This window comes from Halichoeres trimaculatus, unplaced genomic scaffold, assembly GCF_033239565.1.
Source record: "Halichoeres trimaculatus isolate MK-OKI-2021-1 unplaced genomic scaffold, fHalTri1.1 fHalTri1_scaffold_11, whole genome shotgun sequence".
Taxonomy (NCBI): domain Eukaryota; kingdom Metazoa; phylum Chordata; class Actinopteri; order Labriformes; family Labridae; genus Halichoeres; species Halichoeres trimaculatus.
In genome coordinates, this window is record NW_027437189.1 from 18,232,765 (window position 1) to 18,489,938 (window position 257,174).

Below are 257,174 nucleotides of genomic sequence, written 5' to 3' on the forward strand. Positions count from 1 at the left end.
AAGGGATTTCAATCGTAATAAAGACCCAAATTTGTCGAGCCAATTAATTGTAAATATGTTGAATATGTGTGAACATAAAGTATTGACGTTACTATTATAAATTTGCATTGTTTGGGTCCAACTTAATTTGTAAAGGTTGTCAGCATATTCACTAAGGTAAGACATTTTAACCATGAATGAGGAGGGTACACAATGGATATAAGACCCTGATGTACGTTGACCTGTGTTGTATGTTGTTTTGGACCAAAGCATGTGCTAAATGAAACTGTATTTGTAGTCTGTGCACCACTGCATGCACCAGCAGTGTAATCTTTAACAAAGCATTGCCAATCAACACATCTTGTTTTATCCACAAAAAACAAACTGTAAATATCATTGGGTACATGGACTGGGCAACACTGAGCACAGACAGCTGGCCCCTGCCCAGATCAGATGGTACAAAAGCTATGCTCAGCCCTTAAAGTGGGCCGCAAAACAGCAAAAGCTGTTTTGTCCATCCTGAGAAAAGATGAGCATTTAAATACAGTTAATTTTCATTATGTGCAACTTGGAGAACATTACAGGAACGCTGTAGTTAAACAAGAGAACATTACGCTGCATGTATCACTGCTTCTTTCTTATCTTAAATGTTTTTCTGATAATAACTTCTGGTAATGATTGATCCGAATAAGACACTATTTAAGGCTGGGATTGACAGAGGAAGAGAAGAACTGCACAGACTGACACTTTAAGAATGAAGATGAAGATGATGATGAAAATGAAGATGCATTTCTTGCTGTTGCTGCTGATCTGCTCTCTGTCCACAGCTCAGCTTCAAACAGACTCTGACAATGAAGGTTCTGCTCTTGGAAAACAGGATGAGCCCCAGAGAAGTGATCAGAAAAATGCTTTGGACCATCAGCCGAGCTGTCCACCAGACCTCCATGCTGTGCTGAGAGAGATGAGCGCCTCGCTGGCTGAACAGAGGGTGGAGATAAGGCACTTACAGGCAGAGAATGAAGGTACAGTGAATGATACACCACAGACATTCAGTCATACGGATGAGTATTTACTGTTTTTAGTTATTGACATAGCAAAATTAAAGTGTGTAATTTAACATTTATTTCCCTGTTGAAGCACAGGCAGCTAAACTGAGGGAACTGGAAATACAGAAGACTGAGCTAGACAAACAGAAGACTGAGCAGGAAAAGCTAAAACAACAGCATCAAGGTATTTTGTAGAAAGAATAGAGCCTTTGATTAATGTGTAAATTGAACCCATAACAAATCCATAACATTGAAGAAACCAGTGAAGGTTCAATACATTCAGGTGATTCTAACCTGAAAATTTGACTTGAACCATCCACCATGTAATGATAACACTCTTTTTTCCAGCACAAGCAGCAGAGCTGATCACCATGAAAGCCAGGTCAAATATCACAGAGAACCAGGTGGAGGCTCTGAGGAGAGATGGTGAAGGTAAGACACAAAACTGAACCGTAAGTTTGATCAAGGACTTTTTAAAAAAATGTATTCGTCAACATCTAATAAATGCTGGCCACACTGTTGCATCAGGTGAGTTTAAACAAAACACATTCCCACTCTCTCTCAGTCAAACAGGTGGCTTTCTCAGCCTCTCTGTTGGCTTCAGGTGAGGGGTATACTGGACCATTTAACACAGAAACTCCTCTGGTGTTCAGACATGTCATCTCAAACATTGGAAATGCTTACAATCCAAACACAGGTATTTAAATTTACCCATAGAATAATCTATCAGAATTTTTTTTTTGTGTAGTTTAGCTGGAGTTGACAGATGCTCATTGATAATTACTGTCAAATTATGTCACACAGGTTTCTTCATTGCACCAGTGAGGGGAGCCTATCACTTTGAGGTCTACATTGCTTCACATGGACATGCTTCGTATCCTACAGGTGCTAAGCTGGTGAAGAATGGAGAGATTGTTTGTATTGCATATGAGCATCAGCCTTCCAACTTTGGGAGCTCTGCTAAAGGTGCAACTTTACTTCTTGAGACTGGAGATGTTGTGTTTCTGCGTATTTGGCAGAACACAAGGATATATGATAGTAGTAGACGCCATAGCACTTTCAGTGGTCACCTGCTTTTCACCATGTAAGATGGAAAAATTTGTTCATATTTTTCTTTTTGATCTATAAACATTCACTCACACCAGAAGTGTTTCAGTTCTTGTTAATAGAATAACAGTTTCTTTTTCTTCCCATTAAGCTGTTTGACAAAGTAGCACAATAACAAAATATCACACTGATATAAAAATCAGGAATTATTTTGCATACAAGTTGTTTATTTAAAGGTGACTTGCCAATGCAAGTGACTGAGAAAAGTAACATTTCATGAAATAAAACGTGGAAGTGGAAATAAAAGCCTTATTTGGAGTATTTTTGTTTCATATGGGTGGACGACAAAGCTTTACAGCAGCTGTATCTCTGAGACATTATGTATGAATTACTATATCCTTGTTCTCTTACATTTGAAAAAATCATTTCTAAATCGCTTACAAATTTATAAGAACTGTTATCATTGAACAACAGTGATAAGAACCAGCACTTACACTAAAGTGACAATAACATTTTTTTTACTTGAGTAACTTGAAGTTTTTTATCATGGTTCTTTTTTTCTGTCTGATCCCATTTACATTTTAATTTGAGGTTTTACACACATTAAATCAAGAGATCAAACATTCATTCAGATCTATGTTTACTTATGAAGCACATCCAGTCAGAGAGCAACTTAATGATTTAGCAATTTCTGTGATTCTAGAAAATATCCATTCCTGCAAATATAGATACAACTTTGTGATTGGACACTTCAGCATGTGACTGCAGGAGCTGGGATTGAATCCCTGTTTCTCACATTAAAAAATGGTGACTCTACCACTGAACCACAGATCACAGGTCACAGATCAACCACATCATAGTTACAAAAATAAACTGCAAGTCCTAAGCAGACACAAACAGAAAAAGAGAGAGAGAGAACGAAGCTAACAGTCCTTGAAATTGAGTCCTCTGTTAAATCACAAGAAACTTAAATGAATGAAAAATATTTGCCTGATCCTAATCCACAATTTAAAATGAGATTACCAGCACCAAAATAGGTTATTCCTGGGTGCTGTTTCTCAGCTTCCTGGTCAGTAAAGACAGGACCACATTGACTAATGGCACGAAGAAGTCTTTATGACAACATAACGCTGGCTGACGAAGTTCAGTGGTGAGAAGAGAGATCTTTTCTCTGCTGAAAACAATTGGTTTCATAATGATGGACACAAGTGCTGTACTGTCAAAAAAAAGACAGAATAACAGAAGAAAGCTAAACAGGAGAGTGATAGAGCACGAGCTAAAAGCTAAAACACGGGTTTAACTGTTTGTGATAATGTTAATTTAGCCCACATGCAGCAGTTATTCTACAGTGGTCTGTTAAAACTTGAGAGTCTATCAATAAAATGAAGCGTGAGGTTACGTTAGCTCTGCTTGGTGAGGTTGGAGTTGGTAGATGACTGGTTGGACATAATGAGGATTCACTGACATAAGATACGGACACGTCTCAGAGTACCGCGCTGTACGTCGTACTAAATAATGGTACAAACTGATTTTATAGAGTTTAACTATTTAATACAAAGTTGTCTTAAACAAAGAAACGTACTGTTGAAAAAAAAAAAAGATCTGGTCTCCTTTCATTTGCTTTTAAACAAGCTCACTCCTTTGAAAGAATCACATCCTTACAGTGGGTGCAACTGCTCATGGGAAACAGAGTCTTTATTCTAATAACGACGACAAAACACTAGCTTCTTTGAATAAATAACAATAATAATGCATTTTATTTATTAATGCCTTTCAGGACAGTAAAGGATGCTGAACAAGATTAAAAACAACCACAGTAAAATCAACAGTAAAAATAAAACCAACAATAATGATAAAAACCAACAACAGAAAAGCACAAACAGAGAAGGACCGGTGGGGAGAGGTGGTAAGTTAATGTCAAGTGGGGTATGCAGTCCTGAACAGGAACAGTCTTCACAGGTGTTTTAAGAAGAATTTTCATCCTAATTTATGGCACCAAATCCACAATTGACTGCAGCAACAAGCAGCAGATTCTTACGCTTCAGATGTGCTGACAACATATTTAACCAGTATTTGACTTTTGACTTGACTAAGTTGTAGCCGACCTTTTGCTATAAATGATAAATAAAACAATAGATCATTCTCAAAGCGTTCCCACCCTGAAAACAGAAACAAAAGAAAAATAAGAAACAGTACACGTCTGATTTAAAAAGCACACAGGTTTTATTGCATATCAATTTCATGTATAAATTCTTCATAGCATTGGAAAGATTACATTTGGTATACATGGCTATTCTACAGAATTAACATCAGTCATATCTTTTCGATGAATTTTCTCTAAAGTACATCTTCAATAATCACAAGCATCAAAAGAACTGCAATTTCAGAATTGTTCAATATTATTCTACAATCCTTTATTGTTTTTTCATTATGTCTCGTCCCACAAGTCTTTTCTATGTCTTTCAGAGCCACCTGTAAGGCAGTCAAGAACTTGAAGTCAAACCTACTAACCTAACCACATGTACAATAAGTGCATCTACGGATTCCTTTTTTTTTTCTTTTTTTTTCTCAAGTTTTTTGATTTGATACGCATTTCACAAATGGACATCATTATGACTGCTAAACACGTCATGCACAATAACTTTTTTTTGTTTTCAATAAACATAACAGAGGAGATATACAACTCAGATTCAAACAAAACAAGCACCATCCATTTAAACCCATATTTTTCAATGATTTTTTTTCAGACAAATGCATCATTGTTTTTCATTCTTTAAAATACTATACAGTTAAAAAGAAACAATATGTATAATTTTACTTTCTCCTGTAACAGTGGGGGGGAAACAGCAACCATGTTCTATCCTGCTGAAACGTGTTCAGCAACCATCTGCAAGAAAACTCTCTGAACTTGGCAAAATGGAAAACTTCAATGCCTTAATTCCTTTGCTTTACACAGCGCATACTTATAACAGTAGTCCATGACATGAGTTACGACATATAGTCAACCCAAAAACTTAGCAGAGTCTTTACACCTTATAAGCACAAGTTGGAAAACATGTGTTTACCTTGAATGAAAGCTCAATCAGTGAAATTATAAAAAAGACTTCATTCTTTAGAAAAATGAGATGATGCATCACTCTCAGCATCACACCACCACCTGCTGTGGTGAAGAAAAACTACAGTGCTTCTGTTTCAGATTTTGCTTCCATTTCCAGGTCAAGCATGATTTGCTCACCTACCTCAAGTACAACTCATCTGAAGATGTGTTTGCGTTTAAAGTTCTAGAGACCTAAGCCTGATCACTTTATGGCTTGGACCCATATGATTTAAGTACTGGTTTAAGAATACAGCATCAGGCCTAGTTCTGAAAAGTCCCAGTACGCAGGGAGGATCAAGGCAACAATGATCAACAGTGCTCACCCCCCTCTCTCCTGCCTCCTGCAGCTATCTACAGTTATCTACAGTAAATGACTCATGCCCTCCATGGCACAGCTACCTTGTAGTCCACATGGAATGAGTGAGAACATTTCAGTATAAACTCACAAGACAAGCAGGAAATATAAAGTTAAAGTTGTGATCAACTGATTCTTGTTTTCCCCGTCCAGTATCAAGCAGACATTTTTTAAAGCATGTGTTGGAGGGACCGGCCAGCAGTTAGGATGTCCATTTAAACATTAGCTGTGGTTAGTTATCTCTCTCTCATCTTTATGTTTTGTCCTACAGATTCCTCTGTCCTGCACAAACAGATATTATTCTACTTAAATAAATGAAGACTGGATGTTCATGCAGGCGTTACAGTGCTTTTGGACTGTGTACCACTGAACAATTGATTTAAAAAGAATACGTGTTCACGACAGTATCCATTAAAACAGAGGGAAACGAGTGCTTGGTGTGATAGGAACCAGTCAGATTCAATGGTGTGAAAATGTAATGCCCTTTTTCTGACATTCGTACTGTTCAAGACCCCTGCCCACCCCCGAACACTTTAACCAGTTTGTACAAGACACATCCAGCATACTGAGTAAACTGGTTTAAGTGAAAAAAGGACAAACAACTCAACACTGCAGGACATTACTTTGCCAAATTTGATCTAAGACTAACTACAGCTATTTTCCACTATAAATAAAAACAAATAATTTCATGGGTTCTTTCCATTTTGGCACACTTACACGTCAAAACTGGGGATACAGAACCTCCCTCACACTCTGATAGGTGTTCTTTCCTTCAGCAACAAGAACGGAGGGATAATATGACTTCGCTTCATTTTTACTCCTCCAGTTATGACAAAACAACCAAAAATAAATACATACACACACTTCTGAAATCAAATTTATAAGAGTGTAAAAAGAAATAAAAATGACAGCAAAGGCAAGCCCCTTGGAAATGAAATGATTGTCAGAGAACAAAAAAAGGATCTATGGGTTATTTGGCACATACCACTCTTGCTATGAACATCTAGGTTATTTTGTACATCATATGACAATATCATACAGTTTTGGTCCTTCTAAAATAATTATATTAACAATTTAGCACTGTGGTGCCTAAAAAGAAACAATACTGTGGTATCTAAGAGGAAAAAGGTAAATAAAATTAAAAGATGATGATAAAAAAACAAGCAGAGAAAGTCTTTCTCATTTTCTGAGTATGATTTAAATTCATTTCAGGATGATCAAATGGGAAAACCCATCACCATGGCTAGTTTACACACAAAACTCATCTCAATCACCGACTGCTACTTCCTCAAGTAACCTTTAGCACGGTGCTGTTGTTGATTCTGCAGTTACAGCTGAAACAAAATCAGTAAGTGAGTTGCCCATGATTGATGGGGAAAACCTGGAGACAGTCGCGCACTCGCCCACCATGTTCCCAGTGGAACAGCACCACCCTGTGGACATGCAGTGCTAATGCAGTGCTTTTGCTGCAGTGCTTTAAGTAGGCGGTGAACAAGGACTTTAGAGACATACTAGTCATTAAGTGTCTTTACGAGAGCCTTCCATGGGGTCTCTGTGGGGCTGCAGTGAGCCTGGTGGACTTGGGGAGGATCAGAGTAATGCAGAATTTAAATGCTGCTGATAAGCATTCCTCATGTCCTTCACATCAACAGGAGCTTCGCAGTGCTTTCTCTTTGAGTCTTTAGAGAGGCCTCATCTGTGGGTAACCTCTCTCTCCTAACCTTTTTCTCTCTCTCACACACACACACACTCGCACACACTCACATTCATATTCTTCTATCTTGATCATAATTGACGATGAATCCTCCTCCGTACTCCGCATTATCTCACTATTCTTGTCCATGTAGTCTCTTGTTTCTATCCATTCACAAAACTAATGTTCCTCCTACTCTTCCTCCCACTTCCTCTCTCTGTGTCTCATCTAGATGTGGTTGAGTGGGTGAAAGCTGCTCGTCTCGGACGATCCACCTCCCATGCTCAGCCAAGCGTCCAGAGAGTTCTGGGAGGGCGCGTGCAAAGGGTTGTTCTCTGACAGAGACAGCATCATTGCATAAGCCTGAAGAAGACAGAGGAGGAAAACTGTTTTCAAACACTTTTTTATTGACCTGACAAAATAAAAAAAGTTATGTTGGATTATTTGAACTCCCCCATCACCTTCATTTCTGAACATTTGTAATCCATTCTCCCGTAAACCATAATAATCCCTTTTTGTTTCAACACTTGATGTTTATTGCTGATTTAGAGATTAAGATCAGAGGACAGATAAGACAGTTTACAGGTTATTTGTTAGTAGATTAACAGAAGGAAAAATCTGTAACCAGTGGACCAGTGTCATTATCTAGCTGAAGTTTCAGTCTGACACAACCATGTATTTCATGAAGCTTCTGTACACATTAGGTAATCTAACTCCTCCTTTAAAGTGATCTTTATCCTTCGTCTGTCTTATCAGAGCAAAATATCTTCCCTACCCATCATTCTTCTAAAGGACATCCAGAGGCCAGTCACATACCTGGGTTTTAGCCTGCCTGTACAGTGTCTCTTTCAGTGCCTCCGACTCTAGTGACGTGTTAAATATGTCTTTAACATCAAATGGTTGTTCATCAGTGGCTGCTTTACGTAACCCTTCCAGGCTCTTTGGAAAGCTGGGCAGACCCTCCAGGTCCAAGAGAGAGCCCTCTTCATCTATACACCTGCACATCAAGGATGGACGGAGGGATGGACCAAGAGTAGAGGAGTATTGATGGGTTGATGGAAAGGGTGATGGTTAAATGGATGAGAAATTGGATGCAAGCATAGATAATGCAGAGACAGAGGGGAAGGGAAACGGATGGAGCATGTTTAAGTTAAAAGGGTGTCAGAAGAAGAAGAAAAAGACAAGTATTTTAATAGAAAGAAATGTAAGAAGGAATAAAGAGAAAACTAGTAGACATATCGGGTAAACCTGACCTAAACTGCTCTTTTTATCTAGTTTGTAAAGAGAAATACTTCTGCCTCCACAGGCAATGTGATTTAGTACTAGAGTTGGTTATAATGAAAGAAGGTAGGGGTTTGCTAACACTTGGACCATGTGTTGTTTATTTTCTGTGGCTTTAAGTGTCGTGGTTTTCTGCACAGTTTACAAAATGAATACCTGCGAGTGTGTTCATAATTCATCGACAATGGAGCCGTCTCTTCCTCCTCCTCATCCTCCTCATACACTCCTGTCGTGACAGGAGATGGGGACTCGGGCGCCTCGTCGTGAGACTTCTCTGTCAGGCTGCCTTCCTCCTCTTCTTCGTCGTCTCCCTCCACTTCCTCCTCCTCCTCGTCCAGCCCGTGAAGCCCAAGCTTGGAGTTGGACAAATTGTGACTGGGGGGTCGCTCCTCTTCACCCTGGTCTGATCTGCAAAGGGATCAAAGGTGATTTGTGATGACTACTGTTTCTGGAACAGCTGCCTCTCTCTTCCTCTTCTGGTGATGTTTCAAATCAGGTAGTGTGTATTTCAAGTGCAGGAGTAAACACATCACAAAAGCAGAATGTCTCACTCAGCTACAGCAATAAGAGGGTGTTATTATGAGTAGTCTCTGTAGCCAAACAGTGGGGCTGTAATAAGAAAGTGCTTTTTATCAGATTTATGGGTAATGTAGTCTGTAGACACAAAGATGCAGAAATGCTTGGAGGTCTCAGAATCTACAGTGGAGCGGCTGAAACCTTTTCCCCCTATCTGAACATGTGACTCAGAAAAAAGACAAAGGCGTAAATATTCTGTTGACCGCATGCACAGGCCAACCAGTGTACATGAACACAGTGTACCAGGAGCTCTTTTCACACACAGTCCATCTGCTGGCTCATCAGAAACAGAGCAGAACGTGGTCTGCTTTGGACTTCTATTATGGAGGAGCATACTCTCTGTGACTGAAGGAGGAGCATGGCTGATCTGCAAAAAGGCTATCAGCACACCACCATTATGACCTGCCATCTGTACATTTTCCAGCCAGCACCACGACTCCCCCTCTCCACCAACCCCAGACCACGATGTCATGGCTCATGATATCATTTCCTTTGGGATGGCAAATTCACCCTTTCCGTTTTTTTTTTTGCTTCACTGTGGACATTTATCAAATCAGACAGGATTACCTCTGGGAAGGGGTGCACAGGGACAGGATTGGGTCACACACAGTGGGTGGGTGAATGCAGGCAGGGGGACTTTTTTGGGGGGTTCTCCTCTTTCAATCTAGATTAAATATCACCATAATCAAATTGCAGAGCTGGTTGGCGGGGAAAAGGTCCATGCCTGTGTAGGGGGAAAGAAGCGTGGCTCTGACATAGGGGGCCCTGGGTTTTGTCATTCAGTCTAAACACTTCAGCTGGGTGTTTGTGTTAGCTGGCTGGGGGTATGGATGTATCGTGTTGATGGGGGAAGAGCTCCATCATCAGTGGATCTCCTAGATTGATGGATCAACTTAAGTTCCCCTCAGGGTCCAAACTGCCAGCCATGGCGGCCCAGTTCAACACAAAGAACCAGCTCCAATTGCAGTCATAGCCAGACCAAAGAGTTTAACCTTGGCTAGGCTCTTACTCCAGCTCTAATTATGAACTGGACTGTGGTTTTGAGGAGACTGTTTCCTCTTATTCCTTCCAGACTGTAGTGCTGGATATGTCTGTGTACATCAAACCCCCTCACAGTTTTGTTCAAGATTTCCCACCCTTGGAGCAGCAGTGCTGTCTCAGCATCCTCAGCCTGGCAAAACAACATTTTAATGTGAAACAACAGCTACCAAGGGACATTTATTTTGACTGGCTGTAATGCTGGCAAAGGAGTTTGAAAGGAGGAGGTTGGAAGGGCAGTCAGAAGCGATAGTCATCCATGAATATATGTTTGTGTTTCTGCATCTGACTTCAGTCACTCAGGGGGAACTAAACCGAGGGCTGTCTGGTGGGAGGACAGAAAGTGTATTCCTTATTCTGAGTTACAGATTTTAAAATGTCAGGCCAGCTTGCTGTTGATGAGACTGGGTATTGATCCCAGAGAGCAGAGAGGCTACATTGCCACTGGGTCTGCTGACTATAATGTGTTGGGGAGTGAGGAAGAGGCTGATGAGGGAAAAGACAGACAGAAAAGAAGACTACGACAGAGGAACCCACATTGAGAATTTGAGCAATATGAATCCAGTAAATACTCAACAAAAAAATGAAAACCACTGACAGAGGGAGGAAATTATTTCACCCCTTGATTTTCCTTCAAACCTCTACTCTTCCCTGAAGCTCCCAACAACCAAATGGGTCAAGAATTTCCTAACTTAATGTCCAGTTCCCCAACATCAAAGATAGCTTTCAATTTCTTCTACGTGTTGTTTTTTTGTACAATTTTTGTAGTAATTATAATAATAATAATAATAATAATAATAATAATAATAATAATAATAATAATAATAATAAAATAATAATGATAATAATAATAATAATAATAATAATAATAATAATAATAATAATAATAATAATATGCAAAACATTTTTTTAAAAATATGAGAAGTGTCCCAATTTCATAAACAGTTTACTCTTTCAAACAGGATTAAATATTTAAATGACTGTATGCTGGTGATGTGTGCAACTTTCAAAAGTTGTAAAAGTAAAAAACATATACATTACATATTTTAAAAGCCTTTCTTACGAACATAAGTCTATTTATCAATCTATATATTCAATGTTTTTAAGACTACAGCTATTGTTATTTTTACAGTGGACACAGCTCTTATTTTGGTAAGAACTGCTATACCAACTTATGCCACCAGAGAGCCCTATTCGCCAAGTAGCTGTATGAATGCTTGCTGTTAAACAGAAAAAGGAAGAAATATCACCCCCAAAGAAACAAGGGTTAGTGTGAGCTGGGAATAAAGAGTCGAGTTAGGCTTCAGGGGATCAAATATAATCAGTCAAGGTATTCAGAAATACGTGTTTGCAATGTGGTACTAGCAAAGGTGTTTTTTTGTTACCTTTTATCTGTCGAGCTGGAGGCCTGGTTTATCTCACTGTTGGAAATGAAGTTACGGATTTCTGAGAAGTACGAGTCCTCCTTCTCATCTAAAAGTGCATGATTGTCTGGCTCGGAGTTTGGGGAGGAGATGGTAGTTCCTAGATTGGAAAGTATCCCGGACTGCTGGCTCACTGTTGGGAAACACGTACAGACACAAACCAGTATGCACATCAGACAAACGGACACAAACACAAGATCATGATTAGTTTGATAACCAGAATAATAAACAGAAAGCTACAAATGTTTTATTTAACAATCATCAGATTAAATATGTTTTTTCTACAGCTGTGTTCAGTCACATGCTTCCAAGCTATTGATAAAAATTCTGATCATGGTGACATAACAGGAGCAGAAAGTGACACTTTTCATAAAGTGATTTTCTCTTCTAAAAGTTTTTGCCTTCAGAAAAAAACAAGAATCCTTTTTAGTCTATTAACAGTGTGCACAATACAGATTCACTGCTAAGTTTAAAGTATCAGTTTCACTCATCTTGAGAATATTAAGTTGAAAATGGCGCAGACTGACCAGGAATGTTCTCATGCTCATGCTTTTTGAGATGGCGATCGAGGTTGGTCTGTTGACCGAAGCAGCGGTTGCAGAGGTGACACTTGAAGGGTTTCTCCTTGTTGTGGATGTTGCGGACGTGGCGTTGAAGATTGGACGAGATGCTGAATGAACGGTCACAGTATTTACACCTGCCGAGAGGAGAACAGAGAATATAGGTTAAAGAGCAGATGAATGGCAAAACGAGCAGGGATGATTTTATCACTCAGCTGCAGGATACGTAAGGTATTCCTCAGCCTTACAGAAGTTATTGAAGCTTTACAAACAAACACACACACATTTTTAGTACAATTTATGAAGAACACAATAGATCTATTGAAAATAGCGCAGTATACATAATATGGATTGTAGATACTGTTATTTGGACTTAATGAATGTTACAGAAAGAAGCCAAGCTGAATTAAACTTTGAAAATGATGATGCTGGAAAGTTAACAGTCAATTTAATTACTCTTGCCCAGCTGATCCACAAACAACAGAACTGAATACCTGTAGGGTTGTTCCCCTGTGTGTGTCCGCAAGTGTCTGGTGAGGTTTGCCGAGCGAGGGAATATTTTCCCACAGTACCTGGAAGACAGAATGGACAAAGAGAAACAGGGGAAAAGGATGTAGGAGAGGGAAATAATGAGCAACATTAAAAAAAATATTAATTGAATCATCAGTGCAAACTTTTAACGTTGACTGAATGTAACAGAAATGACAGTTCGCAGCACAGAGCACTTACCTGCAGGCGTAACGCTCCTTGCCCTTGCGGAGGATGGCATCGGAGAGGGAAGGTGGGGGTGAACGGAAGTTGAACAGTGGATGAGCAGAGTGTTGCAGTGAATTGGGCGGTGCATCCAGTTTTAGAGCACCAAAGCTCTCGAGCTTCTCTGTCATGTTCTCCATGGCTGACATCTGAGGGGGAGAAGTGTGCAGAGAACAAGAAAATGTCAACATGACAGATCACATCGCAGACATCAAATTCTTTTTTTAATTACTCTTATTTCACCAGATGTTGTAATTACTGGTGCCTTTTGGAGTGAACTTGAAAACTTTTACAGAAGAGCTTCATAGGTTTGTTTCATCCATACATAATCTTTTGAACACACCTTGAGAGAATCCTCTACATCTGGTTTGTGTGTGCACAATAGGTTTGTGTGCATGCACATGTGTCTATGTGTCAAAACAGTTGAGGAAAACAAAGACACAATGTCACAGAAATACTTGGAGGGAGGGAAAGAAACAGAAGGAGGAAGCAGCATATCAGAGGATAGCCTTGTTTGTGCTAACTACGAGTCACCCCTGTGACCTCAAACACATTCACACAAACACTCCAGTACCTTTCCTCTCAGTACACCTTCTTTTTTCCTACATTGAGCCAGTGCTCTCCATCTTTCTTATTTCTGCAAATGCTGCATGTTTCTGGCTGGAAAACCAGTAGATTGAGACATTTTAAATCCCTGATTGGAGTGTCAGAATAAAGTTTGTGATAACCCCCACTGCTCCTGGACTGCAAGCAGCTTCCCCTCCCCTAGGAGAAGCTTGAGAACAAAGGCGGCTGGTTATGCAGGAGTTTATTTGCCAAAAAGAGTTTACATCCTTCCTTTTTTAGTGAGTACGAGACAGCAGAGACAGGGACAGACACTCCGTCTCAGTGTGTTTATTCGCAGTCTGGGGGGGGGGGCAGATTCCGTCATGGGACTGAATTAGAGGTGGCATTGTGTTTGGATTGCTGGGAGTATCACAGCTGAGAAGCTCTGATATGACAAGCTTTTATGCCGCAGCCTGTGAAAACTTTTTTATACCTAGGCCACAGTTCAATATTGAGATCACAGCTTTGAAAATGCAGAAAAAGAATGTAGCATAAGTGAGATCTTCCAGAGTAACAAAACATGATGAGGTTGATATTGAACGATGTGTCTGGAATATAACTGCTGTAACGCAAATATAAATGTAAAAAAAAATCAATGTAGCTTATTTAGATATCACCTTTTGATAAAGGCTTTATCTACTAACTCATAAGTAATCTACTTTTATCTGTCTGCATATGTACCAAATGAGTAGAGTGCACAGTCACAGTTGATAGAGGACACAGATTTCCAGGTCAGATTAAACTGTTTCCCCAACGAGAGCCCCCCATTCTCCTGGAGACAAACACAGGATGTCCTTGATGGACACGATGCTATTATCTGGCCAGCCAGCCAGCCACAGAGAAAAAACGTGGAGGGGGTTGAGTTATTAGCTGGCTTGTGGGCTCCCAGTACATGAAACAATGCCACAACTAAGATTAGCATGGCCAAGAGAGGCGGTTTGTTACAATTCAATCGGTTATTATTCTCTCTTTTATTAATACTATCTCTCCCTGTAATCAAGATTTGTAGAGGTAGGGAGAGTCTGGGGACAGTCAAACAATGCGACTGATTATCAAAGGGGCTGCGATAACAGACTGTGTCTTCTGAAAAAAGGTAGAAGTGACGAGGTACAGAGGCGCCATTCAGTAAACAAAGGAAGAAATCATACAGAACCCTTGAGAAAATAACATCAACACTGTGGTATGATGGTGCATAGGGCCCTATCAATTCAGGTTAAAGCAGCGTGGGAGGCAGGAGTGAGGTATGTTCTCATAATACGTGGTTTGAAAATAATAGTCAATAGCATCTGGGAATAATTAGCCGTTTGCAATACCTGGAGTTCTGTTCCCATTTTTGTCAAAGGACATGCAGCTTTCTGTCCATATCTGTCTAGTGCTTTCTTAGGTTTGCAATGAGCATATGTTCATGCTGTAAGCCTACCTGTGGATGAAAGAGTGGTGGTGAGGGCCTTAAGAACTTATCCTTCAGTGCTCCTACAGGGTCAAGTAGCTTCCTCTTCTCCACCCTGCTGGACCAACAACAAGGTAAAGGGTTACGTACCAAGGTCAGAGGTCTAGTATTTAAACCCTCACACTATACAACAAGAGCATTTGCATTATTTAATGGTCTCTGTTCTAATCGGGGCTGAAATACCTGTATATGGGGTCCATGAAGAATGCTGAGGGCTTGGCATAGTGCAGTGGTGGTGGCTGGTGTGGTTGTGCCTGTGGCTGCTGGTGCTGAGCGAGGGATGATTGGTGCAATAACTGAGAATGGGGATGTGAAAACCCAGCTGGAGTTTCATCCTTGATGGAAACCCCCTTTCCGACTCCGAAGATGTGGTTCTTTCTATTCTGTGGCTCTGCTGCCACACCATTATGACCACCTCTGCTCCGGCTGCCAATGCTGAGGTCTAACGGCTGTTCTTCACTGCTGGATATTGCTAAGGGTCCACTACTGCTCCCAGTGCTAGTGTTGGGGTTTGTGGGATTTGATGGGGTTGGAGGAGCTAACTTGGTGTCCTTCTGCTTCGTGGTGAGATCAAACGGGGACTCTGCTGTAGAAGAAGGAGCCCCTGGAACAACCATTTTGTGCAGCTGTTCACGAGGTGACTTGGGCTCTGCTTTAAAGAACATGCTGGGATTAAGGGCGGCCCGATCAGTGTTGAAGGGATAGAGGGAGTTGTGAAAGTTGGGCAGGAACTGAAAGGGAAACATGGAATGGTAGGGCAATGGACCCATCTTCTTCTCCTGATGGAGACCAATCAAACCTGGACCAAAATATTTCTCAGCAATGGACGCAATGGCTTTAATAGAATCTGTGGTAGCTGCACTGGCGTTCGTAGTGGTGGGTGGGAGGGCTTGCTCATCAGGTGGTGGAAAAAAGGAGTGCTGGGACGATGCAGAGGAAAGAAAGGGACGATCGATGGTGGGGTTCCCAGAACTAGACACGGCTGATATCAACGCACCATGAGTGTCATCCAACTGTTGGCTGTCTTGACCTGATACAGTCCCAGATGACTTCCTCCTTTTACCGCTTCTCTCACGTTCACTCTCTCCATCGCTCTCCAGATCAGACCCATCACCTGAAGCGGTACCAGTGGTGGTATCCAAATCTGTCCCACTTGTGGTATTTACGTCTTCAAGGTCACTGCCATCGGACATGTCAACCATCTTCGATTTTGACTTGGCCTCTCCACTAGAAGACAAATCTAGTTTGTTGTCCTTATCATCCAGCTGGCTCAAACTGTTTCCCCCATTGCTGTTTGTAGAGCTAACCAGGGACAGGGGAGGGGCATCTAAGGGACTCCTCGGCAGCTTCACCTCCTGACTGCTGCTACCTAGTGGGCTCTTTATCAAGGGACTGGCTGGCAATAAAGGTGGTCGCGGATACAGTGATGGGGGAAAGATACCTGGAAAACCATGTGGAAGGGAGGGGAAGCCATGAGGTCCTGGGGAGAAGGGCAAGCCAGCATGAGGGTGAGGTCGGGAGGGAAAGTATTCAGTGAAGCCCAAACCTGACTGGTTTAGACCTGTAAGATGGGGGTGGTGGGACTTGGCCTTGGCCATGATTGGGCTGGAACTCATGGGGATGCCGGGGTTAAACATTCCTGCTGGAGAGCCATAATGGTTTTTGCCCTCGCAGAAGCGACGATGCTTGTTGAGGGAGGAGGTAGTGCTGAATAACTGCCCACAGTCCTTGCACTTGATCTGAGTGCGACAGTCAGCGTGCATACGCTTGTGGCGGCAGAGGTTGGAGAACTGGGTGTAGGATTTGTGGCACACCTCGCCTGGGGGAGCAAAAAGACGCAGCCCATCAGGGCCTGGTTAAACCCATTTTAACACTGTCTCTAACTTTGAATACCACATCAACACCAACATGGACATAAACATGGAAACTGGTGATGTGAAGTTTTAAAAAAGAAAGTAACGGTTGTTGTTTGTATGAGTAACGCGAACTCAGCAATCTTGAACAGCCAAAATGGTGCTAATATATTGTTCAGAAACTATATACATTTTAGTGCAAAATGAGTATACCTCTAATAAGAAAAAAAGATAAAATTCAAAAGAAACTATTTTTTTTATCATGACTGTTTTGTCATTTTTTCACTGTTTTAAAAAAACAAAACTTGATGATACATGCAAAATACTTTTTCACAGAAAGCCAAGTGTATAATTGAAAATATTAAACCTACTGGTTGCAATAATTAACCAAAGTTAAAGCTAAAAAACACCTTCTTCCTGGACCTGTGTGCTCTGTTCAGGAGACATGAACAGGATATATATAAAAAAAAAACTATATTGTATATATATAAAAAAGAAACTGCTGAGAGAGATAAAAAAGTGGATGAAGTGAAAAGAAAAACAACAGAAAAAGATGTTCTGTTTAAACGGAGTGTTGTTTAACTTCTAAAGCTCCTACTTACAGATAAAGGGTTTGACGCTGCTGTGGATGTGCTTATGCTGCTTGAGGCCCGACGAGGTGGCAAAGGTCTTGCCACATTCAGGACATGTGTGAGCGCGGGCCCCCACGTGCTGAGAGCGGATGTGGCGTTGAAGGTTGCTGGGATCTGTGAACACCTAAAATTTGAAATGAGAGTATAAAAACACAAATGGTGGCCATATTCATCAACAAAAATGTATTTTTCTATTTACAAAATATTTTTACATCTTTTCATCACAGGAAATATTCAATCTTTATTGCTCTGGTATCTTTAATGGTGCTAATGTTCTTTGAGACTCTGTAAATTGATATCAAACTTCATTATGAGTGAAGCCTACATTACTCCAGCATCATTTCTCAACAGATAAAGCCTGGGTGTCCTGTGCACAACTTACGTGCCCGGCATGCTGTACCTTATCACAGTTTTCACACTCAAAGCGCTTGCCACTATCATGTGACATCTGGTGACGAATGAGGTTGGACTTCCAGTTGAAGGCTTTGGGACACTGGTCACACTTGTATTCCCTCTCCTCTGTGTGGACTATCATGTGTTGGCCCAGACTTGAAAAAGAAGACAGCATACTTTTTAGTTCATTTAGGGAATTATTAAGGCATCATTTGTAGGACAAGAGGCTGCACATTTTTTGATGATTGCAGAAGTTTGAAATATTGGCAGAAATGTCTGTGTACCTGTACTCGTTTGGAAAAATCTTCTCACAGTCTTTGCACTCATGGACGGGCTCGTCGCTGTCCTCACGTTCCTGTTTGAAGTCGTCTCTCAGGGTATCAAAGATTGAGCCGCTACTGGAGCATGAATACTTCTGGTGCCGCCGCAGCTCAAGGGTGGAGGTAAAGAGCTCATCACAGTCTTCACAGCGGTACATCTGCTCGTCTGTACACACACACACACACACACACAAACACACACACACAATTCAATATCCATGAAACAATTCAGATCCTAATAGATCCTAATATACAAGTAATTACCTCCACCAAAGAGGTTATGTTTTGGGAGAGTTCATCTGTTTGTTTGTTGGTTGGCTTTGAACAACATAACTCAAAAAGTAACAAACGGATCTTGATGAAATTTTTAGAAAATCTTCAAAATGGGATAAGGAAGAAGTGATTAAATTTTGGAGGTCATCCGGATCACCGTCTGGATCCAGGAATTTTTTTTAAGGATTCGTTATCATAATGAGATACAGCTGTTTTCACCATATGTGTACATAACTCCACGATAAATGGTCGGATTGCTTTGCAAAACAATACAAGACAAGGTCTCCATAATTTCTGACGGATGTAAAAGTGTGATCCAGGTCCTGGCAATATTCTGGACACTAAGATCTGGAATATGAAACATGTACTGGGTTATCATAATTTTCAACACTGTCAGGCAACAAATTATCATAAAAACCAGCAACTAACACCAAATTGTAGCAGACAGTCTGCTGAAAGGAAGTATAACATTAAAGTAGGACTAAAGTGTTGTGTGACAATCACAATATGCTTGGCGGAGGTCTGCGCTCTCTGAGTGCTTTTCTAGTTATAAGATATAACATCCACCAAAATCAATGAAGGACACCTTAAAACTCTTTTGAAAGGACAATTGATCAACTTTTTAGATTCTGTATTTAAACATAAGAGTTACAGGAGGACATGTAATTGCACCTGCTGGTTTTAATGCAAGCAAACATAAAGTGAGTAAACTTTTTGGAAGCCAAGACAGGATTAATTTTAAAGAAATAATTAAGAGCTGGGATGATTTCTAGCTTTTAATTTGAATGAGTGGAAAATGTGTCTGTCAATACAAACTGCTGGTACAAATGAACAAGACCAGAAATCCACTGCCTATCTCTTCTTTTTTAGTCACAGCTAAACAGACTCTCATTCATGGTTAAAGCAACAATCCTGCAATTGACATTTACATAAAACGGAAATCAATTAGCAGTGAAATGTAGCCTTCATTAACACTGTTAATTGCTTGTTTTCACAAGTGTTTCTTTCGGACTCTAGGTGTAATGGCACACAAGGGAAACAATAAGGGTTGGTCCTCCCCTTCCATGTTGATAACCTTTACAATACTTCTCACCACCAAGGTCAAATGCATAAAACTCGGGCCAGCTTTTTCAATAGCAAGTTCCTGAGTCAGCCGCCAAGTTCAACAGATCAGGGGAAAGCCCAGAGGAGTGTCTTTGTGCGCGGGCATGTATGTAAGTGTGTGTGTGTGTGTGTGTGTGTTTATGTGACCATTTCCCAAAAAGAATGAGCCACGAGGAACAGAAGTAAGCAGGGGCATGGTGGCGCCAACCCCATGGTGATATCAGCGCCAACCTGCCATCCCCTCTCTGCCATGACCTGAGCAGCCAACGCCTGAGTCGGCCCCCCAGGTGTCCCAACATGCCACACACACCCATCCATCATTCCAAGCTGCACTAAATGAGTTTATCCAAAATGACTTACAGTGCATGGCTCACCTGTTTCTACTGCATGTGACCGTTTATCCAGCTGGAACTTCTTGGACACATTAAAAGGGCATTAGTGTAGCAACATCAATGTGTGTAACCTTGGGGAGAAGGATAAATGACCCTCTGGTCAATGGGCCATTACACTGGGCTCAAATGCTAAACTAACTCGCTCACTTTGACAGGAGCGAACACACGCTTCATAGAAGGTGAGAGTTTAACTGTGAGAGAGTTGGTTTTTGTTTTCTCTGAAGCTCAAACGTCTCAACACCAGAAACTTTTTTCCGTCTCCTTCATGTGCTTAAACCATTTCTTTTATAGTGACTCACACAGAACTGTAGCACACAGTTAAATTCAAAGACACTGGGAAAGTGTGTGATGTGATAAGCTCTTTGAGTAACAGAAGTAAGTAAACCTGTGATTGAATGCAAATATGTGTGTTCATGAGGATGCACATGACGAAATCTGCTTGTTTGTATGCATTAGTGTGTGCCGCTTTTTTTTTTTTTTCGTATTTTTTTTCTGTAATGGTGGGTGGGGTTTGGAGAGGGGGGGGGTTATAAGGGGAGACTAATAGCTCTCTGGGAGACGAAGGGAAGCACAATTATGTGCAGTTTAGCAGCTAATCTGGGGGCATGGGTGAGGTCTCGGGGGACTCCTCAAGTCCTCTACTTCAAATTCCTTCTCTGATAAGCCAGACATAGAGAACAGGGCTGCACTGCCAAGCTCCCACTCAGCTCTGCTACCTCTCTTTTTAAGAGACACACACACACGCACACACCAATCTTTCTGCAGGTAGACTCGGTCTGTATAGGTTCTTTTCTCTTTCTGTTGTTCTGTTCAACACAACAAATATCCGTCAGTGTATATATATCAGTGATTCTCTGTCTCAGCCCTCTCTCACACCAACAAACATTACATAAATACTTTGGCTCTGACACACACACACAATCTGTCAGGTAGAGCGACTCTTGTCTCTGTCTGCGTTCACATACGTACTGTACACATGAGGAATTGAACAAATCATTTACAAGTGTGCTCTATCTTTGATGTCCTTTATGCAACACACCGATCTGCTTCTTTTCAATAATCAGGCTTTCTTTGAGCTCCTGTTTTTCTCTGTTTCTTTGGCATGAAGATCAGTGCACGCAATGTGCAGCAGGCAAGAGGGGGAAAAACTGATTTACCACAGAACATCTCACAAACATTTCGTCCTCCCCTCCACCGGTTTATAATCAATGACAAGTAAGAGTAATCTGATTTTTTTTTCTTTTCTAAAACTATGGTTCCAGAAAGACTGGAAACACAACAAAACAATGTTACCTGACAACAGCAGCTTGCCAAAATAAGTCCAAGATGTTTAAAGAAATGCAGCGGAACCACGGCCCCTTTTCTGCCTTAGTGAACTTTGAATGAAAAGCTTGGGTTGACAGCGAACAGCTGTCCAAGTTAGATTATGAGATAAAATATTAGACTTATTCAGTCTGACGTACAGGGGCATGGTTTGAAGGTAGAGAGCACAGTGACTCAGGTTACCCACTCTGGGGAATGTGTGTGTAGGGGAGACTTTGGAAAAATTTTCTTATTTTTCTATTAACATAAACTGGCCTGTTTTGTTATACATAGTAAAATCACACAATTAAAACTGCTTGAAGTAAAAATTTAGCTTGAAGGTGACTGTAGAAAGACCTGGGAGATCCTTATTACATTGTTTTTGTTTCCTGACACCAATTTTTTTTTCATTAGGCTAAGAGTACTTGCACACTGAAAAACCTCACGTCTCTGTTTATCAAAGCCTGGTATTTAATTCTAACTGTGCGGATTAGCTAGGCTACTCTGTGTTTTACAAAATGTGTTTTTAATTCGACACATTGGACATTAACACATTACAAACTCCGTGTGAATCTGATACTTTATTAGCCTGATGACCACAAAAACCTCCTGAAATCCCTGAGGAGAGTGCAAATGTTAAGAATAACAAGCTAGCATTAGCAGTATTCGTTGGCAGATGGAATAAACAGAATTCGATTTAGAAGTCCCTACGAGCACCCGTATCCCGATGAGTTCCTCACCAAGGACGGGGCCTCCTCACCATTTCAGTTTGACTTCGCCTTCCGTTAACAGAACATTTCTGCTCGAAGAGAGTTGAATTTGACAAGTGCCAATTGACGCCCTAATACAGTACTTCAGGCATAGGCCCAAAGCAGCATTGTAAGAGCATTATTGGCAGGCATCTTTCGGATGACAGCTCCAGGACGGCCTCTAACCAGACGCTTTAATGTGGGATTTAATTCCACACTGGAAATTTATGATTCGAATAATTCCCATTTCTTAAAGAGGGAGAGAGAAAAGGAAAAAAAAAGTTGGAAGAGATGGTGTCTTTTTCCGTCACATTAGCTGGGTTACGGAGGGAGTTTGCCGTGCAGGAACCACAGGATGCAGGTTGGAGTTTGTTTAAAATGTGCGCTAATGACGCGCATTAATCTTACCTTGTAGGTTCGGTGCCATGGATCCCTCGGGGAAAATACCGTCCTTCATATACACTAAAAGCTCCTCCCCTGCTTCGATGTCCCGGACTGCTTTGTAATAAATCTGCAGAAAAAGACAAAGACACACTTAAACTTTAGGTCAGTACGCCACATGTTTAATATCAGAGAAATGAAAGAAAGAGTCTAAAAATAAATTGATAATACAGCGGAGTTGTGAGACATTGTTCCTTTTTTGACATTTTTTTTTTTAAATTTACATTTACAACTTTCCTAAGAAAAATCATAGTTGTTAATATATTTACTTTTCACAACTCACGAAAAAAGAGACAAACAGCGAAAAATGAATTACTTAAATTAAAATAATCTGATTTTGAAAACCAAAGAAGCACTGGGTGAAACGAAAAATGAACCAAATGTCAACAGCTGCTTTCATGTGTATTGCGCGACTTCAAATAAATAAATAAAAGTGGGAAAGCTTAATGTAAAAGCCATATATCAATATGAGGAAATAAGCCACAAACGAAAACAATACTGTTAAGAAAAAAAGTCAACGAATAGAAGAGACAACAGGAGAGACAATTCAAGGCCATGCTTAGGCCTTTTCAATAACGTAAATGAAAAAGGGAAAGCCTTTATTTAGCTCACAACGCAAATAAACCAAAATAAGCCTACCAGCTAAAACAAAAGAAATCTAAAGATATTTTATTGAACATGATCATAGTTATTGCCCGATGACAAAGTACGCTGTTACAACATCGTGCATCCCCAAGCACAGTGCAAAGCTTCAGTCTCAAGCCGAGAGCAGTTTTGACCTGTGAGCACATGGGGGCGCTCTGCACCAATAAAACCACGTCAAAGCGATTCGGGAGACTGAGCACACACAGTCACACACTCACTGAGCTAGACACACTGACACAGACAGGCCGGTGAAATTAACTTCAAGACTTGGTGCGCTTTTGAAAGACTAAGAACAAGGAGTGGAGGCCTAAAATGATTTACAGCACAAATTAATTTACCACTATTTTGGATAATTTATCAGCATCATAGCAGCAAATAAGGTGGACATCAAAAAGCTGTGGAAATCTTTTTTTACGCTATATCGACCTGACCTTTCTTTTCTCCGTCAGACGGAGGAGTTGGGAAAGTTGCGCGGCGCTGCGGAGAGCCTCCAGCTGCAGAAGCACTTCAGTCCCGGTGGAGTTGGCAACACAACCCATAGTAGGAGAACCGGCGAAGGAGCGGGGCGCTGGAGCAGACGGGACCGGGGAGAGGGGGTCGCAGGACGGCAAGGCGCGCTGCGAACGGTCGGTGATGGTTCCCTGTGGCTGGATGAAACCCTCTGCCCCTCTCGTCTGCTGGGCTGTAATCTAGTCAGTGAGCGCGTCTTTGATGATGATGATGATGAGTCTCCCTCTCTCTCTCTCTGACTCTCTCTCATTAGTGATTCCCTATTGCCCCTTGGTGCTCCGTCGGTTACCCGTCGGCCACTCCTCCTCGTCTTATCTTCAGCCAAAAGGATTGAGGGATATGTGGCACAGACCCCTCCCCGCATCTCCGATCGCAGCCGCCGCTTGATGAATCTATTATTGATGTGAAAAGTGTCTAAAGCTGCCGGAAAGACTCGCACTCTTTCTGTCACTCATCCCTCTTGAACACGCGGGTGAACACAGCATACACGAGCGTGGACCAAAGTACTGAACATCCATCAAAGGGCCTGTTGGAGATTGTATGTTTATTCCGTTGTATCTCATCAGCTCTGGCTTACATTTAACAACACAACTGATAAGAGCTCCTATTTATTGTTTCACCTCCTAAAGTTTAAAAAAAAACAAACAACTCACATTTTAAATTTAAATTAAAATGGTAAAAAATTAAAACATCCTGCCAATGGATTCTCTGTCAAATATTTTTTAAAAAGTTATTTAAAAATGTTGTCTTGTTTGGCCTTTTGCCCAGTTATTTTAATCGTATCATTTTTTTAAAGAGAGATGATGGCTACACGCATCGACATGAGAGACAAAAATGAATATCAAATATGATTATTCAGGATGCTCAGCATTTTTTTTTTCTTTTCTAATCATCCAAAACTAACTGAGCGGGTAATAAAAATGCTATTTTAATATGATTTACATTTACTACAGTGACTAATGTTTATTTGCGTGATAATATCACGCTGCAAAGGCCACCACTATTTTCATTTCCTAGCAATAAAACCAATGAATGAGTTAAGATAGTCAAATGCTTTGCAATATTTTTCTGTGGCAGTAGCAGCACATCTATGTTTTTGTGCATTTCATGTGTGTATGTCAGTGTGTGTGTGTGTGTATGTGTGTGTGTGTATTCTGGGCCTGCACACTCAGACACTCAGGCCTGTCATGACCTTTTCTCATCTCTGTCCAGTGCTCAGGGAACAGATGCATCATCGATCAATGACAGCCGCAGGGCCCGTAATAATCTCCCACTGTGGCCTCTTACACACACACACACACACACACACACACACACACACACACACACACACACACACACACACACACACACACACACACACACACACACAAGTGTCTACGTATTGATGGATCCATCCAGGGGTAGAAGGGCAGAACAAACAGCGTTGGAAAGAACTCGAAACACAAAAGATGACGCACTGACAAGAAAGTGTAAGAGGTTCATATTCTCTTTGGTGCCTTATCACCCCCCACACGCACCCACCTACCCACACACACACACACACACACACACACACACACACACACACACACACACACACACACACACACACACACACACACACACACACACACACACACACACACAAGCACAGTGATGGCATTCTAAGACAAATGGAGTGGTTTATAACAACCTCCATCAAACAGACATACAAAGCAACACACACATATTTTACATAAAGACACAAAGTATTAAAAACTTTCAGCCATTTTTAGTGATAAGATATTGATCTTTATATAAAATTGCAGACTGGACATAGTGATAGCCACTGCTTAAATTGCTTTGATTTGTTTGTGCCCTGATTTAGAGGAAAAGAGGACAAAATTATTTTTCCGCAGAGCGCTACAGCATTGTTCTGACACACAGACACAAGCATGCATCTTGTGTCAAAAACCTCAGAGCACCTCTTAGAAAATGTGTCCAAAGCACATAAAGTGTTTGGAGCTGACAGATGTGACAGGAATAAATATATGACATAGTTCTAAATTATTTCATGGCCACAAATAAATAAATAAATTATGCATGGTCACGCACACGTTTGGTCATCTTACATCATTAATGAAGAACAAATAAACAAATAAATTATCCACTTTAAAAGGTTAGTGCATGCATTTGAATTTGCCCTGTGTGCACATATTTCCATAAACTCATGCATTGTGCATGCTGATACAAAAGCAGAAAAAAAATCACTGAATAGTCTGTTAAATTATGGATCCCAGCACTGAGTGGCTGTGTATGTTTATGGTGGTTTTTGTAAATAAATGATAGGGTCATACCTGTGAGCCACTACTCCAGGCCAACAAAAGCAAAGCTGTTTGCTAAGTACAAACATCCGCAAAAGCCATCAAAAAACAATCATGCATGTGGCCTTTTCTGGGCCTGATAATTCTCCACCATTTTCACTAGTGCCCTGATTCTTTCTTTGACATTGTGTGGCGGTGGCAGGGGGCACTGATGTGAAAATCTTAAAAGGATTAGACGGGTTGGTGTTGCCAGCCAATTGGTGCTTGTCAATCTCAGAGGCCCCTGTGTGTTCCCCTTCTTACTTGGTCCAAGCCCCCTTTTCTCTCTATCGAACAGGCTTAATGTCTGAAGCTTAAATGGACACACTAGCCTGTCCCCTCCGTGTGACAGAGTGACAGGTGGCAGATCAAGACACGAGGACAGAGAGAGGAGACAAAGACTGCGAGGAACAGGCGGCCTGAGAGCGAGACGGGAATGGGAAAGAGTTGTGTAGGCAGGGATTAGGAGACAAATAAGAGTAGAGTGACAGGAATGTGGAAACACACGGGAAGTAAAAGGGATGCATTTGGCCATGACATACTGCTATCATGGTTTATGTCAGTGCTTTTTATGGATTCATTTCTTCTGTATGCACTGTATGGCAATAAGGAATGAAAAATCTCTTCTGAGATGAGGGGAAATATGTGTCAGTTTATGGCAACACTACTGCTTTAAACTGGGACAAGAGTCAGCAGAGCAAATGTTGCATATGCAGGATCTACAGAAACAGAGACATGTGCTTTATCGCAACAGTAAGTTGTAGCGCACACATTGTATGGGGTTGGGTTAAGGCTAGTTAAGCAGTTGGGGTTTTATGGGCACTGGCTGGGAATCTCTCCAAAATTATCCACTGCTTGACACAGGGGAAAGAGACTGGGGGAGAAGGTAAAAGAGACAGAGTGAGGTCAGGACATATGAAGCAAAAAATGCGGGAAACTGCTGCCTCTACAGACACAGTCTGTTCCTTGGACAAAAGTTGTTGTGGAACAAAAAAAAGCCGGGCTATTCTTCAGCCTCGTTACATGGGTCATTTCCTATCAGCACTGGCAACTGGCCCAGCCACACACACACACACATCCACCATCCCTTTGTCATTACTGGTGCGTACGTTTTGCCACCATGACACGAAACAACACACAAAACTCTGTTTCTACTCCCCCTTGTCTTTGCATCTCGTGGACAAAATAATGCTGTTTCTGTTGCACACATCCACACACCAAGCCAGGACATCTCGGTCATGTCACTCACCTGGTCCCCCGTGAGGTGACAGGCGGCGAGGTTCTGCTCCTCGAATGTCGGGGCAGAGCGGACGTATTTGAGCCAGCTGTTGCTGTTGACGTCCAGGCTTGTGTCCAGCGCAAACTTGATGTTACCCATGTCGTTGACCACCTGTTGGAGAAGAACCGAATTATTACCTCTACAAAAAAATCCCCAAGTTTAACAAAAATAAACACATCAATAAATATGGATCTGGCACATTTTTAAAAACAGCATTTTCAAAAGGGGCTAAGGGGTTTTCAGGATGGAGGGTATAAAGAGACTGTGCCAGGAGTTTCATGTCAGTCAACTTCAGGACAAACAGAAGCAACATGTCAGTGGGTGTTAAGACCACCTAACCTTGTCAATCCTGACAACAAGACGGGGGGAGAGGAAGAGGAGGAGAAAGGAGGAGGGAGTGAACAAACTGTGGCTTCTTTCACTTGTCTACAGACTTTCTCTGGCACATATTGATCACCCTTTGTAACCCCCTCACCCCCCATGAACAGCAGGTTTCATGTTACCCGCTTTCCCAGGGAATGAAGGAGGATGGAGGTAGAAGTGAAGGAGGAAGCAGAGGAGGAGATGAAGGGGAGAAGAGGGGCTTATTGTTGAGCAAAAAAAGTCAGGGGACAACCAGGAAGGGGTAACAATGCTTAATGTTTGCACAAAAGAGGACCTCATTCTTCACATAGATGTAACTGATTACAAGACTGAACCAGTTAACAACTATCACCTATTGTAGTTCCATTACAGTTCTGTTAAAATACCTTTTTTTTTGGGGGGGGGGGGGGGGGGGGGGGGGCAGAAATTTCAAAGACTCCTTGGGGTTGGAAATTAGCTTTCTCTTTTTGGGTCCTACGTTTGCATTTATTTCTGTATACGTTTGGTGTTTATGGTGCTGTGGAATCTGTGGGTGGCTCGGCTCAAACCCACACGCTCAACCTTTCCGTAAAGTTGGTGTTGAAGCTCAGATTTCACCCCAGCACTGCATGTGATACTAAGACTGTGTGAATCCTCCAGGGAGAGTCAGCCAGAGACAGAACAACTCCTCTCATTACAACTCCCAATCAGCCTGGCCCTGGGTCTAGCGCTGACCTTTAGCTTGAGTCTCTGTGCTCCTAATCACAGTCAAATGTCTGCTGAAGGAAACCGAGGTGTGACGGAGAAGAACCAAGGAGCCCTCTGACGTTTTTAGATGTGCAAAGTTCGCGAACCTCTCTGATTTGTTGCTTTTCTGAAGGCATGTTCATGGTTTTTCCCCCAGCTTGTAAAGTGTGAATGGTCATGTTCTGTTTTGTCTGGGTGAGCGCGTGCAGAAGGTGTATTTTGGTGGGGTGGGGGTGCAGGTGCCAAGTTTGGGGAGTAAATATGTAACAGGTCTGGTTTGGAGGTGTGGAAAAACTGCCATGTGCTTTGTTCAACAAAAGGGCGACAGTTTCAGACGAATGGGGTGTGCATGGTTCAGTTCGCAGCTTTACGATACATTTCATTTTTGCACTATGCCACTTTGAGCCAAGGTGAGGGAACCTTCATCACTTTTTACTCTTATTTTATCACAACAGTGTCGTTCAGTGGCTGAAAATAATCAAAACCTGTGACTTGTGTGTGGACAGGTTGTTCCACCAGCCTGAAATAAAAACCATAGCTGCTCCTTATGTAAATGTATGTGCTGATTGTGAGAGTGGTAAGTTCAACTCAGTTCCTGTTTTATATGTTCAGTGATTCACACTGAGATACTGAGATGGAAATAATGTGATAATGTCCACTGGAGGAGCTTATAAATAAAACTCAGATTTGATCCAATGCTCACACTCTACATCTACAGCTACTGCCTCTTTCTGCTTCCACTTTACAACTTAAACACTTGCCTTGATCGAGTCCAGGCCTTTATTTTATGTGTGAAAACAGTCACTGAAAGCTAACCAGGCATACCCCCGCCTACACACCTACTACTCCACCCAATATCTTTCTGCAGGCGGTGGAGTCAGAGTGCACTTGTCATGGTGTTGCCGGGGACCTGCAGCAGGTTCCTTACATGTTTTATGAACACATTGAGATCCAGATGGACTCAAGGTGGGATTATTTCTTTTTCAGGCGGAATAGGTGTCGAGAGGAAAGTCAGAGAGACTTGCATGCATTAGTGCTGCCATGCCAACATATGAGGCATGGTAGCATTCAACCACACATTTTGCCCCCTCCTTCTCCTATACACACACACACACACACACACACACACACACACACACACACACACACACACACACACACACACACACACACACACACACACACACACACACACACACACACACACACAGGTCTGATCATGGGCTTAATGAGCAGCAGACCTGTGTGTGTCGTGTTTTTGTCTGTGCATGAGTGTGTGCGTACGTGTGTAGACCGGGAGGCCTACTAACACCCTGTCTCCGGGTGGAAGCCTGATTTATAAGGCTTCAAATGAGGTGCAACAGAGAAGGAGAGCCAGAACAAGCCCATGGCTGATTGTTTGTTTATTTACCTTTCTTTTTCTACCCCCCCACCCCAAACCACAGGATGGGAGGGAGGGGGATCATCAGCTTCATGTGCAAAGAGGTTTCCACAAAACAAAGCAAATATGGTGCTCTAAGTTTTCCTCTAAAGTTCTCACCCCTCATTAGAAATACACTCTAAAGATATAAAAACAGCTGCTTGAATGATTTCAAAGAGTTTCATTACAGCCAGTGTTGAGCCACAACTATCTTGCACTAGCTGGTTTTGCAATTTTTGTGTATAGCTCAGATATCCTCTGTATTTGGAATCTGCTTGTTTGTGCTATGTCAAACAATCAGCACATTTTAAGAATACTTCTGGACTATGATACATCAGATCTTTATTGTTAGATCACAGGATGGAAACAATTGCCCTCTCATAATGAAACAGGTTCTACCTAAAACTTCAGGTCAACAAAGTTGATCTAGAAGTGGAATTAAAATAGATAGTGAAGTTATTTGTAGACTTTGTCATAGTTCACAGTTTTCCAGATTTCCAGGTTCAACTTTTAACAGTACTTCACACTTTGTTAATGTGGACATGGGCACTACTGTCAAGGTTCTCGTAGATTTTAGTTATGTCAAGATGATCCCTCCAAAGTTTTAGCCATTTTTAAATTCACTTAAATCAGTCAACTGCCTGTGTTTCTTTTGGTTTTTGTTGCAGTTATTTCATGCACTGCCGAAGTTTCAGAGAGCCCATTGATATCACAACTCACAAAAGTGAGAGGTAACTTGCTGCTTTTATTATGTCTATTTATTCTTTTATTCCCTTCAACTTCATCATTTTCCAGACCTATAGTTTAACAGTAGAAGAAAAAAAATATTTCGTGGACACACAACTCATGAATGCACTGGCACATGCATGTGCACAAAGACACAATGAGACTGGAGTGAAAGAGAAGCAGCTCTGAGTGGACAGGATGCAGGGCAAACTCCACAGGAAGCTCTGATAAGAGCTCGACACTTATATCGCTCCTCATAACACAAAGGGGAACCTTTGACAGCTAGGAACCATTAATGGATGTCTCGGCATGCCCTCTCCTCAGCCAGTTATATCTGACAGATGTGTGTGGCGTGCAGGGCTGAATTAGTAGAGGAAAGTTGCTTGTACGGGCAGACGTTGGTGACAAGGTACATATTATTTTCTGTATGACGGAGGGCAGAAAATGGAAATGGCAACTCAGAGCACAGTGGCGATTGTGATTTTGATCTGAGATGGAGATAGAAGCAGACTTATGGTGTGTGAGAAGTAGCTGTTCGGTTGTTGTATGTCTGTGAGGGGATATTTTTACAAAGTGTGACTTTAGTGTGTTGCTGCTCTGCCCTGGGTTTTAATGTGTGAACACGCCCTTGTTTGCATGAATTTGTGTACATGCGGCTATGACGGACAGAAGAGTCAAAGTTTAAGAGATTGCAGACTCTTCACTGGTTCACAAATCCTGAAGTAACGTCTGACACACTTAGCTTGAAAAAAGAAAATACCCAAAAGTGAGACTGGTGCTTATGCTGGATCTTGTTCTAAATCTTCTTTGATGAAAATTATTTTCTGGGGCAGAGAAAGGGAATGAATAATAGACTTGGGTGCATAACTGTGTGCACTACCCCTTGAAACAGCTAGGGGGCAGCCTGGTATGAAATCTCCCTTCACAGAGAAGAAGGAATGGAAATAAAACTTCCATCCTCTCTCAGCAGCTGTACTCACAAACAAAAAACAATTCAAAAATGTTGGACAAAGTAAGTATAACATGCACACATGCCCCCTCTGTTTTACCCCTAAGAGTGAGAGCGCCAGTGATGGAAACAGCGCAGTGACAGTGACAGATTGAGTGGCTGTGAAGTGGGCTGCAGAGCTGGTTGTTAGAGGTGTTGCAAATTAAGCTGCAGGACGACCAACAAGAAATAAAGAAGTGTGTGTGAAAGTGTGTATCCTTTCTGCAGAAGGATCTGTTTCCAGTTGGGAGGCCCCTGAACATATGCATACACACACACGCATACACACACGCAAACACACACACGCACACATATACGGACTAATAAAGTGGCTGACAGAGTACAGATCCCCACAGCCTCTGATGTGTTTGTGCACATTCACATGTGTGTGTGTGTGTGTGTGTGTGTGTGTGTGTGTGTGTGTGTGTGTGTGTGTGTGTGTGTGTGTGTGTGTGTGTGTGTGTGTGTGTGTGTGTGTGTGATGGATGGGGGCCTGCAGAGATGACCCTACCCTGCCACATCACTCAACGGTCTAAATTATTGTGTGTGTGTCAGCATTTGTGTGTGTGTGTGTATGTGTGTGTGTGTGTGGAGGTGAGAGGTGGACAGGCACACAAGGGGTCCTGTCAATGAGCCTTCTCTTGGAGAAGAAAGAAAAATACAGAGAATTAAAGACAGGAAGGCATCCAGAGAGAGAAGAGCGAAAGAAAGAGGTTTCTTCTATTCAATTACGTTACATATTTTATGTTATGTTACATTTACGGTTATCACAGCAGGAGCAGTTAGATATGAAGGAAGAGGAAAAACCATGTCATCACAATTTTGAATTTCTGAAACATGGTTCACAAACTGAAAAGCCTCTTGTGAAAAATTGTTTTATTAAATAAACCTATAAAATATTGCTAGCCAAGTTCATCCAGTGAAGAAATAAAATAATGTACAAAAAACTGAAAAATACAAAATGTCACAAAATTTTATCAGTAATAAAGTTATACAGCTATTGAAAGATTTCCTCCTTTAATTTGTGCTCTAGTTTAAAAACACTTCATATCACAGACTGCTGTACAACTTTTTAATGTAATTTATGTTTTCACACATTCATAACATTTGTATACAATATGTTAACAGATTCAAAAGGAAAAGTTTACACTTTCAAGAGCTTAGCAAAAAGGGACTATCAAATGATTTCTTTCTAAACTCAGAATCAGACCAACCATTATCAGCTGTACAACTGATGCAAAATTCAAAAATGTACACCGCACACAAAAAGGTTGCTTTATCCTAAAGTGCCAAATGATGTTTGCAAACCAAACACATTAAAACAGAGGCAGGTGAGTTGGTGAAGGCCTTACTATCTGCTCAAAATTAAAAATTCAGAATTAATTTCAGTCAAAATTAGGGTTGGGTACCTTTCACATTTGGAACAAAATGGTACCAAAGCCTGGTACTTGGCAATAAGTACCAGTACTCTACGGTACCTATTTTCTGTACTTTTTTGAGTTTATGTGGTAAAAAAATATCAATGTGTTTAATAATAAAATACAAAAAATTTCAATTTAACAAAATTATTCTTCAATTACAACCTTGTAATGTTGTGTTCATATCCAGCATGGAAAATCACCTACTCTTCCTCTCCCTCACAGTAACAAGGATGCATTTAGGTACCTAAACATGGTACTTTTTGGTTTGAATCGGTACCCAGTACTTTTGACAGAACTCGGTCAGTACCAACAAAAGTACCTAATTTGTTACCCATCCCTAGTCAAAATGCAGTATTTCAAATTAAAATTTAAAAGAATTGAATGATAAAGCGTCGCAAAGAATAATTCAATTGTGTGGTTTGTCAACATTTTTCCGCAAGCCACTTTGTCACATAGACATGACTCCTCACAGGTTTCTACACACTTAGCTCTTACTGAACCATCCTCACGATGAAGATCAAATATTGTGTAAAAGTTAAATGTCAAAATAAAGCAGAAGAGGTGAAGTGCTCCATCAAGAAGAGCCCTGCTGAGAGTATGGATTGGGTCTTTAAAAAAAGAGTGTGTGTGTGTGTGTGTGTGTGTGTGTGTGTGTGTGTGTGTGTGTGTGTGTGTGTGTGTGTGTGTGTGTGTGTGTGTTTGGGGGTGTGTGAGAGAGGGTGTGTGAGAGAGAGTGTGTGTGTGTGTACAAGGCCAATTACTGATGCTGGTAATAGTACACCTGTGAAGCTATGTCTGGCAGCCTAATGACAGCTAAAGAGGAAACAGGCTGTAAATCCATATACATGCACACACACACACACACACACACACACACACACACACACACACACACACACACACACACACACACACACACACACACACACACACACACACACACACACACTTGTTTTTTTTTGTTGTCTGTCAAAAAAGAAGCTGCTGTGAAATTGTCTGTTCCTGCATTTTCATATTAAGCTGAAGGGATTCGAAGTGCCTAAGCAACGTGAGGTTGGAGTGTGTATTAGCAGTGTGTGTGTATATGCATGGAGACTGTGAAGGTGAGTGAAGGCATGTTAAATGTGACCCATTTTATCTGGGCTGGGCAGCCATCGACATAATTAAAAACCAGGCAGGCAGGCCGGGGAGGGCCTGGGGCCTTGTAAAAGCCATCTGGGTTGTAGTGTATGTAGTGTGTATGTGTGTGTGTGTGTGTGTGTGTGTGTGTGTGTGTGTGTGTGTGTGTGTGTGTGTGTGTGTGTGTGTGTGTGTGTGTGTGTGTGTGTGTGTGTGTGTGTGTCTCCATGCACAGTGTCAGAATGTGGTCCATCTCATTAACGACCTAACTTGGTTCTCTTGAATCAGCGTCTCTATAGTCACCATCACACAGCTATCATTTGTGGTTAGTGTGCGACAGTTTCCCTGTCAATCTCCCACACTCTCAAAATCATTGCAACATCAAATCAATTTTGAATCATGCTTTTCTTCCCCTTCACTGACGCCTGAATAATTATCCTCCTAATGTAGTTGTTTCTTGCAACTGATTTTATTTAAAAACTGTTAAATGTTGAAGACTGACACACACTGACACAGAAAAGCCAAATGTTTTAAAAAGAAAAAAAAGGATGTCTGATTATAGTTCAGCATCACATTAAAATAAAATAGTCCCAGATGATATATTAGTTTGAATTAGCTCTTTAATAATGTAATTGCAAAACAAAGAGGGGCAAATAGTACTTTATAATGTGGGCCACTGATGATTCAATAATTTAATCCACATGGATAATTAGATTCAAAGGTCTCAGTTACTTTCTGACTTCGATGTTTGCAGACTCATTTTTCAAATTATCGGAGGCTGCAGAGTTTTTTGGGCAGTTTTCTTGAAATCAAGTTTATTGTCTCAATCTAACAATAACCACGAACAGATCTGGGTAGCATTCACATCTAATTGAAGCAGGACAGAAGCTTCACATTAGTGTATCAATTGATGACATCTGCACAGCCAGACTGTTTTATTTCTAGCATCACATCACCGTGTCTACCTCTGCACCCCTGCAGCTCATCTCAATGAGCACACTGCCAGGTAAGGGTAACATAAAACAGGAAGTGTGAGCACCTTAAAGAAGAGAAGCAGTAAGTTTTCAGACCGGACCCCATTAATGGAACGGTGCTGTGTTATTTACAGCCACTTGTTAACTGCCTCGGTGAGTGTGTGTGTGTGTGTGTGTGTGTGTGTGTGTGTGTGTGTGTGTGTGTGTGTGTGTGTGTGTGTGTGTGTGTGTGTGTGTGTGTCATCCTTCATGTGCTGTATGTCTGTGCAGGTGATTGTGCTCTACTCGTGTGTTTTTACGCAATGTGATGTGTTCAAGTGCATGTGTGCGCTCAGAGGTTACCATCATGTCATGTCTGTTTTACTTTTAAACAGCCTTTTAATAGGCCGGCCTTTATGATATGTATTTAGGGCAATTAGTGAGCAGATATATTGGCTCATTATACTGGAGCAGGTGCAGTGTGTAAACGGAGAAATATGAGAACAGAACATCAGGATCACACACTCTGTCTGTAGGTGAAAAGTAATGACTAGAATAAGTTTGTGACAAACAGGAGTACACACACTGAACTCAGAGCCAGACATGTTCTAGTCTTTGTCACAGAAATCAGAGGATCAATAGAGAACACTTATGCCTGAAACAAGCTGAAAGAATTGTTTACAATCTCCAGAGAAGAAAAAAGATAGCTTGCCCTTGCTTTTTTGGTTCATTATTAACTGGGAAAAAGGAAGAGTTTGTAAGGAATGTGTTTATAGGCTGGAGGCAATGCTCAGCGAATAAAGTGGCAGTTTATCAGCTACAAGAACTTCTGTATGCCTGTATCAAAAAGGCTCCAAATGCAAATGCATACTCAAATATTTAATTTATGAGTATGCAGGCTTTTTATTAGTGTGTTATTGCAACACATAGTTATACAAGTTTTTACGCATTGGGTAATCTATTCTTAGGGAGCTAATACATGAATGAGATTTTGCTTTCAGCTGACAAAGTCTATGATCTGTGCTTCCTAAATCCTCAAGGAAGCATTGAAATAAGAGCTCTGGTTAAAAATGCATTAAAAAAAATAAGTAGAGGTAAATTGTGGATCTCAGATTCTGTATTCCAGCAGTAGTAGGTCCTCTTTTGTAAGCGCTGATATCTGGGGCATAAAATTAAATTTCTGAGCTCAAGCAAAGCATCTAAATCAATCAAGCCTAATGCATCCATGCCAGGAAAAATGGTAAATAATAAGGCGAGGAAGTGAGTATTCAACACTAACACAACTTGACCTCCACTCTATCGACTGACATCGGAAGTGAAACACAGAATAGGACAATTGCTGGAACTGTGCAAACACAAACAAGGAAGTGGTGCTCAGTCCAAATTTGTAGAACATGTAACGCCATTAATTATTTATTAACATCCGAAAAAAGGAATACTTCCTGCAACGTTTGCTTTTTGATACAGTGACTGATGAAGGGAGAGTGAAGCAGGAGAAAGAAGACGTGTGACAAAAAGTATTCATTTACAGTCCCATTTTAAATGATTCAAACCAGACAACAGGAGTTTCCAAATAAAAACTGAAACAGAATTTTTTCCCTCTGCATGTCAGCTTCTGCTCAGCATCAAATCAAAGTTAGTCCAAACACTTAACTCATCTACTACCTCATTCTTTTAATCTTATGAAAAGGAGCTGATGCTGAACAGAACTCTACAATCAGTCCAGCCTACAGGTACGTTTTAGGTGAAAAGCCATTTGGGCTCTGCACTGTAGAAAAGTGGTGGCTCTCTCCAAGATCAATGAATTGGTAGGACAGCAAGAGAGTAAACAATTTGAAATGTAAAAAGGGAAAAATAAAACACTCTATAACCTTTAAAAGAGTGACAAAAACTCACACCTTCCCCTTACTTTACCTCTTTCTCAACAATTTTTACCATCACATGCTCTCAACTTGCAGCAGGTTTAAATTTAGGGGTTCAAATCATACAAAAAAGTCCTTTTTGAATTTTAAATTGTCATCCAAATGTTTTTTTTTTCAGTAGCTGTCCAGGGCCGTAACAACCAGACTCCACTTTCTCCTCTCATCACTTCTTCTCTCCTCCTGCGTCTTACTCCTTGATTTAGGAGCCTGAAATAAACTTGAACAGACATGATAAAATCAAATGCACAAAATAAACAAAAGGACACAGTATCCACTATTTAAAGCCCTGTTGTTATGGATACCTTCTTTTCAAAAACATCTTTGGGTTATGTCTCAGAGATAACCAGAACTTTTTTCTGAGAAGGTCAGACTAACTGCAGCCCAACTCTGCTCACTACTTGTATTCAGTAAAAGTATCTGCCCACCAGGATTATCTGCTGCCACAGAGGCATACGTGATGCAATGAGACCTGTTACTCTCCTCGAGAAGGATTAGTAGAATATCTGGCTTTCCTCATCTCAACCAAAGGATCATTTCATGTGTGTGTTCTCACCAGTGCTCTGTGTGTGGCTGCTAACATTGCTCTGCCTATGGTGGTGTGTCACAGTTCAACACTAGCCTTAGAGACAGTCTCCGCTATGCACATGCAGGGCACAGCAGCGGCTGAGACTAGCCAGGCCACGAGGGCCAATAAAGCTGACTCTCTGAGTGTTGGGCCTGCTGGCAAGAAGCAGAGGAAAAGACCTATTTCATTGTTGTGTAAACCATTGTTTCATTTCCACACTTCTCTCTCCCTCTCTCTGCTCTGATATTTCACAGGGTTTTTGGCCCCCGTTCAAATGTGAACACAATACAGCTATTGAGATCATGGCTTGCACCTCCTGGCCTGAGCCGAGCTTTAGCTGTCTCAGCTTCCACCTCGTACTTTAACCGCCATAACTCCTTCTTCCTTTCCACTCTGATTCTCAGGATTTTTGTTTTGTCTTGGGATGCAGAACAGGCAGAGCGATCACGCTGCTGTCCCAACTCTCAATCGTGTTATCGAAGGTTCTGTCCCATCTCTGGCACTGATGGACTCCATTGTGCTGCTAATCCTGGTCGGTCATCTCCACCCAGAGACCCTTATATCATGCTTTTAATTAATAATGCTCGTCCGCTTTCCCTAGAGTGGCAACTGCTGGTAGGCTTGTGTGTGTGTGTGTGTGTGTTTCAGAAGAGCCCCGCAGCCATCTGGTTTGTGTTAGACACAATATTAAGAGAGTGTCAGTGGCCAAGGTCTGGCTGATGGCTATCAATCTGCCCTTTAATGTATGACAGGATATATGGAGGGATGGATGGATACAGGCCCCCCTCAGAGAAGCTAATGGTTAAACAGCCGCATTAAGGTGATTGAAACCCATAGTGGAGATGGGGCCCATTGTGGAGCTGCATGAGGAGGCCAGAAGGCCTTTTTTATGTCCTGTGGTCAAGGAGGTAGAAAGTAGAGATAGATGAGTGGAAAGAGGGAGAAAAGAAAGTGGAAGAGTAGAGATAAAAGGTTTCAGAATGGGGATAAAATGTCGAGGAAAGCTAAGAGCCGTGAATACAAATAAGTCGTGAAATGAAAAGGTAGTGTGTTGTTCAACATTTTTTATTTGACTTTTTTAATGAATGATTTAGCTTCATTTAACCACTGGTCAAATTAACATGTTTTTTTTTAAATTAAGGATTTAAAAGACTGTTACAATTTAGATTTAAAAACAAATCATTCATTAACTAATTTATTCATTAGGTGCCTTTTATATCTGATTCTTGATTTTGATCAACTATATATGTAACTTTTTAAATGGACAACAGAAATCAAACACTTGTCTGCCCTTCATTTGTGGGATAGATAATAAAGCAAGTAGGAAGCGAGGAGTCCAGGAGACACAGAAAGACAAATGAGGAGGAGGAGCAGCTGTTGACACAAGCCTTCTCCTCTCTGTCAGATAAGAGATAACAGGGCTGCCAGTGTTTAGACGCACCATTAGTGGTGTCATCAATCACACACACACACACACACACACACACACACACACACACACACACACACACACACACACACACACACACTCACACACACAGTGGGGATAGGGGGCGATTACAGGGTGGTGAGACAACATATTGCTCTTTTACAGCTTCGAGCATGTCTCACTACATCCATTTCTTACAGATCATCACACACACATACACACACAGACTCACAAGACTTGTAGCTCCATTTAGTCTAGTTAAGCCCACAACCATTGAACACTTTAAAAACTGGAGTGGCATCTAACTTATTCCAGTGCGAGAGTGAAGGCGAGAACAGGTAGAACTCTAAAATTAACCTGAAGTCTGAATAAAATTTATGATTTTTTTCTCCTTTTGAAAACACTTTCAGAGTAAAAACAGATATTTTGGATGCTCTGAAACTTTTGAACAGCCACCAGTAGCTCATGAGTTCCTACAGTGTTGGATATATTAGGAAAATCAGGAGACAACAACCACAAACAATTTAACAAGTGAATAACTGAAGTGAAGCCCTGTGTAAAATACTCGGCCTGTCTCCTCTGTGGTCATGTTCATGAGGACAGACAGCAGATAGCGCCCCCTATAGAGGCATAGTTTGACATTTCATTGATGTAGAAAATAAAAACAAGCTGTATAATGTCTGTTTGCATGAACTGGCATACAACTACTCAGCCAAGGGAATGGATAACCAGCGCAGGCATAGGGATGTAAACATACAAGAAGAACAGAAGACTAGTAGTGCTAGCATGGCTAGCTTAAGCCACACTCCGTAAACTGACCTGACAATGTTTACCCAAAGACTCTGTGACCCCGTGTTTGGCTGCTTTAAAAACATTCAGCCAAGTTTTGACAGATTTCTGGGCTGTTTACTTGCCTCTAGAGATGTCAGTCAGTCAGAAATTCAATCACTATTCAAATCACTTGGAAATTAATCACTTGTGCTGATGATGCATTGGCTAACCACTGGCAAGTGACCTGTTTTGATTGCTGGCATAGCTACTTTTTAAACATCAACCTCAGACATTGTTTTGAGATCCATTGCGCAATAACACCAAGAGAAGTAGAAGGAATTCTGCAGTGATTGATAAAGCAGAGGAATTTTCCAAATTGACAGAAGTTTTACAGGACTGCAGTGCATGTTTGAATGGGGCTGTGCCTTGGCATTAAATGTGTATGCATATTTAAAAAGAGGCATTAGGTTATACATCATTCATTATATACTATTACTTTCAGTGCAGGATATATAAACTTGTACAGGGTATATTGGGGTCAGAAAAGGACAGAGAAAAGGCGCATATCCAACTTATACTCCCACCTGGAAACTTCTCATTAAAGCTTGAACGGCCCTGGGCATCAAAGTCGCCATTAAAGTCACACTAGAAAATAACAATGACTTTCAAACTATCCTTTGACTAATAATGCTGTCACCACAAGTTACTTGTAGCTTAGCAAAGAAGAGAAAAAAAACTTTTTGTAGTGGTCCTGTGCTCCCCATGCTCCCATTAAAAGCTAAGGCATAATTTGGTCATTCACTAACAACTCTTGGAGAATGCTCCCCTCAAGGAACACAATCAGGCATAATTGGCCAATCAACATTGGGAACAAACACAACGATATACCTCACACAGTGAGCCTGTTGGATACGGTCATGTGGACAAGACCCCAATCACAAAAATAAAAAGGCAAAAGGCACCAAATACAGTAAAAAAACAGACTTTGGGGGGAAAAAAATCCATAAATTTGTGTTGTTGAACATGTGTTACTCCATGTTTCACAAGTCCCTTCAAAGGTTCTTTAAAACAGGAGATTCACAGGTTAAGATGGAGAGACCATATGAGAATATCTTGTTTTCTCTGACTCCTTACTTGACCTCAAATGTTAGAGGTAAAGAGCAAGGGAAAGAAACAATTCAAAACAACAGTTCTCTATCATGTAAAACATATTATTGCCAAAACGGAAAAATCTTTGTGGGGATGTATAATGTATAGCAGACTGATAATGGTAATTATTGTTCTATAGACACATTATATTGATGAAACTTAAAGCAGTAGCTTCTCTGGAAGTGGTATTGAGAACTGGTGCTGGAATTTTACCAGGGACCTCAGGCTCAAATGATTAATGAAAATAATCACCAAATTATTAGCAGTTGACATCTCACCTTCATCTGAGGTAATGGGATGACGCATGTATAGCACTTTTTAGCTGTTAATCTCATTCACACACTGATGGCAGGGGCTGCCATGTTAAGGGATGATCAGTGTAAGCTAATCTCATTCGTAGGCTAGCATCTTGCCCAAGGGCACTTCAGTGTTTAAATGCAGTAGCTGGGATGAAACCCCCAACCTTTTGATTGAAAGACAACTGAATCAACTGCTACATTTTTTTTCCTTTAGACATATAGACTTCTGACATAAGTACAATGACTTTGACAACCCAGTTGCTTAATCAACTCTGACGTTAAAAAGGACATAACTGCATGCACAGGAGTGCAAAAGGAGTAAAAATGTTTGAACTGTTTTTGTGGGGAGTTAGTCAGTATCACAAGTCAATTCTGACAAAATCTTTGTCTTTACTCAGGTGTGCAACAATGAAACACTTTAAAATACAACATTACCAATGTGACAATGTCTACAGTTATAGATTCAGAAGAAGCTGAAGACCTGAAGAGAACAGGGAAAAAAATAAATCTGAAAGCAGTCAAATGAGGCTGATCTATGGGGCTGTTTGAATATGATCAATAACACTGAAGACACTTAGGGTGTAGTGTATCACAGCCCAGCACTTAGGCTACATTATCTATTATTGACTATTGATCAGGTTAGCTGAAAGAAGTCAATAAATGCATAGTGGACTTAATTTGATAGATTGCATAAAGCCAATAGGAGATAAGTTAAGTTTATAAAATAAATGTATGGGATATATGGCTTTTAAACAGAAAAAACATGTTCTCATCCAGGCAACTGTATTTACCATATCTAACTCATTGCATTTCTTTCAGCAGTATTTCAATACTTGAAGGAATCATGAATATACATTTACATGCATTTACAACCACAATAAAATGAACATAATGTAATCTATTCATGTAAACAACTCCTGAATGTGTTTTTGTTTATGTACAGTATATCTCTCTTAATGTGGGCTTGAGCTTGTTAGTTGTACTAATTACTCCAAACAGCACAATGGATCTTTTTAGCCTGAAGGGCGTATCTACTATGACCTCCCCGTGTGCAGGGGCTCAGTAGTCCAGGGGGGTATTTAGGAAGTAAACATGTTGACTGCACCTCTACCCCACTATACCTCCATCCATTTACCACCCCACATGTCCAATTAACAAGGCACTGGCTAATTTGGGGTCGTTGCATATATGTAAATGAAAAGCAAACAAAAGGAATGGGTGATGGATGACAAGGGAAGGGGCTCAGGAAGGGTCCGTGTGGGACACTTAGCACTGCGACACTAATTAAAAGGCCATAGCTCTGAGAGCACTGAGGTAACTCATTAGCTGCAACCTGCTTCTGAGCCACACACTGCACCATGTGCTAATGCTACAATAGCTAGCGGTGAAAGAAGGTAGAGCCACATCGAGAAAAAATGAAGAATGATGGACGTGTGCATTGTGCTCAACTAAGGTGTCCACATAGGCATATAAGCTCAGCCAAATTAGCTTGGTTGCATTAGCCCCTCTGTGCCACTACCCATTAGTTTGGTGCAGGGGGTAGCAGGCTGAAGAAAGGTTACCATAAGCATGGCAATTAGGGCTATAATAGGATAAACAACAACCTGGCTGATGGAGGGAGTGAAGCAGAACACAGTGCAGGCAATGATTACAGAGGCCAAGTGTTTGGAGGCGGGTGACTTTAGCTATATTGATCTATGGCATGGAGGTGTAGGGAGCTTGAGGGGCACCCACTGAGTCTTGCATGGCTCTTCTACTCACTGGAGACAATGCCAGCAGCATCCACATGAAAAAGTCTTAAACAAAACTAACACATACAAACTAATGTATGAAATATGTGTGGAAAAAAAATAGCAGTTTGAGGGATCTCTCGATGCTAGTGTCAAAACCCTGTGGGGATTTATTTAATATAACTATGAATTGTCACAGTATTTTCTCCTGCTGCCTTTTAGAAAACTAAGACATGGTTTTCTCAATCTCATAACAACAAACTTAAGAAAAAACATTTTCATAAAGGAGGAGGAAGAGGAAAACAAAAAAACAGAAGGAGAAACAAGTGCTGGGATCAATGGTGCAAAAAATTGTTTTTATTGAATGCTGCGTGGCTCACATTTCCTGCAGACACAGATAAGAGAATGAGAGTGTGCAGACCCTTCTTTCTCTGTGTGTGTGCCTGTGTGTGTGTGTGTGTGTGTGTAAAATAAATGAGATTATTGATGTAACATGTCAAATATAATTGCTGAGATTTGAGCAAAGAGGAGGAGAGGAAAGGCTGATGGGCTCACTGATCCGTGGAATGCTTCGTTTGGGAGAAAGGCCAACAAGTCACTGAATTTGGATCGTGACCTCGGGTGTGTGTGAATGTGTTTGTGTGTGATACTGTGAGAGAAAGAGGCCGCTTAGCCCCAAAACGTAATTGTTGACTTTTAAACTTGAGTTCTGCAGACACACACACATACACACACACAGGGCCTGCATGTCATAATCCAAGAACAAGGTGTCAGAGTCAGTCTGTCAGATGTAATATTTTATGATGTTTGCCTGCAGTGAAGGATTTTTTTTTTTAGCACACAGACTTTTTGGAAAGATGAACTAAATAAAAATCTCTAAGGCCCCAAAGCGTGCATTCTTTATTTCCACTGTGGATTTAAACAGAGCAAAATGATAACATGGGAATGCCATACACAAATGATTTAAAAAGTATTCTTGGGAAATTTTAGATTTGGATACCCAGTGTCCTTTAGAGAGCTTATAAGACTGTTGATCTGTCATTAGATTAGTTATTTATGGATTCCTGATCAAGGAAACACACATTTGTGTTTAGGTTTAAGCAAAGGTTCACTTTACAACCTTTTTAATTTGAGAGTCTGTTTGCTTATTACCTCATATCCAATCAACTACACACATTTAGTATAAAAAACAAGAAAACAGCCTAGCATTAAATGAAACAAGATGTGTGCTTCTGTGAGTAAGTAAACAAATGGATATTTGTTGGTATATAAATCTGTATGTTTTAGAAAGCACATAAAGAACAGCCCTATGGCGTATGACTAAAGTTTCAGTTAATGTGCAGAATATGTATGAAATTAAAGATTATCTGAAGGTTCAAATTGACATGTGGCCCACGTGTCTGTGAATGTGTATCTGTGTGTGTCCCACCTTACAAAGACACATTGAGAGGCCTTATGGCTCCAGAGAGCTTTGGGCTTCATGATGGAGTCAGAGATCTCATCTCATTCACAAAACAAACATTCCAACTTTGCAACCCCTTTCAACACTTTCCACTAATTCTGCTCATTTCCAGCGCACTTCGTCTCCTGAAGGGAAATCTCCAATCCTAACTCACCCCTTTTATAAGGTAACATTTTCCAGCTGACTCAAACTTTATTTAAATGTCAAATATCAGAATCAACATCAGGAAAATGTCTTCCTCTTGACTTAAAGATGTGTTTGTGGTAACAGAGAAAAATTAGACACATGGGAGATTAAAGAGGGGGTATTGTGCTTTTTTGTGGGGTTCATTCTGTCCGATACTCCTGTGGTAGTCCCTAATTTTCTCACACTTTAGAAAAACCCCATTCCTCATGTCTTATAATGCTATGCTTTGGTTGCTGTCTCTTTAAGAGACATCAACCAGCCCTCTGAAGTCCTGTCAGGGACAGAGCTATGGGCAGACCATAATGTTTGAGGCCCACGTCTCCAACATGTCCTGGACAGATCTTTTCATTTCAGCATTTCAGCAAGTTTCATAAAAATCCTGTGATACTTTTAGAAAAGACTATTTTGGGCGGTTTACAGATACAAGGATTTCTAAAACACATGGAGATGGATTTCAAACATCCATGTTAAAAATGTGGGAACGCATGATACCCCCTCTTTAACAGCTTAGATGATGAGTATTTATTAAGATAAAATTTTGAACTAAAACAAACTGAGAAAAATCAGTTGCTGTTAATATTGAGGTACAAGGGAAAGAACATGATTGATCTGAATCGAAAAATGAATTAAAATCCCTTGTATTTTGAAACAGAGTTAAATAAAGTACGTTTACACATTTATTCTTGTATAAATTCTGGCATCCAAACAATTTTAGTTAGATTTACAAAAAAATAAAAAAGGTCCATAAGACACTTTTAAAACAGCATGAAACATAAGCACATTTTATTGCGAGACTTTTAGCAGAGATGCAGGGATGTATACAGGTGTCAGCTGGTTTCTGTGTTTATAGCATGTTAACATCAATTTAAAGCTGACAAGCTGCTGGTTTAAAGAAGAGATGTGTTATTGAGCTCAAGAACCCACTAGTGGGTCAAACCCTATTGTGTCCGATAAAAAAAAACACAAAAAAACAAAACGAAAAAAAACCAGACAAACTCAGACTCTCAGGATCTCAAAAGTGGCCAAGCTAACCCCTTCTTGTCTCCCATATTTTTGAGCTCACTGTTTTACAGTAAAATCTGTTAAGTACTCTCTCTTCCATGGCCCTGGGTTCACACAGCCCATAAATAGTGAGCTTATGATAATAAGACACAGGGACAGGCCGGAGAGAGGAGTTGTATTAGTCAGAAAACGTCTTCAAACCATATGTTACATCTCCTTTAACCTTTTACAGATATAAGTTGAGGCCCTACTTCAATTCATTCACAGAGGGTACAATTTTAAACAAAGAAGACTTACAGTTTTTTTAATAGACACTCATATGAAGCGAGACTGTAGATGCTGGATTTTAACTTGGCAGACAGGCTGTCTGTCTACAAACAATCCGCGCTCCTCTGGGTGTGTGTGTGTGTGTGTGTGTGTGTGTGTGTGTGTGTGTGTGTGTGTGCGTTTATTCAGATGCAGGTTGAAAATGTATCTAATGACTCCAGCTCTGCCCTATCCATCAACAGTCCTGTGTGGACAGTGGAAATCAATGGTTCCACACAGAGCTACCTGAGGTCCCCCACACTTCCTTTGTCATAACCGCTCAATACGTCAATGAGCAGAAAGTACAACACATTTCAGTTAGGAGGCTATTGGCAAGCGAGGTGGGTATAAATCTTTTTGGTGTTTTCCGATGATTGTGAACTTCTCCATTTCAAAGGGGCATTGTGTTGTGTCAAAGTTCACCTATTCAAGTCTGCCGCTGTAGTCTCTCTTTCATTGATAATTCATTCCCTTTGTTCCCCTCAGCCTCACATATTTTGTGTTCATGATCTTTCAGTGATAGATTCATTTTTCCTCTTTTTTTTCCTGTCTATATTTTCCCCTCACTCTCTATCCTTCATGCTTCTTACTCTCTTCTCTCTGGGCGCTTATTGACATTTTCCTGCTAACCTTCTCTTTTACGCTCACCTTAATGTGTGCTGCCTTATCAGATGCGCAGGAGGTTTGGAGTTTCACTCGACCTCACTCCCTACTCTCCTTCAGGTTATTCATCCCTCCTTCCTACACTCTGAAAGTCAAGCTTTCCTTTACAAAACCCCTGTGGTCTTATCAGGGAGACCCTGCGACCCCGCAGTCATTGCAGCAGCCAGTGGGAGAGAATAGAGACCATAGCTCCCCTGGGAGGGGGACAACAGGACCAAGGTGTGTGTGTGTGTGTGTGTGTGTGTGTGTGTGTGTGTGTGTGTGTGTGTGTGTGTGTGTGTGTGTGTGTGTGTGTGTGTGTGTGTGTGTGTGTGTGTGTGTGTGTGTGTGTGTGTGTGTATGTGGCATTAGAGCAGTCTTTTTACTGCCCAGCTGTCTAAACACTTGTGATAACATACAGTGGTGCAGTAGAAGACTGCTGTACTCCAGTGACAGTGCCAGCAGAGCAACAATGCACAAAACTAAAAACTAGGGCTACAGCCAGAAACTGTTGATTACTAGGATAGGCACCTTTTACATTCAAAACTATACAGTACTGATGCCCGGTGCTTTGCTGTTGGAATCAGTACTCAATGGTACCAACTTTTGGAACTTTGTATTTTAATCTGATAATAAATTTGTTTAATAATAAAATCTCAAAGTTTTTCGATTTAACATATTTATTCTTCAGTATAACCTTGCAATGCTGTGATCATCCCCGGTAGGGATGGGTACTGAATTAGGTACTTTTACAGTACCGACCAAATTCTGTCAAAAGTACCGGGTACCGATTCACATAGAATCAAACGGTACAATGTTTAAGTACCTTAATGCATCCTTGTGGCTGTGAGGGAGTGGAAGAGTGGGCGATTTTCCATGCTGGACATGAACACAACATTGCAAGGTTAAATACTATATGTATAAGAATAAATATGTTTGATTGAAAAAAAATATATACTTAATTCTTAAACAAACTGATATTTTTTTAACCACATAAACACAAAAAGTCCAGAAAATTGCTTCCGTTGAGTACGATACCATTTGCCAGGTACAAGGCATCGGTACCGTATCGTTTCAAATGTGAAAGGTACCCATCCCTAATTCTTGGTATGGAAAATTGTCAACCACTCACTCACAGTCATAAGGATGCAATTAAATACCTAAACTTGGACACATTTAATTTAACATGAATTACTACCCGTTACTAAAGACGGAATTCAGTCAGTACCTATAAAAGTGCCTAATTCAGTACCCAACCCTATGTATTACTAATTTTCCTTTAGCTTTTCCTTTTATATGAATGTCTTTGTTTAATTTGTGTGTGCATGTGCGTTTATTTACTAAATGTTCCCATTGCCTCTGATGTAACATTCTCCTCAAACACGTGATCCAAAATAGTCATAAACTCGTAATCAGTGGTATATATAGAAAAAATCATCATTCTTACAATGCCACAACTAATAGCAACCATCAACAGAAACCCATCTTTCTCTTGGTCACATTCCCTTAAATGCCTTGATTCTTTTCCAAACACTTGGAACAGAGTGTGTGAAGGAGGAAGTGGGTGATAAAATTTTAAGAGAAGTTGCACTGAACTCACATCAACACTCTCTAGATGCTTTGACAATGTGCAATAGGATTTCATATTTCCTTCCTGTGTCTTTTGTTTGTTTCTGGGTATATGCATATATGTGTGTGTGTGTGTGTGTGTGTGTGTGTGTGTGTGTGTGTGTGTGTGTGTGTGTGTGTGTGTGTGTGTGTGTGTGTGTGTGTGTGTGTTTATTTCTGTGTTTCTTCTTCACAGGTGCAACACGGTGCACACATCCTATATTCATATCCTTTTTCTATTCTGGCCAATGCAACTCCCCAAGGAGAGCACCTGCCAAACACACAGACACACACACAGACACACACACACACTCACACACACACACACACACACACACACACACACACACACACACACACACACACACACACACACACACACACACACACACACACACACACACACACACACACACACACAATTTGAGAAACAACAATGGAGAGAATATGCATGGAGGATCAGACAGGAACCAACACCAGAGGGGATAAATAGGAACTAGAAAGACATGAATGGATAGTGAAAATACAATAAACTGAGATGAAGAAGGGAGAAGTTACCAAGTAATGTTGAAAAGAAATAATTTGAAGACAAAATATATACGATTTAAAACCATAACACACTGCATGAGATGCTACATGCACGTTAACTAAGTTCAGTCATGATATAACTTAATGTTTATTTGGCATCAAGTTGCGTTTTGCTTAAATGTCTTCTTGTTTGACTATTTAAGGTCATACATTCCTAAATGCTGAGATGGGTAGAGATACACAGACAGGGCCTGGCTGTTGCTGCTCGCTGTATTTATAGGAATTATCATCCACTCTGTAATGCTGGCAATCTTCACTGAAGGCACACTATTAGGTTACAACTGGAGAATGACATCACATCAGAACAAGATGGACAGATGATCACGGCATTACCAATGCTCCAAAAACTTCTTCCCAGTTGCCCCTTTTTGGAGCGAAACTTCCTTACTCCAGCTCTGATGTCATCTTGGAGAGAAAGAGGATTTTAGGAACATTCATGAGCTTACTAAAAGATTCACAAAGCCAGTTCCTCTTCAGCTTCCTTCATTAGGTTAACATTTCTCATCAGAGTGTGTGCTGTTTTCATCCAGTCAGAGCCAAGAACACACTGAAAAAGGATGCAGGAAGGGTTTCTGTTGTCTCTGCATGCCTGAAGAAGCAGAGATGGTCTATTTCACAAAGTTATCCAAAGTTAGAACTACCGTGTTTGGAACAATCTTCTTTCTACCTTTATCTCTTCATACTAATCTTCTATCACTAACCCAGTCAGGACAGAAGGGTTGCTGTCCTTGTGGTCATTTTTCTGTTCATTTTGCTGTTCATCATGATTTTATTGTATGCACTGTCACATTTGTTTAATTTAAATCTAACCCAGCTGCTGTACTTATCTCACAGTGCAGATTAAATCTTTCACGCTGCACATCATTATTCCTATTCTCATCTTGTTAGCCTTTCTATGCACTGTTTAAGTTAATGCCTGTGTAAAGCCTCTCTGTAATAAAGACAAATACAAGAGGCTCAGCAAACGATAACCAGTCATTTGAATGGACACTTCAGTAAGCAGACCTGAGATCTGTGAAACTACAGAGACTCCAGCCCTGAGTATGCTGGCATCTTTGCACCAAGAGCCCAAATACGCAGACTGTGCTCACATAAACCAGTGACATCATTATCCAGACAGCCAAAGATGTTGATTTGATGTCAAAACAAAGGTAAAGGCTCTTTAAGAATTTGAATCTGAAACAAGGAAAAGTTATGGATAAACATGCTGTATAGAGCTGCTTTCAAAATGCACATTTCTTCCACTGACTGATTTTCAGTTTGTTGGATACAGTAGCAAAAGTCACGGTCAGACGACCAGTCTTGCCTTTCACCTAAACACCAAAGGTTCTCTGTCTTTTCAACTATTAGCCCAGGGGCCAAAAGATATGTCGTTAATGACTTAAATAAGTGCTTCTCCGATCAGGGGTGGGAGGAGGAGGTTATCATTCCTTGAGTAGGGAGAGAGGGAGAAGAAGAAGGAGAGAGAAGGAGAGACGGTCTAATTCTTTCCAGCTGCACAGCTCAAAGTGTGTGTGTGTGAGTATGTGAGTGACTGAATGTTCACTGGCTGAAATGACAGATTTACTTGGCCCCTTAAACACACCAGACAGGCCAGGCTGCGTATACTGTAAGAGAGGCCTTGTTAGAAGAAGACAAGGCCCCTCAGACCAGACTGTGCATACATGTGTGTACATCTGTGTGTGTATTTCAGCGTAGGCATCACCTCTTTTGTCATCACCTCTGAGTTGTTTTGTCTAAGAATCATAGAGCATCATGATACTTTCTGTCCTTGAGCCTTGTTTGTCTGTAGGTGTGTGTTTCCCTTAAGCAAAAGCACCCAACAAAAACAAACACTTACATACACCTTTTCTCCCAAGTCCACTTAATTCATTTCCTCACTTATGTCGTTACAGTAGTGGGACCGCCACGGCCTCTCCAGCTAAGCCCACCTTGTGGCGAGAGGCACCAGGTTCACAGTCTTGCACAAACACATAAACACACACACTAAGTGAGGTACCCAGACCTATACGTTGCTCTTGGCCAATGCTTGGCAGAATGCATGAGTGAGGCTGGCAGAGCTCTCTGGGAGGAAGTTTGGAAAGGGAGGTGAAAAAAAAAAAAAAATCTGGAATATAAGTCACAGTCTGTGTTTTACTTTTTTTTTCCAGCTCTTCCTGGTTCCATTGATTGGTAGCGTTGATAGCTATGAAGTATATGAGGTAAAAGGAACCACTGCCTGTGACCAACTTACCAAAGCTCATGTCATCCCCCTCTGCTTGTCCCATCTCACCTTGAACTGAGAAGTCTTTTCGGTAACACTTTATTTTGATGGTCCGTCTGTTGACACTCCACAAGCTTTCAGTAGATATTCAATGTAAATTTTCAACAGACAAGTAACACACATTTAATATATTACTGCATTTTGAGGTTTTACAACATGTTCAAAAAAATTACTAACTTTTTCTTTCTTTCTTTTTTATTTTCAACAGGCTATTAATTGAGATTCGACTATCTGTAGATTGTCATCTTCTACTACTCTAAATCAATCTGTCAATCAAAAGTCAACAGTAAAATGTCAACACATCCCCAATGTTTCTCACCCATCAAATTACTGACTCTCTTGATACTCAGTTGGTTGTCAACTATTGATTAGATTACCTGATTATCAATAGTAGTAAGTAGTAGTTGACTACCTGTTGATTGTCAACACATACACAATACAAGCTGATAGCTTGTTGAGTGTCAACAGATGGACTATCAAAACAAAGTGTTACCATCTTTACATCTTTTCAATCAAATCAGCACTCTATGAGATTACTCACCAAGAAACCATAATTGACTCTGAAGTGAACACTGAAGTGTTCGCTTGCTTCCTCAAGCTACATCCACATGTATACAAAAAAAATCTGTCCACATGACAACAGCAAAATGGAAAACTGCTCACACAGGTATGACATATCAGTAGGTGTCAGTAATAGTTATCAGCCACGTCACAGGGGAACAGCATCTTCATGAGTGAGAGGTGAATGTAAACAGCCTCCTGCAGCAAGGTGTCTTTATTCACCCCGACACCCCAATATAATGCTGAAGTACAGCTAGGTTTCCTTGTAAACATGCAAATAAAACAAACAGCAACCTCAGGCCTAAAAATACAAAGCCTTTATGAAAAACTGCAGTTCTTTGAGAGTCCGCTGCAGACTAGCCGCAGAATCACTGCAAACAACACACACACCAACAGTGACTGAGTTGAGAATTTGAAATATGCCCCCTGACAACACCAGTCTTCAAAACCACTTATCAGAAACAAATGTGTGACGTCAAAGACACTACACATATTTTACAGTTGATGAAACAAAGTGATGAACAGAACCAGGAAGATGTCAGAAGAAAAATCAGTCAGAATCTCAAAACTTTCTTTTTTGTTGCAAACACAAAAACTACATTTTAAAACATGTTCAGAGTGGAAGGTGTTTCTGAAGAATAATAATCTGTCCACGGGAATAAAAAACAAAACAAAAACGTTTTAAAAAAATTCCCATTCATGTGAATGGGACCCCAGTGAAATAATTTTATCTTTCTTCGCCACAGCGTTTAACTCTATCTAATGCCCTTATCTAATGCTGCATGGTTGCATCTGTCCAGTTGCTGAGTTTGTTGTTTACATTGTCATGTGTATTTGTTTGTTGGTTTTGTGTTCACTGAGACTTCTGCAGGTACAGGCATTGATGTTGGACAGGATGTTGGTATGAAGGCACTGAGCTCTTAATAAGTGGAGTTCAACGGACAACTGCAAAGAATAGTTAGACATAGCCATATACAAAAAAATGTATGCTGCTCATGAAAAGCAGAGGATGAAGCGCTTAAAAAGCACAAACATTCACATGCACAAAATCAGTTACACATACATGTTAATGCAAGATAGGGCACATTGCTCCATTGACATGTATGCATATATGCAGACACAAAGAAAAAGAAAAAAAAAGAGACAGAGGGGGAGCTCAGAAGAAAATGCAAAGGGTATAATTTTCCACAATCAGCCTCTGCTTGAAACAAGCAATTAGGGGGAATGTGCAGAGCATCCCCTTGTGCTGGGGGAGGCTCGGTGTGTGTGTGTGTGTGTGTGTGTGTGTGTGTGTGTGTGTGTGTGTGTGTGTGTGTGTGTGTGTGTGTGTGTGTGTGTGTGTGTGTGTGTGTGTGTGTGTGTGTGTGTGTGTAAGTGTGTGTGTGTGCCCATGTTTGTGTAGACCTTTCGTCTCCTCCTTTAGGTCTTTCTTGTGGTTGGGGTGGCTGGTTCAGGGGCAGTGCACAGCAAATTTGATAATTCCACCACCAAATGGGCCAGAGCATGCCCTCATATCACAGCTCACCCACATGGCATGGCGGTTTATCTATTATACCCACAGTAAAACACAAACAGCCTGACTGCAACAGGTAAAGTAGAATAATTACCTACCAACATAAAAGTCTTGGCTTCTTTTAGGTTATGTTTTATGAGACTAAAGGATTAATTGTTGTTGTGAATCAAATAAAAGGAAATTTTAACACTCATTTGTAAACTTCAAGGGGCTGTGAGGAGTTTGAGAGTGATCTTGAAAAGGTCTCTCTTCAAGATATATGCCCGATCGTAATCTACACTTTAAAATGAGATTATCAGCGCCAATGTAGGTTATTTTGAAATGTTACTTCATAGCTTCTTTGTAGCTCCCTGATCGGGTCAAGCAAGACTGGATTAATTTACAGCATGTCCAAGTCTCTATGACAACATCATGCCAACTGAGGAAGTTTAGAAGTGAAAGAGAGATCTAGTTTTTATTTCCACTTGAATAAAATTTCTTGGATTAATATTGTAGTGATGGTTGACACAGGAGCCAAACTGTCAGACAGAAAAAGGACAGAAGAGCAGAAGAAAGCTACAGGAGAGTGATACAGCCCGAGCTAAAAGCTAAAAGGGCTGAGTTGTTTGCAATAATATTTATTCCAAACCCACAGTCGGCAGTTATTCTGCAGTGGTCTGTTCAAACTTGAGAGCCTATCAATAAAATGAAGAGTGAGGTTAGCTTACATTAGCTTTGCTTGGTAGATGACTGGCAGGATATAGCTAACCAGGATTTACTAACGTCACACATTACAGACACATCTCACAACATCAGGCTGTCAGCGCTAGGTATGGGCGGCTACTTTGCTGTTCGAGCTGACAGTTTGCTTGTTGACATGTTAGCCTACGGATACATCGTAGCACCAGGCTGCCATTAGCGCTACATATAGCCGGTTACTAACGTACAGTACAAGCTTGCAACGTTGACTCGTTGTCATGCTTCGAACAACTGTACTGATAAATACCTTACCTTGTTGCTTTGTATCTGGTAAAAAGTTGTCTTGGACAAAGAAAATTAGTTCCAAACAAATACTCGCCTGGTTAAAAGTCACATTTTTACAACAGTGTGTGTAAGACCCCGGGGTAGGAGGTGGCGAAGCAGTTCAGTTAAAACAGATCCTCCTCATTGCATCTTTAACTTGTCAAATGAAGTGTTCATACAGCATCTTTAAGGGTTACATCGACACCAAACTCCCAATAGATAAAGTTAAATATCAGGAATGGAATTAATCAACAGAACAGAAATAACATTCAGTATTCTATGCATGAACTTATCCCTGCTGATGAGCAGTAAACTGTAGTATAAAAGGAGTTTAATGCAATCACAAAGAGACTGAATGAAAATTCTGAAGAAAAATAAACATTATCCAAACTGCTTTCTGGATTTTTTTTAAGATGTTCTTGCTGATAAGACGAGATAAAAAGCAATGATAAAAGATGAGGCGGGAACAGAAACACATTGTCCGGGGCAGCCACGGCAGCAGATCTAGGAAACACAAGCCTTAATCCCAGAGGTGGAGTTTCCTCCTTTAGGTTGCTTGAGGAGGAAAAGAACAGAGCACACTCTTTTATCTGTGTGGTCCAGCGGCTCAGCTTTCTCTCCCTCTGTCTGTCTCTGCCCCTCTTCCCCTCCTGCTATGCTGCGTTCACAGTTCACAGATGCGGCTTGTTCCCTGTTCAGGTAAAGTCTGATCTTCTCCTTTCAGATGCTCCTCAAGTCGTCTGTTTGGTCGTATCTTTCTAATATCATATTTTACTCTCATTTCATCCTTAGGACCAATTCAACATCTGATTTATATCTTTGCTCATTCAGTTAGTCCTCTGACCTTTGACCTGTCTACCTCCAGCCTCAGAATCTACCTCATGCAGCAGCAGAACATGAGGTGGAGGTAACAGGATATATGGTGGCAGCTATCAGCTTGCTGCCTTGTCTGTCTACAGAGCAGACACCGGTGTTTGTCCTCCTGATCGCTTCAAGACGTGTTCCCATCCAAAGTACACAACGGCAGGATCTTACGTTCCTTAAAACTCACATTCTCCGGTGTGATTATTTTCCTACAGGGTACTTTTGCCTCACACATGTGAATGTGTGCTGCTGTGTGTTTGCGTTAGATTAATTACCAAGGCTTGTGTGTCTGTTGAACGAGGTGTGTGTGCCCATATGTGTGCGTATGTGTGTGTGTGCAACTAGGGGCCAGGTTTATTGAAAGCTGCCGTCCCTCAGATAAACATACAAGCACGGACAAGATTCTCCAAAGAGGAACAAGGTGTCATGGGAGATGCAGGGAAAATAATCACATGAGTTCAGAGGTAGCGAGGAGAAAAGTGCAAAGGAGAGAAGAGCACAAAAAACAACATGAGGGGAAAATAAACGGCAGGTGTTTAGGAAGATTTAGTGTAGCACTTGCAAAAACTGAAAACGGGTTCACTCAGAGGAGGAGAAGGAATTCCACATACTTTGGAAAGGACTGGAGTCGGGGGTACTTTGGAGTAGCAAAGCACAGGAGAGACTAAACGCAAACCTGTCTGTTATTATGCTACACTCCCCCTTGCTTAAAAAACATCAGATAATTCAATAAACATTTACTGCATGAACATGACTGGAGCGCGCTCCCTGTGTAGTCGCTGCACCAGGGAGAAATCTGCACCCAAATGGCAGCTGGATTGTGGCCGGCCAGGTTTTGCTCTGTGGGCTGATATTAAAATGAAGTGCTTGTGGCTGGTGTGTGAGGAGTGAGCCATCTGATATGGGGTCTGTAAATGGGAGCAGTAAAGGAGGGAAACCCATTCCACCTCCTCATTTGGGGGAATTATGGTGACAAAGAGCAGGCCTAGCAAGAACAGCAGCATCCTGCCATGCGCACACACACACACACACACACACACACACACACACACACACACACACACACACACACACACACACACACACACACACACACACACACACACACACACACACACACACAAACACACACAAGAGTATGAAAATAGATGCACACAACAGCTAAAACTTGCAGAAATCTCATGTTCAGTGTGTCATTCATTGACTGCATGCTCCACAGTACCATGAGCCAATAAAACTTTGTAGTCCAATCCTAGCAGGAGCCGTGATTAAAATAGGAACACTTCACAAACCACACAGTTGCTTTGTTGGGGAGAAATTCCCAGAAACTCCCAGAGGGGGAGAAACAGGCCAACGTATGGAGAGGCATAAAATAAAAACTTGCCAGGCTTAAGAGGTTCTTCCTCGCCACCGGGGCAGCAAAAGCCACAAAACGACGGCAGTACCTGCTTCCCAGGACTGGAAATACGACGCTCCTAAAATAAACCTGTAACTCTTGCCACCAGGCAAAAATGGGCACTAAATGGGGTTTTCAAAACAGCTACAGCTAAAAATACAATATTGGTGGAGTGTGAGGTCCAGCAGCTGTGCATGTGTGTGTTTGTGTGTGTGTGTGTGAGAGAGAGAGAGAGAGAGAGAGGGATTGAGGGCAGGGATAGAGAGAGTGGCATTTCTGTGGCGGGCCATGAAGCATGAGCCAAAGGACCCGGGGCAGGCTAGCCGCTGGAATGCCTGGGCCAACCACCGGCTTCCTCTTAACAGTTATTGACAAGTCACTGTTGGCACCTGCAAGAGACGCCCGTGGGACAGCAAGAGTCCTCTCTGCAGCTTGTACCACAGCAGCAAGAGAAATGATTTCCATGCTTAAATTCATCCTACACACAAATATACATGCACACAAGTACAAGTGTGGTAAAAAATAACTCAACTTTTTTTTTTTTCAATCAAAGTTCCTATACAAACTTTTGGTTTGTGTCAAATTTGGCACCCCCTCTGGCCAAAGCAGGTATTGCATCTCTTTACTGGTTTTGTCCTGCACATACAGTAGATGGGAGGCACTTTTTTTTATTTACAAAACCATCTCACCCTGCTCCATTTAAAGACAGAAATGTTAGATAAATCTCTGCTGTGAAAAGCTAAAAAAAGCTGCTCAGGGATGGATGATTAAGCAGCTGTTTGAGACTTGAAAAAAAAAAAAAAAAACTAGCAATGCAGTGATCCATCATTACGTTGAAAGTCTTTTTTGGTCATTTGTTTTTTTCATATATGGAACCGTAAATCTTGACCTGTTTTATGGTGACCCAAGATCTCACAGGGAGCCTTAAATCAAGACATATTTAAGATTCAATGGTTGATTGATAAGTTATTTAATAATTCTTTATTGCAGTTTAAGACCCAGACAACACTCTATCTCTATCGTGCAAAAAGCGCAATTTGTCCTTTGAATTTACACCTTAGTGGAACATTTTTTAACATTAATCCACAGGAAATTTAATAGAGATTAGTTTTAGAGCTGTCACTTTCCTTCCTGAAGCTGACTGTGTATTTAGTTAAAGACAGAAAGAATAAGTCAGGGGAAGACGCACAGAGCGTGCCAGGTAAAATATGATCCGTGTTTCTTTTGGACAAATAGAGGCCACCGAAGGAATCTGGGGGTTTAATGGGGGGGCAACAGTGGGTGCATCTGCAAGCACTGTCAGCGTCTGGCATGACATCCTCCCTTGTTTTAGGATCCAGAGGAAACCACAGTTGGTCTGTGTGTGTGTGTGTGTGTGTGTGTGTGTGTGTGTGTGTGTGTGTGTGTGTGTGTGTGTGTGTGTGTGTGTGTGTGTGCAAGAGTCTTCTGGGCCCATCTCCAGAACCAATGTATTACAAGTGTTCCCACTGTAAGATTATATTTGGATTCTCCAGGCCCGCTTCCAATTATTACTGGCACTTAATACTTTCACACCATTCACAGATCCTCTTACCCCACCACAGTCTATCCTCTCCCTCCTTCTGTCTCTTCTCCTCTCCATCTTTCTTTGTTTCTCTCTATGACACTCAAACACACAAACACACATCTTGTCTGCACTTTCTACACTTTCTCTACAGTTACCGAAAAAAGGTATGGACTTGGAGATTAAACAAGTAAAGGAGGAGTGAATTGGCCCTCTTTACATTGTTACATCTGGGTATGTATATGACACAGCAGCCTGAGTTTAGGCTTGTGGGCTGATCAAACATTAGCTCACTCTGTGAAGTATCGAGTACATGAAGACACATTCACCTAAGACACGTCATCATCGTTCTATTTTTAACAACACAGGGATTCAGACACTGACAAAACTGACACTTGTTTGCACAGTGCTCCTGATAAAGCAGGGGAGATCTTCAGACCAGAAAGTATAACAGCAGGGGTGAAAGAATGAAGTGTAGAGGTGGAGACTTTGGATGAGAGAGTGACAGACTGTAACAGAACAGAGAGTGTTTCAGTGCTGATCTGCTTTTCATTACACATGAAGCCATGAAGTGTGTGTCTCTGTGTCTGTGTGGTATGGTTGGGAAATTTAAAAATAAAACTATCAGCAGCATTTGATGAACCTTCATCCCTGTTAACTGCAGTATGAGCATGTGGGTCAACTTGTTGATGATCTACAAATGTGCACATTAACAATGGCACTCTGGGTGAGTAGATGTGAAAGCAGTTGGTGTGAGTGTGTATGCATTATTCCAGCAAACCCATCTATAAACATCGTTGAAAGAAACCATGATTCATTCTTTACAATCCTCTGAAATGTTCTCAGAAGTTGTTTTGTTATTAGGGAAATCCCAGAGCTGTGAAAAGTCAAGAATTGTAATGATGTTATTTTTCTTTCCTGGCGTGAAATAGAGGCCAGCACACTGCCAAGCGGTGTTTAATGCACAGTCCGTTTAAACAACAACAGATTAAAGCTGCCAACTCAGTGTAACCCAGCTCCTTGTTTTTTAATGAACAGAGACTGTGCTTGTTTGGGTTTTTATCACCATCATGAGAGAAAAGCAGCTTCATGGACACAGTATGGTGCAAGTCTGTGGAAACAACATCTGCTCATTGAACTCATTTGACTTTTAAAGTGTGTGGTTATTATTGACAAATATTTTTTATTTGACTAAGGTCCAGGCAGCAAGAAAGTAAAAGTTACTGATGGACTGAACTGAATTTGTTCACAAAACAGAACTCCTGATCACTCTTTCATCTCTACGTATGGGCTAATGTGCTTTTTTTAGGCTTTGTACTGTCCCACTTACACCTCTGTTGAAGCTTTACATGCTGTTCAACAAAAATAATCCAATTTTTTTCACACTGGTGTTTTAGAAAAACGTTCTTAGAGCCAGTTTGAAAAGCTTTGTATTAGTTGCTGTCTCTCCGAAGCTCCTCATTACACAAACCCACTGGGATCTGAATCATATGAATATGTTATTGTGAAAAAAAATCTGCACACCTTCAGTATGGCTACCCAGCATTGTTAAAAACAAAACAGAACAAAATAAGTTTAATTTTTTTTTTGTTTCTTTTTTTCAATTTAAACCCTGTCCTCTAATTCAAAGCAGAAAACCAAATTAAAACCACTCAGATCACATTTGTCTCATTTCAAATATGTAACAATCTGTTACCCCAAGGCTTCATCTCCTTGTGGCCACCTTCTTGAGACCTCACTCTTATGAAGAGATGATAAAATGCTGTTATAATACATCATTATCGTTTCCTTAAACTGTAACTAGTGGTGTTACAACCTCAATCTAGTTGCAGGATTAATATGTACCACCCAGTGGCGGCTGCTGGTCAGTCAAGGAGCGGAAGCTCATTTTTTTCCGGCCTACATCATGAATTTGTTCATTTATTTAAAAGTAAATTCTACCCTCCGTTTCTTTTCAAGAAAATGATCCGTGACCCCGTCATACCAACCAGGAGTTTTTTCCAGGGATTTTACCAGTGTTCTCTCAACACTCGTCATTTTTAAGAAAGAAAAACTCGCTGGGGAGCGATAAAACCAGATCAGACCAGAACAACTGAGAAGATGGCCGGATGGAGTTATACTTCAAGATCGCTGACTGGCTCATTTCACTGTCAATCAAAAAGGGATTTGGCCTCAGACAGATCATCCAATCATCATGCACAAGCCGTGCATCCAGGCCGGCTGGTCTCATAGACCCCCAGAGACACTGAGTGTACGATGGGCGGGACAAAGCCCAGCGTCTATCCAATGACCGCTCAGTTTCCACAGTGGAACAACCCACTCAACACTTCCCCGCTGAAATCAGAAGACACTCAGCGTACCACTGTGTTAAAGCGCTGAGACGCTGCAGGGATGAATGAGAAGGAGGTCGAGCCAGTTACCTGTGATAGGTAGCTGATTCTAAACAAAAGATGAAGGAATTCTAGCTCATATTTTGTCAGTGAAATGTACACACAGCAGTACATATCACCACTTTTTTGGGGACATTTTAGAGGAAGCTGAGCTTCCCTTGCAGTCTTAGAGCTATCGCCACTGGTACCACCATAAATGGGTCATGATACACGTACTGCAGTCCTCAACACACATGATACAAGTCCTATACAGCCAAAATTGGGAACTTTCAGATATTATTTCAAATATTTGTTCGCAATGGTAGCGGTAAAAATGAGCATAATAAGAGTGTTTTTTCTCAAGATAAATCAGTCAATCAAACAACCAATTAATGAATAAAAAAAAAGGCACAGACTAATTTTCAAGTATTCCATCTTGTCATCAACATTCCAGTTGAAGTGAGGCATTCATAAAGACATGGCATCTGTCTCTCCAGTGTGTCAGTTATTGTGCCGTGGCGCTCACATACAGTGAAGAGACCACAGCTTGAAGAAAACACGTGGATCAGGTGTCAGTGCTGACCTTTGTCAATCCACAACCTTTCACATCCTATTATGACACAAAGTGGAGTTTACAAAACTTGGGTATTTGACGACCTGTGAGTTTGAACAGTCTGTCTGTGTCATTGTGATGTGAGTGCTACAGGTGTGGCACACAACCAGGATGAAAAAAAAGTGGAAAAGTCAGAAAATGTGTTTTTGTTTCTTTCTTTCACCCCTTCATTTTTTATCAGCTCTTCTAACTTCTCAGCTGACTGCTTACTCTTTCTTCATCTTTGCTTGCCCCAGCTTTGGGCTGCCGTGCACTTTACTGGGCTGAACAGTGTTTGAGTTTACAGGAATTTTTTCAAAATCCATTTAATGTATCAATTTCAGGGGCAAAGAAATCAACACATAATCATAAAATAAACATTGTAATGCTTAGCTGTGTCACTACTTCTACACAGCCCTGAGTAGGACCCATCAGTTGAGGCAGTTGTCAGACTCAGCTTACCAGTAAACACCACTGATGAAGCTAGGATGCTCTATACAAAGCCAAATAAAGTAAAGTCACTTCTAATTTTCTCTATTCATTTTTCACAACTTTCCACCTGGCTTTGAACTGTGTAAAGTGGATAACAGTGATTAATGTTTTTCAAAAAGAATTCCTGACTTAATTAAACTCAGGCTAATTTAATAATTACTCCAACAAGTGTAGCAATTACTACTATAGCTGTAGATTTGCCAGGCAGTATGGTGCAGAGCAGTGACATCTCAGGGCTTTGATTAAGTTTAGCAGCAGGACTATTGTTTTGGACACCGGAGCTTCCAGGAGCCAGCGAGCGCATACAAGCCCAGTGTTTGAAGTTCTACTCAGTGCTGTACGAGGCCTGCTTTGACTTGGATTTCTGCATGGTCTGTTTGGTATCCTGAGCTCCGCCTGGTGTGTTCGAAGCTTTCTGTTCCCATCTTTGAATGGAGCAGGTTTGTGCTGATTTATTCAACAAGCCGGAAAATAAATGCACAATCTAGCTACATGACAAGTGTATTAAGGTGCTATTACAAAAAGGCATAAGGTAGACTTCAGCTCACAGATGCTCAAACACTCAAACCAATCACTCGGTCGTGCCCCCAGAGAGCACACCTTTCTTGGGAAAAAAAGGAATTATAATAATTCAATAAATAAATAAGTGCGTTTCCCAAGTCAGCAGAAACAGTGAATTTCTTTGTGTGCCGGTGTGTGTGCAGATGCTCTTTAGTTCACAAAGGTGCAACCCCCCCCCCCACATCCTCACACACACAGGCTCACACACAGACACACACACATCCTAACACACACAAACACAGCCTGTGTCTCATCATCTGTGAAGAAATAATGGAATTATATATATTTTCTCCCCTGCGCGCAGCGAAGCATCAAAGTTCAGTGCTGTGATAAGTTGCCTGCGTTCTTTGCCCCTGGCCATAACGGTGTGTGGTGTTTTCCTATTACTGGCATGTCCTGTTTCATAGATGGATGGACCTCAGGCTGACGTCTGCCACTGCCTCTGCTCTGCTCTCCGTGTTATTACCGAAATCGATGTCCATGTCTGCCGCCATTTATTATCCCCCCGCCATCTAAACAAACACGCACACACAACCAAACACACACACATGCACGCAGCATAAGCTGAAACAAGATGAAGAGGGGATACAGGGAAGTTCTATAGCTTGGAAATTCTGCTGGGCTTGTGAATCTCTGAGTGTGTTTTCTTCAGAGTACACTTTCGCCTCAAGATAACTGTTTGCACACTCTGAAAAGTGAGGTTATTTATCTCAAGGTGCCTCTTAATTTCTCCCAGTTTAAATTGCTCCGAATGAGCCTGTAATTTATTTTCAGTATTACTTTATAGAACCCAGTTTGGTCTAGTGGTATAATTCAAGACATCTCACTTGTGTTGTTGCAGCTTGTATTATTCCATTGAGGTGATTCTTCCTCTGATCCATCCACAAAGACAACTTACAGGACAGTGCAGTCTCTTAATGTACTGGTTGGCCCTGCTAAAAGTCTGTTTTAAAACACATCAGAACATATGCATGGATGAAGGTGTTTGTGTATTCATGTAGGTACATGAGTGTGTGCGAGGGTTGTGTATGTGTGTGTGTTTGATTGCATTTGTCCTTGTGTAAATGTGTGTGTTCTGAAAAGGTAGTGTCTCAGCTGAGCCTCTGCAGAGCTCAGGCCCTTCTGTCCTCCCCTCATAACCTCACAAAGACACTAATAAGCCCCCTGATGATGGACGCTTATGGATTTCTGCGCTGCTAATTTCCGTAACTATCACTGTTTGAAAGATAGCTGAGGGATTTAACTGAGGGGGCCAAGAGAAGGCCCCCTTGTATTCTGTGGGAACACAAGAGCTGTATTATGTGATATAAAAAAAAATGAACCGTCCCCTCTTTTCTCTCCCTCAGGCTCAGTCCATGATATTTATCTCCACACAGTCACATGAGACCATTATGTTTATGGAATATCAAATGGAGGCCAGCACTGCTGTATTGAGTTGGATATTCACAATTACCAGGAGGATGCACACGATTTCTGCAACAATCAACTCATTCAGAGTTGATTTTTGAATATTGTTGATATCTTGAGATTAATTTCTGTGCCCCTCCCCTGAGTGTCAGGTGAAATGGCTTGATAATGTTAAAGACTGAAGCATAAAAAGCATACGAACAGGCTTAAATGAACAGAAAGCTGAATCTAGCCCTTTTTCTGTACAATATGCTCAAAATGTATTAACTTTCTCCAATTGATTTGCAAATAGATTTCCCATCAGGCATCCAGATCTCACAGCAACAGGAGTTTGTCATTGTGAGGCCGTAGGCCCCGAAAATCCCTTAATTACATTGTAAAGACAAATGCAGGCGAACTCCTGTAACCTTATCCCATGCAGCTGAACTAAACACCGGCCAGAGACCGCACTGCCTGATAAAAACAATAAGACACAGAGCTCACATGCACCACATAACCAAAAGTCTATGAAAGCAGCTTTCCAGTTTGTCAGTGTTACACAACTGTTTCTACATTCATCTTTAGAGAGATTTCATTTAAAATATTCACACAGTTCACTTTTTTTAAGGCTTCAAGATGGCAAAGATGACAATAACTGCTGTCTTTCCCAACTCATCTTGCCTTTGTTTGGTGAATTAGAAGCAAAAGTTTACCCTGAACTGACCACTTACTGCTGTCAAACACTAAACACCATCCCTCACTATCTGTCATATCACCATGCTGCAGAGCTCACTGGATACACCAGTCCAGCAGAAGCTGCACACACCATCTCCTGGCTGCATGTGTATGTGGGCATTATTCTCTTCCACTTGCATTAATTAGTATGTCATCACCGGTTACCCTCCCTGCCTTCACCTCTACGGTGGATGGATCCTCCCTGTGCTCCAGCAACGCTGCAGCGAGTTTTGCTACCTGGGCTTTTGCAGGGTGGTCAGAGGGGCCAACTTTCTGTCAGTGAGGAATGTAATTAGGGAGAATTAAGCGGCATGAGGCTACAGGGGAGGTCAGGAAGAGCTGGCAGGGTCGAGGCGGGTCACTACCAAGCATTCTCTCTCTGTCTCCCTCTCTGTCTTCCTCTTACCCTTCTCTTGTAAGACAGGGTCAGGGTGAAGAGGTGTCATATTTAGCCTTTTTGCTGCTCTGTGGGAGGCTGACATAATAAACTATGAACCTTTTCTTTTTCAACTCCATATTCATTGTCTTCTCTGTTAAAGCAGCGCCCTTGGCATTTCCTAAACCTGTCCTAAAATTGTGATTAATAATAAAACTACAGCTCAATTTTATCACTGGGAGGAAACTTCATAGAAAGAGAAAGACATTTATATGAGACAGGATGGTCTTGGTTGTGGGTGCTGCAGGTGGAAAAGCAAAGAGAAGGTCTTTGACCTCTAAAAACAGAAATTGTTGAGATGCTTTGGCTTGCTTTGAAAAGGTGGTTCTATTAATGTTTGTCTTTTCCTCTGTGAATATGGTTTAAAAATGTGTTGCAAAATAAATAAATGAGTAATCTCAGGAGAAAAATCAAGGCTCTTAGGGGCTGTTTACACATTTTAGGATGAAAAGCAAAAGTATTGTTATGTTTTGGCCGCTTTTCTACGAAACAGCATTTAAGCCGACCTAAAACGGAAAGGGCAAGTCGGAGTTGAAACGCTGATGTCACACTCTGCTTTGGGCGTGCGCATGTGCTTCAGTACTGTTTTTACAATCGTCATGGACTAAGTTGTGCCTGTGCTGCTCAATCTGCTGAATCTGCATCTGTCTGTCAACAAAATGAGCATCTGTTGCTCCACTTCTGCAATTAGCATTCGCCAATACGCCAGATGATCGGCTCATCTCTGTTTCGGTGGAGATCTACCAAAAACTGCTTCTGGAAAAGACAGTTATATCGCCACCTGCAGGCCTGGCATGCTTACTACAGCCTTTTCAGTCCCTCAGCATTTCTGTGTAAACACAGATTTCTTCACTGTGATTTTTTGCATTCTGGGGTGAAACGTGAAACAGGTAATGTGTATGTGCATAATCCAAGGGCACCATGGCTGTTTGACAGGCGTCAAAGATTATTACTTATCCCACTTCAGATAGATTAAATACCTTTAAAAAAACATTTCTGGAAACTGTGTTGTAATAAAACAGAGCACCTTGTTCTAAGGCATTCGTTTCTGGAAAAGGTAGCTCACTCAGCACAAATAAGAAATAATGTCTACACACTAGAGATCCCTGAGCAGAATCTCTGAAGCTTTTATATTTTCAGTCCACCAAACAAAGACACAAGCATTCTTTTTTTCTGTTAAAAAAAATGGTAACAGGAAGTCCAGTGATTACCCTTCAGAAAACTGCTTCTAAAGCTGATTTGCTTGCTGTGATTCTACACCCGTGGTCAAGCTTCAACACCAAAATATCCCAAATCCCACAGCTGCATCAGGGGGTTTTGGAGATCCTGAACAAAAACAATCAGCAGCCCCCTAAGACACCTATCAATGATGTCAACCATACTAGCTCTGTATTTTTTTTTTAAACACAGCCTCCCAGAAGAGACATGTGAAAGTTTCTTCAACAATGCTCAACCAGAAAACTGTCAAAGAAGGAAAAATGGGTTTTGGTGTCCAGAGAAAGGTCATGTGCAAATGAACTTGTAAAATATACTTATAAATATTCCAATGGATCTGGACATCTGCAGCACAATCCTAAGAGGGTAGGTGTAATACGAGGATGCGAGTGTGTATTTATGCACGAGACATATGAACCACATGTGTGTTAAGGCCATCAGATACAGTGCATGGAACAACATTAAGACAAAATCATACAGGAAGCCTCAGCCAGAATATGTCCACACTGAAAGAAGTGCTCCCGGCCATCTGACAGGGTGGGAGGCCTCTATGGCTCTGAATATATTAGAGGCTGTGTGTGTTTCTGTGTGTTTCCGTGTGTGTGTGTTCCAACAGAAGGTCTGTATAAGTGCTTTTGGATGACATAATATAGACAGGGAGTCCTCGGGGTAGAATCCACTGTATAAACTGAATCCACCCCTCTGACTGTCTCAATTACACTGTGCACACACACACACACACACACACACACACACACACACACAAAGTGCAGCTGGGTGATTTTATTGAATGTGTGCACAGAGGGGATTTCCCCACTCATCTCCGGTTCAGTCTGTCTGTCATTGGGCTGCTCACTCGCTAACTCACCCTACCCGCCTCTCTCCTGGGACGTCTCCTCTTGCGCTGCCTCTGCATCTCCTAGTCTCCTTCCTTCCTTCCTTGCTTTTGGCTCTCACTGTCTTTCTTTCTGGCTAAGCCTGAATTTTCTCTCCTATCTCTGTGCTGGTACTTTACTTTCACCTTAAACATGTTGCTTCACCTTATGTCTGGTCACTTCACGTGCTGTTCCATCAGTCGAGCCAACTTTTGAGGAACAGGATGTTGTTTTTATTTTGAGTTTTTTTTTAAATGATTGTTTCTGTATTTTGACATGTCTTTTCAAGAGAACAAGCCTGGTTCAAGCCTCAAAAAACTGTATTGTAACTGTAGTATCAGCGTGGCTTGTGATAAACAGCTGCAAATGAGAGCCAAAGCTGGGTCAAGGGTGATGACGCTTTCTCTTCATTCTAGCAGAACAAAGATGATATGATTTTGTTTTTTTTCAGAGCATTCCATTGCGTCAGTGACACCGACACATTGGCTTACAGCAGACATTTTTAATCATGTAATCATGGCTACTACACAAAGCAACCAGTACTACAGCTTCTGTGCCAGTTGATCTATAAAACAATCCTGACTATCACTGAGAGACGGCTTCATGAACTCGGTGTCAGACCTGAAAATGAAGTGAGGGTGAAACAGCAGTTCAGAACTTCTTGAATAGGATTCACAGCTTCACCTATGACACTCATGAACTGTCAACTCTCATAAAAACATGCAGAATATGTTTTAAAAGTCTTTTCTTTGACAGGAGCCAGTATTCCTTTGCGATCTAACCAGGGCTTTACAACACTACAGTGAAAACAAAAACCTCTTTTCCTTCCTCTCTCCACCCTGCATCACCCTTTCCCTCGCTCTCAAGAAACTGATGAGACTGACAGGCAGCAGTGTGCGCTTTGCACTCCTCTTCTCTTTTGGCTTACGGCGACTGCCAAATCCTCTGAGGTAGAAGTGAGGGGAGGAAGGGGAGGGGATGGCTGAGGTAGAGGGAGGGGAGAGAAGGAAAGTCCTGAGTTTGTGTTGTGTCTGCTGGATCCAATAAGAGGGCTGATGGGAAGAGACAAAGACCGGCTAGACAGCCGGTGAAACAGGAGACAGAGGGATATTTCATAAAGGTTAAATCATGACATGTTCCATGTCCTCCAAAAGCAAAAAGACACCATGCGTTTTGAACATAAAATAAACAAGAATGATTCTCAGTGCTCTGCATAATGAGTTCCAGGTGATCTGGAACTAAAGCTGGACACAGCGCAATATTTATGTCATACAAAGGCAGATCAAAAAATGGCTTGCCTTGAATTCAACATGAAACTGCATAACAATATGTCACAAACTTAAAAAACAATTTCAGTTTGTACCATTAGCCTCGTAAAGTATTTACACGGGCAGAGAAACAGTAAATATTTCCATCCCTGCTTTAAATGCCATCTCTCTGAAAGCTTCCCATCCTCTGCAGGTTTTATGCAACAGCTGGACAGAATTAGAGCTGTGTAACGTTCTGAAAGTGATCCAGAGGTTTTGGAGCCATATTTAGGTCCAACATATAGTGCTTTAGACCATAATTACATACTCATGGTATAATGGTCTAAAATAGAAAATGCCTGGCAAAAAGCATAATTAGGAAGAGGAGCTGCTGCTGGTGACAAAGAATGAACTGCACAGATTCTTTATTGGTGAGTAACTGGGTGATTTATGAAACCATTTTTGGGGAGAAGCCATGTATTTCTTTTTAAGTTTCAAGAATTATTTATAAATACAATTATTCCAAAAGATGTTGTGGAAGTTTGCTCTAGTTGATACTAATTAAATATTGATGGTCCGCATTTTCACATTTGACGTATTTGGAAGCACAAAAGGCATTAAAACAAATTTTAAAAAGTTGTTTAATTAGACAGGGACAACATGGCACAAAAATATAATGTGTGAAGTGCTAGATGTGAAATGAAAAGAAAAAATCAATTTGGAGCAAGATCTTCAAACTAGTAAGGATTTTTTGCAGCATGCCAGTAACATATTATGGATAAATACAGAAAATGCATCTGAGGGACGCTGAGTTTCTCAGAAAAAAAGCAGGTGGTAGGAGATTCACCACTTTGTGAGAGACTGTGTGAGCAAACAGCTCAATATTTCAAGAATAATGTTCATGGGCACATAATTGTGAAATAGAAACAAAAAAACCCCAGACATGACTCCAGAGTGGAAATCCATTTATTGGCTCAACGTCACCTCAAAAAACCTTTGTCTGTGAACAGTTTGCACATGCATCTGAAAATGCAGGTTAAAACTGAATAATCCAAAGAGAGCACCATTTATAGATATCATCCATGAATTTTAGTGACTTCTTTGAGCGAAACTCGTTTAGGATGGACTGAGGCAAAGAGGAAAACTGCCCTGTGGTCCAGTGTAGACATATTTAACGTTCATTTTTGGAAATTTTGGATGCTGCATCCTCTGCACCTGACTTGTTATCAAAGTGTTTTAGAAGCCTGCATCCCAGAAAGTATGAGGTTGAATAAGTGGCTATATTGTGGATAGCTTACACGTCCGGGCTTGCACCATTAACACAGGGCAACATATGAGTTTTTATACAGGCATTTGAGCAGCTTATGCAGTCATCCAGGCAATGCAGTTTTCAATGAAGATAATTCTACAGTTTCATCCAGCCGATGGTTTTGTCTAAAGAAATGTGCAACACAAGCAAAAATTTAGACCAGAGACAAAAACCTAAGTAAGTGCGATTAAGTGGTTCGAGTTTGATTAGCCACAGGTGCTGCCATCTAGTGCGAGAAAAGTCACAGTGTTTCTTTTTTTTTTCCTTATTTAAAATCATGCAACCACAACTAGCCACAACTAATAAAGACCAGTAATATTTCATTAGCATTCTGGATGCCAAACTAGGCTGCTTTTCAACACCGTGAAAACAGTTGGAAGAGTGGAAAAGTGGAACAGAGTTTACCTTAAAAAAAATGTAAAAACTGGTCTTCTCAGGTCCTTAATGTTTACAGTGTAAGTAAAAAAAATGGTAATGCAGCATAATGGTACACCCTCTGTCCTGACGTTTCAATTCAGCATTGCTCGCTTGAAATAAAAAAAAAAAACAAAAAACAAGAATTAATAAATACAATGTTGACATTTTTTGCATACCATCCAAGTCGAGTTGCAGCTTCTAATTTGTGTAAAATTGTGGCTTTAAAGTTTAGCAATATAAAGCACAACATGTTTATTTATGTCTTTTGATTTCATTAAAGAAGACACGGGTCACCACTTCATGTTTTCGAAACAAGCACTTGTAACTCAATTTAGCTTAAGTTAAGTCTATAACACACAATGGGAAAGAGAGACAAAGACACACACTGGCTCAAAAGTTTCCTTACCCATACACACATATAAGTGTGCTAACAAGTATCATTTAGCGATGGAGAGTCAGTGGGGGGATATTGGAGCCAGACGTGTGGAGCTGTCAGGGTCTAGTGATAGGAATAGGTGTCAGTCACTTCCCAGGGGTCCACAGACACACACACGCACACGCACACACACACACACAACACACACACACACACACACACACACACACAGACACACACACACACACACACACACACACACACACACACACACACACACACACACACACACACACACACACACGCACACACAGAGACAACATTTATGGTTCACCCCTTTGCTCTCCTATTCACACACAGGCACAGACACACACACAGACACACACAGATGAGTGTGATTTGATGTGCTGTAGCAGATGTAAGTGGACACCGTTATTCTCCTTAATGAAGATATATTCCTGGCCGGGGGTGGATGTGGGGCTCTGACTCTGCACCTTTACCATGCCGGGCTCAGTCCACATCTGCTTCTCATCAGCCACAAAGCTTACCTTTTTAAGGCAGAGGCGAGGGCGGGCAGGCGGGTGGGCAGGCAGGGAAACCAAGCAGCATTTGGTTTTGGCTTGATTCAATTACGAGCACCACCATGAGAGAACATTCCCCCTCGGGTGTCTGTATGTTTGTGTGGATGTGTATGCATATATTTAGGCTGCTGCAAACACTATTTTTGAAAATGAAGTGTATGTGTGCACTGTGCAGTGGCTGAAACACACGAGCACTGACATGGCTTGTCACTCAGCAGCCAGTGAAAAAGTTTCTCTTATATTTGCAGTCTGTGCTGCTGTTGGACCAGATTTCTCTCGTTTTCAGAGTGGGTGGTACTGAAAAATTGGTGGAGAAAATTTGTGGATTTGGTCGGTGGAATTAGTGAGGGAAAAACTATTACACTTTTAATAGAAGAATCATTTTATTGGAGCTGAACAAAGACTTAATCCCAGTTTCCCAGCGTTTAATAACAGTTGAAAACCAGCAGAAGTTTTAAAGGCACCAACAGCGACCACAAATATTCACTCTGTGCCCATGATAACAGCAAAGCCTGTGTGTTGGCTGAGAGTGGAGTTGACAACTACTCATCAAGACCCTTTAAAATAAAGTGGATGAATACACAGCAGACAGATTTCCCCCTCTGGTTTACGTTATTTACATGTAACTGTTGGTTACAATTACAGACTGCCTCATCTTTGAAATCATGCTGACATCAGCTGACATACACATCATAGACACTGTATGAATTACTTGACATGTTTTCAGGTGTTTAATTTCTAAACAACATGTTCTGGAGGAGTGGATTTATGCAGGTGAGCATACAAACTAAAATAATTGTTCATCAGCATAACAACCAAAGATAACAACATAAAAAAAGTTAGTTATACACAAACGTTGCCATAAGCTATTTTGTAAAATGAAAAGTCGTCTTCAAACTAATAAAAGTACAAAGGATAGCAGACAATAGATGGATGGATGCACCTTTAAGGATTTATGGTCAAGTAGCTAAGCTTTGCCAGCCTCATAGCAACAAGATCATCATGGAGCACGATTGAATCCATGCCAAGAGGAAAATAAGTCAGATTAGTGTGGCATTCATGTTTTCTATCGACTTGCTTGTTGTTGTTGTTGGGGAGTCCGTCATAACTCTGCCTGGCATCACAAGTCGAGTTGTATATATTCGCTTTATATGTATTTTTTAACTGTTATCCTTCAACCTGATATGCAACATATCTAACAATCCAAACTCTGTCAATGATGCTCTTTTTTAGATCTGAGTGGTCAAAAATAAGTTAAAATAAGAAGACACCAAAGATCCATAATGAGTTTTAGAAAAAATCTTTCTGGAACATCTCGTGTTCAAATTCAGTCATCAGAGCTACTTTGTCTCTGTACGTCTCACACACACCTCTGTGCTCTTCTCTCCCCCCTGTGGCACGCTGTGAGTTCGAGAGCTTGGCTGCCTGATGGGTTCACTTTTTCCCCCCTTTTTGAGAGGTGGGGGTGTTGGTGTCTGAGACGGTGAACAATGGCCAAACTGTTGAGCAGCGACTCAACTCAGCCCAGAGGATTTCCTTCTCAACCCTGGACCACCTAATACTAAATGACACGCTACATCATGAAGAGAGGAGACACGCATTAAAAAAACAGGAAAGTAAGGAGAAAGCCGGGTACAGTCTGCGCTGTTTGGTCTGGGACCAAAATATCGGGGTCTTGTGTCTCTTGTTTTTGAAAAATCTGAGCTTAATTTTGTGAAACTGACGATAAATGGACCTCTTTGACATGACATTACTTCTAAAATCCTTGCTTGTGTCCTCGTTCCTCTGGAAATAAGGTGTGTAGCACACAGGCTGACTTACAGTTAACCATCTCACCGCACTCACACACTAACCTTCTTTGCACACATCATCATCATCATCAAATGGACTTTTTGACTCACACATGGCTTCTCTTCCACACTTCCTCAGCCCAAATGGTTTTACATCATAAATCGGCAGTAAAAACATCGCTTTGTGCAGCAGCTCCACTCGTCACATGACTAGCTTTGACCTCCTCCATCAAATATCTCCCACCTCGGCCTACTGTAGCCTTTAGCACTGCTGCTAACCAGACCCAGATGGATACTGAAAACTGACAGCACATGGAAAGAGCTTTACACGCTGTGTCAAACCTTGACACTGTAGCTTCATTCAAGGTGATTTATCAACTACTGGCTCTGTTTTTTTGTTTTAAGTATTAGATCTGCAGAAAGATAGCTGTTGCACGTTTTATCCTCAGTATGAAAGTTTGACAGGTGTAAGCTTTTCTTATATACCCTCAGGTAAAGAAGGTAATATTTTTCATCTTCATTAAAGATGTTGGAGGACAAAAGATCTGTAAATGCCTGTGTGTCATAAGCTGGCATTTCTTCTTAATGTCCGTTCAAATTTATGTTTTTTTCAAGTTCAAGTGTAATATGAATATTTTACGTAATATTCTTGGCAGACCAGTTACTTGATGTAATATACAAGTTTAAACTTTAACCTTGTCTTTTATGAAACTGTGTATTTTCATATTTTTAACACTATCAAATAAAATCCCAAAGGACTGCTGGATTCATACATAGGCTTCACTTATTTTCATCTTTATCTGGATGTTTTCACCTGGACGTCATCATTACTGTTAACCTGATTTTTCCCTCCGCCCCTCTCTCATCCTCATAACCCCACCCACCCTAAACTCACCCGGGGTTGTCCTGCGGTGGGCAGACGGGGCTTAGGCCGGGGATAAGAGAAAGTGCTTGGTAGACGACGCGGGCTAATTTGTAAAAGATACAGCGGCTGCATGGCTTTCCAAGGCGCTGTGGGGGAACCAAAACATTCAGCAGTTGTCCAAACAGATTCCTCGCTTCGCTCTGCAGCAGACGACACAGCACTGCTATAATTCAACACACACACACACACACACACACACACACACACACACACACACACACACACACACACACACACACACACACGATTGGGCTCTCTCTTTTCCTCCGGCACAGGAATTTATTTTGCTTGGGGTGATTGCTGTGTCTGCAAGTTTTGAAGCCTTGTTAATGAATTTGAAACAGGGTCACGCTGGGATTGATGGGTGAAAATTATGTGCATGAGAGTATGTGTGTGTGTGTATGTGTACAAGTAAGTGTGTGCTGTGGGACAGGGAAGTAGTGTGGGGGGCTATTATCAGATCATGCAAGCTAAGCACCTTTGTTTCAGTACGAAGTCTGAAGATATTTTCAAAAAGGAGATCGACTGTGGCACATTTAATGTATGATCTGAAATATAGCTATCATAATGTAAGTGTTGTTACATATATTATTTAAGTCTGAGTGTGAGTGTGTCTCATCTTTATGTGCAACTTTTTTTTTGGCTTTATTGAGAGCTGATGGTGTGAGCTACAAAGCGATAGGGGGCGCCTGCTCACAACTGGACATTCAAGTCAAGCCAATGCATTCACACACATACATATAAAGATGCATACACACACACACACACACTCACACACCAAATGAAAGGCGTTTATAAGAGCCCTTTGTCTGTGCTGTCATTTATTATCAGAGATAAAGTTATTCAAACAGTAATAATAAATACTTGAGGTTCTTTCAGCCGTCATAACTGCAGTATCACATTAGAACATATTGTTGGGCACTAGCTGTGCCAGCGCTGTGTGTGTCCATTTGTGAGTGAGTGTGTATGTGTGTGTGTGTGTGTGTCCACCGCTGCCCTTCCCATATCTGTCTCCCATCGCCTCTGTCTTATCACGGCACACATACCTCAGCATTGCCTCCTGTGATTGTGTAGAAAGCCTGGGGCTTTTATTTTCCACACCACAGAGACAAGGAGAGGAAAAGTGAGTCCAGTTATTTGTGACAATACCAGGGTGAACGGGTGCTGCGGTGCTCGGGAGATTCTGTTGTTATAGGGACAAAACAAATAAAGTGTCAGCCATTCAAAAGATGGCTCGGCTCAAGAGGGTCAGGCCCGGCTAATTCCTTTGGAAAACAATCAGCTGCCATCTTGTTCTCTCCCTCAGTTACTGTCTTGGCAGTTTGATAACTCTGGATGGCATTTTGAAAAACTTTCCAGTGATAGCTCCAAGGTTAAAGGTTACAGGAAGAAATACATGTCAAAGAGTGTCAAGAGAGTGTAAAGAGAGTAAATGCTCTGTGGTTGGGTTGGTTAAAACGGATGGGTTATTTTTTCCAGGTTTATACAAAAGATCCAAAAGATAATGCAGACCAAACATTTATGATAATGACTTGGATAGAAATGACATTGAAAAATTCCTCTGTGGCTCCTTTTTAATCTAAATAAACAACACTATGTTGTAAGGAAAATCCACTTCTGGGAACAGTTTAAAGCGTAAATCATTGTTGTATTTGGTTGACTGTAACTGAAAAAGAAATTGTGAAAAAAGAAAGCCATGCAGTTTTATAAACTCTGTAACTATTTCCTTTTACTAACATTTGCATCACCATTCAATGCCATGTTGGGGGAGGTGAATGGTTTATTTCTGGGCTCTTGATGAAGTTTAACAGTCCTTTAGTTTTCTTTCATTTCCAGTGAGAGTCAGTGCTTTTAACTTGTGTTAGCACTGGAAACGGCTGCGCTAGCAAGCTCAATACGCAGGTCAGCCAGGATAACCCCCATATCCTGATTACTGACACAGAGTGCCCTCTGGAACACAGGCCAGCAATAAAAACAGCTTCAATGAGCTGCTTCAAACCCGCCTGAAAGGCCAGTATGGCTGACTGAAACACAAGCTGGAACAGTGAGGAGTGAGAAAGCAATAGGCAAGACAGTGTTTTATTAATAAGTGCACCGTGCATCATGTATTTGCTGCACTATGACAGAGAACTCCACTGAAAAGTGAATATGTATGAGTGGAAAAAAAAAAAAAGTGGAGAGCTGTAGAAGAACTAGTCACAATGGTTTTGTTGCCAGGACATCTGAGAGCTTTTTGTTTCCTCTGCTGCCTCGGCTTTGTCTAACAAGGCTGACAGATTGATAGCAGGAATGGACAGGAAAAAAAACGTGGAGAATCATAGAAGGAGGGAGGAAAAGACACAAAGACCAAGAGCGAGTCTGTGTGAGAAGAAAAAAAAAACAAGGCTTTTAAATCTTCAGCTGATATGTCAAAGTGAGAGCCCCCCCACACGTCTATGAATATCTCTTTTATGATTACTATTGACCCATGTGCCATAAAGAGCAGCAGGGGGTCTGCATTACTCAAGCCTCAGGATTATGCAGCTACGATGAAAGGGCAATGTGCTTGAAAAGTCAGGAAAAATGGATTAAGAAATAGTTTATTTAGTTTAGAATGAAAACTATCACAAGAGAAATTTTTCAAAAGTGACAGGATTCAGTTAAGATCAGGAAACAGTAGGATTGAATAAGATAAGACATGATGGGGAGGATAAGATAAGGATTGATTCAACGGAAGGGACACAACAGACTGGGATAGGATGGAAAGGCAAGGAAAGGATGGAAAATGTGAAAAAGGAATAAAAAAAGAGTTAAGACATTAAAACTAAAGGGAAGAAGCAAATAAATGACGCCATTAGAGGCAGGAATCAGCTTATCTCATGTTGATGATCAGCAAGAAAAGATACTGATGCAAAGAGTGAACATGCTCTGAGAATGCTTTTTCCACCAATTAGACAATGGTCAGTAGCACTTCTGCTTATGCTGTGTGTGTGTGTGTGTGTGTGTGTGTGTGTGTGTGTGTGTGTGTGTGTGTGTGTGTGTGTGTGTGTGTGTGTGTGTGTGTGTGTGTGTGTGTGTGTGTGTGTGGTGGGAGGGGGTATGTGTGTACTAGGGGGACACTTTGATAAATGGCCAGTTTATGTTGCTGTCACAATGAAGATGTCTTTTGGGAAATACTTCCCCACAAGCACTAGTGTGTGCATTTCTGGTTGTGTGTGTGTGTGTGTATGTGTGTTAATGTGTGGACATGGCTACAATGCTCTGGTCATCTGATTGCACGACTGCGGTCAGGCGCATGATTAATCAAACTGATTGGATGGGGCAAATATGGTTTGTGATAGCACAAAGAGGGAGGCGGTCCAAGGGGGGGATGGATTACTCTGTCCTGTTTGAAGATGTGTGCGTAGGTGTGTTTGTGCGTGTCTGTGTTAGTATGTGAAACGGCAGGGATGTGTGTGTGTGTGTGTGTGTGTGTGTGTGTGTGTGTGTGTGTGTGTGTGTGTGTGTGTGTGTGTGTGTGTGTGTGTGTGTGTGTGGAGCAGGCTGCTGTGTGTTTTAAGGTCAGGGGTCAAAGAAGTGGAAGAGTAAAAACACAGTGTGGCGCTGCTGACACAGTCACAACCCTGTTAATATCTCACAGGGACGACAGTGACCACGATTACACAGACTTTCTTACACACATGCACACACGCACAGACATGTATACTAACATGGGTCAGACTAATGTTTGAGTAACTGACCTGCAGCTTTGTAGTCACTGACTAATCTTTACATACACAGCTTTCATGCCTCAGCATTAGAGTGCTGTGACAAAGTTGCTGGTCCCACAGATGGAGGTAGAGAAAGATAGAGAGAGAGGAGGGAAGCGTGTGTGCGTGTGTGTGTGTGTGTGTGTGTGTGTGTGGAGGGGGGGTGTCAAGGCAAACAGGCAGCTTATCCTGCATGTATGGGTGCCACCTGGTCTTAGATCAATGCACTGACACGCAGGTCATTTTTAATATGCTTTGATCTGTCACCCCAGCTGGGCCATGGTTGTGTGTGTGTGTGTGTGTGTGTGTGTGTGTGTGTGTTTCAGGGGAGGTTTGGGTGTGCTCTATCAGGCACATCTTGTTTCAGGACGTGGTCATAGTGTGTGAACTGTCAAATTGTCCCTTTAATAGCCCTATTCTTCTTCCCTCATTATCTCTTTCACTGCCTCCCTGGAGATGTAGAGAAACAAACAGAGATGAACTAACCGCTCCAAGAGGGAGTACAATTGGACTTAATCAATTATTAATTGAAAATTTATCCTTTTGATTTATGAAGCTTTTGAGTAAAGAAATATTAAACTGATGATTTTAGAGAAGATTTGTCATCTCTAAAATCCCACACCATAATTTATGTTAAGGACTGGCAGAAAAACAGCACTCATTACAGCCTTCAGGAAAGAAAAATTAGGCTGGAATATGCATTTTTCTTTTGCATTGTTGTTTTTTTTTTCACCCCATATTTACACAAACACAAAGTGCTCGTCAAAGTCAATCTTGTTTCCTACAACCTCGCATTCTTCACCCCTTGCGCCGCAGCACTCTGTCAATCATGTGGGAAAAACAACTCCTTACTGTGAAAAAAAAAAAAAGGATGGTGGTTGCACATAAGAACATCCCCGGGTTTACCGATTCATGGCATCCAATCAGCAAGACATGAAGATAATAACACACATTCTCCCGCTTTCTTTACTCCTCACTCTCTTTCATTTTCCTGTCTCCATAGCTCTTTCTCTTTCTTCTCTTTCTCTCATTAAATCTGTTCTACCCTTTAACCCTGTGGGCAGGTGCTACTGTAATTAGCCATTATTTGACTATCAAAAGTCAGGAGTTGATTAAATGGCCGCGAAGCAGCACGCAGAGCACTTTCCCTCTGAGCCCAGCCCCATAATTTCAAAAGCTTCTTGCAACCTGCTGAGGGCCTTTCAGGTCTGTGAGACGCCGCTTCCGACCGCTGGTAAGAGCCTGTTGCCGGCGGTAATCAAAACTGATAATCTTACAGGAGAGAAAAGAGGGGGGGGAGCTGGGGGAGTGGGGTGTGGGAGGAGGAGAGAAAAGAGAGCGAAAGAAAGAAATGGTTGGGGGCTTTCGGGAGGTTGGAGCTCAAGCAGAGAGCCTTCCTTTAGAAATGTGTTGTGGCTCTGAGGGGGCCGGTGGCCAGCAAGCGGTGAAAAATGCTGCCTTCTTAAGGCAAGTGAATGGCATCTCTTTAGTGATTACGAGCGGTAATAATGGGCACCCCTGCCTGTTACCCCTAAGTCCATTTTATTGCTAATTCATTTACCTGTTATTTCAGACAAACTTGACAGGAGTCACCTGCTAAGAAGTCATGTTTGTCGGGCAGGTATGCCCATTAGCTGGGGATCTTAAATCAGCCCCACAATGGTGCCAGTGGGGGAGTAGAAAGCTGACCTTGTTGTGAGCAGATAACACCATACCACAGTTATCCTGACCAATGTGGAAAATCTTTTCTGCTCCAAAAATAATTAGACTTCATCCCTGGAGCGATTCTTAATTAATGCATTTATTTTTTTTTTTGTAAGTAGATTTTAAGCTGGGCTTATCTGCTTTTCTGCTCTGCTGTGAAAATCCTGTACACTCAGGAAAAATATTACATCTGACCTGGTACATTAAGGAAAAGCAGCTGATTGAAAATGAGTTATGAAAATACGCTGTAATCTCTTTTAGTGTGAAATTAAATCTAGTTTTTAGTCCCAAAGAGGTGATTTTGAATTTGGTACACTCTCAATTGTGGACTTACCTATTTTGCATTTTCAAAGCAGAATCCCTCTTCACTGAGCAAAGCCATTAATATCTAAATAAATATTTGACGAGATACAGTTTCTATTAGAATAAATCATGTCATATACATGCTATAATATTCCCCAGAGAATAAGGGCAAAATAATCACTTTGATTCCCTGGTTAATGTTCTGGATCATTCTCCCCTGGGAAACACTCTCTATGATAATATCCTCATACGAGCATCTGATCTGAAATGTCACAGCTGAGATTCGTGTGGGGTTCACTCCTACTGTATGGGGTATTCTCATGTGTGGAAAAAAAGAAATGGGTTTTGTTATTAGTTTATCCAAGTGAAGGAGCACAACCAAATATGTAAATACATACAAAGATTAAATTGGATTATTACATTTGGGTATAGGATTGTTCTCTGACAGCTTATTGCTTGTGACAGTGATTACCCCAGCAAAAAAAGGAGGAGTAATTGCAATTATACTGAGCCTTTTATCCAAAACGTCAGTGTGTTTTTTCTTGCACTGCCCTCTCCTCCAGCGCCCAGGCTGCAGGCATTGTGTATGAGAGTGACTGTCAGTGAAAAGGAAGTCGCCACAATGAACTGTTCCCATCACTTTCAATGTTGTTCACTGAATAAAAGGATTATCCCTGCTATGAATTAGTGGTGAGACTCAGAAAACCCCTCTCTTGGGATGATACTGTGTGTGTGTGTGTGTGTGTGTGTGTGTGTGTGTGTGTGTGTGTGTGTGTGTGTGTGTGCGTGTGTGTGTGGGTCCCCTCTCAATGCCACCCTCTCCTGGGATCCCCCACTTGGCCTAATCATTGTTTCTCTAACAGATAATTCTCCATGTCCTCACACGTGTCTGTGCCTGTGTTTGTGTATGTGTTAATTAGCCCTGTGCCGGCTGAGTGTGCTCTTCCTTGTAATCACTTAATTAGGGGTGACGGCCCCGATGCTTGTTTACTCAATTAGCCATCCTCTTTAATTATCTAATTCACAGCAAGTTGACTGTCCTTGTTAGCGTGCTTAGAGAAGGTCCAACATAGCTGTGCAGCTTTGTTTACTGGTGTTAGTTAAAAAAATGGTTGTTGTGACTGATATCTTGTAGACAGTAGACATGTATTATAAGATTTTTGACAGGAAATAAAGAAAGTTAGCTAAAGGGTATCTAGAAAGAGCACATCTGAGTTGTGGAAAACAATCTGTAGGTCACTCTTTCTGTAGGTCTGAGAGAACCCACACACTTGCATCATCCAACACTAGGCCATGCTCATGGTCTGCATATGAGCGCTGAGCCACATGCCTCAGATTACTGTCGCTCCGATTCCCTGAGATGTGGTCATTAATGATAAAATTGACGTCAAAAAAAGAAAGAAATTGAACCCATGGTGAGTATGATTGATGGTTGCTTTAAATGGAGGGGTCCAGGGCCGGCTTTATTGTTTCTCTTGACCAGCCTTGCCACCTACTCCACCACCTCCGCCCCCACACTCCTTCATGTGGATTAAGGCCTGCCGTTTATTTAACAGTTCATTTGAGCGAAGGGGTGACCAAGGTGAAGCCGCGGAGGGTGGGGGGTTGTTGGCAGGGTGTCTGTGCTGTGCCGTGGCGGGACGTCCCTCACGGGACAGTGCCAGGCTGCGCTGTGGGGAGACGAGACAGGGCCTCCCCAGTGGACTAATGCCCTGTAATGAAGATTAAGACTCAGTCAAAGACCATACTGTTCGGCTGAGATTGGAGGGAAGGAGAGAGGGATGGAGGGAGGGGTAGAGGAAAGGAAGTGAGGATAAAGGATGAAGTAGAGGACAGAATGTTTTCAGGTTGTGTTTTAAGGTGGGTTGTCCTTATTGGTAGCAACAGGTTCAGATGTGGTGAACTTGGGATTATAAAAGAAAGTTGTTTTGAAACAATCATATGAAACCAACATTTTTATGTCTTAACCAAGATTTCAGAATTGGTTGGAACAAAGTCTGATTTTGTGATAAGCTATCAGAGCACTCTCCTTCCACCTATGACTCTGTTATTTAGATATTAAAGTTTGTTCTGGCTATGCTTTAATGCAGCTGACTTCTGCAGGAAATTACAGCACAGTAGTTACAGACACATTCGACACAAGTATGTCTGAATGGATATGTGTCAAAGATCACTCTCAGAGTCTGAGGATGGTTAACCAGAGCAGCCTCAACACACGGTGCGCCTCACTTACCACTCTGAGACTAACAGCTCCCTTAAGACCTGTTACGCCCAGACACACTTCCACTGTCCCCCAGCATCTCCTCCCTGGGCCTGTTTTCTACCTTACTATCCCAACCTCACCAACAATTTTAGAGTGTGTTGTCTTCCTAGAATATGGAGCAGAATGATGTACGGACACAGGGATGGATAGATAGATGGATGGATTGGTATGTGGGTGGGTGGGTGGAGAAAAGGGGGATCTTTTTTCACATGACCTTGTGTTGGCGGGGGCTAGCCTCTCACCCCCACTCTTCGTCTTTCTTCCCCAGACGGACTGTGTCTGTGACTGGGCTGGCAGTGCTGGCCTCTCTTGGGCATTCTGGCATTCCTCCCTGTCATGCCCCCCATCCCCCTGCCTCCGGCTGTCTCCTGCCCTCTGAGGGTTTCCATCTTTGCTGAAGCTGGCGCTCTTGCTTGAGTTTTATCTTTTGCTCGCCTATCTATGGATATTTTCTATTTGCCTATCCGTCATGTGATCTGGAGTCCTCTTTTTTATTTTTTGGGGGTTGATAAATGAAGTACTTTTAATAAAAAGCAACATGGGAAAAGCATCATTGACTTGGAAACAGTGTGGCAAAAGTTTCCTTCATGTATTATAAAACATGCATAATAAGTATTATCACAACACAATGTGTAAAGGCAATCTAACAACTGCCCACTTTAATATTAAGACACAGTTTTCAGCAGGTGATTCTCAGTGGCTGAAAATGACGAGACAAGGTTTAATGTCAACAATAAGAGTGACAGAGGGCTTCTTTGCACAAAGTCTTGATGCTTCTTTTGAAGTGGAGTTTCAAATGTAAGCAGCCGTTCTCACGCAGATGAACCTTTATCTCCCTCGTCTGACACGTGAAAATATCTTTGACGAGCAGGACCACACAACTCTCTGTTCTCTGACTCCCCCTGGCTTCTGAGTCGCTGTGGCAACGCCAGTACGGGTCGTCATGTTATTATCACCAACGCTTGACCAGCCGGCCCTCTGCATTCACTCCATCTGGCTTAATGGACTCGCTGCTTTCTTGACAGACAAGTGCGCCTACTTGTGTGTCTGTGGAGTGCCTGTGTGTGTGTGTGTGTTTTGAACAACGTATGCCCTATGGGACTGAATGACAGCTATGATCCTCTTAAGTAAAGACATTTAACCATCAAGGCAAGTTTATATAGGTGAGTGCTATTTGGAATTTACAATCTAAGTAACATATCTACATATCTATATCTTTATCTATGCCAATCTATTTCTATACTAGTCTATATCTACATCAATATATTTATATGTATGTATCTACATCTATATATATATATATATATAATGTCCACTCATCAACACACACTAATCATCTGAACATCAGCTCAAGAGTATGTGAAGCAGCAGCACAGGAAAAATTAACATCAGCTAGTGGTGATTAAAGCTCCTGTAAGGAACTTAAAGTACATATAAGTGTGGCACCTTGTGTGGAGTCGTGTATGATCAAGAAAAAAAAAAAGAGATTCTTCCTGCTTATTTTTCACACTTAAAAAAATCACAAACAAGGATCTTTGCTTTGAAAAATGTAAAAGAAAGAGCTTTTTTGTGCAGGGTGCTGTCTATTTCTCCCTCTGACACCTACCCCACAGTAGTAGTTACAAGATAACTTTTGAGGTTATATCAAAGCATCAATATCAATTTTAGCTTTTGAACACCAGCTAAAAAAGTCCACATAAGAGCTTTAAAGATTTTCAGGAAGGCAACATTTGTTTATTTTCGTGACTCTGCTGCCATGGATTTGAATGTTGAGTACAATCAATAATGAGCCAGACGCCATCCCTTCTAAACTAATAAAGGGATCTCAATGAAACAATTTCTTAAATACTCTGCAGACTTCACAATATTTTAGTGTAACAGTGCTTTATTTACATCTATGGAGGGCAGGGTATTTGTAGAGCAGGAAAAAATGACATTTTGTCTAAAATATGCTATTAATGATTGATAAGCATTTAAGTTTTTTGAACCAGAAATGTTTCAGCAAACGTTGCAGAGTCAGTGATAATTTTGTGAAATGAATTGCAATAAATGTGTTGAAGTGAGTGTTTATGTGTGTGAAACTCATATGACAGCCCCCACAACTGTCAGACTATCGCCCTCCTCCTTTTGTTGGGTGACCCCAGAGAATGTGGTGGGAATGGGCACTGGGAGAGAGATTATGGAGAGACAAAGACTGCAAAAAGAGGAATGAGAGAGGGATAGAGAGAGCAAAAAGGCATAAAAAGAAAGGGAGGGAGAAAAGAGAGAAAGAGAGAGAGAGGGGTCAGGGAGCCAGCTGATGTGAAAGTGCCTCCGATCACCTCGTGCTTCTCCTCCGCCCCCTCGCTCTGTCTCTATCTGTTCCTCTCTTTCGTTCTTTCGTTCCCACTTGAATTCCTCTCCCAGAGCTTCACTCCATTGTGACGTCAGGTTTCGATCGGCGATAACAACAGAGATGCGTCAGTCAGGGCCCACACACACACACACACACATACACACACACAAGTTAAAAGTGCCACTGCAAGTTAAGAGTGGCTCTCAGTCACTCAGCGTGCACACTCTCACACACACATACATGAACGCACTGACACACAGCAGTGGCCTTTGAGTGCATGCCCCTAACAAGACATAATGACAGCATTCTGCAGTAACCAAAGCTTGGACAGTTCCCACAGACAAGACAGAAAGAGAGAGAGAGAAAGAGCATTTCTTTCTGTCTTCACCTCTCCTCCTACTCCCCACCTCCTCCTCAACAACCCTGACCTTGTCCGTATCATGTGACTTTCCGCATATTGGTTGTATTTGCCAACAAAATCTGGGCAGAAGAATCTTCTGATGCAATCATACTCATTCAAATCTTTAAATTTCAAATACAGGGCCAATATGTCTGAGGCCAGGCTCTGAAAAGTGTGAGTCTTGCAGCAGTTTCGCTGTGGAAACCCACCTATTTTCTCCAGAGGCTGACAGTACCAAATTCTCAGAACCATGTATGTGTGGAGTGTTTCTACCGAGTACTCTCTCAGCTGGGTTTATTTTCAGTTTAACCTTCTTTGTGCACAGGACGATGTTAGCAGACAAACGGTATGCTTTGAAAGATTATCCTGCCTTAGGATCCAAACATTCCCCGACATACATGATTTTGACCATGTGAGCACAATCTCTGCATATTTGTCTGTCTGTCTGAGGAGCCACTCCCCATCCCGTCTTGACCCACCACACAAACACAGAGCTGAGTGCTGACTGCTTTCATTTTTTCTCTCATCAGACCTGACGTGGTGCAGGATTTGGGGGTGTATATTTTGAGGAGGGGATGGGGGCGATGTGGTGGTGATGGTGGGTGCCAGTGGTGGTGGTAGTGCTGGATGTGAGGGGTGGGGGGGTTACGGAGCCAAATGAAAACATGTCACTCAGGGCCCATTAAAACGTAACCCTGCCCAGGAGAAGAAAGAGACCCATATCATCATTAAGTCATCTCGGGGCGAAGCGAAAACCACAAATATTATTCCTGCACAGCTCCCCCCATCCTCACACACACACACATACGCGCACACACCTCCCCTTCTTTCCCTTCAGATGACAGAGAAGATGGGATGATTGGAGCTACGGTGTTTGCTCACTGCCTGAGAATGACAGAAAGATGTTTGGGGACTTCCTGATCATGCAATAGTTTGTATATTTTCAAAATGAGACATTCCTAGAAGTGAATTGTGTTTTTGTTGCTTTGAGTACCCATATTCCAGTAGTTGAAATGTTTTAAAAAAATAAATAAATAAAAATAAAATAAAATAAAATAAAATAAAATAAAATAAAATAAAATAAAATAATAATAACAATAATAATAATAATAATAATAAAGTATGAACTTTATTGATACTTAAATGTTAAATGGTCATGCCTTACTGAGTAAGTGTTTTATTACTTTCTAGGCTTCTCATAGTCATTTCTTGCTCTTTGCTTTTCATCTCATTCTACTGTTGTCACTGCAACTTCACTAAAAGGATACTCGTTATTTGCTCTTTGAAGTGGGGTTGTATGGACTACTTGTGTGTTCTGCATCCAAGAACAGTAGAACAGTATATAGACTTTCTGACAGCGAAGTAATGCATTGAAAAAACACTTCAGGCCTCATGTAAGGAATAACATTTTGGTGGAGCTTTTTAAAATCAGCTAAATAACATGATAAAGTTGACCCCTCTGAAGCCTAGCTTCTGTTCTGGTTCTCCAGGTGCCTTTTCAAGAAGGGGCCATCCTGAAACACTTACTTCGGACAAGAAGCAACCAGCTCCTCAAACCCTGAACTATCCCTTGAAACTGTGAGCAGTTCCTCAGGATATTCAACCCAAGTTATCTGTAGCCTGTCGATAACTTAGAAGCCGTTTATATTCGGTTTTAAAAAAGTTGAAATAAACATAATGTGGTCATGTTTTCTTGTAAAAGTACAGCAGGTTTAAGGATTTTTGTTAAACGAGAAACAAACTCCCTTCCATCTGTCCTGTTCTTTGGAGCTTTTTTGGGGTCAGACCTATGAACAGACCTTGATGTTTGAGGCCCGCCTCTTCAACATGTCATAGACCAGAGAGAAAATTCATATAGGATTACCCCGTCAATTCAGTGAGTGAAGATTTTGTGCTATCTTTCCACCTGAAAATTATTGAGGAAGTTTTTTATTCATTTTTTATTTATTTATTTTTTAAATTTATTTTTTAAATAGATAGAGCAAAATTTCAACACCATTTAAAAATGTTTAAATGTCACTTTAGCCCCATTTGGGAGCAACAGTACTGAATCCTTCACTTTCATTTCATTTCATTTCCTTTATTTGTTTCGGAGGGACACTGCACATTAATAAACATTTAATAGAAATGTAAATGCAACTGAGTTAGCCAAAAGGCTAGTTTACATCGGCTGTCCCTCCTGCCAGAACAGAATAGTTCTGCCAGTACCTGGTAGGGAAGAAATAAAAGAGATATATGATATATACAAATGCTGAGTGCAAATACCATGCTGATCAACAATAAAATACAAGGAGATAATGCATTGTTCCATAATTTGTGACCCAGTCTCATACTCATACTCTCTCATAACATATATAAATAATTTACACGTTTAGTACGCTTAGTACTTTAGATTGCGTAAGTATTTATTGCATTGTTACAGAGGAGGTTTTGCTACTCTTTAGGTTTAAACTCATGATCCTCAAGTCTTTGGACCATCCTACCAAATGCATCACCAACTGAACCACAGTGAAGGTAGGATGGTGCTCACTTTATTACTGTATAGTGTAATGACTTCTCAAGGGAAAATCAATATGTTTTGGTTGGGAACTTCAAACATTTCCAATATGAAACAATAAAAGAAAAAAAAGCATCATCCAAGACTATATGTAATTATGCTTGACCAAATCTAGTCAAAGTACGTGAGTTATTACCCTTTAATGTAAAACACTTGTTATCTCAACACATGGTGGCGCTTTATGTACAATTTTATAACATTTTGAACAATTTCAGATTTTAAAACCTCTCATTTACTTTCATCTATTAAGCACATATAGCTGTCAGCTATATCAAGTTGCCAGGTCTCACTCGGATAAACACGCATATCCACACACATGCACACACAGAGCCACCTCTGTAACCAGGGGGCATTTATGACGTTCAGCATTATGAAAAATGACTTTTCCCTTTGGGTCTTGAGGGTGGCAGTGATTATAATATCCAGATAATCATTTCAAACAAATTATCATAATTATCAATCCATCATGAGTCTATTTAGGCAGGGGGAGGAACGGGGGAGCGTGGTGCTGTAAGCAGGGGGTAAACTATGGCCTGAAGCCCTGGATCACTTCTGTGACCCATGAGCCTCCCTCTGTCCACATAATAGCCCTCATACATTCAGGGTCATTTAGCTTGCGTATTTAGAGACTCAATTCCCCAGCTTGATATGGAAGGGGGGGGTCTACACAACCATGTGCACATGCATACACCCTCCACTGCAGCTGACCCCCATTTGGCTCCCAAGTCTTTCAACATGAAGTGGGAAAAATCTACTTATAGGTCAAAGTTCATATCCACCCTGCTCGTTTCCCCGTTTACAACTCATGCTGTATGTAAAACACACATTAACTGCTGACCTTGCACCATGATGCTGGCAGAAAAACAATGCTAAAGTCACTTTAAAACAACATGTAACAGCATTTCAGTCAAGTAAACAAGGCAGTCTTCCCAATCTGAAAATGATCTGCTCCTAAGAGGAATATGTAAGGCAAGCACCCAGACAAAAAGTGACACAAACAGAAAAACCTGATCCTCTAAAAGAGATATTCAGCTGTGTCTTTTCATGATAAATCTGCTGTGAATAGCAGCATGAATTGATTCAATCTCAGTGGTATTGAGAGGTGAATGAAGGGGCTTCAAGAGAGAGGGAGAGAAAATAAAGCAAGAAAAAGAGATAGAAAGAGGAGAGATAGATAGTAGCCTTTGGGGGGAGATGATCGTCTTGGGAAAAAAGCAATCAGTGCTCATTGATTTTCTCTGCTGGTTGAATGGAGGGTGTCTATCTGGAAGTCATTATCTGCCATCTGATCTGCTGGAGTGTTTACACACGTCAGGATGGACAGCGGCGCTCTTCTGAAGATTAGCACACACAGACACACGCACACACAGACACACACAGCAAAGACTTTCCCTCTCCCTGTTTGACTACCACTTTTAAACCAAAGGAATCCAAAAAGAAACACAAAGTCCATCGTTTCCCTATTAACTTCCACACTGAACACACAGAGACTTAAGTGTGTGCAGTGTATGATTGAGACTATATGTAAGCAGGGCCTAGACAGCTAAACAGACAGATAGCCTTGTTTTATATCTGGAGACCAGACCAAACTAAACAATCCCTGATCCTATCACCAATAGCCACTGATACCAATCTATAGCTTCAAAAACACCGTCCTGTCTGCTTCGAGAGAGGGATGAAATGATTGGATGAGGATGGACGAGGTAAGCTGAGATGGGATTTTGGATAACACGTCTTTTTTATTTTCAGTGAGTGGGTGGGATGTGAAGATGCAAGTGTGTGTAGGCCAGTGTGGCTCAATCCATGCCTTAGCCAGTGCAGGATATGAACCCAAGGCTTTAGACCTCATATACACACACATGAATGGACACACACACACACTCACACACACACACACAAGTACAGCTGTAAGCTTTGAGCAGCTTTCAATAAGTGGGCTTCAGAAGCTACAATAACATCTTTGCTTCCGTTTTATCCCTCGCCTTAACCCTGACTCTAACAGTGCCCCCCACATGCCTTAACACTCAGAAACACACAGCAGTGTGGAGCCAGTGTTTTTGATCCATGTTAGTGTGTTAATGTGAGAAAATGGTGGACACATATTCCAATCATGATGTTATTACATGGCCACTGTGTTTCTTATTTCAACAGACTGTTATCAAAGAGTTTCCTGATTTAACTTCAGTTTGATTTCAGATATTAGTCTTTAAATTTACTTTCCATAGCTATATACCTATATACATATGTATAGTAAATTATCTGCACAACACAAATATATAAGTTTTTTATTTTCTTGTGAATACTTCCATCTTTACTAAACATATATAAACATTTAAGATAACACAGCTCTGTTTTGGTGTAATGTGAAGCACAGCAACCAATAAAAGCTAATGGCACATATGGGAGCACAAACACACACACCTTTCAGTGCTGAGGAAGTTTATTCACAAGTCAATTAACATTCTGCTTTAATCAAGCATAGCTGCAATAATGACATGGTAGAGGCATGAGAAGTCAGTGTTTATGTATGTCTATGTGTTGGTGTGTGTGTGTGTGCCAGTGCCTTGCATTCGTGTGTGAGTGTGTGACTGCACGATGTGGATGAATGAGTCATGTCATAAGGAATGGCTCATGCATAATTTCATTCATATTCATAACAGGCATGTGGTCTGCCACCGCCCGATGAGGGCCCACCGCAACTCACACTCTGCATAATGAGATGAGGCCCGAGTTTGTGTGTTTTTTTTATTTTTTTCTAAGTGTCGGTACACGTACTGAGCGTCTATGTTCTGTCGTATGTGCCCATCCAAGAGCGTTTCAAAATTTTACACACCTATCAGTGTATGGCGGTATGTGTGTCTTTTGTTGTGTATTTCTGTGGATAACTTTGTGTGTTTGCAGCGCTGTGCGCACGAACAGCTCTTATGTGGAAGGTGGTTAGTAAGTTTATAAAACTGTCTAGGTTTTTCCACATTGTACGAACATGTGGGAAACAGGGAACAGCCCAAACCACCTGCGGTCAACTCCTAAAATAAGCTCATTGACTAATGCAGGATTTCAAATCAACCAGGCACTCACTTATTTGCATGTGTGCCTTTTTATAAAAGGTACAGCAACAAGACCCTTGACCTAAACTCTTAAATAAAAAAATCCAAGTGATTTTGTTTTTCTTAAGTGTTATAAGAGCCATAACTGAAGTCAGACTCTTCGTGCTTTTTTAAGCACATGATCTCCCCCAACACACTGATTTTATTAAGAGAAGCAGGATATGTTTGTTGAAAAGCAGTCAAGTGAAATTCATTCATGAGGATCTTTGAAGATGAACCTACATTCATCAACAACAGGGCACAACAAGAATTCATTGAAACATTTCAACAGAAGACCCACGCACACAAAATTACACATCTGCTGAATCCAGTATAGGAACAGAAATAATTCAAAGATGAGATAAAACAAGAAGAAAAGAGTGTAATAGTAAAAAATAGTGCTGGGCAAGTTAGCGCGTTATTTTTGCGGTAACCCGACAATCTATTAATGCTGTTGAATATTTTATCGCACATTAGTGCATGTTGCTCACATGCTTTTATTTTGTAAATGTCTGTTGCTGACCGCAGTGGAACCGGAAGTGAAATTGGCAGAAAAACACGATGAGTAACCAAAACAAGCATGGAGAAGAGCGGCAACGCCACGGAACTTAAAGGCGCTCGCCGCTTAGTGTATCAGTCCGCGCGCACAGCGTGCCAGATATAAACAAACGCAGGTAGTCTGCCAGGACGAAGAGACACGATGAGAACTAGAGCCTTATTCAGCGGTGTTTTTGTGTGAAAGTAACGCGCTGAAAATTCTCTAAATAAAGCGTGAATGCAGACCGATATCAGAGTTTTTCAGTGGGAGTCTGTTTATTTGTGTTTTTGGTCAGGTAAAATATGGCCCCGTCTGAGTGCAGAGGAAACCTGCAGAGGAGCAGGGAGGGGGTGTTTGGTGCGAGCGCCCTGGGCTTCTGCTGCACAAAAACACTGCTGTAGGGGTAATTTCTGCCCTAAACCTTGTGATAGGACCCAACTTGTTCCATCCCGGAGTATCACTTTAATGCCCTGACAGTGGCAATAAGCTTTAATTTTGTATTTACATTTTGTTAATTTGATTTGCACTAAATATGTGATTTAACTGCTACTGTATAACAAGTACTGATTTAATGTTTGCATGACAGATGTTGTGGCACTTTCACAATGCGATTAATTATGATTAATCAGGGAAAACATGCGATTAATTACAATTAAAAGTTATAATCGTTGCCCAGCCCTAGTAAAAAATATGCTAGAAAATATATAATACAGGTAGCAATGGCCCGCTTAATTTGAAGGCAATACAGTACAAATTGGTACTCAGTCCACTATAAGGTGAAGGAATCACAGTTTGAGTAAATCTTTGAGTATTTAAATCTATGTTAACTAGTGTAATGAGTAAACTGAGCATTGCTATATCAATAAACTTTAGTCTAAAATTTGATTAGCAAATTTTCACAATTTCAACAACTTCAAAAAATCTTTAACCATTCATTTTAGATCAATTTGAATTGTTTTTGAAATACAAAAACACCCAAGAAAGGAAGAAAATGGGGTAAACATAGGACGTTTGTGTTTATTCATTTTATATATAAAACACAGGTTGTGGTTACCTTGTGAAAAGGGGATGCTAGCTTAATAGAAAACATAACTGATACTTTGTCATTTGACTTTAACTCCTGTGTGCTAAATACTTTTAAATTACTCTCTAGCAAACTGAAGTAAAACTGCTGTTATCCACTTTAAACAATAGTTATGAAATAGTATGAAACAAGCTATGAGAGGTCAGTTGGTGTCCGTCAGGTAAAATGACGGCACACGGAAATCAATATATTCTAAATGTATATCTTTTTATTTACATAATGTTGTGAATTGCAGAGAAAATGTGTCGAAAAGGGTCGCCTTTGGTTGGGAATTTTGTTTTTTTCTCAAGAATTTAAGTCCAAACACTTCACTGCCTTGTCCGTTTTAGTTATAAATATCAGTTTCATCCAAACTGCCACTGACTCTGTGCTACACCTACATGTCCTCAGTCATTCTGAGAGTGTCCACTTTGCTGCCCCCATTGTTCTTTCATGGACCATTAGATGGACATGAACTCTCTTGCTGTCCTGTCTTGACCCAGTGACACTGGCCATAAAACTAAACTGCCCAGCCTCTTCAATAAATTTATCACCTCATAAAGTGGTCAGTGAGTGGTCAATGGGACGTGTCGCTCACAGTGTGTGCAACTGTTGGTGTTCTTGTCTGCACAACTTAATCAAGCATAAAAAAGAGATGTTCATTTTTAATAATGCTCTTAATTTTTCTGGTGTTTTATCCAGAGAAAGCTCTGAAAATTTGATCGTACAAAAAAACGTTCTAAATATCAAAGAGCTTTTTAATTAGTGCATGAAATAAAGTTTGTGGATGACCATTGTTGCATCATAAGACAAAGTTGGTTTAAATTTCAAATAGAAAACTCATTCGCTCAAATTATGTCACACACACACAGAGACTTTAAACTCAAGATTAAAATCTATTGAAGTATTCTTACCACCTGAAAAAAAGTCTTCCCCAGCACAGAAACTGGTGTCGTTTTACTACACAAAACACAAACTGGATGTTTGTATATTGAGGGTTTTTTCTTGACATCAGCCTGAGCAGATCCAGAAAATTTAAGAGGAAACATCTCACATACATTTGTCTTAAGCCACTTCAGCCCCACAGGGATTTTGATATCACGATGCAAAGTGTTGTTAAGTTGGAGAAATGGCTGGGGTGAGAGCAGAAGTCAAAAAGGAGGGAGTTGTGAAATAATACAGACAGGTAAAATGATCCTACCTTTTTGATGCAGCTGTCAGGTGAGGCTTCATCATGGTCGTTCATCATCTGATGAGAGAAAGAGAAAATAAGATGTTCAAATTTCTGAATAAGATATTCAGAAAGAGTTTAAACTGACACCTTTATTCAGCATTATGAAGTTAATCTCAAAGAAGTGCAGCCTCAACATGTGATGTGAATTAGGATCTGTTCATCAAAGCATTTAAAGAAAATATTGATCTTTGCACTTAAGGGTGAGGTTGTGGCTGTTGCCGCTTGATGACAAGAGCACAGGGTGTTCACAGTTCATCACACAGACCCTCTGGGCCACAAATGTGACCAGAGGGATATAATAATGGACTGAGAGGTCACAAAAACACACACTGAAGCAAACATAACACTACACACACACACACACACACACACACACACACACCCTGATGAATGAATGCCCCACAGATTTGACGTTAATTCTCCGCTTCAGCGTTGCAGGAAATTTTGCTGAGACTCTGTCTGTGTCAGTGTGTGTGTGTGCGCGTGTGTGTGTGTGTAATTAAGCCTTCAAGCAATATTTACTGGGGGCAGATGGGTGGTAGAATGCTCCCAGTGTCTAGCAGAGGAAATGAAGGAAGTGGGGGAATGATGAAGAGATGGGGCTGCTCTGTTGCAATGAGGGGGCATTTCACATATAATGGCAACCCAAAGTCTGTATGTCTCTTTTTCTCCTTCTCTGAAGCCCATTGATGGCAACTGAGGATCAAAGACGCGGTGCAGACTGTTTTCTGAACCGTTTTAGGTGGGGTGGAGGATCAGCATGGCACTTTACTGAGTTTAAGTGAAATTAGGCCTATAAAACTTCCTCAAGCACTGACACATGGCATATCTGAGCCTCCCTTTTCCTGCTCCCTATCCTCCCCATCTGCCCTTTAACAGTAGGTGTGCTGTTTGGGCGTTGTGACAAGACTGGCTGCCTTTATGTTAGAGCTGACATATTAAAGTTTGTGTTTCCTAAACCAGTGTGGCCCGTAAGGAGCGGGAAAGGGACATTTATCTGCTGTGGAATCTGGGGTGAAAACTGAAGGAACTGTGGAGATATTCTCTCACATACGTAATTATGCACCTTTCCAAAGTAGGATTCAATTTAAAGGAGGTGATGATGAATTGTGTATGTGTGTGTCTGAGCTTTTGGACACGTTTACACACATATGCTTTTAGGTAAAGGTGTCAGGAAGGTTGTCATTAATGACACTGATTCCTTTGTAAAATGATGAAAACAAAATCCACAATCATGGTAGAAAGTTCACACTCTTCTCTTGTCTCTTAATAAACAGAGAACCAGATGTGCCATATGTGAACAGATGCACCGTTGTGGTTTCCTGCATTAAGCTGTCAAGGGATCTGTTTCACAGTGTAACCAAATGGGAGCAATTACGCCACAGATACTTACAACAGTGTTCTAAGCCTACTTACACCTCATCTAAACCTTTACAGAAGCATCCTGTTCCTGAAATGAGCTCCAAACACTGCAAGAGTAAACACTCCATCCTCCCCTGAGAGATGCTGTCCTCCCCACAGACAATCCAATTTGACATATCCATTTGACTTGTAACTGTAGCAACCTTATTGGAAAATATACAAACATAGAGTACTTTCATCAAAATTGTATTTGTGTCCATGAGGAATAAACAACCTGAGACTCGATGTGGAACATCAACCGCATACTTGAACGATTAAAAACTGCCAAGAACAAAAGAGCTGTTAATAATGGGAGTAAAAATGGTCCAAAGTGTGTCTCGCTCCATGGTTTCTTTGCTTATTACATTTAAAGTTGCTGTTTTTCGCGGCTGTTCAAGGTTTAATGTATCCACAGATAAGAACTCTGGCCTCTCTGTGGTGTCTTCATGGGTTTCAGTGAAAATAGCTTCAGATGCTGATGTGGCAGCCCCAATGAAAAAATGGAGACACATTACTTCAGGAGCATTTTGCTCAAAAACAAACACCAGTCAGCTTTAAACACAGCGATAGAGTAGATAGTAAAATAAAGAGGGCGAGTGTGTCTGTGTGTATGTGTTTGGGGGTGGGGGGTGGGGGTGGGGGGGGGGTGTTATGGAGTGAGGACTTCCCCTTTCTTATAATGCACAAGACCAGCTGCAACAGTTTACAAAACCAACAGCTTGGCTGGGCCGTCTAAAATGCTACCAGGCGTTCAACTATAGGACAATTTCTGGACTTTCCCCCCGCTCTGTTCAGCTACATGCCAAGTGTAAATATGTGTGTGTATCAAATTGTGCAAGAGTAACCTAAAACTGTAGAGGACATGCAAGCAGACATGAGTGGTTTATACTGATGCCTTAATGCCTTTCAGCTTCAGGTGGGGGGTCGGGAATGAGTGGGCTCTCTGTCGTCCAAACCTCACTTTTGGATCCAGAGACTCTGAGCTGACTGTCAAGAAAAGGGTAATTATAAAGCTTCCTGGCATTAAATTCTACGCAATTACAATTAAACTGTTTGTCTGCTGAATGCTACCCAATGCTGACTCTTTTGTTGTTGTTTGTTTCTTATTAAACATTTGGCAATGTGATGCATTAGTAGGACTGGTGCAGTGAGGGCTGTAACTATAACAGTGGACCAGGTGGAGATTTTCAACACTGGTATACTTTCTTTTATGTACACACTCACACACACACAGTCAAAGATATACACTGGCACACAAACCAGACGAAACACACAGTCAGACACACACAGAATAGCCTGGCCTTGCAGCAGCACAAGAAAATAAATAAGTTATTAATTAGGAAAGGAAAATGTGATTGGCCAGTGACTGGCTGTGCTATGATTTATTGCAGGTGTCACCGTCGTCTCAAAGTGACTTTTACTCTAGGTCGGTAAGACCGCTCAAAATAGAGACAGGTCTATGTTGAGAGGAATAGATTTTCCAAGAGAGGTAAAAGAGAGGTAAAATTGTCCATTTGTTCTGTATCTGTAGCCTGCTGAATGCTGACATGTCAATATGTCTTATGGAAAAGAGAAAACACTGAAGCAGGGGTAATTAGAAAGTGTGTGTGAGTGTGTGTCTAGGCACACAAACTTCTCCCTTTGGCCCATATGACCTCAAACATAAACAAATCCAGTCGGGGCTTTATGAAAGTGCAGCCACCTGCAGAATCCTTCCACCACAAGCTGTCCAGACACTCATTAGGGGTATGCGTAAATGTGTGTTTGTATGTGTGTGTGCGTCTTTCACCATGTCTGCACTGTGTGCTCTCACACTAGGAGGGAGGGAAAACCCCGCCATTATTAGTGTTCATAGCTCAGCTTTTGTTATTGGACAGAGTCAGGAGTTTTTCAACAGCACTTTAGCACCAGTCATATTGACATGCCGTGATGACCGAGTGGACAAAAGAAAACATGACATAGTGAGAGACACTCAGCGAGTGGACTTCCTCGTTGTTTTTACAAGACCTGTTACAGCCTCGAACACATGACGGAGTCAAACTCTGCTCAGTTTATATTCAGAAGTCATTTAACACAAAAACAAAACAGCAGAAATCCCCTCACAGGCTTTTCTGCCCAGAGCCCATGAAGCATATGTGATGGTTTTCAATGTTTAGCTGAGCTCAACCCTTGAGTGAATGACTTGTACAGTAATGTTCCTGGAGTCTTGAATGCAAGGCAAGTTACCATAGCAACTAGAGGAGGATCTTACAAAGTTTTCTCATCATCATCATCATCCTTGCGCGCAAGAAAAAGAAGAGGGCCCCACTTGGAGGTTTTGGGCCGTAGGAAAATGTTAGCATTCTGTTGCCAAAAACAATTCTCTTTAACTCTGGATAATATGAGGCAATACAGCAACACGGCCCAATGGATGGCTGCGGATGTCACAAAGCCACAAGTTTCCAAAAAGAACAGGCAGCAAACAAACCTCAAGGCTTTTTGAACCAGGGCTCTGACTGACAACCCATTGGCTGCAAGAGCCACACCAAGAAAGCCACAAATTGAAAGTTTTGCTTCGCATTTATTGGGAACTTTTGCAGCTTCTTGGCATGCGGACAGGATTTCATTGCGGTGGCAAAGCCCTAGACAAGTTATTGATCTACTTGACGTATAGATGGGAGAGGAAGCAGTCTTTCACTGTGCGTTGCATTGGATAATAAGAGGCAGAGAAACATACTGCATGTTTGTGTCAGGGTGTGAGAAGGAACAAAAGAAACTGAGCACCATGAAAAGGAAGGTTCTGTTTCCTTTAAAATGTAAGCTTACTATCATGTCACAAAAAATGATCTCAGCAAATGGATCAGAGTCCTCTGACTCTCAGATTCTGGCAAATCTGATTGGAACACTTGACAAACAATAAAATGACAGGGCTGCTCCAAAAAAGGAAGAAAAGAAGCAGGGATATAGAGCCTCCTGTGTTTTTCTCTCTTACTATTATCTGAGCTCCATGATAATGAACCTGATACCAATGTATGCCAGAATCTGCAGACTGTTTGACTAAAGATACACGTTTGATCCAGGCTGCTTTTCAGCATCAACTTAGATGTTCCCTGGTTGAAGTTCCAACCCCATTATCTGGCTTGTCCTTTAAAAGGGTGTAAAAGGGGGCTATTTCGGGACTTCCCAGAGATATCGCCCTTGACAGTTGACCCAAAACAAGACCAGAGCTACAACGTCTTAAAAACATGCCTCAACAATGAGGTTGCTCACAGAGCTTAAGCAGGGAGTCGGGAAGACTGTTGCAGTAGTGCTAAATACCAGGAAGCTGGGCGTCCATCAGATAGGACAAATTTATGATGACTTCACTGAAACAAGGGCAGTGGGTTCTTGTGCCAAACCAAACACCAGGTGAATAAAGATTGAAACTTTCTCCTTTTTTTCAAGCTTCCTTGCTTTCTCAGTCTTGTGGATGGAATTATGAATATAATAGCTCTTTTGTTCCTAATCTTCATCTCTCCTTTCCTATGAAGCTTAAAGTGAGAAAATGATATCCCTCACTGGTAAAGGCAAAGGAAATTGATGGAAAAGGAATAAAAAAGATGAGACTGTTTCAGAGAAAATGAGATTAGCTTGACACGTAGAATGCTATGCGAATGCTTACACTGCTTCCAAACCCAACATCGAGATGGGTCTATGCAGGGTGCGGCCTGTGACTGCACTGAGAGTTGTTGGTGAGACAGAGCTTAGTGGCACAAAGGCAGATCTGGAAGGCAAACACTCAGAACTATTGTGTGACTCTGGAAAGTCACGGCCACTTGTCAAATACAAACGACTGATATTTACTGAACGCTCATTGACCCGGTGTGTCCTAAGAGTCTTTGTGTGATTTATGAAGAAAATGCCAAAGTGAAATATCCTGGCAGGGTTTACAGTGACTGTGGACAGGCTTGTCTCATCATTTCAGTGTCCTGGGTGATTCATGGGTCTTGCACAGACATGTGTGGTCGAGGTGCCACACATTGAAACACTAGCTAAAGATGAGCGATTGAAATATCTTCATTCGTACGTCTGACAGTTGTTCTTTTTGGCTTCATCACTCTTTGAGAGAGAGAGATGCTGCAAGGGGAGGTTTGCACTCAGTCAGCAAACAAATCTTGGGAAAGAAGCTCACTTTATGAAAAGAGCATGAGAGGAATGCAACCAAGGCTGAAGGATGGGGAAGTAAGCAGGATTCTGCAAATTTATTAAAAGGGCCATATTTTCATGGGGCCCCTGTAGGGCTATCCATCACCTGATGTCCAAGGACCCTTATCCTTTTAAGGCCGTTGACTCTGAAGTTGATATCGACATAACCATACAGATAAATTATCTGCTTGGCCTCTGCTTTATTGATAAGTCATTTGGGCAGATGATCAGTAATAATCATAAGTGAATAAGGGTATGCCGATAGATCTCCTGTGAGCAGATGTTGTGACAGCCACAGGGTTAAGGCCCAATAAATAACTCTACCTTTAGGCCTAAGAGGATTGCTAACACAGCATCAGCAGCTGCTGTAGCATGCCTTTCAGATAATGATATATCACGTCCTCCCTCTTCATTTTGATAAAGGTTGCAGTTTATCGATACATGGCAGCGGAAAGAAAAATAATATTGCCTTATATGTAATGATCTTCTATTCTTCCAATGACACATAATGCCTCGAAGCAAGCAGGGGGTTATGGGAGTAAGATTTAAGGTCTTGACTTGAGGACCTATAGATTGAATCAAAGGTCATGCCACGGATACTTTTCATTTCACAGACCTCGGCTGAGCAAGCTGTTTATGCAGCTTTTGCACATATAGATGTTTATGCATTACATAAATCTGATATTGGCTTGTCAGCTCAGCAATGTCATATGTTTCATATCTCCACTTCCCGTTGCAAACTGAATTTGTGTATTTAGAAACATACACCAGACCACACTGTCTGTCCCCTAGTCTAGTGCCAATATGAATCCCTAATTCAAACCAGGAATTCCTTTAGGTAGGTAGAAAAAGATGCAGAAGCACAGAGAGGGGGATCTCTCATCACATCAGGGTCTTTTCTGGACTGCAGCCACGGAGATATTGTCACGTGACGATGGATAACTGGCGAGTAAATTGCATATCGTTTATCCCGGTCCGGCTAAATATTTACACCGTTTGCATATTTCAACATAAACAGAGGGGTTTTGGTAGCTTTTCATTTCTCTTCTCTCTTTCTTCCCTCAAATCCAATATATGAACTGGAAGGGCAAGCTGGCTCAAACAAGATGGCTGGATGTGGACTGAAATTAAGCCGAGTTTAAGACAGGGGAAATGAAGAGACAGAGATGATTTGGAGAACCAAAGCTTTGTCTTGAAAGAGAACTTTTGTTTTGTATCTGTATTTGTGTGTTAGCTTGCCAGGCGTCCCCCTGGAAATCCATTCTGTGGTTTTTCTGCATTTTTGGACCACACACATATAAACATTCACGCAAATAGTCAAGCAGCTTGGGCATGAGCCCAAACATAGAAGTGAAAAGTCTCTAGTGACTTGGAGGCTAAGTGCGTGTGTATATGGGTCAGCGCACTAGACAAGCAGGGTCTTTCTTTAAGGCACTGAGGGTTTACACGGAGGTCAAACTCTGCACGCGATGACGACGGTGATGGTTATGACGATGCTTCAGAAGGCCAAAGAAAGTGACTCACTGATGAGTTTTCTGCAGTAGATAAATAAACAAGGCCTGACCATAGATTTCCTGCACAGAGTGTGTTCTTGTTTGTGTGAAGCACTTAGGACATATGAGTTTGATCTCATGCACTACGCATGGAAAATTGTACACATACTTGACCCATTATACAATTACTGGAGTACCAGCAATGTAAATCAGATATCACTACCCCTCTCCTCTTAACACTCAAAGGTTCTCTCCTGTCCTAACTCCTTCAATGGTGTTTTTGTACTGGTGTGTTTACAGGGAAGACTTACACGTTTGGTCATCAGGAGGGCAGAGGTAAATGGCTTGGTGTGTGCTGAAGGAAAGGTAAACAGATTCCTGTATTCATAAGACTTCTTTTGTTTGTCAGGCAGCGTGTGAGCATAGCTGCTTTTATTTTCTGGCAACACCACACTTCAACACACGTTTTGTCATGTATTTGATTCACCAGAACAAATGTGGTGCAAAAGGGAGTGTGACATTCCTAACATCGCAACTGGGTTGATGTGATAGTATTCTTCCTTTTACTGAAAAACATTTACAGTGGGATAAAACAGTTGAGTCGTACAATTTAACAGAGATCTCCTACTTAAAAATTTCATCAACAACTCCAGCATAAAAAATAAAGTTTTTGAAAGGTTGAATTCAAAAGCAATGTCCACTGGCTGAAGCACATACCTGATATTTATACCAACAATAACAACGGCAGCTTAATAGTTCTAATAGCAGCTATTAGCATGCGTATTTCTCTGGGTATGATGTGAAGATAAAACACAAAAAGAGCTTGTGTATAACAAATGGACTGTAACTACTGCTCTGGTTATTCTTGTGATTTCTTTAGTGGCCAATCAGATTACGTGGACGGTGGAAACATATAAAAGCAGAGCAGCTGAGGTAGCTGTTACTGCCAAAAGATACCGTCTGGAGATACTAGAAACAAATGCTTTCTTTCACCAAGGTGGTCCACAATAATAGATTTTTATAGTGTTTGTACAGAGAAAAAACAAACAAATTTGAGTGGCGCATGTATATAATGATCTGCAAATATTTGGTATTTTTTGCTTTTTCTAAAATTCAACTCTTGTTATGAGCGCACAAAAATTAGATACATCTACATAATATCATCAAAGCGTCCACACGCTTACACACTCTAAAATTTGTTTCATAAAAAGCACTTTAACGTCCTTTAGATTATTTTCTTGCATATTTTATTTTTAAAAACCAACTCACACTGAAACAATCCACATAAAGAAAATGGAAAATGCAAAACCTCGCACCTAAATTTGAAAATATTGAAAAATCCATTAATTCAAAGAGCAACAAGGCAACACTTTGACATGACAGACTGAAGCCTATCGCGCAAATGAATCATCCACCATTGTGTGCTCATTGATCCACTCAGTGTAACATTTGTTGCTGCACAGCACAACCTCTTTCAGGCCCTAGTGCTCAGTTCGTTTTTTTCTCTCTCTTCCCCTCCCTCTGTCTTTCAGCGCACACACACACACACACAGACACGCACACACACTATTTATCCTTGCTCTCAAGAGATAGCAACATTTATCACCACCAGAGCTGTCTCCAAGTCCACGGGATCAACCCATCACCTCCACAATAAATGTCAAGCTGTCATGATTTATGCAGCTAATGAAATTGATTAGACGGCTACAATGTCCCGGTTCAGTGTAATCGCATGATTTAAGATTGTCTCATATGCTCAGTTTGCTCTGAAGACATCCTGATCTGTGTACACATAAACAGCACCGGATGGTGAAAAAAATACATCTTGTCAAACTCAAAGTTACATCTTCGGAGCCCTCTTTATGATTCAACCTTGAGGATTCCTCCAAAAAGATACAGCTGAGGGACGATAATGTAGCAGCCCCACTCCCTTGTACAAAGGCCACTGTCTGATGTCTGTGCCATCAGAACCCAAGATGAGCTGAAGTGTTACTGACTTTGATAATTTCAGGGATGATATCAGACTTCAAAAGACTTTGTGGTAATGATGTTGCAGAAGCCGTGATATGATGCTGCCGGCTGCTGAGGGAGACTGAACGGGAAAACTGTGTGATTGTGGACTTTGTGGTGCCAGACGCTGCCAAGAAGCATTTCAGTATCTGATTCCAAAGTTCAATCTCACTCATACATAAACTAAAAAAGGTGAAACTTGAGGTTTAAAATGTGGGCCTGTCATCCCAGGTACGTCAGTCTTTTAGATTCTGCTTCTTTTCGAAGACGAGGCTTAATTATCAAATGCAGCTAAATTTAAATATCAGTTCGGTTGACCTTCGGGCTCATCACAAATGAGTTTATTAGCCAGGCTATATAAGGTGAAGGCCCTTTACAACCCTATTAGTATGAGGCAGAGACTATCTCTGTCACTAAGATTGATGATCCCAAGCTTATCGAGCTCTTCCGTTATCAGCAAAGCCTTCGGAGAGGGATACTAAGTCCCGTTTGCACACATCAGACTTAAGACTCATCAAACCTTCCTGGTCTTTATCATCGGCATCATCAACCGTTCTAACAGCTTATCATCATTATCTTCATTGGTGTCAGTGATACCAGATTTTTATTTTTTAATGTAACCCTGCCTTCATCACACTGGCCATTAGAATAACAAAGGCCTGATATGAGCAGATTGGATGCTCAGCTGTGGTCTCTGAACCCTGGTTTATAGCTGTCTGTCTGTCTAGCTGGTCTACAGGATGATGACTGATGACTTTATTGAGGGAGTAGCACGGTCACAACTTGGAGCGGGGACTTTCCATTAGTCATCCAACGAGAGCAATGAGCATGGAAAATGTTTTCAAACACCGTCTTGACCCTTTTTTTTGTTGTTGTTTCTGTATCTGCAAAGTCAGAACATCAGCTCGCCTTGCTCATGCTGTAGTCAGTTACAATAACAAAGAACAACAAAATGAGCAAACAGACAAGTAGCAGGGCAGAAACTGATTATGAAACAGTTCACTTATTACTTTTCTTCTCATTTTGGCTCCCGCGGGTGTAATAGATGACTTAAAGAGTGAGTTATTGGACAAAGAAGGAGGAGGGTGAGGGGCAAGCTTGGTGAGAGGAAAACGTATCTGTCCTTGGGCTGTGGGACAGAGCACAGTGCCGGCTTTATCCAGCGTCTCGGCCCTGTCGTTAAGGAACGATGACACACTCCTCCAGGCCCACATTAATCTTTAACAGTGTGATTTCTAAAATAACACCAGTGTTTTCCCAGTGGCACGTGGAGAAAGGAAGGCCCTGCTCAGTCCTCAAGGTTTTCTTTGTCTTTAAACGGAGGATGAAAGGGTTAGGCAGCTGAAAAGATGAACAAATGTTTGGACAGGGAGGGGAAGAAGACACACTGGTTGGGAGTTTTGGAAGCTGGGGCAGATTTTGGTGTGTCACCAGCTGTTAAAAGCCCTTGACCTCACTTACTCACCCTGACAGTGGCAGCTCCAGTGGCTCCCTCGCGCCACACATTACTGTTGTTAACAGTGTTATCACACGGCTGCCCTGGGCGAGATAAAGACTGTGGCCGCTGATTGGCCTTAAGTGAATGAGGGACTGGCTGCAGACACATAGACAGAGAGGGGAATGTCAGTCAGTCTGCCTCTGGTTAATGACAGCGGAGAGATAGAGGCTGAAACAACAACATTTTGTGGGGAGCGGTGTGTGTTTAACAGCAGGCCAGGAAAGAAGGGAGAAACAGGACAGTGCCATTACTGCTGTTTGGGTTTTGGGAGCCAGGCAGGAATCTCTCTTTCTGTCTGTCTCTATCAGGGCCAAGGGAGGTATCTCGGCCGCTTGCTAGTGGCCATTACACAGCATGATAGCGCCACAGCTTTGAGGTTTCCCATCAGGACAGACGGGGGGCCTCACGCAGCACAAAGAGAAAGATGGAAGATCTAGTGGGCTGATTCTGACAGATACTCAGAGCCAAAACCTCAAGCTTATGAAGCCAATGGACTCTTGCAAAAATCTTGTCTCACAAAATCTCATCCATTTCCCTTTATCTTTTTCCTTCTCACCCGCTGTCTGGAGACAGTATATCCAGTTTCATAGTATTCTGGATTCAGGAGATGTAAGAGTGATAGGAGTGTTTTCTCTTTAAGACTTTTTAAGACTTTCTCTGAGGCTGTTAAGCTGTCGGATAGGTTTATCTTTTCTGTAGCTTCCAATAACTTCCATGTGCATTTCATTTCTCATCTCCTCCCTCCTTCCTCTGTCTCCTTTCCGCTGAGTGCTCCACACAGTTTACAGAGGGTCGGGCCAAGGCTAACATGTATCTATAATGTGTTCGTCTCAGGCAGCCCCCTGAGGAGTGCAGCGCTGCTTTGGCTCCTTGGCACCGCGGACAATGTGGGTGTTGTGTGGAGGAGCTGGCTGGCTGTACACTCACAGACGAGTCAATCTGGGGCCACTGCTGAACTGCCGCCTGTCCTGCCGCTTTAGTGCCTCAATGGGATCCCTCTTCAGTGATTAAAAAACTGTTTATTTGTTTAGCATCATTTTTTATACATTTTTCTTTACATTTTCTTCTGCTCCTTTTGCTGGAGTTGATCAGTTCTCACCCCTCAAACTCAGTGCAGCGTGCTTTTTGTGGGCTTGTGTGTCTCCTGAAGTGTGTGTGTGTGTGTGTGCCTACATGAGAGTACTCCTTTTCACAGTGCTGACACCCAGCAGATTGAGACATCAGGCGCCTGCTCGCTGTGGTAAATTAGCCATTCTTCTCAGGGGCTAATTGGAAATCTAAATGTTTTGCAGAGGGAGAGAAGAGCTGTGACGGAATGTGGTCTGCCCGGGAGCGGAAAATTAGATTACATTTTTTTTTTTTTTTGCAATACTTTTATTCAATGATGAATGATAGAAATTTACTTTGATCATCATTACTTTCAGGGAAATTGCAGAGAACATAATATATTTGGTAAAAATGGATACAGGGTTGCAGTAAACAACATTTATGAAGAGCCCTTTGTGAAAATGTCCTGAAAACACAAACCACTTTTAATGAGCAAACACTCAAAGCTCAGCATTGGAGGCAAATACATTTCCATACATAATGAACCAACCACAAAAAGAAAAAAAAACATTAATTACAGTGCCTGCATCTACATAATTCAGAATAAAATATGAAAGAAAAAATGCCACTAACACTAATTGACTAATTCATCACAGGACTGCGATGGTAAATGTGCTGTCCTGCTTGAGTAGTTTCAGCAGAATGAAAACATTTGCATAAAGTTAAGGGTTTAAACCCATGTGTTTAAACTGAAAAGTAAAGCAAAATATTGTTTAATTTTATTACATTCGGGCACATCATATCTGAGTTCTTCTCTGTAGTCATTCCAGAAAAACACAAGAAAATTCCCCAAAGTGTTTGTTACTCATGGGATAAACATTTTATTATTCGATAGCTGCACAAGGAGCAGCAGATGAACACTATTAAAGCACTTTTTCTATTACATTTTATATCCTGATGTAAAAAAGAAAAAAAAAACAACAACAACGACAGAAAAACAAAAATGCTATGTGATGTTTTTTGAAAAAGCAGAACTAGGGAATATTGTTCATCCTGCTTATCCTGTCAGGCATCATCTTCAAAGCACCTTAACAAGCTAAAGTGGTGTGACTTCTGTATGAGCAGACCAGCCTGTGAATGTGGCCTGAGGCTGGCCCGTGCACAGTTATGGGCGGTACTTCCCGTTGTTGGGGGTGAGTGTGAGGTGCTGGGAAAAAGGGCTGTGCATTCACAGTAAATGAAGCCTGGTGACTAACCGTGGAGAAAGTGCTTCTAACTGATGAGTCCAGAGACAACTTCCCAGATCTTCTCTGCCACAGGGAGACACCCACAATGCTAAAGACCTACTGCCATCTTTAGAGCAAAGCATAGAAAGGCCCTGAATGGGTTAGTTTTAGCCTCAGCCGTGAAAACAAATCTAAACACTGTGAATTGAGTTTTGTTTCATTCTCCTTAATTGGCAGCAGCAGGTTTTTGCCTCTTTTTCTTCTCCGTTCAATATGAATAAATGCGACAAGCTTCTGATCCCGGCTTTTCAGCCTATGACTGTTTATTTATCTATTTCAACTACACCCAAGGGAACAAAAGGCATGCAGAATGGCCATTGACAGCCATGTCGAATATCTCTTTCTGCCAAATCTGGCTGTTTTCTCTCACTGCTGTCACTTGATGTCTTTATGCAAGGCTGAGAGTTCGCCACGATGAAAAGGGCGGGGGCGAGCTGTGTGAGTGACCCCCACAGGAGGGGAGTATTAAAAGTAAAAAAGAAAGCGAGAGCAGGGGATGGATGAACCAGAAGGCGGGAGTGAAGCAGAAAGGGGGAGAGGGGGCACCCCTGCCGGGTCCCAGGCATCTCGGCTGGCAGTCCCCATCTTGGCTTCAGACGGCTTTTGTCAAACAGGGGAAAAGAGGGTCTCTTCTTCACTTGGGCATGGTACAATAGATGTTTTGTCAGTCAGTGGGGGAGTATGGAGGGATGCTGAAAGAGGAATAAAGCCAAGGACCCATCTTCACAAGGGGTGGGGTGGCAGCCCTTTGGGACTGGGCAGATGTTGAAATGAGGATGATTTATTAGCCTTGGTGTCCTTGGTGGCACTTGGCTACCATCCCAGACTTAGGAGTGAGAGAGAGTGACCGAGAGTAAGAGACATGGGGAACAGGGGGGGGGGGCAGTATGTATCAGAGACATCTTAATACCTTCTATGGGCATGGGGCGCTTCTTGCTCTCCGACCGTCATGGTATTTTTGCCCGATTCTCTTGTAGCAAAATAACTCAGTTTGGAGTCATCTGCATCACTGAGCTGGACCTTGTCACCCTGCATTACCCTCTCATCTCTCTGACCCAGCCTCCGCTCCACAGACCTTAGCGCCCAGACTGAGTGTGCACCACCACTACCATTCCCACCATCCCTCCTTTGCTTATATGAAACAACAAATTACCAAATTAACATTCCCAACGGACCTCACTCTCCCTTCACAGCTCTGGGCAAAGACACTCAAAAACCTGCCAGAAAACAAGAGCAAATGAGAAAACGTTCCACCATTGGTGGCTGCAAGTGTGTGTGTGTGTGTGTCCTATGCTTGTTTTGCAAATGTGCGTGGCCAGGGGAGGTATCCACTTGTTGCCCTGCAAGAAACTAAGTTTCTGTGTGTGTGTGTGTGTGTGTGTTTGTATGTGTGCATGAAGCAGAGGCAGATCGCTGAAGTCTTAGCCGTGTGCTCCCCTGTAATTGGAAGGTGTCACATGTTTTAAGCCACAGCGTGTCACCCTGTCATGCCACCCATGAAGACTCATGAGCTTAGATGTGCATATTTGTGTGTGTCAAAGCTGCTGAACCAAAAGTGAGAAGAAGTATGCATTCCTTGGTGCAAACCTTCCATAGAATTTTTTTTCATACAGTTTTAGTGCCTCTTCAATCCTCGCTGCAAATCTCTTCCATTTTTTTTAGTTCAAACTGCCCCTTCTCTGTTCATCAACTCACACACACAGACACACACACACACAAATGTTCCCTTTCAAACTTGACCTCTTGATTTCTCCTGGCTCACTATGGTCCTCTCCATCTCTCTCTCCTCCCAGCAACATTTAATCTTGCGACTTGTTTGTCCACCCTGCTTCCCAGCCCACCGCTGACAAACTGTAGGAGGGTTGCTTAAAGTAGTCGGGGAAAGTTTGGACAGCTTTCATCAAGGGTACCCAGGGGGAAGATTGATTGGCAAAGTAATTTACTGCCCAGTGTCCATCTCGCACTCCTCGTTCTCTCCCCTTCTCCCCTGCCCTTCTCCTCATCTGTCCATCCATCCATCCATCCATTTTCCCCTCTTTACAAATCCATACCTGCTGCCCGGAGCTAAAGGTCTGAGAAGAAGTGACAGTGAATGTGTGTGTATGACGAGGTCTGCAGGTCTGCATGTAAGGTGGAGAGGTTGGACTCCCAGTATCCACTGTACAGATGAAAAAGATTGATTGTGGTGACGGCTTGGACCAGACGGCTGAGAAAGTGCTTGAGTACATGTGTGTGTGTGTGTGCACATGCGTAGACAACAGGCATGGGACTTTAGAGGTCTGGGAGGCTGAGAGCTTTTGACATAAAAGAAAGGGAGGGTCATCCGTCATCCACAAAGAAGGACTGAGAAGGGGCTGCAGTGAAGGAAAGAGAAAAGTGGGGAGAGGTTGTGAGGTCAAGTCTCCATCACTCTCGCTGTCTTGTGTTCTATCACTGTCAACCTCACAGCAACTGACCACTCAGCAGACTCCACTTCAGTCATGCTCGGGCTGCTCCCCCTCACAAACCGCTCTCCCCCTTCAACAGGCCCCCGGAAACCTTTGTGCCGTTCATTAGTACAACAAATACATACAGATGCTCAGGGAAGGAGAACGCAGAGAAAGAAAAGACTTTGGAGTACATGCTCCCTCAAAAACAACTGCTGATTTAGAGACAATCTGCTTCTTTTTACACAAATGGCATGTCGAGTAGCTCATGTGAGACCTGGGCTCATTATTCAGTGTAAACGTCGACTGTGAAGTGTTTAAACACTGAATTAGTGACGGGATGGTCTGTGATTTGATCAGGTTCATGGTGAAAAAAGGAGTCAGGGAAAGAAAAATGCAAATGTGTCATGTGATAAACTAGTGCTGTACAATTTGGAGAAAAGGTGCGATTTGTGATTAGGTGGACAATATTACGATTGCGATTGTGCTTGCGATTTAATAAAAAAAGTTGTGTCATGATGAGTCTACAGACTTGCTTGGTTATCATGGAGAAAAATCTGAATTGCATGTGCTGACATTGCGATTGCGATTGCGTTATCCTCTTTTGCGATTACGTAATTGCATGTGCTGACATTGCGATTGCGATAATCGTGCAGCCCTATAATAAACAGACACCCATAGGACATGATAATGCTGAATGTGCTGAATTTTAATGTCCCACACGTGAATTTAATGTGTACATGTCTCAAAAAGAGCCCTCACAGCTAACCTCAGCATCATCCCAAAGTAATCAAGCGAGCCCTTCCTCTGCCTAATTAGCTACAGTACATTCTGGTGAAAGACTTAGCCTCTGCAGCGTCCGTCAAAATTTCTACATCAGCACAAAAAAAAATCTGTAAAACATCCACTGCCCCCATTTGTGAAGACATGATGAAATGATTTCTTTCCCATGGAGACATATGATAGGAAGAGTGGCAGCTGACTTATACCAAAGGTTAATGACAGACATGAAACAATGACTGTGTGTGTGGGAAGTGGAGATGAATGGAGAGTAGCAGAGAAGATGGGTTAGGGGGGCACAAAGACTGGCATACATATTCCTCCACCCCCCATGACTGCTCCATCCAAACTTTTTTTACTGCTCAATGGCCCGTTTTCTCCTGTGTGTCCCATGAATTATGTAAACGACTGTGGAATCTCTTTCTTCCCGTGGCCGGAGGAAGGCAGGAAAAGGGAGGAAGAAAAGACAGAAGTGAGAGAAATGCCTCCTCCTCATTTTTTTTCCTCTTCCCAGTGCTGCTTCTGAACAAGCTTTCATGTTGGCAGTGTGGGCCTGGGTTCCAGCTCTGCGGCCATGTGAAAGGATGGTGGTGGCCGCTGCGTCGGTGGAGTGGGAGGGTCAGGGCACAATGACATATAAGAGGAGCCGAGGAAGCAGGCAGGGAAAGAATGCCGGCCTTGTTTTTGGACGGCTTGACATTGATTAATGAGAGAGAGAAAGACAGAGAGGGAGAAGAGAGAAAATAAAAGAGGGGTGGCATTGGTGTAGTAGGCCAGACAGGCGGGGGAGCTGGACCCTTGTAGGGGTGAGGGACTCCGGAAGAGCCCCGGGCTGAAGTACTGATCAGAAAGAGTGTAGCTGCAGTGAAACACCACCCATCAGAAAACAACGTGTGTTTGAGCACCCTGACTGTTCAGCCTGAGGGATTGTCTGTCTTTCTCATACACAAAAACGTATGTCAGTATCTGCCACCACCATCATCATCATCATCATCAAAAAGTAATTATCAAAACTTCACAATCCTTCTTTTTAAGTTGTATTCCATATTTTCTCTGATACTTAAGAAATACGTTTTAAGGCAGTGTGAAATTGCTAAATTGATAAGCATGAAGCTTCATGAATTCAATACTATACATAAATAGATTTAAATTAAAAAAAAAAAAATCATAAAATATTTTTTTTGCTGGACATATACTTTAATATCCGAACAAGAAAGACATACAAAAACAAATATATATATATATATATATATATATATATATATATATATATATATATATATATATATATATATATATATATATATATATATAAAGAAAGATAGATAGATAGATAGATAGATAGATAGATAGATAGATAGATAGATAGATAGATAGATAGATAGATATGACTGAAAAAAAATGTCCTCCCTCTCAGGCCGATGACATTCACAGGACACCAAATATATGCAACACCTGTTTGTGTTGTCTCATTAAGTGAAAACAGGATTCAATCAAAAATGTACATAAATCCTGCTAAAACTACGACAGCTTTGAACAAATCCAGAGGACATTATGAAAATCTAAAAACACCACGACCATGTCTGCTAATATATCAAGCAAGTGTGATAGCAGGATAGTGGGATCTACAAGTGTGGTCAATGCAATTTGTAAAGCTGTCTGCTAATATATCAAGCAGACAGCTTTACAAATTGCACTGACCACACTTGTAAATCCATTTTTAACAACAAAAAAAAAAAACCCAAGAGGAAACAGACAAAAAAGTAACTGATAAAACATTTTAAACTGATAAAACATTTTAAATTGAAGTCAGAAGACGACACTAACAGGCATCTTCTTTATCACATTGTACCAAAGCACTGTCAGACAGTACCCTTTGTAATGCTGGAAAACTACGGGAACACCCAGATGTTTTGTGAGATCTTTAGCAACTTTTTGTAATTATTCAAATTAATTCTAATCTTTTCCATCTTTTCCCTCTACACACCTTCTACAGTTCAAACCGACTTCAGTTTTGGTGTCGATGCTGACTGTGCTGAGCACTGTTGACCTTCTCTACAACCAGGAGCTACTCCAGGCCGCCTCTGTCCCCAGCCAAGGGGGATTTCAAAGCCGCTCCTGGATGTCCCGGGACCCTTTGTCTTGGCTCTCATCTATAGGTAAGCACAGTGTGCCACCCCTCCCCACCACCAGCCTCTTCAAAACTCAGCACAATAGCCAGATTTCCTCCCAATTTGCTGGGAAAGAATAGGAGGCTCAGGAGCTCCTTTCAGGAGCTTTGAATGGTTGGCCTAATTCAGACTCAATCTTTGGGTTTGCCAGGCCTCACCCCAACCTTAGCTGGCCTTGCTTTGCAGCTCCTGACTTTGGCTAATTCTAGGGCAATCCTACTGTTGAGGGATTTAGCCTCAGGCAAATTCTTGCCTCTTTGGCAAAACCCACCGGTTTGTACTGATAATTTTGATGATCACAACATTTTAAATGAGACCTGGTGAAGGCAGGCTGGCATAATGATGATAATCTCTGATGTGGTGTAATGTTTTATACACTTTCTACACTTTCTTCTGGATTTCCAGTGCAAACCCCAGGCCTCTGTTATTGAGGTGCAGAACTTTTTCCACCAAAGTGACCGGTGCCACTTAGACACACATTTATATATGTGCTGAGTGTTACTGTGTTTTTTATAGACTCTGCGTTCACTCTGTTGACCATTTGTTCTACTTGACCTCGTTGCACTCCTCTCTGCCCCAATTATGCAAGCACACGTCCACTTTGCATATTGGTACTTCTTTTCTCTCTAACACTCTTGAGGTCAGTTCTAATCAACCACCCTTTGGTTGTACAAACTGCACTAACACACACACATATATGCACACATACTCACACACACAGCATTCTCACCAGAGTTACTTAAAGACGCCCACCTTCCAAGTCCAAGGACTGCTATTAAAGCAATCAGGAGCCTTCTAAGCTAGGTCAAGAGCAAGGTGCTCACATGGGGATTCTGATTTGAATTATGCAAAGAGGGAACAGGAAATGGATGAAACAGTAATAGAGAAGAAAGGAGAGACACGAAAAAGATCAGAAAGATCAGAAAGAAAACAACCAAACCTTGTGCAGTTACACGATGGAGAGTAACTGCTCATGAAGCAAAAGAGACTGAAACAGTCAGGAATTCAAAAGATTGTTCTTAAGTCCAAGAACCTGACCTTCAGACCTGATGAAGCATTAGAAAACACGTTGAGGAGCAAAATGGTGAGACCACACGCAGCTTCCTATGTGTGTGTGTGCTGGAGTGTGTGTGTGTGTGTGTGTGTGTGTGTGTGTGTGTGTGTGTGTGTGTGTGTGTGTGTGAATTTGTGTCTTCGAGATCAGCTTTCCCTGTGGTCCATTCAGTGTCTAGTGACTCAGGATACTGAGACAAGAGAAGCAAGAGGAGAAAGAATTATCATGAAATACGACAGTGCATCCTGTGTGTGTGTGTGTGTGTGTGTGTGTGTGTGTGTGTGTTTGTGTGTGTGTGTGTGTGTGTGTGTGTGTGTGTGTGCAAAAGAGACAGCACAAGAGAGACTCAGTAAGTGAATAGAGACAGTAAACATGGTAACTGTAGAGCTGATATCTTGGTTAGAGGGGAAATGGGACAGGTAGACTAAGTGTGCCTATTTTGTGTCTACCTGACATTTAGTGTGTGTGTGTGTGTGTGTGTGTGTGTGTGTGTGTGTGTGTGTGTGTGTGTGTGTGTGTGTGTGTGTGTGTGTGTGTGTGTGTGTGTGTGTGTGTGTGTGTGTGTGTGTACTAGGTTATCCAGGCCTAACAAACCTGAAGTAAAATTAATTGAATTTGTATACCAACATGTAATCTGCCTTCAGAAAATCTGAATCATCACTTTCTTGAATGAAAGAAAAAAAATAAGGAAAAAAAAATAATGATCGACTTTTGTATACGCTATTAAGGCCACAAAATTAGGAAACACTAAATACACAGTTAATGAACAAAAAAATAAAAATAAATACAATTAATGGTTTTGGTTGAAATGCTCTTTCTTTGTGGGAACAAAAAACTTAAACTAGATTTAATTTACCTTTGGGGTTATTTTTCATGTAGTCTGACTTTTTTACATAAAATTACTTAAATATTATTTTGTAAAATGGAAAGTGCTCCTGTTACACAGTATAACAGAACAGTTGGACACTTTTTAAAATTTATTAGAATAAAAAATGAATCTCTTAAAACAGAACATGCAACTATTTTCTGATAAAAGGCGACAGGAAATGTGACTTTCCTTGGAACATATAAGCCGATAATTGCCCAGTTGTCGACATATGTCATTTTATGCATGTCCTTTTGTGTGAATAGATTAGGGTCCTCCAGCCAGGCCCACCCTATGGTGAACATAATCATGGCCCTGTCTTCCTCCGGTTAAAGGCTCACTGCTGGGTCTTCTGGCACTAGAAAGAAGTTGGTTCCCCATTAAAAGGCCACCAGCAGGCTATGATGTGGGCCTACCTGTGATGGCCTAAATGAGTCACTTCATGAAAGCTTTGCTGCAGGGAGGGAGTGCTCACACAAAGAAATACTGATTGTATACTGTTTTAGAGTGAGGGTCAGATGAATATGAGTCAGTGTATCATATCATTTCTGCCACTTTTGTCACTTCAGGCACGGCAGGGGTCCAAGCTTTGAGTGGATATTATTAGGAGTCAATCACTTTACATACATTTTTTTTTTGTCAAATTAATACAGTTGCAGCCCATTGAGAGTGTGAAACTGGACTGGCTTTTTAAGTTTGACCCAAGCTTTTAACTTTTGATTTTAAGGATTAAGTCAGTTATGTAGTTTGCACAAAGGACGGTAACACAGTACTTCATTATTCTACATGTATTGTATTAGACAATGATTCTCTTTTCCTTTTACCCCTGCTATCACAGAAAAATGTTATTATGGTATTCCTTTATCTTGATCCTGAAAATAGTTTAAGCCCTGTTTACACGACAACGTTTCATCTGAAAACGCTAAAACGCAGTGAAAAAAATCTGTGTTTACACGGAAACGCTGGAGGACTGAAAACGCTGTAGTAAGCATGCCAGGCCTGCGGGTGGTGCTGTAACTGTCTTGTCCAGATGCAGCTTTTGGTAGATCTTCACCGAAGAAGGGGTTGAGCTGATCATCTGGTGTATTGGGGAATACTAAGTTAAAAAGTGGAGCAACAGATGCACATTTTGTATGAAGACAGTCAGCAGATTCAGGAGATTGAGCAGCTCAAGCACAACACAGTAGTCCGCGACGATCGCAACACCTGTACTGTTGTCCTGTTATATGTGCTCGCACAAGAGAGAGTGTGACATCAGCGTTTCCACTGAAAACGCCGGCTTATTACTGTTTACACAGCAACGATGTCGGCAGTGTTTCAGAAAAATCCCACTCTGGAGGCCGTTCTCAAAAGTTTGCGTTTTGGGTCCGCTGAAGAGCCGTTTCCGTGTAAACGCGAGGCTGAAATGCAACAAACTTTTGCGTTTCACCCTAAAACCATTGTCGTGTTAACAGCCCCTTAGGTTTCACTTGGTATGTAGATATACCTCCTTATGCAATTATTTCATTCGCTGCTTTGGTCTTGGGGTTGAGTGGCTCTAGTGCTAGTTTATAACATTTCTGGACCCTCTGATTACCAACTTGACTTGTTCATTGAGTCACTGCATCCAAAAATGGCATGGCCAGGTCAGCACCTTGTAACCTGTGTCTAGTAGTAAGTAAAAGTTTCTATGTTTGAATAAAAGGGACATCAACACATTTTTCATCCATAAAAATTGTTGAAGATAAACAAAGCAGGACAAATAGATTATTGCTCAGAGCACAAAGTAATCCACGTTTCCAGTCAATGAGAGAAGTTTCTAATATTTGACGAGCTGGATGAAGGTTCACATTAAAATAAACGGGGGTCGTCTACTCTTGTGTTTATCAGCAAGGTTAAGTCCACAGCAAGTAGGTTCACAGGCACCTTGGAACTTAGAACCATATGGCAGGTAAACAGAATGATTGATGCAAAGTCTGGGCTAATATTAGGGTTAATTAATTGTATTAGCCACATCTTTGTTTTGTAGTTTCTTGACCCTTTACAGTACAAATGTGAACTGCAAAAGTTACTGACCAGATTTTTGCTTTTGGACTGTAAATTTGGCATATTTGATATGCCACTGGTATACATTCAGTGTGTTCATCTCAGTGGACCGTTACAGAACACAGTAATCAATGTCCATCAAAACTTTGTCAATGGATGTGTGTATCATAGCTGAGGCTTGTGGGAAGAAAAGGTGCATGTGTCTTCGCAGCGGAGATGAGGAGAGGGTAAGTGAGCCATGTGGAGGAAGCCAGAGGGTGAGTGGTGATCTGGAAGATGATACCCTGCTACCTTCCCTGACCCCCCTGTCGGGCCACTCTGTTACCTGGACAAGATGGGAGGTATTAAGTGGCCTGCTGTCCCGCTAGGTTGAGTTGCTGATCCGCTAGCCAGAGAGGAAAGCCAACCCCTACTCCCATCTTCACTTCAGTGGGAGCGTTTGTTTTGATTTTTGTCCTCTCTTTCTCACAGACAAACCTGAGAGGCCCAATTTATCTGGGATAGAGTGAGGGGAAATAGGGCGCCTTGCCACTTGAACACTAGAACTTTAAGCCTGCAACGGTTCGTCGACTCTCTGCCAATGTCTTCCTTGACTGTAATGTAATGCTGACATACACAGAACAACAGAGGGCTTTTGATAATACCACAGTAGGAGAAAAATTATATAGATAAAATCACAATGTTGTAGAAAAACAAATCAATGACTCAATATCTTGTTTTGTTTTGTTTTTTGATGGATGTGGGAAACACAAGGTCAAGAAGCAGATGTTAAGTGGAATCAAAAGCGACCACTTCAAGCATGATTTTTATTTTCTTTACAACAAGATGACATCCCTTGGTTTCCTGAAAGGAGCCAAGATTTTTTCTGGTGCCCACCCACATCTTTAGGCCGGGCAACACAGGGACTGCTGAGAGAACAGGAGGAACAATTTGCTCATTCTCAACCAAGACATGAGGGCTTTGGATGAAGGGAAAAAAAGACACCCAATATCCAAAATCCCTCTCAGGGCCATCATGTGAAGAATTCCCCCTCCTCTCCTCCTCCTGTGCCCTTCCTACCCCCTTCTCCCTCCTTTCCTCCTCTCTTCTTTTCTTTTTTAATCAAGCCGTCTGGGGTTGTCAGGTCTTTTGAGACGAGGACTCCCAGCCATGTGAAAAGTTAATCCCTTGTGGGCCTTCTTCTCCGTAGCGCTCATCTCCCTGGGAACACTGGTGGTGGCTTGCAAGCAGGTGGTAGTGGGCGGGGGGGAGGTGGATTGGAGAAGCAATGGATGGAGGGATGAAGGGTGGGATGAACACAAGGCCACCCTGACAGGATAGAGTGGTGCAGATTCTCTCCAATCCATCACTGACTCTGAAGCCCACACCTGAACTCATGGCCTTGTTGTGCCCCTGTCCCTAACACACCACCACCCAATTACACCACCACCCTCCCCCCCGCCTTTTCTGCCTCAACCGCTAACTTTTCGATGAGGTTCCCTGCCTGACCAACAGACGGCTGCAATAGAAAGCAGAGAGGATTTGTGGCGTTGAGAGCGAGTCGAGTGGCTTCTGAAGGATGACAGTGGCTCACAATGGAGAGGGTACTCCTGGTGCATTGTGCCCCAAAACTCCTCGGCACAGCGTCGACCCCCACCACACTCCACCCACCCACCCAGGCACTTGGCTTCAACCGTTCCTCTCCAGCCATTTCACTGTGTGTCAAAGCAACAATCCAGACAGACTCCTCTTGGGCCTTCTGCCAAGGAATGAAGGACATGATAGATAACAATGGAGGTAGGACGAGGGGTTCACCAGCGCTTTTGTCAGGATTGTCTCAATGAGCTGTTTCAGGGACATCAACAGTAAGTAAAAGGAGCTACAACACTAACTGTCTTTTGGTTTAAAGGTAGAGAAATCATATTTCTGGTTGAACGTTGAAGGCAGGGAAGTTAAAGAATTTGATCAACAAAAGCCTTCTCGTGCAGTTTGAAGTAGAAAGAAAAAATGCCCACTTGAATGCTTTGCTTGCGGTGCACTTTCCCTCCTCTGCCTCTCTCTCACAGCAAAGTGCCATTGGAAATATAGACAAGCTCAGTCAGCCATCTTAAATCCTCTCTCCTGTCTATCTCACGCTCTCTCAATCCTACCTGAGCCCACACTCAATCTTTGACACACATACACACCCACGCACACTCATTCGCCTTCCACCACCCACTTGATGTGCCTCAAGGCCCCCACCCCTCCACCAAACACACACACACACACACACACACACACACACACACACACACACACACACACACACACACACACACACACACACACACACATAAAGAGCTTGAGGCTGAGAGAATCTCTGTTGGAGGGTTGTACAGAGCGAGATTTTAGAGTTTGTAAAGGTCAGCGCGGACTTTGTTCAATCTGAGGGTTTATCTCAGCAACAGCAGGGCAGGACAATGGGGCCACTCGCCGCGCAACAGAAACCCAAGCTGTGGCAGCTAAATTACTTCACTGATAAGGCCGAATTAGAGGCACTAGGACCCCGGAGGCCGAGAAAAAAAAGGGGGGGATTCAAAAAAAGAAAAGAAGAGCGGAAGAAGAGAGGTGGTGTAAGACAGAGGGGCATAACAAAAGAAAAGATGTGACCGTGTGTTCTGGACATAATTAAAGCATACGTCTTGTGTTATGTAACAAAAGTACTTTCAAACAGATTGACAGACATCCACTCTTCACTGTACTCTGGACACAACAAGGAGACAACCTGAAAACATAAGAGGACAACATCTGTTTGAGTTGAAGTGTGTTTGAGAGATGCTTAGAAGGCCCCTGTGGACTGAGATCTGTGACTGCGATTTTGCATTAATGGACAGGTAAATAACAGAAATCAGGATGTACAATGTTGAGCAAAGATTTAAAAAGGAAAGACAGCAATAGTGCGAACAAGATAAGTTGGAAATAAAGTTGCATTGTTCTGGTTGAGTGCTCAACGGTCAGGAACCTTGTATCTAGTGTCAGTGCACAGTGTGCTTCCTGGTGGGCTCTAATTGAACATTGGTAATTCTATTATTCTGAAGTGGGATATGAAAGTCTGCCTCCAACATCCGCCTGGAAGCCAGAGACTGTTAAAAGCTCCTGGAACTTGTTTGGAAAGCGGCACTGTGAGCTCTTGGCCAGCAGAGGGGAGCAGGCTTTGTCACCAGAAACACTCAAGCTCAAATCAAAAAACAGCTGACAAAAATGTGTACGAGGAGCTTCACTACAAACAAGAATGTCCAGGCTGACTGAGACAGTCACAGATGAGTAATGATAAACAACTTAAAGAGTTGGAGGAAAAGGCAACATGTAGATGGAATGACATAAGATTCATCCAAGACAAGCAATAATTTCCTGTTATGTGTAATGACTATGATGCGTTGCAATGAAAATATCCTTATGTCAAATATATGCAGGTTGGAGTTGCTGTTTTCATATACATTCACACTCATGCAACACAACAATACTCCTCTGTTGTTTGGATAACTTCTGTATCACATGGCTCAGGCATAAGCGTCTCAGAGAATATTTATCAGGTTTACTTTTCCCACCAATCTGTGGCACTGGGTGGCATGCTGGGTACCGCTGCGTACCAGCTGCACCCACGTCAGCTCACATCCTATCCAGAGAGAGTGACACAGAGCAGAATCATGTGACAATTACAGAGGACAGAATGACTGAGAGGATTGCAGTGCACTGTTCTGACCGTTAAGGAGATTTACGGTAATCAAGTTCAAGCCTTTCTAACCTTCCCTTATTCTCAGGACATCCAGCTAATAGTTGGGTAATTGTTCATTATTACAAGAATTAAATGGGGAACAACTTGATTTATGTCTGAAGCTTGGTTGTTTGTTCTTTTGTCATACTTTATGTGTTCTTATAGACCTTTATATTTGTATGTATGTACTTTGATATGGAGCATCGATACATTGATACTGAGGTAAAAAGACATTTCACTGAACTGTCAAAACGTTAATTCCAAGTCTTAGCCTAACATTTGTTAAACAAGCTGTGTGGGTTTTAATGCAGGATTCAGCATTTCTATGACAAAATATATAATATAGATATATAATGCATACCACCCTTTTATGTAATTTAACTTACTTGAAGAAACGCCAAAGAAATTCATGTGAAACTAAAATCGAAAATAAGGCAACTCAGGCCAAAAACCAAAAACCTAAACACTGAGCATAAGAAATTATTTTGCCAATTATTAGTACAATTGCATTTAACTTTGTGGCCTACTAACCACACAAGAATCAGCTCTCCTCTGCTCATCAGCTCTCCTTCTCCTGCACTGTGCACTTCTTCGCCTTCAAGCGGGTTTACCACACCCAACATGTCCTGACTTATTTCTTGTGTGCACAATACACGCTTTGCAAATCGCTGTCTGTGGGTCTTTTTCAGATATACTGAAATACATCCACACTGCAGGCTGGTTGGCCCTGATCATGACAAGAGCATGTGGACAAAAGCATGCTGGCTTTTATTTTGCTTTCCTTATCATAGGAGGGTATTTAAAATGAAACAAAAGTAAAGATTTTTTCAAAGAATATTCATTCCCTGAAACATAATCAAGACATGAGATTCATTAAATATGAACTCACAAATCAACAGTGGCTTTCAGTTCTCAATCATACATCATGGCTAGGATTAATGTGTTTTAATGCATTACAGTCACTTAGGAATGAGAAACGTATCAAAGTGATCAGGACCCCACAAGTCATCATCCGTTAGATTTGACCCACTCACTTCATAGTCAGAGGTGCACAGCCTGAGTACAAGTGCATGCACAGTTTCTTTTCCTTTTTATTCTGTGGGGAATGCACCTTCGTTTAAACACCACACAGCCTATGATAGCCAAAGTTATGATTTTGTATGCAAAATAAAATGCGTTTAAATTACATCTATGCATAACAACCACTTGAAAACCCCTTTGGAAAAATGCTGTCACAAGAATAATTTCCATTCTACTTTCACTTCTGAATAAACAATTTTGATTTCAACAACCAATACAAAACAACAGTATTTTGAACAGATGTAAAAGGGGGTGAAAACAGTTCTCGGATATTAAGACCTGATTCTGTACCGTTTTCAACTCTGACTTTGAAACAATGGCAAATGTCTGCTGGGATACCTCTGATGCAGTGGCGATTGCTCTAAGACTGCAAGGGGAGGCTCAGCTTGTCCCCCACCAAAAAAGTGGTGATATGTGTGTACATATCACACATAGAAATACATATACACATACAAAAAGTGTGTACATTTCATTCACAAAATCTGCGCTAGAATTTCCTCATCTTTTGTTCAAAATCAGCTCCTATCACAGGCAACTGGCTCCACCTCCTTCTCATTCATCCCCGCAGCGTCTCAGCGCCCTAACACAGTCAGACGCTGAGTGTCTTCTGACTTCAGCAGGGAAGCGTAGAGTGGGTCGTTCCACTGTGGAAACTGGACGGTCATTGGATAAATGCTGGGCTTTGTCCCGCACATCGGACGCTTAGCGTCTCTGGGGGTCTATGAGACAGTGGGGTGGCTTGGATGCTGGGCTTCTGCATGATGATTGGATGATCTGTTTGAGGCCGAATCCCTTTTTGATTGACAGTGAAATGAGCCAGTCAGCGATATTGAAGTATAACCCTCCACCAGAGCATCTTCTCCTTTGTTCTGGACTGATCTGGAGGCTTTGTCGATCCCCAGCGAGTTTACCTTTCTAAAAAAACGATGAGCTTTGAGAGAACACTGGTTAAATCTCTGGAAAAATCACCTGTTTGGTACGACAGGGTCACAGATCATTTTCTTGAAAAAGAACAGAGGGTAGAATTTACTTTTAAATAATTAAAAAAATGTATGATGTAGGCCGGAAAAAAAATGAACTTCCCCTCCTTGACTCACCAGCAGCCGCCACTGCTCTGATGACAAAGAGTGGACCAGGACCGTCGAAATGTGGACACGTGCAGCATTGGTATGCACTCAAACCCAAACATTCACACACCTCAGCACACCACTCCAGGTTCTGACTGTGAAAACCTCTTTGTTGTCTCATGCAGACAAGTCTCCAGCTCTTGCCCTCTATAACAGTGGTGGAGAAAATGAGCGAAAATCACTCAAGCTGTTCAGGAAACTTTCCAAAGTAAAGATGTCCCAGGGAGTTTGACACTTTGACAATTCAACACTGTTCTAAAATCGAATGTCGTCATTGTGCTTAGCTTCTCACTTTACGGTGTTGTTTTTAATGACTGAGTAGAGGAAAGAATAACATGGGGAAATGTCTTTTTCCTGCCTGCCTGTGTCTTTTTAAGTTCATGGGGATGAACATGCACATGTTATGTACTATAACCCCGTACATGTTCCTGTTAAGCACCTTTTCACACGATCTTGAACACACAGCATGTTTATGAGTGCCCTTTATAAAGTTAGTCCTAAATGCCCTTAGACCCAATAAAACGTCAAGCTCAGGCGCAACTCTGTGCTCCAGTTTCCTCCTGGGCTCACTGCTCATGGATTGTGGTCTTCAGAAAGTCACATGCAACATAAGGATTTGACAAAAATAAGTATTTCTACAGCTGAGGCATTTGGCTGTGTTGTGTATCTGATTATGGAAAATGACTATCAAAACAATCATGTGAACTTGATTAAAAGTTCACTACCTCCTGCTCCAGTTGTGGTTAATTTTTAGCAGCACAATTTAAAGTGGGAGAGGAAGGGAAAATGTGTGAAAGTGGGAGCAAGAGAAAGTGGGGCTTACAGACACACAAAACCAATATTCACACGTTTTTTTTTAATATTTGAGACAATCAGAGATCATTATGACCAATGAATAAATGCTCTGTGTGAGTTTGGGTGGAAGAAAAGGGTATGTCTACATGACAGTATAAATGTATTCATCAACATAAACAGAGTTTGACAAATGTCATCATCTTCTGCCGTGGCAAAGAGCAGAGTCATTGTCTGCCTCTGCCCTGAGGCCCCAACTGATGAGACCATTCATCAGGGCAATGATGAACGATGAGGTTTCACTAGATACACAGAGGAAGAGACAGGGAGACGGGGGTCGGACACGAGTTACCTGTGCTTCAACACAGAGGACTGATGGGCCAATGTAAGGGTTTTAAATTAATGTTTAAAGAACCTCAGCTAAGAGAAACCTCATGCAATAAAGGATAGCATTGTGGTAGAGATGCGTGAGGAGACTGTGGGGGGGTTATTCAGGCAAACAAGAGGTTCCATTGAGAATGCTTGGCTGTAGTGACTGAGGTCTGAAACCAATGACCAAGTAATAACAGCCTAAATCCCAGGGACAATATTTGTCGAGTTCCACTCTCTTCAAAGATGGATGACTTTGCCCCATGTTCTTCCTTGGGAGGCTGCACACCTTTCTTCAGAGCCTTGCAGATTAATTTATTAACTAATTAACAGATGTTGGTAATGAGTTATGAACAAATGATAAGGTATCAAGCTTCTAATAAAACCTGACATTTAATTTGCTGCCCTGCTTCCTCATTATCAATTACCGTGTTCAATGAACATAATTGACAACGGTTTGAACCAGGACACAGGAGGCTTGTCTTTCACAGCTTTCTTTTAAAAAAAAGCGCAGCTGTGGTGTTTCCAGGGGCAACGGCAACCATATGTTTAATATTAGATGGAATCTGTTCCAGTGGAGTGCTCCGAAAGCTGGGAAAATTGGATTAAATTGGCTAATGGCATGTTTAAAACCTACATAAAATGAACGTGAATGGAAGATATTACAAACCCATGCGCCCAAGACTTGTGGTGTCACGCTCACTCTTTGGTGTTTTTACTCCATGTGTAAACTTGGGGTTTCTGTCAAAGTCAAATAATGATGATAGAAAACCACACTCTGTTGGTCAATACTGTTATTAGAAACCACAGATTTGATATCCAATTCATTACAGTGTGGGACTGTTCGCACATGTGCCAAAGAAAGTCCTTATTTTAAAACTGTATATTATAAAAGACTAATAATTTGAAAGATGAAGTCAGTAAAAATGATAATTCAAAGTAGGGGTGGGTGACATGGACCAAAATTTATATCACGGTATTTTTTCCTTCATATTGCGATGACGGTATTATATTGTGGTTTTCCATTATGCAAAAAAGTGAAGTCTTTTCAAAACATGATTCTGACTCTGTTCTGTGTTATAGGTGTACCTGGCAGGTGGAAAATGTCTAATACTGTAATAAAAAAAGGCCTTTGCCCACAATGTCCTTTTGGAAGAGAAACATATTACATTTCAAGCTTAAAGTGCTCTATACTGGTGAGCAAACTGGGTCTGAGGAAAGAAGAATACTTAAAGAAAAAAATAACTTCTTGCATGCACTGGAGCAGGCTGGCTATTTATGCCTAAACTCGGCCAAAGCTCAGCGAAACTCATATTTTTTGTTGACACATAATTTATTGATAACAAAAACAATCGAGAAATTTATTGGTTTTAATGCTACGAGGGTATGAAGCTTGTTAGACTGTAAAAATCTGTAACTTAGCCTCACCATTGTTTAAGCCGCAGGGTTCAAAGCGTGTGAAAAATGTAGTGGCTCACAGTCTGCAAGCCGCAGTTTCAGTTTGCTTCAAAACGTTTATTTTGATGCCACCACTTTTGTTAAAAAATGGTTGTATCAAATTTTAGATTCAGAGGTTTGACCATAGACACTTACCTATAGCGATGTACAGCCTGTGTCCAAAACAGGGTAGCTGTCATCATGCACACCAGCTGTTTCGCTTTCTGCATGTGGTACATGTTAACTTCGTCACGTCACTGACTCAGTGCTACTGGCCTTAAAGGTGTATTAAGAAATAAATCTCCCACATAGATTAACCACTACTTGGACTAAATTATGTGTAATAGTGCTTTACCGCTGTAATTAGGGAACAGCAAAATTCATTTCGTGGCAACTTATGATACTGGTGACGGTGATGAAACCAGTATACCGCCCACCCCTAATTCAAAGTTATAAAGTTAAAGTTTTCAGCCCCTAATTGTGTTAAAATCTGTTTCTCAAGCAGTTGTTGGTGTCAAGCAGCCTTGTAGAGTGAAAATATGAATTTTCAGAACTTTTCCAGTCAACATAAAGGCACTTGCTGCTCTACTGCGAGCTGTTACTAATGCTCTTCTGTGTTACATAAATAATAATAATGAACCGTCTTTACAAATAAGGCTATCACAACATTAGAATTTCACTTTACAATTGTTTTTTCTGCTTTTGCCCCAGCTACCTTGTCTTTGTCTGTCCTCAGTTTTACAGTACACTGAAACCAGCTTAAAAAACTCCTACCTGTCTCTAACTACCTTGAAGTTATCTTGTTGATTGACTGATCAATAGAAAAGGCTTTTAATTTTTCTTTTTTTAAGAAAGATGGTTATCATCCATAATGTTTATTGCTATTGGCCTGTTATTGTAGCAATAACTTTTCAGATGTACAGTGTGATGTGCCAGAACACTTGCCCACTTGCCCCTCCGACAAAGGAATTTGCATTTTTTATATGTCTTGGTGGATCACACACAATTGTCAACTACACTAGAATGGGCTGACCTGGTATAGGGAATGTAGGCAACTTTAAAGTTTGTCATGATTGGATAAAACTGTATCATCATCTAAAAAAAAAAAAACCTACTTAAAACTTAAAAAAATATATTTTGCTATTTTTTTATTTATTTCACATAGAAATATGCCTATATATATATAAAAAAATCTTTATTGGTTAATGGAAACTTTCCTTCACCAGCGTTCACATCTTAAGGAGCAGGACATCAATATCATTTTGAAAAAACTCTCTGTCTCTCTTTTTGCTGATACTATTAATACCAATTGATGACTATACCCCTGGCAGTCCAGAGCAGTTTGTGCCCTATCTATTCAGTACCAGTCCTTTTAGAGGGAAAACATCATGATAAGAAACACCGTTTGTGAAAGGCAAACAGATCAGACAAGTTCCAAGCTGCACCTTGAATGCCCTTTGGGATATCAAGCATAAGAACTTGGCCATCCGCCTGCCTTAAGAAAAACACAAAAGGCTGGCAAACGCTTGAGGAGGCGAGAGGTGGGTCATGACAGATAAATATCAGGGTGTGCCAGGACTACTTCTACCTAACTTTAGGAGGCAAGGACATTTGCTTGACTCAGCGATTAGGTCCCTAACAAAAGAAGCAGAGTGTCAACATAAAAGTAGCTGTCAGGCCAGAGATTAGGCCCCAGTGAGGGATGAGAGGGATGCATGATATCATGGCCAGACAGGTATCTGTCACGTAGAGCCTTGGTGACATTAGAGTGCCCGCCAGATGTCTTAGTCTATCACTAAGTCAATAACAGGGTAAACAGAAGAGCGAGCATACTTTTTGTCTTTTTCCACACATCGCTGGATGAATGAAACTGATATGGAAAATCACCCCACGAAGAGTAAACATAAAAAGAATGAGGGACTGACAAAAAGAAGTTTGCCCTGGCAACAAAGTCATCCCAAGGTCCACTGTGACAAAGAGATAAATATGGCTACAGGGCTGACATGATTTCTATGATGCATGTTTTTTAAAGCCTTCACTTTGACCTTGTACAACGGGTACATCAGCGCACATCCCTGATATCTAAGTGTATGAAATGCTCCTCATAAATACTCTTTATTATCCCTCAGAATATACAATACCTTTAAGATGTCAAGCTGCGTATCCCCTTTCAATGAACTCATAACAGCACCACACTGGGACTGATAATTCCTAGTTTAGAGGGCAATATTTCAGAATTTGTGCCCATTTTTTTGTGTGTTCACCTTCAGGCAATGAGAACTTAGTGAGACACTAAAGGTGCTGGAAGAATTTCAAAAGAGAGGTGAAAAGACACACCCAATGGTCATAGGGTGAGGTGACATGAGCGCAAACACCATCAATATCACTTCAAGAGGGTTTGGCCAAACCTTTTGTTTGCCTTATGGATGTTCAGAATAAAGACTGAGATTTGATTTTCCCTCAGAGATCAAAGTTGTTTCTGTTTGAGTGTTGCCACAGCGCTAACTAAACTGCTGTTTTATTCCATTAACATGCACCGCTTCCTCCAAACATCCAAAAAAAAGTGTTGCACACTCTCCTGTCATCTGAACACCAAAGGGAGTTAGATCAGTGAGTTCATTCAATGCCAGTCATTGAAGAACACAATACCCCCAGTCATTGTATGGTGACATGACTCTATCAATAGGCGAGTCAGGTCAATCTACCGGCCAGATAATAGCAGCAGTCACTCTGACAGTAGATCCCCCACTCCGGACTCTCTGAGGGCCTTGCCTCACTCTGCTTGCCAAAGCCTTCATATCCTGAGGGGTTGGCAGCCCAACACACACACAACCGCAGAGAGACACACACACAGACACACTGCAGACCTGGGGCCCTGGCGTTCTATCATGTTGTGCTAAAGGGGAGCATAATGGTTTTTAAATGGATGACTCGGTGCTGGCCCAAAGAGGTAGTGTGAGACAGAGGAGAATAGCCGTTGCCTGCAGCGAAGCAGCTTTTAGATTGAGCTGTCCGTCTCGCTGAAATGAGTCTGAGTTAACACCTCTTCCAGTCCCTGACGCCCCGGGACAGACAATAGTTGGCTTCCTCTTCCACTTCCTCTTTCTTCTTTCTCTCCCTCCTTCTTCTTCACTCGCTTTCTGTTACTATCTGTTTGTCTCTGCATCAGCCTGCACTGACACACAGAGAGTCCTACAGAATCTGCCTGAGACTGTTTGAGCTGCTTTGGTAGGCTGCTGCGTGCACAAAGCCAACAGACTTACTCTGACTCTGAGCATAAAAAAAAATGTCAATGTAGTAAAACTGTGACAGATTTGTGCAGATGGCATATATTATAGCTGATGACTGAAAACCTTGTTTCTGCAATTTTGGTGATTTCATGTTTTTGGGAATTATAGGGTGGGTTACACTGTATAGTCTACAACCAAAATGAAGTGGGGATTAAAACAGTCTGCTCACTCTTTGGAGGCACTTTTAAGTAGTTTTACAGAGTGGAAGCACATTTTAAACGGATTGCTCAGATAACTTGATTTATTACTTCATTAATGGTTAAGACACAATGTATGAAGACTCCTTTGGCTACGATCTCATTTGCACCACATAGATCTCAGATGACTTCACTCATTATCTCTCATAACAAATCCTCCTGTTCTGGCAGGGGACGTGTGTGACACAAACATACACACTGTTTCCATGTTAAGAATTAGACTCGAGGCTTTCTGATGCTATGAAATACACTTTTTTGCATCATCCTTTCTATCTTTTTTCCCTTCAAACTTTGACATCTTTTTTCACTCAGCCATACTTCTTGTCTTTCGCCTCAGCCTGTCTATTTGTTTAAGACCAGAGGCAGTAGATGAGTACAGGGGTAGAAAGTGAAAGGGGGGAGTGAAGTGGTTGGGAACTCCTAGGGGAGTCTGTTGATGACTATCAACAGGCTGACTGTTATGACTATCTGTGATAAGAGTCTGAGAGAGGAGAGCCCCCTGAAGGCTTCCAGCCCCAAACCAGACAGGATATCTAAAAAAATAGTACAGGCTATACCAGACGGAGTCCTCCGAAGACTACTCAAGGGGTGGGAGGAAAAGAGGAAGGATCAATCGCTCTCTTTTGACAGCTTGGGATACCAAAGATTGAAGTGAAGCCGAAAAAAGACCTAAGGCAAACAGCAACACACAAGTAGATCTGAAAAATTGCTTTGTTGACCAACACACTATGTTTTAAAACTGTCACCAGAGGACATGAAAAGGGTCCATGACTACATAACACTGAAGTTAACTATGTTTTTAAAACTTTATCTTCATATTAAAGCATGTTTATGTACACTTAGTGAATGCCAGGACATTTCTTTTAGCTTCAAGCTTCTTAAAATGTGACTCTTCTGAACAAAGGTGGCCCTCTTTCCTAAGCATGAGAGTTAAAGCTTCTCTGATGAATTTACATTAGTCAGGTGTCTGAAACAAAGTAGGAGAAAGCTGGGAGAAAACATGAGCGCTACAGGAGAGTGTCATTTTTGGAAAGGTGCCCCTTGAACCCCGGATGGCCAGCCATAATATGAACTCTACAGAGGCGAATGTTCAGCCTGGCACGCTGCCACATAGCGTGTGGCTGTGTGCTCTAATCGCCTGCATGCGCCTACAACCGTAAAAAGGAGAAAGAAGGGATAACAAAAGAAATGAAGACTTCTGTGGAAACCACCCAGAGTTCTTCAGACTGAACCTTGAGGGAACTTTCGAGGTTCTTTTAAAACCTTGTCATAGAGCGATTCATGAACATAGAAAGGCATTAGCGATGTTATCTAAACATCTGAACTTAGACTCTTTGAATCTGTCTTGTGCTTTAACTATGTAAAAAGGACAAGGTGGTTAAAAGTTATTCTGTGTTTTCGTACAACAGTATCAGGCATATGCAACAATTTAATAAGCATACGATTTGTGTCATTCCTTACAGTGCAGATACAAGCAAATATGTCAAATCTAGGGATGCACGATATTGGATTTTTGCCGATATCCGATATGCCGATATATCGAAACCCCTTTTGGCTGGTACTGATACTGATACCAATATCCTGTACTGGAATTTATATATTACTCTTATTGTGACGGTCTTATTTGTTTAAGAAACACACATAAAATAAGACAAAAACATTTGATTTTACCATAAATAAGAAATGTATTATTTTTTCAAACTCAAGACATTCAGTATTGAAATAGAGAAAAATAATTTCTTTAGATCACATGAACTTTAAATGTACAATGCATTTTTAAACATAACCAAGTTGCATTTGATTATTTTAGAGCTACTGTAACAACCTGGTGACAGACACAGAGCTCTGCAGTGCAAATAAATGAAGTGCTACATTTTATTTAAGGAGCTTATTTTTCAGATGGAAAATAATAATAATCCTAACTGAATAGCACCTTATCAGCTGTGCATATCGGCAGAAATTTTCATATCTGCCGATACCGATAAACGTGTTTTTAAGCTTTTATCAGCCGATACCGATATTGTGCTGATAATATCGTGCATCCCTTGTCAAATCTTTTTAAATGTCTCTCCTTAACTCTCAAGAATCCTCAAGCTAACACTAAATTTAAAATATTTGTTGAGAAAAATGTTCAAATACTTTCAAAATTCAAAAGTTTTGATCATCTAGCAGTCACCAGCCAGCAGCGTCTCACTGAAGCACACTGCCCCCTTTCTTACATGATGAGTAACCTTTCAGAGTCTCCAGTCACTGTAACATAAAAATGTTACACAAGAACATGTGAATGATTGGCCCCCTAGAACTGAAGAGTCCAGGAGTCAGTGAAATGAAAAGCAGGCCAGTATATTTCATCTTTGATTAGGAATACGGGGAAGGAAAGATGGAGACAGAGAGAGCGAGACAGAGATCATTTTTTTCTGCCTAATGAGCTTACTGAAGCAACTTCAATATCCTCTAATGTCATGTTGAAATGAAAATTAATAGTTCAATATGCTGCCACCGCATTGGGCCATGCTTCTTCCATTTCCATATCGGGTGGCGTGACCAAATGAGGGTGCTCGCTCGGACCGACGCCCAGAAAAGCTGATACCTTCACTAATCAGCCAGATTTTTCCATCTGACATCGCTGTGCTGCGGGAATCCTGGACGAAGAGGTTTTTTTCTATGTATGTGTGTGTCAGTGTGTATGTTCATGATCAAAGATGGGGTCTAATCACGGGGGGGGGTGCAAATGGATTGGACATGTTTGCTGATGATGACATCACCTGTGATTTAGGAGTGATGAATGAAAATGTGAAGTGTGAATGGAGAGCTCTCTCTTAACTCACTGACCCTCTCTGCTGAGACTTTCTTTTTTTGAACTGTATGTCTCTGTATGTTTATCATTCTACAGTGCTGTTTAGATGACAGTCATGTGAAAGGGGGGACAATGAATGATTGGGACAAGTCAGGTTAAAGAAAACACAAGGCAACCCAAAACAAAGGAGACAAAGTCAGAGTGGTTCCTACCTCCCATCCAAAGGAGCTGTCTTTGCCCGTGGCCCCGTGATGCAGCATGCTGTGCAGCCCAAACCTCTCGCCCGCATTTATTCGGCTCTTGGCCCAGACGCCCAGGCCAGCACCGGGCACAGATGACTCCCGCAGCTCCAGTTCACTGGGAATGGGAATGTCGTCTGGAATGTAGACGGGTGCCTCATACGGCGAACCCTCCTTGGGCGTGGTGAAGTCCTGGTCATTGCTGCTGCTGTTGCTGTTGTTGTGGAGGTGGTGGTGGTGTGCAGCGTAGATGTGGGGGTGTAGCAGGTGGTGGTGGTTGTTGTTTGGATGTGAAGGGATGGGTGAGGGCAGTGGGGACATGTTGATGACACTGTCCTCTGCGTCATCTTCTGGGCTGTCTGCACCACCAGCACTGCTCGGCGCTAAACCCTGGAGGTCGGCCTCTGTGTCGTACATGCTGTCCACTGGCTCACTGTCATCTAAGAATCAAGACACAAACGTAGAGATGCTTGTTAATGGGAGGGCAGAAGAGAAAAACTTTGAGATACAGGTTTTTTTTCTTTGTACAATTTTTAGTAAGAGGTTGTGTTTTTTCATCAACAGGGGATACATTTTTACATTTCAAGATGTCAGGAGTTCATTACTTTGAAAAATCATCCAGCTATTACTCCTGTCTCACATCAATACCATATTTCACACCATCTGCATAGCTTTTTTCCCCCAAAAGAAGAAGCCTGATGTGCACCTTCTCTCAAAAGTTTGATGCTTTAAAACTGTGCTGACTGTAAGCCCTGTGACTGGTCCACTGGCTTTTGAGGCTTTGTGTTCCCAATATTTCTGGAACCCCCAAACAGTGAGTGTACAGTCCATCTCCTCTCTATTCTTGACTGTAATTTTTGCTGGTTGATCAATTGGAACATTTATAAGCTCTAATTTAACATAGCACAGTGAAAAACAGGCTATCTGACTATCACAGAGACCTCACTAGCCACCAGTGTTAATTGTAGCAACTATTTTAGATTTAGTCTTAATCTTCTGACAGAAATACCGGTTAGTCTCAGTCACATTATCATCTTTTTTGACCTTTTTTGTTGTAGTCAAGGAAAACTCAAAACATTTTAGTCCAGTTTTAGTCAATATAAATTGTACCTCTACTTTTTATAAACATTTCTCTCTAAATTCAAACCAAGAATTTCCCTTTCTTAAGACTTGAACTTGTGTGATGACTAATTAAGCCTGGACTCTTCTCAAGGTGCTGTGATGTCCCTGCTCATCTCCTAGAGTGAGGAAAAGCCAGTAGGAGTGATCCTCACTACAAGTCAAGTACAAACACCAAACTTTTTCTGTGGACACTATGAGTCTATTTTTTAATCACCAGCTGCAAAACAAGTGTTATGGAGACTAGGGATAGACCGATTATCGGCCGGGTCGATTATTGGGGCCTATATTTGGCATATTGGGGCACATCAGCATTGGCCTTATTTTTAATCCAACAGCCGATATGAAACCCAATCAAAACTGTGTTGTTTTGGCTCTGATGCTTCTCTGCACAGAGTCTCTCCATCTACCCTATGGAAGCCCTAGATGGTCATTTAAAATCAGTCAGAAACAGAAAATTAATTCAACTGCATTACATGCCTGTAAAAGGAAGCACAAAATCAATTCTGTCCAATTTTATTGCAGTTACATTGAAATTTTGGAAAACTTTATTTACTGTAGAAAACTTGCTAACTATTTATTTTTCAAGTTTTCATTTAACTTTATAAAACATGCTTCTGAGGCTGGGAGCTTTTTAATAAACATATGCTTGAAGGCATTTGATTGCAGTTAAGTGTTGGAGTTTGTATTTTTCAAATTTTTACGCTAATATTTTCACTTTGACTGCAAATGAATATCGGCTTCAAATATCGGTTATCGGCCTCCTTGCCTACTAATAATCTGTATCAGTACCGGCCCCAAAATACCATATGGGTCTATTTCTAATGGACACAATACAATGACTGTTTTGAACTTTCACAACAGTCCTTAAATGCACCTGCAGGGACAGCGCACTTTGGAAAGACATTTTTGCCAAATGTGTCTCACAGATCATCAAATACCCGTTACAGGTGTGCATTGCTTTTATTTTGACGCATTAGACACACAGTGGGGAAAATATCATGAATTTGAATGTCCACCAGATTGTCATCTCATTATCATCTCTGTAACAAAAACAGAGTTTTTAGCAACAGTGGTTGTTTTTGTTCGCCATCATCTAGTCTTCGTCACAGAAAAATGAGTCGATACAAACACCTATGGTCATAAAATTCATTTAAAAAAAAAATCAACACTGCTACGCACAAGCCTTTCAGTAAAGTGTTGCAGAGCAACGTGCACGCACGAGTGCCCAGGTATATGATTCTTGGATGAGCCATGTCAGCTTGTGGGGTCGTACAGAGTTATAAAACAGGCTTTACAGACAATGATGTGTTGGTTTGCCAAAACTTATGGCATGCCTCCTTACAGCATCAATGAACTGCTCCTAGATATCAAGAGCTGCAGTCTGATAACTGACATCTAACCCCATCCTCAACTGACAATGTGCACTGAAAAATGACTCCTTGACCCTAAATTACAAAAATAAGAGGCCAACTTAGCTCAATCCCCAGACCTCAAAATGTTATAACCACATAATGAGGATTTAGTAGTGCTTAGAAAAGAATACCTATCCATCATGTTGTATCCTTCAGATATCGGGTTCACAGTGAGTTTGTGATTCATGTGAAAAGAGCCTGTGAAGGAGAGGAAGCTTTGGGCTCGCCAAGACTTGATGCGTCAAGTCCTGAGTTCCATCACAGTCCCACTTTTTTGCCCGGATTCAGGTTCCAAATAATGGCAGTGTCCATTGCTGACATGCCTACCCTCATTACCTTTTACTACAGTCACACCCACAGATTGACATTATAATTGTGTCAGTTTTCTAAAACCAACAAATGCACCCTCAGCAAAAATGATGACGAGTAGTATGAACGTGTGAGGATGCTCAGAGAAGACATCTCTCAGTTTCATCCCATTTATCAGTAAGTGTTTCATTTCTGGCTACAAGTGACAGTTTTCAGTATTCAGTGCTGTAGTCTTTGTCAGCAAGAGTTGTGTGCTTGCCTTACTCCATCTCCAGAATGTGTGTCTCCTTGTTTTCCTCTCTGGGCAGATCCTGGTGTCTCTAGTCAAAGCACCGCTGCAGTTTTACTATCTAAACACAGGGACTGGCAATCAGCGGGCTAACTAGGCCCAAAATTACAGCAGGAGTGGTTTCAATCAAGCTCTCTCTCCCTCCGTTAGCCTCCATCCAGCCTGCTGCCAAGGCTGCCAACACTTCCCAGGCTTTAGCTGGAGCTCCAACATGACATTTTAAAACATGCTTGTAAGTACATGACACTTTATTGGGTCACAACAAAAGTTTGTGGCTTGAATTTTCTAGCAGAAGTTATGCATCATTGCAAATTCAACAAAACTGTTAATTATTGTCATATTGTTTTAAGAACGTGCTAATCTTTGAGCTTTGCTCTGTGTGTGCTTAAAACAGTGATGAGGGAGACACTGAGGCCTGTAACTTGTAAACAATCGAATGAGCTCATCAACTAACCACCATATAAAAATATCATTACAGAAGCTGCACAAGAGCCTATTCATTGTACAGTCCATCAGAACTTTGGCCCTTTCATAAATATTTGGGTTTCTGCCGACTGACAGATGTGGACAGTGAAAATCTGTTAGGTTAACTGACATGTATGTTTAAAACCTGAAATGTGAAACTACGAAAGCATGCGACAAGAGCTCCTGGCAAACCTGCAGCAAGATCCGGGAAACTTATCATATAAAGCTGCAGCAGTAAAATCCTGCCTTTTATGACTGATTCTGCGTCATCCAGCGATTTTGACTGGAAAAGAACCCATTTTTTAATGATCACCGTTTCATATGGGCTCAGACCAGGCGTGCAATTAAGCATTTGAACATGTGAGCCAGAAGTAGCTTCCACTTTTCACAGATCAATTTAAGTTTTATAACACAGCCCTATCTGCTGCTCTCTGTGCTCAATCAAAAGTATTTTCAAGCTCTTAAATAGTTTTATTCCCTTCCCTCTCCTTCATCACCTTCCTGCTCTCCCTGGCACTGGACCCATTGAGAGCAATTTTGACAGGCAAAAAGACAGCATTGGAAAATCTCTTTAATAGTGCCTCTTTGTGCACAAAATGTACAGATCATTATAATGAATAATAAAGTAACCCAGAGAAGGAAAAAATACTCTTCTGTGAACAAACATCTTCTGTGAGAGACATGGAGCTGTAAAGTGGGGCAGTAATCGCAGACCCTGTGTGATATTTAACATTGAACTCTGTGATGTAACTGAGCTGATTCATAAAAAGCCACTTGAGGAAAAGTGGGAAATTCTCAGATTATTTGCCAATGGAGACAAACTCACAGTCTGTTTCCTCCTCTCTGCAAGTTGACCGTGTTTAACCAGAACTGAAAAAAAAAAGTTTCTGATGAGAAAAGTAAGCAGGAAAATAATGAAAGGGGCCAAGAAGAGGACGAAGAGGGCGAAGAGGAGGAGGCACAGAGTCTAAAACCTGATGGCTGAGCTACTTTTAAACAGCTGTATGTTAGCTCAGGGTCTCAAAAGACCCAGAAAGAGATGTTAGGTTCGTCTCCCTGAGGGCTTCTTAAAAAACACCCGGGCCAGATAGTGCCTTCCCCTCCCTGCCTCCTTATGTTGTTCTTTCTCTCTGTTCCTCTCGCCATCTCTTTCTCTTTTTACGGGGAGCTATTTATCCTGATTACATCAGGGGTCAATCATTAATTCGCACCTTGGGGGTCCCGGTGCTGGCTGTGGCTACAATGGGCTGCTTGTTCAGCGGCTGTTATTCCAGTGGAAAACTACACTGCTCTGCCTAAGAGCTGAGCCCAGGCCACATGAAGGCATCCCATTTATTTGATAAATTGTAAATGCGTGCCGTAAACGCAGCGCTTTGCTTTGTAGCATAGCTTGAAATAACAGAGATTTTAGGGCACGTACGAACACAGACGCAAGCTATCACACAAACACACATCTGTTTGCAACTGCAGGAACACTTTCTGGACCATAAACACATGTGCAAGAGATCAGCTGGTGTTGTAGGTAACGATGATATCTCATGATTACTGTATGTCACAGTCGAGTGAGCAGATGCGACATAGATATGACATTTATAGACACTAACCACCAAAATAAACCAAAACATCTCATATTTTATCAGACGGGACCACAGAAGTAGCACAAGCCTTTTCAGCAAAATCTGACCGTTCAAGAAGCAGGATGAAAAATAAAAATGGCGCATAAATATGAAAGGCTGATAACATTGTAATCAGTGTTGCCATGGCAAAATAACTTGACACGGTGCTGAAAATCAGCGGGTTAATCGGATGGGCTTACAACAGGGAAATTGTTCTGTGGTTGTGTTTAATCAGAGCACTCTAGACTTAAATGCAGAAAGATAGAGATCTGCAGTCATTTTCTGCCGTCTGCCTGGACACACATAAACACATGTGCCTTGTGGTGAAAAGACTGAGCTGCATTGTAGATGTAGCCTGGTTAGACAGAGACAGGCTTGACTTTGAGTAGGAGTTCTAGGGCAGAGCCTATAAATACTGTCTCAAATAATATCTGCATACAAAGTGCTGAAATTACAGCCATTGCTTTATTGTGAAAAATAAAACCATCAGTGCAGAAAATCATACATTTAAAAAATAAAGATGCATTTTATGAAAACCAAGGAATGTGCTCTCAGACTTTGTTGCAAAGCACTGCAGACTAAATTCTGTGGCAACAATTGTAAAAAAAAAAAGAGTGAAGTTTGCATGAGTGATGGTCATCATAATGCACACACGTCTCATGTCCCTCACTACCTTCCCTCTCCAGCGCACACAGAGACTGCATCTTTGTCTGCCTGTAAATTGATCTGGTTCAATTCAAAAGGAAAGGCAGCCACTGATGAAAAGACAGTATCCAGGGAAAAGGCAAAACTATGCAAAATTCTCCACCGGCTCCAAATATGGGAAGAAAAGATTGTCTGGTCAAAGGGGAAAAAATGAGGCAGAGTGAGAATGTGTGGACCCTGACAGATATGAAAAATGGGTGCTGGTCGGGCAATAAATGACCAAACATTTTGATGTGGGAGCTCTGTGCGTACACGAGCACATCTGTGTGTGTCTAAGTGTGTGAGGGTTTAATCTGCTGTTTGTGCTGCTATATTGTGTCAATATGGTCCCACTTAGCTGCATTATTGCACCGCAGAGTGATATTGGTACCTGTTCCTCTGTAGTAAGCAGGCCTTTGATGATTCTCTTTCCCCACACAGGGCCTGAACAGCCTCTGCTTTAAAACAGGAGGGGCAGAGCCGAGAGGCGGCTGTAAAAATCAAATGAGTGCAATTCAAAGGTGGAGTGAGGAAGAAAGGGAGGTGAAAAATCAACAATAGAGTACTTTTCCAAGATGGCACAGGTAATGTGTCCAAAATGATGTATTAATTCTAATGTGTGCCACATGAAGACCTCCGAAGGAGGAGTTTGGAAAGTTTGTTGTATCAAGGAAATATGCAAACTGGGTATGGTCTACTCCAACGTCAGCAAGCTTGTAAACTTACCGAGGACCATATCAAAGCAGAGAAAAAGAAAGAAAGAAAGAAAGAAAGAAAGAAAGAAAGAAAGAAAGAAAGAAAGAAAGAAAGAAAGAAAGAAAGAAAGAAAAAGAGAGAGTATAACAGTATTGTCATTAAAAAAATCGCTGTTAAAAAACGTGTTACAATCATGTCTTTGGTTGAAATTGATTTCAAACCAGATTTTAAATAGAAAACAATTTAATTGTGTTTACACTCTTTCATACAAGTTAACATCCTGGGAATGTGACAATATGTCAGAAGTCTTCTTTTATCTCTGTCTGCTTAGGTTATCTTCTTATTGCACCTGCTAGGGGGAGCTATCCCTGTCCGGTTTCCTCTCTCTCAAGTCACGTTGTTTTTCCCAAACTTCCTTTCCCTTGGAGAAGTGAAAGTTAAATATATATATATATATATATATATATATATATATATATATATATATATATATATATATATATATATATATATATATATATATATATATAAAAGTAGCACTTTTGGTGGTTCACATACAAAAGATCAAGAAGGTGATCACTGAGTGTGGTCACTTCAGCTCAAGGTGGAACAAATGAAAGCTTTTGTTTGTGTGTGTGTGTGTGTGTGTGTGTGTGTGTGTGTGTGTGTGTGTGTGTGTGTGTGTGTGTGTGTGTGTGTGTGTGTGTGATTTTTCCAGGTTTGTGTGTGTTGCTCTGATACAATGCGGCTGATGTATTGATGTGTTATTTGGGCTGAGCAGCCTGGAGGCACTCCATCCTCCAATAGCGTACGTGTGTGAGTGTGCGTGTGCTCATATGTGTGTGTGTGTGTGTGACTGAGATCAAGCCTTCCAGGCATATAGAAGACAGAAGGCAACCTCCTGCAGCTAAGAGCAGGTGTGTGTATGTTTGTGTGTGCTTGTGTGTGTAGGAGTTTGTATTTGTGTGTGTGTTGTGTGGCCCCTGGTCCCAGGGGCTCGGGGGCCCAGGCTGCTGCAGACATTTATTAACAGGGCAGATTAATAGCACTAGAGGAAAACATGCTCACAAACATGATAAATATTAATAGTAATCAATATCGAGTTACATTTGCCAAATTGAGTTGCAAACATCACCCAGGGGGAAGTGAAAGGGGAGGAGGGAGAGGGGCAGAGACAGAAACGATGGGGAGAGAAAGAAGGTAGGCGAACAGAGGGGAAAAAAGAAGATTTGGTAGGTAAAGTAAAAAAGTGAAAAGAGGGAATTACCCAAAAATGGTGAAGTTAACACAAGCTAAGATGAAAATACAGACCCAATCAACTACAGAAAGCAGGGCAGCCTCAGCATTGTTACAAAGTCCTCTAAATAACAGCATCCAGAACAATTCCTCTAAGCTCCCTTTAAAGCCTCCTAACTCATCGAGACAGCTGCAGTAGTGAAGCCTTTCATAGCCTTTCCAGATATGTGTATTTGTTAATGTTTTATTCATTTATTTTCTTCAGAGCTACAGAGCATGTGCAGCATTCCTTGAACGGTGACATCATCAACCCTCAAAAATAACCACAGATTCACATAAACAATGTGATGAAGCACATTCTGACGATTCACTCTCCTCAGCAATGTGGAAGGTAGAGTGATGATATTTTAGTATGAAGGAAAGCATACGGACATCAACAGCATCTTTCAACCAAGGTTTAGGGTTGCACAGATTTTTTTTTAACAACTCAGTCAAACGCAGAGAGTCACAGCAACAAAGGAAAGGAAATCTTGTGGAATTGTTGATGCAATGCACCATGAACCAAAGCAGTTGTCCCAGAAACAATGTCAGGGTGAACAGAGAACACCGTCTGCGTCGGAACAAACTATTACGCTATGTTACACTACTGTTTTCTGCTTCTCTCTCTGCAGGTGTGTCTTTGTGTGTGTGTGTGTGTGTGTGTGGTGTGTGTGTGTGTGTCCCTACACCCACTTCTGGTGCAGCTTCATTTAGCAACCCACTCGGGAGGCCAGACACCGAGCTCGGGGAGCACCTCAGCAGACAGCGAGCCGAACAGGCCCATCCATTCTTATTAACCAGGGACAGAGAGGGCTAGCTGCATTGTGTCTACTTGTGTGCTGAAGTGTAGGGGAGATGTATTTCTGTTGGAGTATTGGTCTTTTTTTTAACATGTACAGTGGTAACACTAGCTCTTTGTTACAATTAAATCTCATGATGTCTTCATTAATACCAAGTCACACCCATGCAATACTTATTTGCTCAAATTTCTCAGGGACAGTTTCACAGATCAGAAAGTTTACTACAGAAAATGACAAGGAATCTTGGAAGACTGGGAGAGATCTTGACAAAACCTGAACCTAATGCTCCAAAAACTCATTATTTATCATTTTTAACTGTTAGTGCTTGTGCTATACCCTCAGTTTTCTGTTAAACTTTCCAACGCAAAGAAAAGTTAACTGCACATGTATGTTGTAGTAATGTCTTGTAAAAATTTCCTCACTAATCCATGTGTCACATGTCTTGATGTCAAACATCCTAGCCATCTCCAGTAAGTATGAGGTATCTGTATGTCTGAGATTGTAGGTGTGTGGGGGGAATGTTGCTGTGGATTTTGTGTCTGTGTGTGTGTGTTTAGGCTGCGTTGGGGTGATGATATTCACCTCTGCTACTAGAAGCAGCCCATACTCATACATCAGTCTATTACTCTGCAGCCTCGCTCCGCTCTGCTCCTCTCTTCTTCTCGCCTGCTCCCTCCAGTCATTAGCCAGTGAATTAACGGCAATCCAGCGTGCTATTAATCACCCTGACAAAAGTGTTAGCATTGCCTGGCTAGGCCGGCATGAGACTATGTAGGAGGAGGAGGACGAGGAAGGGGAGGAGGAGAGTGATGGTGCAGGACGGGCTGAGAGAGGGGAGGTAAAGATTAGAGTTACAGTAGTCTACAGAGGGGCAGAAGAGGATGGACAACAGTTAAAATGATTGGTTTTTAGCTTTTCATCAGATTGTATCTTTATGAATAGTATTTTTTTCCATAAATAAACAATTTAATAATAATTGCTAGGTGGGGTAGCTGATATGGCCTGGCGGTCTAGGTTGCATGCTAGGGGTGAGTTTTGGCAAGAACCCTCACAATACGTTATGATACTATATGATACCAAATGATACCATATGATATGATACTTAGGGATGGGTACAAAATTAGGTACTTTTATGGGTACCAAATTCCATCAAAAGCACCAGATACCGATTCATGTAAAATCAAAAAGTACCTAAATGCATTCTTGTGACTGTGAGAGAGTGGAAGAGTAGGAGATTTCCCATGCTGGACATGAACACAGCATTACAAGGTTATATATCAAAGAATACATATATTAAATTGAAAATAAATTACATTTTATTATTAAAAAAATGATATTTTTCACCACATAAAAACACATAAGTACCTAAACTTGGTACCGTTGAGTACTGATACAGATTGCCATTTACCAGGAATTGGTACAGTATCGTTTCAAATGTGAAAGGTACCCATCCCTAATGATACTATACGATATGATAGAAGGAGGAATGAGGAGAGCCAAGCAGATCTCGAAATGGAATAATCTGGATCAGAGAGGAAAGGAAGGCATTCAGAATCAGAGAATTTATCTGTTTGATTTGGATTTCTTTTACGTAACTCAACAACATTTTGATATAGTAACCAGACTTAAGGATACCGTAGCTGTAGAGCTATTAGTCTGCAGAAGACCATAAATCAGTTTCCTGGCAGCACTGCCATGCATCTTAGTAAGCAGGACAAAAAAGGATCTTTTTCTTTTATTTTGGGGCTTTTTTTTTTTTACATTTATTATGACAGGGCAGGACATTAGATTGATTAGGAAACAGGGCAAGAGAGGGGAGTGACATGCAGGAAAGGTGCCACAGGTTGAGTCGGAACGCAGGCAACCTGCTCAGGGGCTTGTCTTATTTGGCGCGCAATGGAGGTGTTAAAAATATTGATACAGTACCAATACTTTGTCCTCTGACACAATATTGATATCTCAGCCCTTAATATCATTTTCTTTTGAAACATTAAAAAATTCATGTTTTAGCCAAGTTGGAAGTAAAATACAACTTCCGCACCTCCACTGAGATAGATGGCGCTGAAGAGCTGCTCTGCTGTATGTTGCCCATAGACCGTATAAAATATATTCTCAAAGTATACTTAAAATATTTCATCTCTAAACTTGATAATATGAGTTTTTGTTGTACTGAGAAAGTCAGTCTGCTGTAAAAATCTTTGATGTCTTTTGTCCTTTTAATTCTGAGAAATATTTACGATTAAGATTTACGTAAACATCGTCTATTTTTTTCCAAGTTAACTGTGTAGAATATCGCAATACATCACAACACTGTGATATTGTGATACATCGTGCAACCATCGTATCGTGACCCAAGTGTCGTGCTGTGTGTCATATGATATAGTATCATACCATATTGTAACATATCCTGAGTGTTCTTGCCAATATTTACCCCTAGTATGTAACCTAGACCACAAGGCCATATCAGCGACCCAACCAAGCAATTATTATTAGATTGTTTATTTATGTAGAAAATAATTTAGTCATAAAGATAAAAATCTGGTAAAAAAGATCAAAATCAATCATTTAAACTGTTCATGTTAGTATAAATATATATGTAGGATACTATGAATGCAGAGTGCATCCTTGCTCTTGGTTTTAATTTGATCAAAAAAAAGGAGGATTGTCTCTACCAAGACCCTCTAGACAGACTGAAGCTTTCTTTAGAAACCAAGACAACCTAATCAGTGCTTTAATATTGAATCTAATCCTTCACTGTCTACTTTTTTGATTAGTCTGACTTGATGTTTGCAGAGGCAGAGAGGAGGGACAGATCTCACTTCACTTCCACAAAACAAACAACAACATTTGTTCCCCATAAATAGGCTCAAAAAACGAACTTGCAGAGCATCATGTTTTCTGTCTGTCCAAAACTGCCAAGAACATGACTTTGCCTCTTATAATAATAACATCTCCAACTCCCCCCCAGCCTCTCACACCCTCTCTCACCCTCTCCCGCTCAGGCCTCCCTGCCAGAGTCAGACCACCTGCTGGGAGGCCTGAGCCGTGGACGTCAGGTGGGTCGCGGCCGTCACACAGTCCCATGTCATCGGGCTGTCACAGTGAATGGAGCTGACATGGGAGATATGCTAATCCACTTAGCTTCAAACTCAGCCAGGAGGTCGGTACGCAGCCCCGTCTCTGCCCGCAGCGAGCAGAACACACACATACACTCCTGTGGCGGACATATTAAACCATGTAACAGTGAATTTTACAGAATATGTATATTAGTTTAAATAAGATGAGGGTGTAATGATCCCTCTGGGAGTATTGAGCCGATGCTTCATTATGTTTTTTGAAGTTTTTAAAATGTGTAAATATGAGTCTGGCTGATATTTTAGCCCTTCAAAATACTAACAGATCTTTATTGTGTAAAGATTTTGTCCAGGTTTATTCCAAAATGATCGATTGATGCTGTTTTAAGGTATTTAAATCCCAAAGACATGAAAGGCAAATGACAGAAGTAGTACAGTATTCAATGAACTGTTTCAAACACCAAAAGAGAAGAGCTCATTAGACAATTTGTGAACTACATATTTGATGATGTAGATTTTTTAAGTTACAGGATTTGATTGTATCGAAATCGAAGTTGTCTGCATGCTCACTTCATGAAAAGCAAAATGTTGCAGAGTGAGCATCAAATACAGCTTATATCTAGTAGAAAGCCACAGGAAAGCTGTTGTAAATGCAATATTTAACAGTGCAGTGAATTCAAACGTGCACTTGCACTCACATGCACTTGTACACATCAAAGACAGCCAGCGAGCAGCTAGGTGTCAGAGTTCAAAACTATTGCGCCACTCTGCCTGATGATATCTCAAACCGATCCATCGTATTCCCCGACCATGACTTCCCCTATTAGGAGCTGTGGCGGTGCTATTACTAATCTGCTCACTATCCCACAGAACCAGGAAGGAAGAGAGGGAAACAGATGGGAAGGCAGGAGAATGGCAAGCAGGGGACACAATGCTTACAGCTCCCTTCCTCCTCCTCCACCTCATCCCCTCTCCCTCCGTCTCCCTCCTCTGCTCTGCTCGCTCTCCGGCCGTCCGCAAAGCGCGAGAGAGCGGAGGCTCACAATCAGTCTGACAATACTGTATACAAGTGGCGGCGAACAATGGAGGCCAACCACAAAGAATTCTGGGAACAGGGGCACAGCCTTCTTCTCCTTCGGGTGGCTCCTGCATGCCGGACCCATCGATACACATCGGCCTGCTGAGACTGACCGGTGCCAGAGCGAGGGGGCGGGAGGGAGACTGAGGGAGGATACAGAGATATGTGGCAGCTACTATATGAGAGCTGCATCACAGCGTTCCTGTGTGAAAAGGACAAAAACACACACACATACACACACACACACACACACACACACACACACACACAAACACACACACAAACACAGGCTCTCTGTCAAGTCCTCTGGTAATTAGGCCTCTTAATTAACAACCAAAGATCCACAGAGTGCACTGGGAATAATCTGCTTGTATGTTGTTGAATGTGCGTTAGTCTCCCTGTGAGTGTGGGCGTATGTGGGTGGATGGTTGGAAAGTTGGAAAGTCTGCAAACTGCAACAATAGGTGCAAAAGTATCTCTTACTTAAAAACAGTACTGAAACAAGAAATGGGGAGGGAAAAGGAGACAAAAGACTGTTTTTGGAAAAATGAATGAGTCAGACTGAGAGAGGGGCAGAGACGAGAGAAAGAAGCAATTTTGTCCCTCTCCTCTTTAAGTGTGCAGGGTGTGGGGTGAATGAGGTCCATTTGGAAATAATTGGCTGGTAATTAGGCGGGGGTCGACAGGTCGATTTGGGAACAAATGGCTGTCTTTAGCTCAGGTGGCCCTCCACACAAGATAATTGGGACCTTTCCCTCCCAACTCCACCCCCTCTCCTCTCTTTATTTCTCTCTTCTCCCCTATCCTCTTCTCCCCTATCCTCTTCTCCTCTATCCTCTCCTCTTATGTCCACACCGTAACCTTTTTTACTTCCATACATGGCAGAGTACGTAAAAAGAAATTAATAAATTATGCCAACCCTCTGGATGCCTTGTCTTATAAATAACTCAAAGTAATGAAGTGTGTTTACATCTACTGTCCTCCAGATTTAGGGCACACTTAAAGGAGAAAAGGTGGAGAGCCGGGTGATGATGATGATGATAAAGAAGAAGAAGAAGAAGAAGAAGCATAAAGGGTAAGGAAAAGAAAAAGGGAGGACATATCTAAGTAATTCCCACATCTATAAACATAAATTAGACATACATCCACAAACAGCATCCAAAAAACAAAGTGTCACAGTGAACAGGCTACACACACCCTCCAATGGGGGTTGTGGACTCTGACCATTGCTCAGTAGCACTATGGCAGGAACTTTTTTTTGTGATAATTTAACCTTTATTTTACCAGGAGATAAAACCTCGTTAAGATTGAGATCGAGGCCAAGTCCACATTTAGCCAGCTATCAAGGAAACGGCATATGTTTCTTTTATGTTTAGGCCTACAATCAACACAAAACAACAGTTTTATGTCAGTGAAAACAATATTTGCTATAAACAAAAACCCTCCAGTTTCACAGTTTTGTGTAGACGCCGGGAAAGTGAGTTTTTGGTTTTCAAATGCCACAGCTGAATGACAATAGTTCATTCTGATTGGCTGGCACAGGTTTCATCTCTGAAAAACACTGCCAAATATGGGTTTGGCATGCTTTGAGCCGCACTTATCGGCAGAATTGCTCAGTGCATGAAGATGAAAGTGTTTTTAAAAAGGAATGAGGCTGGGGGTATTTGTTTTTAAAAAGACCCAGCTACGTGAGTGTAAGGCCTCAAAACTCTTATTCTGAACAGAGTTTGAGACGTACGTTTTAACAGTCATAGCTGGCACCTCTCCGGACATAAGCTCTTTACGTCAAACTGATCTGCCCCTAAAGGTTTCAGGAGCATTATGCAAGTTTAAGGGTACGGATGAAGACGCAAGATGGCCTAAAACACAACAAGATCATAATCAGATCAAGATCACCCCATACACAGAGGCTAAAGTCTTTCTTGCAGGTATTGGTTTGTGTCTTGGACGTGACCTTGCATGTTTTTCTCCACTCTACACCCTATATGTCTTCAGTGGTCTCTTCAAGACTCCCTCCATCAAGAATATAATGTTTCTTATCCTATGCTGCACAAAGTAGCTCTGAATGTAACGCTTTGTTAGCATCTGTAAGGTTTTTAAGGTACTAAACATGCCTGAAATAGTTTCCAATTCCTCTCTGAAAAAAATCAGCGGTAAGAGCTTATAAAAAGAAACATCATGTTTTGTGTCCTGTCGAAATACAAGCATGTGTACCCAACCAGTAAGACCCACTGTTAACTTTACTCTAAAACAGGGGTCTTTGATCTATTCATACAAAAAAATTATTATATGTATTGTTATGAGTAGTGCTGTGTCGATCAATCGAAAATAATGTGATAAGATTGATACCTAAGTTTCAGTTTCTCCTCTCTACATGTGATCCTCAATCGCTCATGTGCTCATAGCTATCTGGATAGATAGATAGATAGATAGATAGATAGATAGATAGATAGATAGATAGATAGATAGATAGATAGATAGATAGATAGATAGATAGATAGATAGAGGAATTTTTTGCAGTAAAAAAACAGAAATTTGTCTTTGACATGGCTCCAAGTACAAATTTAAACACACTTACAGAGTAAATCTTGCTTTGAAAATTGGAAATGTATTGATTTTTTATTTTTATGTAATTCTATTTGTGTGTGAAAGGAAGTGCATTTCTAAGACCACATGTATGATGTGGCTCTTTGGAGTACCATAGTAATTTTTGTGGCTCTTAGTCTCTGACTGGTTGGCCACCCCTGCTCTAATAAATCTTTATTTTTTCCAAACTTATAAACTTGTAAAATTCATAAAATACAGAATTGATCTAATCATTGTGATGGTGTTGCTAATATTATAGCTCAGGGCCTGACCTTCAGAGTCCTGTATCTCCAGTCTTCAAAGTATTAGCATGATGTATTTTGTACAACATAAGTGTGAAGTGGAAGTGCCCAAGTTTATGAGCCTCCACCCTTCATTTAAATCACAAAGGGTGAGAAGCCCTCATTTACAACTCTCATTTGTAACAGCGCAACAACGAGGAAAGAATAAGACTTAAGAAGTGCAGTTCACAAGAAAAATCCACCTGATTGAAAAGAGAGAGATTTACTATGGCGTGAAGTTTAAACCCAAGCTCAGACTGTATGAGGCAACACAAACAGCTGTGATGTAGACATTTCAATATAAACAGACACATAAAAGAACAGGAAAATACAATTGATCCAGCACATAAACAGCGTCTGTGTGTGTTTTGTGCAAAACTTCAGGCTCTGACTCAGGCTCTCTCTCTCCCTCTCCTGTCCTCCCATTCAGCAGTGCCGGGGTCTTGTTTGGCTTCCTGCTGTTTGTGTCCAGACAAGGCCTTGATTTGAATACTGATTCCCCATTGATAGGCCCGCACTTCCGATCTAATTAACTTGTTTTGTCTTTGGCTAAATGGAAACGTCCCAGGGAGGGTGAGGGAGAGAAAAGAGGAGCGACATGGAACAATGTCACAGATCTTTGCTGGAGACGCGTCGTAAATAACAACAAGTAAACACAAACAGGACGGAGGTTAAGGAAGGACATGTTCGAAGTTGAAAAAGAAAGAAAAACTCATTGTGTGTGCGTAAAAGAATTTGAATCACGTTGATAGAAGAAAAGTGTACAACAAAACATTTGTATCTATGCATCATTGAGAGTGAACGAAGCATGGAGCCCTGCAGTCAGGATGCAGGTGCACATTCACTTCACTGAAATGACTGACGCAATAAAATGGACAGCTCAGTTCATAGCTCTTCAAATGTTTGTTTGAATGTCTAAGAAAATCAATTTTGCAAAGATAAAGCTTCAAACATTGAACATCTCCCAGAGAGGTAAGATAAGGACAAGAAAGTTTGCTTCTTAAAGAGGCAGGATTTTGACTTCATGGGAAAAATATTATCCCACTTTAAAACCTACTATCAGCTTCAAATCAATAGCCAGTCAAACGGCTTTCCTTTTCTGGTTTCTTGTTCTTTTTGGTCCTTGCCTGGAAAAGTGCAACATCATGACCTGCAAATGAGAACAAGCAAAACAAGTGTATGTGGTTTCCCTGCAGTGCATTGTCCTCAGGTCCCTTGGGTGCATCTATTTGTGTGCATATGTGACCAACGGAGCACCAGAGGACACCATAGAACATTGGAGACACTGGAGACGCATTGCAGACAGAGACGTCACTGTGTATTGAGAGAAAGATGACAACAACAAGAGAGGTTACTGACAAGAAAAAGGCAGGAAGGCCAACGGAGGGAGAGAGGGAGGAGGGCTGTCGATAATGACACAAGGCCCAAAATAAACTGCGTAAACAAAAGAGGCTGAGATGGGCTGAAGGAAGAGCAGAGGGGGAGACTGAGGAAGGATCAAAGGGGATGTCCGCCACTGATAGCTGCACCTCAGATAGTGTGTGGTGCAATTAGCGCGCTGTGACGATTTCCATTAGAGCTGATCAAATATTTATACTGCCTTCTGAGCATGTCACAATGCTGCCCTGGCCCTTCATATCACCGTGACAAACGCCTAATGAAAGAGTTGGTGTATAGACAGTGAGGGGAGGTGGAGAGGCAGACAGAAAGAAAGAGAAAGAGAGGGAAGGAGGGACGGAGAGGGAGACAGAGGGGAGGTGGAGAGGCGTTAGTACCAGAGTTTTCTCTGTCCCCCATTTGCACATTTGGTTTGCAAATGCTTGGCCCTCTGTCATCAATTACAAAGCTGGTCTGGTGGAATTGAACGTCCATATATATATATATATATATATATATATATATATATATATATATATATATATATATAGAAGTGTACATAAAGAGTGTGTGTGTGTGTGTGTGTGTGTGTGTGTGTGTGTGTGTGTGTGTGTGTGTGTAAGTGAGTGATAAAACAAGGACGAGGCAGCACTGATGCTACCTAAACTAGGGCCATTAATCAAACGGGGCCAGCTGCAGAACCAGTCCAAATTGGACTCATCAGTCTAGACATTAAGCAGGAATCAAGGTACAAGGACAGAGAGGGAGAGACAGGATGAGAAAGAGAAAGAGAAGGATAAGCAATGAAAATAAATCTGCTTTGTTTCACTGTTATAACCCGCGGGAAGGTGTCATTCTCCACCACTGAATAGTTTTCCCCAGTGACATGACGGGATGCTTCATCTAAGAAGTTTGGGCTCCCGACACTCAACTGAATGCTTTAACACTTCCTTAATGTGGCTGTAAACATTTTTGCATGACTTTGCTGTATTGTAGAATTTTGGTTTAAAATAATTTCCCATTTTTTTCTTTAGTGAACTTTCAAGCTCTGATAAGTCATCAGAAAAGTATCTGAAACTGCATTCATATCTCTACAGCATTATTGGATTCCCACCCTCCTTGACCAGCTATTTATTTTTATTTTTCCACAGCCTTGAGCTCTATGAGCCATCGTTTAATTTTCTTCCAAAGTGAAGTTTCCTTTTAGTAACAAACATTTTCTTTTCCCCTAAATGTTGCATTTCAAAGACAGGAAAAAGAAAGTACATATTAACCAGTGCTGATCAGTGACACAATCAACTAAGGGTTAGGGGTAACAAGATGGGCGGGCCCTCAGAGGTCAGGGATCAAGTCCTGGTCTGACAGACAGAATGCTAGAGTGGACAGGGTCTGAAAGATGAGAAAGGGATGAAGGATGGACCTGGTTTGGTGGTGTGGCAGTCTGGGATATGGATGACCCTCCACAACAATGTGACAGAGAAAGGACTAGTTAACAAGGGGCACACATTTTGGTCAGACAGCCATTAAAGAGCTAAACAAAACCTTAGATTTATTTTGGTCTGTATTTTAATAGATGCAGCAAAGAAGAATGGTGAAATGGAAAAAAGAGAGCACAAACTGTCCAATATGATTGATACCACAATGCAGCATGTTCAACACACAAGACAAGACTCTTTCACCTCCAGAACTGCAAAAAACAACATTTATTATGATTTATTTTTAACCCTTTTTCAAGCTTTTTCCTACACTTTTGTTTCCTTATTGCTCCCCATATTCGGTACAATTTGCTTTATTTCTTGTTTCAATTATCCTGTCATCTTGGTTCTTTGTTAATAGGTTTATTTTAAATTGTAAGGAAGACCTCAGAAACAGTACTTTTTCAAAAGAAGAAAAAAGAAAACAGATAATAGTCCATGTTTCTAAAATGAAAAAATGTCACGAGCCAAGTCTAGAGAGCCCGAATAAGACGTTTTTATTTAACCAACAAAACTCAGGGTGCCGAAAAATGTCGGGATAAGATGCTACACCAGGCTAATCTCTTGCACAAGTGATAACATTCAGCGTGTGAAACCATGACAGATGAGTATTGATTCCCTGGCTGTTGAAGGAGGGTGAAATAGATAACTACACGACTTTATTGATATTGATTTTAGAGTCAAAGGGGTAAAATGACTTCCTTGAAGGAAATAAGAAGGAAACTTAGTGAACTATAATCAGATAAATTTAGAAAAGGTTCAGCAGAGGACTCAAATCAAAGATTCCTGTGAATAGCAAGTGGTAATGGTAGCACTTAGCTGCAGGAGATACTGCGGAAACCGTATGTGTAAAAGTAAAAATCCAAACACACCTTAACAGACACAAGATCAAACAGCACTTAAAGTTGACCACAGCTTTTTTTTAAAGAAAGGAAGTTGCCCTCGCTTCTCCACAAACATCACCATGAGACAAAAGAAAGCACCACTACACTACCTCACATCCAAACAAGGCATGAAAGGACCTGAATCTCATACATAGCGCCCTACTTCACACACACATCTCAGAGAATCGCACGTGTGATCATGACTCACCAAAAGCCGACATATTATCTCATACGTCTTCTTGCCAAAGCGTAGCTGAACTCGAAGTTCCCGGCTGCTCATAAATTCTGGTTACCAATTAACTCTGTCCATATGTGTGTGTGAGTGTGTGAATGTGTGTGTATGTGTGTGTTTGTCAGAGATACTGGGAGAGCACAGGGGGTGTCTGGCAGGCCTATCTGTGGCGCTGCGATGCGCTAACGTGAAAGAATGCCAGTGTCAATGTGACAGAGATAGGGGAAGTGCAGGGGGCCAACGAGTCGGGTGAAGGTCGATGTCGAGGTTAAGTCGCATGTAGTGGCGGACTGTCCGTTCACTGTCACACTAAAGCGTGGTGTCAAAGAAACTTGTATTTTATTTGTTTCTTAATTGATTTCTCCAAAACAGTCTGTCTGTCTGCTCAGCCTGTGTGACGTCAGATGTACGTCAAAGTGAAAGCAGCATTACCAGGTGAAACTAACCTTTTGTCAAAACCTTTAGATAATTTTAAAGAACTATTTCCAATTGATATTCTTTCTTGTCTACTCTGCCACAGCACTTGCACCCATCCAGCATCCATCTCTAGGTCTCACTTTCATATGGAAACAGCAGGGAAGACAGTTTGCCTCATGTACATTCAGCAGCACCAGAATCAGGTTTTTTATTACATAGTTTTACTCATGTCAGGAAATTGTCTGGAGAAGTATTAGTATATAAAAACAATGTAATACAAAAAGTTTGTTCGTCACTTTTATGACTAATCTTTCTGCTGTACTGTCTTGCTGTCTGTGTGAAAGCCTGCAGCAACATCCAGGAAAAGTTGCTGGAGAGTCCAAGTTTAGTTTAGTTTACGTCCAAGTGATTTAGAGGAAAGCTCAGGTTTTATGGTTTTTTAAATCAACCAAATAGTCATCTTTTAAGGCCTTAATGACAAAAACAGTTTTCAAGAGTTACTTAAGTAGAACAGAGGAATGCCCTCTAACTCAGAGCCAAGAGGTGTTAAGATTGTAATTTTAAAAACCTTTGTGAAACAGCAGATCCGAAATGACATTTCTAACTTAAGTCAAAGCATCCTTTCTCAAATCAAAGATGCTCAATGTTTATGACTTCAGTCCAGGTCTCCAGGCCAAGGTGCAAGGCTTAGCGGGGCTGACAGGGGTCAACGGGTGCTTGGCTGCGTGGGTGAAGCCATGGGACATTGGAGCCTGAACTGGAGCATTCCTTATGAAGGGATGATACTGGCCAGGGCGGACTGATGTGGGGTGGGGTTGAAATGGGTGGCAGAGGGTGGGCACAGAACAGAGGAGAACAGTGGGGAGGGGGGTCATTAGCACTAAATCTGTTCCATATGACACACAATCACATGGCCCCTGTCTGGACTCTCTCTTTCTGTCTGTCTGACTGTCTCCCCTCCTCTCTCGCGCTCTCGCTCTGGATGAGGGAGGGGTTGAGGTGGATATTTCTGAGCCACAACAGGAGCTCTGTGATGACAGGGGCCAGGCCATGTCACACACCAGGGACTCTGGTGGCCCTCCTTATCACGCAGAGAGGGCTTCATTAAACACCCCTCTTCTTTCTCTCCCTATCTTTCTGGGTCTGTGTGGCACAACAGGAACAACACACTGCTGCTGAGAACAAATATGCACACTGTGTGTCCAAACTGCTCCCACCACTGCTGCACTGCACATACTTAAAAGTGTGCACAAACACAATGAGCAACAAGGGTCGAATAATAAATCAGCATATTTCATGAAAATCGATCTCTAAGACAGCTTCAATAATTCACATAGAAGGGATTTTTCATGCCAGTTCTGAACCTCTAACTTTAAAGCTCAGCGTCGAAAATTGAAGTCCCTTGGGTTTCCATTTGTCTGTCTCACTCAGTAACTGTAATTTATACTCTGGATGTACAGGGAATGTCATTAGCCATAGAATTTTTCTAGATACTGTTTCTGCTGAGAGTTACAAACAAACAATTCAGAGCCACAACAAAAAAAGATGCAAAAGTTGTGGTTGGCTGATGTTTGATATCCCACATATATATAGCCTGTAATTTACACGTTCTTTCTCCTAAAATTTCACTGCAATTGAACAATAAGACTTTTTTTCTTTAAAAATAACAAGTTATTCGGTAACATTAAACTTTTTTCTTGTGGCATTACAACTTGATTCTGGATCTTTTTTTTTTTTAATGGTCACATATACAGGTACCCAAATATTCCACTCGCATTCGGTTTATTTGCTCAAACGGAAAGAATTTAAACTTTGTATACACCTCATCCCGAAAGAAAAGTGCCAATCTGAATGGACATATAATCGGTTTCACGGAGGTGGAATATTCCTTTCCCCAAACCGATTAAGGTATCATTTATCCACTCAGATGGAAAGTTGTCAGGGTGGGCTCTTTCAGGGCATGCTCAGATATGACGCAAGACGCAATCCAAACTTTGAAAGAACTGAACATGATTTCAAGACTGGACGGACGAAAAAATCACAATACAGAGTTATGCTAACAAGTAAAAGAAAAACTCTTTGATAAATCACGTGATGTTTATGTTTTTCTGCGCATGCCCCATTGAGTATTCTGTTTGATTATAGCGGCGCATGAAGACCAGAGATTGGAATATTCCTTTCCATGTATGCTATTGTTTTCGAAAAAGTCATTCAGAAAGATTCCATTTTGAAAGACGAAAAACTCATGTGAACGAGAAAACTGTCACCCTAACCCTTAGTTGTCGAGAAATGACATTCCCCCATTGTGTTATTCAGGTTTTATTGTGTAGCAACTGTTCAAATCATGTTGGGATTATTTACCGAAGGCTTTACTCGTCAGATCAATGCACGAATTCCTGACTCAATTGTGTAAATTCAACTTTTTTTGCTAGTTTCTAAAAGCCCTGTTTGTCACACAGCTCTGTTTGTCGAGCCTTTGAACTTTTATTTTGGTGTCCCAGTGCACAGTTTGCACTTTGTGTAACTGTGTTTCTGATTGTTATTAGCTAACACACACAGCACTGCTCTGGCAGTCGTAACAGAAGTGATGCTAGCATAGCATTGGGACTGCTGGTTCTATCTGTGATAATCACAGGGTCGAGATTTTACACAGGCATAAATACAGCACCTAAAGGTTAGAGATGTGTCACTCTGAATTTATTTTGTTTTTTCTCCTCCATAAATCTCCATCTATCTGTCACTTATGTCTCCCTCTCGCTCCACCTTATGGGTGAGAAGACCATAATCCCTCTGCTTATACATGCACAGCCACCACACACCCTGGCCTGAATTAGTCTTGTCCCCTCATCCTGAACACCACAGGCATAATGACTCTTCGCTAACACACACACATACACACTCACACTAATCACAGAGTGGCCCATGCCCCAGCCTCTTAAACAAAAGCCAGCCTTGTCTGACCAGGTCCAGCGCTTGTACAAGAGGCTTAGGGACATTTTTCTCATTTTTGAACAGCTAATATCTTGCAAAAGTTGTCTAATCTCTTTGCGTTTAAGTTGAGATTTGTGTGCTCCCACCACGCAACGCCCCCACCTTCTCCACATGCCTAACACCTACCCCTGCTAGGCCCTGACGCATGGTGCTTAACCAGGCCATTTTAATTAGGTTAGAGTGTGTATGTGTGTACGCTTGTATGTCTGTTGTGTCAGCATCAAGCCCCCGTGGACTCACAAGCTGATATAATGAAACACAGCAGGTGATGAAAAGATCAGGCCGGCTTTGAAATCAACCAACTCAATTTGTAGAGAGGCTCAACAAATGTGCTTCTGGGACAAAAACATTCCCAGTGTGTTTTCTCTAAAATTAAAGTCTGGACTCCGTCTAAAGAGCTCTGTATTTAACACTTGTTTTCTGTGCAATCATTTACCAAAAACTAACCTACTTTATTCACTCGATATTATGAATCTACTTAAGCAACATTTTTAATGTTGCACAAGTGACAAAAAGAGGTTTCTACAATACACAGTTGCTCTTTCAGTCATCTCTCTCTTTTAATGTGTTTGTTTATTTTTTGTGTTTTAACTTCTAATCAGATATGCATTGGGATGTGCTCCTTGGTGGAGCAGTCACTCCAAGCACGGAGGCTACAGTTTCTAGTCCTTGCCAGAATTTAATGCATGTCATCCTCCTCCCTTCCCACATTTTCTGTTCCCCTTAAGCTTCCCAATCAGAAAACAGACACAAAATAAACCAGAAAAGCACCCAGAGAACGCAGACCTCCACCAAGCATACTGTGATTGTCACGTAACACTTTAGTCCTACTTTAATGTTATACTCCCTTTCAGCAGACTGTTTGCTACAATTTGGTGTTAGTTGCAGATTTGTACGATAATTTGTTTCCTGACAGTGTTTAAAGTTATGATGACCCAGTATATATTTAATATTCTGGATCTTAGTATCCAGAATATTGCCAGGATCTGGATCATACTTTTACACCTGTCAGAAATGATCGTGACCTTGTCTTGTATTATTTTACAAAGCAATCCGACCATTTATCGGGGAGTTTTAGACACATATGGTGAAAACGGCCCATTCTCACAATGATACAGAATCCTTAAAAAATAATCCTAGATCCAGAAGGTGATCCAGATCACCTCCAAAATTTAACCACTTCTTCCTTATTCTATTTTGAACATTTCCTGAAAATTTCATCAAGATCCGTTTGTTACTTTTTGAATTACATTGTTCACAGACAAACTCTCCCAAAAACATATCCTCCTTTTATGAGGTAATAGTTTATAAAAACACACTGAACTAAAGAAAAAGTGGAGACATGATATATTTAACAATGCATGCTTCCTACTTGTGGGACTGATATAACATTATAAAACCAACAGAGTGGTTTTCTACTGAGTCACTGCATTTAGATGGTGTTCCACAGTTTCATATAGATACTGCACACTGGGAGCTTTACTAAATGTAACAATAACTAAATTCCAGATTCTATGGCTGCACCCCTCTACCACTAAAACAATGAGAAAGTGTCAGGAGGTAACTACTGACTGCCTACATTATGCCAGGTTTAAATAACATTTCCTTCCAAGCTAGCACCAGATTATTGCTGTTTGATGTTGCCAGATACTATTTCATGTATTACTCATTTATTATTTAGGGGTTTTTTTTGTCATAGCTGTTGGTAGATGCATTATCAAGCATTCTGCATACATGTAGCAATTTAAGCAGTATCAGACGCTGATACTCATACCAGTTTAGTATCTGTGCCAGAGCTGAGGCACTGTGAGAAGGAGGATCAAACTACAGCTTTAGAGACAAATATATTACCCTTAATAATAGAAATACATTGGCTAAATCATCTTGACTTTTGTGATTTGCTTGCAATAATAATGCATCTATGCAAAATGCAAACTGTATATTGTGAGTCACAGTGTTACTCAAAGGTAAAGCAGAAGGAAACAGTTGCACTGAACCCACTTAATTCTCCCTCTCTCCAGAAACCATGAAAGGACCATGGACACCAAAGCTCGACACTGCGCTGGGAGCTGCAGTGCAACTACAAACCAATTCTCTCAGTGAAAGGAATAAAGGCTACCAGGGTTACAGGAAGTACAACCAAGTTGGAGAGCGACAAAGAGACATGGAAAGGAAGAGAGAGAAAGAAGAAGAAAGAGAAAAAGAAGGCTGCTTTGGAGAACGGAGAGACGGACGGGCTGTTTCCCCAATAGTTTGCTATGCCAGCTCTGAGTGTGCTGACGGCTGTGATTTCTAACAGGCTTTAAAGAGGGTCATTTTCTGGGCTCTGCTTCTCTTTGTCTGTCTACCCTACAATCTATCTTCCTCTATTTGTCATTCTTAATGCCATTCTGTCTGCTTTGCTATCTCGCTGTCTGTATGTGCACAAGATTGCATGTGTGTGTGTATCGACATACATCTGTGCCAGTGTTGAGACAAAGTGAGATAGAAAAGGCAAGGACAGAGAAAAGGCATTCATAAAATGTTCCAACGAGAAGAATTTTCCCTTTTGTGCTTCAGTGTGTGTGTGTGTGTGTGTGCGTGTGTGTGTGTGATGCTGGTAAGTGCCATGCTCAGGTATTGGGGCACTGCGCACTACAAAGGCAGCTGATTAGGAACAGTGGGTGAGCTTTGCTAACAATTCAAAGTGAATATGCAAAAAGAGGAGGACGGAAGACAGAAAAGGCGATGAAAATAGAAAGGATGGAGCATAAAAGAATCAAAGCTGAAAGAGGCAAAGAGATCTCTGCCACAAAACCATGAACTGATCCAACCCCGACCCCGAGTTCAGCACTGTTTTCATCCATCACAAGATTTCTCTAAGCAGGTTCTTTGGCAGATTTTGATCCAGCAGAAGCATCATCTGACAAAATAAATCTGGGCTTTACATAAAGAATCAAATGGATTACAATAACAATGAAGAATTGCAAATTGCAGAAATTATGCCATGAAAACGCTGGTATTTTACACCAAACACTAACAAGCTCAAGACAGTTGAGCCAAAGTTAAGACCCATTACGGTCTGCAACAAAACACTCTGAGGAAAAATAAATGTCTCCTTTTGTTTTTAAACCGGTATTTCAGAATCCTGAAAACTTAATAATAGACCATCAAAAAAACTTTTTCTTAAATGTCTTGCACAGTCAAAGATTTAACATTTTGTCTCCCAGTTTTCCATGAAGTAGTCTAATTTAACTCCAAACACCCCTCTGCATTACTTTAATTAGTCCTGTTATTACAAGTCAAAGAAATATGTTAAAGAAAGAATTAATTTCTATCTTTCTATTCAAGAGTCCTGTCTAGGTATTTTATGAGTCCGACCCAAAAGAAGTCAAACTGCTTCCCAGACAGCATTTACACTATTAAGAGCTCAACTTCCATCCCCATTTCTTGGTACAAGTTCTGTATATAGCAGCCAATAACCTCCCAAGACAGCTGCAGAAACTGAAATCAGGCAAACCAGACTCTCAAAAATAAAAGTGCTTCATGTCCAGGAAACCATGCTGATATCTGCGTCTCTATTACTTGAACCTACCACATGTCTCTTCTGCCTTTCCCCTGCAGCAAAAGTTAACTTTTATTTGAGCCCCTCAGTGAAACAGTCAGCGTCTTCATGTTAAAAAAAGTAAAAAAAAAGTAAAGAGTGCTCTAAGCTTAGGAAGTTGGCAGACTTCTTCAGCAGACATTCTCTTCCTGTTGCTTCATGTTTTTGGACGGGGGCAGCATGTAGCCTTGACTTGCTGCCATAGAGATTCTAAATAAAAAGTGTTTGGACTATTTTAAGACCAGATATGTTTTCATCTCTCTTCTGATGGGGCAGTGAGTCAACAATAAATTAAGGAGAGTTGACGCTGAATGACTAGGGAAGCTTCCAGATTCCTGGTCAAACGCGTCTTTTTAAAAAGTACTTTGCTTTTTGTTTTCTGTGAAGCACACGTGCTTGTGTGCATCTGCAGCCCTGGCATGGCAGTTGTTTTCAGGGTTGCAGGCGCTCTCACCATCAGCTGCTCCGATTAGAACCATAATTAAAAGCTGTGTTAATTGATGTTGAGGCCAACACTGGCCACCCAGTTCATTAAGGGCCTCTATACAATGCTCCTTATGCATTCCACTGAATGGTGAGAGCTGGCGTTATTAATCTGCTACACCCGGGGGACAAGTCAAGTGTGAAGGAGAGTGACGGAGAGAGAAACAAAGCTGAAAGCTGAATAAAACAGCAGAGAGAGACATATTGATCAAGTTGATTCCCACTTGGCTAATGTGTAAAGGGAAAGAGTTTGCGTTGATAGACTGAAGCAAAATAAAGAATGATCAGAAGAGAGGTAAAAGGAGTCTATTTACTGAATTTACTGAGAGTTATGTTGGCAGAAAATCAGGAGAAACTTTTTGCGTAAATAATAAAAAACTGAACTTATTTTGGAAATACTCCAAAAGAAATGTCTTGAAGTCAGCACTTATTTCAAACTTCCAACAAAAAGTAGTTTAAAGTTTGTCAGGGTAAATTGAGTCTTGAGTATGTTTTGTTTTTATCTGTTTTGTTCTCTGGCAGTGTACAGCAGTGTTCTGACAGAAAAGACACATCTATAGTTCTTCACCTTCTACAGCAACAGATAAGCTGAATAATAATTATGCTTTTATTTTGAAGAACACAAATGTGCAATCATTTACCATCATTTTTCTTACTCTTCTTTTGTTCAACTTTACTTATAATTGGGTGATCCAATAAAGACTAAGATAAAGAAACACAGGTTACCTCCCTGTTATAGTTTCCTATTCTAAAGGTGGGTCAGCGTATTGGTTTCCAATGCAAACAAACCTGTGTTTTCAACTACAAGAGGTATGGGAGAAGTGGGTCCATTTTATTGACAAACCGACCAAGCACCTTGTTATGTCCATACTAACCTCCATCTGATTTTACTAATTATACCCAAGTGCCAAGTTACCAGCAGCCTCATTATCACCCATTTCCTTAAATTACTAATCAAGATCCAAGAAACAATTGCTCTTCACAGTCTAGCAGTGAGCTGTGAGAGCTTTAACATGTGGTGCAGATAATGACATTTTTTCTTCGGTCCATGCCCACACCTTATTCATTCCAGTGTGTGTTAATGTTTGTGTGTCAAAGAGTGTGTCGTGGGTCAGGAGGGTCTCTCCCTCTTTACTGATGTCTATCCTGCAGCCCTGCCTTCCAGGAACAAGCTGAAGAAAATCATTCATGCCTCAAGGAATGCTTCTTTCTGCCAAACAGACCAACAATGTTTAGCAAATGTACCAGCTGACGTCTGAAATACCTGAAAGTGTTGGTCTTTAACTCTTTAATGTCAATATTCAGCAGACCCAACATTAGAACCTTGTTTTCCACATCAATTTCCTGCCATGAAGTCTCGAGCGAACAATGTCTTTTTTCATGCCTGTCTTGCAGACGTGAGACATCTGCACAGCGACATCACTGTAAGGAGCTCGAGGGAAGAATCTCGGCACTCTTTCGTGACAGAAATGTTTCTTTTACTGATTAGTTAACGGGTGCATGCAAAGGTGAAGTGCACATGAAATAACTCCCTTGTATGCCGCTCCCCTTTGTCAGTAAATAGTCTTGACTGTGCCCTCTTTTCCCTTCTGGAGCTCACCAGCTAAGATGTTGACACAATGAATCCCTCGCAATAACACTTTTGTTTTTGCGCCCTCTCTGGTTGTGCTTACATTCACCAAGTTCTCAGACAAGGAAGCTGTTTAGTGTCCAATGGCCAAAGGTTCTGTACGTGCGTATGGTGGAAGTGGGAGGAGAAGGAGGAGGAGGGTACACTAGTACTTTCCCACTTTGTTTTCACATCGTGGAGGGTGGAGCAACGGGTAGAAAAGAAAGAAAAAATGAGCAAACAAGAGGGAGGAGCTTTGGACTTTTTCAGGTGCCCGGCATTTAGACGTGGTGGAGGCAACTCGGGTTTCAGCCACCCGTCCCAAGGTCAGGCGCTGCTTTTCATGCAGCCTGCCTGGAACAAACACCTGGCACACTTCAGGAAAGGTCACTAGCCCTGCCCAGCATTCGTTAGTCATTAAAGGCTGGGCAGCGTGGCCACACCATTCTCATGTAAATATCCACACTGGTCGGCATTTTGCATGGAAGCTCATGATTAATGATCTAAATAAAAGAAAAAAAAAGGTGTGCGTTAGTCAGTTCATTGTAAATCTTCTGAAAATGACGTGGCCAATGCAGAAGTAATTGTACAAAGTTCAACATTCTAACTCTGTTGTCTTTAATGCACACATGACATGTTTCAAACAGAATGCAGCGGGGCTAAAGTTCCATCATGTTTGAATCAGAAGTAAGCCAGAGCCCTTCCTCATACACTGAGCAAACACGAGCCAGCATTCCTCTGTGTCTGCCATTTTAGCTCCAGTCAAACCCCACGCCGACGTGAGGGCATTAAAGCATTAGTGGCTAATGTTTTTAAAAGTGTACGGTATCTTGGAGGGATTCGGGAGGTGGGCGCCGTGTGCGTGTGTGTAATGGTGGATGAGATGGGTCTGCACATGGCAACCATTACACACACAGCCCCTCTAATCGCTGCCGACCTGCCTCCTGGCCTGCAGCCATCCCACCTCTGACTGGTGTGTGTGTGTGTGTGTGTCTGTGTGTGTTTTTATGTGTTTGTGTGTGTTTGTTCATGTCAGGGGGCATTCTAGGTTCAGGAGGGCAGAATGTTCACATCGGTGCATATTTTGCCACATTAACACACCCTTTCACACACACTCAGGCACACACATGGTCACACAAAGGTACCAATGAGATCCTCACAATTTAGACCAAACTTCTATGAAATAAATAAATTTGTTTTAGTTTAGTAACTTTTACAGCTCTCTGCAACAGAAGGACTCTGTGTGCGACCAAATATGTTTGTTTAGACAGAATTATTCCTGCACTGACAACAATTCAGATTCTATCCATGAGGGCCCCTTTAACATGAGGGCCCCTCTTACAAAGTAGCGCCACCCTCCCTCAGAAGTCTAAGCAGCATTTGCATTTAGAGAACAGGGAAATGAAGTGACGCAAAAGGGATGACATAGTTGGAAAGGATGAGGAAGAAGTAAAAGGAGATCAAGGAAAAGTTTAAAATCTGATAACTGTCACCTAAAAAGCAAAACCTGATGAACAAACATTGTAAATATATTAAGGCTTTTAAGTTTGAATACAATTTTGATGCAAGCTTTAATGTGAAATTTTATTAACAGCTTTAAAAGATGTAAAAAAAAATATGAACACTAAGACTTATAACCTTTTTTGTTATGTTTTGTTTTGATTTTTCTAAAACAGGCAGCTATGACTTTTACAATAATAATAATAATAACTAACAGTTTAAAATAAGCTATATCACAATTAATGCCTCAGATTGGCTGATCAAAGTATTTAAACACAGGTGTATTAATCTTAAACTTGTTTTTTTTTTCAGATTCTTGCAGGTATGATCTTTTTGTCCCTCTTTTTTGCTATAATGAGATTGTTCATGTCGTATTTCCTTCAGACAGAAGCCAATAGTTTTTACCAATGAACTCAGTCTTGACATGTTTGAAATTGTTCCATTAAAATATTATGTAATGTATCAATGAATTCTCGTTGTCTTAAATTTATTCTAACTTTTAAAAACTTTTGGAGCCACACAGCTGCTCCTATTTAAGATGGCTTCGTTGGCTGACACAAACATTTCCTTGATACAGGTCTATGACCAAAACATTGTATTGTTGAAGTTTTTTGTTAACTGAGCGAGAAATAACAACAAAACAACATGGTAGTCTTTGTCTTCATCCAACGCACCTGCCCAAGGAGTCGCTGTGCGAAGATCTGTGCCTCCTTTCTGTAAATCTAAAACTTGAAAAAAATGTGATGAAACAATCAGAAACAGAGAGTTTTGCGTGAAGCGTGGTGGATAGACGGTTTTCTGACTGAAGCATCACACATAGAGTATTCCGTCTTTTGTGTGTGTGGGACAAAGACAAAAACAGAAAAAAAGACCACTGAGTAAGATGTTTTCGAGTGTATTTACATGATTGTGCACATGACTAGAACTGTGTGCATAGGAAAATATCTAAATATTATGGAAGATTCTGTTGTATGTTTATGTGTTGAATATCTGTTTATCTTTGTGTATGTGTGTGCGTGTATGTTTGGATCTATGTGTCTGTGTGAACATGAGGGTACCGGATATTGGTAGGAAGAGCAGTGTGCTCCAAAACTCATCAAGATGTGTCATAGATTAAACCTACACCTACTCGTCTCCGTGAAGATATCCTCTCACACACACACACACAAACATACATACACTGCCTCAGGTGAGCGTGTGTGTGATCTGGAGGGGGATAACTTTGTGGCGAGACCACACAGGAGACAGCTTTCAACTGAGTAAACACCACATCAAACACACACACGCTCTCTCTCACACACACACACACTCACACACACATATAGTACTGGATACAGTTTGCTCGCCTCCCTTCTGCGTAATTGAGAAAAGCTGCCGTCCATTAAAACTTGCTGACATCACTTAGCCAGCTAAATATGCAGGGAGCTAACGAGCTAGTGGGGCCTTTGATTGAGCTTCAAAACAGGTTCAAACTTTATCGCTAGCTACCCGCAGGACAGGACACAGGCCTGCCATGCACTCGCAATTGAGCATCTCAAACAAACAATCCCAGACAACAGCAGTTTGGGTAAACATCTGCAGAAAGAGGGAGGAGTGCCGTTGCCTTGTCTTTCTTCGTCACTCACACTGTGCCCACTCTTAACAGCATGATCATCACAAATTTAACTTTTGGTGTGGTTGTGGAGGATCCCTTCTGCATCTGCTTGTAACATCTGTGTGCAACATCATGCCTTAATCTTTTTTTTTTCCTCTCCTTTTTCATTATCAGAGTGTAGCCAGCCAACATACAAGAGGCCTGACTTCAGTTTTCAGTTCCTCTCCCACATTCCTCCATCTCTAGCTCACTGCATCATCGCAGAGAAAGATATAAGGTTGGCTGGAGCCTGAGCAAGCCTAATTAAGTCTGGTTAACTTAGCTCTGAGACTTCTATTACACGCATGCACACACTCACACAAGAGACACACACTCGTACACACTCCCTTACTGTGGCTCTCCCCGCTCTCTATTAACACCTGCTTCTTTTCCAATTAGCCCTCCAAATAGAGACAAATGGGCCAGAGGGGTCTGATTAATTCACTTCTGTCAAGGACTCTGCTGCACAATGCTGTCAAGGCGCTCAGGCAGGCGTGCACGTGCAGACAGATGTGCACACTCACACACAAAATGCAGAATACGTTGAGCACATGGTACTGAAGGCTCAATACCTGAAATAAGCTGAAATTTGTGACAAATAATACAAATAAAGGCAGGACGTGTTGTTGAAAAAGAGAGGCAGCTGTACTGTCTTTACTTCATCCCACCACAGAGCGACGGTTTATCTCCTCCACTCCTCTTCCTGGGGACAAATTCCTCTTGTCTTTGCTCTAGTGAGTCTGTAAGTGCATACGTGCATCTGTGTGCGCGTGTGTGTACGTGTGTATGTAAGCTGCATGGATCCCATCATTAGTCTTGCTCTCCTGTCCTCCCCTGTTTGTTTAAGCAGAGCTCTGTGTTTGCTTGGAGCTGCATGTCCTCCAAAAAGACTGCAACAATGCAACCACTTCAAAACCTAACCTGTTCCCTTTACACACACACACACCTACACATCAACACAAGCAGGTAGCACATAGACAGGCCAAGGCTTGTGAATCTGTGACTGTGACTTTAAATACACTCATCTTATTGATAAACACCAAGGATTGTTTTTGTCTGAGGATATTCCAGGAATAATTTCAGGTATTAAGATATTCAACGCAGCTCCTGGTTAAACTCGCTCTGTGCAAAGAGTGAGGATCACTTGTTAACTTTACTGGCAGGATGATTTCATGTTGAATCACAAAGCTTAAGTTCTTTGATCCCACAGACTTTGAGGTGGAAGTTAAATCATGTGTTCACATCTAAATATATTGCGGTTTGTTCCTTTACAAGAGAAGATATATCTATCAGGCTAAATAGAAAGACACACAGCAAGCTTTGTACGAAAAGATTTGATAAATAGTCCCAGAGGACGACATGACAGTCTCACCTTTGAACTATGAATGATGACACTGATCTTTTTATGAAGATTACACGTGTTTACTCAGTGGGTGGAGGGCTGGATGTTTCTCAGTGTAAGTGAATGATGCAATGCCTTCCAGTGTTCAAAAAGCCAGGTGCCTATTAGTGTGTTTTTCAGGTCTGTAAAATACGGAAGCGTATTGCATTCACTTAAAGAAAAAAAAAAAACTCAGGTTTTTCAGAGTAATTTATTCTTCTGTTTGTTTTTTGTGGTATTTAATTTTGTTTTTCTGATTAATATTTTTTTATTGGTTTGTTTTCTGTTAAAATTTTTTCTGTTTTTATGAGTATTTTTTTGTGGTAATCAATTTTGTTTTTCTGATTAATATTTTTTTTATTGGTTTGTTTTCTGTTATATTTTTTTCTGTTTTTGTGAGTAATTTTTTTTCCTCCTGTTTTCAGGAGTAATTTTTTTCCTGAAGTATCGAGCTACTTGGAAATCCCGCGAGGAAAAAAATTACTCATAAAAACAGAAAAAGTTATAACAAAAAACAAACCAATAAAAAAATATTAATCAGAAAAACAAAATTAATTACCACAAAAAAATTACTCATAAAAACAGAAATAATTATAACAAAAAATAAAATAAAATAAAATATTAATCAGAAAAACAGAATTTATTACCACAAAAAATAAACCGAAGAATAAATTACTCTGAAAAACCTGAGTTGTATTTTTTTCTTCAAGTGAATGCAATACGCTTCCGTACTAAAATGCTTGTATTGACATTTAAAAAGATACCTGTTCTGACACCTGGCCATCAGGTCAAAACCAAACCAGTTTTTTTACCTTGGGGTGGGGTGGGAGGGTGAATGCCTGATAGAGAGAAAAGTCGCTCTGTCCTTTTCTTCTTTTTTTGCCTCGACTTTATTGGTTTTCTGAGGTGACAATTCAGTCACGCTGGCTGTCTGAAGTCTTGAAATGGTGTTAACACCCAAGTCTGCTGACCACCAGCTTATCCAAGCACACAGCAGCTCAAACACAATGCTAACATTGCTCTAAATCTCTGCACAATGGTACGGCCACACATCAGTCCCGCATCAAATAAATAGCTGCTGCTTCAGTTCATAAACTCTGGGTTCAGAGGTCGAGCTATGTCAAGTAGGACGCTGAATGAGACGCCGTGGGATAAAAGGAAGACAGAGAAAGGGATTTAGACAAGGAGGTGGATGGGGGTGCTTATAGAACACCCCGGCATCTCCCCTTCTGCGGTGCACCCGTTGAGACTCAAATGCCACTCTACCGTTGGGCCTATTGTGCGTCCGTCTCAAAGAGCTTGTCTTCAATTAGCCTGATAAGAGGAAAGAGGACGGGCAGAATTTGGGGGGTTACCTGGGCAGCTGCTAATCGCTTTGGAGGCATTGGACCCTCGGTTGCCTTTTGTCTCTTTTGCCCCCTACATTGGTGCTAAAATTGAGATTGCTATTTATCTCATGTCCAGAGAAAAAGCAGTTTTGGAAGCAGCCACTTTTTCTAAGTTAAGAGTCATCAATTACAGAGCAACCTTTATCAATGAATAAAACAGACAGCTGTGCAGAAAAGAAAGACCAGCCTAAAACCAGTCTAAGAGTGAAATTTAACCTAGTGATTTTCCGTAAATGAGCAGAAATTCATCAGACCACCTTTTGTCAATTCAAATAGATAAGACAGTAGGGAGGTAAGATATAATCAAAGGAAAGAAAGGTAAGGGGTATAGGACATAAAAAGAGAGAAAGAGAAATTGAAGATAAGGGAATGGGGAGGCAAAGGGTAAGGAAGAGAAAGTTATTACCAGCAGTGGCTGCTGATTGCATTCGGCAGGGGATAAGGAATGGGTGGAAAATGAACCATCCTAAAAGTGAGCTGTGAGATCCTTCGGATGAGGATGAAGGGAGGAAAGGAGTTCAATAACAATAGCATAGAGAAAGGTATCACAAAAGATGTTTTAAGAGAGCAGCAAGAATAAAAATGAAGCCCATTGGTTCCTATACTGTACTTTTTTACACCATAGCGTAGTTAAAACTGCACCGTTCAACATCATGCATTTCTACAAGTCACTTATGAAAACAAATAAACTTCTCCCTTACTGAGGGTGTTCAGAGAATACGTCTGCATATAATTTCATTAACTGTCTCTCTTTTATCGTTGTTTGTCATCGAGTGCTCTACAACAGCCCTGACCTGAATGGTCACCAGATTTTTGTGCTGTTTGAGTCTTTGAAGTGTTCACTGACTATATTTCCCCTGACTCCTGTGCCTCAGTCTCTCACCTGTTGAATAAGCTGTTTTGACAGGTCACTCTCAGTACCGTCAGTACTGTCTGCCAGTATCTTGTCAGTTTGTTATCACTATCACGCCAGTTTTGGCAAGGCCACAGTCTGTCACAGCTGTAAACTCTCACACACACCAACAAATTTACTATTCCTCTGCAGGCAAGGAAAGCCCCTGACCCCAACACAAACACAAATCAATACACTTATTCTAACTTTATTTACTTAATTATTTTGGCAGTTGGGAAAAGAAGCAACTATTTTTTCTGCTAACATGCATTTTCAAATATAACAAAGACGGGTTTGCTTTTAGACCCGGTGATACTAGACTGCACAGTCAGTCCATCCATGCTGCAATCCACCGAGCCGACAAGTAAACAGCTGAAACAAAAAGAAAGTGTACTGTACAAGAAAAAAATAGTTTAGCTGTTTGTTAATACAAGGATGGAATGTGCTAAGCCACAGAGTGTGAGGGTCAGAGGAACAAGCTGCACAGCCGTAGTGTGTGTGTGTGTGTGTGTGTGGGAGAGAGTGTGTGTTAGAGAGTAGATCAGGGATCTACAAGCATCATGTGCGTCCAGCCTAATCACTGTCATATGGAAGGGATTGAGGTGACCAGTGCCACGCAATAGGCCAAACCACGTCGCATCTGTCACCAGTTTGGTTCCTGGGGTTGTCTTGTGCAAGGACACTGATCAGACATGAGGCTATTGATGGACATGAGCCTAATGTTATGTGATCATTGCATCAACCTGTGAAAAGTTGTTGTGTTATCCTGATGCCTCCTCTTTTTAAAAACACGGCTGAACTGTTCTCAGCATTTCGTGTGTGTGGAGAACATCGTCATCTGGGTGCACCCACAGATCTCAGTTTGTCTTGTTGTCTGCAAAGGACAAACATACATAGCCAGTGCACTGTCTCCTCAACTAGAGACAGAAAAGGAAAAGAATTGAGTTGTCTTATGTGACAGGGCCAAGAACCCATCTGAAAGTGTTTATCGTGATGGATCCAGCCCTCTAACCGCACATCTCCCTTCTGGAGAAGGACAGAGATAGAAGAGCTGAGAGGAGACAGAGGCCATGAGAAATGAGACAGATGACAGAGGACAGCCCAGCCCAAAGAGAAGAGGCTGCTGAGGCCTGCACATTTTCAGAAACCTCTTTCTAAATAAAGAACACATTATAAGACTTTGTATCAATCAGACTTGAAAGTGTGGAATGCAGTAGGGATAACATTTCATGCATAGGTTATTATCAAGTCACATGAAAGCAGCAGACAAAGTATATTGCAAATCATAACTCATCATGGTGGTAAATTATGGCTTATGACAAAAATTTGTTTGATTTTGTTGAATATTATTTATGTTTTTTACGTGTTGCATATTTTTAAACCATTTGCATTTTGTTTATATGTAAAAAAGTTTTGATTTACACATGACACCCTGTTTGTTGTAGCGGTATGAACCAGGAACAAGCTGCACAGCAGCAGTGGTGCAGACGTTTCCACATAATGGTGGCTGTCACCTCTGACCCGGCTCACCCAAACATTGTTCAGGAGGCTATTTGGTCCTGCAACACACCAACCAACTGCCCAAGTCCTTTTGGCCAACCCAATATCCTCCGCTGAAAACAAGCCATCACCCCCTCCTACACCCACCACCACCACCACCCCCAAGCATCCGGCAGAACATGAGGCCCAGCACCAGCCGTCGAGCCGCCCGCTCTTTCTTTTGCCTTCCTCCCGCTGTACTTTTCTCCTGACCCCCTGTTGTTGTCTTTCCTCTGCCACCCCCTGCCTCTTCCTCTTCTTCGTCCACCCCCCTTCACTCCAATGCTCCCTGTTTCGTGCTAATTAATTTAATCCTGTAAGCAGGTGTAAGCCCCGTCATTAAGTGGAGCCAAGTCACAGCAAATGGAGGGGTGAAGGGAAGGAGGGCTGCATTGTGAAAGTGAGGACAGAGCCGGCAAAAACAACAACTGGGGAAATCGGTGGCAAAGCGGAAAAATCCTGTTTTTTCATAGGAGGGGCAACAGGAGGAGGGTACGGAGAGGGAGCCCAAACAGGGGTAAAATCCACACTGAAGGGGTATTCAGAGAGTGTTATATTGATATCTCCCGCTCTCACACCATCCATTTCTCTCGCTTTCTCCACTCTGTCTTTTGTGTCTCTTCCTAGAGATAGCTCCAATAGGGTTGGAGTGAAAGAGAAAGGGAGAAAGAGGTGAAAAATGGGGACGTAAGGCTTGTTTTTCTCCACGGGCCAAACAGAGCAAGACTATGGGCCTGAGTCTGCAAAAAGTTCTATTTATTTGCCAACCATCCTTTCTCTGTGTCTATTCCTTTTTGTGGGACCGGGGGGTCTGAATTGAATCTGTTTGGAGGGGAAATGGGCATCCAAGTGTTGTGAAGCAGTGGGACTTAGCAACTGTGATGCCCCCTGGACTGGAGTTAGAGAGATGCTTCTTTAGCAATAGGGGGCAGAGAAAAAGGAACAAAAGGAAAGAGGGGGTGAGTTGGTTAGGTGGCATCCAGACCGCATGCCAGCAGCTCCCAAGTGGTTTCTTCCGCTGTGGCTCCTCTGTCTGTCCTCCAAAGGGGCAGCAGTTTACCATGCTGCTCGCAGCGCTGCAGAAAGCAGACTAAGCAGGCCACTATTCTTCTCCTCTGGCCTCAATCCCTCAGCAGCAGTCAATCAATCCCACTCTCCTGTCCCCTCTCCTTCTGTCAGCTTCTATCGGTACCCCAATCTGCCTCCCAGCGCACATCCTCTGGCAAAATAGAGGTCGCAATTCAGGCACTCACTTTCTCCCTCTCTCTCTTTCCCCCCTGCTTAATTCCTTTTTAACTCAGTGAGCGGGTGTCAGGGATACAACTCGGTGCATTCCTGCCTGGCTTGTAGCGCAACAAGCTATTGAGTAGGAGATAAGCCTCTCTTTTAGGAGGGGTTGAGGAGAATTGAATTCAGGCCGTGAGTGACGGGAGGAGGAAGATTTATCCCCGTCGGTGGACAATGCCGCCTTTTCGGGGACTTTAATCTCCCCAGGACAATGGGCCTGGTTTTCCTCCTTCCACCAACTCCACCACCACCACCACCACCACCACCCCGTTCCCCTGTGCTTTTCCCACGATAGTCGCTGATTAGCACCACAGGCTGATTGGACATACGCCATTATTTCTATCTTGTTGGATTTCCTCAAGGGGACTCATCTACGTTTTTGTCAGAGAGGAATAAGGCAGCTTGAAGGGAAGAGATAAAAAAAAGACAGTGAGAGTGTTAAGCCTTTGTAAGGCCAAGAAGATAAATGAGGGGACCGACAGACAGGGAGGAGTAAATGAAAGGAAGCACAGGGAGCAGTGAAACAGGTGGTGTGAGTGCCAAGTTCAATGAGTGTGCCCAGGACAGAGGGTGATTCCACTCAGCTGGGCAGACACACACACTCATACACAGACATAGAAAACACCCACACAAGCACAGCAAGAGATGCTGACAGTCTTTACTTTAAGATGTGCAACTCAAAGAAAGAAGAAAGGTTGAACAGGATTTCAGTTGGAACTGGGCACAGAGAAGGAAGCTCCATCAGTTAAATGTTTGTCACACAGAAGCACTGAAGTGTTTTTCCTTTTGAGGAAATTAAGGTTGAGAATACTTCCTGAGGGTAAAAAATATTTAACTTTAAGGGTGATGTGCTGTGATGGTTTTCTAGAAGTTGCATTTCAAAATATCAGTCATTCTTCACACAGGTATTTTCTAAATGAACACTACTGCTATCTTAAAGAAAAGGTTCTTTGCTGAACCTGAATTATCAGGGGTTTATCTATGACAGGGGGTGGCCAACCAGCCAGAGACCAAGAGCCACAAAAATGACCGTGGTACTACAAAGAGCCACGTCACACACAAGGTCTTACAAACACACTTCCTCTCACACATAAGCAAAATGTCATAGAATAAAAATCGAAACATTTCGAATTTTCTAAGCGAGACTTACTGTGTTAGTGTGTTTAAATTCCTACTAGAGAAGAGAAACTGAAACTTAAGTATCAAACTGTACACCCAAATATTGATCAACACTGATCTCGGCATCAGTATATCAATATTTTAGATTGATCAGCACACCACTACTCATAACTATATATATGTATTTTTATGAACGGATCGAAGAGCTGCACGATGAAAGGCAAAGAGCCACATGTGGCCCACAAGCCGCAGGTTGGCCACCCCTGTTCTATGAATTTCTTTTTGCCTTTTTGATGCAAAAAAGTCACTTGTTTTGAGTAAAAACTTAGAAAAATGCTGCTTGATTCCAAAAGGTGTGAAACTTGCTCACACTAAGTTGGGAACAGTTTGAAGGACTCTGGACTCCTCATGAGAACTGCATCCTTTGATTGGTTCTTTACTTCACTCTTAAAGGCTAAAATACACCAGATGCGTCCACAGTCCAACTCCGCAACAGATCAGATAGTTTTTCATTCAAGTCAATGTTTTAAATTACACTAGATCTGTTCCCTCAGCGTGGCTGGTCCATCATGTTGCAGCTTATAAGCAGCCATCCCAGTTTCAGCCATCCTGATTCAGCATAGAAAAGATCGAGCAGGACAGGAAGTCGTGACCAGAAATTACCTAAAAACACTTAGTGACTTTCAAAATAAAACAGACCGTGCCAAATCAGTTTCTATAAAGCTTGACTACGACAACAAACAGGCATAATGAGCAGAGCCAGACCAGCAGTCAACAGGTTTGAGGTTTTACAGCCCAACATGAATAAAGAGAGGTTTATCATTGGAGTGGGAAGTGCGGGAACTTCATGGTGTCGCGACTCCAGCTGTTTGTCAGTCATGCTGCTTGCCATACTGAGCAAGAGATCGGAGCCGGGTGTCAGACGTATCTGGTGTATTTGAGGCGAATCTAGGTGTGTGCTGTGTCCCGTAAAGCAAGGATGCGCATGTGCGTTTGAGGACGAAGGAGCCAAACCACAATGGAGCAAAGATCAAACACAGATCAAGTATGAGTCTGGCATAACAGTAACTGGCTGCCTTTCAGTCAGTCAGCAAAACTTGAGATCTTAATGTCCTCATGTATCCAGTTATATACAGTATTTAAAAAAATACCCTCTGTAGATAGGAGGCCCTTAGGCAAAGGAGCCTCTTAGGCTTCAGTTATTGTTTGTACCAGGTTTTAAATGTGTTAATTTTTGCTGTTAAGATCAACATTTTTGAATTAGGACATACATGCTACTTCTGTTGCTAAAGTGACAGAGACTCAAAGACATCAGGTTTGTCACTTCTGCATCAGCTTCATGTCTTGTAGCTGGAGATTGCTGCTTGCTCACAGCCAATATGTCTGAATGTCTGCACACCTTTTTTGTAAAATATATCAAGTAAACTTGTGGTTGGCTTCAGAGCTATGACATGAAAGTGACAAACTTTTAAATCTTGTGCAAGTAAGCTCTGAATCTCCTGCACTGCACACACATATTATCATTATTACTACAAGTAGCTCCTAGGTGTTGCATAATGCAGTGGGACATTATAATATTAAATCTCACTCTGTTGGCATGGCGAGGTTCAAGCTGTCGAGCGTTAACGCCTCTGTGAAAACTTACAGCCTTGCCTTTTTCCTAAAGCTTGCATTGGCTGCTGCGCGCACACAAACATACAGGCAAGCACATGCACATTTCCCCCACATGACATTAAATCTCTGAATTATGGGTTACCAATTTCTAGTCGATGTACTGTGTGCACTTTTTTCTGCTAAGCTGGATGTCTTGAGCCGAGTGTGTTTCCAAGTCCAAACCACACCACGGGACGCTCCTAACCCAGCGGGAACGATCTGAAAAAATAAATACTGCCATAATTACAGAAGAGAGAGACATGGGCCATGTCTGACATGACAAACCCCAGATGGATATCTCAGGCTGACCCTGTGTGTGTGTGTGTGTGTGTGTGTGTGTGTGTGTGTGTGTGTGTGTGTGTGTGTGTGTGTGTGTGTGTGTGTGTGTGTGTGTGTGTGTGTGTGTGTGTGTGTGTGTGTGTGTGGTGGGCACGTTGCGAATATGTTTGTACCCTCATTTGTGTGAGTTGGTGTGTGCGCTTGAGTGGAAACATGACCTGTGTTCCACGTCTACACGGGCCCCTGCTCTGTGGTGTGTTTTGTGGGGGACACATGGATGGAGAGAATGCTTAGGTAAAGAAGAAGAAAGAAAATCGCTTCAGAAAGAGGACACACTGACAGCGAGAGGGGGACGCAGTCAGAAGACGAGCGATGAAGAGACGGGAAACACAGAGAGACGTCTCTGGATGTGATTTAGGGAAGCTTAGAGTAAATATTTATTTCCCATCGCTGGGCCTGTCAGTGGTAGCGTGATGGATTCACCGCCTGATGTCTTCCAACACACACTGCTGCTATTCAAAGACGCCTGTCCCCCTTATGTTTATGGTGGCATGACTTGCACTGTGGCCGACTGCTACACAATACCAACGAAAAATCAGATACTTGTGCTTCTTGCACACAAATGCATGGCCACAGCCTCACAGTTACACACACAGATACAGGCACACACACACACACACACACAGACAAACACACGTGTCTCGTAAATGCATTCCTTTGTTAGAGGGAAGATTACCGGATCAGCTTATCCCTGCTTGTTTGGCACTTTTTCCCCTTTGTGTGCGTGTGAGTGCGTGTGTGTGTGTTTGTATGCGTCTCCATTAATACCTGTCGCTGTGGCTACTGCAATATGCTGAATCCTGGACATCTCGCTTCAATTCTTCCCAGTTCACAAATACACACACTGACACACTTTACATACAATTCCTGATTTGTCTGTCTCTGTTAGGACACAAAGAATAAATTATTTACTTAATAAAAAAGGGACTTCTGCGGGAATATAAAGAGAAGAAAGGGGAGTAAGGCTAGTGGAAGTTAAACTAAGGGATTAGGTTAGTGTGTAAGCACAAAAAAAATCAGCCACATTATCTAGAATTTCCATTTCTGTTGAAAAAAGCTTTTTCAGAGTTGAGAAATCCTGTCCGGGAAGCCTGCACACATCTTCGTCTCAAGAGGCTGTTTTCCCAGAGAAGGCCAAGTCTTTGTCTCATCTCTTCGTAGAAGCGTCCCAATTGGACAAGCCGGTCTGTGCTCCTGCAGACTCTCTGTCCTCTCTGCACACCCCCCTCTTCTGGTCATCCTTCCCCCTCAAACCTTCTGTTTTTATCCCCTCCTATCTTCCAAAATAGTCTTCCTAACGAGTGTTTGCCCATCCCTTTTCCCAGCTATAAAAACAGGCCCTGGTGGCTGAAGATGCTTAGAGAATGCGGTTATTATTGCACACACACATACACACATTCTGACACAGGGGCCCCTCTCCAGTAGTTTGGTAAATGATGCCCCAAACTTAGCTGGAAGTAGGAATGAGTCCAAGGTTTCTTCCCATCATCATCATCATCATCATCATCATCATCATCATCATCATTCCTCGGCAGGCCCATGACTCAGCCCGAGTCATATTATTTGTTCCAGAAAAAACATCTTTTTTTTTTTTGTCAAGCCTCTCCCTCTGTTTTCTCTCCTGCTAACTTGCGCTGTTATTCTTTCTTTTCATATCTTCCAATGCCTTTTTTTTCACTTTTTAAAATTACCCCTTGTGTCTTTCTCTTTCCCATCTCTCCTTCTCTGTCTGTCTCACTCTTTTTACTTAATCTATGCTCTCTTCGCCCACTTTTTCTCCCCCCACGAGTAGACTGTTCTTTAAGAAGCAGGCCGGAGTAATTCAAACAACATGGCTCTAATTTGCTATGACATGTTTCATTTCTGACCTCACTTCAGATAACCATCTTGCTCTCTCTCTTTCTTTCTGCATGTCCCTTTCTCTCTCGCTCATTTTCAGGGAAATGCTTTGGATGAGTCTGACCTTTTGTAGAGGAGGGCGCTCACGCTAACGGTTTTGCGGGTACTCAAAAAGACCGAAATGTTTGCTTTTGCTTTGTAGGTCATTTAAACAAATGTAATCTTCGGGAGCCAAAATATGCTGGAAGCTCCATGTAACCGTCAGTCAGTTTCTTATCTGGATTCAAGAGCTTTTCAGCAATCCTGTTTTCAGAAGGCCACTTTCTTTATACGCTGAGTGTGGGCAACGATTACGCAAGGGGAACGATGCAATTCAGGGTAAGCTGTTCGTGCTGGTGGACTAAACATTAAAATTCGACTTTATTGGCGAATATTGGCGTAGGGAGGTGGTTAAGGGGGGATGACAGGAAATGACTGAATAGTTCAATTTGGGTGCTGGGGTAAGTCGGAGTGAAAAAAAGTTGACAGGCGCAGCACACTTTGCTGCCAACCCCGAAAGCCACAAATATGAGCGTGTTCCCTGAGAAGTCGGCCATGTGAAAACAAAAGTGCCTGGCATTGGGCAGCGGAGGGAGAGGAGGGAGAGGAGGGAGGAGAGGGAAGAGAGGGAGGAGAGGGAGAACTGTACAAGTTTAATTTGGGTGAGAGGTCAACACAAAGCCAAAGCCAGGGGACACTCACCCAAGATGACATGTCGTTTTGCTGCCATTTTCCAACACACACACAGGCACACACAGCCACACACATACAAAACACATTGATGCTTTCTTGTGCTCCATGCTGCACATAGACTACATGCAATCCTTCAGATATCTCATTACATTTAAAAAAAACTTCTCCTGTGGTGTTTTGTCTACGCCAGCAAGGGGCAAAGAGTTCATACCTCTCTGCTTAAGGTAAAAAAAAAAAAAATGTCACACACACCATCACTGCAGCCGCAGGGAGGAAAATTGGTAATTAAGCACTGCTAGCAAAAAAACAATATGATTATTAAATTATTGATTGAGTGATGTTTCCTCTTTCTGGTTGCAATTTTTGGTCAAAAAAATGAAGACTAAAGCCAGACAAAAGTGGTGATTTGTGAGATGTGAATGGCTGGTTCAACAATAGGCCCTAAATATATTACATTTCAGCCTATGAATGTGGCTATTTGAAGCTCTGTAAACTGACCAACTTCTATGACACAGCTGTTAAAGGGAACAATTTATTAAAATAAAGCCATCAGAGAGGAGATGCAATGTCTGCAGCTGTTTTCTGTGAATGAAATTAAAATTTTTGGAATGTGTGGATACCATATGGGTCATGGATGCCAGTTATGTTCATCCCTAAAGGCCTTTGCACACCGAGTCAGTTGTTTTTGGATGCGTTTATTTGTATCCGTACCCTAAAAAAAAGTCACTCAAAGACACCTTGCAGATGAATACGATGTGTTTCTTTTTTTATTAATTGAAAAAGTTTGCCTTACTAGAAAAATGGAATCATCAAGAAGTGATCAAGCATTTGATCCTGAGCAGCAGCTGTCAGTATGTTAGACACACATGAACGCACCGGCACAGAAGCACACAGACACTCCCACACACAAGCCTTCATTCATCAGCCCAACACATCCCAAAATTACAGAAAATGTGTGATGTTGCGAGTAGCTTACGGTGTCTCTGGATAGTCAAACTACCCTGGAAACGAGCAAGGACAATGTTAAAAAAAAAAAAAAAAAAATCTGAGTTCTGAAAAAAATAATGACTGTCGAAAGTTTCAGTGTAACATGAGTCAATTTTGCACAAAAAAAAAAAAGACTTAGTGTTCCAAGGCCTTAACAGAAGGTAGTGGTGTGTCATACAGTGAGCACCATTGTGTTCAAATGTAGCACCAGGATGGCCTTATGGTTTGAAAAGCAGACTAACTTCAAGAGCCAAATTCCACTAGGTCCAGGTCCGGCCCATCTCCAGTCCACCACAGCTCAGTAGCTGACAAGTTTTAATTCTAGCGGATGTGTTAACCTCCACTGGCTCTACTTCTTTACATGAAATAACTGGCAGGTCAGAGCTGACACACAATACTTCTGTCTTTTTGCTGGATACCAGAGCACAACACATCAGTTTTTCACAGAGCAGATTGAGTACTTGGGCATCAAAACAACATTAAAACATCTAGTTTATTATCAGAAGAAAAACATTCAACGACAAACCCCTATGATGAGTGGAGAAAAGCCTGGAGTCAACAGGTAAGAGGTTTCAGCGGCCAGTAAAGACAATGTGAACGGAGCACGGGAAATCCTCAGTCCCACGACTCCAGCAGCCTGTGAGTGGTGACACACAAGGGAGGACAGAGGCAAACAGCAACAGGGCAGAGACGATCAGATCCAGGAGAAGTCTGGTGAACCTTCACTTCACTTTATTCCCTCACCAATATGGGTCCTTCGTATTAAAACAGGGGTGGCCAACCTGCGGCTCAGTGTGCTCTTTCGGTGTGCGGCTCCTCGATCAATTCAGAAAAAATATTGTTATGGGTAGTGGTGTGATCAATCTAAATTACTGACATACTGATGCCAACGTTGAGATCAGTAGTGATCAATACTTGGGTGCTGAGATTGATACTTAAGTTTCAGTTTCTCTTCCCTTCATGTGCTCCTTTTAATTCCTTGTGTGCTAGCTAGCTATCTATCTAGATAGATAGATAGATAGATAGATAGATAGATAGATAGATAGATAGATAGATAGATAGATAGATAGATAGATAGATAGATGTTATACTGTTTGGGATGTTTTGGAACGTTAAACCCTTCTTCCTTACAGTGCTGAGTAACAGGACAGATGCGGGGTATTTTTCACATACCCTGTACTCTCCCTGTGAGAATCCAAGACCACAGGCAAGTGTGCCTAAAGCCGATGCAAGCCTGCTGAACTGTAGCAGCTTTGGCTGACTCAACAGCTGCGTTTTCCTGCCTCATCCCTCCTGCACTTTTAAGTGATGCGTGTGTAAACACGAGCGTGTTTTTCTGATGGAGGAGGTGCTTTGTGTGTCTGTGTGTGTGAACTTGCTGTTTATGTGCCTCTGCATGCAGTCATTTGCATAGCCCAGGCCATGAAAAAGACTTCATTCACCGCTTGTGTGAAGTTAGCCAGAGGCTCACCTCAAGATGTTCACACTCTGGACTTGCCAATTGTAAACAGACTCAACTCTGTCTCTCTACCTCACCCACTGTGCCTTCTGTGTTTTTTGATGGGATGCCTTTAGGGTCAGCTGGAAGGAACAGAACTACAGGAACTCAAGAGAAGCTTCAAGACACTGTACGTTACATAATCTGCCCCTAATTTGGACAGTTTTCATTTTATGTGGAATAAAATGTGAGCACTTGTGGTGTCAGTATTTCAATACCATAACCTGCAGCTTCATTGATGAAAAAATGTAATAATGGGCAAACCTTTGAATCATAAGTGGCACCATCTGTTGTAACCAATATTGACATCTAATAACCAAACCCAAAAATAACAAAACGCTACTTTTTCATACATATATCATATTAAAGAGGAAAAAAGTATTAAATTCTTGCCAATACTATACTTCCTCAAAAATATTCCTGCTTCTTCCTTTTTTTCCAATCCTAGTTTAATTTTAGCTCTCTAGTGAATTGAAGGAATGAAGCATGTCAGCCTAGTATTAATTTTCACCTTCTATTATAGAACGCACTGAGCCACTACACTATGAAAAGGGTGTGTTTTTGTCAGCCTTTAAAAAAAACTAATTTCAACTCTTGAAAATCAGACAAGAGTAAAACAGATATAAAAAAACTCTTTTCTTTTTACATTCAGGAGAAGCAGTGTTATGCAGTTACTAGTTTTGTGTGATTTTACAAACTTTTCTCCACCGTAAAATGACACAGTCTGGAACATTACCTGAAATTTAAAGTCTACAAATTATCCAGAGGATTTTTTTTTCTCTTGTTGATGTTTTTCTGAGGCCTAGCATTGAACCAATGACCCCTCTTTGGCCGGCACTTCCTCAGATGGAAGAAAACCTGCAGAGTCAATTTGATTATCTGAAACTCTTTCTTCCAATACAGCCTCAGGTAATGAGGTATGTCTGGAAGTAGGTGCATGAGGGGGGGGCAACTTAAAGCAAGGCTTTGGGGAGGTTGGCTAAGCAGGGCGTGTGCAGGGGGCAAGGGAGCCTTCCAACTTCAAAGGCTGCAGATTGGAAACGAAACACACGTTCAGCAGAGGGGGGAAGAGGAGGGACCACACAAATCTAATTTCACCAAAAAGGGGAAATGCAGACAATGAGGAGTTGGAGGTAAAGTACTTGTGACCCCACTTTTACCTGGTTACCCCCACCTCCTCAGCCCTTCCTCCCTCCTCTCCAGATCTGATTAAGCCGCAGTGGAAAAGAGACTCCACTCATTAAGGGAGCCTGTCACGACAAATAGAAACACAAAGCATGACCTGCCTTCAATTGGAAACGGATCCACGATGGAGGGGCAAATAGAGGGAGCCAGAGGAAGAGAGAGAGATGAAGATAATTAAATCAAGGCTGCGGGGGAAGACAGATAAATCTTATTATTGATACTTCAGTTGAGCAGAGACATGGAGCATGAGACGGAGAGCTCAGTCTCACTCTATTAAAGGAAAGCTGATATAAATGTATCATTTAGCTGCCTGTTGAAGTTTGAAACGGGCACGTCAGTGAATGACTTCTCCTCTGTCATAACACTCAGTATTCTTGAGGCAACATTGTTTTAGTATCCAAATGCAATAAACAATGTTCTCTTTGCAGCCATTAGGGTTGGCATAAACCCCTGCATAGAACATCCAATGTTGTAAAACCCACCACAATTGTCTTTTTTTTCATGTCTCCCATGATGCCTTTAAAATTTTCCAATCACCCAAGATGGAAAACGAAGGTGGAAAGCAAACTCTGATTTGTCTTCCCCCAAAACAAGATATTCTCTCCAGAGCAAACACAGAACAAATGTGTCATTTTTCCAGCTTTCCAAAGGCTAATTTGTTGAGGCCTCATGTTGTTATTCTAATGTTCCTCCTCATAGACATGCCAGCTAAAACAATTGTTGTCTTGGCAACCGTGTTCGGATAGGTGGCTGAGCTGCAGCTCTACTTTATACACACACATGTAAGGGTATGTGTGACCTTTCTTTTGCGATATACCAATGTAAGAGTTTTAACCTCTTTTTAGAGCTGAGGAGACAAGGAGACTCAGCCATCCCCTGTGGTGAACACACACATTAGTGATCTGACTGTTGTACCCTATTGAGAGTATTTAGAGGGGAAAAGTCAAAATAAAAGCCAGACAGATGCTGTAAGGAATTCCAGGCTGGTGTCGATGAATGTGTTCAATAATGGATGAAGAGGACAGAAACTGAGTAGGCAGGTAAACAAAGTAAACCTCCCCACTCACTTTTTTTTCTCTGTCTCACTCTTTATCTCTTACACGCAAACATGCCCTGCACAGCTGCATGTAAGCAAACGCACAAATACAGAATATACTTCCAGACACGCTCAAAAATACACATACAGTGAGAGCAAGAGAGCCAGCTGCCATCTGAAACATTCTGATGTGTAAATAAACACCTCAGAGTTTTCAAGCCAAACAAAACCAATTTTCAAAGCTCTGCAAACAACATCGGACCAGTCAAGACACTGGCCTTTCTTTTCTTTAGAGGAACCGCTCAATTAATATGTCACCACAAGTCAAGACCACGAGACCCAGCTTAAATAAGCGAGCCACTTCAGCCTCGGCTTCTGGAGGGAGACGAGAGAGGGACGTAAATTGCCCTCTTTAGAGTGAAAGAGTCATCCAAAAAACCAATAAGCTGTGAGCAGGCACCTGCAGTACTGAAAATAAATAAGTTGTCTTTTTTTTCTTGTTCCCACTCTGCTTATCCATCATCACCTCATGAGCAACCTGTAAAAACAATTCTATTTATCCACTTTCACTGGTTATTCCTGGGTTTCTGACGCCACCTCCATCACTGATGCTCAGGCCCTGTTCAGTGCGCCAGCAGTAAAAATATTTTGGCCTGAAATAGTCCTCCCACACTTAGTGGCTGTCTGTGATGAAAGGAGAGATGAGCAGCTCTGAGGAGCCGTCACTGTCACAGACACCAGGTTGGCTCGCTTCTATGCATCTCTGAATTGTTACCCGCTACACATGACACCGCCCCTTCCACCTCGCCTCTGTGTGTGTGTGTGACCTGATCTTAAACACAATGTAGGTATGAAGAGCGGAGGAAGTGTACAAAGTGTCATCGGGATGTGACGAGACCTGATACTAAAACCCTCCGGTGCCCCCTGCGCGGAAATGTTATCTACACAGGTACATCATTTACATACCAGCTTAAAGAACACACGGGCACTGAAGCTGGTACAACAAGGAGAGGGGTCAAAGGTTTGCTTTAATACCAAGTCATATACGTAGTGTTGTTTTAATGAACATTAGCATTTTTGGTGTCTAATACTGTTGTTACCTTTGCAAGTTGTGTTACATACACACCTTTTAAAATCAATTTTCGACAGATTGTTCAAAATATTTGTTAAAAAAATCTAATTCCCTTCTGCCATAAATAAAGTCCATTTTCTGCTGGAATCCATTGTGAGTGCAAACAGGAAGCAGCTGCTGATATTTGTATAATCCTATATTAGTGACTCAAAAGAAAAAACTAAAAAAGTTTAAATTATTAGTAAAAAGGGTTCATTTATTTTCAAACTTTATTTTGATATTCTATGCATAGTAAGTACTTTTACTTCCTGTTTTAATCTAAAAAGTGGGTCACATTATCAAAAAACAAGTGAAATATGCAGAAAGACATGTTTCACCCAGGTACAACTTTTTTAATGTAGCTCAAACTTTGTCACAGGCAAATGCTGCCATGACCACTTCCTTTCAGTTTTTATTGTGTACTGCAATGCACGCTGGGATACCAAGTGACATAAACTAAACATTCGGTGCCACTTTTTTGACAGCTTTTCTCCTACATGATGTCATGCATTTAAAGCATATTGTGGTTAAGTATTGCTTGAATAAACTCTTGCAGAGTGCCGGCTTCTTTAAAGAGAACCTTAAAGACAGCAGTGACCAGCTGAGGTGGATGGTATTTGTTTAGGTGATCTAGCCACAGGTAGGTCCATAGTTCAAACACATCAATGTGACTGGTTACCACAGGCTGGGTTTGAACAATAGATAGCAGGATTACCAAATCCAGAAGGTTAGGAAAAGGTACAACAATCTATTTTGCTGTAGTAAAAAAAAAAAAAAAAAAAAAAAAAAAGAAAAAGCAGCATATTGTGGAAGTGAATGCATGCAGACTTCAGTCGCCTTTCTGAAAACAGACTGTGTCTTTTCCATTGATGCAACTCTTGTTCTGGATCTTATGGCATTCTGGTTAACTTCCAAACTTTTGACGACTGTTAAAAAAAAAAGAACCTCATGTTCAGCATGAAACTCTGCATTGCTTTATAAACTAATGAAAAAGTATTCTAATTTTTTTTTTTCATTATAAAAAGGGAAACTGAAGTCCAGAGCAAGAGGGTGCCGTTCATCTCTCGCTTCTCCTCCTAGTGATATTGATTTCAAAGGAAGACTTGTGAATAAAGACACAGGTTAGCACATGAGGACCCTTGTCCTACCCGTGCTCTGTGTGTGTGTGTGTCTTGGCAGACCCAGATGGCAGGCGGGCAAGGGGAAAGGTGGGCCAAGCGGACAGGAAGCAGTAAAGGAGAGTTCTGGTTACGAGGATCAGACGGCGGGACGGACCTCGCTCAAAGCTACCGCCACTACCTTAGTCAAGGTGTCAGTTACACTACTGGACACAGGGGACACACACACACACTCATTCTTGTATACACTCTCCAAAGGATACTCTGCCGGTGTGTGTGTCACTTACTATCCCTATTAACATGCTAAGGTAAATGTACACGTACATGCACGTCCTCTGTGGCACACCGGCTCTCACACGCCCTGCCCCACCCCCTCCTCAACTGAGCAGATCCACTTAAAAGGGCTCGTATCAATTGTCAACGGCCATGTTTAGTTGTTTAGGCCCCTTCTCTGCACTGATGAGGACCAGACCATGGAAAATGCAGCCACCCATTAGCCACATGTTGCTTCTAATACTGACCTAATAAAATGTCTTTTCCCCTGCCACACAGAGGGATGATGGGTGGTGAAAGGAAGACAGGAAGCAAAAATGCAAGAAGCCAGGGAGGGACACATGCTGGACCGAGATGAAGAGCAGACGAGAGAGAGGGGGCTTACAAATAAAAACGTTAACTGTTTCAAAGAAAGAGGGAAGCGCATAGGCCTGCTGCTAATTTCCCGCCCTGAGTGCAGTAATCTGAGGGGAAGATTAAGGTGAAGGAGTTATTCTTGACTATTTTATTAAGAGGTGCTTTAGGCGCTGGAAGAAGGGGCTTTAGCGCTCCTCCAGCAGCGTGCCATACAATACAAGACAAACATTTGCTGTTATTTCACCAAAGTACTCTCAGATGTGCTGGGTCAGGGCCTTGCCTTTTGCTGAGGAGGAACTTGGCATCAAAGTTCCCGGCAGTCTTCTGAAAACAAAAGTCTGCCCTTCTTTTCCGTGGGTCCTACCCTTAGCCTGGGCTCATCAGATAAATAGCGAGGTGTCAAGAGAGAGGAAGTCAAACCTCACACCTAGTTTTAATTAAAAGAGAGAGCAGGTCAGGAGAAGAGGAGGAAGCAAAAGAAAGCCAGAGGAAGACCTGTTAATGTGTTTATTGCATTCAAAAAAATGCTCATCGACTTCGGAGAACAGAAAAAGAATTTTTATTCTAAACTTTTTTTTAAATTACATTTAGAAAATGATTGTGTGATGTACAATAAACCCTTATTCAGCAATAATTTAGAAGATGTTAACAGCAACTAAAACCCAGCTTTGATGTTCACGTTCTAAAATTTCTTATTAAAAAATACATTAACCATTTTTCTACTTGACATAGCAGGTCAAGAAAAGCTGTTAGATTTATGCTTTGAGATGAGTTGCATTATCTTAAATGATGTCACCTGCCTCCTTTGCTTTCTTATTTGCTTTTCATTGTCCCCTTTTCCTTTCTTAAACTCTTACTGCCCTGCAGCGCTACTAAAAAACAAGACGCCTATGTCAGGACATGTGTATGCATGCGGTTATCCAAGTCAGCTTTAACTGCGCTCGGCAAAATCACAAATAACATATTTGCAAAGCCAATGTGTGGCTAAAACAAAGACATCAAGCAGCATTTCAACAACCCCACCACCACCACTACCATCACCATCACTCTGAACAACGTGCAGGTCCCAGAGTGCAAACATTTGTTTGCAATAACCTCTTTCTTTTTAATTAAAACGGTTTAATTGACACTTCTCGAAAACCTCAGGAACTCTGAGTTGAACGGTCAACACGGACAGACAGAAACCACAGAAGTGGCCGTTTCAACCACTCATAAAACACAATTCAGAAACCGGATCTTCCTCTTTCCTTTTCTGTACCCGAAAGAGAGGATGTGGCGAGACTTGATGAGGAGAGAGATGGAGAATGAAGAAGACATGAGGCTTGGGAAGCCTCTCCTGAAAGCAAACTTTAAAAACTGAATGTTCATCTTAGGATCTAGGGACATGAAAATATGTCTGTGTTTACTTTAGAAAAAAGAAAGTTAATGAAGCAAGAAAGTGACTGATTTCAATGAAAAACATACACATAATGTGCATCCTGGCTAGAAAAAAAATTAACCCCTGGAGTGAATAGAACGCATCAAACTGATGCCCAGCAGTGTGTTAGTATGAGTGTAGAGTTTCACTTAAATGCACTAATGATCTGACAGAGCTGTAACATCCATATGAAGGCTGTTATGGTTGAGGCTGACAGAAGAAGCAGCTCAGTTCATGACATCATGGAAGTCCTATAGGTGATGATGTGTGAACTGTAGGGACGGGCAGCTGTGGCTGGGAAAGGGCAGCAGAAGTGAGAGACTTTGGGTGTCCAGACAGAACGGCAGAGGATGTTTGAGACAGAATGTCACAAAGACGGATTGAAGAAGTCAAGCTTGACAGAAGAAATGAGAGATGTTTGAAGTGAAACGGATCAGATATCAACCAGGTATATCTTTGTTTTTACCTTTTCTCACGCTCTGATGAGGGAAGTTTGTTGAGAGACTGTCTGCCTGATTGTTACTGGTTTAATTACTCAGCCAATCCAGTCGCACTCTGCCACACTGGTGGAACCGGTCTGCCCTTGCTGTTGGAGGCTACACAGGAAAAGTAACCACAGCTTTACTGAACAGGGATTTGTGTGTGTGTATTTGTGTGAATGTGCATGCTCTGTCTTTATTTACCACAGCTGCATGATGTCTCGCTGCTTGAATATGATGTGATTTATTCTCATTGGTGCCTTTCAGAAACAGTTTGCCCATATTTGTACAACGCTCTCCTGTCTCCGCTCCGCCAGGTGAAGCCATGCTGCACTGAAAACCTATCCTTTTCCTGCATGGAGACTACACAATTAATACAGGCCTTGGACTTTGCCTTTGGGACACTGAGCATCACACAGACGCGAGCTTGTAATAGAGCTATTTGTTTTCCTCAGAAAGCTGTCCAAATGCCCTCGCTGGGATCACCAGACTGCACAAAGGCGAGCTATGAATTGGTCAAATCCACCGGGGCAGGCTATTGATTAAGCCCACGGCTAGCAGGACGCAGATATGCAACTAAATTAGATATTTGTGTGTGTGCGCGTGTGTAAGTTTGTGTGTTTGTTTGTGTGTGTGTGCATGGGGTAAAAGCAGCATACTCTGCATCAATCACTAGTCAAGTGCTGTAGACATCTTTTCATTGTACAATTCAATACCACAACCTCACTCTCCACCTTGGTAAAAGCATTAACAATACAACCTTGTGATTAAAAGCCTTTAAATTTTCTTATGTATTTATTCAGCGGGGACAGCGTTCATCTATCAACACACGCACGGAAAAGCCATGAATTGTTTAATGAGTATCCAATTTAAATTATTTCTTCAGCTCAGTAACTCAACCATAAATGTAAGACCTTTGATAGCTTATGATGAGTGGGAAACACATTTTTGTTCCTGATTTATCAGCATGTTAGTAATTGAATTAAAGTTAAGAGCAGAATGTGTTTATTATTTTTTTCTTCTCTCTGAGACTGTTGAAGTGATCTTTGTTACATCTGTGGGATGATACATACATACGTACAGAACAACTCTTCGCAACTTCCCTCATCTTTTCCATTTCTCACTCACATCCGCTGCCTCCCCCCTCTTCAACATCTCCCTTTTCAACAAGAGCAGTTTGTCAGGGTCAGAAAGCAATTTAAAACCTCTCGTAATGAGAGTCAGCGAGAGGGAGAGAAGTGAAAGAGGGAAAGTTAAAGGGAAGGAGAGAAGGAGAGAAGGAGAGATGAGGTAGTGGGGTGGAGAGAAGAAGAAGAAGAAGATGAGGAAGGAAGGAGGAGGGAGGGGTAGGCTGGGGTGTCAGCCATCAAAGCAGGCCAGGAGAAAAGAAGGCCAGGTGCTGGTTGTGGGAATGTGCCGTCCATGGTTCCAGGGACCGGGGAGCTGGTGGGGGCTGTGAGGAGGGGGTGTTCAGGGTGGTAATTAGCCAAGCCTGGAGGAGAGGGAGAGGGCCCTCCAGGGCCCGCGGGGATAGCCCCTCCGAGAGGATACCATTTGCACTTCTACAGGAGCCGCCAGCCCCAGGCCACAAAGAAGGGGAAAAGGGGAACTATGGCATCCTTTATCAGGCTGGACAAAGACGCCGCATCTTTTCAAAGGAGACCGGAGAGAGAGAGAAACTCCAGTGTTCCAGAAAAGGAGGGGAAAAAGTGAAAAAGAGAAGAGAAGAAAGACTCTGAGGACTGGTCAGGAGAGAGACAGAGAGAGAGATGCCAGTGTGTGGGTTGCAAAGCGAGACAGGGGGTTACGGTCATACTGTGACCCAGCCAGTCCTCCGAGACATCAGAAATTCACTAGTGTCCCACACACATGCATACACACAGACAGGACACAGAGTTGGATTACTTAACTATATTCCCACTGCAACTAAAAACAATACCGTGTTGTTTTTTTAACATTTCTACCATCTTCAAGCCTCAGTTCCCATCAGTCCCAGAGACACTGAAATATGAAATGTCTCTTAAATGAAGGAAAGATTTGCTACAACACTGATAGTCCAGTCTGCTTTAGGGTTTTTTTGTCTCACGGCAGAGAAGCAGAGCCAGAGGATAAGGAGCCAAAATGGCCACCCTCTACCTCTGACATTATCAGGGAATCTTAAGAGTTTTGCCCTCCTGTAGAGAGGAGGAAAGTGGAGGTCACTGACATTACTTTTACCTATTACCTTTGGAGTGCAGCTGCACAGGGGGGTGAATGGTGGTCTTTGAGGCTGTCGGGCTCTGTGCTCCCCGTTGGAGAGCAGCCTGACAGCCTTAGCTGAGTGGGGGCCAAAGGTCAGACAGGTCATGTGATAAGGAATCTCGGACCAGCGTATAAGGGCCCCACACTGAAGAGGTCTGAAAAACTTTAAACTTTCCTCCATGTCTCTCCTCATCTTCTCTTTTCTCTCCCCCTTCCCTGTCCCCTCACTCCCTCGCTCTTCTCTCTCTGGACACAAAATGCCATTTGTTGTCCATCAGTCAGTAGCAAAGGGCCCCGGTCGGACCCGGCGCTGAAAGCTCCATTCACACACCCTCTCACCCAGGGATGTTTTTGCAATTCAATATTTTCACACGCAGGCAGCTTCATCGTTACTTTGGAACCGTACACTTGGCAGGATGAGGCTGGGGGCCTCTGGGACAGAGGGGCTGAGAGGTGGAGGGGTGGAGCAGAGGGGGTCAGCGCTGAGGAATCCTGGTGTCGGGAGGGGACGGCCCTGTGCCAGCTAATGGGCCATCTTGAAATGTTTTAGCCAAGACCCCTCCAACACCTACACACACACACCCGCACACATGCTCAGAATGGTAACACACACACACACACACACACACACACACACACACACACACACACACACACACACACACACACACACACACACACACACACGCGCTCTGGAAGGCTCATCCCTTTACGACCTTTCTGACACCAGGTTAACAAGAATCGCTCTTACTTCCATCATCAAAATTTCTGGGCTAACGCGGTCACACTATCCTGCCAGAAAAACACTTTCCTCCCTCTCCCCCACTCGAGACTTCATCTCATCCACATCCCACTGTTCAAAGTAAGTCACAAGGCTCTTTTGAAAGTATTTCTTAATACGGCACAAAAAAATCAGCATTAGCAAATTCATGAAAAATACCCTTTGAAAATATAAGCTTCTTATTCAATGGGTATTGTGCTCAGCTCATAAGAAAACAGGAAACAACAGGTCAAAAAACAAGAAATATCCACAATGAAAGCGTTCATGGAAATTTGCCTCTTTTTCACTGAACTATTATGGGGGATTTGCTCCAATTCTTCATCTGTTAAACACCAGGATTTGCTTAGCATACAGATTGGCTGAGGTAAATGGAGGGCCTGCTATGAGAGGGAGCTCTTAATATATTTATCCTGTGCACCACACTCTGCTTAATGAAATTAAACCACACCAATTGTGGCCCTTTGTCTCTGGGGATTTCAGTAATCAACATGCCACCAGTTTTCATTTTGTATGAAAATAAATGGCAGCCAGTGATATGGGCTTAATTGTGTTGCTCCAAGGAGGAGTTGGGTGAGAGAGGAAACTTGCGGCAGTGATGTAGTGGAGCCCATTTTCATGGACAGCGGCACTCAAGAGAGGTGGTCAAATAAGCAGAGGCATTCATCTGGGGACCGGTACACCACCCTCTTCCCCTCTCTCCCCCTCCTCCTCTTTCTATCCATCATACTCACAAAGAAAGTTAGCCAAGTATTAAACAAATAGAGAACTGGTGAGCCCTACGCACCAGCGCCTGGCAGGGTCACTGGATAATGACAGCTCAATTACAGTGAATCTGCTTGTCCACCCCCCGCCCCCTCCTGCAGCCCACAATCCCTACAGCCGCCCCACCCAGCACGGCAAATTTGTCAAACTCCCCAAAACGATGGTCCTGACAGTGTAATCGCTAACCGTCCCCTCCGACATGAAAGAGGTCTTTATCTGGCCGAATCAAAGAACCTGATCTCTGAGAGAAAAGGGTGGAGGGGTGACTAGAGAAAAGAAATAGTCCCGCTCAGCCCCTGTGAGACACGGAGATGGTTCTAATCCGCTTTAATGAGACACTGCGTGCCCATCTTTGTGGTAATGACGAAACACAGCGTGAAAGACGATGAGGGGGGATGAGAGGGGATGAGAGGGGATAAGGGGTGGGAGAGATAGAAGTGAAGATGGAGCCAAGGCTTTGAACTGGCGGTCAGATGAAAGAAGACACAAGCTGATGGAGTTTAGAGCAATGCTGCAGCTACACACACCACTGTCTGTTTCAAAGACAGACAGAGAAACAGCCCAGGGGACAGAGCAGTTTGTCTGCTTATCACATCTACACAGGATGAGCCATCAGCAGCAGCACCCAACTGGGACTGGAGTGGAAATGTGTGTATGTGTGCAGACAAGTGCAAACATTTGTTTTAACAAGAAAAAAAAATCAAACAAACAAAAAAAGTCTTGACCCGAAGATTTTTTTAATGTCTCATGTTATTACGTGATAATTTCAGGCTTATAAACCATCCCACCGTATCCAAAAATATCTATTTCTATGAATATTCCCTGCATAATTATATTCAAAAAAATGTTAATTAAAAACTGTCTTCTCAATGATACAACAATTATCCAAGTAGAGGGAACATGGCTGAATAAAGAACAAGAACAGGAAGTTCAGCGCTGAATAAAGAGCTGGCAAGGACAAATGAAGAAATAAAAGGAGGGAGAGAAAAAGGGGGAGAAAGTGAGCAGGCTAATACCAAACAAATCAGGATTAGACCCAGATAAGACTAGTCACAATGCTGAGCAATCCCTTTGGATATCACAATGCAACCGGGAATCATGAGGGCTGCTAAAACACGCTAATTAGGGACTCGGCACATTTGCCTCTTGTTTTGCAAACAACACACTGTTTAACAGCGGGTGGTGCACAATCACAGCAGACACACAGAGAGATAATCATTTAGCATTAATCAGAATCCTCAAGAAGTAAGGATAAAGTATTTCCAATGGGGCTGCGCTCGTCGCTGTGGTGTATTCTTAGCCATAAGAAGCTGATGGAATCTTTGAGGCACGGCCCAGTGGTGGTAGGATGTAACTCGATAAGCAGCCACAGGTCAAGACAAAATGCATTTCACTGCAGGGTAATGGCTTTTCATTTTTTAAACCCCCTTTCCGCCAACACATACTGCTGTTCGAATGCTGCTCAGCTATTTTTAACAAGTCCCTGCCCCCTTCTGCCGGCCGAAAACGAGGGGTATGAGGAGAGACAAAGACCAGGGGGCTGCTCCGAAAGAAAACATCAGGGATATATCTGAAAGTCTCTCAGGCAGCCACGGTCTGCTCTGCCAAATGATCGGGAGATTTGCTGTGTTTTTAAAAACACGGTGGGTGAGGTCATGGTGCAGGGAGGGATATTTGCCAACTGGATAATGTGAGGTCAATGTATCAATGAAATGAATGGGATTTAGAGCCATGTGCAAGAGCTTAATGCTGTCATATTTGTACGTCAACTCAAAATTTGACTTAGCCAGTATGAGAGCCGGCAGGTTGCATGGGGCCGTGTGTGAATGTGTGTGCATGTGTGTGTATCTGTAAGTGTGTGTGTCCCTGCATGTGTCCAGGTGTAAGACATGCCCACCCATTGCTGCGCCAGACCCAGCCAAGGTCAAAACTCAGAACAGTGACAGGACCTCCGAAAACTGTACAAAACGGTGTGCTTATACACAACACTGACACACACACACACACACACACACACACACACACACACACACACACACACACACACACACACACACACAAAGATATTTAGCCAGCCAACAGTGCCAGCTCATGCTGTTAGGATGACATTTACACTCAACCTTTCTAGTTTGTGATTGATTGGGGTTAAATCCTAACATTGCCCAAAAATATGTCACCGCCAAGGTGTGTGTATGTGTGTATTCATGGGGTGTTCATCTGAATTAGCATGTGTATACAGTTTCTCAGCCTGTGTTATATTTGGCAAAGGGATTAGGCAAGCCTTCACCAAGTCTCAGCGGATGTTATTGTCACTCTGTTTTGAAAATTTTGCTCAAGTTCATCTGGAGCTGTAATGTTACTCACTATCAATATCAGAAAATCTCTGTCTCTATTCCTCATATCTTGTGAATACTCTAAATGTTTGGAATTACAGAGCACAGGCAATTATTCAGAAGTCATTCCAAAGCCCACAAATTTCAGTTGTTTTCATAATTTATGGCAACTGTAATCGTCACATCTCTTTTCCAGTGGACACTCGGCCAAAACAGCAGCAGCAACTAAATGAGTAACAATAAAAGCATCTCCCTGGAGATAAGGCACTGTGTTCTGGGAGGAAGAGGGAGTCAATGATAGTGAAAGAAAGCATTAAAAGACTGGCAGAGTGACACATAAAAAAAGACTATTAAAACAAAGGATTGGAATACTCTACTTGAACTATGCTCATATAAATCAACCTTGCTCTTATAAGCTTTAGGTGCAGATATCTCTGAGTGTAAAAAGTGCACACAAGCTGTAGAGATCATGGATCTTTCTAAGCCAAAAGTTTCATTGATGTCAGACTGTCATCAGAGCAGAGACTTTCCTACCTTTTGAGTCCTCTTGCTTCAGAGGAATTTAAGCATCTTACAGGACAGTGCTGTCTTCAAAAGTGCTCTTTCACAGTAAATGAGACAACAAGGTTACAAGTATTATTTCTCCTATACTATGTAAATAAAATGTGGACCATATGCTGCTGGAACAGACAGTGGCTTAATGAGTAACCAGCTTTAACTGTGAACAAACTTTAACCTAACTTCAACAAAATCAACTTACCCTTAGAGTAGTAATTTGTTATAAATATACAGAACTTTAGCACTGGAATAAATAAATGCACTTTCACATTTCTGGGAGGTTTGGCTTAAAGAGTGGGTCCATTTAAAGGATATACCTGCATAATTTAAGAATACAGTACTGCAAGTAATTACAGTAAGGTGTTCTACTGATAACTAGTCTGGAAAATAAATATGGAAAGTTGACTGGAAGTGTCAATGCTTACAACACACAATAAATGGTATCCTTAACGTGCATGCACCAGGATCCAACAAACTTCCTTAATCAAGTACTTATGTCACATGTGTGGCTGTGCCAAATGCGGACTGATGCAATTAGTTAGGCTACACAATTTTTCAATCCTTCAAAAATTGACACAAATGGTCCTAAAATCAATCCAAACACTCAGGGGGAAAAACTTCCCAACAGCGTAAAGGAAGTAAATGAAGCGTTTATGAATCAAAAATCTGATTCCACAAAATCAATGCAGACCACATCTCTCTGATTGGATAGAAAGCATTACTCCTGTTCTGTAAAAGCAGTAAAATCTGACATCAGCTGAATAGTTTTGGGGAGCAAAAACTAATGAGACTGTGATTATTACAGTGTTCAAAGTCAGTCAACTCTGTAAGAGATGTAAAACTGTAAAAGTGGTGCTTCCTGATCCAGAGAGCTGCTAAGATCATTCACATCATCATACATGAATGCAAATGGGCTCCATGGAGCCACAAGAGTCTCAGGTTTCCCTGCTGTGTTTTATCTATGAAAAGTCTAGAGCAATAAAAGCAAGCTCTCACAGGTATTAAGCTATTTCACACAGGTTTGTCCAACGATTCAAAATAAAGCAGGGAAAATTAATTCCAAGTAGTCTTAAAACACTGCAGGATAAACATTAGCTTGTGCCAAATTGCCACTGCACCATGACTGATGAAGTCATCAGCAATTATCAAAGTAAGAATTGCTACAAAATTTAGCGAAGCAAAAAAGATTTGCACGGAAGTACAAAAACAGTGAATGAATCTCAGTCACTGCACTGACCTCAGCGTTATTTTTATTCTAATGGTTTTATCACTGTAAGTCCAGGGCCTAATCTGTGAACATGGCAGGGAGCAATCTGACCAGCAGTGCAGCAGTAATATGTGGGAGCCAGGCTGCAGGGGAGTCTGAGCATTTAGCCAGAAGTTCAACATAGCTACCATTGTTGCTTTTAAAGTGTTATGGGTTGGGTTTTATTACTTCTGTCAAAACATCAGAAGCTGTTGAGCCAGGCCAAGTTCACGACTAGGAGTCCATCTAATAAGGGCCGTTTAACACAGAGATCAATAGGATATCTGGCAATTAGTGCATATAGGCCAGAAAGAGAAGGAGAGACAGGGAAAGAGGTGTATGTAAGAGGAAAAGTGACAGAACTGTTCAGTGTGAAGGCTCAACAGATGGAAGTGGATCGTTTGTGTAAAATCAGCAATATTCGAAATGTGGAAAAAAGGTGTTAACAAAACGCGAGATTTATTTCATTCGCCTGATAATACAAAGGCCACCGTTACAAAAACAAGTTTCATAAAACCAATTACAAAAAATAAGTGGAGATGAATCAGTGTTTATCCAACACCTTCATGTCTCTCACAGTGTAACTGAAGCCGTTACGTGTTTCTCTTTGAGTTATGTTTCTGAAATTGTGCGCGTGCAGTAGAGCGCGAGGGCAGCGCCTGTCTGCGAGTCATAGGCTCTGAGGTCTCACCTGCACTCATGAAAAAAAATCTGAACACCCTTTGACTGAATCTTAATTGAGGAGAATTTTACAGCTGAAAATGGACAAAACGGAATATAAGAAAAAAACATCCACGAAATATCTGCTGTGTAGAGAATGTACGCAAAGGCATATTAGGTCTACGCTAAATGATGATGATGTGTGTCACTATAATTACTGATCTTTTGCTTCATGAAAGATGTTTTTAATCTTAACAAAATGATAAACCAATACCTGATTTTAAAATATCTTCAATTGAATGAGATGTAAGGGGTCACGTACACGTATTAGAAATAAAGGCATCATAACATTTTGGTAATTGCTGTTAAATAAAAATTAAGTAAATAAATAAAATTAATAACAATGATCAAATACAAATGACCAGATACACTTAAATACTGTGAAAATGTCGACATGTAGTATTTGATCTTACATTATTCACAAGTGAAATAATAAACGTATTAATGACGTGTGGAGAGCATAGGAAGAGGTGTTTATTTAACACAAACACGCCTGAATTAGCGATATCATATTTAAGTCCAAACACACCAACACTCACTTCACCCTGACCCCAAAGCATTATGTAAACAAGCCAGAACGATTACACACTAATCAATGCGACCCCTATGAAAACACACATATATTCATATCCTGCATGAGAGTCTGTGGAGTCGTGGCCTTTAATGTGTAGTCTGTGTGTGTAATCCACCGAGAGAAGAAAATACACACGAGGGTTACAAATAAATGATAAAGCAGCAGCTGGATGTTGCTGTAGGCCTGCTTTATTGCGCTAAAGGAGAGCGTTTCACCTAAGCAGCAGAATAAGAGAAAAAAAAATCCGGCTGGAAAATTCTCCCACGCACCGTATTCAAAAGTTGTGGGCCTGCATGTTTTGAATGGTCAGAAGAACATGATATATATTTCACTGCCTGCTCTGTTTCTCTCTGCTGCCGCTGCAACACAACACATGAGAGGCCTGTGGGCTGCAGAGGCTCCTCTGCCCCGATGTGAGAGTGCTACAAAGCCAGGTATTTGTGTTCATTAGCACCCGGATCAACAGACTATCAAGGCTGTTTAGAGATCAAGACCAAGTGCAATTACAGGCAAGCACGATCCTCGACATGTTTAAGTATTTTCACTGAGAGGCCCAATTAGAGTTTTGCCTTTCAATTCTGTTCTCCCCCTTTCCCCCTTTGTCTTAGACTTTTGCGGGACTTATTCTCAGTGCAGAAATTATTGCAAACATGCAAGAAAGTAAAAACAAAAACAAGAATGATTAAACACTGCCTGTGCTGTAGCCCTTTACTGAGCATTTATCACACACGATGCTCTTACATTTTTTATGTATTTGAATAAAAAGAAATTTGATTTAAAAACGAGGTTTTACGTTGTACATAATTTTTAATTTTGCCTGTGATTTGAGATGTAAATATCAACGTTTCTTTTTAGAGGCTTAATTATATATCCCATAAATATCCACACTGAAGTTGAAGAGAGGCCAACAGCTCTGGCAAAGTTGCAAACCTTTAAAAGACCTGAAAACATGCAACCAGCCATACCAAAAGTAAAAAATAACAGACATACATTTTAAAAATATGCCTCTTTTATTACCATGTGTCAGAAAATGAATTTAATTCGTAACGCGTGCTGCGTTCAAGTCCTGCATTTTTCACCAAAGTGCAAATCGAAAGTAATCATGGATAAATTATCGTCTCAGAGACATTTCAAGACACAACAAAAGCAAAGGCTAAAAGGCCTGCGTAAATCGTCATCTTGTAAAGCAAATGTCCCTTAAATTAGCTAAGTGTAAAAAGCAGAGTGACCCACATAATTAGCCGTAGAAACACAGTGCACTCATGCAGGAGGGAAAAAAAGGATGGTGTAAACAAACGCGATTTATAAATCACCCCGCCAACAATAAACAAATGTCAACAAAACAACACAGTCAGTTTTCAACAAGAAGGTGCCAATGTTTAAAAGAATAAATGCATGTTTTTTTTTCCGTGTGACGCGAGCAGCAGTCCACTTAGTAGTAGTAGTATGGGCGCTTTCTTGCACAGGACGCATTATTGATTGGTATTCCCTGGAGGAGGAACCAGCATGCAGCAGTCCGCAGGGCCCGGGACCAAAATAAGTTGCAGGAAAGCGAGAGATTCTGCGGCTCAGGCACGGACTGAATAAAAAAATAATAAAGTACTGCACTTCTGACTGAATTCACATCTTGGCGGCTCCGTTTCTCAGCGAAGGGAAGAGAGCGCTGAGCTCGGTGTGTGTGAGCCGAGCAGCAACAGCTCGCAGCAGAGCAGTGCCACAGCGCCCACTACTTCAAAAGCCGGGAATATGATTTCACAAGACTCTGTACGGCTCAATAAAAAAGTTACTATCCTTTTCAACAACTTTCTCCGTAACTTTCGGGGAACGTATCTGCCCTTCAACTTAAGCGGCGACACCATAAGAGCAAAAATACAAGATGGAGCTGTGTGTTCATGTGTGGGGAGGAATCAGCTAAAACACCAGCGGCGTTTCTCATCACACATGAAACTTTGTGACACCGAGAACAACCGAAGCCAAGACCGCAGCATGCCAGGGAACGAGAGCGCGTAAAGCCGGAGCGAGACACGTTTTCAGCAGAAAAGTTTACTCTGGACAAAGAGAATTCCCCTTGCTTAAGGAACTGACAAATGACAAGGACACATTGGACATGTTCACACGCAGGAGTTTGGAGCCGGCGGCGGAAAGCGGTAAGAAGAGGGAAAAAGAAGACCTACTTTTTGCCAGTTTTCTCGCCCTCGCCTTGGATCTCATTTTGTCGGCTTGTAGATTCCTCTCGTCGTCCTCCGTGAGCCCAGAAGCTGCAACAACACTATCTTCATCTCACCAGCATTGTCAGTTTGGACACCTTCGCACATGCGCACAGGCCATTCAATCTGACACCCTCGCCGTGGCCAAAAAACTTTCCAATGTATTCATCATCATCACTTTTTTTGTCCTATCGTCTCCCCTTTAGATCACTTATCTCTTCCCCTCCTCCTCCTCTTCCTCCTCCTCCTGCTCTCCCCTCACCAGTTCACCTACCCTTCCTCCCCCCCTTCGCCATCCCCTTGCTTTCGTCCCCCTCCTCACCCCGACAATCCCCCACCATCCAGCCCATTCAGCTCCTGCCAGCACCCTCCTGGATTTTTACCCCTTTAACTCCGACTACTGCGTTTTCACCGAGCGGCGGTGGACACCGGAAGGTACGAAGAGGTCAAGGTCGTATTATAGAAAATATTATTCCAAATATTTCATTTTTCCCATCACAGTTTGAATTGAATATTTGTTTTAAACTTGATTTTTTAAATTACTTTGTTTGATTTATGCTATGTAAAATGTGCTAAATGTTTCTCTCTGGTTTTATAGACTAAAAAGTTTGGCTTTTGACGCTGAGGTTATTTTTAACTTCATTAATGCAAATGCAGGCATACAAATGTGTGTGAAACCTGATTGGAGTTGCACTTTACAGGCTATGGTTCGCGCGCGCGCGTGCATGAGAGAGTGAGTGTGTGTGTGTGTGTGTGTGTGTGTGTGTGTGTGTGTGTGTGTGTGTGTGTGTGTGTGTGTGTAAACCGTGTTGCCCTCAGGACAAGCAGCGGCCAGCAGCTGTTTGACGCATGCACGGACCCTCCACCAGCAGAGAAGAAGTCCATGGCTCTTTTTTTCTTTTCTCCTTCTTTCTTTCTTTCCACCAATGTTCACATTTGTTACACTCTTATTTGTGGAAGTTATTTGTGCAAGTAGTGTTTATGTTCGCTGTAGGAGCTGCTGTGGCCGAGTAAAAACTGAGCGCAGGTTACCTGAAGAGAAGGTGCATGGACTGCAGACTTTGTTTTGTGGGTATGACTTAGTTTGCACCTGTTTGTTTGCTGCAGGCACAAGGAGATTTGTGCGTCCTGTTAACTTGATACAACCTGGAGGACTACAGGTATTTTTTGATTTCAAGTATTATTACTATTATTATTATTATTATTATTATTATTATTATTATTATTATTATTATTATTATTATTATTATTTTATTTAAAGATGTTTGAAAAGTACAATTCTACAATATTATCTAAAGATTAGACGGATAAAATTACGTAGCTTTAACAATTATCTGAAGCGAACGAGATACATAGATAAAAGTTATTAATATAATGGCAATCATTGAAAAATTATTATTATTGTCGTTGTCTTTGTTATTATTATTATTATTATTATTATTACTATTATTATTCATATTAATAATAATAATAATAATTTGTTTTTATGAAATATTAAATTAATTTATCTTCTTGATATTCTCTTACACATTTTTTACGTAAAGAATCAAAACCATACTTAGGTATTTAGCTGTTTGTTGTTTTTTTTCCATCACATTTTATTATTATATTAATTAAAAAGCTGATACGGCGCAGATTGAGTGATGGTGTTTGGCTGGTCGTCACACTCCTGTGGTGTCTGGGCCTCTAGCCTACATGTCATATGGGAATGGTTTCCGTCTAGTTTGGCTGAATAAAGGCGGCTTTATGTTGGAGCCCATTAAAGATCCGTGCTGATGGAGCAACTGCAGACTGCTGGGAGATCAATTCTCCAAACGCTTATATGACAAGGATACCGTCAAATCCGTTGTTGTTAACATAATAATAATAATAATAATAATAATAATAATAATAATAATAATAATAATAATAATAATAATAATAATAATAATAATAATAATAAATACGTTTGGCAAAATATCGGGAATAATCTGGGATCCAGTGCACTTTTCTGTCTTTTTTTTCTTTATGTTGTGTTTTGGTTTTTTTTGTTTTTGTTTTTTTTTTGTTTATCAAACACGTCTCAGGCTTTTTCTTGCAACAAATAGCCGTGGGATGTTTCCCATGAACTGGCGTGAAATGAATTATTAATCAATAATAATCAGCAGTTATTAGCATACATTATTTGGATATTACGGAGTTTGTCTTGGCATCAAGGCGCGAGGAGGTTTATTTTATTGGCTTAACAGAATGCAGGGAAACGTATTAGGCGCGCCGTCATACCCATAGGGAGTGTGAAGTGTCAGGAGGTGGCCACGGTATTACGGACCTTTCCCATTTTTTTTTGTAACCCTCCCTTTAAGTGGTTGAATGTGCAGTATTTGTTCACATACAGAATCAACAGCTACATCTTGCAGATAGAGGCTCTATGGCCATGAAGGAACCGCAGAGGTAAAAGTGGCACAAAGGGAAAGACATGTCGATAAAGAAATTATAAATGATGTGAACAACAGGGGTGTACAAAGGTTTTGTTTATTCCCTGGTGTCTAAAGGAAGCGTGGGAGCATGACGACAAGTCATCAATAATCCATCGTCTGTATTGATCAGCTCTATCGATACTGCGTCCTTCATCCAGCCTCAGTGCGAGGAAAACTGGAACAAGGTATTCAGCAGAACTTTCCTTACTTTGTGCAAATTATTTCCATCAGCCACCCGCGACAGTTGAGACCAGGCCTCAGAATATTTCTGCACATCGGGTTGGACAAATGATTTCACATGTGCAACACCTTTTTAAAGCTGCAATTAACTACGATTACGCGTGCAGAGAAAGTGTTGCTCTTCGACACGAGACCGTTGGGAAATACTTTTCTGCGTCATTTAAACGTCGACCTTTAACAGGTTTGTGGCAGCGTGTGACGGCTGCGCAGGAGAACCTTGCGTTTTGGAGGAGGACTTGCTTTCCTCAATGTGGATTTTTTTTTCTCCCCCTTTTCTTTGTCCTGCGGCTGGAGGGAGCGCGTGAGGCAGCAGCACAGGCTCTGTCCCCGGAAGAGAGGTGCGCTGCTGCGCTCGTGCTCAATTATCCACACTCTCTTGTTTTATTAAACCGCCTAATTAGATGAAAGCCGACAGATTAAAATCAACCGAGTGCTACAACAAACAAATATAAACAAAACGCAACACCAGCATTTGACCAAACAATAATAAAAGAAATTTAAAAGGTAAGTTTGGCGCATTATTGGCCTGAAGTTGACCCTTCTTCTTTAAACTAAAGGGCCTAATATACGCATCGCAATGTTTGTGGCTGATAAAACTCACATACACAAATAAAAAATATTTGTTTCACAAGACACTGTCCATTTTGCTCCAAAATCACCGGATGTAGGTCCTTTTATTATAGCGCATGTGCTCAGTTAAGGCTATAATTTGGGTTTATGTAGTTCTCTGTCCTTTTGATCCTCATCTTGATGAAGCAATGATGTCTTAATCACATGACTTAAGTGAGTTGGAGATAAAGCTTTACTTGCACTAAACGGGGTTTTGTTGTTGTTGATAGTGTCTTAATGTGTTTATTGGTCACATTTTTATGATTATGCATTTCCAAATGACTAAAACCGCTACAGCTTGTTCGCACCTGAAGAGGACAATCTTTCTGGGAACGGCAACCTTGTAGAAATAAGGGTACAGTATAGGGATGTATAAAAATATAACATTAATCTGTTTTTAAAAATATTCCCCTTGAACCGCGCAAATATCATACACTTTCTCATCATCACCAGCACGCGCTGATGTTGAAAGTGTGTGTGTGTGTGTGTGTGTGTGTGTGTGTGTGTGTGTGTGTGTGTGTGTGTGTGTGTGTGTGTGTGTGTGTGTGTGTGTACATGTTAGTGCGGGGGGGCTACAGAAGTTCATAACACTATGAACTGGTGTGGTCAGACTGCGGTGACTGTACACCCCACCCACACGCCCACTCACACACACAGGTCTCTGAAACCCAAGCTTTATCCTCAGTGGAAAAGGCTCCGGGTCTGTGGATTAGACGTTACGCGCAGATAACATCAGCGCACATTAGATATGTGAAATGGAGCTCCTCGCGCTCCGGCCTGTGGATGAGACGTACCGCGGGACTTCAAATGGTCGCAGTGAGCCCTTGTGTGAGTGCGTGAGCATTGTAAATTTGTGAACTGTGATGCTGCCACAGTCTATGTAATGGGAGAGTAAACACAGTAACTAGCTGTGGCAGGGCCAGGAGACTTCAGGCTCGAGCACGCAGGTACACCACACTGAGCACGGTATGTGACAGTGACAGTTACGCACAGGTTGAGGTGCAGCTAGACAAATAAAGGATAAGAAAATTGTTAACAAAATCATCTTTATTCTACCAGAGATTGGTGAGAAGAAATTCCAAAATATTGCAGTGACTAATCGATAAGAAAACCCTCCCCTCCCCTGCCCAAAGTGTTGGTTTGGAGAGGCCCTCCACCGCGCGCCATTCCCTCCTCTCCTCTAATGAACTCCTCAGAAACGCACGGTGAAGTTGCCTTTGTAATTATTAGCCATTAATTGGGTTCAGGACCTTTTGCGTCTCTGGGAAATGAGAAATCTGACCGCTAATCCAGGACGTTTCTTTGGGACCTTCAGCAGCGCTGTTAACATGCTGTCAGAGACAGACGGGCTCTGCGCCACAGCTACTGATAGCGCGAATGTGAAGGTTAGAGGGCAGCGACTGTACTCATACGCACTTGTAAAGACACACACACACACACACACACACACACACACACACACACACACACACACACACACACACACACACACACACACACACACACACACACACAATGCAGGAGTCCTATACTGTAGCTGGATGTTTCCAACTGGAAGCTCATCCGACGAGAGTGAATACAAACAACAAATTGTAACAAATTAAACTAAAATACAAGCAAATAAAAAAAAATCTTCAGCCAATCACGCCTCTGTGGTTATAGACTTCACTCTTACCGGGTTCCCCCTTTTTTATTAATTGTGCCACCTGCAACACACATTAAGCCGTTCGTTGATTGAAAATACAACTAGTTCAACCTGGTATCGATCAAATAAAATAAGATTAATTCACTTTTCTTTTTGAGCCTCGAAATTTTCAAAATATTGAGTATTTCCGTCTGATTTTTAAGTGCAAAAGTGCTCATGATTTTGCGTCACCACTGAAACTCATATTTAACGGAAATTGTGAAAATTGTGGGGTATATCAGAGTCGATATCGCCCATGATACATGTCATCTAATAGTTCAGGAATTTCTTTCTAAATTGAACGCAGTTGATTTCAAAGACAAATAAATATTTACGGGTGAGTCAAAAATGAAAGGAGAACCTAATAACGAAATTTAAAAATTGGAAAAATGAAAAAATTTAAGTACAAAATATAATAAAAGTAATAGAAAGAGTCACCGCAAAGGGACTTCCACCCGTCCCGTCGTCATTAACATTGTCATCACCATGATCATCATCATACGCAACCTCATCATCGGTGTTGTATTTAATTAATCGCTCGTTAATGTCGCCATCCATCCCCCCGCTGATCATAGGAGCGAGGAGCCGACAACCCGCCAAACAAACGCACATTAAAATATCGCCTGGAGGCCTGAGTGAAAATTACCCCGACGTAGAAATGACCTTAATATGATGTAATCAATCACGCTGTCTGCTGGGACACTGAGAATCACAATGTTAATCTTTGAGTTTGCAGCGACGAGGGGAAAATGACCTGTCATATTTTACAGCCCAGCCAAAGAGCAGACGGAGAAAGTCTACAGTATGAGCTTTATGGAGCGGGAAGAAATATACACACGATGTATTTACATTCTGAGGTGGGCTGGAGGCCGAGAGGCCTTTGGGCCTGTCTGTGTTATAGTTTCACTTTTTATTAGTCACACAAAAGTGTTTTAACCAAAGGGAACACAACGAAGTGAATGATTCACTGGTTTGACCATTTCAGTATCACGTCGATGACCCAGCGCGAAATCATTAAAATTGATTTAATGATCAAGACAAAAATGTTCTAAACCAAAAAAATATTTACAGCATGGCAAACTTTAAACTTTATGTTTAATGCACTATATTCCATTTCAAACATTTACCCTAATAATTAAAAATAAAACAAAATGTTAAAAAACACAAACATATACATTATTTTTTCATTTGAGTTAAAATAATTTTAGCTGCAGTGGAGCTAAATTTTCAATTCATGTAAACTTGTTAAGTTTTTTTTTTCTCACTTCTGATAAATAACAGGCCTTATTTATAAATTAAAATAGCAAAATACAAGTTGAGTAGGTGTGACGAGTGAAAGGAAAATCAGATTATCAGAAAAACAAAGGCCACTGTCAACAGCTCCTCCTGCTAAACTTGCTAAGAGCCATTATGGGGGACTTCACTATTTACCAAAAATGGGGCCGGAAGTGCCAGCACCAAGAAACTACACACAACTTGGCAGGCAGCAAGAGGCTCATGAAGTGCTGAGGCCTGCGCATGTTATCATTAACAACTGTGGACAGATAGAACCGAGCCCACAAGTGTCCATTTCACACCCGCCTGGCATGGCAGCGGGTAAGGACTCCAGCCAGCAGTCTGCCAGCCCTCAGCAGCTCTTTGAAGCTGCTCTTTGGATTTCTGGTTCACATCTTTGAAACACACCCCCTTGAAGGTTTTCAACCTGAGATGTGTGTTCTCACCTAAAGGGAAAATCTGATCTGGGAATTTGTTCCCGTTATACGAGCTGTAGTCACTCTCTTGCTCTGCTGCTGGGCTTTCACAACAGTGAGGGTAATGTGCATGGAGTTCATTAGTAAACTGTCTGAGTGAGGTACTACTACAGTAGCAATGGTAATATGTCTTAGAATTAAAGGTGGGGTTAGGTATCTGGATTATGGTGAAGCTAAATTACTATAAAGTTGTAAAGGTAGCTGAAATGTCCACCTTGTACAATCTGTTAAAAGTCACAGCACAAAAAATATCTCAGCATAAAAAAAGGATAAACAAAAAATGTTTTTCACTTCAACAAATCAAATGTCCCCAACAGCTCCAGCTCACAAAGCCTCTGAAGCAGCCCTGATGTATTATACAACTGTATGTGGGGAGTGACGTCACTGCGCCCAGCTACAGAGGGGCCCCACAATGACACATACACACACACTCAAACATGTACACACACACTCAAACATGTACAGACATTGTGGTGAAAATGCTTGGCAGGGGGAAATGAAAAAATCTGAGTTTTTTTGTAGCATTTTCTCTGCCTGGAGTTTAAAAAAAAAGGTACGGTATCATGTGCAATGTGAACTTGGTGGACATGATTTTAAATGAAACAATCATCTTGCCTAAAGCCTAAGAACAGTTTGCACAAGAGTGTTTCAAAATTTATGTTTAAGATCCTGAGCACTGCGGGACAAACACACTTACATTCTGAGAGGATCTGTTTAGCAGTTACTTGTTTCCACTGCCAAGGTACGCAGGCCTTCAGTCCAAGGGGCACTGCCAGGTACTTTAGCAATTCACAAAAATGACTCATGATTCACACCCACACAAATGCACACACTTGTAGACACTCTAGATTGAGTGTTATCCTGTATTTCCCACAGAGGCAACATTTCCAAGTTTCACGTTTTCTAGCCTCTTCTCCCCACTTGAGCGGAAGACTTCCCAACACACGGAAAAACTAACTTAGGCCAAGCTGCAGACTTACACAATATGAGCCTGACATCACAAAGGAAACAAACCGTAAAACACCAAACACTCTACAGCCCAACAAAGACCAATAAAGGTTTCAACAACTGAAGCACAAACACTGCAAGTAGCAAACAAAGCCGGGAGCTCTCCTGCACTGTTTCCATAGAGATTACTTTCCCATTCTCTCTTTATGCCCCTACAGCCATGTAATGAGCAGCTTTATTATTTATTTGTTTGTTGTGTTGCACAGTGTATATGTGTGGTGGTAGTGGTGCGTCTGTGGCGACAAAGCATACATGTGTGTTGCTGGACTGACAGGATGATTAATAGGAGCTCCAACCAAGAAAGAGGAGGAGAAGGGGGGGTGATGGAGTTGTACGTGGGGATAGAGGTGGGGGCTGGGTTAAATTTCGGCAACACATCCAAAACAACAGCACTTCTCTGTTTGCCGCTATTTCCTCTCCAGGACCGCAACACTTTCTGAACCCTCCTCTGCCACAGCTCGACACCCGGGGATAGCTTGACGGGGATGGAGAGAGGAGTTAATAAAGACACACACATCCAAACAAACAGGCAGCACGGGTGAAGCAAATTAGTTCCCATGCAAGAGAGAAGCAGAGGCAGGAAACATGCAGAGGGTTTTCATAATGCATCTGAGCTGCTGGTGCTGAAACGGCAGATAGCTTCACACACGACCAGGGCAAATATTGACTTTGGGGAAGATTCACGTGGCAAAGGGGCAGGTGATGTGGTGGTTTCTACACTTAAGTGAAATTTAGGAAAGTTCAGCAAAGGAACACCTTAAGATGCAGTAAATAAAACAAACCATGGCCCATTTTTTGGGGGGTGACATTGGATACTTCTGTGCTCAGCAAACTACATAGATTTTAATTTCATTGATTGTAAGCTGTAAATGACTTTTCTCTTAGGTATATATCAGATTTTTTGACACTCCTTGCCCCTAGATCCTGGCGTCCAACCAAATCAAAAGTGACCAAACCTCCAGACTGTAGATCTCTCAACCTATTAAAATGCAAAGCCACATGTTTGGCTTCTTTGTAATACTCTCTAAAATCTCTCTAGGCATAAATCTGTTATTACATCCCTCACAAATTACATGATTAAAATTCCAGGGCACAGTTTAAAACCACAAGAGTGACAATAACACACAACACGCATAATACCTAACCAATCACACCACAGTAAACTGGTTATAAATTATAGTCTCTCCTATGTCCAAAATACATCAGTAAATCATCTGTTGCTTAAATCTGTCCAATAACCTGCAGGTTTTATTTCTCTGTTCTTGTTTTATGATTTCTTTCTGAATTATTTGTGAAGCAGTTTGCAGCCTTGTTAGAAAGAGTGCTCAATGAATCTAGCTCATTAGCATTATTATGTACCACTAGCATTATGAACAGTTGAAAAAGCTCTTATATCATCATTTGATGGAACTACATTGACAAGCTGGTTGCCTCTCTACTGTTGAAGGGAGGCTTTGAAAGACTGCCCTCCTGTGTCAGATGCACAAACACATGTTGCACACACAGTGCACCAAGCTTTTCTCTTTATTGAATTTCACCTCTTTAAGGCAAATTGGAGCACAGTGATCCCTGCACAGAAACTGAAAGTACGTTGAAGCTGAAAAAAAAAAAAAACATATGAAAGGCAAAATTTCACTTTCAATTTGTACATTTAAACAATGCCTGAAAGTGTGTGTCTTTATGGTTACACCTATATGAAACCAATGGAATTTCAGATTTTCTTCCCTGTTTGTGGGCATTTCTCGTTGCAACTAATCATGAAAGAGAGAGGAAGAGAAACATTGGGTGGGTTGTCATCCTCCTCTCCTGCTCTTTTCCAAAGGGAGCCGGCTGCCAATTCCCTGAGCGTGCTTAACAATTCCATTACCGCCGTGCAGAACACCCACACTTCTCTTTTGAAGCCAGGGCACTTTAGAGGAGAAGAGTTTATTGACTTCAAATTGTTACCACTTGGGCCTTCTCCTCTCATTTCTAAAGAAAAATAAATAAATAAACCTGCATGTCCAAGTGCAGCGAGTGGCTCTGGGTAGAATCTGAAGTGATGTTTGTTCAGATGAGGTAGCGGAGGTGGAGCAGAGAGACACTCGCTCTGTTGCACGTCAGCATGCAAATGTTTGCCCGCACACTAACGCTGATTGCTCATCATTGAAGGGATTTTATTCGCCAGTGTGGTTTCTGTTAACATCCATTGGCTTGTTTTACTGTGAAGCTCATCTGTGGACCAAATGTGTCACAAAGCAAGAGAGGAAAGATTCAGTCCTTTGGGTTGTGCTAATAAAGTGTGACATACGATTTGATTCGCGATCCGCCCCGTACTCGCTTGCCATTTTCATAAGCTCATATATGTCACATAGTGACATTTGCCATCTGGTAAAACTGGACAACTTGCCACTCTATTTTGGGGATTTTTCCCCCTACTGACACGTCACACACATGCTGAAAATAATGTTTTGTTGTGACCCATGCAGTGTAACCTTTGAAGTTGTCAGTTGGAACAAGGCTACTGTGGGACACTTATAGCCTGTCAGCTGCTGGGACTTCAGAGTGTGAAGACTGAGCTTACAGGCACCTGTAGGCCTGGGGTCATCATGACACTGTTCAACTTTCCCAGTCCTGAGAGATGGTCTGTGTGTGTTTCTTCCTGTACCTGAAACTTAACTGGGATCCCCCAACAAGAATGTGGTTTCTCTATCAAATGAAATGGCCAGTGTAACATCTGGAGTCTATTGCTGCATGAAGTTCTGCTTAAATAAAGGTTATTGCAAAGTAAAACTGAGTTGAGTCACTCAATCATGTGCTCCACTTTGTTCACACCATCACTCACCACATCACTGTGTTGTGATTCCAGTGAGTGATTTACAAAAACTTTTTGTTCACGTTGTCCTCATGTGTGATGTCACCGAACAGTTCAGCTTCAGTCAACTTTCCAGCGCCCAGAAGGAGGAAATGAAGTGACCACGGTTAACACCAGCTTACGTCTTTGTGGTGCTTAAACTTAAATAGATTCCTGGTTTCTGGTGGCCTGCAGCAGTGAACAACTCCTGATTGTTCAGAATTTGGCTGATTCTTGATGTTAAGCAGAGATCAAACTATCTGACCAAATGCAGCAATAATAATATTTTCTCTCTTTTTTTGCTGAACAAACTACAGCATTGATTAGTTCTTTTATTTTTTAATGTGTACCAAGAAGTTTTCTTATGAGAATATCCACAGGGAGTCAGACTGTTCCAGTATTTCAATAAAAAGACTGTTGACAGAATGTCCTCGGCTCATATTGGGAAGCAGGCTGAGCTAAGCTAAGCAGTGTCAAAGGTGACATATTGTAACTTTTTCCAACCTTTAAACACTGTCCCCTGGTGTCTGGATGAAACATATGCAGAATATTTTAATCTGAATATTCTGTGAATCAAGCTTCAGAGGAGATTTGTTGACCACTTCCAAAAAGCCTCTCTTTCAATGACCGATATGACCTATATTAATAAAAAAAACTGTAATAGCGTTAAGCATGTATGTGGATAATGACACCCCCCACTCTCAAGACTCATACAGGCATTTTGGGGCAGCTTTGGGGTCGAAGGTATGCACGTGTAATTCAGTTGACCAGGCTGTACCACAATACGCAGCCTGGTTTAGCCAATGGGTTTGTGTTTCTTTATTCACAGGTGAATAAAAGTGATGAAAAAGTGCAGAAACATAGCAACACAGATGTATTATCTGTATGAGAGAAACCAGACCATTGTTAATGTGAAGTAGTCTTGTCCCCTGTAGTCTGCTTTAAACTTTAATGTGTAAGTAGGCAAAATATTGCAAAGTATGAGTGTGAAGTACAGTGCTGCCAGAAGATACTATGTCTTTAGTAGGTTTGCGTTCACTTCCACATAAAAAAATGGCATTTGAACTAGAGATAGACCGATATGGATTTTTTGGGGCCGATACCGATACTGATTATTTATAGTCAAGGAGGCTGATAACTGATATTTGAAGCCGATATTCATTTGCAGTCAAAATGAAAATATTGGTGTCAAAATTTTGAACAATACAAACTCTAACACTTAACTGCATTCAAATGCCTTCAAGCATATGTTAATTAAACAGCTCCCTCACTTAGCACCATGTTTTATAAAGTTAAATGAAAACTTCAAAAAAAACAAATAGCTAAAGTTTTCTACAGTAAATAAAGTTTTCCAAAATTTCGATGTTACTGCAATAAAACTGGACAGAATGTAATGTGATGTAATGTAACAGGCATGTAATGCAGTTGAATTAATTTTCTGTTTGGTTTTACACTAGTGCTGCACTATTTGGGGAAAAGGTGCAATTTGCGATTAGGTGGACAATATTGCGATTGCGATTGTGCTTGCGATTTAATAAAAAAAGTTGTGTCATGATGAGTCTACAGACTTGCTTGGTTATCATGGAGAAAAATCTGAATTGCGTGTGCTGACATTGCGATTGCGATTGCAATAACCTCTTTTGTGATTACGTAATTGCATGTGCTGACATTGCAATTGCGATTGCGATTGCGATAATCGTGCAGCCCTATTTTACACAACTGATTTTAAATGACCATCTAGGGCTTCCATAGTGTAGACAGGGAGAAATTCTGTGCAGAGAAGCATCAGAGCCAAAACAACACATTTTTGAATAGGTTTCATATCGGCCGTCGGATTAAAAAAAGGCCAATGCCGATATGCCCCAAAATGCCAAATATTGGCCCCGATAATCGGCCCAGCCAATAATCGGTCTATCCCTAATTTGAACATGACTTGGCAGGGAGGAGTCCTGCTGATTCTGCCTCTGTTAAACATTAGTAAACATGGATCCGACTGTCACTCCTGTCAGTGAAGAGGAAGAAAATCTGTAGTTCTATAAATATGATGGTCCTCTGGGTTATAATCATGAACCTGTTAGGCAAGATGGAGACCAGGGACAGGGCAGGATTAGGAGAAATAACAGCCAAAGGAGAGCCGTAGGGTTGTGGTGTGAGGAGAACCAGTGGAGGGCGGAACAGGTGTCCCGGTGAGTGAGTGCTGTTAGCTAGTGATATGTAGCCTAACGCTGTGTTCACATCAACATATTTAAAGTTTGAAATCAGATACACTGACTTAAAAAATAAGTAGTAAGTGTATGTGCTGATCACAAAGCAACACGTTTGAGGTGGAATAATAGAGAAAGCCAGACATGTCTCTCAGAGGTCTATCCACTGATCTAGTGTCAGGAAACAAAAATCAAGACTTAGCTACGGTGCTTAGCTCATGTTTCCGTCGGGTTAAATCTCAGGCTGAATCTCTGATAAATCCTTGTTTACGTCTGCCACTGGGCTCAGGTATCCCATCCTGATCTCAATCATATCACCAGGCACATAATCTTCCTGCCAAAATTGGGCACCACAGATAACCAATACAGAGATATAGCCCCGTCTTTTCACCTGCACAACCCAAAGCATGAAAGCTAACTATTTTTCTCCCTATTGGGGAAAAAGTGGACCTGGTGCCACGTTACACCAATATTTCTGCATCTTGCAAAAACACAATATTTAACCATCATAATGAACATTCAAATTAAATAATACACTGTAATAAACACAGTAAACATGCCTCAAACACCTCATCCAATACCACATCTTATGCACAGTGGATCAAAGCCATCTATAGAATATAAAATTAATGATTGACTTATTCTATAGTCATCATTAATCAATATGAAGTGTCAATTTACAAAACAAATTTACCTGAAATATGCTCATTAAACTTATCATTTAAGTAAATCCCTGACAGGCTTTTATAAAGGTGAGGGTGGAGATTCCAGGCAAGGGAGCAGGTAATATAATTACTTGTCTTGGGTTGTCACTAGGCAGGCAGATTCTTTATGGACTGTCAGGGGCTGTTAACAAGACAACGGTTTAAGGGTGAAACGCAAAAGTTTTGTTGCATTTCAGCCTCCCGTTTTCACAGAAACGGCGTTTCAGCCAACCTAAAATGCAAACTTTTGAAAACGGCCTCCAGAGTGGGATTTTACTGAAACACTGCCAACACCGTTGCCGTGTAAACAGTATGCCAGCGTTTTCAGTGGAAACGCTGACGTCACACTCCGTCGTGAACTACCGTATTGTGCTTGTGCTGCTCAATCTGCTGTAACCGCAGACTGTCGTAATACAAAATGTGCATCTGTTACTCCACTTTTGCCCTTGGTATTCCCCAATACACCAGATGATCTGCTCAACTCTACTTCGGTGGAGATCTCCCAAAAGTGGCTTGTGGACAAGAAAGTTATAGCACCACCTACAGGCCTGGCATGCTTTCTACAGCTTTCAGTCCCTCTGTGTTTCCGTGTAAACGCAGATTTTTTTCACTGCGTTTTAGCGTTTTCAGATGAAACGTGGTTGTGCAAACAGGGCCTCAGACTGACATGTCCCCTTTAAGAGTCTAATTTTACATCTAATTTTTTTATATTCTTTCCTCATATTTGGGGAGCTAAAGTGAAGAATTGTTTAATGAATCCAAACATATTAGAGAAAATACATAATAAATAAATAATAAATAAAAATACACTCCCTGTATTTAAACAAGTGCAGGTTCTTGAGAGCACAGTACCATACCTCCCTTCACACACAAATGAAACTTAAGATGAAGCAATGGCTATCATAAACATCCTACATTGCAAGTAATGTGCTTCTTTTAGCCAGGTAGACTGATCTGTTTCTTGACATCCATCTGCTGCCTGCTCCAGGCAGCTCTCTGCTGCCTGAAGACCTTCATCTACAATATACAAACTGAAAAGGAGCAATCAGAGAGAAATAGGAAAATCTCACTCGTCTTTGTTCCATTATAGCGTGAGCATTAGATCAACACAGAAGTGAAGGTGGGAAGAAAGGGAAGAAAAAGCAGCAAAGGAACAAGTGTGTGTGTGTGTGTGTGCGTGTGTGTATGAACGGTGGTGATGGTGTTGGGGGTGGGGGGCCTCTGCCACTTGGTGAGCTTATCCAGAGGATCTGTTCTGCTTCACCAGAAGAAGAGAGAGGTCTGATAGGAACATGGTGTGCCACACACTCGCACTGAGACACACAAACCAGGACTGTGTCAGATCCTACCTACCGCTGAGTGTGTGAGCACCCCTGGTCCAAAATCAGAGCTTCAATAACAAACTGTACTGGCACTTCTGATTGGTTGTGACAAATGCTCTCTGCTGTCTGGATCCAAGTTATGTCTGCTCCAGGAGGGTTGACTCCCTGTAACACGCATTTCACATGTCTATTCATTAACGTGCCTCATAGATATTTAAAAATCAAAGATGTACGTGTGTTTGAAGAATAAAGCGTTTTACAAGGTAAATGCCTTCTGTAATAAGTTGATTTACCATTTTTTAGCCCACAAGATAAGTGATGGGCTCCCCGTCTATGTGTCAACCACTTTTTTTAAGGAGAAGGCCAGAGGGTGCCAAAGGGCAAAGCCTGTCAGATCATTATTCGAGTGCCAAAACTGCAGGATAGGAGAAGGCAGCAAAAAGCCGGTCATTAAAATTCTTACCACCCTGTTGACTGCATCTCACCAACCAGCTTTCCTTTCCCTTTCAAGACTTGGATGTGACTGAAGGAAGGTGAGGGAGTACAGCTTATGTGAGGGCAAGAGAGGCAAACCTACAACTGGATGTGGAAGGGATGTCCTGGAAAACAGCTCAGAACCCAGAGACCAGTGAAACAATGCTGACCTGTAGATGACTGTAAGTAAGAGGATGGAAAAACTCACTCATGTGTTCACTTCTAGAAAACTGTACACAAGATTTTTTTTAGGAAAAAATGAAAATAAAAAAAGTCAGCTTCATCAAAAGACTCTATGGGATGTGTTACATTTGGATTTCTAGTCTTCTAGTCAAGACAGAAAAAAAGAACCAGACAGGAAAAAAGCTATTTTCTTATCTCAGTGAACCCCCAAGTCCATACTGCGGATACACAGGATAGGTGATGGCAGAAAAAGGCAAGGCATCACACACACACACAGATTCATCTCTGCATCGTTTCCTCTTACTCTTTGTTAAACCTTGAAGGAGGACCACACAGAGAGCTGGGCCAGAAAGTTGGTGTCTATTAACAGACTGCACGGTGCAGAGAAGGATTTGAGCAGTGGACCTTGGAGGCCTCATGGGAGTCTGGTGGTGACTCTTACTGGTATTGGTGACAGTGTCTTGGACACTAGCTTTGGTGTTGAGAGGGAAGAGTGAAGAAATCTCATGGTTGAATTGTAAAATTGTCAGTAAACAATGACCACAGTGTTGTCAATTTAATTTCTAAAATTAATACACAAGTAATAGCACTTCAATTATCAAAATTTAACATGAAAAAATACTGTTTTTTTGCAGCTGATTCCAGTGAACAACTCTTTTCAAATTGTATAATTCCTAAAAATAAGGCAAAATAAACTTTTTGCCCCTACCTAACACATAGTAGAAAAGCACTCACCAAATACAAAATTAACATTGTAAGAAATGCTACTTGAGTAAAATGTCATTATTAGTTACCCCAGCATTACACTTGATCCGAATATTGTTAATCTTTATTACAAACGAAATGTGAGAGGATGGCTTTAAACTGCAATCACTAGGGATGGGAATTGATAAGATTTTTTCAACATTGATGCCCTTATTGATTCTGCTTATCTATTATATTAATAATTCAAGTAGGCCATCTAGTGTCTCAAAGTTGTTATAGCAATGGTTTAAGTTGTTTGGAAGCTTTCCGTAGTTGTGAAGTCAGCCATGAGCCTTTCAATTGCCTGTTAGCTTTTGACATTTGAAATTCTCAGTATTTTTTACAGAGTTGATGTGATATGTTTCTGTGATGTAAGTTGAAATTCTATTCTGAAGCTGAAGTTATACTGATGTATGCTAACTGCTAGCATATCAATGCAGTTTCCCACATACGTTAGCATCAGGCTTGCGCTATTTTGTTATTTTGGTAAATAAGGTGATTTATACCATTTCAAATGTACTGAATATGAATCTCCTGAGAGAGAGTAATGTACATTTCTTTATGAAGTCATTTCTTCAGTAAAACTTCAAGCTGAAAATCCTGAATCAGAGTTTTCTTGGGAAACGATCTAACTGCTAAGATAGCTGCAGCAGACTAGTCGACGTAAGGCCCCGTGGCTCTGGCGCAATGTAAAGAATTGATAAGGGAATCGTTAAGCACAAAGGCTAACAATATCCATGGATTGAAACATTTCTTATCGATTCTTAACAGCGACCGGTTTTCAGTTCCCATCCCTAGCAATCACAGTCATAGGGTTAGAAATGTACAGTTAATGACGCACTTTGTTTGTTAGAAATAAGCCAAAAGCATCCAGTGAAACAGTGTGAGGCCCCATTTACATGACAACATTTCACTTCAAAACACTAAAACACAGTAAAAAAAATCAGAGTTTACACAGAAACACTGAGGGACTGAAAACACTATAGTCAGCATGCCAGGCATGTAGCATGTATAACTGTCTTGTCCAGAAGCAGCTTTTGGTAGATCTCCACCGAAGCAGAGATGAGCCGATCATCTGGCATACTGGTGAATACTAATTGAGTAATGCAGAGGGAGGTGGCTTGATTGTCTTGCGGTATTTAACCGAGATGGCACTTTATGAAGCAGATAACCACTGTAGTGTGCAAATACACTGGATATGGAGCAAGGCAGAAAAGCCTAATGGTTCCAGTTTTTAATTGCTGTTCTCTCTCATTAGGTTATTATCTGTCAATCTTATCTTACCTTTAAGGAGAACTATGGTATGCTTTTAAGTATACAAATCTCTAAAAGTACTGGTTTAATTGAAAAGATCAGAAGTGGTTAAAGGGGCAGATTGGTGCGACTCTTGGCAAATTGGTCTAGGGCAGTAGACCCATACCTGGCAACTAACCATTACCATAGGCTGAGCTAGCTAAATAGCAGGGTGACAAGGTTCTTCTGCTGACCACTAAACTCGGGAACACGCATTGAGTCAGGGGCAGTGCATGCCCGTGAAATGTACGTGCAGGAGGCGGGCAAAACGGCAGGACGGGATTTGATTGGTTTAACAGATTGGATCCTAATCAATGTGATTGGCTGATGTTTTCCTGGGTTTTCTCCTGCTGTAGCTAGCAGATATTATTCGCTCTCATTTAAGAACACATGATGAATTGCTTGCCATCAGGACATTTAGATCATTTTAACCAGTATAACAAAAAGTCTATCTAAATCAAACTACTAATTATATCTTTAAGCTGTAGGAGCATCTCAAGGATGATCAGTGGAAACAGGATGCACCCGAGCTCAGTTTTGAGCTTCGTGCCAAAGGCTGTTCACGTTTCTTTGTTTTATATTTTTAATTAATTTGCAAAAATGTCAAATCTGTCCATCTGTCCAACTATCTTTGATGAAAACAGCAGACTGCACCATAAATGACTGCAACTTATTTTCTAAAATATAAAAACTCACTGACCAAAAAAGATGACTGGGCTGGGATATGCATATGCACCAAAACGTGTGTGTGTGTGTGTGTGTGTGTGTGTGTGTGTGTGTGTGTGTGTGTGTGTGTGTGTATGTGTGTGTGTGTTTGCTGGGAGACTGCAGACCCCACCACAGGTCTAAATTACCTGCTGATGGACAGGGCCATTGCTGTCAGCAAGGATGTGCTGATGGACCCCCAGTGACACACTCCTCCCTCCTACTGCCACCAATCCTGTCCCATCAGCCATCACTTGCTTCTCTTTCCTGCTCCCTTGGGCCTTCCTCTGTGCTCGCTGATGCTCTGCGGTAGGTCAGGTGGGTAGAGAAGGAGAGCAGAAAGAGAGAAAAGGAAAGAAGCAGAGAGGCGCACAGGGGGCGAAAGGGGAGACTTTTATTATCACCATTGTTTCAAGCTCAGTGATTCCCCCCATCGCTGACTGCTCAAATGTCCTGTCTTTTCAACACACCTGAGCTCTGCCTCACTCTCCTCACCCCTCAGTCCCCACAGCCACCCTCCTCTCACTCTCTTTCGGATCTTAGTCCCACAAATCCCTCCTTGCCCCCACAGAACTCCTCCACTCCCCATTTACTCCTCTCCTGTTTCTACCTTCCCTCTCAATGGGCTCACACTGCGTTTGGAGGGTTGGAGAAAAAAAAGGGGGAGGGGAAGGGGGGCAGAAAGAGAGAGAGAGCGGCAGGCCTCTGGCTGTAAGGGAGAGTGCACCTGGATGGGCAGGCTTCCTGGACACGCTGTGAGGGGCTATTGTCCTGCATGTCAGCAGCCCCTCTCTTTTAATGGGGCCCGTATATCATCGTTCTGATTATGGCAGATGACTGGGACTTGGGGGAGGAGGTGGGGGAGATGGTAGATTTGGGAAGCAATGTACATGTGTGCGTGTGTGTGTGTGAGTGAAAGAGTGAAAGAAAGAGAGAGAATGTATTGAGGAGGGAGGTGGGATGAAGGTAAGGTTTGGGGACAGAGGCTTAAAAACGGAGGGACCCCCAAATCCCCCATCGACTGAAATCCTAGCACTTAACCCCAGCTATGGCATTGTGTGCTGCCGTGGGGATTTTTTACTCTTTTTTTTCATGGCCGTCATTCTTTTCAATGGACTCTCACTTCCCTCTGCTCTCCCTCCTTCCATTCACCAGAGTATTCTGTCTGTAGCTGGAAAAGTTTGTTTTTTTACTCTTTTTCCAGAGGTAGGATGGGGAGAGGCAAAGGTCAGTCACCTGTCCTCTCTGGTCTGAACAACCTCTCAGAGATGAATGTGTTCACAGATTTCAGGGAGGGAGAAAGCTGCAATGACCAATCCTTTCATTATACTTAATGCAACCATTTGGTGTCTGAGGGTGTAAGGTAGTAGGAGTTTTACACATTCAAAGACTATTCATTTATTCTTTGACACCAAATGTAAAGAACAGGTTTGATTAATTCCTGATTATAGGAATTTTTTTAATCTCAAGGTAAGTGTGAAGTGGAGAAAAAAATGTAGCTTATTAGACCACAGGATAACTGGACCATAGGATAAATCTGCTATTAATCCCCTAGAAATCACACATTAGAGTTTAACCTCTGGTTGTAGACTGTGTACTGACTCAAGGTGGATCAAGCAATCCCCCAAATCTGAGGCAAACTCTGCAGTTTATGCCATTACACAACATGGGGCGGGCCACGCAATGGAGGCTTCTCCTTTTTTTAGCAACGCCCCAAAATTCCTGACATCTCGAATGATAAAATCAGTCGAACCTTAAAACTGATGAAATGCTATGTTATTACCTCCGCCAAGGAAGTTATGGTTTTGGAAGAGTTTGTCTGTCTGTCTGTCTGTGAACAATATAACTCAAAAAGTAACGAACGCATCTTGATGACATTGTTTCAAGGAAATGTTCAAAATGGGAAAAGGAAGAAGTGAATCAATTGTGGAGGTGACCTGGATCACTGTCTGGATCCAGCATGAAATTCTTTATCACAGTGAGATAGGGCCGTTTTCACCATATGTGTTTATAACTCCACGATAAATGGTCTGATTACTTTGCGAAACAATACAAGACAAGGTCACCATAATTTCTGACAGATGTAACATTAGGATCCAGATCCTAGAAATATTCTGGATACTAAGATCCAGAATATGAAATATGTACTGGGTCGTAATTTTAAACCCGCAACTAACACCAAACTGTAGCAGACAGTCTGCTGAAAGGGAGTATAACATTAAAGCAAGAATAAAGTGTTTTGTGACAATCACAATATGCTTGGTGGAGATCTGTGCTTTCTAATTGCGTCTCTAGTTATTTATGTTTTTATTTTTTTGTTGAATGCAAGAATGGCCTTACTTAGTCTGCTGGTCTCTCGCTCTCTCTCTCTCACACACACACACACACACACACACACACACACACACACACCATAGAAAACACAGGTAGCTAATTATGGGGGAAATGACCCTTTACTCATTTGAAAGGTATCCAGACAAGCTCTTACAACACCTACTCAATTAGCTGCCATTTGTCCCCTTGAAATGAATGACTGGCTCTCTCCTCAGTCACCCAAAACATGAACACACTTCACTCTTTGATCTGCTGCTCAGTCAGATCAGATCTTCTACAAGTGAAGTACTGAACACTTAACATTCAGCAGCCCAGTGCAGTAGGAAATGAGTAAATGTGTTCAGTGAATGGCTTACTGTAAAAAAACAAACAAAAAAAAAACGGGCTATCAAATAAATAAATAAATCATGCAATTTGGCATAGCTCATAATTTTAACAATGCAATTTATTATATGGCTAAGTAAGACTGCATTGCTTCATATAAAAGTCCAAAATCAAGTCTTATACATTTTTTTTTCCCTTGGGAACATTTTTTTTTCAATTAGATGTAAATGTTAGAAAACTGTTCTCAAACACATGAAAAACATGAAAAGCACCCAGAGAGCACAGACCTCCGCCAAGCAACGCTTTAGTCTTGCTTCAGTGTTATACTCCCTTTCAGCAGACTATTTGCTACAATTTGGTGTTAGTTGCAGGTTTGTACCATAATTTGTTGCCTGACAGTGTTGAAAATATTATGACCCACTACATATTCCATTTTCAGGATCTTAGTATCCAGAATTTTGCCAGGATCTGGATCATACTTTTACATCTGTCAGAAATTATGGTGACCTTGTCTTGTATTGTTTTGCAAAGCAATCCCACCATTTATCGTGTAGTTATATACACATAAGGTGAAAACGGCCCAACCTCACAATGATGAATCTTTTAAAAAAAATCCTGGATCCAGACCATGATCAGGATCACCTCCAAAATTTAATCACTACTTCCTGATCCTATTTTGAACATTTCCTGAAAATTTCATCAAGAACTGTTTGTTACTTTTAGAGTTATGTTGTTCACGGACAAACAGACAGATAAACTCTCCCAAAAACATGACCTCCTTGGCGGCAGTAATAAAAACAATAACATAAAAGCAGGTAAAAAGTTATAGCTTTATCATTACATTTTACAAAGTGCAACCTTTTTAAAACACAAAGAGGTGACTTGAAGATTCTGTCCACTTTTATGAAAAGGTTGTAACAACCTATGTGTGTTTAAATGCATGCCTGTGCATGTGTGCTTTTTTCCCAGAGCTGATTAGGTGACAGGGGCCATACATCACCCTGTGAACTAAGTCTGGAACAAATATTTACACATTTCACTTATGGACCGAAGAAACCACCCCAGAGTTTTCATTGTTTAAAAAAACACTTTTTTATTCTAGCAATACAGTATCAAAAATAATAAAGTGTTAAATTATTTTTATCGCCTTATGTTATAGCTTGATGTATTAGCTAATAAAGTTAGGTTGTAACCTTAGAAGGAGGTAGCCCATTTAAACCTGCAGAGACGATGATATTCCAACTTCTAGAGTACTTAAATTTTCTGCAAAGATTGAGCTTTGTAAAATCTTTCAAATACAAAAACAATGGCTGACTTAAGTAAGAAGGAACACCTATGGTATTTATATGTACACGAACATGTATCCTTTTTAAATTAATTTTCCAAGAAAAAACACGGGGTGGTAGATTTACGAAGTGTGAGAGCATGTCAGACTACTTCCTCTTTGGATGGAGGTAGCCGTGCTGAGGGCAGAAAGAAACCAATAATCCCTCTATGCCGCTTGAATGGAGTCATTCTGAAAACAGTGAGTCAGTGTCCGATCGCTGCTCAGTGCGTCAGATGAGAAGCAGTTAATGTGTCAGTAATTGGACAAGCCGTACATTTTGGGAAAAGCCCTTTATATAAATACCCACCCACCCAACTCAGAGAGTGTGTGTAGCGCACATGCCACGCGCTTTACAGCTGGCAAAACAAACAAACAAACAAATAGGAGAGAAGAGATGGAGATCTGGTGTGGAGAAGGGGGAGCAATCTGGTGTGGAAAGGAGGGAGAAATAGCGGCAGTGTTCTTCTGGTGTGTCTGGCTGGCAGCTCTCGGGGGATTGGCAGGATTAAGTGAGAGCTGGGGATGACATCACGAGTAAGGACGGCCGCTTAACTCGTAAAGTGCCTCTCGGTTTGTGCATCTACAGGCCGGGTGCCAGAGCCAGGGTGTGGGCGAGGGGGGCGAGGGGGATCATTAGTGAGGTTTTATTGGAGCAGTGGGGAGGAACCGCTGGTACATGGGTGCAGACTCACAGGAAAACAGGACTCAGACGGGCTGTGTAGTGCAGCTATTTGATTGCTCCCAGACGCACACTGCAGAGTGTGTTATGTGTGTATCCATGAGCCTTTGGGAGAAAAAGGATTGTGTTTAATATAAGGTTGATACGTATTTGGTAGAATCCAGTGTGTGTGGGAAACAGTTCACATAATCTTGTGTATAAAGCTGCAGTCTGTGTGTGCATTTGCAAGGATTTGTTGGCACGTGTGTATAATTGTCCTTTTATACATGCTCGTGCACGTTCACGCACACGTCTTTCCTCGTGATGGAAACCAGAGATATTCTATAGCCGTGGGGGCCTGATCTGCGAGTGGGCTGTCCAATGACGTTTGCGCTAGGTTCCCATAAAACGCAGAAGGCAAAAGCCAGAATTCCTTTTTGGTTTTCGGAGTCCCCCCCGCACCCCAAACCCCATTGCACGCCACCTCCTCCATCGCCTCCCTCTCCTTGTGAAGGTATAAAAGACGACAGCGAGGATATCCAGTGCTGGCTGATACAAATCCCACTCAGTCACCTCCAGATGGGACGGCTGCCTTTCACATTGAGAGCTCAGCAGTAGCCCGTCCTGACTCATTGTTTCACTCCATATAAAATGAAACCAACCACATCTTCTGTAGGCGGCTAGCTCCTCGCTACCTTTTCCAGTTATGGTGGAACATATCCTTCTGAGTGATACGTTACTCTGTCTTCTATGGAGAGCTGTTGCGCTAACACGGCTCATAATGACACATGTGGTGTTGAGAACATGAAGCAGGGCAAGCAGACATTGGTCTGACACGATCTCTATAATTTGATCTGTCTGTGTGTCTCGTCACTGACAGTCGGAGGGAAGGCTGGAGGAACTGTATCCTCTCCATCACGCCACGGCTAGGAAATGAGCCATTCATTCTGACCACTGCTTTCAGGCCGTCTGACCTTCAGGCTTGAAGGGCCACTGTGGTCTCGTAAAAAATGCCAGTCATAAAACAACTGAGGGGGTAAGTCACTCTTGTGCCATTAGCTGGTGATACTGGATGTGATTTCAGTAGGTGTCAGGGTGTAAGATTGGACGAGGCTAAGAGGGAGGCTTTTGTCTCTGAAATGATAGATATGCTGAGCATGGTGAAAACGTCAGATCATGCCGAGCTGAGTTAAGTTATTTCCTCGATCATTAAAGTGCCTCAGTAAGCCCTCTATCTACGATATAGGCAACACAGCCCATTTAAGGCAAATACACTGGCCTCTTAGAACCACCTAAAATTAACCTTAATGGTGCCTATAAATGACTCTCAAAGGTGAATTCAAACAAAACTCTCCAGGCTTGAAGCAGACTTAAAACTAACTTGTTATCAATGAGGAGAACAGCATTATTACCTATTAGCTGTTTTAATGGCGCAAACAGGGGTGCACAGAGTAAATACTGAGGTTTATGACTTCCCCTACTTCAGAGGAACATATGTTTGATTGTGGTAGCTAATGTTAAACTAATTAGAGGGCCTGAACTAAAATCTGATGCAGAACTTTCATGTTCTCTCATTTGTGACTAAACACTGTTAACTGTGTGCAACAAGTTGGCACCCATGCTGAAAATGGTCTGAAGGCACATAACAATATAGGTGGTATACCATTTTTTAAAAATCTTTTTTTAAGGTTACCACGACCAATCAGGTTGATAAATGTGTATCAGAAGCAACACATCTAGGGTATAATTTTATTCAGCATTCTCCATGTTAGCATTAAAAAATAGCTGCTTCCATTTACAGTGCCACCTGTTTTTGACTGTTAGCTCTGTTTCAGAGATAAGCATAATACATAAACATAATTTCAGATTAAATACGTTAGATCTAAATTACAGAACTGATATTGCTTGTCATTTTTACACTACAAAGACAATTTTTTAATTTTCTGATATTTCAAACTTTAAAGTCTGAAAAAGAGTTGTCTCAAATATTATAGGCTAATTGTGATGGCTCAAAATTGGGAAATTTTTGCAGTTGGGGCTTTCCTGTGATTGTGCTTAGTTGGTGTCAGTTGCTCCTAAAACCTGATCTAAATTGTTTAACTGCAGTCTTTTTCCTAATCAGTGTTGAAATCAAACATGACTATTTGTGATAACTGTTTTACTTTGTTTTGTAGTTCATACTATTAAGTAGGGATGCACGATATTATCGGCACAATATTGGTATTGGCTGATAAAAGCTTAAAAACACATTTATCCGTATCAGCAGATATGAAAATTTCTGCCGATAAGTATTATTTTCCATCTGAAAAATAAGCTCCTTAAATAAAATGTAGCACTTCATTTATTTGCACTGCAGAGCTCTGTGTCTGTCACCAGGTTGTTATGTTTAAAAATACACTGTACATTTAAAGTTCATGTGATCTAAAGAAATTATTTTCTGTATTTCAATACTGAATGTCTTGAGTTTGAAAAAATAATACATTTCTTATTTATGGTAAAATCAAATGTTTTTTGTCTTGTTTTATGTGTGTTTCTTTAACAAATAAGACCGTCACAATAAGAGTAACATATAAATTCCAGTACAGGATAGACTTAGCTTTCTTTACAGTGAAAAAAACAAACAAACTTGCGATTATCGGTATCGGCCAAAAGGGGTTTCGATATATCGGCATATCGGATATCGGCAAAAATCCAATATGGTGCATCCCTACTATTAAGTTTAAAGGCCCATCCCAGAATGAACTTTGGAAATAAGCTTAGACTCTGCCTGATTTAGTAGGATTCCTCAAAATGAGGGAGGCTTTTGATGCACTCAGGCCCTGTTTACCCAATGTTTTGCCCCCAAAAAAACAAAAAAAACCACAGTGGAAAATATCAGCACACAGGAATGCTGAGGGACTGAAAATGCTAAAGTAAGCACGCCAGGCCTGTAGTTGGCGCTAACTGTCTTGTCCAGAAGCAGCTTTTAGTACATCTCCACCGAAGCAGAGCTGAAGTAGTCATCTGAGTGCAGAAGTGGTGCAACAGATGCACATTTTGTTGAAAGACAGTTAGCAGATTCAGCAGCACAAGGACAACACGGAAGTTCCTGACGATTGTAACAACATTACTATTGTACTGTTGTACAGACATGCGCAAAGCAGAGTGTGACCTCATCATTTTCATTGAGAACTCCAGCTTGCTATTTACACAGCAACAGTGGCTGCGGCATTTCAGAAAAATTCCACTCTGGAGGCCGTTTTCAGAACTTTACATTTAAGGTTGGCTAAAACACTTTTTGGTGTAAACAAGAGGCTGAAACACAATTATACTCTTGCATTTCATCCAAAAACCTTTATCTAGTAAAAGGCCCATCAGTCTTGGAAGGCGCCCTTTCAGTGTTGCAGCCCCTGAATTGGAGCAAAGCTAGTGCCGTTATATAAGGTATATATTTATTTATTTATTTATTTATAACGTTTTGTCAAAGTATTCTAGTGTATGGAGGACTGGGGTTTCTTGTGGTTCACAAATTCTTAGACATAAAAGGCCTTTTCAGAGTAACTTTCCCATATACAGACACAGTTTTATAACAAAACAAGAGGTCTCAGTCTGGTCTCATGTTATCAAAGTATGAAAACATTCTTTTCAAGCATGGCAATGCTCCTAAGTCAGGTCAAACACTGGTGTTATCTTTGAATGTTATAGGGAGTCAATTCTTCAACTGAACTGGAGTGTCTCAAGGAGAAAGTCTTGATGAAAGAGAGGGGAAACCCTGGTTATTATCTCAGGGACAGTCATCAAACCCAATCAACTTCATTTTGTTATTGTAGTTTTTTGCCTGAAACTTATTTTTACTATTTAATAATTCCACCTCCAATGACAACCCCCAGTTAAGTAATCCGGTGTTTGTGTGTGTGGCTATACCTTGAACAGTAGAAGCCTGGCATCCAGAAGAGTGACAGCAGACAAGAGCCAGCATTTATTCATGGACTGGGTCCTCCTACAAGGAAAGAAAATGAGAAAAAGAAAAAGACTGAATGTCATTTCCAAAGCAGGCCACTCAGCAGAAAAACTGCCTGGGTAGTGTATCAGCTGACCCCTATCAAACACACAAAAAGACACACACGCACATGCACACACACACACCCACACCTAATTCATTGTTGACCCCCACTATCCTCTTAATACTGTAAATGTTTTAACAACTTGGTCTGTCACTGTGAGTGCCGGACACCGAGGTGTTTACATTTAGGCTAGGCATGCTAGTTAGCTAGCGGCACTGAATCGCGTATGGTCGTCTATCAAAAAGAAGGTGCTCTCATAAACATACTAATTAGACTGTACTTTATTGTTATAAAGTTCACAGATCGTTAAGTTAGTGTAAACCAACACATTAAGCTCTGATTGGGCTGGCCCTGCAAATACTGTGTCGCCACAGTCCTTCATTTATCATCACACTGAACATAATATTTATTAGAGGCTCAGTCACCTGTAACAGTAATGAACTGCTCATTAATAACATTAATATCTGGAATTACATTTAGATGCTGCAGCTCTTAATGATGTGTTTGAAATGTTTCAAACCTTCAGATAAAGCTCGTCGCATGAATGTTCGATGACTGAACTAAAGATAATCAAGCAAAGCGAGCTCCTAAATGTTAAATGCTGAAGTGATGAAGTAAAAAACACAGTGCTCAGATTCAATCAAGCTGTGTTTCAGAAAAGGTGTTGTGAGGAGAAATACTGCAGCCGCTGTCACACAGTAAGTGACGATTCTTTTGACCAATCAACAGATTGTAGTGTTGTAGCTCCACCTTCTGGGGCCGGCTCAGTATGTCTCACACCCCAACAGAAGGGTCCCAAAAAGTGGGATGGTTTGTCTGGGTTATTTGCAGATCTGTTGCAGGATTAGTCAGTGGAAATGCCACAAAATATGTGCTGTGCCGAGACGTACCAAAATGATTGGTTGACTTTAAGCATAGCCGTTGCAGGACGTGTGTGCTTTGTTTGGACATTCTGTTCAGTACTGTTATATCAAATGAACACACTCAAGCTCCGTTCTGGTTTAGATCAGTACAGTTTGGTATGGGTTGGCTCATTTAAGCTTGGTGCTCTCTGCGTTTCCACAGCTAACAATGCCCCCTCGTGGTAAGCAGTGTGTAAGATAGATGCCGACAGCCACACAGTAACATAAAAGCATGACGCCATAGCAGCGCAACGCAGTGTACCCTGCTAATAAATCCATCAAAGAAGAAAAATGTGACACAGTAAACAAAGAGCAACGGTGGAAGACATCTAGCATTTTGTCCTCTTTGTGATTGGCATGTTTTTTTGATACAAAGTGCAATCGAGCTTTGTTTCAAAGAAGACTATGTGCCACCAGGAGAAATGCAGCCGCTGTTGCATGGTAAGTGACGATTCTTTCAACCAATCAACGGTCTGCAGTGTTGCAGCTCCACCTTCCGAGATCAGATCCGTTTAGTTTGGCAACTCTACGAAAGGGTTCAAAAAGTAGGACGGCTCGTCTCAGTTATTTGGGGGTCTGCCCCGGGATTAGTCAGTGGAAACGCCATAAAATGTGTGCTGTGCCGGGACGAAACGAACTGAACCGCTTGGTGGAAATAGGGCTTTAAAAGCAATACTTGGAGAAAGCATACAGTCCATAAGATGGATGTCAATAATACTCCTGACATAGATTCCTGAATCTTGTGTGCTGACAGCAAAGGTTCTGGGAACATGAATCGTCAATGTATTCCCAGACAGAAAGAAAGAAGATCTGCAATGTAGGAGAAACAAAATCTTTGAACTTGTCTATTTTGACTTTGAATTTACTAATTCTGTAAATGTTCAACACGCCACCATTAGTAGCTTTGTTATTCCAATAACAAATTAGGGACCCATAATGGATAAGTTAACAGAAGATAAATGTTTAAAAAACACAAAAGGAATCAGTATCTGCCTTTGTTAAAATGATTTAATCTGAAAAATGCTTTTTGGGTTGTTGCCTTCAAATAAAAAGTCTGTGTGAAGAGTGAAATCTGGATCTAATATACAACACATCAGGCAGGAATGTTAAAGTTTGATTTAAATTACCAAAGCAATGAAACCAAGTGAGAGACTTCAACTACTGTGGATCACTTTGGTCTTTTGCAGTGCTAGTGGGGCTATTCCTCTGCATTCATGCAGAAAATATCAAAGGAAGTCAAGTGAATAAGTAATGCAATGTTTTAATGGTATGAAAGGAGCAGCCTGCTGTGAGACATTCACCTGCAGCACACTAAAAGTTCTCGATATGCAGATGCATGGGTGCTGGCTGCCTCTGTTTGAAACAGTGATGCTTAAAAGTTGAATTACTTCCACTTGTCATTAAGTCAAGGGCTTACTGTGAATCTATTATAAAAAGGAGGGTTTAAAAACAGAAGCTAGTTTCTTACAGGATAAACTACATGAATATGCAGAATCTGTGTCACATAGCAATGATGAATACAGACAGTTTTATTCAGAATGAGGTTACAAGGATAGAAATATTCAGTCTTCCCCATTGACTGCATAATACATGGGTGTAGTTTTTGGGATGTCTCTTTGCATCCTTCACTTATTTCACACCATTTCACCGATTCAAAAAGTCTCATTTTTGGTGTAAACTAACAGGGCTTTTTATGTATGCAACTGGGATTTTATTGATGCTTTAAAGCAACAGCTGCTATGAAGGAGTGTCCTCATTCATGTTTTCCTTTCAGAGTATCATTACTTCCTCTGGTTGAAATCCTGACGCCAGAGCTTATGAGCACAGTAACATAAACATATACAGCACACACTGTATACATTCTGTCTTTTGTTTTCCACACTGACTCACACCACAAACATGACTCCTCTGACCCTGGTGTCCACAGTCAAAGTGACCTCAGTTGAGCTTTTGAGGAAATAGATCTACAAACTGACTCATTCTTCCTACATGTGTTACCCAAGAAATCAAAACTGAAGTAATCTGACTGTCCTGTCCTGATTCTGGGATTGAGGGATGTCTTCAGACAGAGAGGGTGCTCATTGCTTTTAAAATGGTGCAGGTTAAGAGAAAGACAGTAATGAAGCAGATCAAAACCACAGAGCCCGGACGAGACTAAACAACGAGATACGAAAACTAAACAAGACAGCTGTGATGCACATCAACACACTGGGCTTAAACAGAGAGTAAAACATCAGTGTCGTCCTTATGCGATATGGCTTTGACCAGACTTTAAAGTCTATTTATGATTGCATGGTTTTCATATTAAAAGAGTCTGTTTCTGTTTCTGTTTCTTATTTTTAGAAAATTCTGAGCATTTAACTTCTGACATTTTTTCCTGACAGTTTTTACAGTGATATCATTGTTAACATATGAGTTCATTAAATTGTATTTTTATATCTTTTCGTAAGTATGTATTTTATAACGTTTGTACTTTTTGTATGTTGTAAGGTGTCCTTGAGTGTCTTGAATGTCACTATTCAAATAAAACGTATTATTATGTTTTAACTAACTGGTAAATGTTGTTTACTCCCAACTTAAATTATTTCCTTTTAAATTCTATCTGGATAAGAACACTGTGAAGGACCAAGGTCCGTTTGTATATAATACCCTACAAACACTCCACTCAACTCATTTAAAATTTGTTAAAACTGATGATGTAGTAAGAGCATGCACAAATTTTGGCAAAAGACAAACAACAAAGACAAAAACAAAATTTCATGACACCAGTTTGACTTAATGTGTCACATCTTCATGACCCTGGTAGGTTATGATGTTAGAGAGAGGAACATGAATGGCAGGGTATGAAAAGAACAGCCGCATATTAACAGGAGAAGACAGTGGGAGAGAGTTCAACAGAAGTGAAGAGAAGCTAAGGCCTTGTTTACACAAAGTTTCATCCAACCCGCAAAATAATAAAAAAAATGTGAATAAAATCTGCGTTTACACCGAAACACTGATGGACTGAAAATACTGTAGGAAGCATGCCAGGCCTGTAGTTGGCGCTGTAACTGTCCTGTCCAGAGGTGGCTTTTGGTGGATCTCCACCAAAGTAGCGATCATTTCGTGTATTGGTGAATGCTAGCTGCAGAAGTGGTGCAACACATGAGCATATTGTTGAAAGACTACAGATTCGGTAGCACAAGCACAACACAGCAGTACATGTCGATCATAACAACAGTTCTGTTCTGTTCTGGGGCCTGTACTACGAAGCTGGATTTAGTCATCCAGCAAAACTCTGCGACAACTCGCTGAACTTCACCGGATCTCCGTCATCCAGATCTGCTGTACTACAAAGCTCGTTATCAACTCGATAAGTGAATCCGGCTGGGATCTGTGCGCGCACACATAAAATGGGTGTGGTTAGCGGCCCCGGAGCATTTTCCACAATGGAGAAGAGAGCAGCCTACTTAACAGCGGAGGAGCAGCAAATAATACAGCAGAAGTACGAGGAGTACTGCAATATAATCCAGGCCAGGAGCAACACGACTGCGGCCGCGAGAAGCCGGAGGGATTGCTGCAAAAATATCGCCGACTCTGCGTAAATTTCCTAAATGCTGATATTAATAGACCTATCTCATGATGTGACGACACGGGCAGTCAGGTCCTTATTCGTTTATGTTGTCAGTCAGTGTGTGTGTGTGTGTGTGTGTGTGTGTGTAATCAGCATCATATCCGACCTCATAATTAGAAAGAGTCCACTTTCCTACAAATCCCAAGAAAAACGCTCATTACAGGCAATTTGTATTGCAGATGCAATAGCAGTGGGGGAAAAGGATGTGGGAGCAAATGAAAAATAAATATAAAAAGCATCCTTCAAAGTGGTCAACATGAAATATTTCATTTGCACACATTTCTTCTTTCCCCTGACAATGTCTCAGTTATGATGATCAGTAAGATATTGTTTGCTCATAAGAAAAAATGTTGGGCCAAAAAGACAGAGGGCGGTCCCACGCCAGAGGACTTCACTCCGGCTAAGCAAATTGGTGACTGTGCAGTCTTTCATGCCCGCCCGAGAGAACCGATTGGTCAGCAGGCGGTCTGTCACACCCTGTGAGCTCTTATCCTGGAACTGATCCTGCTCCGACCAGGTTTGGCGTTCAGCATCAGTTACCGGGGCAACGTGTCTGGATAAAAAGAGATCCACATTCGTAGTACGGAAAACCCGAAACTTATCCTGGAAGTTATCTCTCTAAGAGCTAATCCAGCTTCGTAGTACAGGCCCCTGTTCTCTTGATGGATGCACATTTACAAAGCAGAGCGTGACATCAATGTTTCCACTGAAAAACTCTGGCTTTCTGTTTCAGAAAAATTTCACTCACACCTTGCATTTTAGGTCGGCTGAAACAACATTTCCGTGTAAATGAGAGGCCATTGTCATGTAAACGGACCCCAAGATATATGCTATCCATAACCAAAAATAATTCAAGAAAAAGATTCAAGCTCCTTTTGCTGAGGCGAGAGGAAGGGTGGAGGATACACTCAGTGCTGGGGAGAAATTCACTCATCTGGATCTCACAGTTTACAGAGTGCTAAGTGATCATTAATGACCATTTTGTCTACAAGAGGGAAATTAAACACTTATATTGTTTAATATATATGAAACCATTATAGCAGTGAGTTAATACTCCAGTCCTACCCATGAGGGGCATTTTATATTCTTCAGTTTGGCAGATGACATGATTAATCACTATCACTATAAGACTGTTTTGCAAAGGATTGTCAGCCACTCCAACCCAGAAAATATTAAGATATCTGACAAATGCTGAATCAACAGGGTCACTCATTAAACTTTAACAGTGGTTGGTTTGAAATAATCCCATCACAGCTCAGTTGCTTCTGAGTCCATAGTTGGAAAATCAGTTGTGATAAACAACCACATCCATCCTTTTGTGTAGTTTGTCTACTGACACTGCAGGGCACTCTCCTATTATTTCCAGGTGAAGTCAATGAGAAACAAGGGTAACTGAGATTTGTTACCAAATACTGATAGAGGTGTGAAGTACACATTAAACAGTCAATTTTGATTGTTTTGGGAAAAAAAAAGAATGAGCCCTATTGTTGTCCATTTCTCCGTTTCATCCCCCACATGTGCTCTAGTCGAGGTTTGGACCTGTATTTGATGAGTTCCAGGATCTGAATAATCAGAGCAAATATTCATGGTCATTTTCTCTGACTCCATGATTATGTGCATAAACTTCACAATGCCTGATTAAATCGCATCTCAATCATGTTTGCTTGATTTATGTGAGCCATTATCAAGTTCACGTCTTCCTTCCTCTAAACAATGAAATCCAAAAATCTGCAGACAGATTACGTTAAATCCAGAGGATGGTTTGGTGATTACAGTAACGACTTGAAATAGCACATAATGACAGGCGTAGTGGAACAACATGCAGCAGGAAAATACCTTGAGGGGGTAGAAATCTTTCCGGGGAGTACTATTGCTGACATCACACCGCTAATGCTTTTTATGGACGTCTTCATTATTCGTCACTGGCATGGACTCGAGAGGAGTGGTGGTAAATGATCCAGGTGGAGGAATGGTCCAGGAGCTCATAATGTTTTCATTAACTTTAAAGGTGTGTCCTTTTAGATGTGCCTCTTAATTTGTGTACATCCATGAACAGGTATGTCTGCTGTAATTCAGTGTAAGTTTGTGTGTATATCATCCAGTGTGTGTGTGTGTGTGTGTACATGGAGTCAAACTCAGGGTCTGAGCAGTTCTTTGCGTGAGTGTCTATAATTGGCGGCAGAGCGAGAATCTGTGAGCTGACATCTGCAGTTGATTTTTGGTGATAATAAATCAGGTTTCTTTCTCCGCTGGTGTGCTTCCACACAGCTCTCACTCTCCCTCATCTATGTTGCTCCATGTATCACACACGCTCCCTTTCTTCCTCTTTCTCTGTCTCATTTCCTCAGGTCTGTGGAAACCCAAGGACTAGCTGTGCAGAGTTCCTGCAAAACTTTGGACTCAACCTCACTTTTCGGGTGGCCACACAAGACGAGTTGTGAAAGCTACATCCTGGCCAAAGCTGCAGAAAGAGAGAAAACCTGCACTGTGATTGTAAGGTAAAGCAGAGGGAGAAAACTAGGTGTGAACAGGCCATAGCTGAGAGGAAGTGCAATCCAGCAAACTTAAAATTCCCTGCAAGGAACCGTCTTTTATGCTGACTAGGGATGGGTATTGATAAGATTTTATCTATACCAATGCCCTTCTCAATTCCCTTATCAGGTCCTCCTGTGAATTTTCTCTGTATAAAAAGTAGAGTTACAGGTTTTCTGGGAAAACAACTTTAAATTGAGTTTATAAGTGATAAAAATGTAATTGTTCACTGGATACCTCTGGGCGTAAATATAAAGAAATTAGTAAAAAAAAATTGCCCTTCATGTGACATTGATGTACTGTTTTGTAATATATTATTGACTGAAGTAGGCCATCTAGTGTCTCAAAGTGGTTATAGCATTATTCTAAGTTGTGTGGAACTTTGCTGTAGTTATGAAGCCGGTCATGAGCCTGCGCAAAGCCTTTCTTTCCTTGGCCTCTAAGTATTTAAACACTTAAATACAGTATTTTTTTAACAAAGAGTAACTGTGATATGTTTTTTTGATGAAAGTTGAAATTATACTATGATGCCAAAGATATACCAATGTATGCTAATAGCTAGCATACATAGTCTGTATATAGAGTGGACAGAGTTGCTTCGCTATTTATCATTGAACGGTTTTGAAGCCAAAATTCTCCCGTCACAGGCGCAGCCATTAGCAGCAATTGCAGCCAGAGTCTGCGCAGTCGAGACGATGAGGGATTCTGGGAGAATCTGAGTGGAGCTGGGTGACCCCAAAAAATACAGGAGAATGGCAGCTGTCAATCATCGCAAAAGTTACGTAAAGCCTCATTTTCAACCTAGTATAACTAAATAACTATAAATATTTTTCAGAAAAAAGAGGACTTGAAAACAAAACAGCCAAATGTCATCTTCAAATTACCACAACAATCAGACGTGAGAAACATTTCTACGAAGAGTATTAATTTTTTCAAGTTTGACCACAGCCTATCTGGAATAACTGGAGAGACGGATTTTTCAACCAATACTGCAGCCAGCCACCAGGGGGAGCAGTTTTTGTGGAGACGTCACTTCGAGCCGAGCAAGCAGATATCCATTTTTTTAGAGTCTATGTTAGCATCTATATGCTATTTCTTATATTTGTTAGCATGAAGCTAGTGCTATTTTGTTTATATCATTTATTGGTAATAAGGAAATTTATACCATGTTAATGTATTGAATCGGAATCTTGTGTGAGAGAGTAATGTACATTTCATTGTGTGTTCAGTTGTTCAGTAAAACTTAAAGCTGAAAATCCTGAATCAGAGTTTTCTTGGGAAACTTATCTAACTGCTTAAGACGGCTGTGGCAGACTAGTCGGCGTAAGGTCTGGCAGCTCCCACGTACTCCACAGAATTGGTAAGGGGATCTTTAAGCACAAAGGCTAACGGTATCAATGGATTGAAGCGTTTCTTTTGATTCTCAACAGAAACCAGTTTTCGATACCCATCCCTGCTGACAGTACTCCCCACCATACATGACTGAGTAAGCGGTGTAGGTTTGCCATTTCCCCGTGAAGCCACAGCCTCAACACCAGATAAAAGACTATGACTGCTGTTGCAATAAAAAAAGAGAGTAAATCCTCCTGGAGCGCAGTTGGAGGTCACCCGGGTTTGAAAGGTTACTCTCAATACAATAGAACTTTCCATAAAATCCCACTGAAGACTACAGAATGAGTGCACCGTAACTTAATATGTATTTCAGAGATTACTCTGGGTCAGTGCTATAAACATTTTATGATTACCATGTTTTTTGTAACACTAAGTTTAAATAAAACAATTCAAGATTATGTTTACCTAAAAAGTTTGTCATATTCAACTACATATTTAAAGAATGGAACATCTCATGGTTGTTGAGGGGAAAAAGGCCTGCCTGATCCCAAATGTTGCCTCTGCTTGGATATGCCTCTGTGTAAGCCTTACATTACAGAGGAATTAAAGTCGGACTGTTCAGTTTTGTTTATCCACTAAGGAAAGAGCGTAAGCCAAGTACTTTAAAAAAAATGTACTTTGTGTTTTATCATCAATACAATGCATTGTATTACTACTGTTCTCTTTATGACTGACACTAGAGAGTATCAGTAAAGCTCAAATTCAGAAAACCCAAACGCACACACAACATGCAACCTCATGAATACTATGGGAGACAAAGCTGTATCATGCAGCAGAGATAAGGGTGTCTGCAGTTGTGTTTGTATGTGTTAAATGTGTGAGTATGAATGTAAAACAGTGCAGAGTCTAGAGGATTACAAAAAAAGGCCTTGATAGTTCACAACAACATCAACACAGCATTCCTTCGGCAGACTGACACCACAAAATCTTCTTGGATCACAGCAGCTTTCCACATGCAACTTCCCCCCTCAGTGTAGCCAAGGCTATTCAGGTGAAATGATCAAGCTTTCAACCTGGCTGACCTTTTAAATGCAGGACAAAAAAAAAAAAAAAAAAATCAACGAAACAAAGAACAACAGATGGCTGATGGAACCTCTTCTGTCAAAACTTCAAACAGGAGGGGAAGAACACTGCTTACAAATTAAAATATTTTGAGATGAAAAAAAGTATTTGGCAGAAAAACTAACACTTTCAACAATCGGTGAAGCCATTTATAAAATCCACAGCAAAACAATGACCACAAATAAATCAAGCCATGTCTTTGGGATTCATTTGACAATATTAGGGCTGCCCCCAAAGCAATGAGTCACGAGTCTCTAATTCCATAACAAGCCCAAATACAGACTGAATGCAGCTGAGTCAGGCTTAAACCACAGGCCACCAAGGCAGGAGGAGGATTAGCAGAATGGACAGTGTGTAGGGATGGGTACCTTTCACATTGTGTTGTAACTGCCCATTACCTGGCAATCGGTATGGGTAGTCAATGGTACCAATTTTTTGTATTTTTTTGTGTATATGTGGTAAAAAATATTATTTTTCTTAATAATAAAATCTCGTTTTTTTCAATTAAACATATTTATTCTTCAATATATAACCTTGCAAAGCTGTGTTCATTTCTAGCATGGAAAATCACCTACTCTTCCACTCCCTCATAGTCACAAAGATGTATTTAAGTACCTAAACATGATACCTTTCAATTTTACCTGAATCGAACCTGGTACTTTTGACAAAATTTGGTCGGTACCTATAAAAGTACCTAATTTGGTACCCATCCCTAACAGTGTGTTTGTTAGTGAAGGATTCAACGACCGTCTGATTTTAACTGTGTGACCAATCACAGTAAGCTGACAGAGGTGGAGGAGTGACAATTCTTTTATTACTTTTAAAGATTAATGAAGAGACAGTCTCCTTGCTAGTAGTTACCACTTTGCCAATGGCTTTGTCTTGAAAAGGCTCATTTCGTGCATGTGTTTGAAAAATTTACATCTGAAACCATATTCATTTTTTTTATATTTTTTGAAATATACATTTCCAGGTTTCCATGCCTTTATTGGGGCAGGACTTAAAGAGAGAGCATGAGGAGTGACAGATGGGAAAAGAGACACAGGTTGGAATCAAACCCTGACTGTCCACTTGAAGATTTTAGCTCCTGTACATAGACCGGCCACTTTACCACATAGACAAACTGTCGTCCTATAGTTGGTTCAATTAAAATCATACAAGTGATGGAAAATATTCAGATAGGTGGACCTACAGTTTTGTTCCATAACCTGTGATAAAAAAGGACAAAAACCCCCCAAACTTTTTTTTACTTTTTTTGCTTTTGTCCTATAAACTTATATGTACCCTCTAAAATGCAAAATCAGCTAAAATCAGTGTCCACCATCGCTGTTAACAGGAAAAAAAAATTACCTGTAAGAGGAGCTAAAACCATCTTTACAAAGCTTCCAAGTAAACTAAACATAAAAAGAGGAGGTTAACCCCCTCGTAGTGTTAATCAAATGCCTATAACTAATTCTAATGAGAGTCTTTCTGCGAGTGCCTATCTATATTTGTACACCCAGTCATTCTTTCTTCACAACCAAAAAGCAGCATCCTTTCCTCTGGCAACTGTAAACATTTGGCCCCAGCCTGTCAACACTGTTGTGTGTTTAGACATCTGTTTCAACCGCAACTTTGCACTGATCGTCAGTATCATGTGGCGGTAGACCGGGGTTACATCCGCACTCCCAAATACATGCTGTCTATTACCACATTTGGATCTAATTCTAAGGAGCGTTTAGCGGTTGCGGTGGTGAAAGAACTATCCTCTCTTGTTGTTATGAAATTTGTAAAAGATGGTTAGCTGCACATCTTGTGGTGCAGGGTTACAGGATCAGTCATGTGTGCTCTGAATGATAAAAGGAAACAACTTGGCTCATCAAGAATCTGTGTAATGTATCATCAGATATCATGCACTGAAGCTGTAAATTGTTCTGATAAACAGCGCTGTTACATCACGCAAGAATTCAGCCTTGAACAAAGAAGCTGCTGAATTCAATCAAAGTAAACTGCTCTGTTTGTTTTGGCACAACAGTTGCAGTTCCAAACCCACATACCATTCAGTAATAGCTTCATCTTTTGGAAGCGTTTTTGACTCTAACCATTTCACATTATTATTTAATACAAGATCATACTGGCAAATAGTTTCATGTAACATGCAACATCACAACTGTTTATTTTTATGCAAGGAAAAGAAAATCCAAGTGTGTTCGATATGTGAAGACTAGAGCGGAGAAAATGTAGTTCTGCAACTGGACATGGTATTGATTAACAGACACAGAGTACAGGTAAAATTACAAGCTGGTCCGCAAACAACCAAAGCTTTTTTGAATTTCACATAAGAGGAGAAATATATGGCCTGGTCCAGTGTACTATTAAAGTATATGGGGCATTACCCATACTGCACATAAGGGCCAGGCCACAGTTTTATTGCAGGTTTACAGCTGGCTGGTGGAATAACAGCAGCTTGTTTTAAGGTGGAAGATGGGAAAAGAAAGAGGGGTGGAACATGTGTGAGAGCCTATTAGGACCAGGTGTACTGTAGAGGCCATGCAAGAATACCACATGGGCATGGTAAGGTAGGATTCTCAAAGTATGTCAGTTCATCATTAGTCTGAATAATAAAGAGTCTGTGATAAGTGTTATGTGAGTATGTTTTTTATATGGGATGCAAAAAATTATTAGCAGTAGATAAAATCTAAAAAAGTTGATATGATATGTAAGGAGACTCATTAACTGCAACAAATCGCTATGAATCGAACAAATTTAAAGAAACTCAACTCAGAGATTTCTACATCTGTGGGCTGGAAGGTCAAATAAAATCACTGTTGAACAAACCAGTTGTCATTGCCAACCAACAGGGGCCAATGAGCTTCACACATTAACAGCTTCAGCAGTCTACTTAGACAACGTGCCTAAACTGTTTATTCACCTCATTGTTCACCAACTGTACAACTGTTGGCAAAGCTTACCAAGCAGCTGAAGATATGTCTGAACCCACAACCCCTTTAAAAAACAATAAACCTCTGGTTTGGCCTTTGGAGGCATCATGCCAGTCTTGAATCAAAATATAAGTTCCAATTTCTAACATTATACAAACTAAAGCTTCTGTATGCAAATTTGTTTTGATAGCAGTATCAGTATTTAACTTAACAAAAGGGAGCATGTGGTTTTTGAGATTAGCACAATACTTGGCAGAGTTCAATGTGGCTTCACAGACGGTGAGATGACCAACAGCAGCAGGACTCATCCATCCACAAACCATGATACTGCCTCGGTCTTCTGCGTACCCTCACATTAGCAGGAAGACAAAGCAGTAAGCTGGACTCATTTGAACAGCTGTCCAGTTCTTGTATGCTTGGGCCGAATGATGCTGGGTTAACCTTTGTCTCTCATTGATCAGGGGCTTTTTGACAGCCTTGTAAGACGTCAGGCCATGATCTAAAAGCTGGCCACGTACAGTTCAAGTAGAACACTGGACACCAGTGACCACTGCTACCAAAGCAACTGTGATGTCATTCAGCAGTTTTCCCTGCACTTGGGGATCAGGATGCCATAATTTCCTGCTGAAGAAACTCTTTGACACCCAGATCTCAATTTGTCTTCCAAGCAACTGCTTCATCTGTGTTTCTGCAGAGTGCACACCCGTACTTCCTGGCTATCTGGTGGCAGCCGTACCCTTCCTGGCTGAGAATCTGAGTCTTCAGGCACATTTCCTGGTTAGGGTTCATTCTTTTAATCATTTTTGTCTCTGAAGAACTCTCAAATGTGCTCACTTTTTAAAGACAAGAAGCACAGCAACAGAAATTACGTCTTAATAAAAAGCACAACCTTCATTGGGGAATCAATGGTACCAAAATTACCCAACACTCAAAGTCTCTTCTGTTTTTTATGTAGCCCAGCAATTTTAAGTTCTCATTAGCTATTTAGGATTTGTTTTGTATTTTGGTTGTGATTGTATTAATAGAAATTGCACTTGAACACTCAAGAGTGATGCTCTATGCCAGGGGTGGCCAACCTAGGGCTCGCGAACTACATGTGGCTCTTTGCCTTTCAGTGTGCGGCTCTTCAATCCATTCCTAAAAAATTATATAGATCTATATATAATTGTGAGCCGTGGTAAGCTGATCAATCTAAAATATTGATATATTGATGCCTACGTTGGGATCAGTATTGATCAATACTTGGGTGATGAGAATTATACTTAAGTTTCAGTTTCTCTTCACTACATGTACTTCTCTCAATCGCTCGTGTGCTCATATCTAACTAGATAGATAGATAGATAGATAGATAGATAGATAGATGGATAGATGGATAGATGGATAGATGGATAGATGGATAGATAGATAGATAGATAGATAGATAGATAGATGGATAGATGGATAGATAGATGGAAATGTATTGATTTTCATTTTATGTCATTTGGTTTATGTGTGAGAGGAAGTGTGTCTCAAAGACCACTTGTGTGATGTGTCTCTTTGTAGTACCACAGTAATTTTTGTGGCTCTTGGTCTCTGACTGGTCGGCCACCCCTGCCCTATGCTATATTTCACAAATACATGGGGTGTCCAAAAACTTTTTGCAACCACTTTAAAAATTCTGTAACTGAAAAAAAAAAATTAAAGATGAGACTATATGTAAAGTGAGTTTATACAACTGTTGGTGACTTGAGGTTACCAAGTTGTCTAAGTTTTCTATCTACTCAATGAGAGAAAATGTTCTTTGGATACAAATATATTGTATTCCTCAAATGTTTTAGTCTTCAGTAGATGTGTCACCAAAGAGTTCAAAAACTGGCAGTTAATAAGACTTGTCATTCTTCATAGGGTATCTTTTATAAGTTAGTATATTTGGCTGTCAGTCAACACCAGACAATTTCAGAGTTGATTCACATGCGTGAAAATAGACTCCATGTCAAACCCTGTGTTTAGCTCAAGAGTGAAATTCACTTGCCATACAGTAAGTACTCATTAATCTCTCTACTGGTGGTACATCTCAAATGACCTGAGTAACTTGGAAAACAATACCTGTTAAAAGCCTTTTTATATCTCTACAATGCAGGACTTGGCGCTGAATTGCTAGATTGAGGTTGTTAATCTATACAGAACTAAATCAATACTGGTGGCTAGTGTGGGGATCAATTCCCTGAGGGGGCGGTTGCCATTGAACATGACACCATGGGACGAGCGTGCCTAATCCATGTTTGAACTTTAAGTGAGCGTGGGCCTCTCTCTTCTTTACATGAGTACTCCATTCCAGCAGAGCCCTGCAATGCTGAGTAAAAGACAAGGTTACTCATTGATCATCTGTCGAGTCAGTGACCATGTGTGAGATAGGGACTGGACCAGCCTTTACTCAACAGCCCCTCCTTCACCCAGCGTCTTCCATCCTGAGAAAAGCTCATTTTCTCTCCCATAGTTCCAGGTGTTTTGGTCATTAGGGCCTCTGACTATTAGAAGCACCATGATGCTTGCTTAACGGTTATAAGGGCAACCGTCGTGCTCGGATCACACCTCCACAGCTGTAAAGTGCAACGGGGAGGGGTGGCAGCCGGGGAGGCATGCGCGAGGGGGGACCAAGCCAAAACGCCAGCTTTGTTCTCTGGGGGCTCCGGTTACCCCCAGCCCTACCCACACCCCGAGTGACATTCAATACTGCAACTGTAAATTTTACATTAAGCGTGTGAAATCACAGATGCACATGTCACAGCAGTGTCATAAAGTGAATTTACTTAGCTCGATGTGAGCACGCACTTTAACTCTTAACGTCTCTGTAGGGGGCAGCTGGGGGTGGGGAGGGTGGACAAAATTACAGCAATTATTTCTTAAGAATTCTTAAATAGTCATCTATACGTTGACATGTTCAGGGTGCACACCTGGTCTTATTTACCTTGTTAACAATAGCCTGCCATCATTATTATTTTTCTATAGCACTGAATAATAAAGAATAATTGATATTCAGACTTGGCTTACAGCTTGTTAAATGTTTAATGGTCTGTAAATGTGAATAATAACTACGGGTGAAATCTAAGAGAGTGAGAATGACCTTTCCATTTCAAACAAATATAGCAGCACAAGTGTATTGTGAAAACACATAAATAGAGCATGAAAGAGAAATACCAGCCTGATTCTTTTAGCTGTGAAGTTGGAGACTTGTATGAAGTTTAATGAAAAGTGTTCTTTTCATAAATATTATTCTATTATTTGACCAACAAGTCAGGAGACTGGAATATGCAATAGCCTATAAAGTTGATTCGCTATGGAGGGACTGGAGGACTATCACGTCCACAAGTTACAACACTTTATTTCAGTCTGATAGCATTTTAAACATTCACAGACAACTGAGCTGCAAATCTGTCTGCTTACTAGTGTCAGAGCCTGAGTCCACCTGTTCGCTCTCAGATCATCCCTCCACTAAAAATACAAAGAGAGGAATCCAGACAAGTCCCAGTCGTAAACAGCAACCGAGGGAGACCCGTACATAATGTGCCTCTATACTGGCGTTAAGCAACCATGACTGTGCAAGCGCTTGAATAGTACACATATATCAGAACAATAATAAGTCCGTTAAACCCAACCATGTGGTCCACACTTTGAGAAGGGACTTGAGGAAAGAAAAAAGAATATGAGGGTCAATACTATGCAACTTCCCCTGTGAGTAAAATGCAGAATATGACTAATTCATGAATTCCCTTAACCCCTATAGTTCATCTGGCAATGGCTCAATAAATTCTGCACAGCACCCCATCCCTCCTACCCTGTAAGAATATTCCCCTCCTTGGGGGGAGGCAACATTAAGACTGGTGGCTTGTAAAGTGAGCTGGGAAGTTTAATTGATCTAAACGAATTTAATGTGGCGTAGTGAATCGCGGCAGACAGCATGGATTTATATCGCAACCCTGCAGAAACGAACATAATATTGCCAGGGTTTTACAGCAGAAGGGGGATTTTTTTAATTGCGGCCACAAAAATGATTGACTTTGTGTTGAGTAAAAGTGCAGTTCAGTAACAGCCCCTAATGCCCATTTGCCCACTCTTGCATAAAAGTTTTGGAAAGATGGCGTCAATGTATTTCAGATCTAGAAAATTTTAAAAAGTCTGTAAGAATTAATTAAAACCATCCTACTTGGGAAAGACTTTTTTTTGGCACTGACCCATTTCACACATCACAAAGCAATATTCACGGCTGAGCTGTATCATTTTAAACTAAGCCCTCACTCTCTCAAGTGTTAAGTCCATCCTGAATGGACCTCTATGAAAGCACAGAGAACTCTGAAATGTGTTTGAGATTTTGAATGTAAAACCAAGATTACCACACAGCCACGGGCAGAGGGATTCAGCACAATCCCCACAGGATGTGTAGCGGCCAAGTCAAACAAGAGAGCAGATATTTACCAATATGCTCTGAATACTGAGGCCACACATGCATATGGAGACGTACACAAATAACAGATGGACAATAAATAACATGATTAGCTTTTTTCTGACTTTATATGTACAAAGTGCATGTAGTGTAATGTGTGGTGTCATGTGAGAAATTAATTCAACATGCTCTAAGTGGGGAATTTGTACATTTTTAGACGAACGAACATAAGGCAGACAGATGACTATAACTTCTTGAGTCTGCTTTGCTGTACTCTAACAAGGTCGCAACTAACAAGGCGGGACTCAACCCTAAAGTATGTGTCCAGAACACAGGAGGAATTGTAGGTTGTAGGTAATAATAATGACTTTTTTTAGATTAGCTTATCTGCAAAGATTAATAACCCTTCTGTTATTTAGACACTTAGAGGTCAATGACCATGTTACATCCTTCAGAATCATGAATATAAAAAAAGACAAAAACATCCATACATTAAATAATAAAGGCCCACTCTCTCATCTGGTCCAAGCACAGACTGGTTGGCCAAATGGTCACATTTTAATGTCACAGAAAAATAACAGCATGTATGTTTCACTCACACAAAAGCTGAGGCTAGAGCTTTCTGTCTTGGGTGTACCAATGTGACTTTTTCCTTCTCAAAGGAAGGGACAATTATATAGAAAAGTAATGGTCTTTCTGCGAGAAGAAAAACTCTGTCTACCACAAAAACTCCTAACTCTAATCTCATGGGGCATCCAAACAACATGCCTTGAGTAAAACAGTGCTCCAAACATTACCGACCCTGCAGCAGTGGTAGACACAGTACACAGCTTTATTACTTGGCATTGTAGTAACTTCTTGTACCTTCCACTAACAAAAATTCCTGTTTTTCTCACGCTGGTGTTTTAGAAGTCTTATTTCAGCCTCTGTGGGAATCACTTCTATAAGTTGCTGTCTCTTGGAGGCTCCCTTCCTTCTTGTTGGAAAGCCCCTGGGAGACTGTTTGAGGCTAAGCTAAGGGCAGACCTTGGTGTTTGAGGCCCAGTCATGTCATGACATGTCATCAACCAGTTAGGAGATTCTTGTGTGATGACATTTCTGCATGTCTCATTTAGTAAGGGATGGGTACCTTTCACATTTGAATAAATATGGTAGAGATGCCTGGTACCTGGCAATTTGTACTAATACTTGACGGTACAAATTTTTGGTACTTTTGTGTGTCTTTATGTGGTAATTTATATATTTTTTTGACAAAAAAAATCTTAGGGATTTTCAATTTACCATATTTATTTCTCAAAATATAAACTTGCAATGCTATGTTCATGTCCAGTATGGAAAATTACCTGGATGCATCCAGGTACCTAAACAAGGTAACATTAAATCTTACATGAATCAGTACTTGGTACTATAGATGGAACTGGTTCGGTACCTCTTCAAGTACCTATTTCAATACCCATCCCTTCATTAGAGTCTTCGAAGATCTTGTGATTTATTTTTTTCTTTTTTGTTTTCCAGAATGGACCGTTTGAGCATTTTAACAGGAAGTAGATTTCAGGGTTTTCTACAACACATAAATATGCAGCTGTATAGAAATCTGCAATCATTCTATGTGAATATCCACCAGTTATTTAACATCCACGTTTAAAATATGGGAAAGGATAACCCACATTAAAGTATTCAGAGTACTTTTGATAAAACCTGAAAATGCAAGATCAAAATGTATTATTGCAATGAAGAATAGAAAGATACACCCTGATGTTATTTTGATCAAGAAATGCTCATCTTCAATCTTTAAAAAATGTACCATGAAAAAAAAATCCAGATAAAATACAAAAAGTACAAACAACTAAAATTCAAAACATCCATCTGGAATAACCCAAATGTTTAGCTCCAAATGCTTTCTCAGGCTGGAAGTGAATTTTTGTGGCTGTGATGAAATTGATAAGCAGTAAACAGCACATTTAAAACTATTCAAATCTTTTTTTTATTCCATAAGCATCAAATGTATGGCCACAGGTTCTAAGGAGGAGAATCATCATCCCTCTCTGCCGCAGTCATCACTTCTATCACTAAGGACGTGGTCACACTGGCAAGCCGTACCGTGCTTAAGCACGCTTCAGTCCTAAAGCACCTTTCGGATGGCCAGTGTGACCGCAACCGTGCCGTGCTTGAGCAAGATACACTTCTCTGTTTTGGCACGCTTCATGCATGCGGACAGCGTGTGTGATCCCTGACATTTGATCGCTGCGAGCGCACCTCTCAAACATTTTAAACAAAGTGGGGGTGTTGGAGGGGTGTTGGAGGGCTGTTTCGGGCGAAAACGACTAACCATAAGTCAAAAAGTCTCTATAGTTGTAGCAGTGCTCTCTGTCTCAATGTGCTAACTGATGCAATTGCGCTTCATGTAAACAGACGCTTGGCAATGATGTAGGCGGGCCATGTACATGTGTGATACCTGCTAAAATCTGGTTCATATTGGAGTAGTGTGACCGCTGGCCATTCTCTCCAGCTGGAGAATGGTGCTGTGGGGGGGGCAAACGCGCTTGAGCACGGCACGGTTTGGATTGCCAGTGTGACCGCGTCCTTTATGAATGGCTTGGTCTGATGTTTTCTCTGCATTTACTCTACGTACGTTCAATTGTAGAGACACAAAGTGTATAGGTGTTTGGCACAAACCCATACAAAAAACACGATCTTCATGAACACAGTTTACTGTCTTTGGGTTTGGATTTCGGAAAAGAAAAGAAATTCAATAAGCTCAGTTTAAAGCAAAAGTAGCAAATGATGAGAGCTTTGATTCCTCCCCATAAATAATACTCAGTACACATACTCAAAGAATGTATAGTACTGAAGTAAATTAAAACCACAGCAAAGAAAACTTAATATTCTTACAACAGGAAGCACCGGATGAGGAAGACTGAGTCGGGGAAAATGTACAATGCATCATAAAAACGTGATTCTTCTCCTCAGAGGATAATTTCCACTGTGACTTCCCGTTGGAATGATTTTCAGACAGACACAAGCTCATGGGAGGAAATGAAGCAGTCATTAAACCTAGCAGACCTGGCTCAGACCACACCTAGACCTGGCCATCCATCAGACTGACTGGACTGAATTTACAGTGTGACCCGATCGGTCATCATTTATTACTTTTACTGGTCCTAAGTGGAGGCAATCACCGGCTGGTGTTTGTGTAAGAGGAGACCTCCACCTGCAAGGGTCTCCCATTAACACAAACCTAACTCGGGGGGAGATATGTCATCTGTCAGGCCTGGGGTTTAGCCGGACTGACTCCTGTGGGGCATTTTTCTTCCTGAGTGAGCTGCTGTATCTCTACAATACAAGGACGATTTAGTAGTCTTGGTGTGGAGTACTGCCCTGAAACAATTCTTCAGAAACAGGCAGTGACTCCTTTCAAAGCAGTCACCTGGAACACTATCAAAGGCAAAGATGTGCAACTGAGTTACCAGAACCTAGCACTTCAGAGAACAACAGACAGGAAATGCAGAACAAAATCAACCATGTGTGCACAACTCAAGCTCTGACCGCAGTCATATCTTTTGGATCAGAGAGAGTTTTAAGAAGAAGATTGGATGATGGGAGAACTACTGGAGCCAATAACAAAGGTCCCCTGGAGCTACTGTCTCCTCAGGGGGTATAGGTAACTCGTAGCTTTGAAGTGCCGAAGATAGTGGCTTCTGTTCAAGCTCATGACACGTCCTTCACATGCTCCATTGAACCTGATCAGTCACTGAGAAAATAAATGTACAACCAACCAGAGGGACCAAGAGGGGCAGACAGTGAGGCTTCGAGGGAAGCAACTTTAAAATAATACATGGGTGAGACACACCACAACAAAAGTTCACAGGAGGTCATGAACTTCTGGATATGTTCACAAAGGTCATGCAGAGCACAGCTCAAGTTTAGGTCAGGGTGCAAATGTTCCAAATAGAACAAGGAAGACTGGGAACCACCGCCCGCCAGAGCATCTGATAAAAATATGTTTGGCCCTGTACCCTATCCATGTTTTGGATCGTCCTCAATTAGCCAGAGTTGATCAAATGCCACAGGTAAAGCACTCCAGCATGTGCATCCAACACTCTCCCTTTCAGAACATGGAGCTAATTTTACATAATGGCTCCCAGGGGGATGTGTGAAGGGCTGTTGGGGGGTAACAATAGGGCAGGAGTAAGAGAGTTATAGAAAAAGAGAATAATAGACAAAGTCCACCTGAGCTCACCTTTTACTTCCCACTCTAATCACTCCCACATGCTGATCAGAGGCTCAAGGGAAGTCCCTCCAAAAACACGCATACTTTCTGTTCACCTCACTTCCCCGGTTTTGAAGGATTTGGGATTTCCTTGAAACATTTTTTTTATATTATCAAATTACTCAGCATATGTGCACCAAGTCCCGGTCCTTGCTGCTGTTAGCTTAGATTCAATTTGGAAGAAAAAATAACTAAAACAGCTACTCAATGCCTCAAAACTCCCTGGCCCTGTACTTGTGAATTAATGCGAAGAAAATTCCGTTGACTGTGCCGACCAGGGCCGGTTCAAACTACTCAAAAGGCTTTAAGTATTTCTTCCTGTATCATGCAAAAGAAAAAATACCACAAGCATCCCTAACCGTCCCAGTAAAGGTGTGGGAACCCAAGCCACGAGCTAGTATTACATAGCTTACAAATAAATAGCTTGCCCTACCTCAACTCTCATCTAATTACAGGTATGGTTTACCAGCTACGGCTTATTAGTGTTTCCTTAGCAAACTATAAAAACTAATGACACCGTTTTGTAGTTGCCTTGGTTTTCATGCACCTCCCTTTCTTTCCATGTTCCTGGATAGCAGGGATTATTTTTAGCCCTGACTGGTGAGAGTTAAAACACCCGCAGCCAAAGCTAACGCCTGTTTTCTCCATGGGTCAGCATTTAACATCCTGCAGAGTTTCCCTGGGACTCTTTGGGCAATGCGGCTGCTTTGAGTGAAACCAGTATGGAGCATATTTGTATTGAAATAAAACCTCTATGTACGTGGGTTGTGTGGCAGTGCCTTTTAAAATTAAGAAAATAAGCAACTCAGAGTTTTGACAGTGAAAAGATACTAAATCAAACATATGATAAACTTTTTTGTGAAAAGTTAACGCAGTGAATTGTCTTCTGGCCCCGTCCTCTTGTAAGAGCCCTCTGTTCACCACCTTGTCACAGCAGTCATCTCTGCTCATGAATATAGGAGACTTGCTCCCCCTAGTGCCAGGGGCTTTAACTTCAGTCGAGGCTGTTTTGACTCTGCATTGCTGTTTCTTTTTGCTTTCCTATTAAAGACTTATTTACTTGGACACACCATTTTTAATGGTGATCATGTAAGGCTGCAAATTTACAGATATAAGGCACGTTTCCCCCTTTAGTTGACACATTACTTTTGCAGGCCCTTCATTTACACCCAAGAATCAAAGATGTGGCTATTCAGTCGCAAATGTGTTAAATACTGAAATATTTCAGCCGGACAAAAAGCCAAGGCCACCATGAAACCAGAGGCTTGTTCTCAGTTTCACCGCCACAGGTCACAATTAAGCTCTGTGTGAGTATCAGGGTGTCTGGACACTAAAACAGGCTTGAATGGCTTTAGTGCTTTCCTCAGGGCAGCTGGTGTGCTCTGACCTTCCTGAACACACTTCACAGACAGTGCTGCTGAAGACTCTGTGTGCATGTTCATTAATGTAACGTTTCACTTGGCTAAGAAGGGACACAACTTGAAGACAGAAAGAAGTACAAAAGTCCAAAACTTAAAATATACATGATCCTCAGGGAAAAATCTTCAAGATGCTGTTACTACATTGAGAGCATGCATGCGTGCATTTCTCACACAATGTGCACAGATGAGAGCTCACTGATGTGAGACATTAAGATAAGTGAAAAGTCATTGCTCAAAAATAAATGCAAGCAAACCTGTCACAGTTTTTTTGTCAAGAAAGCCATGCACATGAAGTATCGCATCCATTATAAAACATCACAGCCATCCATTAAAACATCTTGTTTGGCTGTTTGTTTACATGTCAATGCAGAAATCCACAGCCTGTCACCACCTTGTATGCATTCCACCTATTCTGCTGTTTCAGTATTCACATTGATGTAAAACATGCACATCTAATATATTATTTACTCATATTCCTCAGTAATAAAATACATTTTTGAATCTCTCTGGTGTTATCCCGACATTGTATTTCCATTATTTTCTCTTTAAACATTAACCATGGCTTTGTTGGTGATGCATTCCATCTTCTTCTGCTTAAAGATTCAAATGGCCTCCTGTTCAAGACGGGCAGGCTGTAATGTTTAAACAGAGCTGACAGAGGAGGCAGAGGAAGAAATGTTCTGCCTAAAATCTGCTGAAAATCCACTTTTTCCAGGTCTCTCTCTCTCTCTCCCTCTCCCATTAAAGTACACTGCTACGACTGCAGTTTAATCCTTCCTAGGTGCTGAGTGGGGACTTCTTTCCCACTCAGGCTGATAATAACCTTGTATAACACACGTAGGATATCAAACACATGCAGCAGGTATTCTATATTGACTGAGCTGTATTGTAGACGAGCATTTACACTGCTTTCAAAGTAGAAGTAGGAATATTGACATTATTCTAAATATTTGTGAACTAAAATGTTAATCAGAAAAAGATTGAATCACAAGGAACAGGACACAATAATTTTAAACTCTACTTTAAACACTTGATGCTGGCTTTTTGTAATTGAAGCTAAAACATAGTACAATTTTTTTTCTCTGAATACTACAGTGGGTTATGTCTCTACAAAAACTTTTAGTGTTGTGCCCTCTGCTCTTCATGATGAATCTAATCCATTATGAAAATAGTAAAATCTCTGTAATGTGACACTTTATCAACACTGATAGGTTTTGTTCATTTGCATTATCAAATATGATCTCAAACTTGCATCCTGTACACTGTAGGACAGACACAGAAAAGCAAGGTTTTCTCCTAACGCACTCATGTAGTAGTTCACCATCAGCTCTTTAGATACTTAAAACTGAACTGAATAACTTTGTCTCATACAAAAATTAAACATCCTTTAATTTAGTTTAAGGAGACACTTAATGTTTTTTTTTTACCAAACTAATCTTAAGAGGTGTGTTTCTTAACTGCTTTGCTTTATCTTCATAGAAAGGGCAAATTATTTATTTATTTAAGTAATGAAGCATGTTGTTGACTTAATAGCAGCCAATGATTCACTGGTGTGTTTCTGAACTAGAGAGAAACATTAATTTCAGCAGCCTTTATTAAAAATCTGTCACCATTAATGAACACCAGTGATCAGAATATACAAACACATTTAGAAAACGCTGTTGATGCCACATGAACATCAATTTTGAGGACTCATTTTAACGCATTTTGGGTTGAAACATCTAAAAGCACCACCAAATTTAGAACTGGTGGCCAAGAGTATCCTATGCACTATAAAACAACGTTATTTCCTGAATCCCTTGACTGAGGTAGACCTTACAAGTGTCAAGACCACCCTGCAGGTGGAAGAAAAGGGCCTTGTTATCCCAAAAGTTCCCATTCTCTTCCAGTGATTAGAGAAGCCATGGGTCTCCTCCCAGGAGCGCTGGATGTCCCTTGTCGCTGCTGGTCGGCTGATTGGAAAGCTGCACGAGGCTTTTCTCACATGGTGTCCTGACTGAATCTGAATCAGGGTCTGATTAGATCAAATTGCAGAGAGAAACCTGTGTACCCCTGTGTGCCCACCGTTGTATCGACTCAGTGCCAGCACTTAAATTGGACTTCTGGATGCAGGGGAAGCCTTGCCTTTGATTATGCATTGCCATAAAAATCTAAAGGGTTTTGTATCTAATGGTCAAGAACAGAAGAACTCAGGTTAGCTCGGGACCAATTTACTCTCAGCTGGCAGCAGAGAACAGAATAGAGAGGAAGGATACAGACACAAAACTTGAACGTAAGAAAAAAAAAACACTGTTCCTTTTTAGTCTTTCTGCAGGCCTCGACCTTTGCTCAATGACAAAGCGGTGCTCACAGATTCCCCATTATGACATTCATGCATCATCAGAGGGACCGACAAGCTCATTTAGCAGGCACTGAGGGGAGGGGAAGCACCCGGACTGCCTGGTTAACTTTACAAATGAGCGATGTGTCTCTGTCTCATCATTTATCTTTCCGCACATTCTGGGGATGTTAAGCGAGCGACAACTCGGGCACAAGTTATATACCTAACTGAGATTACAGACCAGGAATGTCAATGTCTATCAGAGAGAGTAGAAAGACAACGGGCAGGGATTGTGGAGGGGGCAGAGGACTGTAAGAAAATTTGTCCCATCTATCATGGTCTTATTATGAGTGCAGCTCATTATAATGAAGGAGACATGACAGTAATGAGCGTCCCAAGGAGTCGTCCACTCAGGGCAAGGATATGAAAGGGCGAAGGAGCGTCTCTTTGGGACACAGACACTGTGCACAGATGTGTTTGTGTAGTCTGTTGTGTCACTGTAAATTTTGATAACAAAAAGTTTTGATGATAAATGTTTGTCTATAGCCTTTTTTTCTTTTTGATTAAGACAGTGATAATACTTATAATTAATTAATAATAATAATTTTATTATTTGTATAGCACTTTTAAAAACAAAGTTTACAAAGTGCTTTTACAAGCATTCAGCACAAAATAAAACACAAACAAACAAACAAACAAACAATGAGCACAATAAAATAAAAACAAAAAGCACAGTTTAAGATAAGACTAACAGTGAGAGACAGTGTAAAAGGACATGATGTGAAAAGGTCCTTTCCATAATTTACAGTACTTAATAGAAACCCAGACAATACAAGAACCATGCAGCCTAAAAAGAGACCATGAGGACCAAACATAAAAAACATAAAATCAGCAAGAATAGGAAACGCAATTAAAAAAAAAACCTAAAAAGGTGAACCATTAAAAAGTTAAAATCTTAATTAATTAAGTATTAATAAATTAACGAAAAGGAGTAAAAGAAGGTAAAGAAAAACAAACAGTAAAACAAAATAGGATAGAGATAAAAGACATTAAAAGATGGCAAAAGACAGTAATAGTCAAGTCAATGATTAGCTTAAATCATATCAGTGAGTAGTGAAAAACATTGATGAACATGCTTGGTTGCTTTTTGGTAAGAAAGAAATGATTGTGCGGTGCAGTCGTATGCTTTGGGAGCACAAAGCTTCACTGCCTCCATACATCTGCTTCATTGATTTTTTTTTAGGTTTATAATTTTCTGACAAATCAAATAAGCTACAACCAAACACAGCTTCATCAGTCTATCTTTACTTCTGACATTTATTGCCACTGATAACTTTGACAGCTCTGTGTAAAAGCCTCAGTTTAGTTTGACATTATGTCGTGAAGCATATTTAGTATGATTTTTTCATTGTTTTAATCAACTATAAACTATCAGAAATTAAAATGCAGTTGAACCACAGACTTTACAGTGCATGGATATAGTCACCATAATGTCAATAATCTGTTCCTGATGCAGAGTTTGAAGCCTAATGTCTGCTGTTATCATATTAGAGGTCCTGACTTAAATCATGTGTTTGACCCGGCAAGAGACAGGAGGAATTGAGGCAAGCTTTTAGCGTTTTTGCCAATGAAAAACAAGAAACAAAAGAATTCACTCCAGGAACAGTGTGTGCAGATAGAAAAATTATCCATCAAAACAAAAAAATAATAATCTGGAGAAAAGAAAAAAAAAGCAAACAATATTAGCTTGATGAATGGCTGTGTATGTAGTAAGGGTGGGAGAAAAAAACAAAAATTGATAAATTGTGATTTTTTTGTTTGGCGGTATCAAAATTGTGATTCTTTGTCAAAAAAAATTTTTTTTTTTTTTTTCAAATTCAGATTCTTCATTTCAGTCTTGTTTCAAAAACTGGATTGGAAAATAGTTACCACTTTTTCTCCAGCAGAGGTTGAAATGTTTCTTTCTGACTCATGTGATGTGTATTTTATGGGAAAATGTGGCTCCTGATATAGTCTGTCGACATAATCATTATCATTTTATCATGGCCTGGTGTTAAAAAAGCGAACTAAAAATTGCAAAAGTCGTAAACGTCAAAGGATCGCAATTTAAATTGAAAAATTTGTAATGGAATCGAGTCATGAGAGTAGCATATCGTCCCAGCCCTAATATGTAGCTTCCAAGCAGAAACTTGATAAACTGCAGTTTTTAACACCTTTGCAACGGCTTCTAAGGATAGGTACCCTTCTAGGTACTGACTGAATTTTGTGCATAGTACTGAGTACCGATTCATGTAAAATCAAACGTACCATGTTTAAGACAGTAGGTTAAAGACAAACATGCGAGTTCATTCCAATTTTTTTCTGAAGTCCCAGGGATCAGAAAGAACCATCATAGAGAGTGTTTTGTGTCTTAATTTTGACTATGGAACATTCCTTTAGATAGCATTAGCACTTTTATCTGTAACCATTTCCGCTACTTTAGTAGATGAGCATTGCATCATGGGACATAAGCACAGTTCTCCAAAAGGATCAGGATTACATGAATAAAAGTGATAAGAGATTAACATTAGAGCTGAAACGATTCCTCGAATGACTCGAGGTACTCGATTACAAAAATTACTCGAGTAATTGTAGAGCTGAGGCCAAATTAAGAGAGTTTTCAGACCCCTCAAGCTACCTCTTATACAAAATAGCAACTAGCAACAAATCTAGCTTCTTTTCTGGAGTTTGGAGACTAATGGGTCATTCTACGAAACGGGTGCCATTTGGGTCCGCAACATTTGATGAGATGTATAAGGCACAAAAAATGTGTCAAAGTGTGTTTACAAATTTTGGAGCTACCAAAGCAAGTGCTCCTACTGACATGCTGTATCAGAAAATTCTATTTCTTAAAGAGAAAAATGTTCATTTGAAAAACAACTGCTCTTTAACTAAACAAAAATGTATTTTATCCGATTACTCGATTTTCAGTAGAATACTCAAATACTAAAATATTCGATAGCTGCAGCCCTAATTAACATGTTTACAGATTTAGACTCCTGGTACAACTTTCAGAATGTGTGACCATGTGAGGGCTAGAGTGAGCCATGGAGAGGAACAGGGAAAAAAAGACAGGGGTAAAAGGAAAAAAAATGATGATCATTAGCTTTTGATGGATCTAATGACCAGGTGGATTTGTGTAAAGCGGAGTTGGATAATGGCAAAGAGGCGAGAGGAAGGAGAAAATCATTTAGAGGAAGAGAGGAAGGGGGAGAATATATCAAAGGCACACTGAGGGGCTAATGACAACAAGCTGAGAGGCATCATGACCAAAGATATAGATCAATAACTCCTCTATTATGTTATGAAGAACAGGGAGATGAGATGAGAAGAGGAGGGGGGAAATGGAAGAATAATTTGCTTGGTAAGTACACAGGGGAACAGAGCGTGTATGTGCAGGGGGGCACTGACAGGGTCACATAAACAAGTGGCAACATCTCTCCCCCGAGGACCAGCGGTGATGATGAGGAGAGGAGCCGCCACTGAAGTCTGGAGGGGTGAACGGCGGGACGCGCCTCGGCAGCATCTTTTTCTTGGCAGGTAAAAATAAAAGTCAACAGGAAAGGGCTGGCGCACGGGTGCCGCTGTGATAGCTGCCATCCGTTACGGGTAAATTGAACTGTCAGCCCCTCGGTGTCATTTCCATGGCTGGATGAGAGGGAGAGGCAGAGGCAGAGAGAATTATGGGGGTATTCACTAGGTGATCACAGTGTGCAGCGGGAATGTTCTGGCAAATTAACTCCCAACAGAGATGGGGAATGATGTTAGGGCTGTCAGAGAGATAGAAGGATGGGTGGATAAACAGGCAGAGAGGGAAAGAGAGATGTTTTGAAAAGGTACCTGCGCTGTTTCCTTTCGCTCAGTTATGGTCTTTAAACACATTTTTTTCAGTGGGTGCTAAAAATGTTTGTTTTCTTATAATCTAGCAACACAAAACCTGACTTGCTGTGTTCACAAAAAGCAGTGCGGCTCCATAATTGTTACCCTTCATGAGACTCAATGAAACGTGATCAGTTTCACTTAAAACAGCTTATACTGTGTCTTTTATGACCCAAATGATGTCTACGTATACATGTGTATAGATCAGCTTATGTCTGAATGGTAATGTGGGCAAGCTGTGGACCATGTTCTGCTTTCTCAATCTGTACAAGTGCACACATGCCCCTGTGTTACCCTGTGTGCTCAGTATTCCACCCAGCGCCTCTGGATTTCTGGCACTGCCTCTCCATCCTCTTAAATATTTATAAAGATTCCTATTATTGTATTAACTATTTATTGATTTATAATATAAAAGATTTATACCAGGCCCTCAGAACTGCAGGGGAAAGTGTCTTTACTCTACAAGAGGTAGACATCTATTGCTGCTGTTGTTTGTCTTTAATGTTAGACCTGTGCCTGTTTGCCTCCTGGCGTCCAGAAGCAGAAGAAAAATGCACCCATAGAGAAACAAAAACACGGAGTGAAGGACATCCTGGCTAAATACTGATTCCAGCCAGATGTTGTTGAGCTCTGCTCACAAGCCAAATATCCACATGTAGATATATTTAGCCTCAAGAAGCCCCAACACTTACTAATTTATAGAGGTGTCCCAGTCCGGTATTAATATCGGATATCGGTCCGATATCGGCAAAAAAACAAATATCGGTATCGTATCAGAATGCATCTAAAATCTCTGATATAAGCACTCTGATATGAGCAGTCCATTTGAGACTCCGCTCCTGCTGTTTTTATTTGATTTATTTAGGTTATTTTCTGGGTCTTCTAATTTATTCTTTATTCTTTTCAATTGCTAGTATTTTTTATGTTTAATGTTAAATTTTCTGTTACCCATCGGTTAATAATAAATGGGTCAGTTTTTCCTCATACCTACTGTTGCTGATTACTGCTCTTTGTTTGAATAATATAATTATAATATTAATCAAGCCTTTTCTAACATGACAGACATACTACAAAATAAGTAATAAAAGTAAGCATGTTTAATGCTGATATGGTATCGGATTAATATCGGTATCGGCCAATACTCAATGCTGCAGTATCGGTATCGGATCGGAAGTGAAAATGAAATATCGGGACATCCCTACTAATTTACATCTTAAAACTCTTTGGATGTCAGATGCTACTCTTGTAGGAACAGGGATGGGTACGTTTTGCATCAGAAACGATACAGTACTGATGCCCCCTACCTGGCAATTGGTATCAGTACTCAATGGTACCAATTTTGGGGTACTTTGTGTGCGTTTATGTGGTAACAGATATTAACTTCATGAAAAAAAATCTGAAAGTTTTTCAGTTTATCATATTTATTTCTCAATATATTAACTTGGAATGTTATGTTCATGTCCAGTATGGGAAATCCCCTTCTCTTCCGCTTCCTCCTAGTCACAAGGATGTGTTTAGGTACTTAAACATGGTATGAATTCATTTTACATGAATTGATACTTGGTAATGCGAATGGAATTTAGTCAGTACATTTACAAGTACCTAATTCGGTGCCCATCCTTTTGTAGGAACACCTCTGCTACCAGGAGACAACATATGAACGCTGAGCAGACATTACATTTGTTTGTGGCCAACCCAGTGGCAGTTGTCAAATTATTCCTGAAAGTTAGCGGGGTGGGGGGGTATTAATATATTGTTAAATGTCATTATCACACAAAATTAAAATCATAAAGGTTAAGGTTCCAAAAAGTTATTATCTTGTAAATTGTACTGACATCTGAATGAGGGGATCTGAATAAGATGACGGAGATGTTAGCTCACATTTTACCTACTCATGTTTTCAGACGTGACGGTCAGTTTACTACCAACACAGCTGTTCTACTGCTCAAAAACAGAGTAACTTTGTAAGTCTAAATTCTGTCTGGACATAAATAATACAATGGAAGTATATGAGTTAAGAAGATTGCATCAAGTGAGTAGCTTGTTCTGCTGTTTGGGAAGGAGAACCTCATGGAACAGATTTGTTATAAAATCAAGGAATCCATTAAAGGACAAGAGATGAACTGTGAGGACAAAAGATAAATCTGCAGCAGTCAGCAGGAAGAAGGATGCTTGGATGCAGGAGCTGAGGGAGGGAGCAGAAAGAAAGAAAGGAAGGTGTTGGGAGTGAAAAGCAGAGCGTGCTTTTATGCGGTGCCCGATGAGTGACAAGGAAACCATTAACGGAGTAGTGCTGGTCGGAGGGATTAAGTCCACACATGCATGGCTATTATTCAAGCTAATTAAAGGCTCTTTCTTCTGCGAGGCCAGGTTTACCTCCACAACAAAGCCAGGAGAGAAAGAGACAGGAAACAGCCCAGGCCATTTTGCTTTGCTGGCAAGTCTTTAGCATACCCTGATCCTTTCCTATGACTGAAATCTAATAAATGGAAAGCACTTTTATCAAAGGTCTGATCTTTCATGACCTTTTATTCAAACCATTCTTGTGCAATATGTTCAGGACACTGAGGTTTTCTCACCACACCTACACTGTGAGAACAAGTAAATTACATGGCACAATCTGCAACACCTGTCTTGCTCTGCTGGCAGTTTTAGGAAGGGATGTCTCGATCAGCATTTTTTGCCCCTGATACTCTGGATCTGCTCCGTTGCAGTGCGGTTGCATCCCTGCTCCAGCACATTGCAGCATATATGTAACAATCTTATTTTTTTGGGATACCAGAGCTGTGACGTATCAATTCACCACAGGGGAGATTGAGCGGGACAGGAAGTTGTGCACGAAAACTACCTAAAAACGTCCAGTGACTTTCAAAAGAGCAGAGCAGAGCTGGACAGGAGATGCATCTGGCGTAATCGGTTGCTGGGCGCCGCCCTGTTGGCTATGGCTGCCTTTTGCAGCAGCTCTCTCTTCTTTGTCCGTTTCATGTAATTTTTTCGTCTCTTTTTTGTAATCTTTGTATTTGGAGTGGATCATTACTTTGTATGGCTCATTTGTTGGTCATGGACACCAAACTTTTCATGGCTTCAGTGATATTTTTACTATTTTTTCTCCTGTGTTTGTCTGGAGATCCTACATGTAACCATGGCTGCATTATTTACATGTGAACTCAGCTCTTGGCAGCCTGTAGCATGTCAATGCTAACTAGTGTAAGGCCTGATGTCTTCCCACAAGGTGAGGAGAAGGAGGTGAGGATGACGTGCTGGTTCTCAGGTGTGAGCTAAGAAGGGATGACATGGACCTATCCTCTCTTCCATCATTATTAAGAACGTAAGATCTATCTCCAATAAGATGGATGAGCTAGCTGTGCTAACCCAGCAACAGAGGGAATACCAGAGGGCAGATTAGCATCATGCTATTCACAGACATGGCTAGGGGCGCTAACATCAGACACCAACACCACATTGGAAGAGCTTCACCTGCTGTGAGCAGACAGGATCCAGGAGACAGAGATGGAGCATGACTGAAGAAGCTCAGTCCTGGACCCTGTGGAGGTGGAGGCTGGCTGAACTGGAGAATGATGGACAAGCTGTCATCATCTATTCTCTTATGGAGTTTTTTTGCACTTTCTATACACTTTCTTACTTTTGTTTTCTTGATTGCTGCGGTGACTACAATTTCATTGTACTTGTTACAATGACAATAAAGTTCTATTCTATTCAATTCTAATTGGGCCGTCAGTCTGTCTGTGCCTTTGTTTTGTAGCCAGATGCTAATATTTAACAAAATTAATTTTCTGCATTTTTTTTCCCCTAGTTATGAATCTGAGAGCATTACACCCAAATGTCCAAATTTTCCTTATTTTATTACAATGGGATATGTTTATTATTCTTCCCTTAGTAATACAAACTGATTTCAGATCCCCTGACACAAATTAATAACCACAATAATTTTCATTTTTCAAGATGAGAAAATATTTTCTTCAACTTATTGACTCTCTTGATGACATCGTTGCCCGTCACAGTACATTGTTGTCAAACTTGACCAAACCTCCAAATTTAATGGCTCATAGATCCATCCATTACCAACAGTAGACTGTGAGCTTTAGAACTGGACCACAAACAACTGAAAGAAGGCAACCTGGAGGAACATGATGATTTCATGTTGACTAGGTGTCCAATTTCCCAATTCTCCAATCTGGCATCAGTGGTATGGTAAATAGTAAGTGGACCAGTACTTGGAAAGCTTTTCTATTCCTTCTTACCACTAAAAGTGCCTTTCAACTTCTAGCCACACACAACGTTCACACACTGATGACAAAACACTACAACCAGCTTTAATCCATGAAAGCCCCAACCCATAACTTTCACACCTTGAGAGGAGTGGTGGAGCCCATGTCTTATAAACATCTGAACCCAGATTTCTGGATTCAGATGTTTTTATGAATAAATCAACTATTGCTAAAATTGTTCATTGTTATCACTGCCAGAGTGTTCAGTCACTAAATCAGTTTCTTGAGCATTGTTGTAGACTCAGCAAGTCAGTCTAACAAAAAAAGGAGGCTTCAGCCCATGAATAGTCTGTGACACACAGCCTGCTTCTTTCTAATGTCGAGGTCTAACAGTGGGATCAGTAGAGGTTCTGTCCCTGGTGGCAGTATCTTTGCAGGGGGATTTCACCCCAACAGCTCCTCAGAGACCGCTAAGGACTTGCTGGCCTCTGAGTAAGCAGGAGCTCTACCCATACAGACAGCTCTGGGGACAGAAAAGGAGCAAAGGGGGGACATCACTTTACTGGTTTTACACCCACACACACGCCACAGCGGATCAGTCAGTTTGGATTGCACCTGACACTTGACATGAAGCCAACAAAGCAGACAAGCATGGAGGAATGGGAAAGAGCCAGCGAGAGCAGGAGAGGGAGAGAAAGATAGGATGTTAGAGCTCAGTGAATGAGGGACAACACGCTGATGGGAAGAGACGGGTGTAATGGGGTGTGAAGTGGAAGACCTCAGGAGACAGCGAGGGAGACCATCTGCCTGTCAGCACAGAGCACACTCTCAGCTTTCTCTCTCCCTCCATCCTTTACTGTTTCAATCAGACTGTCATTCACACACACACACACATACACTGTTAAGGTCAAGAGAGATAAATCAACCAGAGGCACCCATTTATCTCCTTAACTAGCTGACACTTGTTGGAAAAAGGCTGTAGACCTGTAAATTGATGCGGAAGCATAGAGTAGATATTGATGTAGTGGAACTGTAGTTAACCCATTTAATCCCACTGGCAACTTTCTTTTTTTTTAACTTCTGGAGTCTCTTGTAATGTTGGTTTCACTTTGAGTAGCTAATTCAAATTTCAAAATGAAAAATATATATATATGAAAAACTTAATAATATCAATAATAATGTAAAAAAATATTTCAAAAATCATACATATCCTGTACAACAGAGGTCTAAAGAATGAAATACGTGGATTTATTTTGCACGGAAAAATTTGGTATCAAACGGGTTAAGAGCTAGAGTGAATGTATTTCCTTTTATGACTTTCTAGAGAATTCCCCAAAGTTACTGTTAATACTTTAGCTAATTCTATCATCAACCAACCAGGCTACCTTCTTCAAATGCTCTGTGGTCTAGTTCTAGTCTATATGATCCATAGATACTTTTGGCAGCAGGGCAGGGTCCAGCTAGGCACCCTGGCTGATCTACAAAACAAAATGATACAAAGTGGGACATCTTTCTATCAGATCCAGCTTTATCTTTCCAGCTAATTAAGAACCAGCAGCTCCTCCACTGAACTGGATCAGAAAGGTTGGCCTTGCACCACACACCCATCGGTGAGGATTGTTGGCTGCTGAAATCCTGATTCTTGCCCTTATTTCCTGCTCCAACTAACAAGGGACGTTCTTGAGATATTAAGTTATGGTAATGTCATAACTTGTCACCCATCACAAGTCATTTCTTTATGGTTGATCAGTGATCATACAACAGCTTGGATCACTTACTTATAAAAAGGGTCCACTTATGGAAAGGCCAACTCACATGTGGTAAAGGAAAAATTAGCATGTAAATTCTTGTATACAAGGAAACAAAGGTATTTTACTAATTTGAGAAAATATAAATATATTAATGTTAAATATTGTGTTTAGGTAATAAATCAAACTCAACTGTGTAAATTAATGATAAAATACTCCTTTTTTTCAAAATGAATAACAGAAAGTAAATAAACTAGAAAAGCACTCAAAGAGCACAGACCTCCGCCAAGCGTATTGTGATTGTCACGCAACACTTTAGTCCTACTTTAATGTTATACTCCCTTTCAGCAGACTGTCTGCTTCAATTTGGTGTTAGTTGCAGGTTTGTAAGATAATTTGTTACCTGACAGTGTTGAAAATTATGATGACCCAGTTCATATTTCATATTCCAGATCTTAGTATCCAGAATATTGGCAGGATCTGGATCGTACTTTTACATCGGTCAGAAATGATAGTGACCTTGTCTTGTATTGTTTTGCAAAGCAATCAGACCATTTATTGTGGAGTTCTATACACATATGGTGAAAACAGCCCTATCTCAGAATGATAAAGAATCCTTTAAAAAAGTCCTGGATCCAAATGGTGATCCGGATCACGTCAAATGTAATCACTTCTTAATTATCCCATTTTGAACATTTCCTGAAATTTCATAAAGATATGTTTGTTACTTTTTGAGTTATGTTGTTCACAGACAAACAGACAAACTCTCCCAAAATCAGAACCTCCTTGGTGGCAGTAACTATTTACAGAAACAGGCCTATCCTGGGGGTAAATCAAAATTTGTACCATTCTAAAATCCTTCTCAAAAAACAAATTCCCTTTAAATAGGCATTTTCCATTTCCAACATCAGTATGTAATGCCCCCCTTACATGTTATTTACATGAATTATCTGCTTAAAAATCATTGTCAGTTCTTTGTGCAAACTGTGTACTTGGCAGAAGCATATTCATTAGGACATAATGAGTCATAAAAAAAAAAGTTGTCTTGGTGATGTTTTTTCTTGTGTTAGCATAAGCACGTTGGTGAGCCAAACACCAACACAGAACACACACACACATGCACAAGTTTCTTCCTCTGCTCAGCTCAACAGCCCATCCATCCATGGCTTC

General features: G+C 41.3%; 2 protein-coding genes across 9 annotated transcripts; one reads left to right on the top strand and one right to left on the bottom strand.

The window, feature by feature from the left end:
- Positions 1–383: 383 nt before the first annotated feature.
- Positions 384–2,155, top strand: LOC141798784 (uncharacterized). The gene is made up of 6 exons (XM_074680626.1): positions 384–435; positions 807–1,001; positions 1,117–1,209; positions 1,374–1,457; positions 1,591–1,722; positions 1,830–2,155. The coding sequence occupies exons 1-6, from the start codon at positions 384–386 to the stop codon at positions 2,111–2,113; spliced, it is 840 nt and encodes a 279-aa protein (XP_074536727.1). The 3' UTR covers positions 2,114–2,155.
- A 2,139-nt stretch (positions 2,156–4,294) lies between these two features.
- Positions 4,295–194,619, bottom strand: prdm16 (PR domain containing 16). 8 transcript variants are annotated; one of them, XM_074681448.1, is made up of 17 exons: positions 194,328–194,619; positions 129,411–129,877; positions 92,124–92,171; positions 27,093–27,233; positions 22,332–22,434; positions 18,068–18,269; positions 17,791–17,938; positions 17,361–17,514; positions 15,089–16,724; positions 14,876–14,960; positions 12,826–12,998; positions 12,591–12,668; positions 12,064–12,233; positions 11,498–11,669; positions 8,655–8,906; positions 8,034–8,214; positions 4,295–7,580 (listed from the first exon to the last, which is right to left on the bottom strand). In XM_074681448.1, the coding sequence occupies exons 1-17, from the start codon at positions 194,362–194,364 to the stop codon at positions 7,446–7,448; spliced, it is 4,182 nt and encodes a 1,393-aa protein (XP_074537549.1). In that variant the 5' UTR covers positions 194,365–194,619; the 3' UTR covers positions 4,295–7,445. The 8 variants fall into 8 exon arrangements, with proteins under 8 accessions (XP_074537549.1, XP_074537546.1, XP_074537544.1 ...); XM_074681445.1 differs by having other exon boundaries at positions 14,876–14,963; XM_074681443.1 differs by having other exon boundaries at positions 14,876–14,963; positions 15,089–16,757.
- Positions 194,620–257,174: the final 62,555 nt, after the last annotated feature.

What these genes read in the sequence shown, in the direction of transcription:
- prdm16 (XM_074681441.1), bottom strand. Translation starts at nt 194,364, where the DNA reads ATGAGATCCAAGGCGAGGGCGAGAAAACTGGCAAAAA. An exon ending in TTCATGGACCCCATATACAG is followed by an intron (nt 14,964 to 15,088) that starts GTATTTCAGCCC and finishes TTGTTGGTCCAG; the next exon opens with CAGGGTGGAGAAGAGGAAGC. An exon ending in ACAGGGGAACAACCCTACAG is followed by an intron (nt 12,234 to 12,590) that starts GTATTCAGTTCT and finishes TCCTCTCGGCAG; the next exon opens with GTGTAAATACTGTGACCGTT.
- LOC141798784 (XM_074680626.1), top strand. Translation starts at nt 384, where the DNA reads ATGGACTGGGCAACACTGAGCACAGACAGCTGGCCCCTGCCCAGATCA. An exon ending in GCTAAAACAACAGCATCAAG is followed by an intron (nt 1,210 to 1,373) that starts GTATTTTGTAGA and finishes TCTTTTTTCCAG; the next exon opens with CACAAGCAGCAGAGCTGATC. An exon ending in TGCTTACAATCCAAACACAG is followed by an intron (nt 1,723 to 1,829) that starts GTATTTAAATTT and finishes TATGTCACACAG; the next exon opens with GTTTCTTCATTGCACCAGTG.